This window comes from Onychostruthus taczanowskii, unplaced genomic scaffold (assembly GCF_017590055.1).
Source record: "Onychostruthus taczanowskii isolate IOZ18803 unplaced genomic scaffold, ASM1759005v1 scaffold9, whole genome shotgun sequence".
In the NCBI taxonomy this organism is placed as follows: domain Eukaryota; kingdom Metazoa; phylum Chordata; class Aves; order Passeriformes; family Passeridae; genus Onychostruthus; species Onychostruthus taczanowskii.
This window is the reverse complement of record NW_024506993.1, coordinates 14,469,934-14,756,096: the sequence shown is the minus strand read 5'-3', so window position 1 is coordinate 14,756,096 and position 286,163 is coordinate 14,469,934. Positions and strand designations below refer to the sequence as shown.

General features: G+C 47.9%; 7 protein-coding genes across 12 annotated transcripts; 3 read left to right on the top strand and 4 right to left on the bottom strand.

Annotated features, from left to right (window-relative positions):
* Positions 1–71,544: 71,544 nt before the first annotated feature.
* Positions 71,545–79,732, bottom strand: DUSP7 (dual specificity phosphatase 7). Its single transcript, XM_041425845.1, has 3 exons — positions 79,120–79,732; positions 76,423–76,851; positions 71,545–73,939 (listed from the first exon to the last, which is right to left on the bottom strand). Exons 1-3 carry the CDS (start codon positions 79,529–79,531, stop codon positions 73,632–73,634), a joined length of 1,149 nt encoding a protein of 382 aa, XP_041281779.1. The 5' UTR covers positions 79,532–79,732; the 3' UTR covers positions 71,545–73,631.
* A 44,834-nt stretch (positions 79,733–124,566) lies between these two features.
* On the bottom strand, positions 124,567–198,092 carry POC1A (POC1 centriolar protein A). Of its 6 annotated transcripts, XM_041425766.1 has the most exons (12): positions 198,002–198,092; positions 197,276–197,415; positions 168,626–168,710; positions 167,791–167,962; positions 166,719–166,898; positions 165,533–165,640; positions 164,155–164,270; positions 159,806–159,939; positions 151,814–151,882; positions 150,049–150,144; positions 137,104–137,244; positions 124,567–124,806 (listed from the first exon to the last, which is right to left on the bottom strand). In XM_041425766.1, the coding sequence occupies exons 2-12, from the start codon at positions 197,279–197,281 to the stop codon at positions 124,708–124,710; spliced, it is 1,206 nt and encodes a 401-aa protein (XP_041281700.1). In that variant the 5' UTR covers positions 197,282–197,415; positions 198,002–198,092; the 3' UTR covers positions 124,567–124,707. The 6 variants fall into 6 exon arrangements, with proteins under 6 accessions (XP_041281700.1, XP_041281704.1, XP_041281703.1 ...); XM_041425770.1 differs by lacking the exons at positions 197,276–197,415; positions 198,002–198,092 and adding an exon at positions 178,301–178,837 and having other exon boundaries at positions 137,104–137,241; XM_041425769.1 differs by lacking the exons at positions 197,276–197,415; positions 198,002–198,092 and adding an exon at positions 171,666–171,734.
* A 3,708-nt stretch (positions 198,093–201,800) lies between these two features.
* Positions 201,801–209,000, top strand: ALAS1 (5'-aminolevulinate synthase 1). The gene is made up of 10 exons (XM_041425996.1): positions 201,801–202,099; positions 202,845–203,048; positions 204,024–204,179; positions 204,262–204,484; positions 204,936–205,120; positions 205,694–205,873; positions 206,044–206,208; positions 207,301–207,569; positions 208,011–208,173; positions 208,723–209,000. Exons 1-10 carry the CDS (start codon positions 201,901–201,903, stop codon positions 208,881–208,883), a joined length of 1,905 nt encoding a protein of 634 aa, XP_041281930.1. The 5' UTR covers positions 201,801–201,900; the 3' UTR covers positions 208,884–209,000.
* A 4,392-nt stretch (positions 209,001–213,392) lies between these two features.
* Positions 213,393–236,806, bottom strand: TWF2 (twinfilin actin binding protein 2). The gene is made up of 9 exons (XM_041425608.1): positions 236,753–236,806; positions 227,362–227,439; positions 223,418–223,596; positions 222,092–222,187; positions 221,247–221,351; positions 215,683–215,808; positions 215,439–215,589; positions 214,927–215,048; positions 213,393–214,804 (listed from the first exon to the last, which is right to left on the bottom strand). The coding sequence occupies exons 1-9, from the start codon at positions 236,775–236,777 to the stop codon at positions 214,637–214,639; spliced, it is 1,050 nt and encodes a 349-aa protein (XP_041281542.1). The 5' UTR covers positions 236,778–236,806; the 3' UTR covers positions 213,393–214,636.
* Positions 236,807–237,470: 664 nt separating this feature from the next.
* On the top strand, positions 237,471–244,223 carry PPM1M (protein phosphatase, Mg2+/Mn2+ dependent 1M). The gene is made up of 10 exons (XM_041426019.1): positions 237,471–237,801; positions 237,833–237,988; positions 238,586–238,840; positions 239,331–239,443; positions 240,383–240,467; positions 240,760–240,878; positions 241,276–241,339; positions 242,201–242,308; positions 242,502–242,650; positions 242,919–244,223. Exons 1-10 carry the CDS (start codon positions 237,745–237,747, stop codon positions 243,061–243,063), a joined length of 1,251 nt encoding a protein of 416 aa, XP_041281953.1. The 5' UTR covers positions 237,471–237,744; the 3' UTR covers positions 243,064–244,223.
* Positions 244,224–244,978: 755 nt separating this feature from the next.
* WDR82 (WD repeat domain 82) lies at positions 244,979–262,712 on the bottom strand. The gene is made up of 9 exons (XM_041425744.1): positions 262,484–262,712; positions 257,547–257,644; positions 254,656–254,722; positions 254,365–254,464; positions 251,597–251,713; positions 250,701–250,856; positions 250,507–250,576; positions 248,617–248,759; positions 244,979–248,441 (listed from the first exon to the last, which is right to left on the bottom strand). The coding sequence occupies exons 1-9, from the start codon at positions 262,642–262,644 to the stop codon at positions 248,412–248,414; spliced, it is 942 nt and encodes a 313-aa protein (XP_041281678.1). The 5' UTR covers positions 262,645–262,712; the 3' UTR covers positions 244,979–248,411.
* A 2-nt stretch (positions 262,713–262,714) lies between these two features.
* Positions 262,715–278,699, top strand: GLYCTK (glycerate kinase). Its single transcript, XM_041425743.1, has 5 exons — positions 262,715–262,880; positions 271,885–272,280; positions 272,653–272,804; positions 274,612–274,787; positions 275,391–278,699. The coding sequence occupies exons 1-5, from the start codon at positions 262,756–262,758 to the stop codon at positions 276,294–276,296; spliced, it is 1,755 nt and encodes a 584-aa protein (XP_041281677.1). The 5' UTR covers positions 262,715–262,755; the 3' UTR covers positions 276,297–278,699.
* Positions 278,700–286,163: the final 7,464 nt, after the last annotated feature.

Below are 286,163 nucleotides of genomic sequence, written 5' to 3'. Positions count from 1 at the left end.
GCACTCACCACAATGCTGTGACTCAACACCTGATGGACAAGGCACAGAGCAGAGCTAAAAGAGGAGCAATAAATGATCTTCACATCAGCCAGAGACATGGCAAGAGGCTTGGGGTGCTGGGGGAGCCAGCACAGCCTGTTTGCCATCACACCCCACATAACAGATCATATATTAATCCTTTCCATTTAAGAAAGGAGGTAGAAAGGTGCACTTTCACTCCAATGCAGAGCTGGACAGGAGGAAGCTCACAGCCCCTCCTTCTCTCTCCACCTGGACCAAAGATGTGTAAATGTCACAATGCACAGGCTTTTGCTCCAGCCGCTTCAGCCAGATGCCATTCCTGTTCTCTGTGGCTCTGGACCTGTGAGCAGCATTTTCTTGGTGAGGCTTTTAAGGCATCTCCTGCTGCACAGTCCTATTTACTTTCTATTCCCATGTTGTGATGTGAGCCCAGCTTGTGCACACAACTGGCTCCTTCCAGCCATGATGCATTTAGAGTGACCATTCCATGTTCTCCCAGGGTGTTAGGTTAGCAAACACAGTGTGTTTGTCACTCAGCCACAGCACAAATCACAGCACACTGCTCACACTCTTTCAGATGGGGACATGCAAGACTTGCCAGGAAGCCAACAGAGGGTGCTGGGCAGATGAGGGCTGGAGGGACAGGCTGCACCCTGGTCCCTTAGCAGATCTGGAGACTCTCCCTTTGGAATGTCTGGAAAATGCTTGCAACTCCATCACAAAATAAAACAAAAATCACTTCAAAACCAGCAACTGCATTGGAGCAGGTGGATAGTGAGCCGGATGGGATGCCCTCCCACAACAATTTGTGAGGTTTTATATATCTCCTCTCAGAGGAACTAAAAAGTCAAAAAAATCTCACAATTTCTCCAGAAATAAGAATGCTGGGGGAGGAAAAGAGGAAGAGAACATTTTGTTTCTATTCATTTTCAGGAATTCCATTTCAGTTCCAACATTTTTTTTTAACCTTCAATTAATGCTAGCTATCAAAATGAAGCAGCATTTGGGCCTAAAAACATTGAAACTTTGCCATTTAGAAAAGGTCAAACAGTTTTCAAAACATTTTCATCTAATATTTTTCAGCAACTGAAATTCATCAAAACCAACATTTTCCCACAAAATTGTTCTGTCTCAGACAATTGGCATTTTCTGAGGCACGATGCTTCTTGGGAGATCTCCTTGCCAGCCCAAGGGGTTGCTCCTTGTCTTTTGCCACCAATTTCCCAGTTCAGCAGGCAGCCCCTGCTGTCCTGTCAGACCTTGGCAACACACCTGGCCCCAGGTCAGGAGAGCAAGTCAATCAAAGTCTGACACCAGGCCTGGATATGCACATCCACAGGGGTCATTACAGACCTCCCTGCCTCAGTGTTTTATCTGCATTTTGTATCTCTGTTTCATGACCCAAAATGCAGTCACCAGACAGAGCAATAGGGAGAGGTCTCTCCCACAAACCTGCAAATCCCAAACACCTGCTTACACCTGGATGGGATTTACTGACAAATGACTGTAAAACAGGAAAGCTGTGCAGCAAGAATTTAATTCAGCTACAGAAGACAATTCCACGGGTTCTGAGCAGAGTTACACAGAGCCTGGCATGCAGCTGCTTCTGCTCTGACTCCATGCTAAGAGGTGTCTGGCCCACAGTCAACTCCATCTTTGCATAGGCAGACAAGCTCAGGTTTGTCTGTGCTCATCTGTGTAGACATTAGTAACATGCTGGGGCCAAAGGCATAGTCTGGTCCATAAACAATCTCCATCAGAGCACAGCAAACCACATCAATTAAAGGAGAAGAGACTGAAGCCTTCACCAGGAACTTACTGGGGGCTGAGTCAACAGGAGTGCAGACATACACCTGTGCTGCCAGTGTTGGCTGGCATGGGAAGCAGGAACAGCACCAAACAACAGCCTCAGACTTCCTAAAATTATACAGTACTATTAAATCAAAAGGCAGAAATGCCATATTCTCTTCTCTACATACACTGTCTCACCCCAGCCCAAGCCATTTAGAAAACAGTACTAGAAAACAGCAGTACTGAAGGAGCACCTTCACATTTCAATAGAAATTAAACAACATTCCCTTCCAGAAACTACCAGGATCTGGGGCTGCAAATTCAGCTCTCTACACCTGTCACTCTGTAATACAAACTGCTTCCAAAAATCCTCTTACAAGCAGAGCCCTGAGAGCTATTACGAGTGAGCAGGGCTGGGAACTCGCAAGGTCATCACCTACTCATTGATACACAAACCCACAGCAGTCTCCAGTTAAAGCAGCCCCAAGTCAAGCCTTGTTCTCCAGATCTGGAGTCTCCTTGCCAGACATCTGCAGAAGAACTGGTTGTCAAAGGCTTTTGGACTGCGTCAGTCACCACTGCCTGTAGGTGGGAAAAGTCTTGAGCAAGGAAGGTTTTCACCAAGGACCTGTTTCCAGCTCTAACACAGAATGCCAGAGGGATTGCTCTCACACACAAAACACTGGACTCCTCACAGCACTCAGCCAGAGAGCTGAAAAGGGCCATGGCACACAGCCTTCCCTTACAGTACCACCACAATGGCCTCAGCTCCGAGGGGGATACAAGCACACCTTCCAACCTGGAAGGAAAACAGAAGCACTGCAGGAACCCAGAGTGATGGGAGCCAGGGCAGCAGATGGGAGCTGGAGATTATGGACAACACCAAGGTCACTTCTGTTTCCTTCAGCAAAATCCTTGTGACTTGAGCTCCCCAAAAAATATGTGACTTGAGCTCCCCAAAAACCAGGTGCAGAACTGAGTGCACAGGTTATATCATCACCACCCTGTGCTTCAGGAGGGTGGTTCATATTACTGAGCAAACTGCTGCATCTGGTACAGGATGGGTATGCTATGCTCTTGCAGAAAAATCACAATTCTTCTATGACTCAAAAAATTAATCTTAGGGCTTTTTCAAGTTTCCAGGTCCTCCTTCAAGAGAGGTCCAATTCTCAAATCTATGTCCAAACTGTGAAAGGACCCAAAAGTACATCAATCCTTCATCCCACTTTAGAGACTTGGTTTTCCTCTGCTCACATAATCCCTGTAGAAATAATATTGCCCATGTTCCTACACAAGTCCTCAGGAAGCTCCAGGGGAAAGAATCAAAGCCTTCTCATAATACATATACACTAGAAACTATCAAACAGCTTTGTGGGTTTTCCACAGAAGCAAGAGTTGCTTAAGCAATTTTCAACTAAAAAAAATGTGGCAAACATTTACGTACAGCCTTAGTTTCAATTTCTTGAAAACTTCTAACAGTGTAAGTTTTTAAGCAGCACAGAACAATGCCCTAAATCTAGACTGCAGGTTGGATTTAGAGAAAAAAAAGCACTAAGCTTTTCTAAGACAAAGGATGGCCAGAACTCAATTTCCAAAACCTGTGTTTCTACCAGCAGTTGTGACTCTCTTGTACACCTTATCTGTCACATGCTGGTGTTCTTCTACCACCCCTGAGCCTTTAGTAGCCACCTTAAAGAAAGGCACAAGAGTTATTCAGTCCCAGCTCTTCCTTATGTACTTTCATTTCCCAAATCTACAGATTACCAGTATGAGCAAGAGCTGGTTACTTCACATCCCTCTTCCCCTACAACCCAACGAGCTGGTTTTTATTGTGTTTCTGCCTCAGCAAAGGTAACAGCAATCCTTTTCCCAATTCCAGCAAGTTCACAAAGAGGCAGAGCTGGGTGCAGGGCCACAGCACAAGGATGCTGGAAGCAGAGCAGGCAGTACTGGGCTAGTCTGATCCTGCCTGGCCCTGGCCAAAGCTGTTTGCCTTGGTTTGCTTGCACACTGGTTGAAAGAGAGGCAGCAAGAGGGGAAAGAATTAATTTGGAAGAGCTCTTGGCTCCCACATCTGCACCTTATGCTTGACAGGATGGGGCTGGACAGAGAGAATGCCTGTTTATTCAGCATGTTTACACAGAGACTCTCTCTTTCCGGGAAAGAAACACTCAATCTGTGATGCCACCCAAAAGTACCTGGCACCTGGAGAAACACCAGGCTGGGCTGACTCTCAGTTGCTCCTGCACTGGGTGGACACCAGTGTTTGTGGAGGTGGTACTGGCCAGCTGCCTAGCACAGGGCAGCTGAAGAGAGGATTTATTTCTTCTCAGTCTTAGCCACTTTTAAAACTGCTGGGCCATGTTTTCCTCCCACCTGCTCAGGTAAGGAAGGTAAAAGGAAACTATTTGTGACAAAAGGAATGTTTATGAATTCTAAAAAAGTATAACCCAACCTTCCCCTCTCTTCCTGGTCAAACTCTGTCACAGCACATGCCACAGTCCAGACAGCCACAATAAACAGAAAATTCAGAAAGCTTCAACACATACAGTAACAGAGTAACATCATTCCTCTTCAGAAGGCTTCAGGCATCTGCCCATACAGAGTAACATCAGGGCACTTCAGGAAGCTGCAAGGGTCTGCCTTTTATTAGCCAACTTTTCACACCCCTGACGTTGATGCCCTGCCCCTGTGTGCCCTCTGCTCCCTTTGGAGGTTGCTCAGTGCCCCGGGCACTCCATGGCTCATTGCTGTCAGTGCTGCTCACCTGCTGCTCACAGCTGTGCCACTGGGGATGGGGCTGGGCCAGCCCCACTCCAATCACCACAAACTGTGTGCCTACAAATCTCTCCTTCCTGGGAGGAATTTTGGGTAAGTCATTGAGTTGGCTGGGCTTTTTTTAAGGAAATTTACCCCTGAAGCATCCTGCAGGAAAAGGTAATTTCAGTTCTGAGATGCAAAATGTCATTTAACTGCTTTGCTTCAACCCTCATACACGGAAGGGATGCCAGTATACTGCACAATCAACATCCAAACAATTTTGTAGGAACAACAGAGCCTCAGAAGGGGCAGGGATTTTGTGACACTGACAGCATTTTACTCAAGCCTGCTTTACCTATGGGACCTCTGTCAAATCTCATTCCTTGCAAACAGCAGGGTATGCCAGTGTAAACTGTTTGCTGAGGAGTAAGAGTCTCCATTCAAGGAGCTGTAACTTCTGGAAAGCTGAAAAAAAGTGATTTCTGTTGGAGTCCTGTGTCTCCTCCAGCACTTGTTCCATGCAGATAGTTTAGCTCTGCTGCACTAAAAAGACACCCAAAAATCAGGGTGAGGAGTGCCCAGGCTGATGAGCAAAGTCACCTTTGGGGGAGGGCAGCTGGGAGCTGATTAGATGAACATTGAGAACAGATTAATCATATTGGACATTCCCTTGTCATGCATTGCCCAACCAAGCACAACTGGCCTTGGAAACCAGGAAATGAAAGGATAAAGGCAATGGCACAGGGCCAGCTGCAGCCTCTGGACATGGGATATAGACCTGAGCCATACACACCAAAGTTGTATCAACTGGTTGGTGATAATGGACCCTGTACCACCAGAGCAGCACTGGCTGCTCTGGTACCAAACCGTGCTGGTGGTTTCTGTGTCTTAGACCATGGACCAGACAAGGGACAGACCCACTCAGCTGCACTCTTTTGCCAGGTACATCTCAGAAATTGTCACAAATTTACACCTATTTCATCAAAGCTCCTGAAAATTCCAAACTTCTGCAACTATCAGAAGTTAATTTCATTAAAAAAACTTCATGTATATTTTACAGGGTATAAGTAAGAATGCTCCCTCCCATATGGCAGGAGGGGGTTTTCCAATGCACAAACTATTCCTAGGAAGTTATAAAGCCAAATACAGATTTCCTGGAAGAAAACGTACAGCTCAAAATTAGTATGTGCAGAACAGCCCCCACTTAAACACACATTATTGAGCACTGCAGGCAGCAAATTCTCCTGGCTGGGCAGGGAGATGGAGCTCTGATGGCCAAAACAGTTGTCCAACTCTACTCCTTTCAACCAGAGCAACTTTGACAAGCATTTGTCTCCTTTTCTTCATTAGTTAAAAGCTGTTTGGGACTGGGTTGAATCAGACAGATTGGGAGTGAAATTGCCACATCTGGTCTTGGAGGCAGCCAAGGCAGAAGTCAAAGGCTTCTGGCCCCATGGCTGGGTTTTATTAAAGCACTAAAAAGGTTCAAACAGGACAAGATAACTCCAAATAGAGAAAAGGCAGGCATGTCATATGAGGCAAATCAAGTTAAAAGCTCAAAAGAGAAATCTCTCTGCCTGTGTCTAATGCCTCCTGGGATGAATTCTGCCCTCAAGTTTATTCCAGCAACTTTTGGTGAGCTCCTAAGCAACACAAATGCTTTTTATCTTTCCTCTGCAGCTTCATGGCCAATCTACACCCTTCAGCCAAGAGGCTTTCCAGTGTCTGGGAGGCTACAGGTACATATTTTGGCTCCCACACTCCTGCCTGGTGCCCCACTCTCTCAAGCAGCCCAGCATTCACTGACGTTCCTGGGAGAGCAGCAGCCTCGGGCTCAGTGCAGCCAGGAGCTCAAAGGAGTGTGCTTTCATCCCAGATCCACCACCTACAGTGAAGGGCTCACCTCCCTCCCATTCTGGGGAATTTTGAGGACAAAAGGGACGTAGGATGGGGCAGGGCTTTTCCCCATCCTCAGTGATCCACAACTGGGCTCCAGGATTGCAGCACCAAGGCTTTGATCCACCATCCTACACAGCAGCACTACTTGAGGAAGCCCCCAACTTAGTCAGCAAGGGATGCTGGGGTACAGCCTGTCAGGAATTCCCCAAGGAGATTTCTCAGAAGACTGATTCACTGAGGTCTAATCCAGCTATGGGAACAGAACAGCTTCAGCAATCTCCCAGTTTAACATTTTGGGAGGGGGAGGCATCTTGGAACAGGCCAGAACTGTTCTTGTTTTAGAAGGTTTGGGTACCTTATGTGCCTTTTCTGATGCTGCCAACCAATTTTTTTTTTTTTTTTTTTTTTTTTTTTTTTTTTTTTTTCAATTACCAGGAAACACAAATTTACAATAAAACTCACTGCAGTTTGGGAGGAAAATACTGAAAATCAAAATCTTGAATCAATCTTACATAATGAGAAAACTTCCTCTTCACTCCAAATCCATCCCTCTGATCCAAAAATGGGGATGAGACTGCATGAACATTTGTAACTCCCAGAGAGACTGACTCTTTCCAGCAAAGTCTACAGTCATGGGCTGAAACATGTAATGACAGAAGACAGGACAAAGGATATGAAAGGAAACAAGGCTCTGGATTTTCTTAGCAGTTGTTTATATTGGTAAAATCCAAATCCAACTGGACTGCTCACAGACCAATATTTTGAGACACTGGGTCAGAGTCTAGTCAAAGATTTTATCTTTTTGAGCAGTTTGCTGGTGGCACGTGTTAAAACAAGGGAACAGCCTCAGGCTACCCTAACTTCATGTGGTCACTGTGGTCTGGACTGAGGGATTAGGACAACACAAAGCCAGGCTTGACCCCAGTGGAGGCAGTGTTCAAGGAGAAGCAATTCCAGTCTGCGTCATCAGCAGGAAGAACAATGGTGCAACAGCCTCTCCCCACACTCCTCTCTGCAGGGCAGATAAAGCCAGCCTTAAAAATTCCCACAGGAGGTTTAATGGCCTGATTACACTGGAAAGTCTGGCTTTTGTGGCTACAGTTTCCAAACAGGTCCAGCCTTCACCAGCAGCAGCTGATTTCCTAAGGAGTTCTGTGCCCTGCATAGCAAAAAATAACAATGAGGCAGCTGTAGGAAGAGAAGGAAAGTGGAAGGGGCGAGACCACTGAAGCAGCTCAACTTTTCTCAAGTTATAATGGGGATAAAACTCAGAAAGAGAGCACAAAGCAATCTGAAAATCAACACAGATGGAAAAAATGATGTTTCTGCCATTATGTTCTCTGGCAGAATCCTGTTTCTCTGCCACAGATTTCTTGTATGCTCCGGGCAAGCAGTTATTATTATTTTTCCTCTGTACAGTCTCAGCCCAGCAAGACAGGAGCATAACTACATTATTTGTGGAGGAGACAGTCTCCATCCCAGTGCAAATCAAACAGGCTGTGGCATTGCAAGGGAGCAGGTACCACAACATCCCTCACATCCAGCGTCATCCTGCAGAAACCATTCAACTGTGATTTTTGGCCCACTGCACATTTTTCCCATCCAGCAAAACTGTTGATTAGGAAAGTAAATGTGGATGGCCTGGGTGGATGGTAACTTCACACCAGGTTGTTGTAAAGACACAGGAAAATAAATACATCAACAGAAGGTACAACTGGAACGTGATACTTCAGTTTGATGGTTATCTAGAGCTATCTGCACTAGGTAGGTCTTTCCAGGGACATCGTGCCCTTTCTGGCCCACAGCTGTCACACACTGATTCCCCTTCACGCTGCAGCATAGGCATTTCAGAGACCCACAACCTTGCTGTGGATTTGCGCCTGCCCACAAGAGGCAACTCTGTCTACTACTGTGAATAGTTTCAACTCTCAAGGAAGCAGAGGAATAATAACTCTTGTCCCTTTCTCAGAACTGGGACACGTCCAAGCATGCCAGCTAAGGAATTACCCCAAAAGATTTCTGTGAGACTCAAAGGAAATGTGTACTAGAGACTTGCTTGTAAGAAGAAAATACACATGGAAAATTCTGTGCTCAGAGCAATGAGGTTGGTTGAGTCCTGCCAATCCCCTAAAACTCTGCTTACTTCTAGGATGTTTGTTCCCTTTTTATGGAGAAAAAAAAAAGTGGGGGCTAGCAAGCTATGGAAAAGTCCCTAGACGATGAGGGTCAAGGGGAGGTATTTGTCAGTAAATACAACTTAAAGTTGTATTTAAAACAACTTAAGTTTCTATTTGTTTGCTTGTTTTAAACAGGTCAGTTCCGCATAAGATCAGTAAATAAAAAACCTACATCCACCACCCCATAAATTGCAATAAGCTAATTAAGTCATAATATTTGTGATTCACTATACACCATGCAAAGGGAAACATTAATGAATTTTGCATAACAAGCAAGCAAGCAAAGAACATTACTTGTCAGATAGCCTCAGAAATTCATTAAACAGTCCCTTAAGAGAAGTGGCTCAAGTGCAGAGCTCTAAAATGATAACAAAACCTATTAAGGAGCCTGTTTAATTAAGCACATACTTGCTGGCACATCTGACACTTATACAAGGTGTTTGTGCTAAGACAAATAAAGTCTTTCTTTTGCTGTACAGCCAAGGAGATGGTAGACGAGTCTATTCTTAAAACACAAAGATAACTCTGTGACTAAGCAGCCAAATACCACACTGTGGAAAAATCTATACAGGCACTAAGGGAATTGTGGATCTTCTCTGTAAAGGCCTATATGAGCTTTGTGTGTGCTCTGGAACGGCTGAGTGACACAGTTTGACTCAGAGTCATGCCACAGATATCTGTGACATCCCAGGGGAGGATGGAAACAACTCATGCTGAGCTGCTCAGGTTTAAGAGGCTGCTCTTGAGGAACACATAAATCACCAGCAAACCCCAAGGGGCAGAGTGGGCTAAGAAGAAAGCTCCCTGCACCCATGCAGAAGGGACTGAGAAGCAGGGAGATCTTGTGCCTCCTTAGGGTGTGTTGTATCCTTGCTCTGCATCTTCATTTTCTCTCCTGCTTGTGTTGCATGAACTGCAATACTGTGCAATACACAGGATTTATCATTTTAACTGACGTGCTAAGGGTGGCTCTTACACAGATCTGTTACACAGTGATGCCTGTGAGGAACAAACTGCCTGGCAGCACAGAACACCCATCGCTCACTCCCTCAGAGCCACGACAGGGACAGAACTCTAAATACATTCCAGTCAAACCACCCACGTGTTCCACATGCTCTGCAAAAGAAAAAAACAACGACCACCAAAAAGAAAATTCCATTTTATACTCTTCACCAGAAACATTTCTCTTCCTCTCCTGTCCTTTTCCTGTCCTTCTCTTTGCTGTTGATCATTACGCACAGTACACACATCTTAGTTTATTACAAGCTATTGCTTAGTCATCATCTCACCAGTACTTTGGGGAAGTTTTATTGCAAATGACCTACGAACACTCAAGTCTATACAATTTTCTCAGAATACACTGTAATTTATTCTTAAAACAAGGCAGTTTAGCCAACAGACCAAGGAACTTCAATTAAAATCAGTCTGATCGCACCTCCTGCCCATGGGCACAGCGAGTCATCATCTGTCAGCTAAATCAACTTGTGTTGGAGACAGTCCTCTTATTTGCTTGTTTGGAAGCAATGAACTTGATTTAATCCCTGTCCCTTCTATCTCCGAACATTCTGTGAATTCTCTGAACTTCCCTCATGCTGCTGAGCTTCCTGGCCAACACCTTTGGTTGCGGGGTTTCCACACAGGTCTAACAGATCTCAGTGCCATAAGCAGATTCCAGTAACAGTCTGTGCTTCTCTCCTACTTGGCCCTGTTCTAGTTCTTCTGGATTTTAGTACATGAGTCTGGGACTCATGAGTATGCAATTCCCATGCTGACTTGGGCAGCATCCTCTACCCTCCCAGTTTCTTTGAAGGCAGCACTTTACTGGGAGAGGACCAGAAGCTACCTGCAAAAATAATTCATTTTCCTTCCTCAAAACTTTCTCACAGGGCAGGTTTTCCCAGCTCTCAATTCCTGCATTTTGAATACTCCAGCTCCCTTACAGCTTACCCAGATGATACCCGTGTCTCCAGTTTTTCCCAGTCCTACAGATCTGTGCATCCTGCAAGCAAACAGCTCCAGCCACTAGTGCTGTGTTTGGGCAGGAGCTTGCACAGCATTCCCTGCTGCCGTGTGGTCTGTCTGTCTCTCCAGCATCCAACACTGCTCTCTTCAAGTCTACCTACATGACCTACACTGCAGAGTTTCCTGAAGAACTTCAAACAAAAGCATGGTCAGAGAAGCTCTAACTTCCCATTAACCTGGGAATGGGCTCAGGAACAAAAGGCCAGGAACAGACCTATTACTTGATCAACTTGGGCAAGAAGTCAAAAGGCAAGCACCAAAGAAGTGGAATTGCACTTCAGGGAGGGCTCAGAACTGGAGGGGATGGTAGAGCTCTTTCCCCATATCTCTTTCACTCTCAACCGCCTTTAACTCAGGAGCTCTCAGGGCTTTGTTGCTCCCAAACAGCATCCAGCATAACACCAGGTGCCCTAAGGCACATCTCAACACATTACTAACAAAGTTCTCAGTAAAAACACTCAGGAGGTGCCTTCACAGCTTGATCACAGCCTTTAGGGGCACACACAGGCCCACAGATTCAACTGTTTAATGTTTATCAGTCTGAGACTTAAAAAAAAATGAATAGTAGAAACATATCACATGCATGAGAAGCGAGGCATGTCCTCCCTTCTTTCCCCTCTCATGCTTGCAAAGTGACCGAGCTTCCCTAAGCGAAGAAACTGCAAATCTATCCCAGCAGGACAGCTCTAACTTAACTCCAGAGAGCTTCCTCCCCTGCTCCCCAAGCCTCCCATCAGATGTAGGGATCCCCACCTGCCAGGGCAGCCAGTGGATCCCTGCCTGGCACAGACCAGTCAACCCACGACGTTCCTTCCTTGCACCAGGTGGCCAAGGCCACAAAATCATCTATTTGCCAGGCTTTATTTCAAGCACAGCTTTATCACCAATTCTGTGTTTTTCTGCAACGGAGCAACACAAGCAACAAAGAGGAGGGCGGAAAGTCTGAATAGAGCAGTGCTGAGAGAATCACTGCATTTCAAAAGCCTTTACAAATGGTTCTTTACAACCCTAAGGGCTCCAAGTACCCTATTTGTAAGCATTTCAGACAACCCTATTTAGATGTACCTGGGTCTAGGGTCACCACGAAGGACAGCAGGGGAAACCTGATCCTCCCTATAATTCCTGAAAGTATGCATGGCATGCTTTTCTCTGCTGGCATTTACAGCCAAGAGGGAGATGCTGGTAGGCAATCCCTGGCAATGAAAGGTGTGTGCCCAGGATTTTACAAGGCATCCATGGCTTGTCCCCTTCTTCCTGGCTGCTGGGCTGGCAAAGGTATAGCCATTGCTTGGGCTCACACCTTCGAAGCCATCTGCTGTCACTGCTGCTCCCTGGTCTCTGTTCTGAAAGGAAGGCACATTTCTGTGAAGTGGTTTTTAAAACTACAGTGCAGATGCAGCCTGAAAGCCACCACAGGCTGGCCCCACTCAACTGAGGGGTAACATTTTTACAACAGTAACAGCAGCTGGCAAGAAGAAAATTCCAGATGAGGTTAGCCTAAGAGCTTAGGGAAACCTATTTTCCAGACATTAGTTGCCATCTTCCTTGAATACAATACCTGAAGGGCTCCTCCAGGGATTCTGTCTTCATCTCAGTAGTCTTCTTATCAGGCAAGTCATCAAAAAGTCCTGAAAGTCCAGAGGATTCTGAAGTAATAGTTCACTACATTATCAGAACTCACCATCTCTGCATCACATACTGATGCAAAGTTAATTAAATAATGAAAGCAATTCAAATTGCCCAGAGCTTGTTCCTATCTCTGCTTTCAATTTCCTCCTGATTGAGGAATGTCTCACCTGTCTCCTGGTGCCAAACTTTATGCCAAGAAGGAATTTTCCCTGGAAGGCATTGTCCAGGAGAGCTGCATTTCACTCTTCCCTCTCCACTGTTCAAGCGCTGAGCTTTCCAGGACACTGGGATGGATTTTTCCTCCAGCACTCCCAACCATGAGTGCTCTGCATTTCTCGTGCTCTCCTTTGTGTTGCAGAATTGCTCTTTCAGACTTTTTTGATCTAAAGTTTTTAAGGTAACTGAAGTGCTTTATGAAAGAGGTGGCTCAAAATTAAGCATTTTTCTCTCCTTTCCACCATTTCCACCAGTTTCACTGAGAGAACAAGTCCATCAAAGTGACTTTAGTGTGCAAGTGCCTGCTCAGCAGAGCTGGCAAAACACATTTTGGATACCAAAATTCACAAGTTCTGTGCTTTTCACCACTTGAACCACAGGGGAAGAAAAAAAAAATTCACCTACTGATGAGCCAGGGACAGAAAAGCAGCTCTGCATGGAGGATGTTTTCCAGAGCCAATGTCCCAAGCTCACAGAAGTTGTAATAACCTATGTTTTCCCTGAAACCCTCTTAATATAATTCAATAGTACAATTATCTCCAAGTGTCTTATCATGAGCATTGCACTCAGTGATGCTAATTTGGGGTATATTTATAAATTCTGAGCTCTTGTACAGTTTTAGGGCTAGACAGTCTTCATATGACAAAGAAAAATCTAGCAGTTAGCTTCTCTGGTTTTGGAGCTAGAGGTAGTGTGACATGCCATGCTGAAACACCTTATGCAGTTAACACCTCCTGTCATCTAGAAGCCCAGTTCTGGCAAAAATGCAATTGTCATTTTCAATTTAAGAGTCAGCATTACAATAAAAATTAATTCCTAGCACTTTCATTGAATAAGAAACAACAAAATGTTACTCCAGAACTTGTGCACTCATGTGTTTGTAATTATTTCTGATAGTGCTGGTTGGGCTTCAAAGGTGCAAATCTGGTTCTCAGAGCAAGGAACTCTGGCAAAGACACTAGCTGAGGCCAGGATCAGGTACTGGTAATTCCACTGGGCACATAGACCTAGGCTGGTTTACCTGGGGTCTGGGCAGAGAAACAGGGGCCTCAGGAGCTTTTGAGCAGATGGCAATGGTACAGTGGGAGAAGTAGAGATAAAAGGTGACATACAGAAGCAAAATCATTCTGATAAAAGCTACAGGGGCAAAAAAAAACCTGACCTGAACAATTTGCATTCCAAACAGTACAGCTTTAAGAGATGAAAACCACATCTCACTTCCCAAAACTCTTGATGAAAAGTAAACAAACGCAGTGAAAAAAAATGCAGGGGGAATTTTGACACAGCATCATTCTTATCAAAGCCTGGTACATAGATAAGACTGCTTTGGTCTTTCACAATAAGCAAATTACAATCTTTCCCCATAAACCCTCAGAAACATGGTTTCTTGCCACTGATAAGTCTCATCCTTTTTTGTACCTTTTTGACCCTGTTTTCCATGTCCCCACAATGGTGTTTCACTGGGAACATATACCATAGGCTGCTAAAGAACTGTCTCCCCATGACCAAAGCACCAACCATAATACTCAAGACATTTTTCCCATTTTCTCCACACCAAAACTTCAGTCCATTTATCTCTTCTTGTTTAACAAAACACAGTCAATCAAAGCTCCCTCTCTTCCTCCTGTGGGTGATGGTTTGGGAATCTGATGTCCACTTCAACAGTTCTCCTGAACGTACACAGTGCCAAAAGGAGTGTTTCAATCATCTACTCAGCCCTTCAAGAGATACAATTTTCTTGAGGGACAGAGGGAAATAAAAGATTAAAAGGTCTATTAGCACATCTTGTTCAGCATCACAGGATGTGGTGGGTAGTTCTTCCTCACCCAAGAGGTATTAGAGAAATCAATTACCATGAAACAGTCTGCATTTTGTAAGTTTTCTCTACTGAAGACACCATGGACAGTCCAGTCTGTAGGAACAAGTCTTTACAGAGGAGTTCTGCAGTGCCTGAAGAGCTGGAAACACTTTCCCAACACCAGGACAACTCCAACACCTTCCCTGCATTAGAAATCCAGCCTTAGGTAAACTAGGAATAATTTTAGGATCTTATTTATAATCAGGGCAGGGATATGTTACTTTAAATTTGACTTAGGCAGAATAATGATGGTAATAATACAGACAATATTTAAGATATCTGAAGGAAGAAATTGCTAGGCAAAGTGAAAGAAAAAAGCAAACTAAGAGCAAACTTCCAGTTTTACAATAATTAAGTCACACAACACCCATTATCTGGGTGGATTCACCAGGGATCACAACAACATTTTCTTCAGCTTTGATTCCAGGTGTTCACATCTCCCCAGTTTCAGATGCCCAGTTTAATCCAGCCCTGAATTTCAAGTAGCACAACAGCACTCTTCTGTTACTGTGTGGAAAAAAAGTTTTTTTCTGTAACAATAAGATTCTTCAGCCCTAATTTGTCTCCAGAATAGCTGGAAAAGCTTCAAAGGAACCCTGTTTGAGTTATTACTTTGACAAGGACCTAGTTGTAGGCTCTATGTGTATAATGCTTGCAGGACCTCTGTAGAATAAAGCTCCTCTGGGCTATAGTTGGGCTGCTGGGTCACCAAATCCCTTCGTTTGAGAAGAAATGAGAGCAGGGGCTCCCAGGGACAACAGTTGTCCCACTTTACCCTTCAGTGACAAATGGGGATCTCCAAAACATTACAGACATCTCTCAGCCATCCCCAGAGCACCCTTTATACTCCACCCTCTGAAGTACATAGCATGTGTGGGAGGATTTTGCTATAAACCTCTGAAGGTTGTCAAGAGCTTGCAACATTCCATATCTGCAACCATAGGTGAATTTAGGAGCCTATCAGAAAAGAGGGGAAAAAGATTTTATGTACCATCAGCTTGAGACAAGCTCAGCAAGGAAAAAGAGGGGAGCAGGAGGGATCAGCACAACCTAGTGCTGAATTACAAATACACACCATAGGTGAGGCTTCTCGCACTGCAAGCCCCATGCAGAGCCCTGTGGGAGGGCCAGTCCCCTCTCCACAGCTCTCTCCATCCCCCTGAGCTGCCACACTCAGCTAAATGCCTCCACACTTCCCAGCCCATTGGGAGGAAACCCAGGGCTGTCTAAACACCAGTCAGTGAGTGGGGTGAGGTGGCAGTGCCTCTCCAAGGAAACCTCTGCTCCCTCCCTTGAGACCTGCCCTAGGGCAGGAGGTATCCCCTGCATGGCTGGGCCTGGCCTCCCACGGGACAAGGCTGCAGCAATTCTGCTTACACATTTTACAGCATTATCAGTCAGGAGGCTTCACTTTCACAGGTGGCTTTTTGCCATGGCACATCCCCTCCTCAGGGGTTGCTCTCCACCCTGTCCCTCCTTTACCACCCCTCCTTTCTCAGCATTTTCTCCCCTCCCTTCTCACAAAACTTAGTTATCTAACCTGAGCATTTTTCTTCCCTTAGTCTGGTTCTTAATCTCAGAGGAGCCATTTCCCTCTGTCTGTTGATGATTGTTATTATTTCTGCTCTGTAAATGCATCTATCATGATCTTTTCTTGCAAGGCGTGAGCAGTCACAAGTTCCTCATATTTTTCAGGGAACCTGTTTAGCAAGGATTCTGCAAAAGAAAGGTTTCTCTTCTTGTCCTCGAAGGTTGCAAGCTTTACAGTATGGGGTACCTTGCTAATTGCAGCAGAAAACACTAGAACGATTAACAGCCTAAAAAGCAAACAAGAAATAAACCCCCAAATCCCCAAACATCCTTTCCCGAGGCTGGACCAAAGCTCCTGCTTGGCCAGCCTGCTGAGTTGAGAAACACATCACATCCAATGGCTGGAATGCTAATTAATTTTGCAACTAATGAGCTGGTGATAACACATTTACCATACTGGAGATGTGAAGGAAGGCACAGCTTTGATACACAGTGTCACCTTCCCCAGTGGGCAGACAGGATATCCCCAAGACAGGATATCCCCAAGGCTCTTGTGCTGTGCTGGTAGTTGAGGAAGTGTTTCACACCAAGATGAGTCTTTCCAAAGAATCAGCTCTCCATAGAGACCTCTCAAGGGTCAGGGATCAGGAAGGGCTGGCAGTTCCCTACAGGATGAGGAGTCAAGGATAACTCAGTCTGCAGGGCAGGGCTGCCCCATCCCACAGGACATAAGTGAGACCAGCAGCCAAGTCTGGGGATGGCAGCCAGGGCCAACCCAGAGCCCAGACCATTTGTGGTGACAGAACAGATCAAGACAGGAACTCAAAGTGCAGGTCAGTCAGCTCCAGTGACAGTAACCATGGTCAGACACAGTCTAGTGGTCACCAGGCAGGTCTGATGCCAAACTGGGAGGTCAGTCCATGGATCAGGGTCTCAATGTGAGGCCCTGTGTGGAGTGGTACATCTACACCACAGCTCAGGGAGCAATCGAAAGTCATGGACTGAGTTTAAATGGAGCTCCTGAACTCATGGGCAGGGCAGTGGCTGGAGGCCCATGAGAGGGTGATCAGGCTAATTACACCTAGGGCCCTGAAACTTCATCTCCACAGCCCTGGCCAGTATCATGGCCAGGCACTAAGAGAGATGCCCACACATCCCATGACATCTCAGCACCTGTGTTCATACCAGGTAGCCCAGAGGTTATAGATGAATTTTGCCACTGTCCCCTCTAAGTGCAAACTCCACAGCCTTCACAATAGCCATAAATGCCCCTTGACCTCCTCCCTCAGAAGTAAGAGGGATGATATTCCATATTACAGAGCAGCCTGTGTCTGAGGCATCTCAAGAAGGTGAAGCAATAACCAGAACTGCTTTTCCTCCCCACATGCTGATGTGCCTTGGGGCAAGGAAAAGCAGCTGCAGAAGCAGCAGGGCACCTCCCAGCCCATCAGTACAGCAGCACGGAGGCAAAGACAAACAAAGATGCAGGAAGTGATTATGCCTTCCGATAACAGAGCTTCGAAGCTGAGTAAGCAATTGGTGATTTGAGCTGGCGCTAAGCTTGGGGTTTTCATTACAGACAAACAACCTAAACCCAAAAAACACAACAGTGGCAGTTGTTGGTATCAGTGGGGAAAGTTAAATAACCTCCCCCAATGGATACTGCAAAAGTGGAACAAGTGGGGTAAGAGCGACAGTAGCATTAGAGGCTGGAAATTGGCCAAGACACAATTGGAGCATACACGCAGACACCCTCATCATTCAAGAGGAGAAGTTCAGTGTTCCAGGAGCATCATGGAATGCTCCCTTCCGGGTGACATTTGACTCTGTCTTCAGACACCAGACAAGAACACACTCTGCAATAACTGGAGATGTCCAATAATCCAAATCAGAAAAAGCTTTCCATTCTGCTGCTGAGCTGTATCCTTGCCATGGTACTCTCTGACCCTGGGTCAGAACATACAAGCTTACAGTCAGAAAGATTTAATGAAAAGCATGCAACAGCCAGAGATCCTGCTGCCAGGGGAGGAGGGGAAGAGAGAGCAAGAGAGGAAAAACACATCAAATGGCTTATAAAGAAAGAAGCATGTGCACTTCCCAGCAGCGGATGCAGTCTTTTAAGCCATCCCACTTGGGGGAGCTTCCCCTAACTCTGAGACTTTCTTGAAGGCAAAAGATAAACACATCATGGGGCCAATATAAGGGCTGTGCAGCTGCACAAGTCTCTTAGAAGGTTCCTTTTGTATTGCCTTGGCTTGTTCTTCAAGCTCAGAGGGAAGGTTAAGTTGAAGTCACCTGCTCTCTGATTCCCTGTGTACGCACTTGAGCCGTCGCAAAGGGAGAAGCAGGTTCTGCCAGGGACAAGATTTATGCACTTAGTCCTTTTGAAGTGAAAAATAAAGGAAAAAGTGCTGCTTTCAGAAAAGCAGCTCTGGGAATATGCATTTCCCCAACAAAAGCTCCATGTAGACATGACATTTAACAGTCCTCAAAAATCCCTCTGAGGGGTTGTCAGACTTGCTCATAGCAATATGTGGGAAGTAGAGAGTCTGGCTTCTCATTCTGAGGAAACCAACAGCCAGCACTGCTCCTTTGGGTTGGTTGTGCTGAAGAGCAACTGAGACAGAGACGTTCCCACACCTTCTAACAGAGAGCTTCTTTTTCATCACTAGCTCCTACCCCATCCCAGTACAGCTCTTACCCAACTCTCTCAATCCATCTATCCACTTACAGGCAGCTGAAATTTTTCAAGTAGATACAGCTTGTCAAAGATTACACTTCCAAAGTCCCACTGTAGTGCCTTCCTCTAGACCTCCCCTTTGCCTTCTGGGCCCTCTTGTGCCTTACTCTTCCCCAGAAATCCCCATTCCTCAGAGGATATTTCCCTGAGCAAGCAGAGACCTTCCCATTTACTGCTTATGTGGTCAGGGAGGGCATTAAGAAAATAACCACTGAGACAGCAGACAATTTAGGAATAGCCTGGAAACAATTTCTAAGGAGATCAGTCATCCTTAGGATGTTCTAGGAAGCTCTAGTTGTGCTGATGCTTCTTTTGCAGGACTAAAAACATTAACAATATTGTCTCCAGGCTTAAGTGTCTCAGAACTCCTACAGCAGCCATATGAGTCCACAGCAAGGATCCACCTACCACCACAATATAAACTATGGATTGACACCTAGGAAAGAGGAAGTGCTTTCCTTCTCAAACACAAATTATTTACTTAACCTTAACCATTTTCAGCTGAAGAGATTTTTTTCAGCCTTAGAGGGTTGGTCTGTTCTGTGATCCCTAACAATCTTGGTTTCAAACACTACTGTCTTCCTTTGAACACAAGAATACAGCTTGCACCCACAACAGCCTCTGATGTGAAGTTCTCTGCATCTGCTACCTGGTATATCCAGAACCTGCTCCCACCATTTGTTTGAAATCTGCCCACATTTGTTGGCCTCCAATTCTTGCATGAGAAAAGGTAGGAATAGGCAGTCCTTCCCCATTTGCTTCATGCACCTCCAGATTTTGTTGGTCTCTGTTACATTCCCCCTCAAATCATCCCTTTTCCAGGCTGAAGTATCCCAGAGAGCTTTATTGCTTCTTTTATGGGAGTTTCCATGTCTGGACTCAGCAGGTCACCCACAGCAGATGGGACAGGGTATGGTGCTTTCCCACTTTTTGAGTACCCTCTTCTTCAGAAATGAATTTGACTTGTGCTTTCACAAGACTTTTACAGAAAAGAAAGTAAACATGGACAAATATTCCTTTTCTATACTCACTTTTCCTTCATTTGAAATCAAAGGCAATACTTTAAAAGCAGAACAATTTCTCTTCTAAAAGCACAAAAATCCCCTTCTCAGAAGAGCCAAACAAAAGATCATGACTCAGACATGGAGCTTTAACTTCCTCATCCTGTGATCCAAACCTTTGACCTCCAACATTCTCTGCTTCTCTGAGGGCATCATAGGTCTGCCTGACCTCCAATTGTTGGATTGATCTTGGAGATCCACGGCACTTCTCGAATATGTTTTGGTCAACTCAGCATTCAGAAGCAGCACCTTGGAATTGGAAAGTCTGACCTTGCAAATGTGGCTTTCTTTTACACATAAGATATTTGGGAGAGTAGGGAGGGCAGGGTAATGACTGGTGGAGAAGGTGCTGTGTTTACAGAATACAGCCATCAAAACTGCTCTGGCTGTGCATGGACTTCAAGGACCACTCCCCTCCAGGGCAGGCCAGAGGGATTTCCTGGCTAATATCAGGTAAGGAAAGATTTCTGTTGAATAGCTGCACGTTAAGATGTATTTTATAACCCCTTGGTTAGCCCAGAGGAATTCACTGGCTGTCAGAGGATCAACACGTCGACAGTGCTGGGATGCCTTGGTATTAAGTTACAGCTTTGGCATCACCCTTAAGTTCAGCAAGTCAAAGGAAATAGTTGCAGATTGTTTTATTTACTGAGCACCGAACAGGTAATAGGATTACGGACACGTAAAATCAAATTTTTAAAAACTACAAATGAACATTTAGAAGGTGTCTCACATTTTTTAATGATTCAGCAAACAAAATCTTGATTAGTTTAGTACAGTCCTTCACAGTAAGGTTGTTTTTGTCATACAGGGTGTTTCAAGAGGTCCAGCCTTCCCTTCACAGCCCATGGGCATTCCAGAATCTCAAGGATTAAAAACCACTAATTTCCCAAATCTCAGGTCAAATCAAGAAAGAGCTTTGGATCTTCCAGTCACTAGATCAGTCTGTTCTACATCCTTCAGAAACATCCATGCCCCTTGCAGTTCTCCCAGGTCCAGACTGTGAATGCAGCAAGGTTCCTACTGCTCTGGGCCTCAGCTGAGCTCAGAGTTAATCTGACCATGACCATTCTCTCCCACATGGTAGAACAGCTCCCAGTGGGTGCTTTTGCTTCCAGCAAGAGCCAGATGATTCCCCAGCTCTTACATTTCCAGAATGGTCTGGAAACAAATTCACACAACCAAGGCTGAAAATCAGTGAGGAAGCTCTCCAGATGAAAGCCTGTGCAACCAAAAGGAAATCACATTTTGCTTTATGATGGCATTGGGTACTTTATTAAAAACAACATAAGCAAACAAAAGGAGCAGCAGTGGAAGGAGAAGTTTCTGGCCATACTGCCACCAGAAGAAATGCACAGCAAGCCTTCACCTCAGCATGAAGCCTTTTCAAAGACCAATCCCTGCTTCACATTGGGCATGAACCAGCGCTGCACATAATACAGAGGTATTAAGGCATTTAACCTGTTGTAATCTTGATTGCCATCCACCAGCTCAGAGCAATGTGTTAGGAAAGCAGAGTCAAGGAGAAGGAAATAGGGATTGCTGCAGAATAGCAATATTTACACTAAAGAATACTGAGTGCCCTTAAAATTACAATTTTTACATTTTTAGATATAAAGAAGGCAGCAGGAATAAACATATTGGTCTCCTGCATAAAAATGTTCTTATGTCCCAGATTTCTTCTGGCTGAGATAACAAGACATGGATTCTTCAGAGGCTTCAAGAGACAGAACCACCACTGTATCCCTTGGTAATTGGTGCCAATAATTATTTAATTGTTGCTATTTAGTCACTGTTAAAAGCACATACCTTCTTTTTCTAGCTCACATTTATCTAAGTTGAATTTCTAGCTGCTGGATCACATTATGCTTTCATCTGTTTTTCATCCACACACAGGCATTGCTTTACCCAATGAAATTTACCCCTGCATTTTAAGCTGACACAGCAAATGACATTCAACAGTTTTGGTCAGGAAGGAAAGGATCCTGAATCGTGCTGCATGTGAAAGGCTGCCACTGAATTCAGACAACCAAGTTGAAAGGTGACATCTGCTCTGTAGTTAAGGCTTGCTTAGAGCAATAAGGACAAGCATCATCCCCCCAGATGTTTCTGGAGCTTTCTGAAGGGGTGGCCTGAAGCAGCAAGGCTGGCAGCAGTTGAATACTTTTAGTATTGCTGTTGAATTACTGCCATCATCAACTAAAGTTATGAGTATATGGGATAAATAAAAGCCAGCAAGTGCCATCAAAGTTGCAGAGAAAGTTTTGTAACCACTCCCCAAGGGGAGACACGTGGGCAGGGGTGAGGACATGAACCCCTCAGCAGCTCTGCAGGATGTGGCTGTGCTGCCATCCACGACTCTGACCCTGCTGCTGGTACTGCTGTGCTTGAGAAACAATGGCAGATTTACCCCTTACCTCAGAATCTGGGTCAAGCTTGAACAGTGGCTGACTTCTCCAGCTGAAAGGTCTCCTGCCCTGTGATACAGGCTCTCTGGAGGCTGATGCAGGGCACAGCACAGCCAGCTGCAACCAAACTGTAAATGGAGAATTCTGAGAATGTAAGTTAGAGTCCCATGGGTCTGGCAAGGGCCTAGAGAGGAAAAAAAGGAGACCTCAGCTCTCTCTATGAGCTGTGGTACAACCATCCATCTCCAGGACAGGGATGCTGTTCACAATCACAGTGGGAAAACATATTTGTAACAGCAATGCTCAGAACAGTCTGTCCCCCCCACCCAGTAATGACACAATGGAGGAAGCAGCTGGTGCAGCCAAGCAGCACCAACTGGCATTATCGTAACACTCTGGGTTGTAAATTGTGTCAGAGCTGTTTTCTGTGCTGTTCAGTCATTCCCTTCATGAGGGCATGAGCCCCTGGGGCAGGGGAGCACAGATAACCCTGGCCAAGACCTGCCCAGAAGGCCCCTGCAGCTCCATACCAGATCCCTGAAGCAGCAGCTCTGTAGCAGATCCTTGGACACCAGCAATGGATTGCTACAGTCTTAGAAAAACAGCTGCCAGGCTTTGCTCTCCCAGTCACAGCCCTGACACAAGCCACGTGGGCAAGATGAGTCTTGGCAAAGAGGGCAAGTCTGAGTGCTGAGATTAGGAATTTCCCCACTCGGGGCCAGTGGAGAAACAAAGAGCAAAGGGGAACCAGCCTGCTACATTTAACTGTGTGGTTAGACCAAACAAATATATTTTCCTTATGTCTGCTGTCAAGATGTGGAGGATTTTTTCTATAAAATAACTGACAGAGAGATATGCATGTGAGATATAGGGAGCAGGTCACTCTTCTTCACTGTGCCAATTAGTCTTTCCCAAATGACATTTCTTATTTTTAATTCTGGGTGCTTCTTAGAGTAAGAGAGGTTCCAGACAGGACTGATGCTTGGACAGCTGGGACTCTGTCCCCACTGCACAGAGCCAGGACAAAGCCAGTCTTCCAGGTAAACTGCTCGTCACAGCCTAGGAAAATTCCTGCTTTCCCTTGTGCCTGATGCATGTGCACACACACACATGTCCCAGATGCAGCTGCAAAGCAAACCTGCTCTAGTTTGGAGCTAGCAGGCACAGGAAAAAAGCTGCAACCTGACTCCAAACCTCCAGTATTGATTGGGCCCAAGTGTTCCCCTTTCCATGTCTTGAGACTTTCTCTCCACCCTCTCCCACATGCACCCCTTCAGTCACTGGATCACCAACTAAGCACCCCGTGTTTCCCAGCCTAGCAGGATGGAAAACCTGTCTGACAGCTGAAGTTCATGCAAGAAGCATGATGAGGTGCTAAGAAAATAACTGTACTTACAAATTCTTTGGGCTGAAACAGCTGCTTTTGTAGCTGGATGGATTTTTTGGCTGGCAGTCAGCTCTCCCTAGAAGGCATCTCCACAAGAGACTCCATTTACTTCCTGTTCCCTAGCAAGTCCCTGCAGGAAAGCAAAGAAACTGGGATTAAACATATATGACAGAGCCCAGCCAAGACACACAATCTGAATTCCCAGACAAAGTGCAAGATAAATATAAGCATCACAGAGGAACAAACGTAATATGGGCTTAAGTCTTGCATGAGCCCTCTGTAAATGTGATCTAACAGCAGGCTGCACCTTCCAGCCTGGCAGATTCCATAACTTCAAGAACTCACAAAGAGAGACACAAAGAATCAAGGATTTAGAAAGAGACCTTAGGGATTCACCACAAACTCGAAAGACATAGAACCCCTACACTCAAATGGTGGTTGGTGCACTGACATAAAATGAATGGGTTCTCTGTGTCCCAACCCAGTTCTGCACAACTGGAGCTGCATGGCTCCAGGTTTTTGATTGGGAAGGGAAGAAATTAGAAACAAAAAACTTGCCTGAACTCTCCTCTCCCTGTCTGTCTGGGACAGGCACCCAGTGGCCTCTAACACCATAAGAGCACCTGATGTCTGAGTGACATTATCAGTGTACCTCCAGCTGTACTACAGATATGTCAACAGCAGGTTAAAGAAGGAATAAAGGAGTGAAACCACGCTGCCCAGCTACAGCCTATCTTATAGTCTTAGTTTTCCCAAAATAGTTCTCTGGGCTCCTAGAACAACACTCCAAAAACTAGATTTCCTTTATAAGATTAACAAATCCAAGGGCTGCCTGCTGCCCATGAAGGATTTGACATCATACGTACCAGCAAAACTCTCAATTGTGAGAACCTTGAGTATTGAAGTTGAATGTGGTTCTTCACAGGTTTCTCCTCTGCTCAGGAGGAGTCTGAGACTTGAGGTACCAAGCAGACACTCCATGTCCTGCTCCCCACAGGGGAAATCCCACTGAATCCGGTGGCATTGTCAGCCCAGCAGGAAGCATAAATCTCACAGGAAAGGCTATTCTAGTGATGCTTCCAGGAAGATTTTCCAGATCAGAGACATTTTGGGATCAAAGCCAAGGCAGAGCTGGCCAGCACCTCCAAGATGGCAGCTAAGTGGAAAATCTCCACAGTGGTAGAAAGAATAAAGGGTAGACATTTTTTATGAAGTTTCAATTACTCATGAAAGCAATAGGAAGTTTTTCTCTCTCCCTAAAATATTACATTTGTTTTGGCAGTGGAGAAAAAGAATCCTCTCCCCATCATACAGGCTTATTTCTGTACTCCTGAAGCAAAAGAGTTTACAAAAAGTGAAAAAGGAAAAAAAATTCTGCCACCAGAGTAATGTTTTTTAACAAGTATTTTTAGTATTCACCATGAATAGGGAATATCAAAGCAACCAAGTCCACTTGATACTGTTGACACCTTTTCAGGAAGCAACCATCAGTGCCACAAGGACATTTTCGGTCATGCTGGCAGGGGGGCAGTGAGCTGCAGACAGCAGCTCAACAGACTCCACTCAAGGGCTTTGTTGAGCTGGGGTCTAAGCGAGGAAATGCTAAGGGAAGCCTGGAGCCAGAGCACTTCCCATGAGACAGTGAATCAAGACCTTCCCCCTCCTGTGAGTCAGTGTCACAGGAGGCAAATTGCAGAGGCTTCTGGCTGGCTGGAGCTGCAGCCACGGCACTGCAGCAGACTGGCCCCTCCAGACACACGGACACAGGACAGAAGCAGGACACGAGACCTGCTGGGGAGGGCCATGTTGCAGCTGCTTCTGTTCCAAAGCCTGGCTAGCATCAGTCATGCTGAGAAGTTATCAAAGGCGTAGCAGGCACCTCTGCTTCATGCACAAAAGTGGAAGAGAATAAGAAAGAACAGCTCAGGAAACTCAGAGGAAAGTACAAGGGATGAGAAACGCACGGGTCACAAAGGACATGTGCAAAGTGCACAAAAACCATGCAATTACCTGCTGCAGAAATGACAGTAGGATCGCCTCATTTCACAGATCCCTTGAGAAAAAGCAGCCTTTCTGCCACTCCATCCTGCTTCAGAGGCTTTCTCTCATGCCTTTCCTTAGCCTCCTGACTGATCCTCTCCACCCAGCTCTCCTCTGTCCATGAGCAGAGCAGGGACACTACTGAAGAGCAAAACAGCTCATGTGCTTCTGAGAAGCCTACACTCCTTTCTAGTCACCAAAACAGCCCAAAACCAACAAGAAATGGTGACTTCATGGGAGAGAACAAGAGTGGAGAGAAAGGAAGATGGTTTACAAAGCCAGCCAAATATTAGAAAGCAAAGTCATTGCATTCACATATAACACAAAGCCTCCGGTTCAGTGTGACCACATCAGAGCCTGTGAGGATTACTAACAGGCTCTGCATGGGTTTGCTGCCCACACCCATTCAGCAAAGGGTACCCACAGCTAAGAGAACACGTGTCTTCCTCTTGCTTACTTATTTGGAGCTCTTGATTGGAAACTCAGACTCAGAAAACTAAGAGCAGCAATTTCCAAATACTTCTTAGGTGGTTATTCACACACTTGCAATACTCCATAAGCATTCGTCATTGCTGATTATCTTAACAAGCACTGTTTGTAAAGCAGAGGTGAAGAAATGGTGCAGGGACAAGCAGTTCCCATCCCATCTTAAAGCAGGCCCCACTTTTGTGTAGCACGGCTGAAGCACATGGACCACCTCTTCCTAAAAAGTTCCAAGGACAGACACCACAAGCTCTCCTCTGACTGACAATCTACCTCTTGCTTTGTAACCCTCAACTACTTAACAAAGCCTTCCCTCTCCAAAGTTTCATGTTGTATCAGATATAACAAGCAGCCTGCCTAAAAGAGGAAGATGCGATGAAACAGCAGAAAGAAAAAAAAACACAAGTGCAAGGAAACACTGCAAGTTCAATCCACCTCATGCAGTTAGCCTGAAGAACAAGAGATGAAACCCCAGCTCTGGCAAGAACCACAGGTGTCTGGCAAACAGTTTAAGGGCTGCTCAAGGTACTGTGCTGAGGAGGTGCTGCAATCTCCACCCCAGGATGGAGAGAGCACAAACTGAATTTAAAAAGCCATGGAAAGTGGAATGGTGAAGGGCTGTAAGTTTTCATCAATTCCCACTGCAGCGTTGGCTTCTGTGAGTAGCCCTCCAACACAGGAGACACTCCTTGTTTTCCTCTTTCACTCCAGAAGTTTTTCTCCAGCTGCGAGCTACTCACTGCTCATGTGCTTTCTCCTGAACATCTCATCAGCAGCAAACAGCACTGCATGGATCGTGCTGGAAAGCGTAGTCTCCACTTCTTCTGTCACCACGGAGTCCTGTAAGTTGCAGAAATTCAGAGATACCAGGGTCCCACCAGCAAAGGGAAGAAGGGGCACCAGGACTGAGTAAACCAGAGTGACTGGCTTAATGTAACAGCTGCCCAAAGGGCCAGTCTCAATTCCACTGTTAATCAGTCCTCTGCTGATGTTTCCAGCACTGGAGATGCCTACATGAGCCAAATTCAGTTCACTGAACTGACCAAAAATTAACACTACAAAAAAGACTGCATTGATGGGCTCAGTCACCTGGCCTGGCTGCATCCACCCAGGGCATGTGAGACTATTGCAATGAGTGCCCAAAACAGGTATTTTGAGCTGAAGGAGCACTGGACACTTACTCTCTTGAGAAACTAATTTTGTGAATGCTGAACAGACTTTGTGTGGGCTGGGCTTGCGTGCCACTAGTCCAGCAAAAAGCCATGGGATAGTCAATAATTCTGTGCAGCTCTTCCCAACTTTCCACTTATGTATTTTAACTTTTTTTGTGTGTGTGTGATTTAGAACAATCTCTTCCTACCTGTGCACAAGAAGATCCCATCTCTGATGGGAGGGCTTTGCACATCATGGCAAACAGCAGCAAAGCCCTGCCCTCCACTGAGAAGTCCATCTCTACAGACGAGTGGTCACTCCGGCCTCACTGCCGGGTGAAGATGTTTTCCTCCTCCCACAAGAGATAAGCTACAGGACCTGTACAAGTTACACTCCCTGCAAGGCAAAGCAGCAGCAGGTAAAGCCAGTGGACACTCCTTACAAGGAAGTGGAACATTCCCTCACTTATGCAGGAGAACAACCATAGTCACCCTAAAGGTTGAGGGGAGAAATAGGACTGTGAGGCAGCACAAGGAGATTACACAGAAAACCAAGAAATGTGTGGATTCATTGTATTTCTTAGGCTTGAGTTCCTAGAAAAGATTTCTTTCTCTGGTCTTCAGCAGCATGAAACATCCTTCAGATGACAGCAGCACTTCCAAAACTCTACAGCTCTTGGGGAGAGCTGGCAGAGCAAGTCCTGGCCATTTTCAACCAGGCACCTCTGGCTTCTCAGCTGCCACATTGCCTGTCCCATCTGACCACAAGAGAGCTGGGTAATTAATTTAGTTTTACAGAAAACTGTAAATTCATAGGGAAACATATGAAACTCTGCAAATTCCCAAATAATTCTGGCAATAAAAAGTCTGAGGGTTGGAAACCCTCAACTACTTTGAAGCAGCCATTTTAAACCACACTAGATGATTTCAGCTGACAAGATTACTTGGAGATTATATACTGACACTTGAACAAAGGCAAAATTTGAGGTGAAACCACTCAAAAGGACTCAAAAGGACAGTGGGGAGGTGTTTCTACTGGCGTACCTGCAAAGGCAACTGAAAGAAGTGACAGAAGCCTCAGCAAACATCAGTCCCTGCTCCCACCAGTCCTCCCAAAAACTCCCACTGAGAAATAGAAGTCACACCTCCTGGCTCTACTGTCCCTGGCCTCTGGATGAAAAGCATTTCTGGGTAAAAATAAAGATACTGCTAGGTCTTCCTTACATTTCCAAGTCAGAAAAAGGAAGGCAGGCCAAGGGCCTTGTCACAGCTACAAGTCACCACAGTATTACATCAGCCATAATGCCACAATTCCAAAGAGAGGCAAGCATGAAGGTTAAAAAAGGAGGCTGAATCAAACCTGTGATACTCCTAAAAGATATCCTGAAGCTTAATTATTTTTAATCTGGGGTGGATGGTGTCGTCCTGGAACTGAGTCAAACGAAAAGCAGACATTCAAAGCACTTTACTCTCACCCTGCTGCCCCTCTGCTCTATGTCAGTCATCACTTCTGGGTTTGTAAAAGCTTAGTGGGATTTGCACAGGGCCAGGCAAATCAGGCTTCTCCATTTACTGCTATACAACAAATGTATTCCGGTAACAGGCTGTTCTCCTGCCAATGCCTTCTGTTTTCCAACTCATTTCATTTTCTTTAGTGACTTTATTTCAGACAAGTGGATAACCAGAGCCTTGGGTTGTCTCCATATGTGGATTCTGTCTCTCAGCAGTGCCAGTTAATTCTTTGCAGAAATCATGCTCATGTAGGACTCAGGTACAAAATCTCTCCTCCCCATGCCAGACCCAGTTTATTTGCTCCTATTTCAGCTCCCTTTTCACCATCAGTCACCCACAAAGCACTCGCTGCTTCTCTGCCTGAGGCTTTCCCCAGCTGCCTCCCTGCCTTTCCTGCCAGGCTCTTGCCAAGGAAACCTGTCCACACCTATGCAGGCTGGGGCAGAGCCTTTGTTTTGGGCAGTGACGTGTGCTTGGGGTGGAGGTCACCCATTGTTTCAGCTCCCTGATTCCACAAAGGAGTGTTAATAATTTCTCACAACAGCAGTAAATGAAGAGTGGCAGCTACACCCAGTCTATAAATTTAGACATCATTGCTTTTCCTCTTACCTGCCAAAAAAGGGGGCTCTTTCTTTCACCATGGGAAGGTGCCTGAGGCTGCAATGCCATCTAGACAGAAGCAACAAAATTTCATGGACTTTTCTCTCAAATATACCCATCATATCCAACCATATTGATGGATAAGACGGGCTCACCCTGCCCTAAGCCAGGCCTAAGAACTCCTGGGAGCTGGGGTCCCTCCCTCACGTACCATCATGTCTCCCCTCACAAGGAAGGGATGCAGTGGATAATGCAGCTGCCATCTGTGGTGTTCAAACAAAGCTGTTACAGTGCTAACACAAAAATACAACTGTGCTGTGGAAGGCAGATGCATGATCACAAGAATTAAGTACCTTTCATAGAGCCCATACAAAGCATTTCTAGCAGAGAAATTGTACAAGAGTCAGTCAGAAGATCTCTAATTTGTCTCAAGAGGTACCCAACTTTTAAGGTGCTCTCTGACTTGAAGAGTGCAATTATACACCAACCTTTGGCTTCTTTGAGCATCACAGAAAAAAAAGAAAACAGTATGAAGCATCTCCCATGCCCCTTCCCTGCCTTGTGTAGCATGAAGGTTATGTACAAGAACTAAAGCATCAGAGCCAGAAGCCCTAAATTGCAGAAAATAATCTAATTTTTCATATTCAGTACAACATTAAAACCATCCTCCCAAAACTCAGCTGTGCCAAGGCTTGTGAGCTTAGAGTGAAATTATCCCTCAAACAGAAAAGTTCCACTGCCCCAGTAAAAAAATTAGGAGCAGTGGAAAACAAACAAAATTACGCAAGTGGTGAAAAGTAAAAGGAGGTGGTTTAGACACATCCCATCTTGATATGCAATGTTTCAGTAACCAGGGTGAGGAAATGGGTTTTCCTTTCAAGCAAGGGTGGGCCAGATCCTTGGCTGGAATAAATCAGTGCTGCCCTGCTGAAATCAATGGATTGTTGCTCATTCATAGCAGCTCAGGGCCTGGCACATGGTTTTCTCTTGACAGTATCACAGTAATGTAATTCTAAATTAAAATCATGTGGAGATGTTGTTTTGATAAAATGTTGTTAAATGCTAAATATACCAAATATGAACCGAACTAAAATGAACCCAATATGAGAAAGAGCAAAGGGAATGCCTCTCTGTTGTAATATGGACTCACAGGGTAGAAAGAATTACAGGACAATTTGATGAAATCCCTTGAAGCATTCTCACTGACTAATTAGTCTCTACATTCTGGAAGGCTTTGGGGTTTAACACATTTCCTCAAGCTCACTGTAATTCCTGCGGCCAAAAGCACCAAGGATGCGAAGCACAGCTGGACCAGCTGGCAGAGAGGTGACTGTAATGGTGATCCCCTCACTAGTCCCCAACAGCCCAGAGGAGCCTGCTGGGCTTGCAGCTGGTGAGTCCTGCACAGCATCCCACTGCCAGCTGAACTACTGCAAGCAGCTGAGAGAAACTAAAGGATATTCTTCATCTGCAGACATGGAAGTAGCACCCTGGGAACCCCTTGAGCATCACAGCGACCAGACAGGGGAGACATTGCAATCACTTGTGCAACTCTGTCTCGTTTAGTCACAAGGTGGATGTGAGCAGGACTATTGCAGCCACACCAAGAAGGGAGTGAGGGATTTCTCACAGAGCACCCTGGGCACTCTCCTCCCATCTGGTGCTCTCCCTCCTAGATCCATCCTTGTGACCACGGCAGTGACATGACAGAGACCCACCTTGCCCTCTCTAGCCAAACCCCAGGTCCCCCTGGCCCCAAGCAACCAGGCTTTTCAGCCTCTTGCAGGATCAGTGGGGAAGATGCTAATTCCCTGCTGAAGTGGGTGGCAGTCTTTATGTTTCAGGCCTGAGAAATCTCACCAGTGCACTGAGAACCACAGGCCTCCTTCCTAATTACACAGCAGAGCACCACATGATTCATGTCAGCAGCTCCCCAGCCCCCTCAGCTCCATCCTGGCTGGTGTGACACAACAAACCCGAGTGGAAGTGATTAGCAGGTTGCAAGCAGGGCCGCCCGCCCGGCAGCACCATTGCCAAACGCGGCGCCCCAAGGAGCCCTGTTGAATCACTGCTCCCCTGCATTGCAACATCGGAAGTTGCACTTTAAAACCAATCGCCTGGGCTGCTCTCCCATTTCCCAGTGAAGCTGGAGGAAGGTGGAGAACTCAGGCTGAGTACATTATAGACACATTTTTAAATTCCCAGGGGAGGTTAAAAAATTAGAATTAGCTCTAGGGCCCCTTTTGTTTTTGTTTTTCCCTTCCTCCCCTCTTTCCTTTTGGTCTGATTAACTTTGGTGACTGGTTTGCACAATTTTATCAGGTTGGGCCTGATGAATCATTCATCTCCAGCAAGCAGCAGTGAGAGATTGCAGGCCAGGCAGGGTCTGTGTTGCAGTAACTAAAAACAGCAAAAAAACCACCCCCACCAAGAGACAGGGAATGGGGGCAGGGAAAAATGAGACAGTGGGCCAACAGCACTCATGGACAGCTTTCCAATGTCTGGTCTCAGACAACTAGCAGCACATTCATTTGTAAGCCTGCCAGACCTCCTAGGAAACCTAAAAGGCTGCTGTTATTTATAAAGCTAGATGTAGTTATTCTGCCTGTGTGCAAGACTAGCTCATTGTATTTATAGGTACCTGTCCCATTCACCTACTTCTGGGCCCTCATTCCCATAAATCCATGAGGCTGGCAGGATCTGCCTTCAAACACTGAGATAGCTCTCCTTTCCAGGCAAGGCCATTTGGAAGTGTCTGTCACCACTGCAGGGCTCAGCAGCATGTACATGTAAACATATACCTGAAAGCCCCACATTTCTGTCAACATACAGGAAGACAGATTCAAGAATTTGTCTTCCACGTGGAGAGCACCAGATTTTACATTTCATTTGTAAAAAGCTCCCAGTAAATCTTAAAGACAAAAGTTTGATTTAATGATGGTTTAAAACTGTCAGCTGGCTACAGTAGAGAAGATATACAAGCCAGTTCCATCAATTCTGGCAGCCTGGAAACCCAGTCCCCCTTAAATAAAATCAGCCATCCTAGATTTTATGCCTGAACCTCAGACAATCTTCCCATAAATCCAACTTGGAGTTCATCTGGTCAGGCATGAAGAGCTTTGCAAACAGTGAAGGTGGAGCTGTGGGCAAGCAAAGGCAGTTCCCTACAAGTTGCACTGGGGACAGGAAAACCAAGAGATTTGGCCTTTCTTAGTTTGTGGATGTTCACACACAAACACAAGAGAACTTTTCTATTTTGCAGGTTAAAGACTTATATGTCAACAAAAAAAAAAAAGGTAAAAAAAGCAAAGACAGCTGTATATCACATCTCACTGTTGAGACCAGCTGGGCTCACTCCTGCCAACCAGAAGCCTTGCCCAAATGTAGATACAGAAACTGAGGCAGTGCTACTTCAGCTGCCCATACATTCAGAAACTTTCAAGAACCATGTTCTACCAGTCCCAATCCCAGATTACTTAAGTGCTTCAATTTGTGCCATTTTGGGCTGGCAGTTGCTAAATCACATCTAAACCCTCGTGCAGTTGTCCAGGCCTGGCTCCCTCAAGCAGGCACATGCGAGAAGCATTTTGGCTCTCTGCAGGCCTCAACAGCAGGCAGGACTTGAGAGGCATCTCAAAGAGGCCCCTCAGAGGAAGAAACACAATCCAAAGGCAGATACCATTTTCCCTGCTTAATGTCTTGGAATAATTCCCTCTCTCTCAGACATGAATTAAAAGTCATCCAGAGAAAAATATCTGCCCTTGTGTACATAATTTCAGGGACTGATTATATAACATTTGATGTGGTATAAATTCAAACCCTTAAAAAACCCTTAACAGACAACAACCAAAGAAAAATAAGGGCATTCCCTCAGCTTAGAGCATACCCATGGCCCACATATCTATCCAAGAGAGCCAACAGTCCAAAGCTGAGAGGGAAAGAGGTTGAGATCTGTGGGGCTGGATCGGGAAGTAGGAATTTTCACACCTTAGTTCCAGTGTCTGACTCACTGCTGGAGTGAGCAGGTGTCTCTCTACAAGAGGGAGCCACAAACATTTTAACCCAAATTTATATTTCTCTATTAAAGTCGTTATCTACATAATGTAGCATTTACTAATAATCATCTCAAAAGATTCCCAACCAATTCATCTAGAAACCTAAACAATACAGCTTTGGGTTAAGGGTGTGGGAGAGACGAAGCAAAGCTGACTCAGGCTGCTTCCAGTGGCTAAGCTGAGTGAAATACAATAAATACAATCAAACCTGATTTTCCCCTTGCTGCTGCACACAATATTTGCAAGCAATTACACTGGCTGCAGCAGTTTAACACACAGGAGAATATCGAGATATTTTGTGCCTTATTTACACATCTAGTTATGAAATTCAGGTCATAAACTGAAAAGAAAACTAGATTTTAAAAACAATTTTGCACTTTAAGATGCCCATTTCAGGACAAATGGAAACAAATAAATACATTGGTGTTCTTTTCTCTATGAGCTTCCATCTTAGATAATCATTTGTACCTCTCTAGGGTTAACAGCAGCTCACAGTTCCCTCCTCTATGATCATCATAGATTTTACTTCATCACTTCTACCTTATAATCCATAACCACAGATGATTAATAGCATGTTCTTTAAAAACTCTCCAGTCTCACTGTAAGGCAGTGAGGAATCCATGCTCTCTGCTAGGTTAAGGCCACAATCAGTCCACCTCAGAGGAATGAAATGCCACCAAGTGTCCTGGGAGAATGGAAAGAAAACAGCACCTCTGGGAAAGGATGAAGAAAAAAAAAATCCATGCAGAGCTTATTTTCTTAACAAAACTTGACCATATCCCAGGTGCCTTAGAGAATACCTGAGGACCTCTGTAGCAAAAGACACGTGGTACTCAGTGACTGCTAACTACGTGAGCAGCTCACAGTTCCCTCCTCTATGATCATCATAGATTTTACTTCATCACTTCTACCTTATAATCCATAACCACTGCTAACTACGTGGGTACTGTGCACTCACAGCCCAGAGCTCAGATTTCATTGAGGTAAATTAAATAGAGACCTACAGCCACCACTACCTGAAAGCTGACCAGTGACCATGGTTCAGCTCCTAGAAATCAGCCATACCTGCCCCAGCTCAGTAGCAAATCAAGCCTGGAAGATAAGCAGCCCCTCAATCAGAACAGACACAACCTGGTATGACATGTGGAAGCTTCCCTGGGTCTGTATTTGGAGGATACAGGACCCTTTGGACCTCTAGCCTGCCCTAGCCTTCTACTGCCATGCTTTCAGGGAGCTGGAGACTGGGCTACAGCAAACACCAGATGTGGAGTGCCTCTGCAGGTCACCACCCCGTCTCCAGATCTTCTCTGGTGTGGCAAATGCCAGGTCCCTGTTTGCAAAGCAAGCACAGATTTTAGGAGAATCCTCTTTCAGAGGGGAAAGCACCTTCTCTCTCTACTACCCCCATCCTTGAAAGAGCACTAAACAGCCTGGGGAGTCTGCTAATGTTGGTGTAGGTGGGTTGGCTCTGCAGGAGGACTTTTAATATCATCACCAGGACACCTCATTTTTCAGTTCTGAAGTGTTACAAGAAGAGACACCTAAAAAAAAAAAAAAAAAAAAAAAAAAAAGGAAAAGGAAAAGAAAAAGAAAAAGAAAATAAAATAACATTTACTGCCAAAGTGAATCTAAAACAAGAGAAAAAAACACTTTCATTTCTGGAGTCTGGGGAAGAGACAAAAGAGTTTCTCTCTCAGGGTCTCAGCAACAGAGCCAAGCAATGGACGACAGAGTAGCTCTTCAAGCCATTTGAGGAACATCCCACAGAGTCTGAAAGCAGCATTTACAATGGTGTTTTGCAATTGGGAGAAGAATCACAGTATGATCCAGTAATCAAGGAAAGGAGTCAGATTCATAGAATATTTTTTTAACCCATAATAAATTATAGTTTCCTAAACTTTATTAGGGTCACAAAGTCAGGACAAAATTTGATTAAAAAAATACAATTATTGTGCAGAGAAAATCTTGAAAAATGTCACTAAATACTCAGGGGAAAAACAGTGATTGCCTTTTTAATGAAAACCAAGCCTGTGGATTGCTGCTTTCTGAAAGCAGTTTGGTAAATGGTTTTGTTTTCCAATAAGCAAAACAAATACTGGAATGGGCCCATAGTCCTTTCTCTTCTCTTGCTCCAAACCTCCCCATTTTTCAAAGTGGAATAAAGGATGTCTCTCCTCCAATTTTAAAACCAGTAAATTGTTTCCAAATGTACTGTGAGCCAGAAGAGAGATAGGGCAGTAAAGGAAGGTTAGGAGGCCCTGATGTATTCTGGGGATTGCAATGGATGGACAAGAAAAAGCAAAAGCAAAACCTGCTCCTGACAAACTAGATTGGGAAAGTGCCTGGAGATGGGGCTTATCATGCCCCAACTTGAAACTCCCCAAGCAAGGCACACACCCATGTCTCTACATGAAAGCAATGAGATGGGAAGGAAGCACAGTTAGGGTTTGGTGCTGCTCAAACCCCATGCAATTACAGGCAAGAGTAAACACCTTATTCAAGGATGAGCAATCATCCCTCAAGGGAAAACCCTGGAGCTTCCAGCCCTCCCAGGAAGGTCACAAATGAGTACAGGAAACAAGCGGAGACTTGCACAAAAGGAATGAGCTAAACCTCACTGCCTGTGAGTGAGGACCTGAGCAGACAGGTCCATGTGCTCCAGCACTGGGCACAGATTTCAGAACAAACACGTGGGAAGCTGTGGCGTCACTGAACTTTTATTTCTGAAGCTTCAAGATTATTATTTAATCCTTCTTCCTAATACAGCAACTGCCATAAAAACTCCAGTTTGGCAAGAGCACCTAATTTAATGCTCCTGGCAAGGAGTCTTTCCTCCATGGCAGAATAGTTGGCAGCATGAAGCTGTGAGCAGATCTATTCCTTATAAAGGCAGTGGATCCTCAAATTGTACCCAGCGCTCGTCAGTCCTCCCTTAACACGTCCACATGCCCATTACACAGGCTTCAACATCTCCCAAACAACTCACGGCTTGAATAGTCTTTAAATCCATTTCTCACTTTCAGGGACATCCACTTAGTACAGCCAAGTTTACAGCCTTGCAGATGCTATTTCCCATTCATAAGGGCCCAACAAGGCATGAGCTGTACAGTGTCTGATCCAGGAAATTCATACTCTGAAGACTTACTCACTGGTAGCAATTGAGAACACTTCTGCAGAGCTGTGGGGGCTCCCAGGAGATGAGCACAGGGGCTCCTCTGTAGTCACATCCCTGCCACCATCCCACACAGCAAGGCAACTCTCAGCAGGCTCAGAAGTCCTTCCTCTGTGGAGGTATGAAATTGGCAGCAGAACTGTTCCTCACAGATGTAGGGGACCATGAAAATACACCCAAACTGTGGTCAATCCTCCCTTAAAACATCTACATACCCTCACACAAACTTCAACAGACACCTTAAGAACAGAGACAGGTAACTTATGCCAGCACAAAACATCTAGGTACCAAATGCCTGAGGAAAAGTCTATTGAACTCCTTCAGCGGGCTCAGGAGGGTACAAGTGACAGCTCATTTGTTGCCATAAGTACTTGTTCCTCAGATGCCGGGGCCAGTCAATGTGAGCTAATTAATCTCTCTGAAAAAAATGAAACCATCTGGCTGCACAGCAACCACTCTTCCTGCCTGGGCTCCAAAGCCCACATGGCAGATCACAGAGGGACCATATCAAACAAGCAAGCACAGCAATGACATACTCTTTGCTACTGTCACACAGCCCAGGTAGCCACCTGAGAAGGCCAGGTAGCCACCCAGCCTGCAGACATATTCCTCTCTCTGCCCACTGTCCTGTGGCATGGGAAGATCCTCCCTCGCCCAGACACAGAGCTGGCAGCCAGGTGCCCTCGTGCCATGGTGGTCTGTGCCAGGAGGCCACAGCAGGCCCGTTCCAGCACAGCAAGAGGAGCTGCTGCCTGAGGGTCAGCAAGATTATGCAGCTCTGATCACAAAGAGCAGGGCTGACAGTGCCAAGGTGAACAGGGGCAGCCCATCTGCCTCCAGCTCACCTACTCCTGTTGATCCTTGTCTGTGAGCACTGACTTCTATTCATCTGCTGGTTTCCTGGCTGCTTGGGGAGAAGGAGTTTCCTGCTCTGCAGAGCCACAGCTTGGCAGAAGTACCTGCAGCCTTCACAGCCCTGGTCATCAGGAGTCCTTGGCTTAGCCCATGTATGGCCACAGTAATATGCAATCCCCAAGGCAAGGTGCCAGGACCAGGCTCACAATGATGATGGATAATTACCAATAATCACTTGAGCTGCTCCCCACCTCTCACCACTGCTATGAGCAGGAAAACCAGTGGAGGAAACAAGCCTTTGCTGGCAATAGCCCAGCTAAATTGAACCAGCAACACGTTTTGAAGGATGTTCAGACTGGTGACCACTAAGGGACCTCCAGAAATGCTACTGCTTCCCTTACATTGCTATGTATATCCACTACCCAAATTTTTCACATATTGGTCACATCAACAACATTCAGGGCAGTAATGAGACAATAAAACCTGTGGTTCACTACTAGCATGGCTCTTGGTGAAGGATTTTCCCTCACTAACCAAAGTGCAGCCCATCACCAAAGCAAGAGCAGAGTTTTTCTTTATCAATTTTTTTCATTACAAATTATGGCAAAAACAAAGAGAGGGTACTAAGAAACCAAGACATGTAAACTACAAAAATTCTCTGAAGGAACCACAAATCATACTCCATGAAAATCTGGTAGGAAAACTAGAGCTGCACCATACTTCTACCATGCCAGCTGCGTGGAGAGCCTCATGTGTGTGGTTTGCAAAAGTCTTCCCTCAAAACAGAAGGTTTCAGTTTTTAACAAAGAATTAATCTCAGTTCAAGTAGGTAGAAACAGGCAGAGTTTTATTTCAAGCATGTCCCAGTTGCTCAGTGCAGTACAACCAGAACTAGGAAGAGGGAGGGGGGAGGAAAAGGCTTTGTGGTTAATTATGAGTGTGCTAACACGGTGAGAAATAAGGCAGTGAGGATGGCAGAGATAATTACTCTATGAGCTGCATTTCCCTTTTGGACAGGAGATAATGAGACATCCTTTTCTATGCAGAGGAGTCTCCTAGCAGAGGAAACCAAAGGGCAAGCAAGGTGCAGCTGCAAAAACCCACTGTCTCCTCACCAGTGCTGGCAAACAGGGCCAAGCATTCCTAGCAAAGGGGCAACAGTAAAAAATTAACCAACTCTGGGCAACCAAAGTAGTTTTCCCTTCTCCTTGGGCACGCCTCATGATCACCAACATGTGCAACTGCCCCAGGTTCCCACAGATGTCATAGATGCATCCTGCTTGGCAGGGACCTTGGCTCAGGGAGAGGTACAGAAGGGACAGGTGCACTCTACTCACTTCTTGAAGCCTGGGCAGGCAGAAATGAGCTACTTGGGCTGGGAAGCCCCAGAAGATTACAGGGAAATGCATGGAATATCACAAAGCTGTTTGAAAAGAGCCACAGCACAGCAGCCAGGCACAGATTATCCTCAATCCCTTGGTCTCAGTGAGCCAGGGACCATTCCATACCTGTCCCCTCCAAGAGAAGACTGATTTTCAGTACTCAAGCCCCCAGGAGCACTTCCAAGTGCTGCAGCCTTGTAAGGTCTCCAAAGCATTCAGCTGCCCAGGGAAAAGGCCCATTGTGAGAACATTAAAACAAGCCTCTAAATCTATGTGAGCAAAATCATCATCAGGTACTCCAGGCAGTGGGGACGGAGAAACCTCCTTTTGCTCAGAGATGGAGACAGAAAGCTTTGCTGGTGTGTTGCCTTGCAAGTCCAAGTTAGTCCTGGAGCTGACAGGGCAGTGGGATCGAGTTTCCTCTTGTTTATTTACATCTTGAGTCCACCTCGGCACCTCCTTCCCAGAAGCTCCTTTGCTGATCCCGAAAAGTTTCAGTTAATGATGTTATTTTTAGCACCCACAGCTGGGAGAAGCTAAACCTTTTAACAAAGCCTCCTCAACACTGTAACGAGCACATTATTGCTGAGGAGGAGGAAAGAAAAAAACTTGCTCAAGCTGGGGGTTAGCCTGTATCTAGGTCAGCATCAATCTCTCTCTGTCACCTATAGTCTTGTTTTATGGGAAGCATGTGGATAATAAATGGTGATTACGGAAAGTGAAGGGGAAGAGGCAATCCTGAGAAATTTATAGATAGGAGAGAATTCACATTAACAGCAGATAATACAGAGCTGCAAAACTGTTATAAAAAAAGCATTAGAAAAAGCTCTATAATTGGGGTTATTAGACACAACTACACCAGGGTGGGATTTTTTTCCATTCTGGGTACATGTCACAGTGATGTATGTCACTTTTGATCGTGATAATAACAGTAAAATCTCCGTGTTAAAGCCAAGTACATTAACTTCTATATTGGTGTAATTTACTGCGTTATGAGTTCCCATCATTCAGGAGCCAGACAAAATGCTCTCCTTATGATGTCGATAACCGTGCACACATTTTACAGGAAGAAGTGTTTCTTTAAATATCTATCATATGTTAACGAATTCTTTTAACTTTCCATTACTCTTGTCAGAAAAGACAGGGAGCAAGAGAAAGGGGTAAGTTATTCGTACTGCTAACATACATCATGGGCTGGATTTGCCATTGCCCTGTGTCTGTCTCATGTACAGCTGCTTTTTCAGCCAAACATATGAGAGATTACTTTGCTATATGGGAAGGGGCAGAATGGACTGGACAGTAGCCATGGTTTTTCAAAAATACATATGCATCAATATGATATTGAAGGAAACATTAGGCATTACTCACTTGCCAACAAAAATAGTAAAGAAAAAGAATTCTCCTGATTTACAAGTGTGGTTCAATAACAGGAAGGTGGAGAACCTGTCTCTAAAAATTGAAGGGATGCTGTACCTGGGTAGGTGCTTAGAGTTATAAGTAGAACAAGCCAAACCTCAATCCTTTTCTGTCTGTTCTCCATTGCATGGGCCAAATGACTGCTAAAGGACCCAGAAACCTGGTCATTTGCAGGCTGCAACTAGAAATTGCAGAGGCATCAGCAACACAAGTGCTAGGTGAGGCTTGGGCTCCCTGAGGAAGCAGGGAGGAAGCTGCTGATGGCTGAGCCTTTGGCTCCAGTCACTGCAGAGCTGCACTCTACTCTCAGGCTTCCTCCTCAGGCACCTCTGCATCCTGGGGCAAGTCACTCCTTTGACTACTCTTTCCAAAAAGTGAATGCCTCCAGCTAAAGGCTGTGATTGTACAGGGACAAACACAAGGAAGTCTCAAGGGACTGCAGCAAGAATCCTTCCTGCCTCAAGGTAAACTCATTCTGTGACAGTGTGGACCTGTAAAGCAAACCAAACTACCCATGCCTAGGAAGAAAGCATCCTTCAAGAATCTACTTCAAAACTGCTTGCAAGAGGACTTTATGCCAGTGTGATATCAAAAATGGGGTGGGCATTCAGAGGCAGAGCTCAAGCAAGTTTTAATGCTTTCAAAAAATCATATAAGAAAATGTTCCTTCTTCCTGCAGTACAGACCATACAATACAAAGCAATCACTCCCAGTTACTCTTAGCCAAGAGCCCCTGTCCATAACAGCAGTAAGACCTCTCAGCCCCCTCCAGCTGCTCTGTTCCTGAGGGCCAAGGGGTCTGTAGGGCTCTGAATGTGAAGGTAGTTCTGTTCACATTCAGTTTGGCTCATTAAATCAATCAATTCACTTTCAGGATCAGGCACTGAGAAATGCAATCAGCTCCCCCAAGCTGCACTTTCAAATTGCAAATTACAGAATAGCTTCAATGTTAAGAAATAATTAAATTACTCCAGCTTTTTTCCAAAACAAAAACCATCCCACCCAAATGGAATTCAATACTTCATTCAAGCCCAAACATTTTGCTTCCACATGTGCAGCTTAATTGCATGTGGAGATTAATTGAGGATTCAACTGTTTATGCCCTCCTATGTGCTGGTCTGGGGTTTTAGGGGTTTTAGCTCTTAACAGTAATTGCTTGACCAACAGGACCCTTACCTACACACATATAAAAGGCTTTAGCTGGTGCCTTGGAAGTGAGGCAAGGCAACCTGGAGAATTCTATCCTTCCTTCACCTCTGAGCTAGATGACCTCACACCTACTGAAGACCCTGCCTTTCTTTTGTTGTTCCTCACTGTGTGAGCCACACTCTGCTCTTCCCACTCCGTAAAGCCTGGACAGTTCCCTCTCTAGGTGGTCGGGAGGTCTCGGTCTCTCTGCTGGCTTTCCTGGTGTCATCCACGCTGGCACCCAACCTATCCACAGATAACCTGCCACCTCCCAGCCCTCTACTGTTGCTTTCACAATGGCTTGTCTGCTGAGAAAATATTTGCTTTGCATTTGAGAAAAGGTCATTGACTAGTGGTTTAAACCACTCTCCCCTGGGACAACAGGAATGGGAGTCAGACTCTAAAAGAGAAAATCAGCCCGGAGTCTTTTTCCTCCTCCCTTGCTTCCTCCCACATCCCATTCAGATGGTATGAAAAGGCTGTCAGTGTCTCCAAGCTCAAAGAAAGGAGGACATATTTCATGTCCCTCATGAAATCCACCTCCATTGGTCCCTTGTTCAGCAGGAAGCTGGGCTTGCCCTAATTAAAACCAAGGTGGGTAACAAAAGAGAAACATTCATTTCCTGTACCACCACTGGGCCGGCAGGAGAAGTTCCCTGTCCTCAGCATTCTTTCTGAGGACAGTCCTCCATGTAGACACATCAGCTGGAGCAGGAACCAGTTCCATTTGGCTCTCCTTGCCTTTGAAATACATTTTGTCAGGTGTGCTCTTTGTCCCCAGCTGTAGAAGCAGAGACACAAGAGCACATCAGCTGCACCACAGTGCTGCAGCACAGCAGGACACATGGGACATGAAACAAATTTACCACACAACACCTGGTCAAAGGAAGCAATGCACTTTCCCGTGCACAACACAGTGGTTTGTATCAATGTCAAGTTCACTTTTTACCAGGAACTTGGAGGTTCCTATATGGTTTATGTACACAAAGAACAGAAGGGCATAAACACTCTATAATTTCAATGAAAAAAAAATTTCCCACTCAAATGAAAGGAACAATAAAGTTAACAAACTATATAGTTACAATCCCAGAGTACACATCTCTCTGTTCAAAATACCCCAGTACAGCGACCAGCCACACAGAAAACCTGCGTCCTGCAAATTAAACCACCTGAGTAACACCAAGCCTAATTCAAAGGCCATTAAACAGAATGTAAACCTGGATGTTGATTTCAGTAGCTTTGGACCACTCCAGCTCATGAAAAGTTTTACTTTTTTTTACATTCTTTTCCTTGCATCTGTCCATTCAGAGCAGCAACAGCTGTTTAACATGGGCAGTGGCTGGAAAGAGCAAACATATCAGGGAGGAAGGTGACTGTAAGAATATATGCTTGGGGAAAGGATTAGGAGCAGAGAAGTGGAATTTTAACAAGGATGAAGATTGCTGGTATATAGATCCCTCCTGCCTTTAAATAACTTAGCTCCCATGCTGTAGGAGCACAGATTCAGCCTGTGGAGTTCTTCCAGCCTCAGATCCAAAAGATGAGGTTTCACAAGATGGTTGGTTCAAATGAAGACCTCATTTCACTTCACTCTGCATCCTGTCCCCTGCTTCCCAAAGCAGAGCCTCCCTCTTCCCCTGGGCCAATTGCAACATTGGTGTTATCCTCTAGGGACCAGCTCCATCTCAAAGAGACAGCAGCAAATAAGCTGTCAGGGAAAGAAGTTGCAGTTTTTGGTTGTGTGAGCAAATAAAATTTCACAGACAGGTAGGTGAGTAAACAAGTTGTTTGCTTTTTGCAAGGTAAAGCAGAGTTCTGCAGAAAGTACCAAATTTCTTTCATTCACCTCTGGAATCATCCTGCCTGCCTGCTGCTCACAAAGGGTTTTGCATGGGCATGCACTTAAGGAAGGGATACTATAGATAACAATCTGCACTTCAAATACAAACAGAAAGAAATTGTAGCTGTCTTAGGGCTTCCAATCACTTTGACACATTCATGATTACCCAACATGATGTTTCAGGCAGATCATATTCTCTGCCCAATGCTCACCAGTTTCTCTCTCCTTCCAAGAGGCTCCCAGTCACCAATTCCTTTCTGTAGAGCATTTACCAGCACCTCGGGGGGAGCCACACCATTGCCTGGCAAGGCTCCCACTATGTTTTGTTTGCAGCCAGCTCAGTAGTACAGGAGAAGGATGAAAAGGTGGGGTCACTTTATGCCTCAGCCTGCAAAACAAAATGGTCAGGGAGTGCAGAGAAAGGGCAGACAAGGAAGGTACCATAATTAAAATTCTGAGAAAACAGAGTAGCCACTACAATAATTTATTGCAAGGTAGAGCCCTCTTAGACAGTTTTCTCTGGGCAATAAGAGCACATGGATACAGGAAGGGAAGTACTTGGCTCTTGCTTTGCTTCAGTTCCCTAATCCAGCACAAATGCATTTGGGGATTTATGGGTTTTTGGAAGCTTCCAGCAAAGCTCAGGGCCCGTTCCTTGGGTTATTGTTTTCCCATCTGCTTCTCTTCATTTTATTCCATCACAGAGGCCCCATCGTGGGACACAGGAATGTGACCGGAACAATAGGCAGAGCTTGCAGCCTCCAGGACTGCAGGGAGGGCAGAGCCACCATTGCAGGATGGGAGCCAGCAGCTTCTATATTTAGCCCTTTCTTGCTCATTCCAGATCACATTCTAACCATGGACTCAAGAAGTCAGGAGGCTTTCACCAGACCACTGTCCCCGAGCACTGCACATCCAGCAGGGCCCCCTGAACATAAACCATTCATTTCCCTTCTAATAAATGCCAACAGGAAGACTTCCTGCTCCCCCCATCTTTTCCAGATCCCTAGTTTGACAGAATTATTTTCTTCATATAAGCAAGCTAAACAAAACCATCTTCTTCTCTGCAAGGCTGGCGGCCTTGGAGCAGCCCCAGGACTCCAGACCTCGGACAGCACGGCACTGCCTGTCAGAGCAGGGCCCTCGGAAGAGGCAGAAATAGGTGAGCTCTTTCTCTGCCATGTCTGAGCCTGTATTAAACTCACCAATCCACAGAGACTTGCTCAAGCCAACACCCCAACACCCGATGGCAGGGCAGGTGGGGGACAACCAGGTCTGAGCACCCATCTGGCCTCAATCACCCCCACAGCACATGTATACACCTTCCAGACTCAGATGAGAGGGGCCTGCTGAGCAAAAGCTCAGGTGTTATTGCAAAGTCAGACCTTTCATGTCCAAAGGCACCTCTCTATCCCTTTGAAGGCCCTGCAGGGAGCCCAGCTGACTGTGACACTGACCACAATGCCATTTAACACATACCTGAATTATATCATCAGGTGAGGGTATCCCACAGAGCAAGACGAAAACCTGTCGTGTTTCCAGAAACACTTACCTAAAAACTGTGTCACTTGAGAACAGCTTGGCTATAGACAAGTTCTCTTTCTGCCACTTTCACAAGGGTTATAGGTTAGGACAACTCTACACTTTGTTTCTCCAGTCCTACCAAATTTCTCTCAACGGCTGCTGGTGCCCCAGTGAGAGGCTTGAGCAGACAGGTGGCCTCCTGGGAACCTTGTTGCCATCCATATTATTCCTGTTTACTGCTGTGTTTTCACACCCTGCCTTTTCTCTTGTTGGCATTCCTACCACTACCAGTTCCCCATTCCTTCTAAAAGCATTGCAAGAGGTTGTATGAAGAGAAGGCTGAAGCTGGATGGGATGAAAGAACAGAGTTGGTTTTCACTTTAATGTCTCTTCCCGGAAAATTAGTGGTACCTAGCAGTGCCCAAGCACAAATGGAGAAATTACATCTTCTGGTCATATCTCAAACCACACCACTAATTTACTTTGTGGCCTCAAACTCATGGGAGGTTAAATTTCCTTCCCTGAAGTATTTGTTTTTGAGGACTGCTCTAAAGTAGGGTGCCCAACGAGTGTTTGGAGAGACCTGGACAAAACCAGCATAGTTATGAGGCTGAGCAGTCTATCTTTCTGCAGCTTAGGATCCACTGAACACCTTCGCACTGAACACTGGCAGGTCAGCTGCCTTCATCTGCCACACAAATCCCTTCTCCTTTACTTCTTTTGTGTTCTGGAGCCTGGCTTCCCTCTGCTCATGCAAGGAGGCAGTGCCCAGTCAGCCCTCTGAACAGCTACCACATGCCAGCAAGCTGTAAATGAGCCCTGTGTGCCCAGCCAGTCTGAAGAGAAAGAACACTTTCCATCTGGCATTCCTGCAGGTCTTGGGATGGCAGTTATTTGTCCAGGGTAGACAAGAGAAAGGAACTGGAGTTTCCAGTGGAAGAAACTGACAAAGAGAAGCACTAGCAGCACTTGAGGCTTTGCTTGGCCCACAAAAGCCCTGAATAAAAAACCCCCATGCTGCTCCATTTTACAGCCAAAACTTTCCCTTACATCTTCCCCTTCCCTCCCAGATTTGCCTCCCTGGAATGCATGAAATGAAGCTCAGACCTTTTGGAAGCTTTGGCTTTTAACCACAAATGCTGTGACTTTTTACCACCTCAAAACCAGAGCTGTGCTTAGGCAGAAAACCTTAAGAGCAAGAGAGGCTGCCATGGAGAGAACAGATCCAGCTGAGGAGACAAGGAGAGATCTGAGGCACACACAGGTAACAGAGTTTCCAGGAGGTCACACAGCAGTTCAGGGTAGGACTGGACAATGACCTGAAACTTTGATAAATGCTACACCACAAAGATGCTTTTCTAGAATATCAAACATTGAACTTACACCACCTTTCTCAGAGCAGGGGCCATGCACAACCCAGCCACTGGACCCAGACTATTTTTACATGCTCCCTTCCCTTTGTGACTGAAACACCCTGAAGTGTTGCCCTGCATTAATAACAGGTCTTTACCAGTCTCATACCAACTTTAAATTCTCAGAGTTCTTCTTCTCTCCTCATCCTGTCTTCTTCCCATCCATTTAGAAGAAATAGGAATAACAAAATTGTTCTCCTGGAAGTCAGATTAGTGTATCTCCCTGCAGACACAAGCATATACCTCCTTTCAGGGAGCCACAGAACAATCATGATCCTTTCTGGATGCCAAGGAGAGAGTCTGGGTCCTCAGCCCTGCTGCTCTACCAGCCTCAGACACCCCAAGGAAATCACTCCTTTCCCAAAAGCACAGCTGGGTAGCAAGGCCCAGTGGCACAGCTACTTCACAGCTAGGTGGGAGGCACAAGAGAATAAAGACAAGCATGCAGCAGGGCAGGAGGTGGCTTAGCAGAGCATCACAGAGCACAGAGAATAACAAGCAGATGTATAATTTCAGAAGCTTTAACCAAGTAAAGATTATAACTTTACAGATAAGTGCCATCAATGCATATGCACAAAGATTTGTGGTCAACAGTGCAATTCCATCCCCAGCTGAATGATCCACTGGGTACACATGTTCAAACGTGCACAACACTCACTGCTCAACTAAAACTCTGTTCCCATAAAGCCACACAGACTCCCTTGGGCAGAGGCCAAGCAGTTAAATAAAAAAGTCTATCCAGAGTGAGAACTCTTCAGAGACATTCCAGCATCTGGAAAGAGGAGGGGGTCTTACTCTGAGAACTCTTGGAGAGCCCGACCTTCTGTGATTAAGTACGTGCCTCATCCAGTGTTAATTCCTGGGGAACAGCCTCACATCATTCCCACCGCCTTGTGCAGCAGGACCTGCAGTGAGCAAATGGGCCTGATTCTGCTCCTCTCTCCAGACAAAAGAGTGTAGCCAGAGCTCAAGATGGGATGGCAGCTGGCCATTCAGTATTTGCTTTTTAGTGAGGCCAGACTCACAGCATTGCTGGTGACAAACAAAAGCCATTGCTGTTAGTGTGGTCTTCTTTGTTTCCTTTTATTATATCCCCACCCATGGCATGTAAATAAAGCTGCAGTCAACTTCCTCCAAACACTGGGGTGCTGAAGATTGTACACAGCATCAGGAGGGAGCACTGCCACAGCCAAGGCTGAGGGCACTACCTCTTTCCACCATTCCCTGAAGACACCAGGCACTCCCAACAGCAAAAAAATACACTTAGAGCAAAAAAGGATCACAGGATCCTGCTCTCAACAGGTCTTTGGTATGTGAGCTGGTCTAGGACAGCAGTGGTCAGAAATTAAGCTGGATGTAGGACTTGTCTCCCTTCAGAGACCTGCCCCAGGAGGCTGTGTTTTGGTAAAGCATAGCATTGGAGATGGCTGTATGAAGGCTCTGTATTTCATAGTCACATGAGGTCTTTCTGCTGGTGGGCTTCCAAGAACTCAGCTAGGTAGAGGGACCACCCATATACATGCATTTGCAAGAGAGTGACCTTGGAGAGATACAACCCAGGAGAAATTAACATATTCATTGGGAGCTCTCATCCCATTCCCTTCTTGCCGAGGGACACTGGCAACATGGAGGAGTACCCAGCCAACATCAGAGCTCTGAGTCCTATTGTTTCACTCAAGGCTGGCCTGAGCAAGTTTTGATACCCTCATCCCTCTTTGCCATGGCAATCCAGAAAGAAAACCACCTTTCTAAAGGTGAGAGAAGAGGCCAAACCCCACGGCTTTAAAGCTCAGTACATGTCATCAGTCAGTATCCCTCAAGAGGGACCCCAGAGGCAGCTCAGCCTAAGGAGGCATCATCCCAGTAGAAAGTTCCAGGGAAACAGGATGAGAAAAGACAACAGGGCACAGCTCTCATCCCTGTAGGACAGCATACAGCTAGACACAGGCAGCCAATGCACCAAGTGTTATTCAGCACGAACAAAAAAAGCTCTTTCCAGCCTCTGCCTCACAGCTGCTCATCTGTATTCCAACCCTTGGACCCCGACAACACTTCTGGCTGAAGGAAATGGAGAACATAATTTCATCTGCTCCCTCCTATCACTCTCCTGCTCCAACATCATTAGCCCACCCATGACTGCTCACTAGAAAGCTGTTTGTCTCCTTCACAGGGTCACATCCCTACAAAAGATTAACCTCTCATCTGGACAGCAAGTTTCCTGGATGTTATCTGACCAGGACGGGGAAAGAGGAAAGAAAGGTCTTCCTCCAGAACATAGAGATGGAATTGGTTGAAACAGCTCCAATCAATTGGGCCGCAGTATCTGAGATGGTATTTTGATTCCAGCCCTAGAGCAAGAGACAGCACAAGGCCAGGCGAGGGCAGATTACATGATCCCTCAAAGCCGCCTTTCAGTGCAGCACAACATGTCCTCTGTGCTGTTAGAGGGCTTTTTTGGACCGAATGAAATAACACTCTGCGGCTCTTGATTCCTACCTCAGGGCAGCAACAGCATCTCTCCTGCCCATCTTTCTCCAGGGAGGAGATTAAATAGCAGAGATGAATCAAAATGCAGTCAATCAGGCCAGGCAATCTGCCAAAGCAGGAAAAAGGAAGGGAGGGAGCAGAAAAGGTACCTCCATAGTGAAGTGACCTGTTTTAATGCTGCTGTTGAACACCAAGCTGCTGGATGTCTCCAAGGCTCCAAGAGACAGGAAGAGAACACAGAATGAGAACTTTTCTCCTATCTTGGAGGATGGGGACGAGCACACAACACTTCTCAAGCATCAGCTACACTCGAGAAAAGGGGCATACTCAGCTGGAGGAGCTGAAGACAGTGCAAGGCTAGTCCAGCCTCGGTCTGGCAACTCAGACTGGCAATGAACTACAGGGGAGAATGAGGTTCAAATGTGCACTACTTCAGGAACTAAGGAAAATACACCTCTCAGCCCAAGGAAATGCACAGCTCTAAGGCCATCCAGTAAGTCCCAGCCCACAAGACCCTCTCTGAGTAGAGGTACAAAGGTCAGGCCTCCAGACCTTCCTGGACCTAGATGGGTATCTGCACACAGGGCATTTCCACTTTCCAGAAGCAGTAACATAGCTGGAGCCACTCCTTTGGCACAAAAGCACAAGCTGCTGGGATTGGAAGCAAGGGAAGTTGCTTCAGTGGCTCTCTGTATTTTAGCCACATTAGGCCAAAGGCAGCTGAATCTGGGAGCAATTCACATTGTGCTACCACGTCAGAGTCCTGCTCTGAACCAGAGCTCTGCTGTGCCACAGTGCTTTGCACAGACACACAAAGAAGGCTTTCCTCCTCCAACAGCATCTGCCTGCACTGGCCATCTGGATAACCTGCAAGCCACAGCAACCACTTGGCAGGAGGACACTGCCAGCACTGCACGAGCAGGCTGAGTTCAGAAAACCCTGCAAAGTCTTGTCAAGAGGGCCTGAAACCCTGACCACCACCTCAGAAACCCTGTGCCATCAGGGTGTAAGGCCAGGGAGCACAAGTCAGAGTTCTCAGAAACAGATTGTTCACATATCACCCACATCTTCAAGTCAGGCAGCAGCAGGTAAACCACAGCAGGAGGGGAGATGGGAAAGCAAAGCAGAGAAGCACCAGAAACTCTGACGGAAGGATAGAAAAACCACACCAAGAATGGAGAAACAAGCTGTGGTCTCTGAAAGACGTACTTGCACTCACACACAGGCAGTTTCTTGGACTGTTTATCAAATTCAGGAAGGAAGAGGGATCAGTCTGCCAGAAAGATCAGAGATGCTGGGGCTGTCATATGATGCTCCCTCTATGAAACAAAACCCACAGAGTGTGCATACACAGACAGAGAGGAAGCTACAAGGAAAGCCTTGAAAACAGCAGAGGAAACCCTAACCCCGCCCCAGAAGTCCTACCTTTGACTAACCCCCCTCCCAAAAGCTAAAGAAAAGCACAGCCAAACCTGCATTATTTTTTGTACTCCCCTATCCCCTCCTGCCCTTTCAACACAGCAATTGGACAAATAATTTCTTAGCCTGGCTATGTCAAGGACAGGAGGCTCTGCCCAGCCCCAAGTATCTGCTAAGGTTGCTCAGCTGCATTTGGAAGAAACACTTGCTATGCAAGAGCACAGACATGCCAAATAATCCTTTTTTGTTCCCAGGAGCTTTTAGTCCAGCTTGTATAAAAATCAGCAGAGTCAATAAAGCTACTGGCTGTGGACCCAGCTAGAAATGAAAGATTTGCTCAGCAAAAATGACTGTAGCCTGGCTGAGGCAAGAAAATGTGCCTTCTAACCTGTCAGTAAAGTCCTGTGCAAACTCCTCATACCATTGTACTCCATTTACAACCACTGCAGAGCACAGGAAGAAAACCCTCAGTGGGTGAGGAGGACATTGGGGCATGGCTGAGATTCCCATGCTTGCAAATGCAAGGACACCGAGGCAGGGGGCCAGAGTGGGAAACACATCACAGGAGCCTCACAGCTTCAGATGCTCTCCTGCTCTGGTTTTCAACCACTCACACATGAAGCCCAGATGGTTTTCAGAGTGAGGGAGAAGGGTGTGCTGCTTACACAAGCAATGTCATATTTCAGTAAATATCATATGCCATCCAGACATTCTGGACCAGATCCAATTTCCGTTAGGCTTTGCTCAACTGGGGACCTGGCTCCTCCAGCAGACAGCAAACTCCATTCGTGCTAGTGCATGTCTAAGGCAGATCTGTCTTAGGCAGACACACGTTTTTACCAGATGATCCTTGTTACACCTGGCATGAAGAGAGGATTTCCAATGTTCAGTCAATCAACCTCTGCTTCCAGCCTCAGCTCAGACAGAAGTGAGTTAACTCTTCCTCACCAGCTCAGTGTAGGAATGTGCAGGCCTCAGCAACCTGCAGCTCCCACTTGCCTCTCTGGCATCCTGAGTCTTCTCAGATTCCTTTGGGTGCTTCACCTCAATGTCTGGTGGGTACCTGCAGTGCTAGGAAATACCTACTCTATTTGTTTGATAACTATCACAAAAGACAATACAGTTGGCAGTGCCTGGATATAAGGTGTGAAAGTCTCTTTGTAATGTCAGACAGAAAAGAATATCTTGAGTTCTTTCCTTAGGTGCTTTTCAAATTATAATTATTCAACTTGTCTTTAAACTACTGAGGAAGAGCAGAAGTAGGAAGTATTTCAGCAACTCCCTATTTAACATGTTAGGTTTAAGGAAATGAGGACATTCTCCAGTGTATGCATAGTCCCAGGCACAGACTTTTCCTTGATACAAAACTGCAAACACAATTTTAAAAGATAGTCTCCCTAGTCCTGATTACTGCTTTGCTGCACTAGGATGATGCAGATCTCTGGATAAACTCTGTCTAGCAGCCTATCTGGCTTCAGGATCCTCAACTAGCCAAGGGAATGAGGTCTCATCCAAGGCATTCTTGCAAGCACTCACCTTTTCAGGGCACAGTACGCCAAAGACATGCATCCCTCAACCTCTCGATGAGCAAATATGACCATGAAAGAACAACAACAGTGAGAATCAACACAAGGCAGGAATCATTCCCCAAAAGAACCAACATATATTTTCTCTGACCATAACTTCATTGCCTACTCCTCCTTCAGAAAGCACAGCACATTTTCCAGGCAGCTTTAAAAATCAACTTCCCTTTGAAAATCAAGCGGAATTCTTGAACTGCAGAACAAGCTTGGCAGAGGGACTGTAGATGTCTGGCTCACTGGCAACAATGACAAAAGCAGGGCTCTCCTCCTACAGCCCATATGCACGAGACACACTGGAATGGACAACACCTTTCTAGAAGCCAAACCAGAGATCCAACAGCTTTTTTGGCATTTCTTTTGGACAGTGAAGCCAAAAAACGCATATACTCCTAAGCCAGGATGGCATGGATTTAATGGGAAAAACAGCAAGCAGATTTTGTTCTACTCAAGCTCTGAGTTCAGTTGGGGTTTGCCAGCTTTAACACACTGGTCACCCCACTTGAGCTGCAGTGGCTGCACAGCCATGTCGTCCCCGCACACCCAGGGCCAAAGCAGGAGATGAGCACTGATAAAGCCACAGTAAATGGCACTGCTGAAGCTGTTCTTGCCCTCTTAAGGGGCAAGAGCCACTCTAGCTCATTTCTTTGCTCTTTTGTTGTTTCCTAGCCCATGGCTGAGAGCCTTTCCTCTCCCCAGACCTCCCAGACTCTTGAGTACTGCATAACCTCTGCCTTCTCCCTGGTGTTGCATCCAAGCTCCCAAACAAAAGGAGATGTGTCACTCAAACTTTTCTCTTTCTGAGCAAAGGATTTTATTTAAAATGCCTTAACCAGATATCTAACATATAAAGCAATTCTCAAAGATCACAGCTCCAGACACATTAGGCTCAGCCCAGGAGCACAGGCTTCTGTGAACCCTGGTTTCAGCTGTTACACTGCTGATAATAGAAGACCATCCTTACAACAAAGAGGAACAAACCAAAAACAACCTTTTAAATCAGCCCAGCTGGTGACATATTCCTCAAAAACTCTGGCAAGTTGTAACTGTTTTAAAGCACATGCCCAGCATGGTGCAGGGCATCTTTCCAGTTATTTCTATGGCTTCCTTAGCACTGTGGAAGAGGGTGCTGGCCTTGTTCAGACACTTTGCTACATCCTTTTGCAAACTCTGAGTGTGTGTGTCTGTCATGACTACTCCTTCTGTGGGACTCATGCTGTAAATCTTGTATTGCTACAGCAATTTCCCAGTCTAATCACATGCCTTGTTGCATTACCACAGCAGTGATAGCTGGTTGAACCACACACCACATCCTTGCAATTGTTTCTATTACTCACAATTGACTTATTTATTAAATTTCAGCTTGTCCAGCCTTGCCAGGAGATGAGCAAGAACCCTGTCACCCCTCCTTGCTGTTGATCAGAGTGGCAGAAGGCAGGTGAGTAGGCTGCGAGTCTGAGCTGTGAAACAGTCCCAGCAATTTTGCAAGTTCATGCTTTCTCCAGCAGTCAAGCTCCCTAGTATCTATACACCAAGGCTTAAGTCCTGGGAAGCAAAATCTTGAGTTGCAACAGAAATCAGAAGGGAAAGTAGATGCAAATGAACACGGAATTAATTTGGGATATTAGGCTAGGCAAGTATTTCCCCACACTTGCTTGTGGCATGGCACCAGATGCGGTGCACACACCAACCCTTACTTGCAGATGTACCAAAGAGCCATCCATAACAGCAAAGTGAAGTGCCTCTGCATGCCAGGAACTCCTGTTGTGGGGGATTTCCTAGGCTTGGAACAAACAGCCTGATAGCTCCTGGCTGCTTCAGAGGCCCAACCCACCATCGTGTGCCTCACAAACACTCCTCTGACAAAAGACTTTGACTCCTTGCTTTCAAAGGGGAGCAAACAGAAGGCAAGTTCAGACAAGGCTCATGGCTGCTTGCCCAGCCAGGCCTCAGCTAGTCCTTCATAGTAAATATTTGTTCTTAATTACACTGTCATTTGCCCCGGGAGCTTGCCTGCAATCTGTAGGAGGGAGGGGGATTATGTTGTTGATAGGTAAATAACAGCTCTTTCATCCAGAGAACCCAGTGCATTTTCCAGAGATGAAAGCCTCCTTAATGTTTCCCCATAGGTTAGGGTAAGGATTTTAAATCTCTGTCCCACTCAAAGACATGCCAAAAACTCCCACATTCAGTTCAGAGAGAGTGAGCTTGGAGCTCCACTGTGACAGCTCCTTCTCCAGATTTGCTGTGAGCTGGAGTCAAGTGGGAGAAGCTCAGCTCTGGCAGAGTGGGTTAGCCAGGGTCTGGTCAGCCACTGGAATGTGACAGGAGGACAGAGTTTGCTGCTGACCAACAGCACCCAGCACATGCTGTTCTCCATCATGTCTGCTCATCACCCTGAAGCCAGGAGTGAACTCCATCCCTCCTGTCCCTAGATCCTGCTTCTGCCCAGCACACAGCCATGCTTCTTCCTGCCCATTTCTGTCTGGAGAGCTCCCAAGGAAGGGCAGAGGCACTGTCCAAGCACAGAGCAGCCATGTGAAGCAATCCCACAGACAACATGTGGGAAGCAGCCAGTTCTCACTCTCCACAAAAGCCAGCAAGTGTGAGTTTTGATCTTCCGGCACTCAGCTTCCAAAACATCAAAATTACAAATATTTATCAGCAGGACTAAGGGAAATGTAAGCGAGACAGCAGACCTCTGCTCTGTCTGAGGAGGAAGTGAGAAGTGACTTCCTCCCACCCACCATGAGAAAACCTCTCTGACCTCTGGGAGGCAAGGAGTGGAGCAGTCCCCCTCTCCCCAAGCTAATGTCACTGCCAAAGCATCCAGCAGACCAGAGTCAAGCTAACTTCAACCGCACATTATCCATTACTTCCATAAAGAGGAAAACCAAACAAAAACAGCAACAAGAAAACCACCGCAGGCAATCAAAACTGGTGTCTAACCATGCTACAGCTCCTGCATTCCTAATCCCGTCCCAGTTACTGAGCCGAGCACAGAGGATAAATGCTTGCGAATACCAGAAATGAAAGGAGCCTTCTAAGGCTCTGAACTTTTAGGGGAGAGCCCAATATGCAGAAGTCTGACACTATAATATTTAAAAATCTAAGATAAACTGCACTCCTTTCCTCCCACATTCAGCCCATCATTCACAACAGATTTTTTGCAAGTCCCAGCCAGGCAGGAGCAGTTACAGGGCTGATACTGCACTTCTCATGCTCAGGAAAGCAACACAAACCCTTCAGCACCACCTCTGCTTTCTTGCCCTCCTTGTCTTATCATGTACAAGCAGATTTGCCAGGCTCAGATTTGTTCCTCCTTCTAAACATCATCCAGGCCTTTTATTTTTCTTTGCTCTAAACTCTGCTTAAAAGAAAAATATATTGTCATTCTCTACTTCCAGCTGTAAAGCACTGACCTGAAATCTGTTGCCAGCATGCAATAAATATTTGCACAGTTCCATTGTAACTTCATTCGTCTCTCTCTACTGCAAAACTTGAATCATTTAGCAGTTTCCCCCTCTTACCCAAGGGCTTCAAGTTTCTAGACAGAAATTTAATGAAGGCTCTGAAAATCCCCAGTCCAATATCCTCTGTTAACACCCCCGTATTGAGCTGGAGTTTTTCAGCTTGGTCCATGTATGAAATCACCTGTGATGAGAGCAGCAGAAAAGAGAAAGATTTGCTCCATGCATCCTCTCCTCTACAGGAATACCCCCATAGCTGGGGGACAGCCAGTCCCAGGCCTCACACCTGGACTTTGACACAAGCCCCAGCACCATGAGAGTTCAGACAAATGGTTCATTGGATTATGCCCAGTAAAGGACAGCACGGGAGCTATGGGACCATGTAACTGGTGTCAAGTCTTTCCTCTGGTATGTTGCTGTGTCCTACCCACCTGAATCTCTTTATTACATCCTTTAGATGTTGACTTTGCTTCCTGCCACTAAATTCGTCAGACAGGCTTCCTTGCTATTATGGTAGTTACAAGGTACATGGTTAGAGGCACATTTTATAGTGTGCCTAAACAAGGAGTTAAACCCATAAATCTATGTAAGAAGCACATTACATTTAGAACAAGAAGTGAGCAAGAAGGGAAGTCTTGAAAGTCCACTTTCAAACAATCCTTGTTTATCCCTGACTGAGGCCAAACCCTTAACACAAGTCTGCCAACAAGCCCTAAATCACCTGCAAAAGCAAAAGGCACCTTAAAACCAAAAGCACTGGTAGGTCTGTGTTTCTTGCCAAGAATCCCACTCCAAAACTTTCCAAAATTAAATCACCAGTTGCAACCTTGTAAAAGATGAAAAAGTCTTGGATTTGGGGTTAATATGTAATGCTCATTTTGAAAGGGGAGTGGAGGCAGCCAGGGAGCGTAAACGTGTTTACATACAAAGGGTTGAATTCTAAAGAAAAAATTCCAACAAAACAAATTACTTTCAGTTTAGTGTTTTGGGTTTTTTCCCTTTTCTGAAGGACAAACCACCTTTAAATGCTAGCAACAAGGAGGAAGAGTGTTTCTCCTACTTCTGCTCTCTAACATAGATGCAGAGTACTGCTGGCAAAGCAGAGAACAGGGTTGAACAGATTTCTCATCAAAACCTGTAAGGCTGAAAAGAACTATCAGGCAGGAGCAGCTATTTGTGACTTCTGGAGGGAACTCACCTTGAGACCAAAGCAAAAAGCCCAGGTTCTTCATCTTTACAAGTCCCTTGAAATAATAAGATGAAGGATGCACATATATTTAAGTTAATTCATTCAGAGTCTAGGTGCACACCCCCTTACCTTCAGCTATACAGAGCATAAATATTCACCAGGAAATGGAACAGGGCAGGGGAGACCAGAAAAAACACTGCACATCTTGTGAGTCACAGCAAGCCATAACAGAGGATTCATTAACTGGATTCAGGTGATCCTATTAACTTTGCAATTGCTGCACATCAGGCTGCAGAGTAATTAGGGCTGCAATTCAGAAAGATTTACCAGAACATTTTTTATTAAAACACAGTGGTTGTTAATCAGCCTGACTAAAGCCTTCAGAGCTATTAGCCTGCTGCACAGAAGTCGTAATTACTTCATCCACTGGGGAAGGAGGCATCAAAGAAATTGCCTGGGATCCTCTGCAGGTTTAGAGGACCAAAGGAAGACTGAGGAATTTGATGGGACATCTCCCTCTGGCACCACCACAGGTTTTTGATCAAGTTTCTAAGTGGAGCATTTAAGAGGCCATCAGACAATGTAAGAACATCAAGCCTACACAGGAAGGATTTGCCATCGGAAGTATGCCAAGGCAACACCCAGACGTATTAGCTGACTCAGAGTTGCTGTATAAGTCCTAATTGCAGCCTAAAAGTTTAGTGGTCCACCTGAATTACATGATCTCTATCTGCTGAGGATGTTTGGCCATCCTGCAGCATCTCAGAGAAGCAGGGCCCACATTTCCTCTTCCGGAGGCAGAGCATTTTTCAGTGCAGACAGACTGAACCACCCCAGAGAGGAGTAAAGGGCATCTCCTACCAGCAGCATCAGCTCCTGGGTTTCCCAGTGTATAGCTAGCTATAAAATATCAGGATACATTCCAGCTCCAGTCCCTCACCTCGCTTCCACCAGGTTAAGGCAGGTTTGACTCAGGTGACAGACAACTGGCCTCAAATCTGGCCACAGGACTGAGAAAGAGCAAAGCATTTGGGCACCTGCTGCCTTGCCCTGCTCTGCTTCCCAGACACTACACACACAGCCCTGCATGAGGGCAGGGGGGCAGAGGCACCAGCACAGGCCAGAGAAGAAATTATTTCCCTCTCCACTCTTTCAGACCAGACTTGGTGAGTGTAGCACAGGGGCTCTGTGAGTCAGGCTGACCCTTCTCTGCCACCAGCACTGCCCATCCCCTTTCCTAGCTCATTTTGCTCAGAGATTTACTACCAGTACATAGAACATCCTTTTCCAGTTTCACTCCCAGCCCAGCATCTGGCAGGCACACTCCTGCTGGGAGGGTCCCAGCAAACTCCACTGCCCAGCTGATAGACTATGAGACCACACTATGATAGCTCCTCTGCAGGGAACCCTGCCAGACCCTCCAAAACCAACACCCTCACCCATGTGAAGCAATACAGTTTAACAACAGTATAAAGGGAAGCTCAGAAAGGAGAACATGATAAAAAAGCAAGTGGAAATACGTGCACACACACAAGCTGTGAGGACATGGAAATAACATTGGGACAGTTACAAGTAGCCAGCCCTGACCACAGGCTCTGGGAGGGTGGAGATCTTCTTCTTAACCAGGCACCTTCAGAAGAGATACTTTGACTTACATGCTCTGCAGAGCCAAGACTTTGATGGATTCTGCGTTGCCCAAGGTTTCTGAACAAACGCCCCAGTGCCCAGCCTGGGCTTGTGCCACTGGGATAGCCCAGTTGACCTCTGACAGGGTCTCCTGCAAAAATGTCCTGCTCAGACACACACACAGAAAGCATAGAGGAGTTTCTAACATGTGCAGGCTTTATTTCTGCAGGTAACTATTCCATTTTAATAAGTAAGCTAAATTAACATGTTAAATACCTTACTATTCTAAGGGGAGAAGGTAGTGGAGGCTTTGCCAGCTTCCCCTCCTTGAGCACTTCAAACACTTTTGCACATCCGCCCTACAGGGAAGCCTGTACAGTGTCCAAACCTGGGGTAGGCTTTGCATCATTAGCCATGTACCTAGCACAGGAGTAATGATGTAATGCAAATAATTAAACATAAAATCATGGTTGGCAGTTGATAGAAGAAGGGAGTTGGTTGGAACAGCTCATAGTGACAGTTTGTTCTTCCTTTGCCCTAATTAAAGTTGCAGAGAGGAAAAGCGCTGTCCTGCCTGGCTGGGTCCCAGTGCAGCAGAGACAAGGACCCCTTCCAGACCAAAGAAATTCCTTGATCACTGTCTGGCCAACTGCTGGGGATAATTGCCTGGCTCTGATCTGCTGACATCTTGTTGGAAGGGGTTAAAAAAAAAAGACACTCCAAGGAGTACTCAAGTCTTTTCCCAGTAAAACAATAAAAATAGATATGATCTTCATAAACCATCAATACTGAGATTAACTGAACATTTTGCCCCTTTGCAGCTGGACACTAGAGCTAGGTGTACAACTTGGAGCCAAATGCTCATCAAATGATTGAGCTCCTTTGTCAGTTAACAAAGGAAACACAAACACACTTCAGTTTTGATGATTCTACTCATTGTGTTCAATTAGTCAGTTTAAATGTATTTCAGCTAACAGATAATTCACCAATTTTTGGTTGCCCAAATCACATGGTGCCTTCCCAACATAAGATCACATATTAAATTTGGACTCCAAGAGGAGACAGCCTAAAGGGACTTGCTTTTCTAGACACTTTTTATGGGCTACCTAACTACTGGTTTGAGGAACCCCTCCATGGTCACTTTTTAAAATCTAGGCCAGAATTCTCTTTTATTTTAAAATTGAAAGTTGTGCAAGGGTTTCCAAATTACAGACTCATTCCAGTGACACTGCTGAGAATAAACTATCAACATTCCCATGAAGCTCTTAAATTTAAAGTGGTGCATACACAGCCGGAAGCCCTTCGAGCTGTTTTTCTTTGAATGCTCCTGAGTTGTTTTTTTCCCTGAAGGCTTCATTGAGATTTACTGGACATAAATAAAAAAGTTAAACATTTCCTTTTCCAGTACATCAGATGAATTGATACTTGACTTACAGACCTTCCAGGCCGAGAAGGTTTTGCATTCTTAAGGGACTGTGTCTCCAAAATGAAGCTTTTTTGGTATGTTTTCCTGTTTATGCTTACATTGTGTGGCAGTTGTAATTTGCCTTTTTTGTTTCCATGCACAGCAAGAAGCAATTTCAATTAACATATAACAGATTCCTGTAAATTTTCTCTACTTGGGGAAGGTAAACAAGAAGTTTACGGGGCAGAGGAAGAATAAAAAAAAAAAAAAAAAACAAAAAAACAGAATAAGAGTTATAAAGATGAAAAGTAAATAGGCTAAGCAGCTTCTTAAAAATCCTTTGCATAGAAGACACCTGTCTTCCATCAGGCACAGGAGTAGCAGCAACATGAAAAAGCAGAAGAGGATACACTGAGACCCAACAGCCACTCAAGAGTGTGTGAAAAGCAATTGGCTTTTATCTGAAAGGCACGCAAACAGCAGAACCACCCGTTCCTCTCCATCCGCGTCTGCAGGAAACATGATAAAAACCTTCACCAAAATATAAATAAGGAGTCAGGACTTGCCAGCTTGTTATTTTTTCTGACAGCCGTGCCACAGGGGCGCTGCCCGGGCTCATGTCCCTGCTGACTGGGGCACTAGAGATAGTGGAGGGCAAAGATGGTGCCCACCCTAAACTGGCTCTCGCTGCTTATTCTGGAGCTATGAACCTGAAGTCTTGTTTAGGGCCAGGAAGGAGGAAGACAGACTGGAGGCAGGCTGTGCTCTCCATTCAAAGCTTTGCTCTGTTCACCAGGAGCATCTGAATGCAGGCAACTGAAATTGGTTCTCTGATTTTTGGTATTGTTTGTTGATCTGTGTTCTTGTCCACAGTCTCTGGTAATGGAGCACACAGCAAAACTTCCCACTTTTCCCACTCTGCTCTTCCAAACAGCAGTTCACCCAAACCCCAACTCTGGGTGCTCAGCAAGGACAGGCCTCCACTTTCAGGAAACTGATTACTTCCACCAAAGCTGCCCTAGTAGCAAGTTTAGTGAATGAAGAATGCCCTAAGGAAAAAGGAGATAAGTGAGAGTTTGGCACAGAACATTCACCCCGCCCTGCTCACTGAACACCTGTCCCTCCCAGTGCAGTGAAAAACATTCACCAGGGCTGCCCCAAAGCTGGACCTAGAAGTCAGCCTGTCCTCAAACCCCATCCCAAGATCCTCCTGTGTGCTGCCCACCTCCCCCTGGCCAAGCCTTCTCTTCCCCAGGGCTTCCTACAGTGCAGGATGCTGCTGTCTGTATTATTCCAGGGAACACCTTCCCAGGTGAGGATCAGGATTCCAGTGGTTTGGTACTCTGGCCTGACACCTTACTTCTATGCTCAGAGGAGGACTTGGAGAAGAAGGCTGAACCATGAGGTCATGGTTTGTTAAAAGGTCCGAGCTCAATCTTTCTGCTGGTGGCTTGGTCTAGCCTGTTCACTGACAGTGCAGGACATCCCTTTCCATCTGTCCCCTGCCAGGCTGAGCACCTTGTAGCTGGTATGCTGCTTCCACAGCAGCAGCACAGGGACCCCTCTTCCTGCAGCCTACCAGATCCCAACAGCACACACAAAACAAGAATTCTTGAATCTTCTTCCTCCAGCAATCCTCAACTTTCACTCCAGTTCTTCCACCTTACTGAAATCCAATGCTATGCCAGGTGACTCAGGGCTCTGCAGAAATATTGATCCCTTCAGCCTCACAGATCTTCACTGCAGGCTGACACCTGTAAGGGGAGAAATACCACACAGCAGCACCTGCTCAGCAAAGAATCAACAATCCAAAAACCACACTGCAGAGGGACTAGGGAGAAAACCAATGTCAAGGACAGGCTTTGAGTTGTGAGAAGGAGTGGGGCACCTGGCAAGGACTGACAGTAAGAAGCAGTGGACTCAGTGACCAGGCTCAGCATTTCAGCAGTGACCGTGGAGAGCCACAGTTGATGTTTCCAGACTTGACTGGCAACCAGGCACTATTAAAGCACCACTTATATAATTAGAAGGTTAATAGATGTTACAAGCACGTTACCAGGTGTCGTGACTTGCTGGAAGCACATCCCAGAAGATAGCAGAAGCAATTATACCCTGCTCACTATTCAGCTGTATCAACCACCTGTAGGCACTACTTACTTTCCTTTATGAAAGGAAACTTAGTACAAAGATGATCGGCTGTGCCGACATCACTGTGTATGTCCTCTGAGCCAGCCCTGCTCCATCAGAGGGTTTATCTTAAACATAGCCCAAAAAAGAAAACCAAACCAGCCATCAAACTGTGCACTACCTGTAATGAAGCAGAACCCTTGGATGGCATAACCTGCCATGGTGGAGAGAAAACAACAGAGGAACCTGAGGAACAGCTGGGAGTTCACATGGCAGAACATAGTTGTTCTACTGACTTTCAGGCAAAAATCAATTCTTCTGGGAGGGCCAGAAACAATAGGGAGTGGAAAATTAAGATACAGGTGGCATATAAATAGCTTAAAAAGCCTTCTCCTTACTCACAGAGGAAGCATGGGACAGGGAACTACTGTATCACTTGTCTTAGGCCAAGCTTTGAAAGATCTTCTGTACTAGCTGGACTACCCAAAAGGAACTGGAAGTTTCTAGGGAGCTTCACAAACCTGGTCCAAGGCAAGGCCTATAAAGCTTCTGAGGGAAGGAGCCATGATCAGCCCAAAGCTGGGCAACAAATGAAACACCATCACCACACACCCTGTGAGCAGGACACAGACAGTGAAAAGCCAAACAAGTCCAAACCCGCAAGGGCATGACGGCATTTTTCAGGAACTTGCAACACCACCTTCAGGGTGGGGATGAGCAACCAGTGTCCACACCTTGTTGCACTGTAGTCATTCACATGGGATCATGCTGGAACACCTGCTGCACATGAATGTGCAGTTAGGGACCCTGGCACCCCCCACAAAGGCAATTCACTTCTCACAAACAGGCACCAGCTCCCACCCTGCTTGCCAACAAGACACACAGAGGCATCACACGCTCTGTGCATGGTGCTGGCATGTGGACAGAACAGGCAGGAGGCAGCTCTTCAGTTTAACAGGCTGTCTAAAAAGGTTCACAAAAGCAACTGTTTGTAGAGAACTCCCGACCACAAAGCTTCAGCACACTCCACCCAGCCCACATGAAAGGTGAGCGTGAGGGACAGGCCAAGCCTCTGACTGGTCCAGGCTCCAGCTACGAGTCTAGGTAGAGGAAAGAAACTCCCCACTCCAATAACCCACTTACACTAGAAGAAAAGATCTGTGGGCTTCTACATTTTCAGCAATGCCATGCAAATTTAAATACTCAATGGGTATATTAGCATGTCTGCTTAGGGAAGAAAATCACACAGCCCTTTTCTTCTCCTTATTTAGTGTCTTATTCAAATAAAATCTGGGAAATTAAACACTCCATGCATGCACCGCTGCTTGAATCAGTATACAAATGACAAAAAATTACTTTTAAAAACACCTTTCCCTGTTTGTTGTTTTTTTCCTCCTCCTCTGGTAACACAAAGCAGAATCTGTCTGTTCCCCTCTGCTGAAGCTGACATCAAACAGCAACTTCACCACATCATAAGTTACAATTCAGGCTACTCCTGGAAAAAGATGTTCCTTTCCTAACTAAATGCTAAAGCTCTCCTGGCATTTCTCTTCCTATTGTCTGTATTCAACCCTGTATTTATAAGATTAACCTCAAATTAAGACAGTTTCCTCATTCTTTCTTCACTCTTACTCCAGCCTGGCTCCTGGGAATCTGATCCTATCTTCCACAGAGGTTCCTCCCTGTTGATAGGAAATATCTAGTGTATGTGGGCAGGAAGCACCAACAGAGGATAATGAGGATTAAGAGAGAGTCCTTGTTAGGACTTATCATCACAGCAGATCAGGAGACTCAGTGGGCCATTTGATCAACAGGAACATTAGGAACTGTCTCACACTCCCACACAGTGTCTCGCCCCACTGTGGTGTGTGTTAAAGTAGCACACGAGGGCTTTGAGGGCAGGATGAGTCGGCCTGACCCATCCAGCTACTTCCACATCATCCAGTTCTCCTTTACCAGAAGTGCAGTACTTCAGGAGTGATGGGAGAGGATGGGTTTAAGGAAGCAAATCCTTTTGGAGCTGGTTTTCTGCCCAAATGTTTCTCAGAGGATACAAGAGGTAGGTCTGTTGACCCAGGCAATGGTTTTCCATCACCTAATCATTCTGTCCATTTCAGAGTGACTGGTGCTGGTGAAGAACAAGGTTGGTACAAGGATCTTCTCATTGCTTGGGCTGTCTGTCTGCAATGTCCATTTGATATCAGATGTACAACAGCCTCAGGAGTCTTCTCCTCCAGCAGCTCTCTTTACTGAGCGAGCACAGTATCTGCAAGGTCCAAAAAAGCCCTTCACACACACACAATCACAGAGTGCCACACAGTATTCTAGGACAGTATTTTTTTGAAAAGCAGAAGAATCACAACCACTAATTATTGTTGGATCAGTCTTCATCCTGCCCTGTTGTTCTGTTTTCTATGGTACTTCACAGCAGAACCAAGGGTAAGAACAGGCCATGGAGCTATGTAGCATGTAGCTGTGTTACATTACTAATGCTTGCCCAGGCTTCAGCTCTTTGCAGATGTAGGTATACCATGACTGATATTTAAAGACACTGCGTTGTATTGTAAATATCAATACACAATATTGAAGGTACTGTGTATTGATATTTAAAAGCATCCAATGGATTTCCCTTGCATTAGTTATTCTAATGCCCCCCAAACCCTCAAACACTTTTGCTCACCACATATTCATACAATGCATTTATCCAGTTTGTTCTTAGCTCTTTTTCAAGACTGTTTGGGGTTTTTTGACCATACTCAGAATCAAGCTTTCTCCCACAGCACAGTTCATTGGACTTCTGAGATCTCCCTCCCTTGTGACATTATCCCATTCTGAGATGGATTGCTTTGCTCTCATTTTTCTCAGCATCATATGCTACAACCCCACTACTCCATATTGCAAGGACTTCCTACAGCTATGCAGTGCAGCTTTTGGATTTTGCTACTCTGAATAGTCAACAGAAAATTTCATCTGCCACTTATTCCTCTTTTCCATTAGCAGACACATTCAACAGTTTTGGCTCTTCACAGGCCTTCGTTGTATCTCACTGATGCAAATCATCTATTGAGAAAGTTGGTCCCTCACCTTTCTACCTTTATTTCTCATATTTTGGCTTATTATTTACTCAGTAGGGACCCCCTGATGGGATGTCCCAAAACCCTGAGAGCACAACAGGACCTCTGGCTATGGTCCAGCCATACATGGAGTCTTGAAAAAAAACCATTTTCTCATCTGGTCTTTCAGCCCAACTCCTCGTCTTCCAGGCTGCAATACTGCTCTCCAGGAAGGCTCCCAGTTGTGTCAGGGAGGAAAGGAGAAGGGCTGCAGCCCAGGTACTGCACAGTCCTTAACACGGAGCCACACAAGGCAATGGAGCAGCCAGGTAAGGAGGCTGAGCTCCTCTGACTTAGCATCCTTGCCTCTGCTGAGCTCAGCTTAAGCCAGACCACTGCAAGAAATTTCTGGAGATCAATTTCTTTTTCCTGGGGGGAGTTTGAACTGGTCCGCACAGAAACACAACCAGGACTTCCTCCTGCAATGCCCAGGGGCAGCCACAAAGAGAAGAGTCATTAGTCAGCAACCCAACTTCTTCCCAAAGCCTGGAAAACAACTAGAGACAGAAAAAAAATGTGGTTCTTCCTATTACCCTCCTCACTGGATATTATTCCATAACGCACGTCAGCAACCCAACTTCTTCCCAAAGCCTGGAAAACAACTAGAGAGAGAAAAAAATGTGGTTCTTCCTATTACCCCCCTCACTGGATATTATTCCATAACCCACAGAGATGAACAAAGTGTAGACATTTTCCTGCTAGTAACAATCTCCCATCCTGCTACCCATCCCCAGCTCCTCCCCACATTGTCCCGGTGGATTTCAGTCTTCAATTCCCAGCCACACCATGCTTTGGCAAAGGGCGCCTTCAGCCTCCTCCACCCCAGAGCTCTCTGTGTTCCAGCACCCAGAGAACAAGCCTCAGGAAAAGCACCTTCCTCTTCTTTCACAGGGAGAGGCTGATTGCTTCAGATAATGGCATCAAGTGAACACATCGGACACTGAGTAGCATGATTAGTTCCCACAAAGACTGGGCAGTAATGAGAGTGGTTAAAGACAGGTAATGAGTGGGTGGCACCTGTCAGCTTCATAATGTAGATTATAATTTGTTTATTACTCTTGCTGCTGCTTTCACTGCTGTTGGAATGCAATTAATTAATAGCACCAATGAGCCCTGCTGAGTATCTGTCATCCCTGACCTACAAACATCCCTGGGCTGCCAAGCACAAGCAGTAGCACTGGACATGTGGTGGCATCACATGGACAGTAGGAAGGATCCCACAGGTCGAGGAGAAAAGTCAAGCATTTGATAAACAAACCCAAATGCTTCCCCACATGGAACAGGCTTACAGAAATTCTGGAGATTCAAGAACCTTCATCCAGAGTTTTGTTGACTGGAAACTGAAAACATTGATTCTGTGTCAGGAGTACACACTGGCAAACTGCAGGTTCAAACATGACTGACTTTGTTTTATTAAAAATATCAATATTTTTAAGTCTTCCTTCATGCACACATGCTTCATGCACCTCTCTCCACTTTCACCAGATTTAAACTACACTGGATATTTCTCTAAGTTGCCTGAGCAGCTGACAACACAGGAAAGTAACAAGCTGGCTGCTGTGGGCTTTTTCAGATACAGGAGTTTTGCAGATGGGGGTTCAAATTTTGCTTATTTGAACCCCCATCAGCGTGGCACCCCTCAACACCAGTGCCTTCAGCATGTCCTGCTGCAGCACTGGCAGGATGGAGGCAGCCAGGGTGAGCTGAGAGCCTCAACCTCACTAACCATCAATAACAGCTCCCCTCCCCAAACCACTTAAATCCTTCCCCTTGCAAAGAAAAACACACCGCGGGGACATAAATAAAAACCGGCGGTGAACTTCAGCACTGAACTGCACTATCAGTGCATGTTTGGGCACAAACTAATGCCCACTGAAGTCAGCAGAAGTTTGGAAAGACAAAACACCTCCCACACAAAGGAGAGACAGAGGAAGCAGTCAGAGCTGCCAGGCAGATAAGCTGCCTGTCAGAACAAGCTTGGACCGTCCTAGCAGGAAGATGTCCAATGAGAGGGAAAGCTATTTGGGGAATGAATGAATAGTGAAGCTTCTTGTTAAAAAAAAAAAAAAAAAAAAAAAAAAAAAAAAAGCTCACAAGACTTTCCCAAACATTTCTCACTCTCAGCTTTCTGCCAAGAGGATGCAAGGCCAAGACATGCAGGAGCCTGCCTGAACCTCTAGCAGAGGATCACTCAAAGACAACAGCTGGAATGGGGACAGAGGGAAGGTGAAGAATGGCAAAGAGGACACAGAGCTGGAGCTGACAGCAGAGCTGATCTTTGTTCTGTCAGAGGAGAGGGCAGCTTTCTGCAGGCTCAGCACCCTGAATCCCATCAAACTCTCCTCCAGCACCTCGCATTGCAGAGCTCTGAGAGGATCCTGCCTGGACGACTGCCTGCTCCAAGCAGCAGGGAATCAGCCACCCAGGGAGAGGAAATGGCAAATTTAGAGTAAGACCCAAACAAATTGCATCACTGGAGCAGGGCTGTAAATCTTTCACCAGGTACTGAGCACTTCACTGCCAGGATAAATGCATGGGGAAATGATGGGCTCAATTCAGAGCTACATTGGTAAAAGGAAGGAGAGTGCTAATCCCTCTAACTGCACCCCCTCATACATAATTCAGTTCAAAATCTCCCATACAGAAAAATGCTGTGCTTTTAGGATGCAATCAAATCTCAAAGCTCAGTTTCCCCTGGCACAGTGCTTTCACTAATGCCAGATCAGTGACCAGGGTCTCCCCAACGCACCAGTCTGCTCCCTCCCATTTTTTGCAGGGCTTATCACAACAATTCACCTCCTGGAAGAAAGCAAGGCAAAACCACAAGTCAAACTGGAGCAGTTCTTTACAAGAAAATGAAAGAAAATAGAAGAAAAAGACAACACAGACCAGAAACAAAGAGTAAATCTCATGAAAGCAAAACCCCAAATCATGAAGAATCTCCCCCTGAGGCAGTGATGGGAGATGAGAAGAGCAGAATGCCCGATTGCAGAGACTTTCAAAATAAAGCAGTGAAAAACCCAGCAAATGGCTTTACATAAGCCAGATGTTTCTCTAGGGAAAGAAAGTAGAAACATAAATCTGTCTGGATTCCCCTTTTTCCCCAGACTTGGGTCCCTCATCAGATATTTCTTAGAACCCTACATGCTCTTGGATCGCTTGTACCACTGAGCAGTAGAGAAGTGGTACACATATCCCCTCCAAACCTCACCATAGCACAGCAGGTCTCCATTTCCAACCTGTCCCACTGTCTCTGAGAGGAATCCAGCATTCCTTTCTCCTACAGAAGGACCACAGCTTTGCAGGAGCCACTGCCACGTGAGATCACCTCAATTCCCAATCATTTGAAGAAACAGAAGGCAGTGGAGAAACCAGGGAAAGGAAATAAGGATAATGCAGAACAAGACAAATTTCAGCGATGAGCACAATTAATGGGGGAGAAAGAAAGGCCAGCAAAGCACTGGTGGTCTCGCCTTGCACCAGGCAGACGAGGGGGATCTGCACTGCCCCAGCACCAAGGGATCCACACAGCCCAGGGAGGCCATGTCCCAGCAGTCCAGGGCCAGCCAGCCCAGGCAGCTGCTCCTGCTGCAGGAGTCATTCCCAACCCATAATTAAACCCCAACCCTTGACAGAGCCACCAAAGCTGAACCACAGCTTCCGCCCTGACCCAGCTTCCACCCCAAACCCAGGATGGTGGCACAGCAGAGCAGGGCACCAGGGAGGAGCCCAGAAACTCCAGAAACTTGCAGTTCCTTCATGACCAGCTCCCAGTCTCTCACAGTGGTGTCACCTCCATTGCAGGCTGAAGGATTTGGCTGGTTCAGAGCCTTCCTCCCTGGGCTCTTCATCCTCCACAGGACCCAGCCATTGTCATGGCCATGAGCCTTTCAGGCCTTCCCAGGCCACCGGTCGGGGCCCCCTCAGGTGGCACCTGAAGTGCCACAGCAGCTGGTGGGGCAGCAGAGCCCCAGGTGTCTGCCACTGCCCACGCTGGGGACAGCTGTCCTGAGGCTGGACACCGATCACTCTTTGCCTCACGGTTTCCCACCTCACACTTTCCTGCCTCACGGTTCCCCCCTCATGGTTTCCCCCCTCATGGTTTCCCGTCTTACAGTTTCCCCTCTCATGATTTTCCCCTTCACAGTTTCCCCCCTCATGGTTTCCCCCCTTGTGGTTTTTCCCCCGCAGAGGCCACAGAAGCGGCTGTTGGACCTGGAGCATGGTGCCCAGAGAACAGCCATGTTTGGTGCTGACACACCTGGCAGGGCGGCAGCCTGGAGCCTGGGCCTGTTGGTGATACAGCAAGAGGCCAGAGGACAACGCCACTGGAGAGGGGAACTGTGCAGTTTGAATAAAGGAGCTCGCAGGAACAGGACGTGGAGGCTGGATGGGACTCCCAGGAGTTGCTGTTCCTGGTGAACAATCCCTCACGCACCCTCTCACCACATTTAGCCAGCCCAGCACTCCACAATGAATAGACAGATTTGAGGAAGCACGGGAGCAAATGGCACAAAATCCAGAAGCATGCCTGTTTTCACACACATTCCGAGCAGCCCAGAGCACAACTATCACAGCCTGTGCCAGTAAATACAGGGATGTGTTTATTAGCTGAACTATTTGCGTGCCTTTACAACACTGCAAATAGCCTGATTTCCTCCCGTAAAGGATAAAACAAGAATGCAACAGCCCACAAATAACCTGGTTACCTTGGAAATGTGAGCACCCAAACTCTGATGGCAGCAGGAAGCGTCTGCTTTTCCACGTGTGTCTCTGGGTGTCGCAAGAGCAGGCAAGTGCAGAGCTGCAAAGGTTGACTTGCATCATGCTCAGGATGTGTTTGATGCCACACCAAGGGAAGGGCAGACACAAGCAAGAGGAAAAAAGCTACAAGTAAGCACAAAGACCCTTCCCTGAGCTTGTGTCCTGCTCACAGGGCTCCTGATGTCGGGCTTCCAGCGGGGAATTGCAGAATCTTCACTTTGTGCTTTTGCCATGACTTGAAATGGAGGGAGAAACTTTTTGAAAGCACCTGGGACCTATGGTCCCTCTAACTGTTCAAATGAGTTAAGATAAAGTCATACATGGGGGGAAAAAAAACCCCAAAAGATAAATTCCCACTCATATCACCTGAGGGCTTGTGACATCACATGTGAAAACCCAGGGACAGATCTCTTTTGGAGAGTAGAACACCACAGAGCATCTTACAAACAGCTCATCTGGAATCAATGGGTTAACCGAGGAGCTTCTCCCTGCTGCGTGTGGGAAGCTCTATCTCCTTGCCAAATTCCACTGCTCTGAACATAACCAGCTTTCTCACTCAGCCTGTGCTCCTACGCTCAGCTAGTGCTCGTGCCTGCCTCTGCAAGGGAGTGTAGACAGACCCCACGCTCTCTTTTTCCTCTGTAACTATTTCTCCAGCACTGCTCCTTGCCTGATGTCAGTTCTCTTCTCCTCACTGAATTTCAGGACATCAGGTCTCCAAGGAAACCCCTCCGAGATTTGTAAAACACTGATGGGCTGAAGACCAGCCAGGCTGGCTGCTCCTTGCTGAGGCCAGGCAGCTTGGAAAAAGCTCCTGTGTGTCCTGTTTGAAAGTGGCAGGAAGATTTCCAGACAAGTAATCTCCTTTGTTTGGCAACAGGGCTTTTGAGTGCCACAGTGCCAGGACACTCACAGCATGACCCAGGATCAGGGATCAGGTCCCCAGGAGCTGCCTGGTGGCTCCCTGCACTCCAGCTCTTCCTCCAAGGCCACAGCAAACGCAGCTGTGCTGCTGCAGACAGCCACAACTCAGCTACCACACAAATGTGCTTACAATGCTAACTGAATATCCTGCTCCACACCTTAGCAGAAAACCCCGAGAGGAAATTAGATGGAAGCAAATACAGCCACACACCTGACAAGCTGTTCTGCACTCCTTCAGTGCACAGCCAGCCTCCAGCACGTTTCCTATCTTCCTCAAGAGCTACTCTACCATGTAATTACAGGAAAAACCTAAAGGTCTTCTTTCCCCTGCAAACCAGGTAGATTTTTGTTTGTTCAGCCACAAACAGCCCTCCAAATCAATATATAGATTCCCATCATGGAGTCCAGGAGTAAACAAACTCATGCACACACTTGCTTGGCTCCTGCTTCAAGCTCTACCTCCCCTCTGCACCCACTAGCCTGAGCTGCTTCTGGAATAAAACTACCTGTCTTTAGTGCCCAGACCCTGGGATTAGAACAAGATGACATAAACACTTACTCTGAGGGACTGCACAATTGAATTGTCATTTAATTTCTTGCCATTCAGGTTAAAACAAGGAATGCTGGCGGAACCCCTCTCCTGTCCAGCTACAGGCAGAGCCACAGGGAGCCACAGCTCCCTTAGATAGGCTGCACTCAGATCTTTAGAGCCACATTTCACCCTGAAGCATCCTCATCAGCCCTTCCAGGTGTCCCACAAACCAAGCAGGGAGCACAGGAAGACACAGCACAGCCCAAGTGTAACACACACAGCACCCCCCTTCCCCAGGGAGGAAGGAGAGGGCTCCAGCTCTTTGAGAGCCTCAGGATAACCCATCAGGTGGTTGCCCACAAGCCCCTGACTTCTTGCTTTCTTACCAAAGTCTGCTAACACAACAGTTGTGGGCAAGGCCTTGCAATGCCTTTGCAGGCCACGCTTAAACAGCGAACAAAAGTGTCTTTAGTTTATCTATTTATTTTTGGCACAGAGGAATGGCTGGGGTCAAAGCCAGTCCCATTCTCAAGCTGTTCTTTGTTCTCCAGTTTATCCAATACCCCCTTATCCCTCTCCTCGCCCGCCCACCTCCCCCTCTCCATTTTACCACAGGTCTTAAAAATTAAGCTGTGCATGAAACCAAACACCACACTTGAACACAGCCCAGCAAATGCTCTCCATGGTCACAGAAGGATCCTAATCGACCATAAAAAATGGATAAGAGCAGCGTGCCCTTATATGGGCAGAGGCTAGACAAGGATCTCACACAAACATCATTTTTAAAGAAAAAATAATATTTATTTGCAATATAAACAAAGTCCCAATATTGGATCAGTATATATAGGGTCACTAATTTTCCTTCATAACTCAGAAAGCAGAACCATTCCTCACTAACAAGCTCTCATTTGCACTAATCAGAAGATGCATCTTATTTTTTTTCCTTTAAAGAATAAAGACCACTAACAGCACAGGAAGCCTTTACAAACCAGCTTAGCTGTAATGCAATAGAGATGCACTGTCAAAAAATCCCTGAAAAAATAAACTCCTCCATGAGGTAAGATGCAATTAGAATATTCTCAATTTTCTCACTCACGCCCATTCTCCCTTCCAATGACCTACAATCCCAACATTGTGGCAAACAAAGCCCAACAAACAAACAGAAAACAACCAGAAAACAAGAAACAGGAGCTCATTCCAACATTCTGATAACATCTTTAACGAAAAGAACAGTTTCAGGATGTGACAGCGTCAAACATTCCTCCAGATGGAGATTTTTTTTATGATTATTTTTTATTTTTCTTGAAAAAAGTACAAAAAACTGGATATTTAGAAAAAAATCCGTGGCTTTTTTTTTTTTTTTCACTTACATGAGAGTTAAAGTGGACAGGGAGGGGGGAGAAAGGAGGGACTACATTGCAGCCAATAAAGAAATCTCTAAATCCGTTCTGCCCTCCTCCCAGAAATTATTACCACTTCCTCCCCTCCCAGCTTGGTAAAAGGAGTTTGCCAAACACTAGCCAGAAATACATACAAGTCTTCTCAGAATAGAAGGCACGGCATAAAGTTATTCGAAAGAGGAAGGAAAAAAAATCAGAACCTCTGTTGAAAGCTCCAATCATCTCAGAATTTGCCAGTTAAGATATATATATTCATATATATATATATATATATATATATAAAAATTCTCTGTTACAATGCTCTCCTCATCATTTCCACACCTCTTCACTCCCCTCACGCGCTCCGTGCGTGGCGATTGAGTCCTGTCCCGCCACACAATCCTCGCTCTGCTCCAGGCGCTCGCTGCATTCCCCCTCCACCCCGCACACGTGGGAAAGGATCCAGTGTGCACAAGAAACGCCAGCACTGCAACTACCTTCTGGACTCGGGAAGCTGGAATGGTTTCGGGCCAGCTGGATGACGTTAAATCAGTCAACAGGCAGCAGAGAATGAAGCCGGGCTCAGACATGCTTCTACCAACTCTGGAGGCTACGCGAGTTTTACCTCTGGCAATAGCAAACAGTGTTTTTGGCAGGGGTGGCATTAAAAAAAAGCTTGCGGCTTAGTCACCTTGGCTGAATCAGTGCAGAGTTTGTGATTGTGAGTGCAGGAGTGGTGAAGGGGTTGCGTTTAAGCCCAACTGGCCTTCACACATAACAAAGCTTCCTACCAGATGCTAACAACAACAGCAGCAGCATGTATCTCTCTCTGGAGTACCCAGTAATATGCCAGGACATACCAAGGCTTCACAAAGTGTGCAAAATGCATTTGGTCAATATAAACATTTGATTAAAAAAAATAATAAATGATCAAACAAGAAACAGAATAAAATACTGGTTTTGCAACCTGGTCTGTACAAACAGTCAAGAACTTACATATCTAAAAAGAGTTTGAACCCAAAGCTCGAGTAAGATCTACCTTTTCTTATATTTTTTTTTTTAAATCAAAAAAAGTAAACTTGGGTTTTAAAACAGTCTTGGCCCAACACCTTTTGTTCAAGGTTTCCAAGTGCATAAATCTCCTCATTTTCCACAGCAAGCTAACCCCCGGTAGCTCTTCACACGTGTGCGTGTTCTGACAGTCTCAGTGGACCCAGGAAAGCGGTTATTGCCGGTGACAGCTGCGTCCGAAACGCTGTAACATCGCCCGCGTTAAATAACCCCCTGTAAAAACACTACCTCTTCAAACCACTTGGATCAGGATACTTAGTGAGCGGCATTAGCCTTCCTAAAGCAGCGACCAGGCACCTCTGCCCAGAGAAGCTACTCATCTCAGAGCTGCCTGGCTAGACAGATATTTTCGTAAGAGTTGAAATACTCAAGAGAAGCGATTCGATGCTCGAGTTCCCGACCAGGCAGCGTCCTCTTCATGTGGACTCCAGAGTGTTCAGCTGGAACAGGTTGTGGTTGGTGGGGGTGGTGAAGTAGAGCTGTTCACTGGGCGAGCGGTTGTCACAGGGGCTGTTGAGTCCCAGAGTCCTCTCAAAGTCCAGGAGCTGGCCCATGAAGTTAAAGTTTGGGGAAATGTTGGATTTTTTCCTTTTCACAAAGTCATAGGCATCATTCAGGGACAAGTTGAGTTTTTGCATCAAGTAGGCGACAGTGACTGTTACAGACCGGCTGATGCCAGCGAGGCAGTGAACAAGGATCCCACACTTCTTGGAACGGGCCTCATCTGAAACAAGACAAGGGGAAGGGGGAGTCTATTATTCTGCACCAAAACCACATGGCTTTGGAGCAGGGCCAGGTGGCAGCTGCAAGCTCCCAGCACCACAACAACTGCCAGAACCGGATCCCCTGCCCCTAGTGACACCATCCCGTGTCCCTTGGACACCCGCATCTCTCCCCACAGGGCTCCTGAGATATCCTTGCTGCATGGCAAAGCTGCACATCCCCAGCAAGGCCAAGCATCTCACGTGCTTGAGAAGTATCAATCAAGTCTAGCAACACATCTCTTGCCTAGGGAACATCAGTACCCTCTACTGAAGAGAGCTGGAGTAACCCACAGGAGGCAGATGAAGCTGGAGACAACAGCTCCATGGAGATGCTGATGGCTGGGCACAGCACACCCACAACTCCAACTAAAGCAGGGAAGGCTGTGCACTCAGGGCAAGGCTGCAGCCCAGCACTACATGAGCTATTCTCTTCTGCTGTTCCTGTCCTCCTACCACTAGAAAGTTACATGAATGCAGCCAATGCCAATTTAAGCGGAGTCTGAAGTGCAGGAACTTCCCTTATTGTGAAATTGTTCTTTAGGATCGACAGAAATGCACTTCACCACAAACAAACGCTTGTGTTGGAGGAGGCTCTCAGGATGAATGGTAGCGGGAAGCAGGAATGCAGGCTGGACCAAAAAATGGCGAGAGAACAGCAGCGAAATTTCCCCTCCCTTGCCACCAACTGAAAAGCACACACACACTCATTGTCTCTCGCACAGCCGGAACAGCGTGATCCCTTTATGAATTGACATCTCAGTGCTGAAAGAGGGACACGCCACTGAGAGCACTGAATGCACGCAAGTACCCAGCGCTGCTTCTGCTTCTGGGCAGCCCTATTTGAAGTCAGTCATTTGACTGAGAGCTTGGCGGGGAGCAAAAAAGTGGCAGGAGAAAGAGGATCCTCGGGCAAAGCCAGAGGTAAGAGACACTCTGGCACTGTAAGTGCAGGAAAAGGCAAAGAAGAAGCAGGCAAAACAAAAATCCAGATCCAAGCCACAACAAGTTTTCTGCCCAGCCTCCAAAACCAGGCAAGAATTTCCAGTAGGGTGGGCAATCACCGCCCAGTGCACCCAGCCCTCCCCCCAGGCTCTCCTGTTCAACATTTTTCCAGACATTTTTGCCTTTCATCTGACCTGCACAGCATTTCTTGGTGTTTGGTTTTAGAGTGAGGTAATCCTCCATTTCCTGTCATTAACTGGAAAGCACAAGCTCGGTGTTCACAGAGACATGGGCTGACTGGAGCAGACAGATCCCAAATGCCACATGTCAGCAGGAACACTCTACCTCACCCCTGACGTTTAACACCCTGCTCATGCAGGAAGTGCAGATGGGACATCAGACAGGTCCCTGTTGCCACACTGAAGCAGTAGCTTCTGACCACAGTCATGTTACTGGAGGGCAGAAACTGGGGGCAAAAGAGAGCATGTGGGAATCAGGGTTTCTGACAGCTGAAGAGCAGCCAAGGATCCACCACTGCTCTGCCCCATTTCAGCCTTACAGCATAGCAAGCACAAGCTACGGGGTCTGAAATGGGCTGCACAGGCTTCAGTCTGCAGGCAAAGGTCCCCCTCTCCTTTACCCGTACAAGTGTTTGTAATCAGACATGAAGCCATGGGGCTTTTAATAGTTAACGGTGACATTACTGCCTGTGCCATTCACCCCCATAAAACAGAGCTGATTAGGCTAATGACTATCGTGAGCAAACAGCACAGGTCAGCCTGGAAGTGTACAGCCCTGTTCAGCCCAACATACACTTCCCACAGAATAAGAAGCAATTCTCAAAGTCAAGGCTGGCCTGAAAGAAGAGATCTTCCTTCCTGAACCCCACCACCACCAGCCAAAACTGTGGCAGGGGCAGTCTACAGAGCAGTTTTTCCATCCAAATTCTGCAGTATAATTATAATCACTAACTCATTGTGTTGACACTTACCTTAGGAGAAGTATCCATACAAGGAGTTAGTTATGCTAGGGTGACTTACAGCAGGATCCCAACTAGACTAGCAAATCCCCTCAGGAAAACACACACACACACTCCCTGATTTTAACCACATTTGGGGCTAAGGAATTGCTGGCACCAGTCACACTAAAGCAGCTCCCATTCCCAAGCAGAGCAGGCAGAGGAGCTCCCCACTGCCTGGGTTCAGCCATTCCACAGCAGTGCAAATCCCCACAAAAGGGCAAGAGGCAGCGGGGCCAGGCCAACCACTTGCAGGTAGCTCAGCTGAGGTGCTACAAGAGGGCTGAATTTTGGAAGGGGAGGCCTCCCTGAACACAGCCAGGGTGAGATGCACCAATGTGCCACCTCACAGTGTGACACTCGGCTGCTAAGCAGATGCTGTGCCCCAGAGAGGTGAGGCTGCAGACAGCAGCAGCCCTGGGAAGCGGCACACCACATTCCCAAGCGGTGAGTATGAAAAGAGATGTTCTGCCAACTACCTACCAATGAAAGCAATGGCCTCGGGAAAGAACTGCGAGAGGTTCTGGCTCCAGTGATCTGAGATGGGGATCTGCTTGTACTTGAACTCTCCGTCATGCTCAAACATGTTTGGCAGGTTAGGAGTCACATTCAGGATGTATTTAATGCCGTATTTGCCCAGGACGTCCAAGTTGGTGGAATCTTTGGCACAGCCCAGGTACAGGTAGGGTAGGATCTGGACTGGAAAGGCAGGCTGATTGTTCGGGATGGGGCTCCCGTCCGACTCCGTGGCACTGCTGGGCTCCCTGTCGGATTCGCCATCCGAGCAGTCGGAACTTATCCGCAGCCCTCCCAGGCCAAGGACTGATGCTGGGGGAGAGTTGCTGGGTGAGGAGCTGTCAAGGTTTGTCTCGCAGTGCTCAGAATATTCAGTCTGAAACTTGTTAAAGCCACCTGGGAAGGGGGAAAGGAGAGAGGGAAGGGGATAGGCAGAGAGAAAAAAAAAAAAAGCTTTAATCTTCAGAATGGGAAATCCTTCTACCTGTGAACATATGTTACTCAGAAAGTCTTTACCAGAAAGAAGCTGGTGTCCCTTCAGCTTCACAGCAAGAAAAGCATTCCCCTGCTCCCTTATCTTCCCTGGGCAAACTGATACTGAGCAAACGGGTCCCAGGAGAGCAAGGAGTGGTTCTTACAAAGTTCAATATTGCTTGTGAAAAATAGAGCCAAATCTCAACCACACAAGAAAGAAACATCTACAAGTAAAATCAATGCCAAGACACAATCTCGCCTTGCTAGCCTCTCAAAAATAAGGGTCTGGGGCAGTTTAGGCAAGAACTATTATGCCACTTAGAGAGAAAAGTATCCATGTCTGAAAAGACGGGTCAGGGACAACCACCACATACCCACCCCCAGGCACTAAAACCCAACAAAATTATTCACCTCCAAGCAGGAAAAAACGACCCTAAGTTTTGTCACAGAGTGATCCTCACAATTATTTTATCACTGCAAAATAGGTTTTGCAACAGAGCAATGTCACAGGCTTGTTCTTCACCCAAACCACAGCAGGAGCACAGAGGGATGGGACCCTCCACGTCTGCCCTAAGACTTTTTCTCCAGCTCTTCAGCTCAGCTGCTTGGGAAGGAAGGCAGAGGCAGGGAAGCAAAAATCCCACCGATCTACCTCCTTCCCAGGCGGTATTAAAGCGGAGCTCAGCCATCGGGATCTGACACTGACAAATGGTTTAATTAGAAAGGGCTCCTGGAAACTTCGTTAGTGGGTTCGGCGGTTGTGGCGGGGTCACTGAGCAGGACAGACAGCTCCTGCCACATCCATTCATGAAAAAGGCTCGTCCTCGCCCTCCTCCTCCCCCCGCGCCGCCAGACAGCGCCGAGGAGCCATTTTGGAATTTTAATTAGAAACATTTCCCACCGAGGCTCCCGGAAAAAGGCAGAGAAAGGGGCTCAGCTCCTCCCCTGCCCATCGGGGAGAGCTTAGGAGTAACTTTAAAACCGCTCCTTCCTGCTGGGAATGAGGACTACGGGGAGAGAAGCGGGAATGCAAAGCGAGGGAGCAGCGGAGCCCATTGGGAAACCCCAAGCCGGGATGGGATGATGGGATGGGAGATCCCACGGACAGGGATGGGAGGGTCGAGCGGGGAACGGGATCAACCCCTGAGCTGGCCCCTCACCACGTTTTAGAAGGAGGCGTGTGCGGGCTGCGCAGCCCCGAGGGCTGGTCCCCAAATACCTGACTGTCCCCCTGCCGCCACACCCCGCCACCAGGGGCTTCCCCGGCTCCCCAAAAAAGAGTCTATCAAGGAACAGCCGTGTTTTTTAAAGAGCCGCAAGTGGCAACTTTCTTGACCACTCTCCCCCGCTCTCCTGTTATTCCTGCCTCAAAGCCGCCACCCAGCGACCGGACTGGGAGCACTGGGAGGATGGGAAGGGTCCCAGCAGCCCAGCTGCGGGCTCTGCTCAGCCCGCTGCGATCTTTCAAAATGGCCCAAAAAACCCCAAAAACCCAAAGCTCCCAAAGCACCCCCAGCCCTGCGGAGGGGCGTGTGCGGGGTTCGGCTCCCCTGCAGCGCAGCTCCCCGCTCCCCATCGTCCTGTCCCGGGGGAGCAGCCGGGCTGCCCTCTCCCAGACCGGCGGCACTGCCTGGCAAAGGGGGAGGAAAACCCAAGCGAGGGCTTTTTGGGTACGTAGGGAGGTAAAATAAAAACAGAGAAGGGCTCTCTTGCCCCGCAAAATCCGGCCATTCCTCCCGGAGGACTTGAGAGGAGCCTGGTGCCGGCGCGGGTCAGCCCCGAAAGGCTCCCTCCGGGGAGCGGGGGGCGCCCGGCGCAGCCCAGCCGGGATCGGCTTGGGACGGGGCAGCGCTGGAGGGGCCGCGCCGGCGGCGGGGCTGGGGGGGTCCTCCCGCCGCTACCGGGGAGGCGACGCAGGAAGAAGCGGGGCGCTCCCGGCCGCTTCCAGCCTGCGACCATTTTGTGCGGGGGATTAAAGCGGGATGCAGGGGGGGGTGGGGGCGGGGAACAGAGAAAAATAAAAATAAATCAGGGAGAACAGATGGGGGAATGAAGCAAAACGAGCCACCTCCGTCCGACCAGGGGATGGGCACCCTAGGGATGCAGCGGCCGGCCAGGGGCTGCGCAGGGGGACACGGACAAGGGCTGCGGGAGCGGGACGAGGCTGGAGGAGAGTGAGGGGCACCTCACCTTTCAGGTAATAGGCTTTGCAGCCGTCATCGCGCAGCTTCTGGAGCAGGAGCCCCAGCACGGAGGTGGCGGCACCGCTGTCCTGCCAGTCGGCGGTGGCCTCGTCGTAGAGCAGCACCGTGTCGGCCTTGCAGCGCTTAACGAAGCGCTCCTTATCCTCGTGGTTGGGGATGATGGAGCGGATGGGCAAGTTGCCCTTCTTGAGGCGGCGCAGCATGAGCCCGGGGATGGCCAGGTTGATGGCCGTCTCGATGTGCGAGCTCTCGAAGAGCTCGTGGGGGCGGCAGTCGAGCAGCAGCAGCGAGCGGCCGCCGCCCGACTCCAGCTCCTCCTGCAGCCACTCCGCGCTCTTGCACGGCATCGCCGCAGCCATGGGCGCCCGCGGGGAGCTCCCCCAGACCTGCGTTTTCATGGGGCTCGGCAGCGGCGGCCGCCAGCGCCCGGCCCGCCGGCCACCCACGCGGCGTCCGGACGCGGCCCCGCTCCGCTGGGTCGGTCTTGCGCTGCGCCGGACGCGGCTCCGCTCAGCACGGCCGTGGGTGCGCGGTGTCTGCGGCCCGGAGCGCGGCGGCCCCCGCTCTGCCCTACGCGCTGCGCCCCATGCCGGCGGCCTCAATTAAAGCGGCGCTCGGCCGGCGGCTCGGCGAGTCATGCCTCGGGAGGCGGGGCGGCGGCGGGACCAGCGGCTCAGCCCCGCCCGGCGCCGCGCCGCGCACACGCCGGCCCCGCCCCACGCGGCCCCATGGCCAATGAGGCGCTGCGAGGGGAGCGGGACAGCCCGATATGGGCAGGGGCGGGGCCGCGGCGGGGGCAGAGCGCGGGAAGGGCCGCGGGGCCGCGGGCACCGAGCACGGTACCGAGCGACGGGCACGGCATAGGGCACCGGGCACCGAGCACGGTACCGGGCACCGGGCACGGCACGGGGCGACGGGCACGGCATGGGACACCGAGCACGGCATGGGGCACCGGGCACGGCACCGAGCACGGCACCAGGCACGGCACAGGGCATCGAGCACGGCACCGGGCACCGGGCACGACACCGGCCACGGCACGGCCCGCCGGGGCTGACCCTGGGCCCTCCGGCCGAGCGCGGGCTACGGCTCAATAAAAAGCTCGGGCAGTGAAGTGACCCAGCCCGCGGGCCGGCGGGTGTGCAGGCCCGCGTGGGTTCTGAGTGGGTCGTGCCCAGCCCTGTTTGGTCTTTGACAGGAACTCACAGTTCCAAAATAAAATCGACTGAGACTCATTAAGCCTCCGCATTGCCTTTCGTTCTCAGAATGAGCTACAACATAGATGTTTTTATCTGTGCATCCTTGTTTATTTTTAGAGTATCTTCCCTGTTGGTATCCACTACTATAAATACAAACCTTTTGTGCTGCAACACTAACATTTCAAGACAGGAATGTAACTGGAGGCACCCTTTGGTTTCCTTCCATCTTTTACATTCCTTCTCATGTGAATCAGTCCTTTGGTACCAGAAGTTTTCCGTGCCTCACACAAACTGTTCCTGTTACAAAATAGATTTGATCTTTCTCTTTTTAATGAGCAGGATGACATTAAAAATGTGGTTCTGTATGAGCCACTTCTACTGCAGTCTATTTTCACCATGCAAGCAGTCAAACATTGGTGAATTGCTCAGAGAGGTTGTGCAATCTCCATCCTCGACTGATTTCAAGATCCAGCTCAAGGCATCCCCAGGTAACCTGGCCTGCCCCCAGGGCTGACCCAGCTGTCAGCCAGAGGTTTGACTGGAGCTCTGCTGTGGTCTCCTCTCACCTGGGTTATCCTACAAGCCTTTGCTCTCCAAACTCTTGTAAGCAGGAGTGGGAACCATTCCTTCTCCCCAGTCTGGGACAGATAAGCCATTCAAATTTTTTCTCCCTAACTTTTCATCTCTTTAGCCTCTTAATATAAACTTTGTCAGCACACACTGTTTGAAGGAATGAGGCAGGTCTGTTTCACCAAAAGATTCCCAGGCTCAGCAACCTGACTAGGTCTCCTCAAGTTTTTTTCCCAGCTGCTTGAATTTCAGCCAGAACTGGGCTGTACCTTGTGTAAGAGGAAAAATATTGCTCTTAAAACACTCCCCCACACGCAAACAAACACGTGCACACACAGAGTCTTAGTTGTAATGTTGTTGAGAACTGTGCTGTTCAAATGGCATTGTCTCTAGGCAGAACTTCAAATTGATTTGTATTTGAAGACACTTTTCTTCCGGTCAAAATCTGCTTTTCTCAAAGCTGAGATCTACTACTGAAACCATTTCAGAGCCACTGTCTCCTCAGTGGTCTTTTATAGACCCTTAACACATGAAATGTGTAACCAAGAGGGCTGTATTCCTGTGCCTTTAGTACAAAAGCAGCTCTTGGATGTGCAGGGGTCCCTGCCTCCATTTAGTCTAATTCCTAAGGCTGGATCCTGATGAAAATACCAACTTAAGACAGCATTTGAGCACATGCTTAACTTTGAGTACAGTGAGTGTCTCATTGCAAAACACTGTGATTTCAGCGGGACCGTGCTCTGAACCATTCATGGATTTCATTGGCATCAGCAAAATAAATGTCTTGTTCTACATCGCTTTTTTTGTGACTCAAGTGTGCCCAAGAAAGCGGAACAGCAGAAGCTGTCCACTTCCCCTTGCCCAGTTTATTTTTACCACTGGTTGCTGTGGGAAGCTATTGTGATTCAGTGTGGCAGTAGGAAGTTCCTAACACTGCTCTTTGCAGCAGAGGATGTTGAGGTTCTTATGCAAGCCACAGGCACAGTGAAAATAGCTGACCTTTCAGAATGTTTATCGAGGCACCTTCAGTTCACAAGGGGAACAGCAGCGGCTTGTGCAAAGAACTAAAATCTGGGTCTAAAGTCCCTGTTGTGCTGAAAACAGCCCAGAAATCTTACAGGGATCCCTTTTGGTGCCGCGAGGGAGGCAGGTGTAGCCGCCAGCATGTGGTCCTGTGAAACCAGAAGAGAAACGTTTCACCTCCATTCTGCGGTCGCATCAGCAACCACAGAAGTTTCGGGACATGCTCCAGACGCGTCACCTGCGGAGACAAGCGCACATTTCACTCAGAGAAGGGCCAAAGCAAAATAATGTCACTTAACAGAAGGGTGACACTCCCTACCTGCCCATCCAGACTTGAGGGACATTGGAAGAGCTTCCCCTCGCCTCTGGCTGCTCCGGGCTCCAGGGCGCTGGCGCCGTGCGTGGCCGTGCTGCCCTCTGGAGTCAGCGCTCCACAGTGCGCCCCGGCCAAAGGCACCGTGCCGCCGGGCTCCGGGACTGACACCCCGGGGGCTTCTCCCGTCAGAGCGAAATCCCTGCTCTGCAGGCAGCTGCGGGCATTCCCCGAAATCCCCTCCCGTGGAGGAGGCATCTCCACCCCGCAAGGTTTCCTGAGACATGGCTCGCAGGCTGGGGCCAGGACACGGTGTGCCAGCACCTCCTTCAGCCCAGCGCGGCTGGCGGGGGCTCAGGGGTGTTGGTGGGGTTTGTCTCCCCATGTACAAGGCTTTGCTTACAGGCAGAAGAACAACACTTGTCCAGAAATGGGCAGCTTCCAGCCCAGGTCCCAAAAGCCCCAAGTGCTTGTGACAAAGGATGCACGAAGTGATAACCACTCTACATGTGGATTCATGAAATTGTAGAATATCCTGAGTCGGAAGAGACCCACAAGGATCACTGAGCCCAGCTTCTAGTTCTGCACAGGACCATCCCAAGTGTGCCACCACGTGCCTGAGAGCATTGTCCAAACCCTTCTTGAACTCCAGCAGGTTTGGTGTCGTGACTGCTGCCCTGGGGAGCCCAGGGATTGCCATCACCCCCATACTATAATACCAGACCTGACCCAGGTTTCTAATACAGGCTGTGTGCATCTTTCTGGCTGTTTTTTTGCTGTGGAAAGGCTCTCTCCTCCAATAGTTCTTCTGCTTGATGCCCAGTGCAGTGACCACGCAACCTCCCCTTGCCCACAGCCCCATCTTGCTGGCTTGAATTCAGAGTGCTTTTGTCTTCATCTGTCCCCATCTCCCATGATGCTGGTGCAGACGCCAGCTCAGGTTCCTCATTTCCATCACCACCACCTCTCTTTTCCCAGATTCTCTGACTGCAGAGCCCACAGGTTGTTTTGATGTTTTAGAAACAAAGACCATGAGTCATGGCAGAGATGCACAAGGTAAGTGCATCATTAGCAGATGTCTGCCCAAAACCCACTCCAGGCCCTGGCAGCCCTTGCAGAGCCATCACTCCCAAGGATGTGACAGACCCCACTTTGAGCCAAGGGGGAAGGCAAGATGCGAGTAAAGGGCAGAATGTGTCACACCCCAAGGGGATGCATGGTACTACCCACAGCTTAGGTAAGGCAGGGGCTCCTAAGGACTTACAGAATAAATTAGAAGCTGGTCAGAAGTTAATTTCTTAATTATTTTCTTAATTATTTTTTCTTCATTATTTTCTTCTTAAAAATAAACCTCTGAAAAACTATTTTTTTGTAACACGCACTTTCTCCACAACACTTCACCCCCAAAGGATTTTCCTTCCAGCCTTTCCCCCAACAAACCTGGGCTGCAGCAGCCAAACTTTCATAGGACTTACCTTTTCACCGCTCAGCAGCTGTTTGCTACATCTAATAAGAGGTATTAGGTATGATTGGTGGCCCAAATACCAGCCATAAAGCTATTAAACTCCTTCTAGAAGGAGTCTTCACCTGGCTCAGGTGCCTGTGATCAAATCTCCATCAGTATCAAGACAGGAAGCACCTTCCTGGCAGCTTAATGCTGGACTGGCAGCTCAAATCTGTGTTTTGTGAGCAAGATTTCGGCTGGGAATTTGCTCAGCTAACCTGGGCCCCCAGGCCAGCTTCTGGTTTGCTTTGTGACGTTGAGTGAATTCACAGATTTGTGTACTTCCCATCTGTGGAATGGGGCTGATACCTCCCATCACCTTTGCAAGCGTTTGGGTGCTAAGGAACCAGGCAGGTGGGCTGGTGTGATGTTAACATCCTCTTGCAGTGCTGAATTTCTAGGACTGAATCACTTTTTTCTATCTTTAAAAATAAATTTTTAAAAAAGACTTTTTATTTAACTTCAGCTTCCCTTCCTAATTATTTAATGTAGTAGGAGTTATTTTGTCAGGAGAGGGCACTTGTTGATGGTTTACCCCATGTTTCATTAATGCATGGAAGAGGTTAACTCCTGGTAGTTATGGTAGCAGATGCATGGTTTTAACAGGGAAAAAAAATCCCCAATTTTACTTTCTACTCTTGCACTAATTTGTGACTATTTTTATCTATGTTAGCACTGAGCCAGGGTAAAAATACTCCCTAGAAAGTTTAGAATTTACATTTGTCTTCATATATATTCAGCAGAAATCCAGCTCCCCAGCCTCCGCACTGCCTAATCTGGACTCATTAACTTCACCCGCCCCCGAGAAAATTGTCAGATGACTTTGGCCTGGCGAAGCCTTTCACCCACAAACACTCAGCAGGAGGGTCCAAGTCTCCTGTCTGCAGCAAACAATCCCCGTGGAGCATCAGCTCTGGCACTGCAGGCATCCAACTCAGCCACGGGAACAGATTCACCCTTCCTAACCCAGCCCTGCCTCGGGGCAAAGTCTCTGATGTTGGGCTCCATCCCGCTGGGATGCTGAGCCCTGGAAGCATCTTCCAGGCAAGGCAGATGGATGGAGGCTGGGGAAGAAGCACCACAAGGAGAAACCTTTGTGCAGTATCTCATGAAACACAAGGCAGCCACAAGCACGTGGAACTGGCATGCCAGGTCCTGGGATAATGCCATTTTTCTTCTATTAAATGGACATAACATTTGACTCTCTGAGATGCCCTTTTGCTGCAGAGCTGGAGACTTTCTTGTCAATGTGTCAGTGAACTCTGCTGCAAAGACAACAAAATTTTTCTCTGGCAGGTTCCTGCAGAAGCAAACCATCCCCTCCTGTGCAGCGTCTGGGCAGCCTGGGGCTGTTACCATCTCACAGCGGGGACAGCAGCCCAGAGGGGCTGAGGCTGGAGGTCCCTCTGAGGAGTGTCCAGTCCAGCTCCTGTCTCACAGCAGCATCCTTAGGGCAAGCATTGCACCTATTGGATATCTCAATATCTCCCAGGATGGAGGCTCCACGCCTTCACCAGGCAAGCTGGTGCAATATTTCACCATCCTCACAGTGAAAAAGTGAACTGACATGTCCTGTGCTTCAATTTGTTCCAGTTGCCCTCACTGGCCACCCAGGAAAAGTCTGGCTCCATGTTCAGGGTTTGAGGAAACCCCTGAATTTTTATGGAAATGGGTGTGTTTTCTATGAAAGCCAGAATAGAAAAGGGGCTCATGTTTAAGCAGGAGCGTAGAGCCCAGAGGCTCCACCAGCAAGGGAGGGCAGCTCCAATCTAATTAAACTGAGAAAACATCCTTAAGCAACACCATTTCCCTTCTACCCTGCCTTACTTCCTGGGCTCCAGGCTCCTCACAGTGGAAGAACTGGAGAATATTTAAGATTATTTATTCTTTAGCAGCAAGTTTAAATGAGGAGGTCTGGAAGCTGCGTGACACCATCCTTAGAAAATCATCCCCTGCAGAGGACCAGAGGAGAGGAAATCTCCAATGCTCCCTTTGGCATGAGATCCTCCAGAGTCTGTCACTGCAATGATGGAGTAGGACAGGATATTTATGGGACTTAAGAAGCCAATAACATCTACTCTCAAGCCTGGCTCAGGCATGTGTTGGACACAGCCTGCACAGCCCGGAGTTGAATACAGACCTCCATATCCCATTTATTCCTCCTTTTGTATGCCAGGAAAACCCTTCCTCCTTAGAAAAGAGTGAAGCAAGAGAGAAATGGCCCAAGACATGGAGTGCAGGACCTGTTGGTGCTGTCTGAGCCCTGGCCCTGGGCTCTGCTGGGCTCCATCCCCTCCCTGGCTCTGCAGATCCAGCACCCGCCCGCCCCGCACACGTCAGTTCCTCGGCAGCTTCTCCAGACGGCCGGGCTGTTTTCAAGAAGCAATTTCCTGCAGAGGAAGATTTTTTTTTCCAAGGAGCCTAAGTGGGGAACTTCCTGGTGCAGGCTTTTCATGGGAAACCATTGTGAGAGCAGCTTCACCACCCACCAGGAAGGGCTGTCACTGAGCAGGCTGCACTCCACTCTGTGTCCCCAGCCCAGCTTCCCAGGACATGCTCGGGGGGTGAGTTTTGAGACCCTCACTCATCTCCCCAGGCTGCTGCTGGGATGCTGACTTGTGGCAGGGGAAGTGGACAGATGGTGAAGATCTGGACTGGGTGCAGACAGTGCCTCCCAGGGAAGGTTCTGCATGGCCTGTCCCTCTGATGGGAGAAGGTGTGGGAGGAGCTGAGGAGACATAAAGACTTCACCGTACTTTGGCTCTCCAGCCTTTGCATTTTCCCTCTTCACTGTGCTGTTGGGTCTGATTTCAAGCAGGCCCACCAGCTACCAGGACAGCTTCTCCCCACACAGAGCTGGGTGTCACTGCTCCTCAGCCTGCTTCTGGGAGGCACCTGGGTTTCTGGGTGCTCCTCTGAAATGCAAACCCTGCCAGGGCTTCCCCCACTGCTGCAAGAGCGGGGCAGCCCAGCTCAGCTCTGCTGTGGTGGAGCCAGGGCAGTCCCAGTGGCTTTGGCAGCGCTGCCTGGGATTTACACCAGAGCACAGAGGCAGCCTCAGCACCACAGCAGTGCCCCACAGCCCTGGCTACCAATGAAACTCCAAAATGCACCGGTGAAACCCTCAGCCGACACAGACACTGGGGCAGCAAGTTGCACTGTGCTGCTGCTCCTCACCATGGGTGGTGTTAAAGTTAATTATTGTTCATATCCTTTTATTCCAATGAGCTGTGCAGGTCTCCCAGCTGGTTCATATCCCCTACAATGCTGCTTTTCATTCATGCAGTTGTTCTGGTTTGAGGGTATTTTGTGGCTATGGATGGACAGGCAGCCCAGGCTCGTGCCCTGCTTTGAGCTCTCACCACCTGTGCTGTGGCAGCACTGCTCTCCCATGGAGAAGTTCTGCTGGACATCTGTGAAGATGCTCTAGTTCCAGAGGTTTTTTCCTTGCGTCAAATTCTCTGGTTTTGCAACCCCTCACTGCAGTTAAAATAAAACTAAACAACATCTGAGAATCCATTTCCGTGAAGCATTTCAGGAGCAAGGGGCTGGTTCCTCTTTCAGAGTATCAAAAAACAACTTCTATTTTCCTTACAGTGTTAGCAATGTTCAGCTGAGCCCTGCTCTTTTTTCCCCCCAAAAAAATTTGTTTCCAGGAAACAGGACTTTATTTTGAACACAAAGCATCTCTTCGGCCAGCCTGACACTCTTGGGTACATTCACAACTTTTGAATACACATATATGACCTACAAGAACAAGACCCAGCACTGAGGGAACAGCACCAGATCTCAGGAAAGAGTCCAGTCACTTCCCAACCCACTACTGGCTTAATTGTGTGATGCTGGGCAGGTCCCTTCCTTCTGTCTGTGTCCTGCTTTCCAAGCCCTGAACTGGGGTTTAAGTTCCTTCATGCAACCTCAGAGTTATCAAGAAGTATCTGAAACACTCACAAGGTGCCAATCCAGTTTGTGGCACAGTGCTTGATCAAAAAGGATGAATCAAAACCTCCTTCCTCCTTCTCCCTTGGCCTGCTGGCAATGCTCTTCTTAATGCAGCTCAGGATGTTGCTGATTGTGAGAAGGCACCACTGCCTCATGGTCAGCTTGTTATCCACCAGGACCTCCCAGGTCTTCATCTGCAAAGCTGTTTTCCAGCCAGCTGATGCCCAGTTTTTACTGGTGAGTGGGGTCATTCCTCCCTGGGGGCAAGAGTTCCTGTTCCCTTTGCTGGACTTCACAAAGCTCCTCTTTGCACATTGAGGTCTTTGTGAATGGCACCCTGGAACACGCAGAGCCAGGGGAGCAGGGAGAGCTCACAGCATTTCATAGCTCAGGTGGTGGATCTTGGAGAAAAGGATGGAATGGGAGACACACATCGCTTCCCTTCTGACCCACAAGAGGGGGGCACCGGCCTCGGGACACCCAGGGCGTGAGGAAAGGGGGATCCTGCCAGCAGCTGGTGCCATCCCAGCACACACTGTGCCTGTGTTCCTTCCCTCACCGTGTGACAAGCGAGGAAGCAGCGCTCAGGGAAAGAGGTGACCAGGCAAATTCAAGCAAAGACATCCCAGGGAATGAGTCACCGGCTCTGCGTAAGAAGCCAGACTCCGCTCTGGAGGGAGAAGGGCAGCAGGAAAGCTGAACACTCCCAGGAGACGGCTGCAGGATGATTTAAAGGCTTTTTCTTGGACCTTGCATTGGAGACCCCCCTGCTGTGGGAGCAGAGGAGCGAGAGCAGAGCTCTGGGTGTGCCCACAGAGCAGCTGCTGCCCATGGGGACACAGCAGTGGGAGCTCAGCTCCTCAGGGAGGCTGCTCCCAGAGCAGGAGAAATCACCCACCTAACTCAGGCTTTCCTCAGCAAAGGCTTGGTTCTGGTGGTGACATTTCTCATGGGAAATGTTATTTCCCTGAAAACCTCAGGTATTCAGGTCAGCTAAAAGCTTTTAGCACAGTGGCACCAGACACACTGAGCTGGTTGAGTCAGAAGGTAATTTCCAACACATGTAAAGCAACTTCCGAGGACCAGAGTGCTTCATCACCATGTTTTCCTGGTGACAGCTTCAGTTGTTTCTCTTCTAAGAATCAGCCTTTTGTTTACTGTTTTAACTTATTTCCTCGTGGAAAGCCTTTCATTTACTCCCCAGCATTACCTGTAGCTTTTAATCCCAGCAGGTGAAGGAGGTGGAAGAGGAACAGCTCTTCAGCAGTGGGACCACTGTGCCAGAAATGGTACTTTTTTTTTAAGCTGTTCATAAAGATAACAAGAGATGAAAAGGTTGTGTCGGGAGGGGGATCTTCTCTAGCTGGAAAGCACAAAATACAAGAGCACTGCTGTCTCTTCTGCTGGGGCCCTGGCATTTCTGATCTTACTGCTCCAAAGGTTTGCCCTATGGAGCAGATGCCCCAGAAGGGCAGCCAAGGTAGACGGGTGGATGGGAGAGAAGCTGCCAAGGGACTCACACCCATCCTAGAGGGGCTGCAATGCCTCAAAGAGAGAAGAAAATCTGGCTGGAAAGAAAATCTCAGAGCCCAGACTTGCTGGGTGAAAGGTGTTGGAAATGCAAATCATTAATTTAAAGAACTGGGCCAAGAACCAGGGGTGCCAGGCTGAGCTGTTATCTGCTGCATCAGCTGCGAGCCTGGCTCGGGATTTCAAAATAAAATTAGACTTGCAGTATATGTCTTTAAATATTTAAATTACTTTCAGTAATTCATATGGTGACATTTAAACAAAGTACACCAAGCAAATGGCTCCCAGTGCTAAAAGGAAATGTTTGCAGGTAATAATATTTAATTTAAAAGGGAACAGCTGATATCAAGGCAGAATCTTAATGCTGAATTCAACCTACATTTCTCTCTCAACCAAGCAGGGAAGAATAAAGACCCAGGCCAGCAAAGGGTTAAAGATGTAGAGTGGTGTGATTGAAGTGCTGGTCCCAGACACCCTGAAGAGCTGTGAATTACGTGGGTGCCCAAAAAACTACAGCAGCAGGGTAGGGGCTGCTGTAGTTTTGTGGGCTCCCAGAGGTGTGGACAAGCAGTTTCATGCTGGGAAGTGAGGACCACGGGGGCTTGGTGATGCCATCCCCTCCTGCCACACTCACCTGCCCTCCCACAGCCTTCTTGGGCCCTTTGCTGTGAGTCTGTTCCAGAAACTAAAGGGAAAATCCATCCTGGGCGCAAACAAGCAAAACTCAATGAAGTCAGCTCACACACAGGCAGCTTCGCCGCGGTGCTGCCGGCCAATTTGGAGAGCTTAGCTGGGTCTGTTACATCAGTCACACTGGATTTCATAACATCAGACATTTCAATGAGGGTGACTCATTCTCTCTTGAAGGGTATTGTATGTATGAGCAAAGATGATTAACTTTTGCTGAATGGTATGATTTCTGGGATGGGAACTGCTATTAATTAGGAGCGGATCTCAGATGTTCACAAACCCTGTTTTCATGGCCTACTTTGTATATTTTTCTCCATTCTACTTGTTTTTTTAGCTCAGGATAAATATTAAAGTGCTCTTCCCTGCTATCTGGCACTAAAGCAGCCAGATGTCCAGCAAAGGCATCTGACTTTCATAGGCAGGCACAGCCCAGGGCTCACTTCCTGTGGCCAAGCTTCAGCTACTTGCCCTAAAAAGCTCAGTTTTCACATTAAAAGCAAACAAAACAAAATAAAAGGAGCTTCCAGCCTGCACAAGTGCAGCAGATAAAGTACCAAGGGAGGTAATATAAGCACAAGTGGCTCAGAATGCAAAATCCAAAGAATTATCCTTTCTCACCCTCCCCCCAGAAAATCGAAAGAAAGTTGCTCAGAATGCAAAATCCAAAGAATTATCCTTTCTCACCCTCCCCCCAGATTTTCTTTATCGAAAGAAAGTTGGGGGCTTATGCTAATCTCGTGCTTCTGGCTGTTGAGGGTTGAGGTTTGGGGGTTAACACCACCAAGGATCCTTGGGATAAAGAGTTTGCCAGGTTCAGGGAGAAAACCCACTGGCTGCAAAGCTGGACAATTTACCAGGGCAAGGGTCAGGGTGTTCAGTGTCTTCAAGCACATCTGCAGCACCCAGCACTGTGGTCCTGCAGGAAGTGCATGGAGAAATTAAGACCAGCCAGCTTAGAAAAGCCAAAGGAGGCAGGCGTGGGATGGGATGGAGCTGTCCTTCCCCACCCCAGGCAGTGCTGGGGGATGCCAGGGAGCAGCCAGGCTGAAGCTGGGGATCTGACAGGTCAGTGTTTAACAGCCAGGCTGTTCAGTGGCATCTTCCCACCACCTCATGATTCCCAGCATCTCCCCTGGGATGACAAGGTCCCCTGCCAGATCCAGCCTATCAGCTCCCTCTTGTCCTATCCCATGGCACTGGCAGCAAGCAACACAACATCCCACAGAGCCAGACATCCCACCCTGCTCCAGCCTCACTGCTGTGGGCAGTAAAACAGTCCTGGGAGCAGACAAACTGTGGTCAGTCCCTCTGCCTGGCCAGCAGGGACTGGAGGAAGTGTCCTGTTCTCGGTTCCTGGTGAGACACCACTGTGAAAGTCAACTGTGACTTCTAGAGAGGGAAAGAAGGGAGACAGCTCGGCCTGGTATTCTACCAGCAAGGATGAGGTTCACGTGCTTTGCCCAATACCCCATCCCCATGCCCCCTCCAGCACTCACAGCACTCCTCAAATGTCAGGCAGGGACCATGGGCTGCAGTGAGGCAAACAAAGGTCACTGGATCTGTGCTTTTCCCCTTCCATCAGCTGAGGCTGCTCAGAGCTCCTGGGCACAGGCTGGAGAGCTGGTCCTGCTCCACAGCAGGCAGTGATGAGGAGCACCAGCAAACTCAAGAGAAGCAATTGCTTGTAGTTAACAGAGACAAGAATAGATGATTTTTTTTTTTTTAATTAAATCTCAGGGCTGGGCATTTGAGCACAAATGGGGGGTGAGCAATGAAACTGCCCTGTGAGTGGGCAGCCCTAACCTGTGGGGGTTTGGAAGCTTTTGGGGCAGTGACTTGCTCTCCTCTACCCCTCCTGCTTGTCACCAGGCAGGGGGCAGAGGGGTGGCCTGCCATGGCCCAGGCACTGCACCCAGGCTGGTGGCAGCACACCTTGGGCAGCACACCTGCTGCCCAAGCCTCCCTGTAACCACCAGGCTCCCAGGCTTGCTCTGGAGGAGCTGGGAGGTGTGGGAGCATTAGAAGGCTTCTCCTTCCAGACTCAACGGTGAGGAATGTGCACTCGAAACAGAGATAGGGCTGGCTTCACTTGTGCTGCACACCAAAGCCAACCACGAGGCTCTCTGAGATAAAGTGCCATGTAGGAGTAGGAAAACCCCACAATTTGCCTAAAATTTGCGCCCATAAAACGCCACTGGCAGATCAAATTGTGGATGTGTGATTCAGGCACAAGCCTGGGATGTGTGAGCCACTGCCCAGGCGTGCAAGGAAGGCTGAGCCACGCAGCACCCAGGGTTTCCTTGGAGACTGACGCAGAAGGGGCTTCTCCTCCAGAAACACTTTCTCCCTGCCTTACCAGGCAAAGGAACACCCTAAATCCCACCCGCACCCTGAATCCCATCCCCAGCAGGAGAGCCAGCAGGGCTCCACAGCACCGCTGGAGGAAGGGGCAGTGCTGAGAGCCCGGAGAGGGGTTTTCCTCACCTCCGAGCACTCTTCCTGTTGCGCAACTCGCTCGTGCTTCTAAAAATGTTTGCTGGAGCAACAGTCTCTAAGGCGATTTCCATAACAATGGGTGCAGAAGAACGATCCACGCTGCTGGAGTGATTTGCTCGCTCTCACGCTCGCTGAGGACCGGGCATACCGCAATTCCAGCGGTGAGATGTTGGTGTGAATGAGAAAAAGAGTGTTTGACTGCATTGCTCTCAGCAGTGCTGGGAAGCTCCCCAGAGGCCCTGCTGTCCACTGCCTGGCCAGGGGGCACGGGCAGGGCTCTCTGCCCTGCCCCAGGGCATTGCCAGAGCCTGCAGGCACAAAAACGCCCACAGCAAAGGCACAAAACCACAGAAAATGCTTCCACACCTTTGGCTGGTGTGTCAGCAGCGCCCAGCAAACACAACCAGCACAGGCACCTGCAGAGGGGCAGGACCCAGCAGCTGCACTCTGACATAGCCAAAACTGCTGCTTCACCCGAGGCCCCAGGCCTTACAAGGCCCCCACGTTTCTCTTTTATCTCACAATTCTGGGTGCTCAGCCCCAGCCGAAACCAACCAGGTTTGCTCCTTCCCCACATCTTTTCCAGCTGACCCATTAAAATCAACACTCAGCCACTGCCTCCAGTTTGAATCGCTCACATCCTGCCATTACAGCTTTGTTTAAATCCGTGCAGAGCTCAACCTGTTGTCAGACAGACACTAATTGGTGTGTTTCTAATTATTTGTTTCCATCTTAAAACCTGTTTTTCAGCAGATTGCAGCTTTATTTTAATACATGCTTGGCTAGAGCTTGATATACTGGTTGCCAGTAACCTAGACACAAATGGGATTGCATTGCACAGGGGGAGCAGGGGGAGAAAAGAGACTGAGTTAAACTGAATTAAGAGCCTGTTCATAAAAATGAATTAAGCAAAACTGTGAAACAAGCAGCAGTGTTGCATTGCAGAAGATTGTTTCTGTATTCCTGTTTCTACCTCTTCAAATGAGATTAACCTCTGCATCCACAACAGGGCATTTGAAGCATCTCCTTACACAAACACTTTGACCATGGTGTTTTATGTGATCAAAGCTCTAAAACTTTGGGTTAATCCTTTTTATACTCACATGGTTGGTGTCAAAAATTAGCTCATCAGTGGGTGACCAAACCAGGATCAATGTCCATGTGCTTTCCCAGGATGTGAATGCAGACACTCAGGCACTGCCCTCAGCCCCTTCATTCAAGCAACACCAACAGGCTTTTCCTCTTCCAGGAGCAGCCCAGGCCCTTGGTATCTTGGTCATTTTCACACAAGTCTTCAGAGGGCAGGAGAAGTAGCTGAGGTGCTGCTCTAAGACAGCTGACACTGCTGGGACACACCAGGCAGCACAACCAGTGCTCTGAGACCTGCCTTGCTCCATTCTCTCTCTGTAGCTCTTTCTCCTGTGCTGAGGATTTGGGGGTCTCAGATCTAAAATGTAGTTAAGGAAACAGAGGCAATTAAACAAAAATAAAAAAGGAAACAGAGGTAATTAAACAAAAATAAAAACATACGTAATTTCCTTGCAAATAACTTTTTAGTGCAGGTCACGTTCTGCACAGCCCTGACCGAAGCTGCTTGCAACAGCCTCAGCTTTGGCTTCTCCTTTCCAGCTCCCTGCCTTTCCCTGGCTGTGGGAAAATGCAGCAAGAGCATCCCACAGACAAGCAAGCCTCAGTCCCCCAGCCCAGGGGCTGTGAGGACACCCATCCAGCAGGCAGGCAGGAGCCACGTGAGGAGTGGCAGTGTGCATCCAGCAGCACATTGTGTCCCTGGCATAACCTGACCTCTGGTTGTCTCCACAGTCAGCCACAGAAGGAGATTGAAATCCTTGTGCAGCTCTTTCCAGCAGTGAACAGACTCTAAGGACATTGATTTCTCTGCAGGCTTTTTGTCAGCAGACAAAGGGGTTCAAAAGCTGATGCAACCAGTGGGGTGTGAAGATGTACTTCCCAGGAGGAGATAACTGCTAGAGGAATTGGGTTTTCTGTTGTCAACACAGTGGCCTGGGACTTTGTAGGAGACACTCAGGTTGAGGGCACAGCCCAGAGCACCTGGTCCCTCCTTCCCCTGGTGGGCAGAGGCCCAGCTGAGAGTGGGCAGCATCTCCAGATGAGCACCGGTGACCTCCTCCCTCCTGCAGGTCTTGGATTCTGTGGGACACACGGCCCAAAGCGGGCATTCCATCAATGCCAAGCAGCATGGAGGTCACCTGGGAGAAGGCCTTTGCCAGGCCAAATTTTGGGGGCAGCTTCCTGGTTTGGTCCTTGCGGAGGAGCCTCTCATGCAGACACATCTGCCTGCACCTGTAAACTGAGCCGGTGGGAATGGACAGGGTCCATCACCTCCTCTTAGCCCATCCCTATTTCCACACAAAGACATTTTTGGTGAGCTTCTACTCCTTTTTTTAAACTAAAAAGGAAAGAAAAGAGGAAGATACGCACTTGATGATAAGGAAATCTAACAGAGCGTGCAGCAATCCAACTGCTCAGACACATATGCCTCCTTCCTTCTGCTCCGCACCAGCGAGGCTGTGCCATATTTAGATCTGGCTCCATCTCTCACAAACTTGACCAACTGTTCCTCCACAGTGTCATCTCTGCTTGTTTACCCCCAAACTGTTCACTGAAATCTTCAGTTTGGTGAGGGGAAAATAATAATAATAATATTAATTTTAAAAAATATTTTATTTTTAATGACAAGCACTGAATGCCCAGAAAGGAAGATCATAACAGTGCTGGGTAAAGAGGTCAAAAGATCCCTTGGTGAGTCATCATCTCCATCAGGGACCTCCAGTGTGAGGAGGCAGACGTGTTTCCTAGAAATTGCTGTGCTGTGCCGGGCCAGCCCCGCACTGGCTGCCAGGGCAGCGCCCGGCCGGCTGAGCCATCGGCCCCGGGGTGCTCCCACAAGTGTGTGCTCCCGCAGGAGTGGCCCTGGGATGCTCCCACAAGTGTGTGCTCCCGCAGGAGTGGCAGGTTCAGTGACCACACATGAAGGCAGGCACAGAGCTGTGGCCACGCTGGGGTTACCGGGGTGTGACTCCTTCAAGGAGCTGCCCCGTGCAGAGCACTGGGCAACTGCAAAGAAAAGGGGGAACAGCCTCCCTGAGGGAAAGGCTGAAAGTACAGCTTTGTTACAAGTAGGACATGTGAGAAAGAGCAGAGAGCATTTGCTGACCTTCCTCCTCCTTGTGCCAAACCATGGCAGGTTCACCCCAGTGTCCGGGCCTTAGCACTGGGACAGGAGGCAGGCAGAGGTGGCCTTGCCCCACACTTTCAGCCACGGCTGTGTCACACATGAGGCAGAGGTGAGCCCTTGTCCTCCCACACACAGTGAGGAGCCTTGGAGACTTCTCTCTGAAGATCCACACCTCTGTCTGGCTCGCCTTTGATGTCAAGACACTGCTGTCTGCTGGAGGGCCTGGTGACAGCCTGTCCTGCAGCCTCGCAGGATGTGCAGCATAGCACCCCCACACCAGCCATGGGCCTTGTATACAAAACTTGCTCACACTCAAGGCAGATCTTAGGGAGTTAAGAGCATTTTCTTGGCTTGCTGTGCTGGTGGAAGAGCGACTTACAGCACAGCAGATGGATAAAATTCTAATTTGGGTTTCACATGATTTATATAAATAGGCTTAGACGAGGTTGCACAGAGATGGCACAGTCATCTGCCAGCCTTGCTCTGTTTACCTCGAGACCCTCTCCTCCCCCTGTTAATGAGCGCCCCAGCAGTGTCTTGTGTGCTGGCAGTAACGAGTCACCTCAGCTGTGTCACCTCCTGCCAACGCCAGGCTCTGGGCTGTGCTCCCAGCAGGGCAAAGCAGCCTCCTGCCACCCCACCTGGCTGGGCACAGCTTTTGTGCTCATCCTTCAAACCCAGAGACAAATTGTCAAGGACCAGAGTCACAGCTCCCATGGTTGGCTCAGGAGAGTGGGGCAGGGTGTGGACCACGCTGCTCCCTGCCCAGGTGAGTGGGAACAAGAGCAGGGCTCTCACGGCCCCCACTCGCTCACAGGACACCAAGTCCTGGTGGGGCCTCTCCCCAAGGGTGGGTGGCTCAGAGTCAAGGGACACCCTGCCCCACTGCCACCCTCATGAAAATGACACAGTAACTCCCCCTCCTCCCCAGCAGTGCATCACCAAGGAGCCTTCACCACATCCTGACAAAAATCATCGAGCACAACTTTGTCGGGTTTCATTAGAAACCTCTTCCTCATCTCCACTGCCCCTCTGTCCCTCAAAGGGTGACATGAGCTGGTGCTGCTCCTGAGAAGGGGCTTGTGACAAACAGATGAAGGTCTGGCTCCCATGAGGCTCCAGTGTGCATCTGCTGAACATCTCCATCACACGTGTATTATCTCCTAGAAATCAAATGTGATGTGATCCCAGAAGGAAAAAAGTAGAAAACTAAGCTGCTGGTTTCTTTAAGTGGTCATCAGAAGCTGGATATGTGACAGCTGCATCTTCTCAGTGTCAGACACAGCTCAGGGGTCATCACGCCTGGTGCAGAGGGCAGGGGCTCTGCTTTTAGCACACACTGACCACCAGATATCCCAAGGTCTGAGATGCAGGGGCAATCAAAGCAAAAATGCCAGGTCTGGGCTGAAACAGGCAGTGGGACACAAGTTTTTCCAGTCTGAAGGCCAAAAGCCAGACTGCCAAACAGAATGACACTTGTCTCTGTGGGCCCAAAGTACCCCATGTCACACCATGTCACATAATCATGTAAAACCTCTGCCTTTGAGTGCCTTTGGCCCTGGCAAAAGGATCATCATCACAAAGCAGATCCATAGTTTGAGGCAGAAAATGATGGAAACATCATTAAACTAGCCCAGAGTTTGTCTGCCTGCATCCTCATTTTTACAACCTGATTTTCTACAGAAACAAGGTTCTCACAGCTACACCACCCCTGCACCCCTCCTCTCCATTCTCCTGCTTTTTGGACACTTTCAGCCACATAGGACTCCCAGTTATTATGGCAATGTAACTTTTGTGAAGTTTGATGGCTGATGAGAAGGTGATGGTGTGGGTTTAGCTTTTACTGGCCAGTGAAAGCTCCTGCACGTCCTTTACTCCACACACAAACCCATCGGAAACCAGGCTTTGCTGGCTTCCGCCGCTCGTGGAACAAGTTGTATTATTTGTATAATTGTATCCTAGGAGCCCTAGTTTCTGTCCTGCATAGTCCCTGGCATGAGCAGTATTTTCCACGGTCAGCCTGGAAGGAGGGAGCAGACTTTAACCCCTCAGTACAAAGAGCAGATTCCCACATCAGGTTATTTCCATGCAACTCTCCCTGCGAGAAAAAAAGCCCTCCTAGGACCAAGGCACCGTGCAGATAAATCTCAATGCCAGCAAGGGGTTGCCTCTAGGAGAGGTGCAGGTGGCTTGGGAACATCTGGGGACCCTCCTTGGGGGGCTGCTTGAGCCTTCATAGCTCCTGCAGCCAGTACCATCCTCAAACCCCACCTTCAGCCTGGCTGCTGCCAAGACTCTCTGATTCAGCCTCTCTTTCCAGTCATGAATCATAAGCCAGCTCTTCACCAGCTGGGATAAGGCTCAGGTCACCAAAAAAAGGAAGAAAAAGAGATTTCTCAAGGGCCAAAGCAAATAAGCCCCTATGATTTGACAGAGCTTCCCTGCTTGTGCATCTGTGCTGGAGGAGAAAAGTGATGTTATGCTGGCAGTTGGAAATACCTCTGCCCAAGGAGATGCAAGCAGAGCCAGGCCCCTGCTCTGGGCCGTGGTGGCAGGTAACAGGAGCTTCATCAGGCACCTCCAGCTTGAGATGAGCAGGCCAAGCCACACATGGCTTGCAGCTTCTTGGGATCTGAGCCTGGTACGTGCTGAAGAACCCCAGGTCCAGAAGGTGAAGTCTTCAGGGAGATCACAGCAACCCCAAAGCACAGCCACCCTGGTCCTTGTTGTCTGGGTTCATCACTGAGCTCCTCCTTAGCCAGCCTGAGCCACATCAACGTTCCCACCCCACTTGTTCCTGTTGTCCCAGATCTGCCCCTAATTATGGGCAGCAGAGAGAAGAAGGGAAGCACAGAAGGGCTAGAGATTCAGGTCAAAAAGTGGTGGGGTGCTGGGACTCCAGCAATTCCTAAGAGAACTGCACATGTCCGGTGGATGCGGGCTGGGAGAGATGCAAGGTGCAGCAGCAGGTGGTCCATGGACCCCCCATCAGCACCTCCAAGGGCTCAGAGCCAAGCTGGGCTCTTTGCAGTGTGGGCCTAAAAAGCTGGACCATGAAACTTCTGTTGAGCTTGGAGTTTGTGCTGCCCTGGGAAAGAAGAGAAGTGGCAGGTTCAGGACACTGCCAGCAGCTGGGCAGAGTGTTCCTGCATTTCCCAGTGCCCACAACAGTGGCAGATGAGAAACACGTCATTCAGAAAATATTTGGGGTTTTCTTCTAATAGTTGCTGCCTCTGTGCTGAGGGTATGCAAAAAAAAAAAAGGGCTGGATCTTCTGTTAAAACCATTTCCCACTACTGCAATGTTTTTAAGCAAAAGCCAAAGCATTCCAGAAGAGAATGGGGAAGACACCCATAAACCAGAGAAAATAACTTATGGTTAAGAAGGTTTCAGAACTGGATGATTTAATTGTTTCTGGATTTAATTTCAGTGTTCATTTTTCTGAAGTTTCTCAAAAGCACCTACTTAGCAGTAATGGCAAAGATATTTTCTTGGAGAAGTGTGCATAGCTTGTAGAGGCAATGTTTGAAAAATAATAAAAAAATAATAAAACTTTGCTAACTCCCCAGAGCACAAAAATCACATTTGTCTAAAAATATACTTACAACAGCAAGATTTCACCAGCATGTGAACCAGCAGTTGGTATGGACTCAATCTCTGAGGCTTTCCCAGTGTCTTAGCAATTAACTGATATTATTTCAGTCCCAAGCAGTAGAATTTCTTACATCTTCCAACAAATACCCCGTCATCAAGCTGGAAGCTTTGACGAACAAGACAGCTGATTCCTGCCACAGATCACAAACCTCTCCTTCCCCCTCTGAGTCAATGCTAAGCACAGATTTCAGTGTGAACAATGAAATCACAAATCCAGCCTCGATCATGCCAGCAGAAAAGTTTGGATGAAGCATCTGCTGAAGCCTCTTCCTTGAGTGAGGGACTTTCCTGAGCTGGGGGCTCAGGGTCACTGCCTGTCCCTTGGGACACAGGGGCATCGAAGCCTGGGTTCTTTTGGTCTCATGTGGGGTGAAATCACCACCACTTCAGTGCCACTGGTCCCCATTCACAACTCCATTCACTCCAGAGCATTCCCATGGCCAGATGTTTATCACTCTTGTGTCACCCTCCAACTATTTTGCAGGGGTGGTAGGAGTGGCTTTTGGAAGACATTTGAGTACACACACAAACACAGGCTTGGGCTGCTGTGTGTTTGGACAAATAAATAAGTGCAACTAATCAGTAGAAATGTTTTTATGTTAGCTGTGACCAGGAAGAGAGGATCCCAGTCCTGCCAGATAAAAATCCCCGTGGGGATTTCTAAGTGCGCCCAAAACCAGCTGGGCTACGACCTTGCTTGTTCACCCCATGGACTTGTGTGGGCGAGGAATTTAAAAAATATAGGAAGCTTTTAAAAAATCAAACTAAGTAAACAAAATAACCCCTCTGCCTCTTACCTTCACACAGCCTGAACTGCTGGAAGAACAAAAAGGTTCTGTGTGCTGGGCAACACAGCCCTGAGCCAGGACTCTCCAGCCCTCAGCTAGAGATGCAGCACTGATGGAGGTGGTTGCTCCTGCAGCTCCCAGCACCCAGAACCAGCAGTTTCTGTCCCAAACAACCACTGATATACATGTATTCAAAAACACCTGGGTTTTCTGTCCATTTATAACACGCCTTGGAAGGTCAGCCTGTCTGGGAGTGCTTTTCCTGGCCTCATGGCACGGCAGCAGCAGGCAAGCAGCAGTTCTAGTACAACACCAGGAGTAATGCTCTGCCCCAGATAAAGCTGTCCCAGCCCCACTTGCCTTGACGTCCAAAACAGATGCTGGCAGGATCTGGTGTTCCTGCAGGTTACAGGCAGTGATGAACTGTTTCCATATCAGGAGATGGTTTTGAGAAGGCAAATCGAATCAGCAGCGGGTGCCTGGTGATGGCTCAAATGGGGCAAGGTTGTCAGGACCTTGTCAACCTGTCAAGGTGGTTTTGGTGTCAGGACCTGTACAGGGGAGGCAAAGCACATCTTGAGCATCCACTGCCACCCTAAATACTCTGAGATCATTGCAGTACCCAGGAAAAGCCAGAACCCACCCCTGGGCAGGGCAGCCCATCCTGCATAGGTCAGGAGGGCAGATGTGCTCAACACCTGGCAGCAGGTCCTAGCCCTGATCCCTCTGAAACCAGCAGCTAAAGCTCCCATTTAGCTTCAATGGAAACAGGATTTGGCCTGGATCTCAACTAAACCCATGACCATCAATGGTTTTGCTTGGGGTTTAATTCCCTGGATTAAAGGGAATTTGCCCTGCAGTCACTCAGGGAGCCCCAGCCCCCTGGGCAGAGCTCAGCACCCACATCCCACCACCACCCTGCCCTGCTGCAGCCAACGAGAGCAAACCAGCCCAAGGGCCCTGGGTTTAAACAAACAAACAGCAAAAAGAGAAAGAAAAAGGAAAAAAAGAAGAGCATTTATTTCCCCTGCAGCTGTGCTGTCCCGGACAGAGGATTTCTGTGGCAGGACAATGATGCTTTATGCAGCGAGGTTAAGTTTCAGTTACTTGAAACTATCAGCTCTTGTGTTCAAATCAGCTTATTACCTCCACAATCAAACAAGGCTTCCCCATGGGCAAGGATTCGGTCATGCTGTTCAACTGGACACAAAGGTCAAGCAGGGCTGACTTTAAGGGGATCCAATGGGAGCTGCCCAAGGCTGCTTTGGGAAGGGGGATACAGCAGGTGTGTTATTCGTCTTGTTGGGAGAGGCAGGTCCCATGTGCCAGAAAGAGGAACCCAAAATCACGCTCTAGAGTTGGGGTTTTAGTTCCCAAATGTCCCCTCTGATAGCAATTTACTACCATCTAGCATCAGTCTTGGTCCTCTCCAAAATACTTAAGGTATCTTCAGGCCCAGTGTGACATCTCCAGCAGAATTTCACTATATCTTTCTCCAAGCAAACCTCCAACCTCATTCTCTCCTGGCAGTTGCCTCTCCCACCAGCTGTTTGGGGAGTGCAGCACCTCTTTTAATTACCTGTCCAAATTCTTTTCTTGACCCAAATGGAAAGAAACAGCCCTAGATCCCATTGGTTGCAGTTAGGCTCAGCTTGGGAAGTCACTCAATATTTGGGCGCATCCCACAGTCAGCAGCACATAACATGTGATGAAGGCAATGTGCATTTCAGGGCTGCAAAGCTAAGGAGAGCAGATGCTAAAGCCTGAGTGGTGCTTCTGAGCTGAGGCTGCAGGGAGGCAGTCAGAGCACAGGGAAGCGTGTGCTGAATGTCACCTGGGGGGCCATGGTTGATGGAGCATTTGCATTTGTCCCCACACAGAGGACTTACAGGGATTTACAGACCAACCTGGTGCCATGCAAAGGGAAGGGAAAACACCCCTCACACTGCACAGGTGTGGAAGGCAACGTGCAGTGGAACAGGAGGAAAACAACTTGCCTGCATCGTCTTTGCTTGTACCAGAACTGCTGCTCCTCCAGCCAAAACCTGGATCCCCGTCAGCCCCTGTACCACTGCAGCTTGGCATGGAGCAGGCAGCAAGCCTGGGAGCTGTGCCTGGAGCTGCTCCAGCTCTGCACAAGCCTCCAAGGGAAAAATGTGGCTTCCATGCTCTGATCCACCCCCTTGCCCAGAGGTGAGATACATCACTGAGCTGTAGAATGAAGATGTGGTGTGGGATCAGCTTGCTACCCTGCAGTCTTGACTACCAAAGGAAAAGACGGTGCATTACTAGAGTCCAGCACAGCCCCAGCTCCCAGGAATTAATGCCCTGGGAAAGGAAGGTGGGGGAGGAAGACAGAATTCCTCAGGGACACACATAAGCAGGGAGCGGCTTGGAGCTCTCTTCTGGGGTGCGTGCAGCAAAGCACTAGGGAAGCTCCCAAACACACAAGACCTTTCAAACCAAAAGCCTTTTTCTCCCTCCCAGCTTCCTTCCCAGTTCCTTGGGATCCCAGTCCAGGGGAAGGAGGAAGCACAAATGCAGAGGAGTTAAGCAGAACCTTTCTGAAAGTGGCAGGAATCATGCCCCAAACAAAGCAGGGCCAGCTCTGCTCCCAGATCCACACACCCCTTCCTCCATTCTCCCTTAGGTCCTGTCCTTACAGGCACCACCTCAGCTTGCTGGCTGCCTCCTCATGCCAGGGGGCATCCTGGCCTTGCCAGGGAAGCCCCAAACACTCTGCAGCGTGGAGCAGAAGCTCAGGCGGGCTTTCTGCACCAGCCAGCTCAGTCTGCCCCTCAGGGGCACGGGCCAAGAGCCAGAGCCCCTGGTCAGGAGCTCAGGGGACGGCCTAGACATGACCACCATTTCATATGTGGATTTCATACCTTGCATCTTCAAGTAGCTCCTAAGTAGCTTGATTGAATGATCCCACAGGATTCCACCCAAGCCCCGGGCTATGGGGAAATTTGCACAGGCGTGGCAGTGTCTCATTACACAGCAAGAAGGAACAGCTCCTGGCCCTGTGCACCGGAGCTTCCCAGAGCTTCCAGAGTGCTCTGGCTGCTCCCTCTGCATCACCCCCTGCTCCAGAGGCTCCACATGAGCCAACATGAGCCTGGGCACCTCTGAACTCACCAGCACTGGGAGAGGGGCTGGCACAGAGTGCTGAGGCTGGGCATGGACTCCACCTCCCCTCACTGCTCGGCTGGTACTTGCCATCACACAGTCACCCAGGGTGTGAAAAGGCACAGGGTAAGTGAGCTGAATACCTTAATTATTTAATATAATTAACCACAGGATTGAAATGGGCCCATTACCAAGGAGATAGGCTGTTAGAAATCTTCCTTCTTCTTTTTTGAGCACCAACCCAAACACAGGAAAGGCTTTGTCATATCTTCCCACTGGGGGCGTGGAGAGGAGTAGGTCCTGCTTTTTGTTTTGCTTTTGTTTAATTAATATTATTTTCAGAGATTATTGTTCCTAACTTCAAAGAGAAGCCATGTCTCATCTCAGGCTCTGGCACTGCAAGATGCCAGCATGACCCCACATTTCTGGACAGGTGCTCACACTGGTTTGGATCAAAGCAAGGGAGGCAGCTGCCTTCCACATCCCCATCAACTGCTTCCCAGGGCTGTGGCCATCACCTTTCCAATGGGGACAGTGAAATTAATTTGTTCATTACTTCCATCCTTTGGTCTTTCAGGCGGGGCATCCATTCTGCATTTCTATACCTTCTCAATGCAAAACAGACCATTTTAAAGCATTTTTGGTACTCCAGTGGAGATCTTTGCAAAGAACCTGCTTCTCACTCTTACCAAAGAAAAAGAATCCTTCCTGGACAATACACAGTGGTTGGACTCTGGCCACATGCAGCCCTTGAACCAGGACTGGAGTGTTTCTGCAATGCTCTTTTGAGGTGATGGTGGGATGCAGGGATGTCTCACAGCATACTGAGGCTTGAGTTTTTCACCAGCAATCAATTCAGCCCACAAAAGTTGTGCTACATTAAGAGATCCCTCCTTGTGCTTCAGGTGCAGCTGGAGAATGCCGGGTTCAGTAACAGCCATCCTGGGTTCATAGCCAAATAGCCAATGCCCTCCTGTCACCTCCTCCAGGGCCATCCAAACCCACCACTGTGCCCCACAAGCCAAAACACACCTTAAGGCTCTTGGGCCTTTGAGCAGAGCCACCAAGAGCTACATTATCATCCCTGGCTGGCCCCTGGCCCCCTAGCATCACCTCAGCATTTGCAAACAGTGCCTTCATTGGGGCATGAGGATGAAGACAGCCTTGGCAGGGCTTCTCCTGGGCTCCCTTCCAGCAGCCCTCGCTGTGAGGAGGGGTGACCAATTCCCGGAGCGGCTCTGTGAAGTCATTCTCTCCCAAGAGCCTTCTCCTCCCTGACATCACCACGGGGGCACAGCAGGCACAACAGCGGTGCCCTGCTGCGGGGTTTGCTTCCAGAGGCACCCGAAAGGAAGCCTGGCTGCTCACAGAGTGCACCCAAATGAGGGCACTGCCATGGAGCAGCAGCCCCCCAGGACTCCTGTTCAGTGAGCTGGGTGACACTGCTGGAAAAGGCTCAGGAAAGCAGGAAGGAAACAACTCATCCAGCTCAGTCTGTCTTGAACCTGGCTTGGGAGCACCCTCATGCTGTGGATAACCAGGAGCCCATGGGCTCAGCAAAGCCTCTGCCTACCCCAAGGACAAGAGCCTGGAGCAGAGACTCATGTGGTCCAGAGCAGGAATGCATGTGGATGCAGAAACCTTCATTTAAATGAGAGAAACAAGGCATTAGTGATGAACATCTTCAGAGGGGCTCTGACAGGAAAGGAGGCACTCGCCCCTCACTGCAGCGAGGGTTTCTCCTCCACTCTCTTTGGTGTTCAGCACAACATGCAGGCAGAGAGGGCAAGGAGCTGTCCTGGGGGGTGGTGGGTGCCCAGGCTGCTGACCCTGAGAGCGGGGCATCCCTCAGAGCCAGAGAGAGCATCTGGGAGTAGCTCCCAAATTAACAGGAGTGGGGGCTGAGCTCCTGTGTTGAAGTATTTAAAGATTTTCTGGGCTGGCGTCTTCACCTCCTCGTCCACCCCAGCAGCACCCGCCATGGTTTTACCCAAAGACAGTCCCAGTATAGCTCACCCTGCAGTGCTGGGGCTGCATCCTGCCCTTCCAAAAGCTTTTCTCTGCTCAGAATGCCCCTGCCAACACACCCACAAACACTCACCTTCTGCCCCAGTTTCCAAATCAAATGTTTTAATTTAGGGCTGGATGAATTATTTCAAGTGGGGAGAAAAAAATGACAGGCAGAAACTGGAATTTCTCTGCCTTTTTCCAAAAACTAGCATGAGCCATTTCTTTAAAGTTCTTAAGAGATTGACCAGAAAATTAAAAACATTCGGTCTTTTCATGACTTCTTCCAGTTTTTCCTCTCATTTTTTTGCTATGACAGAAAGCAAAAGAGAATATTGAAATCACTGAAAATCATTTACAAAAGGGAAGAAAATCTCATTTCTCAATTATAACACAAGCAAGATTTTTAGTCTTTTTTAGCATCTTCACTTTCTACCTTCTTACTCCTAGAATTCAGCAGAACAAGGAGATATCTTAAAAAGATTCAGGGGGAAAAAAAGCTTGATTCCACAGATTCTGGCTTCTCATGCCCAAGAGAAGTTGCCAAAACTTACTGATACTTGAAGACAATATACTAGCACTGGAACAGTGATGGTGGTGGCAATAGCCAGGAATTTATTTGAAATTAATTGGGTTTGATGGTGTTTTTACCATTTTGTATTCCCTTTCATGCCATTGAGGTTCAATAAGAGGCTGCAACACAACCCCTTTGGGGCTCAAAACTGTCACCCAGAAACAGTGACATTTCTCCAGGCTGGGGACAGCTGCTGTGAAGCTGCATAGCTGGGGTTTGCTCATTTGACTTCCAAACACAGTGCAATTTGAGAATCAGCTTCCTCTGAGCAACTTCCATGACCAAGTCTGAGATAATCACAGATCTCTTGACCTGCTGGCTGCTGTGCCAGTAAGAGGATGCCCTCAGCAACGACTGGATCTGTCCTGAATGCTGGCAGTCAGCTGCCCACAGTTTGTTCAGATGGCCAGGGGACACCAGCTTGGGAATGAGGTGTCCTTGCATGTCCCAGAGTGACAGAAAGAAAACATATCACATGAAAGTTGTGTGCAGCTCAACGTGCTTTAGAGGTGCTCTTTAAGGGGCCTACAAGCTCTTGCAAATCAAATGCACCTAAATACCAAACGGATTTCAACCTAATTCCAGAGGTAACACCACCTACTCACATGCCAAAGCAGGGAGCAGACAGCTTGCTAATTAACGTGTCTCCTTCATGAATATTGCACTTCCCCAGGAGGAATTTGGTGCTCAAGCAAAAGGCTGCTGAAAGCGAGCCAAGCTGGGCTGAGCAGCGAGGATGCTTTGAAACTGCTGAGATCCCTCTGGCAGGGCTGGTGCTAAAGCCAGCCCCTGGTTTTCACACCCACTGGTGAGTCACTGGGTGCTACCCGGGTGCCACCTCCAGAACACACAGTCAGCTCTCAGCCACATCTTGGGGGCCACAGCAGAGGCCGTGGCAGGGATGGGAAAGGGAAACACAAAACCACAGGATGTTTGTGGTACTGAACCTCTGTGACATTTGACTGTACCTGAGGCCTGACCTTTTTTAACCCACAACCAAACCCCTCCCTAGAATCTTCTGGGAGCTTCCTGGGGCTGCAATACCTGCCCCAGCACTGCCCTATTTTCTGTTGTAAGCAGCCACCAGGGCAGTGTCCAACAGTCCCATCCATGCACAGCCCCACATGCTGTGCTGGGAAGAGCCAGCTTTGCTGGCCCCACTGGAGCCAATCAGGCAGGCTTCCCTTGGCCAGGGCTTTCAAGGCTCTCCCATGATGAGGTATTACCTTGGTCTCTGTTTCCCCTGAAAGCCTCCTTTGATGTTACCCTATGAGACTGAGTGAGGAGCCACCACAGAAACCTCACCACGATTCATCTGGCACTCTCAGAATGCAGCAAGGTTCCTTGGTGTCCTTGCCCCACCAGCATCCCCGCTCCCACTTCAGCACAGCTCAGATGCCTGGTCCTCCAAAACCCATGTGGTGCCTAAATCCTGTTGGTCCTGTGTACGGTTCAATACTGAAGTAGAAATTACACTCCTAAGCCCACCCAGGAATCTCACTTTACTAGTTGTAGTTGAACTGGACAAGGAAAGCCAGGTTTGACCACATTAAAAGAGTTCATGCTTTTTTAACCAAAGTGCTGGAACTGCTGGGGTCAAAGGACTCATCATCTCAGACCCATGCAAACTCAGCCACAGTGCTGACAATGCTGGAGAGCAACCAACCAACAGCCCCAACAACATCAACCAACACCAGCGACCTACCAACAGTTCTGTCATGGCCTCATGTGGAAGAGACTTCCAGAGGTACCAAAGGGACCCCTATGGGCTACACCACATCTCCAGAGGAGATCATCTTCATCACTGGCCAAGCAGAGAGTCCTGCCCAGCTCCTGCTCTTCAGAGATTAAATTCAAGAGCTGTGTGTGAGCTTTCCCCATAGCCTGGCTGTTGGCATTCAGCCCATGACAAACAGCCATCCCAGCAGCAGGCTCCAAGCTGAGACTGAATCCCACAGCATTAAAGCCACTTCTGAGAAAATACACAGCCCATGTTATTACCCTGTGGGACAAGCAGGCTTCAGAGACCTGTTCTGTAGCCCTTTCTGGACAATCACCCCTTAAATTTAGCTCCTACTACATGTGTGCATGAAATCTGCTTGGCAGAGCAAAAAAAATCCCAGAAAATTCACTCAATCTTCATTAGCATTTCCAGCATTGCACAAACAGCCTCCCTAGCCACTGGAAAGTCTGCCTTTACCCAGCCAAAATGCTCCTTTGCAAGTCATTTGAGCTCTTACCTCAGAAAACTCCTTTCCTGCCCACACACACAGGGAAGGAGCTGTAATCTGACTTTATTATGGTCATGCACGTGCTGTTGCCATGGAAATGGACACGATGCTACTGGATCCGACTGCAGCACGGCCAGCACAGGCAGGGACCACAGCCAGGATCCTAGAGGCAGTGCTGCTGGAGAATCCCCCTTGGCCAACTTGCTAAAAAATCCCCCAACCAACAGCAGTGAAACCCCCTCAGACCAGGAAACTCAGGGTAGCACCAATGGCAAGTACACCAGAGACCACTGGAGACCACTTGACACTTATGGTGGTAGCAATGCAGCTCTTGCTTTGTCATTAGCTCCACTGGAAAGTTATGAAGTGAAGGGAAAAACATCTCAAAATGTTTCTTGTTCTTCAGGTAAGTGTGCTCAAGGACTTGGTCTCTTCAATCATTTGGCCAGACAAGTCAGCCCTGTGCAGGTGTGGCATGGGCCACCACAAGAAGACAAAGTCCTTGCATCCAGCAGGATGCACCCCAGCCTGATGCACCTTCCTCAGACCTGAACCTGCAAGGTGCAGCCCCTCAGGACAGGAACAGCAGCCTGGGTGATGGGGGTATTTCCACAGAGCCTGGAGGACAAGCTTAAGTTGCATTAATAACAGAGGCTATAAATTCCTGGAGAAGCCATCCTCTCTTAAGCATGATGGAAACCATCTTTGCCAGGGGAAGCAGAGTTTAAACCATGGCTTGCCAAGGGCTGCCTGCCAGGGAAGGATGGGTCTACACATGCCCCTGATTCTTCTAAGCTCCTGGCATCCCTCATGATTGCTGCTGGAAACAGGAGATGCTTCCAGTCGGACACAAAGGCTGTACTTATCTCCTCCTTCAGGTCTGTGCTCAAGCCCTGTGCTAGGCAGGGCTGGGGACAAGTCCATATCCAAAGCTCAGACTGTGCCAAAAAGGATCACACTCAATCCTGCAGCAACCTGCCCCAGGGGGCAGGACAGAGGACAGCTGTCCTGAGCTAAACAACAGCAAGGGCTTTGTAAGCATGGAAAGATGAGAGGCAGACAAGTCCTGTGAGTTTAGGAGTTACCAGCATGTCAAGCACAAAGAGCTCCACGTTGAAGGCCAGATTGCACAGGGGCTTTGAGCAAGCTCATCTAGTGAAAAGTGTCATCTAGAAAAGCTCATCTCCAAGGCGTGGAAGTGGAACTCAATGATCTTTAAGGCCCATTCCAACCCAAACCATTTGATGGCCCTATGATAACGCAGATTGCAAAGGAAAGCAGAATAAAACTCGATTCACTGAAGACACAGAGGGGACAAAGCTCCAGCTGTCACAAGTGGGTCTTGATGAAGGAAAAATGCTCTTCTAACACATGATCTAGAGGCTTAGAAGCCCCTTAGAAGCCCCATCAAGCTGCCCACTGATGTCTAACTGCTCCATCACTCCAGGCTGTGTGAGGAGTGTCCTCAAGCAGCATGGAAATGTCAGGGTGCACCCAGTGCCTATCACAGAGGTTCAGCTCCTCGTGTGGGCAGGAAGGCTTCCAGCATCCTGCCACGCTGGAGCCAGTGCAATTTCTGGCCCAGGCTGGTGCTGAGCCGTGGCAAAGGGAGATCCCAGATCAAGCACAGGGCTCTGTGCTGCACCCTGAGCTGCCAGCCCACACTGGGGCTGGGCTCCCCACTCACAGTTACACATCTGCCCCTTCCTCTGGCCCTTTCATCATCCCGGACATGCAGCACCAAGCAAACCTGGCAGTGGTTTCTCATTTACCTTCCCAAGGGTTGAAAGAACCTGGCCAATATTTATAGCAGCAAATCCAGCCAGCAGTGCACTGGATGCTTTGAGAAAAATAGCTGAGGCTTTTCTGAGTCCAGGATTGATTATTGTTCATCAAATTGGATTCCAGCTTCCCCCTTCAATTTTATGTGTTGTTTTTCCTAAAATATGGGTTTTAGTTTATGATGAGATTTTACTTTAGGATTAAAAAGGAGGACACAGAAAGGCAAAACAGGAGACAGAAAAACAAGATGATAAAAAAAGGCTTTCTGTAAAAACAACAAAATTTTCAGTGAACAAAATTTACCCTCACAGAAACCAGCAAAGGCATGACATCAACAAAAGTGACCATTTACATTTTTTATTAATTACTTCATATGAATTACTCAATGGATTAAGATTTACACCCACACCTGTACCAGAGCCAAAGTGTCACAGCTGACAGAAAGTGTCCCAAAGTGGCTGTGGGACCAAGTACCCTGCCAACCAGGAGGATCCCTCTGGGAGGGCTGGAGCAGGCAGGAGAGGCAGGAAAAGACACTTGGCTGATGCAAGGCTCCTGCTCAGAGCACCTTGCTCTCCTGTCAGCCACCTGGAGCACATCTGACAAAGCCAGCTGACCACAGGGCCGTGAGAAAAGGATGGGATCTGCAACTGAATTACCACATCTATTTTCTCCAGGGATTGCCCAGGAGTGAGTCACGCCAAGAGGAGGCTTTGAGCAGGGTCTGGACCTGGGCAGATAAAAGCAGAGTTATTTGTGTGTGTTTGCTTGAATCAGCCAGAGAGAAAAGTGCACAACGCATCAATCCTGCCAAATAAATATGGCAACACAGAAGTTTACCCAGGAGAGATGTCCTGGGAAATGCTCTCCTTCATTCATCATCTGCCCAGGGAGGAGAAACCACAATGCAAGGAGAAACCACATGGTTAGAGGAGAGATGCCAAGGCACAGGACATCCTGTGCCCACCAAAAAGCTGTGGTGGTGGCTGGGGCAGACGTGCCCAGCACTACACAGGGCTGGGAGGGAAATGACAGGATCAGATCTTTCTGGCATTGTTCCTCCTGGGTCTTCCCCTTTTCCCTTAGAGAAAGGCACCCCCCACAGCAGAACAAAACTCCTGCCTCAGAGGTGGGAGAAAAAGGGATGATCCCTTCCCCAACACCAAAAACAAGGCAGAACTGACTACAGTCACACCCACTTGACACGAGGCTGCAGTGGGCACATGGCCCCTTCCTCCTGCACCAGGGACCCAGTGCTATGGGGTCAGGGCAAGAATTATCCACAGATGCACAGATCCACACTCTCCTATAGTGCTGCCAAGCCCTGAATAGGCAGGGGCAACAACCAGGGGAGCTTTTTCCCTGAGCAGAGTCTTTTGGGAGAGCCACCATAAGGGCTCTAAGGCAGTCAGGCAGGCATTTCCCATTTCCCTGGTTACTCCAGCTATGAATCTCTCTCCTCTGTGTTACAGGTATTCTCCACTGCTGCAGGATCACGTCAGGACAAGCTCTGCAGTCCCCAGGGCTTGAGCAAGTGCAAGTCAGACAGGCAGAGCCTGAGTGTGTCTCTTCCACGCCAAGAGAGGGAGAGACAGAAAGAACCACTTAAATGAGGAAAAACAAGTTCACAAAAGGGGTGCTGCTTCATGGAATCAAATCCACCACAAAAGTCAAACCCAGTACCAGGATGTTGGTGGGAATAAATAAGGCTACAGAGCAGGCTTGGGATGGAAGACCAGGAAGAGGGAGAGAGCAGCACCTGCAGTAAGGGACCATGACTGGAAAGAGAAGAACCAGGCTGAGGGAGACACCAGGAAAGGCAAGAGACACCTCCACAGCAAGAAACAGATGGTCCAAAATGACAGGCAGGTCCTTGCACGTCACGCCAGGCACCCTGGGTAAACATTCACTGCTGACATTTCACACCTACACAGGGCTGCATCATCACATCTCAACACCCTGAAGGGGAGACAACATCCTTGCTGCACTTGTCCCCAGTGCCAGGTCCTCCAGCCCAGATCTCTGGAATCTCCAGGTCTATTCCCTGGAGAGTCTAAGTGGAAGTTCTGTGTGTGAGGAAAGGGAGTCCAGTTCCAGGTGTTTTGCTGCTCTGAAGAGCTGCTGTGCCTGAGACATTTCTGCTCTGGAGGTCTCCAACTTATTTGGTCACTTTTCCCTTGCTCTTCAGTCCCAGGCAAATATTTGCAAGATTTTCCAGGGGCACAAAAGTCCCTGAATTCTCCTTGATTTCCTCTTGAACCCAATGGTCACAGCAGCCCTCCAAGGCTTGTGGTGAAGGGCCACATCACTTGGAAGGGGACACCACAAACATCAACAAGTCATTTTGTCATCCAAGGCCAGAGGGGAAGCATGCAGGTGCCATTAGCCAAGCAGGTAACATCAGGGTGCCAGGGTGTGTGATGTAGAGAGCCTTTTCCTTCCTGACACCTTAAAAATTAGCTCTGATGTCCTCATGCCTCGATCATTCAAGAGTTTATCTTCCCCCATCTTCATGAGCTTCAACAAACTGAGCAGCTTCTTACTTGACTGAAAAAATGCTGAATGAAACTAAATTATAGGATTTAGGAACTGGGCAAAATATATTCAGATCTTTCTAGAAGCAAGAGGAAGTTGCACCTGGATGCAATTCCAAGGGAGTGCTTTGAGCACAGGGGAGCAGCAAAAATCCCAGCACTGCCCTGACCAAAGTCAGGCTAAATCTGTGCTTTAGGGGTAAAGAAAGTGACATTTTTTTGCAGAATTGCTGTTCACCCGAATCTTTCACTCAGCTTCACTCACAGCAAGTCAGTAGATGCTGGCTGGCAGCAAAAGACATTTGCTGATGTTGCAGAATTACTCCTGCTGAAGCGCTAAATTGACTCCCAAAATTTCCACCTTTGGTAAAGAAAATTTTCCCCAGTGCTACCCAGTGAGAAGTCTATCATATTTCAACAACAGCAGGGAAATCATAATTACTTGTCCTTTGGAAGACTAAGAACAACTAAGCAATAAGAAACAAGCAATTTCAAACGGGACTATAAATTTTCTCTTTGTCATAAAAGAAAATTGTTATTTTTTTCCCCCAAAGACCCCAGAGGTCTCTAAGCATGAATGAAAACCAGAAAATTGCTGCTTGATTCCTCCTCCACAACACAACTGAGTATATGGAACATCTATGGGATCAATGTAACAGGGAAAAAAAATCAGAACTACCTCTAAGAGAGCAATAAGGCTCCAAGTTCCTGATAATGGATGTGCCATTACACCTTACACCTGCATTGCAAAATGAGTTTGTGCTAAGGGCAATTAATACCTCCCACCCCAAAACATTTCTATCAGATCTGGAGTCTGCTGGAAAACAAAGGCACTTTTTATGGGAAAAGATTCACAGTTGTTTTTCTGTCCACACGTGTCAAAATTGGAGTGGGAAATTAGGAAAGACAACTCATCAGAGAATACAATAGTGCCACTATTTCCACCAAGGTACTTGTCCATCCTTGCCCAGAGACTGTGTACCCTGGCACGGCTCACAACCCACCTGGGTCCTGGGCAGAGGGACAGTTTTGTGTGTAGCATATAGTTCAAACACTTCCTTAACACCTGCAACAGGTATGACACATTTCCAAGAGCTGTCAGCTCTACCTCAGCTCTCAAGCACCTCAAGAAAGGCAGTCAGCATTTCTTCTAGACCCACCTAGGTTCCTGATGGAAGGTACATAACCATGGCACTGCTTCCAGTGACATCAGCTCCTTCAGCTTGGGAGCCAAGAAGGAGTTATTGACCTGGGCTGTAGGATTTAATAACTGTCAGACCTCTGAAACAGCCCACACAAAATGAACTTGTGCAGAAAAACTGGCTGGGCTTTGAGAAGAGCAGGCATCTGCCCCGGACTGAGGACATTCCTGCTGCAGTAAAACCCAGCTCCTTCAACAAGAGCTTACACCAGTTAAGTGTTTCCTAACAGTGCAGATGTTCTGTTCCAGAAAACTGGGGTAAAGCTGGAGGGCCACACTCCCTAGCCTTCACTCACCATATCCTGAGTGCCATTTTCAGCTCCACAACATGAAACCTCACTCTCTAGAGCAGTACAGAGACTCCAAGTCAGCCAGCCCAGAGGCTTTCCACAAGCATCATGCACCAAAGACAAGATATTCCAAGCTTCCCTTCACAGCCAGGCATCTGCTGCTCACACCCAGCCACACCACAGCAACCACCTGGTAAACTCATTTCTACTCAAACCTTTTGTTGCAGAGGGCATTTAGATAAGAGATGGCATTTAAGATAAGAGAAGGTATGATAATCTCCTGATTATGCCTCCCATGCAGCCTAATCTGTGCCCACAATCTGCACAGAGACCACCAAAGCACTGTTCCCACACTGCCGGGTGACCCAGGGACCCCCAGGCAGGATCCAAGGAGCACTGGGTGATGAAGGGCAGATGAAGTGCACACAGCCTGGCCAACCTCATCTGCCTTTGATCTGCAGCTTATTGTCTTGGCTTGGTTCAGGGAGCTAATCCTCCCCTGTGGCTGGGGGAGGACACGACCTCCCCAGCTTCCTTCAGCTGCACAGCCCCACACAGCATGGGGTGGAGAACTGAGCTGCCTGGGGGCAGGTCAAGCTCACAAGCTCAGGGGAAGTGTTGGGCACGATCAAATTGTGTGGATTTTTTCTGAAATCCTTCTACTCCCCAACAGCCAGCTTAAGCAGCAGGAGCCTCATCTCCTGGCTCCTTCCCCTGCCTATTGCAGCAGCCTCTCCTCATGCCCTGAGCCACCGTGGGCATTGGTGAAAGTACAGGTATCACCCCAAATGCATTAGAGAAAGATGTAACACTGCCTGAACAACCCACTTTGTGCAATGCAGGTGTAACACAACCAACCAGGGCAGATCCCATCCAGCAGAGGCTTATCTCATCAGCACAAGCTCCGTGGGTCGGGTTAGAGGGGTGAGCTCACACTGAACATCATCAGGAACACACCATGTATGGCACTTGCTGGACAGCAGGAGATGCTTTCTCTTGCCCTGTACAAGCCAAGCCACTGAGCCACACAGCACTGATGGCAGAGGACCCTGCTGCCTGCCCCCATCCCAGCATCCTGCTTGGAGTGGCAGATTCCCACCAGCCTTGGCTGATCAGAGCAATGGGAGAGCATTGAGAGGCTAGGAAGGAAAAATTAAATTTGGGATTTACACCTGAAGCCCACCGCCAGAGAAACCAGTCTCCAAGTGGTGGCGATAGTTTGTTCCACACCTGATGCTCGAGGAAAGATGCAGTTGTCAGGAACTGCAAATCCTATTACCAAATTCTGAGCACATTCAGGGTGAGCCAAGAAAATGGACTTGAAGCAGGGACACAATCCTGGTCACTGAGCACAACACAATAGGGAGACAGGTCTTTTATCAAGAGATGTAGTCTGCAGGGAAGAAAAAAAGAGAGATGTATCCCTCCCTTCTCAGAGATCTCCAGTGTACCTAACAGGCATGAAAACCTCAGGAGACAAAGAGGAAGAAATAAGACACGAAATCCAAGTGCAGAAACCATCCTGTGAAGAGTCAGCGAGGGAGGAGGTTTGGTGTGGAAGACAAGAAAGCCTCTTGAGAAAGCACTCGAGAGATGAGCTGGAAGATGCACAGGAAATAGCACCCAGAGCTGTGCACCTGGGCTGTCACCCAGCCAAACACATTTCAACACAGCCATGAGCTATTTCCTCAGCCAAGCACAGACACAGGTGAGGGATGGAGGCAACTGTGAGGACTTCTTTAGGATGCTGTTCATCTCCAAAGAGACTGGTTCACCCTCAGCAGCCTCTGTTTTGACTGACATTTCCATCTCCTGGACTGTAACAACAGAGGGGAGAACATCACCACAATGGGTTTTCTTGTAGCTTTCCACACCAGCAGGTTTTTCATCAATAACTCTGATACCACTTAGCTCTGACTTCCACACCACCCCTTTCATAGCAGTATTATCCTTGTCTATGGAGAATATTCTGCAGGCCCCACACCTGAGGTCCCAGTTGTGGGTTTTGCAAAACCCCTTTCTAAAGGATTTCAGGGCCAGTTCTGTGAGACAACACAGGGCTGGAGGGAAAAACGTGTACCACTTGTGTACCAGATTGCGTACGGGCCTAGGTCTCCAGGGTCAAGTCACCAGCTCCAGCTCAGGACAGGGAGTTCAGAGCCAAACCAAACTTTTGCTGCAATACCACATCCCTACCCAGCACCCAAACTCTGGGGTGCCTTCCAGTATGCAAAGCCACAAGTGTCCCACAGGACAGCCAAAAGAAACAGAAACACAGGTGCTGATCTTGGCCCAGCCACTGCAGCTGCAAAGCTGAGCTCCACACAGGCTGCAAAAGCCAGCTGAGGCTGTGGCACAACAGCTGGATGCTCCAGCCACACCACACTCCCACTGCCAGCAGCACCCAGCCAGCTTCAACCAAACCTGCCTCGCCACGTCCCAGCTGGAGGCTACAGCACAACCACCTGCAGGCAAGTGCCATGGTCAGAAACAAGTCACTCCACCTTCCAGTGAGTCAGGATCCCTGTCCATGAAGAGTGCTTGGAGTATGACCTCTCCTAGCTCACAGGTCTCCAGCAAAGATGATGCCTGTGCAATGCTGTCCTTACAAGACATCCCACCTATGTGACAGCTTCCACCAGACCAGGGAGTAGAGAAACCTTCCAGTAGGGATGTGGTGGGGCTCCAGGAAGGATTATCAGCTGGAAAAAATGACTGTTTCCAGCACTGTCCAGGACTCTTGGATGTAGTTTGACTCACACACATACCAGCACACACAAGTGGTACACGTTTTTCCCTCCAGCCCTGTGTTGTCTCACAGAACTGGCCCTGAAATCCTTTAGAAAGGGGTTTTGCAAAACCCACAACTGGGACCTCAGGACTGGGGCCTGCAGAAGCCCATGACTGCCAGCGTGGGATGAGAAACACGGTGCACACAGTTCTCAGTCAGGCCAGGCTTCTTGAGAGGCTACAGGAAAGTAGAGGCCAACAAAAATCAAAAAGCAGAAATACTGGGGGAGGAGGTGGAGTCAGATCCAGCATCTCCCTGGTGAGCAGTAAAGTCTCACCAGTCTGTGCAGGCCAGAAGGGTTTCAGGAGGATGGAGGCAGGTTACAGGTAGCCACAGGAGAGAGAAGTATGCTACACATCAGGAATAAAGCTGGTTCACTGCCAAATTCTGCACTCTGGCTGAAGAGGCTGGGGGAAGATACTGGCAGTGAGCAGCATTTGGTGAAGGGTGGTGGGAAGCTGATGAAGGATAAGAAGAGGTCCCTGGGCATGAAATAAATGCTGGAATAAGAATTACAGGCACACTTTTAAAGAGGTTTCTGCCAAGGCCAGAGCATGCACTTGCCCCAGGCTTGGTGGCTGCACTGCCTTGCCACTCACTGCAGACAGACAGACAGACAGACACACTGGCTCCAACCACAGGAGTCAAAGTCTCTTTGTCACTCACTCAGTCTTGAGCTCTCTGAACACCTGAGATACCACAGCATCCATTTCATGCCAATCTCAAAGACAGGGAAAACCTTTCCAGTGTCTGCTGCAGATTTATCATTTGGCATTTCAGCACCTCTCCACCTCCAGCAACTTCTCCCAAAGCCTGGGCTCCCAGGACAGGGCCAGAGCAGCTTGTTGCAGGATGAGTGGCAGCTGATCCCACAGCTCTTTGATCCAGACTGTGAACTGCTGGGGTGGATTAAGGAAAGAGGACTTCAGCTGACTTTCATTAGCTTTCTGCTGCTCCTTTCCCAACTTGTAAATTAGCAAGTATTTGCATCCAAAAGGCAGGTGAGCCAACCTGCTGGGGCTAGGGCAGAGGCACTTTGCAGAAGGGGCAAAGAGGCTTTTTGTTTAAGTGAGGGGAGGAAAAGACTTTCCTGTCTACTTGGGCCAGGCTGGAAAATCCAGACAACACAGATGCAACCTGGCTTTCCCCTCCCCTCTGGTGCCACAGTGGAGCCTGTTACAGGGCTGGCCAAATGACCACGTGAGATTTCAAAGCTGCCTCCCAACTTCAATAGGTGGGAGAACAGGAGGGAAAACAGCCCCTCAATCACCACACCGATTTTCATTGCTATTAAATATAATCATCTCTGCTCTCTTTCATCTTCACTTCTCCTGTGAGAGCTGGCAATGAAGGCAGCACACAGTGAGGAGAGGCAGAGTGGGAGAATTGCAGCAAAGAACATAACCTGCAAAATGCACTGCCAACCCACGGGGAGGGAGCACGGGAAACAGGGAAAACAACAGGGCCACTGCTATCAAAGGGGCAGAAAAGGGACCAGACACAGAAACTTGCTCAGCTTTGTTTCTTTCCCTCACCACAACTGCAATGTCTCCAGAGGACTCTGAGCCTGCTCAACACCACCAACAGCTCCTCTCAAAGGTATCCCAAGAATTTTCAGCATCCTCTGCAGCACAGAGCATGGACCACACCTCCCATTTGGCTCCCAAATTTAAAACACCAATCTCATGGCCCACCCTTATTCCTGGCCCTGCTTCACTGTGTGACCTGCAGGTCCTCAGTCAAGAATTTCTTCTGCTTCTGCCCCCATCACCTGGGCTGCTGTCAAGGCATTTTCATGGACAATCCACCCCTTTGTGCTCAGGTGAGCTCCTCTTCTCTCCAGCAAAGGCTGATGGGAAAGGCTGGCCAGCAGGCAGGTTTTCACTTTCTCCTCAGCACACCTTGCTCCAGACACTTTGTGGTAAGAGTTCCTTTTTGAGACCTATTGATTTCATAAATAATAGACTAAAAGAAAGAAACACATCACACAAATACACTGGTCAGATAATCTCTCCCTTAAGAAACAAACAGGAGCTACAAAGAAAAAATAGCCCAGCAGGCGAGCATTGATCTTTAAGCAGGAGATCAAGTGGCATTAGAGTAATTTGTTAATTAACTTAACAGCACAGAGATAGGGCCAGAGTCAAACAGGTCACCTTGGGGATCTTGCTTCACAAACAAGAGTCTTGAAGCCTGCCTTTCTCACTCCAGAAGCACTCAGCAGTTTCTGCAACACCACAGGCAACTCTGTCTTGGTTCTACTGACTGATGTCCACATGGAACAAGAGCCAAAAGCCAAAATCTTTATCCCTAACTCCTGTAAAAAGCTCTTGGCTTAGGAAACCCAACACGCAATGAGAAACTTTTCCAGTCACAGGCCTGCATCAGAAGACTGACACAGAAATCAACACCTACTGCTCCCAGGATGAAAAGAACAGTGTCTTCTGAAGTAACCACAGCCTAGAAGAGCAAAAGGAAAAGGATATTCCTAGGCTTTCACAGGATGAAAACCATCTCAGTTAACCCTGGTCAGCACAAGGAGCCTGCTTCACCACATGGACCAGGTGTAACAGGAGACAGGCAGAGCCTTTGTGGCTGTTACAGCATCTACACATGGCAGAGTGGATTCCCACAAGGGGAACAGCAATGCCCCCCTTGCCCCTGCCCATACCACGCTGCCAGGAGGATCTCGTGGTGGCCAGCACACTCCGAGGTGCTCATTTCAGCTGAAACAGGCAGAAGTCCTTCTTGCAGTTGGAAGATCTGCACAGCAAAGCTCAGCTCTGGCTGTGAAAACGTGAGGAGGGAATCATTGCCAGGAGCAGCCACCCCAGAGGGAAGCCAGGCCATGCAGGAGCTCCATGCAGGCAGTGCTTAGTTTAACCCTTTCAGCCACCAGCTGCAAGAACAGCTACCAGCAGTGGCACATGCTCCACACAGCCACAAGCTCTTGCAGTAAGCAGGATCAGCTGCAGTAGCATTCCCCACTGGAAATTTGCAGAAAAATCCTTGTGCCACGCAGAGCACCACTGTATCCTCAGCTTGCCTGGTCTCTGGAAGGCAGCAGAGAGTTATTAGCTGCATGGAAGGTGCTTGCAGGGAGCAGAAACAGTGAGGGAGAACAGGGGTGACAGCTTTTTGGCACTGGGTCATGGCACTGATTCAAGCCTAGCATTTTTGTGACAATAGAATGGTGTGTTTCCAGCTGTATTGCATTATCAAGGAGGAAGGGCTGGAGTGAGTATAAAGAAATCTAAAGGTGGTCACTGGGGAAAGACTTCCTTGCAGATGGCAAATTCCTGGCCTTGAGCAGTGGTCACCTGGCCTGTCTCAGCTGCAGCTAAGCAGAAAATGACCTCTGCCAGAATACATCCAGGTGTTCACAATGCTCATCCCCCACCAGAAACCACCCCACAGCACTCTCTCCTAACTTGCAGGTTTAACCATGTACCTACCTTTGCCAAGATTTGATACCAGATAACTTCAAATTCCACCTGAGGCGACAGCCACCACTTCTGCAGTGCAACACAAAGGCTCTCAGCACACTTTTACCAGGAGCACTGGCTGCTACAAGGAGACAGGGAGAAAGGAAGGAATGCCAGAGACCTGTGCCCTGAAAACCCATCACTCTTTTCACTGACACCCCACATTCAAATCTCTGACAAGCTCTTCTTTCATGGAACCTGTACCCCAACAGAGGAAGTAATTTATAGATCTCTCCCCTGACAAGGAGAACAGAGAACAGGGGGACTGAAGAGTGATGTCTGCCTGCAGTGACAGCTCTGTTGCAGAGCTACAAATCCCAGCTTTCCCTCAGACACACGTAAAACTTCCTCCAGCACACTAAATCCAGGTCAAATACATAGAGGAGTATCAATAATAGAATCTTCTTTCCCAGCTTATTTCCTTTCCAAAACTACAGATGATCAGGTCCAGCCACTTGAGAAGCACTTGCAAACCAACCATTTCTAAAAGCAAGAGAAGAAACACAGCCCTGCTCTCACGTCAGAGTGACAAACCTTTGTAAAACGATTCGCTTCCCTTCCCTCCTACTCACTCGTGTTTCAAAAAACATTTCGTTCAAAAGCAGCTCTTTAAAGAGGTTATATAATAAGTGATTTGTACCACAAGGCTGGCTAGTTTTAGCCCAGCTACTTAGATCATAGTTGGATTTTGTTTCCTGGTTAGCTGGCGGGACTCGTGTCCAGTGACGAGCCTGTGGGCAGAGGATGCTCCTGGCCACTGCATTTCCCGGCCAGGAGAGTCAGCACCACAGTGCTCTGCTGTTTCTGCCTATTCAGTAGTGAGCTCTGCTGTTGTATCTGTCCAACTCCAGCTCCCAGACAGGAAGGAAAGTGGGCAGTGCTTGAAGATTCTTACTTTTTCACAGATCATGGTTATGTTTAACATGCTCCATACTCACAGCAGCCAAAAAGCCATTTGCAGCAGCACCGGGCTCCCCAGGGGCCAATCTCAGCACAAAGAACCCTTGCTGAAAGTTTAGTGAGGTCATATGTCTGGCAAATGTAATGGCAACAAATTAAACTACTTTTTTAAGAACTTGGCTTCCACTGTGCCTTGGAGATCCAAAACAAAATCCTTAACTCTTCGTAGCCTCCTCCTGCATAGAGCTCACCACGTGAGGTTTTCAAGGCAGGATTTGTCCTCGAGCAGTGCAGAGGCCATGTCAGCCCAAGGACGAGCCACAGGCTGCTCCTCACTTGGCTGCTCCACTGCTCTGAGTTAACAGCTTCACAAAGGGGACACTGCAGATATGCCCAAGTAAAAGAAAAAGATCAGGAGTGTAAAGGTAAAAGCGGGTTTCACTCACTCCAGAAGCTACTCTCTTCTCAGCACTCAAAAACTGCGGTGCTTAGTGGATAAAGTATGGAGCCTCAGGACAAGACAGGCAACACGATTTGGGCTCAAGATTTTTGTTTTTTTAAGTTGTTGTTCAATCTTTAAGCACAAGGATTTAAATGTCAGTCTTGTAGTTTCCAAGCCTTGCCTGCCTCTCAAGCAATAGCCAGCCTCCAGAAGTGCTGGTACATTTTAAGTCCTATTCCAGGTAAGAGGGTTGTAAGGGGGAAAATGAAGTTGCTGAGATTTAGGACAAAGAAGGTAGACAATACTGTCAGAATCTTTTCAGATTAACTTTCTTGTCTCCTAAATCATCTAGAGGTTGTAAGATTCCCTCTGCTTCTCACTCCCCACTCCCACCCCCTGGGGTTACAGCTACAACAACAACACAGAACAAGAAGGTAAGAAAAGCAATTTTGCCAATCTTCTGCTTTTGATTGGGCTAGTTATTTTTTTACCCAGTAGCTCCTATAGGGCTGTTCCAGATTTCTGCTGGTAACAGAGTAGATAATTCAGGGATGCTTTTGTTGCTGCTGAGAAGTGCTTACACAGAGCCAAGGCCTTTTCTGCTTCTCACCCCACCCCAAGAGAGGAGGCTGAGGGGCAAAGAGTTGGGAGGGGACAACCAGCACAGCTGAGCCCAGCTGACCCAAGGGATATTCCAACCATGTGGCATCATGCTCAGCACATAAAGCTGGAGAAAGAGGGAGAAAGGGAGGGTATTCACAGTGCTGGCATTTGTCCTCCCAAGTCACCATTACACGTGATGGAGCCCTGCTGTCCTGGGGATGGCTGAACACCTTCCTGCCCATGGCAAGTGGTGAATGAATTACACATTTTGCTTTACCTGATCAACTGTCTTTATCTCAACCCACAAGTTTTCTCACTTTTAGTCTTCTGATTCTCTTCCCCATCCCACTTGGGGTGAGTGAGGGGCTGGGTGGAGATTAGCTGCCAACTGGGGTTCAAACACAAGACCCTACATCCCACTTGTCCTCAGCACTTGAGCATTTAACCTGTTTTAGAAGTACAATTACATCTTTCAAATGGATTCACATCTGAAAAGGAAAAGCATCTGTATCAAAAGTGCCCAAATGTGGACACCTCTGGACACACATGAAATGTGTCAGTTGTACTGCCATCCTCTATGAAATACTATATACAGCAGCTTCTGTGTCTCTAAGACATCAAACTACACATTAAAAGGATGCAAAGGCTATTTTTAAAGTACATCACAGAATATTCTGAGTTGGAGGAATCAACAAGGATTATTGAATCCAACTCTAAGTGAATGGCCCATACAGGGATCAAATCCACAACTCTGGCATTATTAGTACCACGCTCTGACTGAGCTTAAAAACTGGTGTAGGAATGTTTCAATTTTCCCCTCCACATCCCAATCCCAAAGGCCAGCCCACAACACTGAGGATCAAGTTGAAAGTTTAGGCTCTTGCAACTGATTTTTGTCATTGTTTCAGTGGCAGCAGATCAGGGCAGGAACAGCTGTTTTTCTAGCAGCAAATTGGCCACAGCATCTTTGAGTCCCCTCCTCCCCACCCATCTGCATCACCACACAAGCGCATTTCAATGAATATGATGTCAGTCTCTCAGCAAAAAGCCACTGAAAGCTTAGAGCAAGAGCACAGAATATCACCACTGAATTGATTCCATTAAGGGAAAGTAATGATTTATCAGACTCCGAGCCTGGAAACAGAAAACAAAGTCTGTGGCAGAGCAGAGAGAAACTCATCATCAACCAAGCATGGAAATGAGAAATCTCTCAGCCTCCCACAAATGAAGGAGTGAAATATTGTGATCATGCCAGCAAGGGGCTCTTAGAGATGTACAAAGGACCAGGAGGGAAGGAGACCAGAAGCTTCCTAGTGGCTGGCAGGAAAACACAACCAGCTCCCCCCATGTAGGATGAGGAGCATTAACACCACCAAGGTACTGTCCCAGCCAACACAGCCTGCAACAAAAACAGGTGCAACACCAGAAACCATCCCAAAGCCAAAACCACACGGCCTGGCCTTAAAACCAGCTAAACCCCATGTGAAGTAAGGATGCCAGCCTGTCCTCAGGCAAGCATCCAGAGTGCCACAACACATGTGGACATGGAGGCCCTGGAAGCTGTGCTAGGCTGGCACGAGGTACCACCACAGGCAGGGACTGAGGCAGCCTCCCTGTCTGCAGAGGTCAGACAGACCTCTGTGAGGAAGGCAACCCTGGGGTGCTCAAGTTTCTCCAGGAATGTGGGTCAGAGTTTATTGCAAGACAGGAGACCACCAGTATGTGTTAGCAGAAGAGGTGTTGCAGACAGGATCTCCCAGAAGTCCAAATTCTTGTGCAGCTACATACTGAACACCTGCCCAAGCCCCAGAACAGTCAGGAGGAGCAATGAGGGGAGGAAGGTGCCAGTGATGAGCTACTCAATTGTGAAAACGTCTGCAAAATGACCAAAAATTAAATGCAGTCCAGTATGAGAGGAGGGGAGTTCCACGATGGAGAAAACATTCCACTGCTTAGTTCTTTTCCTGTCCCTTTGCCCTGTCTTTAACTTAAGAAGCAAAGATGAAGCAAAATCTCCCTGGAAATCACCCTGCATCTGACATGCTGGGGCCTCTGTTCCAGCCTTAAAAAAATAATTTTTCCTATATTGCACATGGGAGCAGGTTGAATGTGTCAGATTTAATCACCTCTGCACAAATATCATCCAGGGTCTCAGCTGCTGTGTCACACTGGCTGTGTGAGACTTGGCTGAGACAAACCTTTCCAGGTGCCAGCTGCACAGGACCTCACCTGCTCCATATGGTCCTAGACCAGAGGTGAAATACCACTGCCCCAAATATCCTGAGAGCATTTTGCTTCTCACCTTCAGGCAGCACATGCCTCAGCAACAAGCCTACTGCAGCCTGGGCCAGGCATCTGGCAATTCCAAGTTGCTTACACACTTTAACTTAGTAGGACCAGAGGCAGGAGAGATGTGACCTTCCTGGTTAGTACTCAGTCCACATGCTGGCTGCTGTACTTCTGGAAAGCACAAGAGTTCACAATTGTTACCCACACTTACGAATAAAATATTGCTTTTATTTTAGTGAAGTTACAAAGCTATTTACAGATACAGCAACTATACATTCCAACTGAAAAATAGCTTGTGCTCAAAATTGTTAAAGCAAGTCATACACAGTCTGTTAGGAACACAAACAACCTCAAACCTCCCAACTCCTTCAGCTCCTGTCTGATCTCAGGAAATCAGTTGGTTTTGTTCTGAATGATTTTCTGCTGAGTCTCAAGACATTCCTTCAGCTTGTCTTCAGTGAGTGTCAGCCTCTGCTCCAGGATGGAAACTGTCTGCAAAACAAAGTGAAAGCTGCTGTTGAGCTACTGACAAAGACACACTGCACACTGTACTCTCAATAAAATGTGCCCAATAAAATGCTAAATTCACAGGAATATTTCGAGGCATTTCTAGGCTGGAACTCCAGTGTCAGCATTCCAGCAGGGCAGAGCCCCACATGACTTCAGAGAGGAGCAATAGAAGACAGTGGGTACAAAGACCTCCTGCAGACAACCCCAAGCACCCATTTCAGCACTGGTGCTTTCAGACTGGGCTCTGCACTTCCTTTCCTGGACAGGTTCATGAGGCACCAGACACTGGAGGGCCACCAGACATGCCTCTGCTAACGAGACACACAGATTTTAAACTATTTTGCTCAGTTATGGCTCTGATTTTATCTTTTTGCTTCCAACCATTTCCTCCCTTCCCTGAACACCACGGGTCTGCTGTAATTAAAACATTCAAAACTTGCTGGACAAGCACCATGACAGGCAAGAAAACCTTCCCAGCCCAAGACAATGCAGCAGGAGATGGAGTGGAAAAACTCCAAGTGGCAATATCTACCTCAACATAATGCCTACATTTCTTTGTGTAATCAAGTTACCCTGCAAAGGATTGCTCTCTTTCTCCTCGAGCTGAAGTCATCATGTACAGGATGCACAGGAAGAACATTTTAACCACGTGGCAATAAAAGCTTCTGCTGAAAACCTTTTATTGATCACTCCAAGATAATCAAGGGCCCCAGCTATGCACAACCACTTTCAGCTTCCAGAGACACCAGAATGGCTGATAATGGGTGGCGATGATTTAATGCTTTAATATCCATAAACTTATCAGCAACGATCGATAGCTTCACATTTTGGGCATTTTTACTGCATAAATAACATCCTCTGCTAAAAACAAAGGATGCTCAGAACCTTGGACTTTAATAAAGTAATTCAAATAAACTTGGACAACCGCTGTTTGTATAGCAGTTATACATAGAAAGCCTTTTAATAGCACATTTCGTAAGCACATCTCTAAGTGCCTGACAAAAGCAAGCAGGTCTCATTATCCCCATTTTACAGCTGGGGAAACGAAAGCACAAAGAGAGGAAATAGCTTGGCTAAAGCCACTTGAGACTAAGAAAAGTCTGCTGTAAAATGATTTGGGGAATGAGATAAGTCGTGGGGGAGAAGAGAAAACAGACATAGTAAAAACAACAGCAGGCATAAGGCAAAGCCATCTTGCAAGACTGCATCAAGGAAGTCAGGAAGGGCTTGAGGTTGTCCAGTGCATCATAATGCACCTTTTTCTCCTCCCTAAACACAGTTCAAAGATTATTTCTAATATATTTCTTATTTCTGACCTGTGACAAGGCAGAAGAGCTCTGCTACAGCTGTAGAAAGCTTCACCTGAAACAATCAACCCTGCATTGCCCAAATATTCCATGGGCTACAGCACCAGCTGCATTTAAGTTTTTTCCTCTTCCATTTCCATCCCTTAGAGGCACAGAAACTGAAGTACACAGAGAACCAGAAGAAACATTGTGGAGCCAGCAGGTAACATCCCAGGTGCCCCCAAGCCAGCAGGAGCCCTCCCATCTATTCAAAGGAGAGAGGACTTAATATTTTCCACATCCAGCCATGCCATTGCCTAGTGACTGTCTTGGAGACCAGGACAAAGCTACCAAGGGCAGAACACAGCAGGCCAAATGTCTACCAAGGGTTTACAGCAAAGATCTTATCCTTTAAGCAACCAGAGAAAGAATGAAAACCAGTAGGGATCCTGGCTTTTCCATCTGAAAAATGAACTAGTAACTCAACACTCCAATAAAGAGAGAGAGAATGAAACATTGCATCAAATTTCCTTTAGAAAGATAATCAGCTGAATTAAAGGCCCAGTCACAGTGCCCTGCCAGAAGCAATGCCCAGATCACTCGTGGTTCCTCTGTTCCATGATTTACTGCCACCATGATCCTGTCAATAGGAGTTAAGAGCTGTTACACACAGCACCATGAGACACAAGTAAAGCAGATTTCACTAAGTGTTGAATTCGTGAGAAAGCTGTAAGGAAAATGTTTATTGGAATGGAAACTGCATGTAAGTATAAGCAGAAACTTGCAGTAAGTATTTTTTGGAAACTAAAAGTGGAAAAGTAGCAGTCAGAAATTAAATTCAGGAAGACCAAAGTAGGAATCAATGACTATAGTCCATTTAGACTTGAATGTATGATGAATATAAATAGACAGGGCATCTGATATCCTAGGAAGGTAAGGGAAAGCACAAATACTGCCCAGCTGCTGTAAGTGCTATATTGCAACTTGCACAGAAAAGAAAAGCTCCTTTATTAGCAGCTGAAAGTTTTACAATATTTCCATGCTGCTATTTATAAAGCAAGTCACTCTCAGGAGGCAAAAGAAACTGCACCCATTCAACTCCTGCATGCTTTGCTAGGGCTTCTCAAAGATAACAAATCAGCAGTTAAGCCAAGGAGGAGAACATTGTTAGCCAGAGCCAGTGAGGATTCACCAGAGCCCAGTTTGCACTCTGTGGCAGGATCTGGGCTTCCTGGTCTGTCAGGAATACAGTACATGTCTCCAGCACCAGAGAGTAAATGCTGGATAATTTATTAAAGTCCTGGCTCAAACTGGCAAAAGGATAACAGCTTAGGCTTAAACAAGAAAAAAAGGCCAAGCTATTTATTTTGTAAGGAGTATTTCTGGCATTACTGTAATATACTGAGCATTACTATGGGCACCAGAACAGAATACAGGAATTTTTCACAGAAAACTTAAATCACTTCTAACCACACTTCTGGCAACATTTGTCTTCATTTATCTTCACAGACTCAACATTGAAAAAAAACCAATCTTCTCTTAGGAAACATTAATGAGAAACTATGGAGAAATAAAAAGTTGCCTCCAATTGACTTAAAAATTCTGGGGAATATTCACTTCCATCCTCCCCCAGGACACCTGAACTGAGGCACCCAGGCTTACCTACCTGATGACAAGCCCCTTATGCCATTCCTCCATGTTATTTTCACAACTCAAATAACAGTGATTTGGGATGCTGTTCCAAGATGCTCTCATCGGTATCTTTTCTTTAGCCCCTCTTAAACATGTTTGATTAAGCAGCAGAGACAGTTCAAAAGCCACTGGCCTTAGGGTTGAAGCTTCTGCAGCAGCCCTGGAGGGGCTTTTTAGGAGGACAGATAAGGGGAACCAGGTGCTAATTGAATGTCAAAAGAAACCAGTTCCACCAGCGTTGAAGGAAACCTGAACAAAGTCCAGAGCCAGGGAGCAGAGGTCACCAGCAAGGCTCTGGAGCAGCAGTGGAGTCCCTGGCAGGAGGGATCCAGCCAGCCAGGTGGCTGCTGTGGGCTAAAGCAGGACTTAGCCTGGAGCTGGGGGCAAGGTGGGCAATGGCACAGAAGGGAGGAATAACCAATGCTCAGCTCACCCTGCTCAGGAACACTCTCTGCACGGCCAAAGGCGCAGCACAGGGCCTCTCCAGTATGCAGTCACAGTGGCTCTGAGTTAGCCACGGGCTAGCACAGGGGACAGAACTGCCTGACTGATCACCAGTAATCAGGGAACCCACCCCAAAAAGTATGGACACAGCAGTTCCTCAGATAGGTAACAACAGCTTGGCTGAACCTACAAGGGATATGATCCTGCACAGTGACTGCACCACAGAGTGTTCTTGGCTCTGTGCAGGAAAAATAGGACACTTGCACTTCTATTCCTGTTTCTTCATAGCAGAAGATCCCTCTCTCCATTGATCTCAAAGGAAGCAGAAGTAGTTTTCTAGCTTTACTTAAAAAGATCCTCAAAAGTTTGCTCCACTGTTTTTTTAAGCATATGCTAAAACCTTTTGCAGAGCACTAACATATCAAACAGCTCAAAGAAAAAAACATTACTTCTGCCTCTTCACATTTTTCTTTCCTATCTGACATGTTAATTTACGAAGACAGCATTTTCTTTTCAATTTATAGAAAAAAAAATCACCCACAATAAGCACACAACAAATGCAGAAGTTTGTAAGTTTCTGCACCCACACTTTCTCCACTCCACTGTGTGGGTATGAGGAAGAACTTAGGGACTGATGGTTTTTAAAAGGTCCATTGAAGACTACAGATTGCCCATAGGTTTACAAAATGGGACTAGTCACATTTGACCTGGAGTTGCAGGTTAGAGAGCTCTGCCCTCTGTAACAAGCATGGCCAGTGCAGGTGTGTTTTCAACGATGCCCTGCTGCAACTTCAGGTGATTTTCCCTAAAATTAGCAATTTCAGAGCCCACTTCACTCCCAAACATGGCCAAGAAGTACATGTGAACTGCATGGTAAAAATGCTGCCTTAGCATCTGTTAGGAATACGGGTAGTAATTCATGGGAATAAACTGTGTATCAGTTGATATAAGTAAAATAAACCGGGGAAGAGAAGAGGGGAGGGGGGAATTCCTCTCATTCCCTTCAGGTTAGGAAATCCAGCCTGGAGACACACTGGGAAACTGCAGCAGATGGACATTAGCATGAGAAGAAGACTGTAGCTGCCAAGACGGGAAGGGATGGCACCAGATGAGATGCCTGTCTTGGGAACATTGACACCTGGACCCTGAATACCCGCCGAGTCCGGGAAATGAGGGTGATGCCTGAGGGCCATTGGCACCTCGGACCTGAATGCCAGGTTACGGGAACACAGGAAGACGACGATTCTGCTCTTGGACGAGGTTTTTGTGCAGCTCCGGACAGAGAAAAGAAACGGTCGCGAAATAAATTTTATTTTTCATATTTTTATTAAAAATTTGCTCACTCGCAATTTTCATTTATAACAGCATCCAAGGGGCAGCCAGGTAAATCGAGCTTGGGAGTCCTTTCTCTAAACTAATGCAATGAGTGAAACAAACTACTACAGGAAGGGCTTGCACTGGGGTAGCCCTACCTACCTTTTCCAGGAGGAAAAAAACCTGAACTCCCACCACTAATCACAGTTTACAACTCCAAACTGCAGCTGCAAGTTTGAAAGGCTCATGGGAGAACTTAGACAGCGAGAGTTCAAGCACAAACCTGTCTGGCAAGAACAGCTTCTCCTCCTCCCATACCATGCTGGGTTTTGCCCCAACATGCAGCCAGTGCCCCTCCACCCCAGCAGCTGCACTTGGACCCCCAGAGCAAATCCCTGCTCTTACCAAGCTCACTTAAAGAGAGCTGGGCTGCTTTCCTCATGTGCAGATCGTAATTTAACAGCTTTGAGATGGCACCCAAGCCAGCTACACCTTCTGCATCTCTGAAGCATTCTCAGCAAGAGCTGACAGTTCAGACTGAGTGAGGAGAAGTCTCATCTCACAGCAGAACAAGGCATGAAGCTTTCACAGAATTAACACTTTAGCAAACAAACAACTGCAAGGACCAGCCTTACACCAGTGGTCAAAACCTTAACCTCAGAGTGGTTTAAAATAAAATGTGGAGTATTTCTAACAGAAACGATAGCTCCTCATGTGCTCAGACTAAAACAAGATGTGCTACCCCAAACATTTAAAATCAGGTCTGTAGCTCCTCACCATCCCCATTGCTTTGAAGGCAAACTCTAACATGAATTCTCACAAAGCCTATTTGCATAGAGTATTTCACACCAGGGTGAGTTAGTGAGTGAAGACTCCACACTATCCCGTTCTCTAATTCAGCACCATGAATTTTCCTGGTTTTACTTTGTAACTTGCTTCAAATTCTACAAACTTTTATTATTGCTCCTACAACACATTTAACTCCAGTGTGGCTGGACAGGATCATCTTGGTCAGTGCTGCTGTGCAGCTCTGAGTCAGGAAGTCCCACAGAGCCCTCCACGCAGGTTTTGCACACCCATCCAAGGCTCACTGTGGAGTCACATGGATCAGGAATACATGACAATGCCTGCAGAAGGACAAATGCCAGCACTAGCCTGGCCTCATCAGGATCTGCTCAAGTTGTGCTGCTAAACAACCTCCTTATCTGTTCTTTAGTGCAGGGCATGAATTCATAGTCCCACCAGGTCTCTTCACACACCCTTCAGACATCTGCTACTGAGGACACTTGAAAAGTAAAGAATTTTTTCTGTTTAGCAGCCTGAAGCACTACAAGAAGGAAATGGTTAATGAGAAAACTCAAAGCCAGTACTGCTCAGCTACCCTCCCCTTAATATTAAAATGTGGGTGGTGAGGCCCTGGCCCAGGCTGTCCAGAGAAGCTGTGGCTGCCCCATCCCTGGCAGTGGTCAAGGCCAGGCTGCATGGGGCTGTAAGCAACCTGGCCTGGCAGCAGGGCTGGAACTAGATAATTCTAGTCAAACAAACCACTCTATCATTCTCAGCTGCCATCTCTCCTTCCATCTCCCAGCACACCTCACTTTCTGCAGAATTACCTGAATGACAGTTTACCAACCCTTTCACTAAACTACAGGAGCAACTTTGGTGTAATGCACAAATCTCCTCCTGTGGTACTCAGCACAGCAACAAGTGATCACTTGCAGTGCTCACTGTGCTTTTTACAGTAGGAAAACCACACAAGCATACACAAAAATTCCAGTACTATCTAGTCTTTGCCAGAGCAAGCAGCATAATCAGTACCAGTATCATAGTGACCAAAGGGATCCTGGGGTACAGAAAAGGTTGTCCTTTTTATTAAATCAATCCTAGCTACAAAAATGAGACACAGGCTCTGCCAGTTTCATCCACACAGGGTGGAGACACAAGGCAGACAAGCCCCTTGCAACTGAGTCCATTTACAGCCCTCTGACTAGAAATGTTTCGTCACAGGTTGCTGTTGCTTTAGTCCTGACAGCTGAACAGCCACAGCTAAACTGATGGCACTTACATCAGACCCTGCACGTTTCTGGAAGGGAATGGCTGATGGCTTCAGTGCAGCTTCCTTGGTGCAGAACTCCCAGACCTCTGGGGCCAGCACAGCAAAAGGAGCCAGGAGACTCCCAGAATCACACAAAATACAAGGCAGTCAGGATGAGCTGCAACAGAATGTCCAGACATGCACCATGACAGCAGCTGCACAGTAGCAAGGTTAGAGCCCGAACGACCAGAGGTCTTCCCCAACCACAAAGACTTCAAAGCCTTCCCATATCCGTCCCCTGCCTCTGAGAGGATGCAAATCACCTCACCTAAATAAACTCAGATGCTGGTATCCAATAGCTGGATAACAACTTGTATTAATCTTCAAAGTCTGCTTGTGAAAACAAATTGTGGGAGGTGTTTAATATTCCTTCCCATTGAAGGAAAATGGAAGGTGAAGGTCCTGTGAACAACCAGGGAGAGGATCAGCACTTCTGAAGAGCCAGCCTTCAGAGGGTGTCCTGCTAACACAGCAATATCCCTCAGAGTGCATTTAATTTAAGCAGTCTTAGAAAGGAGAAAAATGTATTTGCATCAACAAGCATATTTTGGAAGTAAATTTCAGAGGGGAAAAAAAAGTTGCTCTGCTCAGTGACACAGAGGACTGGCAATAACCAGGGTACTTGATTTGTTTTGAGTGAGAGATCAAAGCTACTGAATCGCTAAGAGATGGGTCTGATTCACAAGAAATAGTCTCTATGTCTTTTAAATTCAGATTTAAAAAACCAAGCTCATCTGACACTCCACAGATTTTCAGATGAGAACTTTTTTATTAGTGTTTCAGATTTCAAACTATTTCTCTTGGAATAAAAATTACTTGCAGTTTTTTCCTGTATATTGGGTCCATCGGTGTTCAGGTCTTGAGAGCAACACAGAAACCAAGATATTTGTGCACAGCAAAGGTAGAAGCACTTGTGACATGATCCCCACAGCACTGTCAAATATTTCTTCTTGACTTGAAACTCCTTGAAGTCATAAAGCATATATTTCACTAAACCAGTTCCTTAATTTACATTCAGTGCCTCTCAAAAGAGAGACCACATTCATCCCTCACCAACACAGGCTTGAGACTGCATCTCAAAAAAGGAGTAAAAATTTTATTTTATTCACTTTTATTACTAAGCACTGGACACACAAACATTAACTAAAAAACAACTTACTTGTGTCCAAGTCTTTTTTTATGCTAGAAAAATAATTTAGAAAAATTCTTTCTCCGCCTGCAATCTTCTGGAGTGAAATAATCCTTTAATCTCACATGAGCTAGACTGTCCTTCAATTCAGGCTCTGGATTATTTTACAGATTTATCAAGTCTTCTCCATTTCACTGTGTTGTTTTCTCCCAGCTTCAATGCAAGATTAGTTTGGGGAAGCATATAAAGCCATTTCCTGTGGGTGGATTATCGCAGCTATTTATGAATTTTTATGCTAACCTGGTTCTGAACTCTTCATTTAGAGAAGACATCTTCCTTCCCACATAAAACCAGCAGCTTTTGCCTCAGTGCCTGCTGCCCACAGATGAACAGAGCGAACACAGCAGCTGGAGGTGTTTGGAGTGAGGACAAGAGAACATTAAACTGTTTGAAGATGATCACTGCAAATGCAGCCAAGACAGTTGCTCACAGATGATCTTTTCAGAAGGGCAGCTCATCTGTAAGTGCAGGAAATGCACCTGAACCAAGCAAATCCTTGATCTGCTACATTTTTGTTTCAGCCAAAATAGACCTTTCTGTGCCAGATTATCCAAGAGAGAAAATCACCTTGTTTTCCCCTCAAAGTTAAATATTCACCCCAACTCTTCATATAGGCACTGAGATATTGAGATCCAGTCTTCAATAAAGACAAATAAATTGATAAACAGTTTCCATTTTCATCCTTTCCACATCTCTGAAATGCCAGTAGAGGATTTTTAAACACTGAGACAATGACAAGAGAATAAGCTGCAGGAAAGGGAGGAGGAAAGCATCAGTATCATACATTTATTACTCTCATCTTCCTCATTCCTTTGCCAGATGTGAATTGCCTGCTTTCCTACAGAGGGAAACCAGGGCATCTAAGTAATCCAAAACTACTGGGAACAACTGGCTTATGTCCAGGTCTCAACTTCACTCTTCAAGGCAGCAGAATTATTAAGCATATGCTACTGTTCTGAAAAAGAGCCATGTAAGGCCAAACACAAACTGCTTTTGGGAAAAAATATGAAGACTCTGTCAGGTCACATTAGCCCAGTTTCTTACAAGTAAAATGAAAGATATCCTGACAGAGCTTTGGGGAGGAGGAGGGAAAAAAGGTTTCATTGAATCAAAGACCAGTTGAAAGAAAGTTGCATTTAAAGAACTGAATCATATCAGCAACATAAGAACGAAGCTTAGCAAATCTTCTATTCACTGTCATGGTTACTGCTAGTTGTGATACACAACAGCCACTGGGTTCTTTTGATCCATCTCTCTCTGATAAGAACTGAAGTGGCCGGCTGAAGGAGCAAGTCTGCTTCAGTGTATCCTCCTGTGCAGGGCACAACACCTCCACAGCCTCAGTGATTGGTGACTGGCTGGAAGAGACCTCTGAATTGAACAAAAACAATCTCACTCAATCAAAGCACATGACACCTCATTTCATCTGGAAATCTACTGCCAGCACAGGGAAGGTACTAATAATTGGGGATGCAGCTTCAAGTGTGCAGCTCAGAACAAAGCTGTGTGCTGGCAAGAGATGACAGCCCACAGCTGATGTCTTACTATCACCTCTTTCAGCAGAAATTGGAAGTATTTTCTCTCCTTCCCACTTCTACATGACACCAGGTTTAAATCTTGAAATGACAGCTAGAGAAAAAATATTAGGAAAATAAATTTGGCTTAGATCTGCATAATTTCCCAAAGAAGTTTATCACAACTTTAACCTTCCCCCACCAGTACTTTACACGACAGCAAGACATCCTTGTATCTACAACAAGAACAATGAACACAGGAACTCAGGATACCACATCAGAAATTAATCCAAGCTCCCATGGAGCTAACAGATTAAATTCCTGAGAAGCCCATGGATGGCTATATCAGTAGAGGGTTTCTGGAAATGTCACACGCTCTTTCCCTTCAAGTGGATGGCCCCGCTTATGCCCTTGGAGTTCTCTTGAAACACACAATACTCAGGAATTATGATTTTAACAGAGCACTAGGAACATCTTCAGCCCTTCTCCAGGAAGAGAAAATAGTGACACCTGTTAAGTATTGTTCATGAAAGCCTTCTGTTGTTTTGAAGAAGCAGTGGTGTCCTCCCTTCACAAAGAAGTCAGCAGGCCCAAACACAGACATTGGTTTGAATCTGCTGCCTGCAGGGAGCAGCATCCATTTGTCCTTTGGCAGAAATGCCTTGGAAAGACAACCAACCCCACACCAGCAGGCCCTGCTTCCAGTTCATTTGGATCCCTGCACACCCCAGCTCCTACCAGAGCACATCCAGCTGCATGGAAGAGGGGTAACAGCGGCTCTGCTGGAGCTGCATTCCCTGCTCCTACCAGCCCAAGCTGGAAAAGACAAAGTTCAGACATGCAAGTCAATGCCCTCCACAGCTGCCTTGCTACTGCCCACACCCCCTCCTCACTGAGGTGCCTTCTTCCTTAGTCCAGGAATGAGGAATTCTTCCAGGCTCATTTGCTAAAGTTTTTGTTTGGTGTCAGTTTGTGTCGCTGCTACATATCAAAACCTTGGCATGAAAGCAGCACGTCAGGAACACCTTCCTGTACAAATGCCTTAAAATGGTGTTAATACAACATACACAGAGTAGAACCAATGGGAAATTAAGTACTTCAAAGATGGTAAAAATGCTACAAAAAAGGTAAAAGGTTGAAGAACACAGTTACTCAAGGCAGCTTTTTGGTTTTTTTACTATTTCAGGGCTATTTCCAATTTTATCCTATAACTTACTAATTTATTCCTCCCCCACTGATCTCAATTTCTCTTTCTGCTAGGTTTAAAACAACATTTAGAATTTTCTACAGTTACACAATATCTTCAACAGAGATATTTGCATTGCTTATATTTAGGTTAAATCCCACACATACTGTTTACTGCAATATTTGCCTCCTCTAAACACCTATGAAGTTGAAAAGGAGCCATTACACATCCATCATCAGAAATGTGGATGTGATTAATGTAATGAAAGATAACAATCACATTCCAGGCTTACTAGGGAGACGTAAAAACAGTATTAAAATATTTTGTGTATACACTGAGTTGCTTTTTACTCACAAGTATAAGGGCCCAGTGTCACACAAGATTTCCCTCCCCTCCTCCAGTGTTCAGTGTTTTAAAGATCACAGCAAAAGTGCTCTTTTGCATTTCTGCCAAGTGAACTTAAATACCTTTTGGATTTCATCCTACACTATTTTAGACTGCTTGTAGTTGTGGCATGTTTTTTAATCCCTAAAACAGCCTTCAATCTCCTGATGGGCCCTCCAACCCATCATCTTACACTCTTTGACAAGTACTTTGACAAGTTAACTCTCTCTAGAGCAGAGAGCTAACTCAGACTACTAATCAGTATGTTCAACACCAAGAGTTTAAGACCTACTTATTCCTCCTCAGAAGCAGTATTTAAACTCACAGAAAAACCCTCCCAACAGATTTTTCCATCCTACCACCATAGTCTCAGCTACAGGAGACCTCCAGTGTTTGCCATTCCATACTTTCTCCCTGCTCTCACACACCTCAAAAAACACAATGAAAGTCAGGTCCAGTCCATCAGAAACAGTATGTCTCCACAATGAACAAGAAGCAGTTTAGTAAGTCAAAAAACATTTCTATCCCCAAATTCTTATTAAGTAAACACATTCTGTGATGATCACCATTCATGGCTGGTTCTGTTCAAACATTGCTTATTGACTCCAAGAAAGAACTGTTTGTTAATGTTTTAGCAAGGCATTAGTTGTTTGTAGCTGTGGGTGAAAAACATGTTCCAGCAACGAGGCACAGAAGGGCCCAGACTTGTTGATGGGAGGAGGATTCTGCAGAGATTGGACTGTGTAGGTGAGTGCTGGGTGGGGGAAAGGAGCAGGATCTGAACAGAGTTCACCTATAGGCTGTGGTATAACGGAGGAGGGAAGAGAGACAGAGATTATTCACCAAAACAGAGCTGTTCTGCCAACCAATCCTTTAGGCATCACCTTAGATAAACCCTGGCTAACAGCACAGTCTATCAGAGCTGGCTCCAGCAGCATCTACCACGCTGCAGCACAAAGAAACTGGGGAAGAGCAGGGCCTAAGGTGGAAGTCAGTGTGAGGGAACTGATAGAGAGAAGCTGAGAAGCAGATGATGAAAAACTCATCAAAATACTACTGAAAAGCAGAGGTTTTGAAAGAGCCATATTATTCTTCTATGAAACTATTGCAAAACATTCCCAATTCTTCCAGTCACAGGTACCTTTGTCAATAACAAATTAAAAAGCAAGTCATACCTGAGTCAGAACATCCAGCTGTCCCATAATATGCTCCAGGGTATTTGCAATACTGGTCTCCTCCTCTTGCTGCTCATGGGTCCTAACAGAATCCTGAGTTTTTGTTTTCTTATGATGAATGCCATCATCCATTTCTGACTGCTAGAAAAATAAACAGACATAATCTGCTATTGCAATGCAAATAACTGCACAGGGATTTCTGCTCCATGGAGGGTAAACAGTAAAGGACAGTTTATGCTGGGACAGTCTATGCTATTAAAAAAGGCAAAGGAGGAAAGGAATTGTTCTTGCCACAGCTGGAAAAGGAAAAGCTTCTGCTGACTTGTCTGCCTGCTCCAGGTGGAGGGTGGTTTTGTTGTTTTCTGGGGGGGTTTCGTGCGTGCTTTTGCTTGTTTTTAAACTACCAGAAGGAAAGGCAAACCTTAGATAAAAATCTTGAAGCAATCCTACAACGTTCACATTTTCTATGTGCAAAGAACTTTGGTGTGCTCTTGTGGCACACAGGCACAGACTACAGGTAAGTGAAGACTTACTGGAGTTGCTTAGGGAAGCACTACATCCCAATGACAGGAATTAAGTAAGCTACGCCAGAGGAGTCTGATTATTTCACTCCAAAAGTGCAATTAAAGCCTCCCTCCATGTTTGGTAGCTTAAAGAAGGCAAAGACATTGTACCATAGTTAAGTTCAGCAGAAGCAAGATGTCCCAGTATGCACTGGGACTGTTTTGATTAAGTAATTTAAATTTTGTTTATATCTTGAACTGGTTTTCCTCCTCAATGAGATTAAGAACAAGTTTACTTTGAAGTTTCAACTGTTTTAGTTATGCAAGCTTGAATATTTCATTCCGAATAAATTAAGTTTGAAAAACACAAATAGATGTCTACTAAAGAACCTATTCTTCTTTCCTTTTCTTTCAGAATGGTATCTTTCTTGTAGAACAAACACTATTTGCATTGTCTATCTGCAATATTGCCAGTAGAAGCAGTACAAAGAAGTTTAACTAAAGGACGTAGCCAACTGGTTAAGCAACTGCAGACTTCAGTTTCTCAATTTACACGAATGGACAAAATTTGAATTGAAAGCCAAGATCACAGCTCTCAAAACACTTCTCCCATAGCCCAATGCCTGTGCAGCTCTATCCCATGCACTTATTACTCACACAAAGTTTGAGTCATCAACAAAAGTTGATTACTTTGTTGATTTTGAGTTACAAATCAACAAAGCAAGGAATTCTGACAGATTGAAAAACAAACTCCAGAAGTTCTTCCACATGTACTTTTTCTAAGTAGAAACAAAGATTTGCCTCTGTCTCTTCTCTCCTATGCAACAGCATGAATGCATTTCTCACCAGCACAGTACTGATTTACCTGCTCCTTTCTGTATTCGATGCCAGATGTGTGCAGATGTGCAAATAAACTGCAACAAGACCAGCTCACATAACTTCAACCACCAAACTGTTCAGTACATCACGAAGATATATACATGCATACAAAAATTTTCATATATTTAAAAAATATACATAAAAACCCTTGTGCTGCTGGGAGCCACTGATTGAAGCCACACGAAGGCTCCCAAGGCTGAGAGCCAGCTCAACAACACAGGCAAAATATGCAATAAGTACTACAAGAAGCAGAAACATGAGTACCTAGGCAAGGTGGAGACTGCAGGGGGTGAGCAAAAGAAGAAGAAATAAGAGGCTGCAGCAGTAGCAGCTTTGACAGGAGAATGCCTTGCTGCTGGCCACCATCTGCTAGTAGGAGCTGACCATTCTTCCAGACCCTGCCCACCAAACCATCCTCCTGCTGCTGAGCCCCACATGGCCAGTTTTGCATAAGGAGCAGGAAAGAAGGGGAAGGTTTAAGTGACAGCTGCTCCACAGGGGTCACTGTGCTCCAGCACAGGCTGGCGGTGCCGCTGGGTATCAGGTGGTACCAGCCACATCGGCCTCTGATTATTTCCTTCCTCCCACCTGCTTGAATAATTTGGATTGTCTACAGGCCCCTGGCCAACACAGCATGGGAGCCACACTCCAGCTACTCCTGTGCTGCAGGAAGCCAAAGAGCCACAGGTTGCTCACCAATGCATTGATTTAATCAACTAAAATATGTTCTTGCAGAGATGAGATCCATCCAGTCTAAAAAACCTACTATTTGCTGTTTAAATTTAAAAGTGAAAACAAACAAAAACCACAAACCACTGCTTTTCAATACGTACTAGCATAAAATAAACATTTTCTTTCTATTTTAAGGCTGACTAGCTTATGCTGATGATGTAACTTCAGGCCAGTCAATCATGGCACAGCAGAAATTTTAGTGAGCTAACGCTGCATACAACCTGCACTTAAAAACCCCAAATGATGATGAGCTATCCTCTTCAAAACCCATTAGAACAAGCTGACTCACAGAGCAGAAAAATGACTGTACCAACAGATTTTCTCCATCTATCTTTATAGCATATGTCAGACAGCTTTTCATAAAAAGCTTCAGGGTTGAACTCTGAGTCTATATTCTCTTTGTTACAGTTCACAAAGTGTAAGAGTCTGGCAAAGGCAATACTGCAGAGATGTTCCCACACTGATGCTTTAGGGGTCAGGTGGTCCCTCATCATGTCAAGTTGAAGCCAGAGCTGTCAGATGCCATATTCTGCTGCTCACCTCACAAGCTATGTACTACTCCCACGAAAAGCCACCTCCAGAAAGGCCATGGGGGCTCCTGAAGGCAACAGCCCCAAGAACAGAACTATATCTACATTTAAAATGTAGAAACATGACAACATGGCATACTGTCCCATTTCAAACACCACAGCTGCTTGAAAGGCTCCCTACTGCCCATCATCAAGAAATCCCAGAGCTGCAGCCTTCTGCAGTGAGGTTCTGAGTTAGTGCCTGTGTCTAAACCAGGGACACAGCCAGCCTGCAAATAACCACTGGGTCACAGCAGTGACTTCCAAAAAGGAGAGTTTCAGCTGACCAAGGTCTTTGACCACTCGGTTTTAGGAAGTGTGCACCTAGCTGAGGAAGAACCAAATTGCCTCCACACTGAAACATTTTCAAGTTTTGTAAAAGCAGACTAAATCAGCTGCTGTTCCCAAGAATGATAACCCTTAGAAACATACAGCCATACTCCAGGAGCCCTTCTAATGACAATTTATATCATCTGAGCCAGCCATCAGGAATTTAAATTCTAACAGGTTTAGAAAAAAATTGCAAAAATACAAAATTGCGTCAGTCTCAGTACCAACGACCATCATGATTACAGGCAGACACCTGTGCTCTCATCTGACTCACCTGTGGGTAAAGTGCCAGCTGAATCCTGGGGATAGGCACCAGAAACAACTGCACTGCTGCAGAGGTTTAATTCATTTCAGTCAGAGTTCAAGTGTACAATTTATTTGGCACAACCAAACAAACGTCTCTGCCATTAAATATCTTATTACAACATCTGTGTATTACACCCTGGGAGTAGAGCAAGGAGCAGCTGAACATTAAAGGAAGAAGAGATGAGCAGTTTCAGAGTACAATACAGATCTCAGTGACAAAGGGAAAACAGAAGTGATTTATTTATAGCAACCACTTAAAGTCAGCACAAGGCAACTACTTGGGGGAAGGGGAAAATTAATCAGCCTTCATTCCAGAGGTCTCTTACTGAGCCTCTTATGAAAATTGTTCTGGCTAAACAGCATCCTGGCCAGCAATTACAGCGCTGATCAGGGGGTGGGGGCCAGGTATGAACTAAAAAACACATGTGCAACTGTAGGAAACTGCATGAGACAACTAAAAAATGCCATTTTGCTTCTTAAATGGCGATCCTCAGAAGACATATTGATACAATAACTATCCACCTCATTTTTACACCTACTAATAAAATGTAGGATTCTTATAATTCAGTCCAGAAGAAATATTTCTTCTCCCTTTTCTTCCCCTCTCTGCACTGGATGGGAAGAATTGAGTGGTGTGAAGGGAATAGGTTCAGGTCTACCTTTAAGTCCCTTTCAATTAAATAACACAGTGTCTTTACTCTTTTGAGGGTTTTGTGTTTTGGTGGGTTTTTTTTAAGACAGTGTGATGTTGCCAAGAATTAATTTTCAAGTATCTGGAAAGACAGCACACCCCTTAAACAACATACATCCAACGTGTTCAATTCAACACAGATCTTCAATCTATTAAAATTCCCTAGTGCAAACAAATTCAATATCTTAGCTGAAAAAATTCACCTAAAAACAGAGCAGCAGAAAACCCTCAAAGGTGGTGTATGCAGTTAATCTGAACCCCAATTCTACTAATCCAAAGAAAAGAGAAATACCTTTAAAAGTCTATTTTGAGGAGTCATTTTCACTACAGGTAAAATACTTTACATGTGTTCCCAAAGAGCAACAGTGACATCCAGTGGAAGCACATCAGCTCCAAGGTGAGTTCCACAGGAAGGTCAGGTGGAGTACACCGTGCTAGATAGAAGAGCTCATGAAAAGCTGAGAAGTAACCTCAGTCCTCCCTGCTGCACACAAAGTGCCATTGACTGAGCACAGGAACATTTCTCTGGCCTGGAAAGCATCCCCTCTTCAAGGCAGCACTGAAATTTCTGGAGCAATCACATTCTTCAAGATTTGCATTACTCCCCATCTACTGTCCAGACCAGCACAGGGTAACAACTCAATTTAGGACACGAGTTAAATTAGCTTTGTGAAACAATTTATATGACTACTCATCTATGCCCAATTCTTATGTCAGAATTCAAGTTGCAATAATTTGGGAGGGAGAGAGAGGAAAGAGAAGGCAGATGAAAAGAACATTACCTACTTTTATTTTTGCTTCAGATAAATGGTACGTTTGGTTTGATGCAATTATTTACGCAGAACCCTCCTCCCCTAGTGGTGTTACTAAAAAACCACTCAAATCTGGCACCTCTACTGTAACAGCCATATTTCAGCATAGGCCAATAAATATTAAGCTCCTGATAAACTCAGGAAGAAATAAGTTAATAGGGACATCTCAAAGCCATTTAAGTCCCAAGGCACTCTTGTGCCAAAGCCTAAGTGAAGCACTGGCAGGAGGAGGCAGATGAAGCAGGCTCGTGTATTTTAAGTGAAACAGCATCAGAGCATCCAGCTCTGCTGTCCAAAATGCCCAGAAGGACAGAAACAGGAAAAGAGCTAGTGGCCAGCTAAGGGACTCAAAAATGTACAAAACAACCTGTCCATACAGAGAAGGCTGCACTTGGACTGAAATTTGGATTTGCTTGCAGAAATACCAGCATCCAATCTCTGCAAGTGACCCTGTCTGGCCATCTCCAGCCAAGAGCAGGTCCTCACCAGAAGGGAAAAGCTGCTCCCACATTTCAGTGACCTTGCTCTGTGCCTCAGTGTCTATTGGTCCAGTTTAGTTACCCCTATAGTCTGTAAGTGTCACTTTTAAATCAGGACAGACAATAGTACCATCAGCTTCAAGGTAACATTGAAGACAAATTGGAGTTTGGCACATATTGCATTTCCAAAAGCACAAACAGTATTCATGTGAAGAGAAATAGTAATGCCAGACACTGAAAGCCCAGCAACAGATAAAACTTAATGACTACTAACTGTTAAAAAAAAAAAAAATAAAGCAAGCCTGTATTTCTTGAGAAGGAAAAGCTAAGGGTGGACTTCAACATTTTAGATTTATGTTTCCTGCATTTTATCTCCCTTAACCAATTTTCCCCTCCCATCAATCCTAGAGTTTATTTAGGAAATAGGAAGAGGTCTTCCAGAATTCAGCATGGAATAATTAAGCTTTGTTGCATAGGTGATGCTCAACTGTCTAACACTGCTCCTGGAGAATAACAACAACAAAAATTTCAACAGAACAGTTTTGTGTGGAAACAAGCCATGACAGGAACAAAAACATAAGAGTGAACACCACTTGTAAGAAATGTCACCAAGATTTGAACTGCTTCTTCCTGGTCCTGATTTTTGGAGAAAAACTCCCAAGAAAAGGCAGCCAACACGGAAAAAAAGTGTTTATTCTCAGCCTTGGGTTGTCCAGCTACAGGTTTTTTTACATCAAAAGCACCTCCAAGGCAAGACACACAGTGATCTCCTGAAGTGGGAACAACAGCTTCCAGCTCATTCCCTTCATCAGAATAATTTTTCTTTTTCCACTGAATTAGGTATATACACACTGTGTAACATACAAATCATGTGCATACCTATTTTTTACTCATATACATGAATAAAAATGCATACCATGTCTATGTAAATGCCGACACAGACACACAACACATGCACTTATTCTTACTCCTTCTTGAAGCTTAAATTTTAGCAGAAAAGTTCAAGATCTTAGAAACTTTTAAACCTTAAGCTAACTTCATCCATCTCCCAGCTGACACAGAACTGCAGCTTGAAAAAAAACTTTAAAATCTTTCCTCCATCTCATTTCTTTGAATTATGACTCAAGCATTAAAACAAACCACATACAGCAGCAACCTAAGTGGGAGAATTTACATTAATTAGCCTGAGATGCTGAACTTAAAAGGCAATTTTTATTCTGACCAATAATGACTTGTCAGGACTTGCCTTATTGTTCCAGAGTCTAAGAACAAATCTATTCACTGTAAGATGACAAAAATTAAAAGCTGATCCTCTTATTTCTGGAAGAAATCTTGTCAAACAAGAGCACAAGGGAAAACAGTTGTAGCAGCACAGCTGCTCCATCCACTACCAGGCAAAGCTGTTGCAGGTTGCTGCAGTCATTCAGGCCCCTTGGAAAGCCAAGCTCAGGGTGCTGCCTTCTCCTCTCTCCCACATTCTTCACCAAGGCACTCCTCCTGTCACTGCATGCCCTTGTCCAAAGACCCTCTCCAGCTCTTCTTGTAGTCCCCCCTCAGGTACCAGAAGGGGCTCTAAGGTCTCCCTGGAGTCTTCTCCAGGCTAAACAATCCCAACTGTCTCAGCCTGTCTGCACAGCAGAGGTACTCCAGCCCTCTGATCATCCTCATGGCCTCCTCTGGGCCCACCCCAACAGGTACACATTGTTCTCACGTTGGGGCCCCGGAGCTGAAGGCAGCAGGTGGGGTCTCACCTGAGCACAGCAGAGGGGCAGGATTAGCTCCCTCAGCCTGTGCCCACAGGGCTTTGGATGCAGCTCAAGACACATTTGGCTTTCTGGGCTGCAGGTGCATATTGCTGGGTCAAGTCACAATTGTTGTCAAACAACATCCACAAGTCTTTTTCTTCAGGGCTGCTCTCAATCTCTTTTTCTCTGTTCCTGTTTAAGATCTCTTCCCTCACAAACCAATTACAAGGTCACATCTCCAAACAGGCTTAGATAAGTGGGTTTCATTTAACAAGAGGAGAGGCAGCTATGGGTAACCATCTGCAACCACCCTGCTTGAGAAGGATGTAGGGAAGAGCTCCTGTGATCAGTCGTAGCAAGGCTCCTGTTCATCCCTACCAAGTTCCTCCTTGGACAGCCAAGTAGGATAGAGAACAGTGGAAACACCTTGAGTACCCATCACACTGTTGTTCTTCCAAGTAAACCATCTACCTACCTATTCCAGGAGGAAGGCAATTGTGCACAAGACTAAAGCTTCCTGGAGTGGGAATCCTCAGAAAAGTAAGGTGATAGCAGATGGGGAAAAATCATCATTTTGCAGACCACATCTTCGCCACAGACTGAAGATTGGACACCATATCCCTCCCTTATAATGCTTAAAATTACATAAACAGAAGGGGGTGGAGAAGGTGCAAACTAAAACCCACATTCACATCCCATTGCAAAGAGCTGCAGCTCTATGCAATGACACTGATTCCCAGGAAGGAATTTCACAGGAAGTAAAAAAAAAAAAGGTATAACAGGATTTGTAAGTATTAACAAATGCCAAAATTAGATACAGCTACCAAATTGGAAGCCAAAAGGTCAAAAAGAGAGGCACATCTGGCCTATGAGTAATTCAGAAGGAATTTGTTTACATAAGGACAAGCTGACAGGATGAACTGCTGCAGTCAGCACGAGACCACGGGCTGAGCACTGGAGGCACCCGAGGTCACCAAACAAACCCAACCAGCAAAGGAGAGAGGTGGAGTCAGCTCTGGACATTCAGTTATGGACTTCAGACAACTTTATGATCAAATCACATTTTCTGGAATTTGCCTCCAATCCTATCCAAAAGGACCATTTTGGATAATTTACGATTGAAGAAATAAGCACGGTCCAAGGCCTGGAGAAAGCTCTAAACCCAGCAGTATCAAAAGAGCCTAAATGTCTGTCTTAGCTGAAAGACACATTTGAAGAGTCACAGACTACTTGTTTCTAAGTCCTTTCTGCTGAAATGCTGCTCTTACCAAGCATTGGTGAAGGTCAGCTATGCCTAGAAATTTGGTACCTTCACAAATGAGTGCCATTTAACTCCGTAAGTGCTAAGAATATTTAAGACATTTGTGTTCCTGAATTTCAGAAGAGCAGAAAGGCTTTTTGGCAAGAGAATGTCAGAGGACAGTTCCCACTTCTGGCCATGTCTCTCAAATTGCCCTACCAAGGGATTACCTCTTTCTGAGTCTGTCTGAGGCACCTCAGCATGAGCAAGTTTTAAGGTATTTTTCATTAGAAAGTTATATATGGATGCTGAGGCTAAAATCGCCTCAGAAGCCTCCTGCTTTGCAAAGTAACATTTTGCACAGTTACAACATGCCTCCAGAAGGTTTATGTTTAAATCTGAGCAAAAAATCTATATATCAATGCATATTTCTTATTTTCCATAATATTTCACAAAAAAAAAACCTGTCTACCTAATTAGCTTATACTACAATGCTTTTATTCACCATTTTCAGTGTTTAGATAAGCAAGTTTAGATAAACACCCAAGCACTTTCTAACTGTCCATGTGACATCAATCATTCAGCATTTGCAGTGACACTTGACTATACACAGCCTTCCTGGAATTAGTAACAACAGCAGCAAATCTGTCCCATAATGCAACAAGTGTTCTTGCACACTCATGTCAGCTGCAGCCACACATGCGACTATTTCCTTGTAACTGTAAAAAAACCAAAAAGCCCCCACCAAATCCCCAAAATAAAACACATTATCTGCCCTCTCTGGAAAAAAAATAATCATATGTTGAATATTTCCATAACTTGATAGAACAGTGAACACATCCTGTGATCTGATCCTACACAACTCTTCAACCAGAGAGACCTAAATGCTTACAGTTATTGACCCCAGACAAGTATAAAAGCTTATATTTTTGAAATCACCTGCAAAATCCATTCTCTCATTCTGACTTTCTTTTAGGTCCTCACCACTCAATTTGCAGCAGAATTTACCCTTTAGATTCTAGACCAAAGCAAGCACATTCACAGGATCAAGTCACAGGACTGCAAGACTTCCTTTCTTCCCATCAGCTTCCCACTGCACACACCGGGAGTGCTTGCCCTGAACTTCGGGTTTCAAGGTGATTATGCAACACTTTAAAGCAACAATTGTTAGCCTATAATTTAAGAGCAAGCATTTATTGCAGAGCTACTACTTCTGATCTAACATTTACAGTCTCACATCTACGCTACCATACTTAGAATTCACTCCTGACAGCTTCAGTTGTTTATCACGCTTTCACATCTCTGCTTTCACACCAGCCATGACTGCAATTCTGCCCATGGTGTCCTTCTCTTTCATTTGCATTAGTCCTTGCACAGATCACTTCTACTTTCAAAGCAAGCTGCATCTCCCAAGCCTCTATATTTACAGAAAACACAAGCAGGTGGGCAGAGCAACTTTGAAGTTTCTGTCCATTGTTACAAACATGTCCAATACCCTGATTCATATAGAACTTAAACCAACTGCCTGAGAAACCAGAAACATCTAAAGGCTCCAGTCTCCCTCTGCCTAGGGAAGTCAAAATTGGTTTGGAGCGAGTTTTTTTTCAAGCTCACCAACCTTGACAATATTTCATGACTCTTATCCCACAGCTTATTTAGGATTGTTTTTCCTTCCTATTCAACTTGATGACAAACTAGTTTTTATGTCTGTATTCAGTTATTCTTTCTTGCATATTAGTCAGCCTCTCTCCATGAGAAATCAGATGCTGCACTGAGTGGTTTTACACAGCCACCATTTTCATCAATATCTGTGCTTTCACAATGCTTAAAAAAAATTATTGTACAGCTACACAGCAGTAAAAGCTCTCCTTGGAAAATGATTCTCATGGACTTAAGGGTGAAAACAGAATCAAGATGCGTCAAGAATAGTGTTCATGTATTTTAGGGGTACCAAAACTAAATAATAACCCATATGCCTATTTTAAATGTAATTACATCCTGAAATGTCTGCAAAATCTCAGGATTATTCAATAGGCAGAATCCTGGCACACTAGCACAGCAGTAGAGAAAGAAGGAGTAGGTTCACTTTTCACTGAAGGAAAAGGTGACCTTGGAATGAAATCAAGATCTGCAGGTGGAAGCTTCAAGTCTGAATTTGACAGAAAATAACTATCTCACCTACCCAAAACCCATCAAAATAAGCAATTCACTATTATAAAAGCAAGCATTTGGCTCAATACAAGAAAGAAATTAAAATATGGTGAAATTTAAGTCTTGCAGTGAGTTGTAGGAATGGTGGTACTCTTAAAGAGCCCAGCACAATCTATTTCTAAAAGATACAAGACATGACATTCACTTAAAAGAGGAGACTGACATGAGTGTATAAGTTACTATGGAGCCAAGATCTTCATTTCATGCTCAGGTTATACTTAGAGAATGAAGCCATTTTCAGATATCAGTTTCTTTTTAACAGCAAAGAACATTTCAGATCAATTCTAAATTTAATCTTAAACTTTAATGTCTCAGAGGACATTATTTATTCTTCCCCTCCTAACTTTAGCAATTTTAACTGCCTTAATCCAAGGATCTAGTACTAGCTGTATTTTGCACCTCCCTTGCTGCATGCCCAAGCCAAAGCTTGCATTTGGATGGCAGTTTGAGAAAACTCCTTTGAAGTAATTTAGGACCCCAAATCAAAGTATCTTTCTGCTGCATGATTGAGCATGGATTCAGTTCTTCCTCTGCAAATACACAGCACCTGGGCCAAACCAACACCTGACACCTCAGAATACAGAGTGCCTTGTTTCCTACAGGCTCAGAGCATCACTAGAGCAAACCCTGTCAGCCACCAGCACATGACAGATCTGCTGTCAGTGGCACACAAACAGCTGAACCCAGCAGCATTTACTGGATGATTGGCCAGGTAAACCCTCTTCCACAGGGAAACACTTGTGTTGTAGGTACAGATGTTCAAGGTGGTCAGGCATTGTTCAAGGGATTTGTTCAGCAGCTCCCTTCAATGGACTTCAATGAATCTTAAGAGGTTTTATAATGAAAAGCTAAGCTTTAGAAGAGCTCAGGCATTTTCTTCCTTTCTTTAAGACTACTGGATAGGATGCTGTAGCAATAACAGCAGCACAGGAGAGGGTAAATTTACTATCATTTCCTATTAGCTGATACCTTGTCTACATTTTTTAAGCCATTAAGCATGCTACAAACCAAAAGTGTTACTTTTCTCCCAGAAAGGATGTATCTATGATGTATTTCAGCCCTGTATTACACTATGCCATATTTTAAATTAAAGCAGATAGAGTTCAAAGCTAGACCAGTTCAACAGGCCAATAAACAAAGAGGTCATTGGACTGATCATTTCATAGCCTGCATAACTTTAGAGTGAGAACAGGAGGGGAGGAAAAGAATGAAGTCAGATTTAGCCAAAACAAGCCAAGGATCAAGAAACACTTTCACCTTCTTCCTTATGTGACTGCTTCCTCCTGTGCTCTCCCACTAACCTACATTAACCAACCTCAGGCTTTCTCTACACAGCACTCCACATAGCAGGGCATCAGGCTTAGACTGCAAACTCAAATCTTGTTCATCCCAAAATATTGTGGCTATTCCAATATCTCCAGCAATGGACTGAAGCCATATTAAATAAAAACACCATTGTGCTTGAGAGAGAACTTTAGTACCCCAGTAAAGATCTAAACTGATATGGTCAAAGACACTGCCACAGAGAAACAGACATTGCCTAAAGTCTGCCCTTCAGCTGGGGCAATACCACATATGCACAGACCCCTGGTTCACAGAAAGCCTTTCAGCTTACAGCTCATGCTGAACAAGATTAACCAAACACCAGCCATGGTAATAACACACAGCACAATCCTACCAGTATACCCAAATGTAGCAAAAATATCCAGAGACTGACAAGGCAAAATAAAGACCTGTAAATGAATCACCACCATGTGCAAAAATTACAGCTTTTACGGGCAGCAGCTTTCAAGGGTCACTTTTGTATCAGCATCTGATGCACTGATCTAAGTTCCACTCAGATCAGTGCATCACTGAATTGCTCAGCTGCTGGATTTATCCTCAGGTACAGTCAGAACTCAGAGGTCTCAACACATGATTCAGGGAGCAGATATGAACTAATGTCTCCAGGTACTCAGGAAAGAAGCTCCAGTACAATATGTCACCTATTTGTCATGTGTGACACCTACACAAGGCAATTTTTTTTGTCTTTGCTGACTGTCAGTGAAAAGATATCGTGAATTCTATTTTCAGGACTGACACCAGCCTGAAGAATTCATGTCAGCTAGCAAAACCAACTTCAGTTGTTGCTTACATCTGCTTTTTTGGTGAACTATCATTCATGTCATTATGAACCACACATTCCTAAACAGTGGCTGTTACTAGAAAACACATCTATACATGCACTAAGTTTATCTTCCTTTTAAGATCATTATATATAATTGCCCTATGAAGTAAGTACAGTTAAACAAAAACAATACAAGGTTACTTAAAAAAACAAGTGTCTTGCAGCTCAAATACACAGCACAGAAAGATGATTCTACAGTTCAGCCACCTGAGTCACACACTCCAATGCTGCACCAAGTGCACTGGAAAGGAACTCTCCACAATTACTGGTTGCTGACTTACCCCAGTGCCATGGGTCCCTTCCACACTGCTGCTATGTTTCTGTGGTTTCACTGCATCACCATAATCAGCATCAAAGTTAGTCTTCCATACCATCACCTGCAGCAGAAAGTTAACTCCATTAAAGTTTTCCATCTAAGTTTGCTTATAGGTAATTTTTTTCAACCCTTCAGAGAAGAATCAGCAAATCCACAAGAAGTTTCCCCAGAAGAGCTTTGCCATTGATTAAATTAAGGATGTTGTTTGTAAATATGCTACTAAATACAGACAGTTTAACTGAGCTCTCAATGGATAATGACCTCTTTCAGCATTCTTTGGGTCAAGAACATCATTAAACTAGAATGACCAAGAGAACTTCAAAGCAACATGAAGAATACACCATTAAAACCACAAATATTTTAAAACACCATGCTCAGCATTATAACATTTATCAGCCACACCCCAACTCAGTCACTCATTTCTCATGAGACTCAGAGGAAAAGGAGAGTTAGCACTAAGACCAGCACCAGAGATCTTAAGCTAGTTTGTCAGCTGGACACCAAACTTAAATCCCAATTATAGGCCTCTGCTTTCCATAAGACAGTACAGAAAAGTGGCCTCTGACACATAAATCACTTCAACGTATCAAGAGGAAATCCATGGAGTGAATGCCTCAGCAGAGACTTTGCAAGTCTAAAAAAGTTAAAGAGCAATCAATCAACAATTTCAGAGGTCTGCAAGACACCCAAGAATCCAGACAGCTCATTTGATTATCAGAAGGAACATTTATTCTTCATTTACAAATTTGCATCACTGCTTTGCATAAAATAAAAGCATTTTCTTTCACTGTTGCATGGTTAACCAACAAGGCCATTCCACTGTGCAACAGGGAGAAAAAAATGATGTTGTTAGTGAATAGACAAATCTGTCCCTTCACAAAGGTGCTGTTCAAGATGGGCATTGCCACCTGGTCCAACCTGGGGATTAGGAGCAATGCAACACAGCTCTTTGAAGACTGATGATCCTTACTCAGACCACTGCTTTGGGTTGAAGCCTGTCTGTGTCTGCAGCAGGGCAACTCACTGTGCTAAAACCAGGACATAATTGCAGCACAGGCTCATGCAATGGGCCTGTTTGCAGTTTGGCAATTGAGTATGGGTTTCTTGGGCTACATGTCTTAGATTAGCAGCACAAAAATTTGGTTTGACCTCCAGATTTTTGTTAATAAAACAGCAAGTTGTTTCAGCATGGTCCAGGCATACTGGACAAAGGGTACACTTTTGCTTTCCCTATTGTTCAACAGAGAACAAAAAGTAGCAGCTTTTAAGAAAATGTGAATCTGGATTATAACTCAGAAGTTAATCAGGTACCTGTTCATCAGAACCTCCAGAGGCAAATAAGTCTCCATTTCTTGAAAATGCTACACAGGTAGCTGGTCCCTGCAAACACATTTAAAAGACAAGTTTAAAAAAAAGATAAAAGAAAATTAATTGTTACAATGTTCCATATCCATGGCAGAGATAGGAATAAACCAATTTTTGCAGCACCAGGCTTTTTCTTGCTCCCCTCAAACATTCCCTCTTCACTTTAGAATTAGCAATTTATAAAACTCCTGTTCATTTATTAAAAGTATTGAAACTATGAGGTTTTTGTATAGTAGGCTGGTTTAAACTGCATTTCTCCTAGTAGTCTGATAGGAGAGATGCCAGAGTTAATGCATCCAGGATCATAAGTAGCAGCTTTTAAGAAAATGTGAATCTGGATTATAACTCAGAAGTTAATCAGGTACCTGTTCATCAGAACCTCCAGAGGCAAATAAGTCTCCATTTCTTGAAAATGCTACACAGGTAGCTGGTCCCTGCAAACACATTTAAAAGACAAGTTTAAAAAAAAAGATAAAAGAAAATGAATTGTTACAATGTTCCATTCATTACAGCTTCACAAGGTATTTATCATTTGACATCAGCAATCTAGAGGCAAGATTTAAAAAGCTCTTACCTGTCAAGTAAATGGGCCATAATTAAGATGCTAAGCTTGCTGGCACTTACCATTTCCCACACTTTTGACCCCAGTTTAAGACACCCACTTTTCAATATCCATGGCAGAGACAGGAATAAACCAATTTTTGCAGCACCAGGCTTTTTCTTGCTCCCCTCAAACATTCCCTCTTCACTTTAGAATTAGCAATTTATAAAACTCCTGTTCATTTATTAAAAGTATTGAAACTATGAGGTTTTTGTATAGTAGGCTGGTTTAAACTGCATTTCTCCTAGTAGTCTGATAGGAGAGATGCCAGAGTTAATGCATCCAGGATCATCTCTGCACAGCATTTACATTTTTTAGAAGCCTCATGCTTAAAACACTCAGTTCTGAGAGACTTTAAATGCTTCTGAGTGCACATCTTTCACACCACACACCTAGTTCAATGTTTTCCACCTTCCAGCAAGCACACAGGAGGATACACATGGCAGGCTGAGACAGGAGCTGCAGTTAAACAGAGCTGAGGAACTGCTACGTGTGTTCAAGCCCAGGCACAACAGACAAACTGTTCTGCTCAGAGTAAACAGCTGAGAACCCAGATAATGGAGTTTTATGTCAGCTGCTGAACACATTCCTCTGCAGACTGTTCAGCAGCATGGGCAGAGGTCAGAATGAGAACTTCCAGAGGCTGCCTATGGAGCTGACAGGCTGGGGAGAGTTGGAGGAAACACCAAAAACAAACACCAAAACAACCAGAAAAGCCACAACAACCACCAGAAACCTCCACCACGTGATCATCCACCTCCTGACAGAAGCAGTTACCCCCTTTCAAGTAAGATCATGTATCTCAGAAGGCAATTAAGAAGATTCTCTCTACCCTGTTGGAAGGAGACGCAATTCTGAGTCCACATCTTTCTAAAGGACATTGCATGAAAACCTCACGCCCTTTCTTTGCCTTCTCTGTAAAAGTGAACTCAACACAGTAAATCCTGAAGCTAGACAAATTCCCAAAGATTGCTTGTGAGATAAGCACACAGCTCTCACTGCAACCTGTGCCCCAGTCCTGTGGGCTTCCAAACATGCTGGCACAAGGTTATGGCAGCAAAACGAGAACCTTGCTGTGCTCAATCCCAGTGTGAACAGTTTTAGCTTCCTTAAAACACATCAAGGTGTTTCCATATTATCATTTAACACACAGTGATTTCAAAATGTTTTAAGGCCTCCCCTAGCAACACCTCACTAGAGGGCTTGCCAGGAACGATCCAGCAGCAGCAGCTCCAAAGCGCACGCGCGGTCGTTGGTGTGACTAAGCTCGCTCACCTGACACAGCAATAACTAGGGGAGATATTTCAGACCAAAGACACTGCCATCAATCAGCTGAGACAAACTGTGCCTCTGCCTTTATTCCCACCCACCCACCCCAGTGTTCAGCTCTCTAATCACATGTCAGGAATGGAGGCTCTAAAAAAATGCAAAAGCAAAAGACAAGCATAAGAAAGCACAGAAACAAGCCCACAGCCAGAAAACTGCAGTGGTGAATATCGCTCCAAGATAATAGAAGTTGAGCATACAGAAGCTGCTCCCGGACTATAATAAACCAGTCAGAGTTAGGAGGGCAGAAAAAAATTTAAGACAAAGTGTTCAGGAATAAGCACAAGCAAGGAACACTGGAAAGGAGCAGTGTTTCCTAAAAATATTTTTATCAGTCTAAATATTTCAGTGTATTTAGACAAAATCTAGTACAACACAAATCACATCAAAACAGGCAATGAACTGACTCCAAAGTCATGGCATTCTGAAGGGAAAAAAAGTTCAAGAGAACATATTCTTCCCAAAATAGAAAATTATATCAAAGACTGAATGTGCCTTTATAAATTGAAAGAAAGGGAACAAACAAGTCTACAGACGCAACAAACTCTACAGATTTGTTGACATAAGTTAAGTGAAAAAGTATTCCTGCTACATACACTCCCAGAACTCTTCCAAGATACAACAGGTTTGCTATAGCGACAGTTTGCCAAATGCCCTTGCAATTTAATATTGACACACCAAACTAAAATAAAAAGCTACACTTGCCAGTTATTAGACACAGCCTAACTTCCATTCGTCCCAGGAAAGCACAGCAGAAATCCAGCAGATTTCTGATGAAGACCTGGGTGACAGACATGAGACTGGAGAATGAAGACCTCAAACCTTCCTTCTTCCCCTCTTTTAACTTACTGCTTCCATTAAAAGTATCAAAAAGTAGCAGTTGCATATTCTTCTACAGAAGTTGTGGAGAGAATTTTAAGCTTATTTCCCACATAACTAGAACTTGTGGGATGAAGCAACCTTCTTCTACCGGATCTGTAGAAGGATCTTATTTTCTGTAGCAGGATCAAATGACCCTCTATTAGTATTTTGTGGAGGTTCAGAATTTCCAGTCTGAACCCCCATGGCCCAAGGTGATCCCCACAAGCTGCTAGCACCAATCCCCAAAGTCCAGCAGATTCTTGCCTCAGACTAGACAGCAAGCTGCAGGAAGAAGGGGCTGGGCAATGACATACACCAAGTCAGTGGTAAGGAACATTTCTGTTTAATCCTCAGCAGGTCAACGTCAGGACTGTCAATCTTTTGTGCATATCCAGTAGAGTTTGAAATTATAACAGCAGCTTTAGTGATACTGGAAGAGCAGCAAGAATTTTGAAGAAAATACAGAAGAAGGCAACAAGTCATCCACTGGAATTGTTGAGTGAGAAGAACATGGCCATAGAGTTTGAAATTATAACAGCAGCTTTAGTGATACTGGAAGAGCTGCAGGAATTTTGAAGAAAATACAGAAAAGGGCAACAAGTCATCCACTGAAATTGCTAATCGACATTCAACTCATCCCCTCTAGTGAAAGTGTACCAGGCAAGGTAGAGGCAAGTACCAGAGAGCCTTGAAAAGGACAAAAAGCTCAAACACTGGATGGAGCAAAGCAACCATAAAGAAAAAGGAACCATAGAGAAGGAATGATAACAGCATCAAGCCTCATTGTTTGCCACAGCATTCCCAGTGAACACAACTCAGGCAAGGTCAGATATGCATGGCATGGCAGCTGAAACACCAGGTGACAGCCCATTTCTAGCTGCTTTCAGAGGTGAGAAAGGTGAGGCCCAGCAAGTTACATAATTTATGTGCAGAGATAGAGATTACACCTTCTGCCTATTTTCCCACTTCCTACAAAGGAGGTTAGCGACTGCAAGGCATTTATTGCCCTAGCATTTCACAGGATGACCAGCTTACATAAAACATTACGTTTGGCCTTCAAAATAGATGGTCAGACTATTCTGAATGACTTGAATGCATTAATCACCAAGAGAGAAGGGATCTGAAGCCAGGACACAGATTACACCACCAAGTGACTGGCAGGATGCTAATAGCATCAGTAACAACTGACACAGGGGTGACATAAGACAACAGGAATAGCATCCCCGAACACAAAGCTTTCAAGGGTAGAGCTAAAAATAGATGTCTCTGAAAGAAATACTTAAGAGAAAGGCTGAGAGTTTAGTCTGGAGAAAAATGACTGGAACCCAGAGTCACACCTGCACACAGGCAGCAGATGAATGTGTACCATCCATAAATAATGAGTTGACAATCACAGAGAAATCTCTCTTGAATGCCCTTTTCTTCTCCCAGAGCTGCTGGGCATAGAAGGCACAACACTTCAACAACAATAGGGCCAACACCAACAGGCAAGTCAAGAGAGGCCAGACTTTCAGGCTTCAGCTAGGAACAGAGGTAACATTTCAGCTTTAGCATAACAGAAGAAACAAGAGCCAGGTTGGAGCGGGTCCAGGAATAAGCCAGAGAAGAGCAGTTTAATGATGCACTGCCTGCACTATGAAAGGAGAGGCAGTGTGGAAGGAAGCTGGAGAGACAAGTGGGGTCAAGGATGCTAGTAGATTTTCACTTTTTTTTGTTTCAGTCCTGCAAGAAACCAATGCATAGTAGCGAAAAGCCTGGTAAGAGAGCAAGGAAAAGCTAAGAATTGGAATAAGGCATATCTAGAGGATGCAAATAGTTGAATTAAAGGAGAGCTTCCTCTTCCACTGCCACAAAAGGAGATGTAAAAGTGGGAGCCAGTATATTCAGCCAAACTCTCCAGGAACAGACTAACTAGTGCAAAGAGAAACAGGAGACATGAGAGGAGACAAGGCCTGAGAAGCAAATCCAGCAGCAACCAGCACACTGGGACCTCAGCCCTGGCATCATTGGTTCTAGGCATAAAAGAACTAAGAACAAACAGAGAACAAACACTGCCACTGTTGACCATGCCTTCAGCTGCTTCATGCATGGGAGGAGAGTGCAAGTCACATGGGAAAGGAAGAAGGGAAGGGAAGCAAGGAGAAAAGCACAGGCAACAGAGGTGGCCTTGACAAAAAGGATGTTTTCATGTGGAATACCTCTGACAAGAAGCCCCAAGGATTCTCAGTACACTGGGCCTTGAAAAATTCCTGAGCAAGACTGACATGTTTGCATCCTCCTTCACCAGGGAGTAAGAGCTACAACTAACATAGGGAAAATTTATACTGGCATCTTACAGCTGAATCTTCAGCAGCTTTAACTCCTGAAAGTTTCAGTCTATAAAAACACAGGGCAAGGACAGAGAACTCCTATTTCCTTTTGAGACTCAGAAATGCTAGCCTAAAGTCAATTGTGTCTGTTGTTTGCAACACATATTTCTTTCTTTTTTGTTTGACTTCTGTGTAGCCCGGAGATGTCCCCATACTCTTCAAGGAGGACAGGCCTGCACAGATGTTTAATGCCACCTAGGCAGAGCTGTCAGCTGACAGTAAAGGAGCACATTTGTCTCCTGTGCACCTGCTCAGGAGACCTCACTCATTAGTCAGTGAGCAAAGCAGGGAGCACTGATGTTGCCCAGCTAGGTAAAACGTAGCTACTTCATAATTCAAGGCAAGGTTGCTTGAAAAATTGTAACTTTGCATTTTCTCTCTTCCTATTTATGAATGTAACCATGAGATGTTTTCTAAATATTTACTGAGAACTTCCATTCCACAGAGGAAGTCAGTCTGGAAATGCTCTAATTAAACCACTCCAAAGGGCAGACAAGTACCATGTACATACCTGCTCTCCTCTAGCAACTCTCTGGGGGTGGCTTAGAGACCTCAAAACATTCTGTTCTTCAACAATGATTCAGTACTAGAGGCGGATTTACATACCAAGCCAGTGTCTCATCTGTATAGAATTAGATAAGAGCCCTTCACAGCTTGAAGCGCTCCAGAACCAAAATATGCAGCACAATACAGAATGATATTTTGCAGCTGCAAGATGTCAGCTCCAAGCTGCAAACTTCTGCCTCCAATGATCCTCCTGCTACAAGGGGCCAGCTACATTTCAATTAAAGACAGCAATGTAAACTTGGCCAACCTCCCCATGTAAACTACAGCTAATCAGCTGCTAACAAATTTCTGGCACTCCAGCAGTTGCGTCAAAGTATGTCTAAAGCACCGTAGGGTTTTTTCCCTTTAAGTGTCCACTTGCATGCAGCCTTCCCAGAACAATGTAACAGCAGCCAGCTGTAAAAGTAGGAACAAAGTGTCAACCAGAACGTTCAACCTCAAAAAGTCACAACTCAAGAACATCTTCAGAACAAATTGTCCATCTGGTGACTAACCTGCAGCACTCATTTAAAAAGGCAAATCAATTGAATGACCAAAAAGTCCACACTACTTTGTTTTTAGCCTCTTGTGGATACTGGCACAAGTCACAGTAATAACAGAGGGGACAAAAAAGTCCCTCATTATTAAGTAACATGGATTTATCTATGAGCAGAACTAGCTGGAGATGCAGCCAGTGCAGGAATCCACCCCTGGTGACAGCTCAGCCTGTAGCCACTGACAGTGGCTTACTGGAACAAAGCACAAGCAAGGTATCTGTTCAATCAGGCAGTAAAAGAACCAACTTGCAACAATACAGCACACGCCAGACAGAGAATGCCAGGCAGGACTGTGCCAGGACTGGTTCCACAGATATCTCAGTGCAATACCCTTAGAGGCAACCAGAAAGCTCTACCAGCCACTTCAATACTTGCACTTGTTTCCAAACTGAAGGAGCTGTAATGCCACAACAGCAGCTACTCTTCAGCTGTGCTAAAGAGGAAGCTTTTCTAACGCCAGTTAGATGCCCAGGAGAAAGAGGCAGACACTGTTTTACTGATCTGAAGCAGCAGGGAGGAAGAACAGGGAGCTTTAATTCTACTCTTGAATAGATGATCCACAAACTGTTCTTTTAAAGCCTCGAGTTAAGTACAACATTAGCCTAAAGGGACTTTCTATTGCTCACTGTGAAGAACCTCCATCACCATAATCAGTTTTGGACTCTCATTCAATGCTAAACTCTTTTTTTTTTTTTTTGGTGCTACTGCAGTGAGGCACAGCTAGCAGCTCAAATGGGAGAAAAATAGAAAGCAGGTTCAGCCTCCTGCTGAGCCATAACCAGGCACATCCCTTCCTGAGGGAAGGGGGGAAGTGTAAAGATTTCCCATTCTTCCAACACTTACCCTTTTCCAGGAAGCTTCTTCCCAAGAACTCATTTGGCAGATTAACACAACAGACAAACATGAAAACAAGATTAAGGCAACAGAAGCTTTGCAGCCCCTAACTGACAGGAGCATCCACTTGGTGTAGTGCTCCAAGAACAGTTTTATACAGCCAAGGCTGACATATTAGGATAACCAGCATTTATTATCTACTCCCCATTCTTTTAACAGTTGAACCCTTTGGTCAATTTCAATAAAAGCTCTACTTCATCAAAGATTTAAGCATAAGGTTTTCCTATTTTTTTCCATTAAATTACAAAAAAAAATTATTAATATATAGCAAAAGATAAGTTACAGAAGAAACTTGATCTTTTTAGACATCAAACAAAGCAGTCACTAAACAAAGCCACAAGAAGACAGAATTATCAGATTTACAGCTTACATAGATACCATTATTGCCCACAACAATCCCCATCATCTCCAAAAAGCTTCAGACTGTGATTTTTCCCTGACAGTTTTTATGCTTTAAAACTCAGCCCCCACTTTAAAAGAGACAAGTGGGTTAAGAATTTCTGTTCTCTTTGCCCCTTTGGAAAGGGATCCCTTAAGGCAGTCCTGCTTTTTCACACCCCACTCTGCATGGACAATGAAATTAGTCTATTTATTTTCATTTAAGACTTAGAAAGAGACCTCCAAGCATTCATAAAATTAACCTTACAAGCAACACATCCAGCAGCATAATGCTAATAGGCCAATCAGTTAAACTTAACCAACCAGCACCATTTATCACCTTCAATTGTATGATTCAGTCCATTAACAAGATGTTCCCAAATCAAATCCCAAAATAGATATCCTCTATGTTACTACTACTGTTCCTGAGTCTCCTGCAGGTGAACAGCATTTATCTTCAAAACACCTGTGTCAGGGGGCCAAGTGTTATTTGCAGCTCTCTAGAGAGGGAGACAGAACTGCACTAGAGGGGGGCTGACAGGGTCAGTCAGAGTCAAGGGTGCTGCTCTGAGTTCCTTCTGCCTCAGACTTGAATCCTCAGTATTGGAGCTCACTTTTAGTCTTGCTTTCTCATTCTCTCCATTCCTGCCTTACCTCCCTCCCTTCAAAACACTGATGATCTCAAAGATGATTAGCATTATAATCACGATTTTACACAAGGAAGCTTTCAAACCATTTCTGGTCAGGAAGAATGAAAGTCTCAAGCCTGCCTTTGCTCAGTTTATTATGAGTCTGTACATTACTGTAAAAAAGGCTTTGCCTCACCTGGTGACCATGCAGAGTATAGAGAAGTCTTCCTTCTAACAAGTCCAGAATCTTAAGAGTTGAATCACTGGAAGCAGTAATCAGATAGTTTCCAGAGGGATGAAAGGAAAGACTGTTGACCACAGAGCTGTGCACTGAGGATGGGGAAAAAAAAAGTATAATATTCACAAAGACCAGTTTACATAAGCCCAAGGCAAAAGAATAAAATAAAGCACAAGCACATTGCAATTTTCTGTTATAAAATTTAACAGGAAAATTATCATGGGGGAAACATTCCACAAAAGCTCTTCAAAGCACTGGAGAACAATAACAGTAACTCAGTTCTTGTAAAAATAGGCACTACTTTACTGAAAGGAAAAAGGAAGCTTTGCCAATTTTTCTGGGAGATTTAATGCTACAAAAGCTTCCAGTATAGCCCCAAAATATACTGTATGTGCAAGTGAACTACAGGATTCTGTGAGAGTGCTGGACATTGATGTACTTTACTACTGTGGAGCTGCTGGCCTCACTCTCAAGTCATTCTAGATTAAAATCTGCATCTTAGGATGCTGAGAAGACTGAAATTACAATGGAAGACACTCAGTTGACACTGCACAGCTTCTTTTGATTTACTATCTGACTCTAGCCAAGACTGGGGTTAAGAGAAACTAGGAAATAAGAGCAACTTGAAGATGGTCCAGTATAAGCATTATTTCCTCAGACATCCTATTTGCCTCACCAAAAATTTAAAACAAATACAAATAGACAAACTATCAGGAGTGTGAACTTGCAATAAAGCCATTTTCCCTGCACGAAGATGAAGCCCAAGATTTATTCTGAAAAAAGCTAAAGAAAATGTTCTAGGAAAAAAGTCAAACTTCACTGAAGTTCAGTGTAACATTAAACATTTAATATATGACTTTTTTCCCTCCCCAAACTTTTACAGAACAGGCTATTGAACATATTTATTTATGAGAACACGCAGTACTTCACATATGCCCAGCTTCCTGAGCGTATGTGACATTACAGAATATTAATATGCCTGAGGAGGGATTTAACCATCCAATTATTCTTAATTATACTATATGCCCTCCAAATGTTCTGGTATCTCAAATCTACTACTTCTGATATATCACACCCAACTAAATTTATGTTCTGTTGAGAGTCTACTGTGCATTTTGAATCCACACTGCATGTTAAGAAACCCCTTAAAATACCATTTAAAGTACATTAGAAGCAAATATTATTTTTTGCATATGTGGATTTGAAGCAGATAGCTGAAATAACCTTGCTCAACTGTAAAACAGAATGCCTCTACTTTTGAAATTCTCAGGAACACTAAATACCTCAGCTAAGTTCTGAAAACAACTCCTCTTGACCCAGACTGTTACAAAACAGAAGAAAACCTTAACACAGGTAACTTCTAGACTGTTATTCTTGTTGGTGAATATTGTCTGTCACACAGCCAGATCTTCCTCTATCCCCAACCCTGTATCATGCTATGTATTAAAGGAGAAAAAGGTCTGTGTGGAGTTTTTTTTTTATGAAAGAGTAATAAATATATTTGTCCCTTGAAAATCTTATTCTGAGCAATTTGTAGTATTCTTCACCCCCTTAGTGTCTATATTCAGATAAATGTAAATGTATCTGTCAACTAAGGAAAGTCCTGAAAGAAATCACATCAGAAATAGACAAGGTTAGTAATGTATCACATCTACCAAGTTCCAGAAGGTAAATAAAGTATTTCCAGCTTCACAAAAAGTCCTTTTCATAATGGAAAAAATACACACAGACTGGCTGCATAAGTAGTCACAGCTTCTGTGCCCAAGGAGTTACTGGCTCTTGTAAACTCAGAGCAAAGTTCATCTCTACTGTCAAAGCAGCTCATACCTCCCACAAGACCATTCGTAACACCTCTCCAAAAAACGAGCCAACACATCCTGCCACCTCACTTTATTTCTTGCTGTGAACAAGAACAAGGTGGCATCTCCCATTGACTCATTGCTACAAGCCCATCCTTCTGCCAGCCAAGCCCCAGCAAAGTAAGAGCCTCTTAGGGCACTTACACTGGGGGTAAACATCTAAAATTGAGTCCTCCCAGCCTGCACAAAACTGCCAAGTCCCACAACACTTCTTTTGTGTAATGCAACCCTCAATATCACCAGGGAGAAGATAAATCAAGATGAATTTGAAACAGCCAGTCTCTACTGAACAGATAGCCACCATCAGCCCCATCCAAACTGGATAGAAGTTCCAATTACTCTTTTTAAACATGAATAAAAGACCGGTTAGAGCTGTTTCCATAGACCTGCTACAGAGGTGTCCCACACACAGCTATGGACAGGGAAAAAATGTCAGGCAATAAACATTGGCCATTTTTGTAGGGGCTGTAGAAAATCTGCTGTACAAAAGAGTCAGTGCCAGGCAGAGAACCAAATAAAGCATCTGTGTGCTCTCCTGTACAGTAAACGTGACCAGAGCATACTTTGCTTGGCTCAAAGAAAAACACACCACACAAAAGGTTTTGCAGCTTGCTCTCTACTTCCAGCTTTCATTTACAAATGTCACAGTTGGAACAAGTGCTGGCAACAAGAGCAACACTGCTAAAAGACTAATCAGTGCTGGAAACCAGCCCAACCTTAAGACGCAAGAGCCCGAGGCAGGGCTACTCATCTATTAACTCCTCCATGCAACTCCATGTTTAAAATGGATTCCCTGGAAATCAGGCAGCATCAGCACATTCTGAAGGCACAGATGCCATCTAGTGGGGCAGGACTGGCAGCCTCACAGGGGAGACACAACACTAAATCAGATTTAGTTTTGGCCTCAGAAGGGCAGGACTTATAAACATCTCCAGAACATGTTACAAACACATCAGTTTGTGGCCACAGGTGCATGAAGTGACTGCAAAAAACCACCACTGCACTTTAAGGTTCTTCAGCTATTATTACTATTTTTAGTTAAAGGTTTAATACACAGTTAGGACTTACACAGTAGCTGTTAAAAATAACACTCACCCCAGGAAAATCATCACTTCAATACAAGGGTGTCACACTAAAATGTCATTCGGTAAGGGTGGGATACCAGGGAAAAATATCATTCCAAGACAAAAAATAAACCTGGCAGCCAAGTCGAAACCACATTAGATTTGGACAATTTAACAGTAGCAAGTGGAAAGCAGGAAGAGACAACTTTTGAGCCAAGTTATACTGTGGCTGGAAACATGCACTGCAGATCTTGCCACCATTGAAAAGCTGATAAAGCAGGTTAAAGGACAACCTGACACTGCCCAAATATTTAAAAACACTACTGATTTTAGCAACAAGACTTCAGGAAGGCATTTCCAAGTTTTGATATGGGCCACAAGTTAACAATACTTATTCCACAAATGGCACACTCTATACTGACGAATTGGAACAAGTCTCCAAAAAGTTTGATTTCTATTAGATTTTGTTAAGTATCAGAGAGCTGGGAGTGACTGTGATCCAGAAGAATGACTGAAGCTGGGAGGCTGTCACAGCAGGAATGCACAAAAGCTTATGTTGAGGGCAGAAAGAACACACCAAGCTCCAGCCTCATGTCTCTGATCTGCTTTATGAGGATGCCCGAAACAGTTCAGCGGGGAAAGTTAGCAAAATTAAGTTTAATAAGCCATCAACACTGGAAAAAGTGCTTGAGAATGTATTCATTTTAAAATATCACAGTAGCCTTAAAAACTGTTATTAGCAAAGAAAAGCCACATTTTGGCTGAAGAAAGTAATGCACAGAATAGGTCAATCAATCTCACAGAAGCTGGCAGGGATGGGAAAGCACCCTTTTCCTTTCCAGATCTACCAAACAGCAGCACTAAGCAGTAGGACAAGAAATTGTAATGGGAAGAGATGCCATTTGGCATCATCAAAGTTATTTTGAAAGCTGAAAAACAGAGTCTGGAAAAGGAACCACAAACATGGATCATAGTATAGAATTGCAATTGATTGATTTTGATTCTCCTTTTTTTGTTAACTTTTCCTAATTTTCTCATAAAAGAGCCAAACATTTTGAATTGCTGGAATACAGCTCTGGTTCCTCCTATAGGCTTATTCAGAGGAACTTTTTTATGGCACACCACCTTCTCAGTAACAGTGAATATGAGCCAAATGGCATCACAGGTAAGACCCATGCCCACCTGCAACATGGGACAGTTTTGGGATTAGCTCTGGAGCTAAACACAAAGCAAAGCATGATGTCGGGGAAGAAAGGCTCCCGCTGGCAGGCCTAACCCAGTGCCTTTTCGGAAAAGCAGCAGCTGATGGAGAAACAATCCTTGGACTTCAGAGCAATTGGCATCAATACATGAAAGGTTCAACTTTTTTAAGCTCTTGGCTTGCCTTGGTAATGTTGAAGCAGTCTGTTCATCCTGACATCCCACAGCTTCACCGTGCTGTCCGTACCGCCCGCGGCAATGCAGTTACCGCTGGGATTGAAATCCACGTGGTTCACAAACCTGCCAAGGGCAAGCAAACCCAGCTGTTACCTGCAACTCCTGCTGCAGATCAAAAAAGCCTCTTCAGCAAGGGAAGCTACACCATGATTCACTGAACGTTAAGGAAAGGAGGAGACAACCTGAAAATTTATTTTACTGAATTTCTCTTAGGACCTTGCTTCTAACTCCAGCCAGACTGCAGGCTCCTACCTAAGCATATCTTCAGTAGTTCACATTACAGGTGTAGGAGCTGCAGACACAAACCTCCTGAAATCTGATGGATCCAACTGTCACAACAACATTTTCAAGTATTCATTTAATATTTGCATAATATATGTCTGCTATTAACATTATTTCCAAAGTGATGTGTACAAGACTGAACAGAGACTTTTCTTCTGTTAATTAAATTTAAGATGGAACTTACTGAATTTGTGCCTGAAATCGTATGTTGCCACTTGGAAAGTAGCAAGGCTGAAGCCATATTTCTTTCTGGACCTGAATCCAATCAATTTTTACTTTGAATACATAAGTACAATAAAAGCCTCAGACCCTTCAGGGAAAGATACCTTGTAACTCCTCACAAAACAAACTGGATAAAATTAATTATCTTTTGAGTATTCTTGTAGCAAGTACTGAAAAAGTTGAGATATTTAAATAGGCTGTTTGGACAAGACACGTACTTGAGAGCACTGAAAAAAATAATGTTTGAATTTGTCTTATTATCATTGTATATTACCTAGAAATAACAAAATATTGCACTAGAAATTCAGTGCAGCAATGAATTAGGGAGATTCCAGTCTCAGTTCTCTGAAGACTTGTTTTATGTTTCTGGGTAAATTATCTTTTGCTACATTCCAAATTTTACAGCTGTTTTTCTGAATGCAAAGTGGGGGTTTTGAATAACCTCATTATTAAAAAACTTGAAGATGAATCAAAGCATCCAAGTGCCATTTTGTCAGTAGAATTTTGCACTTTTAATTTACATCGACTCAGAGCAAAATAAAAGAAGAAATAAGGAATTTAAGCATCTCCGAAAATAAATAAGAACAAAGAAACAGAGGCTTGATGTGCTTGAAATACAACCCTCATAGTTCTAACCTTGATCAGTCAAAGGGGCCAGGGCAATTCTGCACTGGGCCCCCACAATGGCTATTTTTGTAAGAGGTTTGCTAATGGTTTTTGAAGCAGTTTTAAAACTGCCAGGACGGAGACCTCTGAACCTCACAAACCAGGTGTAAATTCCCCAGGCAACCCCACTTCACACATCACCACCAGGTACTCACCCTCCATGCTCACAGAAGGAGTGGATGCATTCTCTGCTGGTTTTGTCCCACAGCTTGACAGTTTTATCATCACTGGATGACACTATCAATCGTCCATCAGGAGAGAATCTAAGGAAAGAGTTACAGCAATTAACAAAAGCCCTCAAATGAAAGGAGTAGGGGTCGACTGATCTTGGCCAGGTGTCAAAGTATGTTGGCAAACACACCCAGCTTTTCAAGAAGTCACAGAGGCATCAGTGAGACTGAAAATCCAGTCACTAAGTTGAGGGAAAAGAAAGCAAGCCCTAAGTACTCAAACTATCCCTAACTCCACGAGCACATAAAATAATCCTCAGGAAGGTCTTGAGTCTGACTTGAGATCTTGTGTCTTGTTTTAATTTAAGTGCACCTCAAGTTGTTTCTCTGCTCTGATTCAAAACAATTCCTGCCTTTGCCACAAGAGCTCAGAGCAATACAGCCACTCACAAGAAAACAGCTGCAGCAGAGCCTGCACCATTTCCAGTGCTTTAGGAGAATATATTAAGTTCCCATATCAAAATATCATACACATGACAGATCCAGACCTTTCTTCACAGGAATACACATTACAGAACCAGGACTTGAGTTCCTAAATACAGATCATTGGACATCCTGGCCTTTCTGCTCTTCTGTGGGCATCTGTAGTCCTACTACCCACTGCCACCACATTGCAGAACTGTAATGAACTTTTCACCTATAGAGGAATGATGGCTTTAGCCTAGATACATGTATGCATAAATAACTTCTTCAAAGCAAATCTGAAACAGTTATCAGGAAATAATGTTCTTATCATGACAGCACTTAAAACATTTTAGAGGTAACACTGGTGATCATTTTAACAAGGACATTGCAAGTCTAAGAAACTAAGCTGAAATTACAGCAGAAACCTCTCCCTTTTTTCTATTAGCAACTTCAAGACACAGAATTCTCCTCACCAGGTAAAAACAAAACACAGAACAAATCACAAAGCAGGAAAGCCTCTGCTTGACAGAGATTACTGGAGAATCACAAAGTGGGTGCAAACCATTACTCAAAGGATGTCTCTGCAGGTCAGCAATATGTTTCAGTCACTAGACACACCTGAATCACCCTGAACAAAAATGTGTTGCACCAGTCTCTGCTTTGAGGGATAAATCTCCATCTCTGCTTGTCAGAGGGCCATACTCACCTGGCACAGCGAACCCAGTTGATGTGCTGACTCAGTGAGAACAGAAACTTCTGCCTGTGAACCGTCCACACTTTGATTGTTTTGTCATCAGAAGCTGTAACTAAGGACTGGCCATCGCTGGAGAAATGAACGCTTCTCACGGTTCCTGTGTGAGCCTTGAACACAGTCGATTCTCCCTTGCTACACAAAAGGGAAGAGCTCCTTAAAACTGCACAAAGGGCAGGAAAGGCATTCTGTACCTGAAAACATAGAGCTACTGTACGCTCAGCAGTGCTAGTAACCCCCGCTTCTATGGGAACTGCATGTGACCACATTAGGATAAAAACACTGATCAACCCCAAATTTGCTCGTGCTTCACGACCAGTACAGAATACACAGCTAAAACTAGTTGTTCCAGTTGCATACTGGAGGCCAATCCAACAGGAAACAACCCATGTTTCCTACAAAGGGGAAAAAATGCTACAGCTAATTTGTGCAACCATTTAAACACAAAAAGATCAAGGCAAAAGAAGACACTTTGGTTCTGTACTCTTGCCAGGTCCTTCGCTGCAAGGCAGGCAAGGAGAGAGGTGTTTTCACAGCTCACTGAAACAAGAGCCAAGCAGTCAACGACCTCACAACTGCTCCTGCAATGGCCCGTGCTCCAGCTGGCCATTCCAGTGCTACATCACACAAGAATTCAGCACACCTGATGCTGTACAGCTGTGAGCAAATTGCCATTAACTCAGCCAGGCAAGACAACTCAAATGTGTTCATTTTTCTTTACACATCATTTCCAAATAAACACAAGATATATTTTTCTGGCAAATAAACACAAGGCATATTCAGAGATCCAAAGCAGAGCGTATTTAGAGATCCAAGAGGTTCATGGAACTCTTGGTCCAAAATCTGTCTCCAGCATGTACTGTACCACCAGGAGCTCCACATTCACAGACTGAAGAGAAGACACAGTGGTTCTTCTGTCCCTCGAACAGATCCCTGTCCCACAGCCAGAGAACTGCTACAAAGCAGTAAGGAGAAATTCCAAGCCATAGCTAAACACAAAGAGAGGCAGAAGGGAACAGGTACTCACGCACTAGGGATCCACAAGCGGACTGTTTTGTCTCTAGAGCCTGAAGCCACAAGGTGACCAGAAGGTGAGAACTGGACACACAGAACTGCATCTTTGTGGCCCAAGAAGCGATAGGCTCTCATCTGAGGCTTCATACTCCAGATCATCAGGCACGAATCCATTGAGCCACTTACTGGAATAAAAAAGGAAAACCAAAGCCACACCAAACCAAACTTGCATTAGCTCTCCTCTAATTACACTAAAACTGCATTTCACACTCAGCTCCCCATCACAGCTTCCAGCAATCTCAATACATTGCCCTTGAAACTTCGCCAGTCTATTGCAAGCTGTTTATTTCATTATTGTCATGCATAACATTTCATTGGTAATTCAAACAAAACAAGGCTAGCCATGCATTACTTTGGACAATTTAATTCCAAGAGTCCAGCCATGCAACAGCCACAGGGTGCAAATCTTCCACACACTCAGGAAATGAAGGTTATCTCTTCACTTTCTTATTTGGAAGAGGCAGGTATCAGCTGCAGCAGGTTAATTGTCACTTCAAAATAAGCAGAGAAGACCCGTGAGCTGGTGACTTAAAAGCACCCTGGCTACACCTCCCTCCAACACCTCTCCCTTGTGGCAAAACATTGACCAAAGTGAGGTCAGCTGTTTCTTCACAACATATTAAAAACACAAGCCTGCAATGTGAGTGGAGCAGTGCTCAGCTTGCTGTTAGCAGGAAGCAATGGAACTTTTGCTGTTGCAGAGCTGTTCCCTCCACTGCTCCTCGCCTCTAACTAAATCAGAACAGATCTTGCTTTATCCTCTGGCCATCAAAACACAGACAATTTACCCAATTGTTTCTTAGCACGACTGAAGTCCACACTAGTGACAGCATCTCTGTGGCCTTTGAAGTGCCTCTCCAGGGATGGATCTTCCTAGAAGACAAGAATGTTCAGACGCTACAGATTCAAGAACCATCTTTGTACAATAAAACAATTTTATTTCTACAAGAAGTGAACCAAGACACATATTCACCCCACAAAAAAAACAGGTAGAGGCAAGAACTGTTGTGCAGGCAACTGCACAACACAAAACACAAATTTCACATATACCATAAATTTTAAAAGAAGCAAATTATCCAAGCTGTTATTAGCTTGGATCTTGAGTGACTGCACAAATCCCTCACACATTTTTACAACATGTTGCTGGCACAGAGACTCTAAAGCTGACTGTAGAACAGATAAGCCACGTCCATGATCACCTGAGCAGGCAGCCAAGCCCAGCTTTGCTCTGACAGCTGCTCAGCTCAGCTTAGGTATAGCCAAGAAGCAACTATTTCCACAGAAGAGGCAAACTCGCAACATTTAACACACTTGTTGAAACAGACAGGAGGAATGAGAACAGTAAAACAGAGTGACACATAACCCTTCCCACAGCACCTTGCTGCAAAGGCCAAGAAAAGCCGGAGGTCAGGCAAAAAAAAAAAAACAAAAACCCGAGAGAACTATTACAAGAGGTTTTAACACTTGAAAATTGCCCAGAGTTCAGGACAGGCTGATCAGCCTTCAGTCCTTGCTCTCACACACACTGCCACTGCCTCCCCGGCAATCCCCACCACAGCCTTTTCCCACTCAGCACGCGAGCGGAGCCCCCAGCCCACACCGGCACCCAGCCCCAGAGCAGGGCAGCGCTCCCCCCTCAGCACCGGCCCCCGGAGATGCAGAACCGCCCCACCGGCCTGGAGCTGCCGCTCCGCACAAACACAGACCAACCCCGGCTGCAGCAGCACCGCACACCCAGGGCTACCCCAGCACCAAGCTCCTGGAGCCCCACCTGCATGATGCCACCCCACAGCAGCACTGAACCCCCCTGAGCCCAGCACTGCCTCCCACCGCCACCGCGGCCTCAGGGCGCCCCACAGCACCAGAACCGCCGGGCCGGCACCAGCCCTGCCTTCCCCTTTCACTCTTCCCGGCACAGTCACAACGGCCCAAGGGCTGCCACCGCCGGCCCCCGCTGGGCGGCAGTCCCCGCAGCACGCCGGGGTACCCCGGCCCCGCCGCAGCGGCCCCACACGGGCTGTTTCCTTTTCTTTTCCCTTCCATTCCGGCCCGGCCGCCGCTCACCTCGCACAGGGCGGCCATGACGCCCCGCGGCCGCCGTTCGGTTCCCGCGCCGCGCGCGCTCCGTAGCAACGGCCCCGCCCTGCGAGGGGCGGGCCCGGCCTGAGGGCGGCGCGGCGGGCGCGGGGCGGGAGCCCCGGAGTCCCTCAGGGCCGCGGAGGGTCCCGAGCGTGGAGTGGGCTGCTGTGAGCAGGGCCGGCCCCGTCAGGGGGCTCCGGACGTTGGGAAAGCCCCGTCCGGCGCTGTTATAGCAGTTCTCCGGGCAGGCGTAGTGCCGCTCCCTGGGCAGCCCGTTCCGTGCCGAGCGCCCCGCTCCTTTGTCTGACTGCTGCTCTGGGGCCGTCCCCGGATCGCAGCCGGGGGAGCACCACAGAGCCGTGTTCTCTAGGGCTAAGAAGCCCGGCTTCCAAGAAGTGGAACCCCTTCCAAGAAGTAGTTCAGCTGCTGGGAGAGCAGTTGCTTCTGCTTGGTCTGTGAGTGTTCCAAATAAGAACTCACCCCGGGGTTGTGCAAAGCCGAGAAAGGTTTATTCTTCCAGTGGTTTAATACCAACTCAAATCTATTTATTCCAATGCTGTTCATCTCTGTCTAGGAACAGCACTATTAATTAGACACTATGGACTGCACAGTGACTGCTCTCTAACAGGCGCCTGTGTTAGCCCAGATCTGCCTCTCCATGAAGCTTGGGTTGACCATCTGAGCTTCTAAAGGGGCCTTTCCTCCATCTCTTCTGCATATAGGTCCCCTCTCCTCTTGCACGTTTCTGACAGCCAGGGATGTGCTCTGTTGAAGCTGGGGTTATAGTAGTAGAGGATCTAAAACAGGCAAAGGAGAAGAATTAGTTGCCGCCATCTCCCCAGTTACTGCAAATTGCAGCAGAGGATCATGTACCCTGAGGGCCGTGTAGAACCTAAAGCTTGTATGGTTGTGTTCAGGCATCACCACCCCTGGGGTTTTGCCTCCTGAGAGCAGAGCAGTGTGGGATTTTCAAAAGCAGAACAACTGTTTTTTAAAACACCACTATATCTCAGCAGCTTCAGTGCAGATGTGAGCAGGTAATCTTGTTGGTCCTTTGATTCATCAGCTTGGCATTGGGCAAGTGCCACAGGAAGGTTTCAGATTTAATGCAGCAAGACACGGAGCAAAGACATTCAGAGAAATCAGGTTATGCTGAACATGTCTGTGCCTTAAATGGGTTCAAACTCAGTAGATCTCACCAAAATGTATCTTACCCACATTTCTACTAGTCAGAAAGAGTCACTCAAACATGCCTGAGAAGGAAATGAAAACCAGACCACTCACTCCCATCCCCATCCCCTCCATCACAGAATCACACACTGTCTGGGGTTGGAAGGGATCTTAAAAATCATCAGGTGCCAACCCCGCTCCTTTGGCAGGGATGCCACTCACTATCCCAGGTTGCTCAGAGCCCCATGCAGCCTGGCCTTGAATACTTCAAGGGATGGGGCATCCACAAGCTCTCTGGGCAACCCGTGCCAGGGCCTCACCACACACACAGGGAATAATTTCTTCCTAACAGCTAATCTAAACCTGGCCTCTTTCACTATACAACCACTGTTCCTTGTCCTGTCTCTCTCTGCCTGCACAAAATGTCCCTCTCCCTCATTTTTATAAGCCCCCTTATAAAAAGTGGCTTCTTTTCAACCTGCAAATGGCCCTCTACAAGGAGGCCTTATTTGCTGTGAAGGTCCCTCTTCCCCCCACATTATCACAAGCATTAGTAGCTGTGCAGAACAGCTGCTGTACCTGGTTGTGAGCAGAAGCTGCTGCTTCCTCTGCCAGGAATTCGGGCAGGGAGGCAGATCTCTGGAAATCCCGTTGTATTTTGGTGAATCCATATGCATTCAGCTGTCGCATGAAACTTTTAATTTTCTGTGTGTGGAAGACCTGCTGACCTTCCCTGCCCAGCACCTCCACTTCAAAGAGATCTTTGTTGATGGCCACACATTTTCCACCCTCACTCCACCAAATGGACTGAAACTGGTCACTTTCCAGCATTTTCCAAAGCTTCTCTGGAAAGGACAGGGATGAGAACTCTCGCTCCATGGCCGGCTTCCTGGACAGCTTGGCTGTGTCCCACCAGCTGGCAGGCAAAGACCAACTGGCACCAACAGACAGCAGGTTCCAATGGAATGTTCTGGCATATCACTGTGGTGCCTGTGCTGTGGGGACATTGCAGGTGACATCTCAGTGATGGCTGGCACAGATCTCACCACTGATGTCAGTGGTGTCCTGGCAGGGGGAGCAGCCCGAGCAGAAACTGCTGAAGGGAACTTGTTACTTCTCTGTCCCAGAGCCAGCAGCGCTGGGAGTCCAGAGCCCAGCAGTGTCCACAGAGCTGTCCTGAGGGGCTGTGGGCAGGGAGAGGCCTGGGCTGTGTCTGGCTGCACCAGGAGTGGGTCCTCACCAGGGAGGAGCTGGGCTGGCTGCAGCCTTGGCCATCCCAGGGCCCTCTTTGGGGAGCTTTCTGGCTGGGCCCCTCTGACACCTCCAGAAATGTGACTCTCTGGATCCCTGAAATGCAGAAACAGCAGTGATAGCATGGAGAATAATTTTCTTGACATCTCCTACCCCAAAGCATCAGGGATTCATTGATGTCAACCCATTGTTTTTGCAAACTTCTTGAACAGGATTGCACTTTTTTATCTAGTGGGTTTAAAACTATCTGGGAGAGATGGACTCACTTGCTTCATCTCTGGCATGAGACCCAAAAGCAGTAGTTTCCATTCCATCCATGAATGACCCAGCAGTCGGGCTGGGGGAGCAAAGCCCAAGTCCTCACTCAAGCCATCTGGACAAGAGATGTTCTGGTTTTCTTTATCTGCATGACTCCTGCTTTGTTCATAAATGCAGAGCCATGAACACAATTCCATGAATTGGTCTTCTCAGGGAAGCCATCCCTCCTTCTCCCTGATGCACTGCCTTCCTGCAGCAGACAATCTGTTGGCTCAGGGGTGTTTGTGTGCCTGAAAAGCTCTGCATTCCTGCCTGCCCTTTGAGGTACTGCATCTGAAGAGATACATTCCTCCCTCACACATGGCCCTTCTGCCCACATAGCTATGGATTTTGGATCTGGAAGTCTGAAGTGGTTTCTATCATGGCCTGATCTGTTCCTCATTAAATTCTTTGGCATTTGAGTATTAGCTTTTCTTTCTCTCTACTGAAATAGAAAGATATACATGATGCTAAATATGCCTGAGGTCTGAAAGAATCCATTTTAGAGAAATAAAAAACCGGAAACATGTTGTGATTGCACTCCCACTTATAAAAGCAGGAGATAGGAACATTTGCTTTAATTGAAGGATTCCACCGCCCAAAAAACCACCCCAAGCTGCCTTCTAGATAATACACAAGCATGGTGGCCATGGATGGTTTCTTTGCTTACCCCAGCCCTGGGGTGTCACTGTGTAACACCAACAGCCAGAGATGAGAGCAGATCTTTGGTGTGACACCCTCGCCTGTGGGAGTTCAGAGCAAAGGTCAAAAGAGAAAGAATTAAAGGAAATTCATGTCAAGAGGGGGAAAGGTGCCCTTGGGAGCAACAAGCACACACTGGGTCCAGCGGTGGAGCTGATAGTGTTGAACAGCCCGGTTCAGCCATTCAGACATGCCTGTGGCGTTATCCGCCCCGGCCTGGGGCAGTCCCTCACAGACGGTGTCCCCGGGGGCAGCCCCTCCTGGGGCCAGCCGGGGAGCGGGCGCTCCGGCCGTGCGCTGTCGCCCGGTGTCCCCGGAGGGACTCCTGCCGTCCTTCGGGTGGCCACCGGGGGGCAGGCGGGGCCGCAGCAGCTCCCTGGGATAGAGAGGGAAAAGCCAGCGGGAAAACGGGATGACATACACGCGGCTGCATTAGAGATGAGTCAGGCCCGTCTAGGCAGCTTCTTTGGGAAGAATACCGTAATTCTGGATGATAAAAGCTCTGAGCGTGCCTCTTTCAAATGCCACTTCCCAGTTTGCCACCTTTAGGCATTATCTAGTAATTCTCAGCAAGTCCTTCCCTGGGCTTATCTCTGTCACAGTGAATCAGAAAGAGACCAGAAGCCCCAGGATCTGCCCCGTCTGTCACACCGACAGAGCCTTGCACTGGCAGCCCTGCCAAAGCTGTGATTTCTGCATGCTGCAAAAGCTACTGCAGAGCATCAGACACACCCAGAATTCAGGTGAGTTTTTCTTGCATGAAATTACAGTTAACCTTTGACTGCAAGCCCAATTCATAAAACCCTGAATTTCTCTCTAGAGTGCGTGGGTCTAAGTTTAGCAACCAAACTTAATGTTTACCAATTCTATATGGCAAACCCCAGTTCTCACGTGTCCTGTTAATACTTAAACTGCTGAGCACACCAGTCTCTACTTGTACCTTTGCAGTTCTAAGAGTATTCCAAAGGACAGCATGCAAAGCTTCAGAAAGCCACCATGAGACTTTTTCTGAAAAAGCTGAGGTTCTCAACGAGACCAGTGATGGGAAGAAGTACTTTGTCATCTACAAAGGAAGCTCCAAGAGACACAGAGTTAGTGAATGCAATGTGCACGCACCAAATGGAACCAGCACCCACACCCAGGTCTCCCAGTTGCTAGCAGCACTCTCACAACAAGGTCATCCTGTCCCCATGATCCCCACGATCCCAGCATGGCTCCTTCACTGCTGTTTTGTGTCCCATCCCAATACATCCTGGAGATGGAGACAGTGGCATTGGGCAGCCAAACCTGCAATGCTATGGCATAGGTCAAAATGACCATCTGGGGTGTGACAGCCACCTTGGTATTGGCACTTTGCATCCAGAGAGCGCAGCAGGGACTCAGGCAGCCCAAGCACACAGCTACAAGGAGCCAAAGAAGGTAGATGAAGATTCATAGCACAGAGAGTTGTGGTCCACCCTCCTTTACTGCTGCTGTGGAACGGGGCAGCTACAGACAGGTTAGACACCGCAGAAGGGAGCAGACCCATCAAGCAGCTCAGCTGATGACAGTGACATGTCCCATTGCTTCCATGGGGAGAGGCTGCTTTACATCAGCTGAAGATGTAGCTTGCTGCCACATCAGTTATTTTTTTTCTTACTAATGACTTTGTCCTCCCCTGTGTGCCAAACCTGTTTATTTATAGCCCGCATTTCTTTTTCTCACCTGTCTTTGTGTTTATTACCATTCCTTACAGAGTTAAGGGAAAGACAGGAGGAAAAAAAAAAACAATTTTTACTCAAGTAAGTCCTGACCTAAATGCAAATCTGTTCAAAGAGCTTTGATGCTGCATAAGAAGAGAAAGGGAAGAGGAGCAGCCTCTACTTCTATCAGAACAGATCTTTACTGCTGGGTAACAACAAGGCAATGGAGCAAAAGCCAAGGGAGTTTAAAGAGGAAGCTCAGACAAAGGTCACCTGGCTGCCCCAGGTGCTTGTTATCAGCACCTTGAAAAGAGGGAGGAAAGTGACACGAGCTGATTACAGCAACAGCAGGAAACAGCTGACAGGGCTCGGGGTGCCCTCCCCTCAGCATTCGGCATGCTGAAGGTCTTTGCTGTTGTAAAGCAGAGGGCCTGCAAAGCCTGGACTCTGCAGTTGCTCAGGACACTAAGAGGAAAATATTTCTGCTTCAGACTTGAAGTGTCTGCTAGGCAGAGAGTCAGAAAGCACCCTGCTAATTGCAATACCCTATTTTATTTGCTGCCTAGTCTTTGTAGTGGTTTTGTACTACTCACTGCTCATCCGTATGAGGGGAAGGGTGACAAGGGCATGCATGCAGAAGCACCAGAGGAATACGCTGCTACTCCCTCTGTGAAGCTACACAGTTCTTAGCCATCCAAGAGAGAGCAAGTAAAGGGAGCTCATACATGCCTGCAGTTTCCAGAACCAGCCTGAAGGAGGAGAAGGATTCAGGAGTGAGAAAACCTCAAGCTGGATCCAGCCAGAATACCACCAGCAGCTTCTTGGCATCTACAAGGTTGTCTCTGACCACTTACATCGGTTCTAGTGTCTTAAGCCACTATAAGATCTTAAAATCTGTTACAGGAAAGTAGATAAAACCTGGCTTTAAAATGTCTCCAGCACAGGTGGCTCAGCTGTGCTGATGTTGCTGACCAAGGGCAGGTGGCTGCTTTCAGTCCCTGAACTTTCTCTGCTGGTGTCTGTAGGGGTGAGTAGAGTTCAGGCTTTGCTGAACTCACAATTGCATCAACCCACAGCCCAAAGTGCACAAAAACTGGTGTTAGGAAAATGCTAGCTGAGTTCACAGTAGTGAAGCTGAAACCTTTGGGACACGGAATTCCTCGCTCACGGGGCACACATCCAGCACCCACACCCAGCAGGGTTCATTGCCACACAGACCCTGGTGCTGGGGCTGGCCTGGCCAGGGCAGGTAACACTGCATGGTCCAGCACCACTCACCTACAAAGCAGGTTGTTATTACCAGTGCCATGGAAGCATGTTTCAGAATTCACCTCTCCCCATGGGGCTGCTTTCCAAACAACATTGATCACTGGGCTGAATCACATTTGGCCTTGACTTTTAAGCCTCTAATCTTATCGAACAGGTCTTCGTCCCAGAATTTCACAAATCCAGATCCCCACTCTGCAGATTAGAGGAGGGTATCAGTCAGACCCTGTTGAACAGTATCAGGTGTCTCTGGAAAGTGTCACGTGGGAAAAACTAAAAGGATGGAGACTCAGCAATGGTGAGAGCAGAGTGGGCAGGGTGACATCAACCTTCCTAGAGAAACTCCTGCTGACAGGAGAGTTTGGTCAGCACAGGCAAGCACAGAACTGCCCAGTCCTTCTTCTAAAGCTCTACACTCTCAGGAGCCTTGCATCTCCTGAAGACCCAAAGCTGGCTTCTCTCCTTCCCACACACCATTCCGGCACGCTGCAGAGAGGAATGCCAGGTAAGTGTGGCCAGAGCAGACCACAGAACAGCCCCAAATATCTGCTACATTTGCTGCCTTTACATGCTGAAGGGAAGGATGCATCTGTTTGCAACATGTCAGAGCAGCCCTTGTTCCAACGAGCATAAACTCTATGGCACCCACCTGAGCATCTCCCCTGCAGCACTTTCCCCTCTGAACAGACTATAATTACTAAAGCTAGACATTCCTGCTGTGAACTGAGCTGTGTGAGGGGGTAGTGGCTCTTTGTATTTCTAAGCCAGTTGAAGCAGGCAGAACTAGACAGTGGTGAGCTCACTGCCCACCACCCAAACCAATTTCTTCCTTGCACAGGTCATTTGCCCTTCCAAATTTTTTCCTCAGAGAGAGAAAGACGCTCCTGTCTTCCTTTCTGTCCAGTGTCAACAGGAGCTCAGCCTTTCCTGCACCTCTGTGCTAGCAGGATATGGCCACATTTGTACTGGGACATCTGTCTTGCTGAGGCTACGAAAGGACAAGTAGGACATTAAAGACACAGAACAATATAGGAGAGTTTTCCACTGGTCAAATAGGACAGGACAACCAGAAAGGTTTATTGTTCAAACAGTTTATTATCAATTCTATTAGAATTCTATTAGGTTGTGGCTATCAGACTTTGTATCATATAGTGCTCCAGGAGGCTCTAGAAGGATGGGAGCAGCTGCCAGTGGAGATGGATGGGCTTCAGCTGACACCTGCATGTCCCTCCACACTGACCATCTGCGCTTCTGGAGGGGTCTTTCATCCAACCCTGCTGCACCCAGGGCTCTCTGTTTGAGGGCAGCTCTCCTTTTGCACATTCCCAGCAGCCAGGGATGTGCTCTGTTGAAGCTGGGGTTATAGTAGTAGAGGATCTAAAACAAGGAGAAGAGTTAGTTGCTACTATTCCAAGACTGGAAAAACCCAAGCTACAAGAACTAGGACTCTGAATTGCAGAAGGGGAGCATGGCTAAGGAAAAGGACTTTGAACTTAAATATGGAACTTAAAGCTCAGGCTAAAGCATTATGTGGCCATTGTGTTCAGCCATCACAACTGAGGTTTTACCCTCCTGGGGGCTAAAGCAGAACAACTGTTTTCAAAAGCTAAACATCACTATTTCTCTGCAACTTCAGAGCAGATATGAGCAGGCAGGTAATCCCATGAACCTTGGATACATCTGCTTGGTATTGGGCAGGTGCCACAGGGAGGTTCCAGATTTGGTCCAGCAAGACACAGAGCAAAAACATTCAGAGAAATCAGATTACACTGAGTCTGTCTGTCCCTTAAACAGGTTTAAACTCAGTAGCTCTCACTGAAATGTATCTCATCTGCATTTCCACTAGTCAGAAAGACTCACTCAAATCTGCTTGAACACAGGCTGAGAAAGGAATGAAAACCAGACCACTCACTCCCATCCCCACCTCTTCTATGGCAAGGCCTTATTTGCTGTGAAGGTCCCTCTTCCCCCCACATTATCACAAGCATTAGTAGCTGTGCAGAGCAGCTGCTGTACCTGGCTGTGAGCAGAAGTTGCTGCTTCCTCTGATAGAAATTCAGGCAGAGAGGCAGATCTTTGGAAATCCCGCTGCACTTTGGTGAATCCATAGAGGTTCAGCTGGCGAATAACACTCCTGATGTGCTGTGTGTTAAAAACCCGCTGACAAACTCCCCTGCCCAGCACCTCCACTTCAAAGAGATCTTTGTTGATGGCCACACATTTTCCACCCTCACTCCACCAAATGGACTGAAACTGGTCACTTTCCAGCATTTTCCAAAGCTTCTCTGGAAAGCAGAGGGGCAAGAATCGATTGTCTTTGCCTGTGCTCTCACTGGAAACAGCAGGAGCTCGTTTGGTCCTGTGTCTGTCTCTGCAAGACCAGACGTCCTGCTCATCCTCCATCGCTTGCATGGCAGTGTCACAGGGTACAATTCCCCCCTGTCCTGGAAGGCCAGGAGCAGCCATGTCAGCTCACTGCCCCAGTGCATCTGGAGCAGAAAGGGGTGGTGTTTCTGGGGAAATCAGCTCGCTTTTCTATTCCCACAGGTGGACTGGAGCTTCCCTCATTGGCCATCACCCTGCACAGCCATACCTCGTTCTCCCAGTCAGTGGGCAAAAGCCAACTGACCGTGGCTAACTGTGGGTTCCAGTGGAATGTTCTGGCATATCACTGTGGTGCCTGTGCTGTGGGGACATTGCAGGTGACATCTCAGTGATGGCTGGCACAGATCTCACCACTGATGTCAGTGGTGTCCTGGCAGGGGGAGCAGCCCGAGCAGAAACTGCTGAAGGGAACTTGTTACTTCTCTGTCCCAGAGCCAGCAGCGCTGGGAGTCCAGAGCCCAGCAGTGTCCACAGAGCTGTCCTGAGGGGCTGTGGGCAGGGAGAGGCCTGGGCTGTGTCTGGCTGCACCAGGAGTGGGTCCTCACCAGGGAGGAGCTGGGCTGGCTGCAGCCTTGGCCATCCCAGGGCCCTCTTTGGGGAGCTTTCTGGCTGGGCCCCTCTGACACCTGCAGAAATGTCCTTGTGGATCTCAGGGAGAGAGGTCAGCCCAGGGGACCAGCCCAAGGGACTGCACTAGACTGCACAGGGGAATGTGGGAAAGCCCAGCCCTGATGCCAAAGGTGGAGGCCAGCCAGGGCCTGGCTGCTGGGTAGTGGTGACAGAGATGAGGCATTCCAGACATTCTCCAGTACAGCTGGGAAGTGGGGGAGCAGCTGCTTGTCCAGGTGTACAGGGCCTGCATATGCAGGGACGTGTTAGGGATTAGCTGTGTTACCTTGGCAAGCACAGGCTTTCTGTGAGCAGACACTGTGTGTCCTGTGCAGGAGCTGCTGTGAACACCTTCTTCTCTGTGCCAGCAGCAGTTCCCTGGACAGGCCAAAGATCTTGGCAGCTTCCTGACGGGCAGCTTTCCTCCAGCTCCTCATCCAGGCACAATGCAGCTGGGGTTCTTTTTTTGTGGCTCACTCTTGGCTTGTAGCCTTCCTTGAGATGGTCCATCTTAAAGCTAGACTGTAACAGAGTCATAGAAGCTAAAAGTGCAGAGGAGGAGAGTTAATTATAACAGTTCAAGCCTGAAAAACAAAAATACCTAAGAACTAAGACTTTAGTCTTGGCCAAAATCCAAACCTGGGTATTAAGAAGACAGGGGAGTTTGAAACCTCAAGCTTGGGCTGGCCCAGATGTTACAATATGGTTCTACTAAGTGATAACCAGCCCTGGGTTTTTCCTGAGCAAGTCCACAGAGTTGTCCTGAAGGGCTGTGGGCAAGGAGAAGAGGCCTGGGCCATGTTCAGCTGCACCCAGGAGTGATTCCCCAAAGAGCAGCAGGGACAGCTGCAGCCTGGGACATCCCAGTGCCCCCTTTGGAAACCTTTCCAGATGCACCCCTCTGACACCTGCAGAGACACCCTGACAGTCTGTACCTTTTGAGATTCACTAGAGAAACACCTTACAAAGCTCCTTGGTAACAAACTAGCCTTTCAACTGGCTATGGAAAGTTCTGCCAAGCAAGGGGAAAGGGTTTTCCTTGTTGAAACACATTGCAGCAAGCCTTTGTGTGGAGTAAACAGTCTTCATGCCAGCAGGATCAATACTAACAACCTGTCTTGGTACCCAGTTCTGAGCTGCTGCTTGTCTCTTGCAGCCCAGTGTGAGGCAGTTTGGCTGCAGCATTCTGTGATCTTTGTGAGAGGGGAGGCTATTTCTGAAGTGACAGAGACCCAGCAGACGGCTGAGAGCCCAGAACAACCCCTGAGCTCACCTTGTTAGCACTGCCAGGTTGCTGTTCTCTGACAATCTGTTCTAAACACTGGCTAAGTTTGGAAACAGTGCTAAAAGCAGGCTTGTCATGGTCGTGCCAATGAATGAAGAGCTTGTCAACAGAGGGAGAGTCACCAGCAGCACAAGGGAGAAGTATAAACATGACTATATTTCCTCTATGGAATGGTTTATATCTAGCTGTGAATCCTTCAAGCTGCTGCAACAGAGCTTTAATACTGTATTAAGAGCTGGAAAATTGGAGGGTCAGAGGATATTTCACTGTCTAGCTCCAGTCTTTTGCAAATGGATGTGAATCGTTCATTCAAAACAAGCCAGTTCCTAACAGGTTCTGACCCTTATAGTGTCCATATTCAGCTTTTGATTTCAGCTTTATCTCCAGAAAATCCTCAGCAATTTAGGCTTACTCCAAGGGCCAAGGTCACCAAGCTTTCACAGAAGACAAGGAACAGCAACATGCAGTTGTTGGCAGCAGGGCAAACCCTCTGGGGTGAAGAGCCAGCATCCAGTGATCACAGCACCACCTCTCCCAACTCAGCCTTCAGGAAGTAAGTTGTTGTGTTTTTTCCTGTGAAAGCAGAAAGGTGAAGATAGATGCTGGTTCTCACAGGAAGACAGAAAAGGCAAAAAAAAAAAAAAAAGGGAGGTGCTACAGCTGTAGTGAGTTTGGGGTGTGCTGCTTTGTGTTATCCTGAGGTATAGGAAAAGCCTGTAGGTATAGGAGTCTCCTGCAACACCTCAGGCCTTCTCAAAATAATTTATTTCCCACTGCAAGTCACCCAGCTCTGCATTTCCTTCCTGCAACACCTCAGGCCTTCTCAAAATAATTTATTTCCCACTGCATTTCCTTTGGACTTACTCCCTCTTGGAGACCAGACACATTCCTCTGCCCCTGCCTTTCAGCTCAATGCCAGGCCTGCAATGTGTCTGATAGATAAACCAAGCCCTGGCAAAACCAAGCACATTCTTGTCTAGCACCATACCTTGACCCACTGATGAGTTCTATTTTCATCATGTTCTGGAGATGTGGGAAACAGCTGGAGCCAGAATTCATGAGAGGAAGCAATAGAATTTCAGGCATTTCAAAAATAGAAAGATCAGAAAGGTTAGGCTTGAACCCAGTGAGGCAGACAAAGCCTAAAACCCCTGCCAGGAGGATGAGCAATGCAAACAGTGGATGCCTGTATCTGGAGGAGAGATTTTTCCCAGTTACAGCAGAGGAATATGTTTTAAGTAGCTGGTTTTTGGTCTCTGTTTTGTTTACTCTCCCAAAGACAAAACCAAAAGTGACGCCATACCCTACTTTATTAAGTGCAGAAGGAAGCATCTGGGAAGGGCAGCAAAACATTACAAAGTCCAGACCAGCCTAAACAGAGACACTCACAAACCCTCCTGAGTCTGCTGAGTATGTAGATATTTATCTAGTACAGCCTGCTACACAGCTGAACAGAAAACACCTGCTGGGCTTCAGGATGCTCCAAGCAGCCAGGAGGAGAACAGGGGGAATATCACACTCAGCTGCTCCTCAGGGGTTGCTTGATCCCTTGAATAACCACCACTGCTCAGAAGGACCAGACCTCAGCTGCTGGGAGCAGACCCTACAGCCTCTGCCACAGCTGTGTTCATGCTGGCTCCAGTTCAAGGGCTGTATGGCCACTGCCCACTTGTCAAGCTCCTGGCAACTTCTAGCCTGTGCCAAGCAGAAGCTGAGGAGCAGAATGAGGAAGTGATCCACTGAAACTTGTTCTGTGTGAGGGACTTCCCCAGAGAAGAGCACGAGAAAGGCATTGCCTGCCCAGGAAAGTGCCACACTAAAGCTGGAGAATGGCCAAGCTCTTGTTCAAGCTGGCTGATTTGATCACAGAAGCCAGTACCTCTGCCAAATGCAGGCACTGGCTGAACACTATTATAGAGCTGAAGTGCTAGACCTGTTGTTTCTAATTTCTGTTATTTTTATTATTTTCAGTAATTTGTGTTAACCTGAAGTATTTTCAGTATTTTGTGTTAACTGAAGAGATATGGTGTCCAATTTCAGGGGGTAGGAGAACTTCATGCTAAGAACATCCAGTTTTGTTTTCCTGCTTAAGCAGTCCAAACCTAGTGGTGCAAACCTACGTGCACCAAAAAGGTCCTAAGGCAAAGGGGAAGTACTTCACTTGCTAAATCAACTTATTGAACAATTAGAGTTAGCAGTATTTCGTTCTGTCAAATTATCCCAAAGGTAATTATTCTAATCAGCAAACCTTTATTAGAAATTGCAGAGGTACAGTAAAGAACAGTAAGGAACCAGCTATTTCATCTGCAGCTGTCCTGACCTTCAGGGAAAAATCTCTCTAGCACAACATGGTTGCCATAAATACTTACACCATGACAAAAGATGTCAGAAATGCAGGCTGTTGACATTACAGGATACTCAGCCAAAGCAAAACTGTATGGCTTTTAAACTGAGAGTTTAAAGACCAGCAAGTTTCATGACAGTGTGATATGCTATCCTAGAGTTCAGAGGGCAGGAAAGTGCAGCTGATATTGAACACAAATATTCTATTTTCTTTTACAGAAGTTCGTTTCCAAATGACACAGAACTGTTTAACTCATTGCCAAGTTTCAGCTCAAAATGAAGGACATTTGTCTTGAAGGCCTCTTCCAACCTAGTGGTTCTGTGAAGTTCATAAAAGTTCATCAAAGCAGAGTTCACCAGAAGTTTTATTCTTTTAATGATTAACAAATTTTTTTCTTTTTTTTTTTAATCCTGGTTCATATCCTCTGGTTCAGGGGATTGCCAGGACCACAATGCACACCAGCATCTTCGTTTTGAGTCTGCTGCTAGCTGGATGGACATTTGCTCTGACTCACTGGACTCATACAGTCAGCCAAGACAGAAGTATTCAAGTCTCAGTGTTGTTTGTGCAAAACAAAGCCTCATTTGGCAGTGTGGGATTTCACAGGCTCATTTCTCAAAGTGTCTTCCCAGAGTGTTCAGTTCCTCCTTCTGTCTCTTGTGAGCCTGAAAAGACAGACCACCATTCCCAAGGAGGGCAGGCACAGGGTTGCTCTGCTTCTTGTTTGTAAAGTATTACAACACTGTGCAAGTAAATGGTCTAACCTCACATGAAAAGACATCTTAGATTAATCACACTGGTGTTGCAATCATGGATGTCATGGATAAAAATGACCCAAAGAAGAGGAGGATGACAATTTTCCATCAGTGCTTATTTACTGTAATTATAAACAGAGATTCCCAGCTCTCTTAAGCTAGGCCAAACAACTAGCACCTACCTGTGGCCTGTTATCTTAGCTGAGGACTATGCTAGAGCAGATTTTCTGCCACATATCTGGAGGCCTTGATCTTACAAGCTCAACAGCAGAAGCATCATTTTACTGTTACTGCTGAATATACATTTCTTGCACAGTTACAGAAACATTTCCTTGCTACTATAAAGAGGTACCCTCATATCACCTCCAGATGTCATAATTATAAGGTAAAGTTTCCTGGTGCCAACCCCACCATAAGCTCTTATACCTTGTTCAGTGTAGTACAAAACTCTGCCCCTGAGCTGAGCTGTGGTCTCTGCTGTGCTGATGAAACCAGCATTCACAATGGGGTTCTGGGCTCAGATTGTGGAGAGGAAGCTTTAACACCAAAAAAATAAAATCATGAGTAACCACATTAAATAAGTTGAACCTATCTTTTATACAACCCCTGTCCTTCCCAAGTGAAATGCAACTGTATGGATGTGGAGCTCTTACAGCTTTTGACCTAATGCTTTTATGCAGTAGAGGAGGTGGAAAGATGACACAAAGCCCACACATGGTAAAACACCTTTGCAACAGGAAAATCAAACCCTCTGCATCGTAAAAGCAAGCAGAGTCAGGTTATCAGGCTCAAGCAATTGATCAGGTAGAAAACCTGAGATATCTGAGTGGTTTTCTTAGGAATGGTTGACTACTTACACAGATTGTGCAACTGCTCTGCCTCTGCTCTGCAAACGCAGCCTGATGTCCAAACAGCAGTGTCTGTAACAGCCTGCCTCTGCATTGATATCATTTGTGTGCTCTTTGTAAATAAACAAATAGTGACTCACAAGTGACAGGCTTGGAGAAACGCAGGGCAGGGGTTATAGCACAGACTAAGTCCTCACCTTCTCATCTGCCCAGGCACACAGCACAGAACGGGCCTGGCTGCAGCAGGGCAGCTCCACAGCACAGCAACCCTGGCTGCCAAGTCCAAACCCTCGCCCCAACAGCTCAGTGACATTTGGCCTAACTGGCAACAGCAGCCCTGGCCTGGCAGGATATCCCTCAAAGGTGAACATTCCCACTATATCCTCACCCAAAAGCACCTCTTTCCCCAGCACCGCGTGTGCCATCCACCCTCCAGATTGCTACACTGAATTAACACTGGATAAGTGAAAAAAAAGTACAGAAGAGATAAATAGAAATTAATGTTTAACCTTTTCCTACCTTACACTACTGGCAAATAGCTACGAGCAATCCAGAAATTATTTCCACTCATTTCGTTTCTACTTGGTGAGCGATTTTGTTTCCTCTGCCATGCAAAGAGCTCCATCAACAGCAGACCTAAGGAAACCGAGTCCCTCATGGATTTAGTATTTGGATAATTGGTTTCTGGTTTGGTTTTTTTCCTCATGGCTGCCACAGTTCAAGTCTGCTACAGCCTGTTTCTTGGTCAGTGGATGGCAAGTTCTCTATCAAATGGCTTTGTGGTTTCAGAGATCTCTTAGGAACTTTTAAAAGCTTTACTGTTCTTTGAGCTTCTCACTGAACTGAAGCACGGCCACCACGTTCAAAGGCTCTGGCAGGCATTCAGCACAACCACAGTACAACACTGTGCCCTCACAGAGTTCAGCTTGAAACAAATGGAAAAGGAAGCCAAGAGCAAATCATATCCTAGTCTAGCAAAAATCCTTTAAAACACAAGAGAATTGCAAAACCAAATCTGAAAAGGCAGAGAATCAGAAGATTCTTGTTTGTAGGCTCGTCTCCTCAGTTCTTAGAGATGTAGTCTGAACCTCCAAACTAAAGCACTCGGACAGTCATGATCCAGAGACTGGATCTTCAGCCCTGAACACCCAGGGTGCAGGGAAGCTCTTGAGTCCAAGTCTCCTTCTCCTATCACCAGCAGTAGCCAGCCACAACTGCCTGGCATCACCCCTCCTGTCACAAGAGGAGAGTCAGTCCTTTATCCTTGCAGCCCATCTCCAGGCAGGACTGCCTGGTACTGCTGGAGAAGCTGGGTATGAATGGATGGCTCATTCATGCTGGGACACTGGGCTGTTTTCTTGTCCCCCACAGCACGATCTCACCCAGCACAAGAGAGCTGTGAAACCAGTTCCCTGCACGGTGCCACTCCACTGGGCTGAGCAACCAGAGATGTCAGAGGCTTACCTGGAGCCTGTGATCCTTGAGGCTGTGTCTGGTTGTAATTAAATCACCTGCTAGGGAAGAAGTCCTGCCTGCTTTACCCAGCAGTGTCTGGGCAAGGCTGTGCAGGGACAGAGACAGAGGCTGCAAGGGTGTACTTTGCAGGCTGCAGAAAGAGCAGAGGCACGCTAAGACCATTGCACTGAGGTTCCAGCAGCCTCATCTTGCCTCCTTACCTCCCTCAACCTGCATCCAGAGGTGCACAGTCATCTCCAAGTCCTCCCTCTGTTGCCCAGCAGGGCCCAGCTGTGCTCCTCACTCATTCCTGCCCTGGGCAGGCCAGGTCTGTGCTGGGGCCACTGCACCACCCCAGAGGTGGAAGCCAAGATCTGAGCATTGGCAAGTTGGGGGTGTGCAGGAAAGAACAACCCCCGGTTGCAGAGAACTCACTGCCACACAGACAGCCAAGGTGGTTTATTTCTTCTTTACTTTGACATTAATTGAAATTAGTATTGTTTCATCCACAGGACAACTGAAGTTTCCAAGACAAGTAACTGGTGGGACAACCACTTGCTAGCAGCCCAGGTAATTATCCAAGACTTAGGCTGGTGTTTGATTCAAAGACCCTCTATGTTCCAGTACAGCTCACCCACTGCCCTCAAGTTTTACAACATCTGAGGCTGCAGTAACTGTTAAACTGCTGTTCATGGTTTGGGCAAAACCCTACATTGAACAATACCCAGACTTATCTTGATATTAGCAAAGAAAAGTTGAGCAAATGGGAGATGTGCTCTCGCAACAGAGAGTTATGCAGAGCCCCAGGGCAGGCAGAGTGCTCTCAAGGTCTCCATGTCAAGCCCAAGGGCCACCTCACCTCATCTCTTATCCAGACCAACACCAGACACTTCCCAAAGAGGTGCAAGAACCACAGACTGCCTGTATACCTGGCCTTCAGCACCTCAGGACTGGTTTATGTCTGGACAGTAACACCCAAGTTTCCCTCACAAAAGCATCACTGTTGATTCCAACACCAGGTTGCCTTGTTTTCCATTTAAGAACCTGAGCTGAACACTCCATCTTGCTACATTTATGGTCTCACCAACTTCTGAAGACAATGAGACACACAAGCAAGCTCAGCTAACCAGTGGCTAAAAGGATTTTCTCACAGCCCAATCATCCTTTAGTTAAGCTCCACAATTTCATGGCAACAAGCCCCAGATAGGCTGGAGATGTTGGGAACAGGAGGTTCTTCCCAGTTACCACACAATACATATTTTTCCTGGGTGGCTATTTGTTGCTACCAATCATGCTGAGAACAGCACTGTTCCCTGTGGCACAGTGAATTCAATTTATAATAAAACCAAAAAGAGAAAAAATAGGGCAGCTTTGACAAGATCTGCTTGACTCACCCCTGCTGCTGTGTTTAATATTGTTGTAGAATTGCTGCATGCAGGGAGCAATTTAGAAAAAGCTTGATGAGAAAAGGCTTGTGATGAGGAAAGCTCATCTGCTTTCCTTTAGAGCAGCTGCCTGCCCAGGACAGATGCACTTGTCACGTACGTGGAGATGGCTCATGCATACTAAAGGAGCAACTCATTCAATAACCACACATTTATGAGACAGTTTCTAATCAAATCCTTCCTCCAAGCACAGATAACAAGCCATCCTCAACACTCTCACCACAAGTACACGACAGCTTCAGCCCTCTGCTGTCTCCAACACACAGCAGCCTCATTGTGCAAGGACCCACCAAGCCTGTGTGACAATCCCAGCCTCAGGGCACCCATCCCCTGCTAACTCAGAAAATCTTGTGCTAGGAATGTACCCTAATCCTACATCTTCACTGACACTTCCAAGCTGTGTGCAGTGCACTGGCAGTGCCTCCAGCTAAGACACATGCCTGCTGCCTTAATGCTCTGCTCCATGTGAGTGCACAAAGCATGGGAGATGTCCTCTTACTGCAGGTGAAAAAACATCATTCTGTTCAAAATTTCATTGCTGTGTTGCTTCCTGCATTGACTTCTCCAGACTACCATGGTGTGATGGGGCAAGGACTGCCTGCCCTTGGGTGAGACAGTGGGAGAGCTGGGATCTGCAGAGAGCTCTTCAAATAATAAACAGAAACCACCAAGATCAAGCCACTGAAGAGGAAGGACAGTCCAGTCACAGACAGATATGCTTTATCAAGCCAGCACAGCAGATGCTGGTATAAAGTAAGGAGCAAAGGCTGCAGGAGGCTGTGTCTGAAACAGAGTGAGCAGCTCTGCAAGAACCTGTGATCTGGGAAAAAGTCAGTGCACCTTCAAGCACAAGAGGTGGTGCCAGGAGCCTCCTGCAGCTGGAGAGGCTTCAAACACTCAGCTTCAGGCTGGGTGAATGGGGAGGGGACCCAGCAAACAGCAAGGCAGATGCAGGCAGAGCCGTCTGCTCACTGCACAACCCACCTCCCCACACACCTTTTCATCACCAAAAATGCAGCATACTGAAATCTCATTGTACAATTACGAGATTGTGTTGCCTCACCTTGATTATGAGTGAAGCCTTTGAGTGATTTTAGCTTCTCCTGTCAAACCCAGCTATCTCAAAAATATGGTGTTTCTACACGTTTGAAGGGAAAGAGAGATTCCATAGTGAGCGGGGAGAGAGGGGAGCTACATTCCTGCTCCTGCCAAGAAAAAGCTGCAGCGATCACCTGCCTGCTGGCTGGCCAGCAAGAACACACACACTTTCCCAAGAGAGAATTAGCCAGGGCACAGTGTCTCCCACCAAGGTGATACTCAGTAGGTGATTTGGGAGAGAAGTGAGCATAGTGAGGGATACTAAGATTTACTGCATCAGTGGCAAGTACAAGTGGAGCTGGACTTCACCAAACCTCTTGTGCACAGAGTAACTTTTCCCTTGCTTAGGTTACAGTCAGGAGTTTATGCTAAGGACTTTCTCTTTCCTCAGTGGGTATCACAAGGTGTCAGCTCTGCTACAAGCATAGTGGAGCAGCTCCAGGGTAATGGCGCCAGCACAACACTGAGATGAATTTTGGTTGAGGTCCCAGTTTTACTTTTGGCATCCAAAGGCATTTGCTTGTTCTGTGTCCCCTTTTCACCCTGGCAGGACAGCTGTGTCCCAGCAGGGACGAGTCCTCCAGCAACATGGCACCAGTCTGTGCTGTGCAGACACGACCAAGCAGACCAGCAGAAACTGCCTCCTCTTTACCAAAACCAAGGCCAAGGAAGTCAAAAAAGGACAAACAACCCCCAAGCACTCAAGTCAGGTTCCTGTTGCCTAACTTAATGCACTGTTCCCCAATCACATGGCACACTGTGCTTCCTTTCAGGGTATCACACATCCCTACAGCCTCAGAGCTTTCCCTCTCCAACTGCTCTGCCCTGGGTGGGTGGAAGAACAGGCCATGCTGCCTGTCATCTCCCCCAGGAAAATTTTCCTTGCTTTTCTGGAAAGAACTGCTGTGTGGAGGATTCATGCTGGATTTCTCCTACTTTTGAAATTGTTTATCTTTTCCGGTTGATGCTGACCTACATAATAAGCAGGTCACTGGAACATGAGAGATGTTTTTCAAGGCAGAGGAGAAAAGCCAGACAGCCCCCCCTCCAGACAGGCTTCTGAGGACAAAGTGCTGCTTCCCCAGGGTCCCACTCCACAGCCTCTTCATGCTCCTCTGCTCAAAACCAGCAGGAGCTGCTGGGATCTCACTGGGGCTATGGACAGACCCTGAGCAGAACACCAGGCTGGTTAAAGCTCCATGGGGGACCGAGGGGAGCTTCAGGAACACAAACCTCCCTCACGTGAGCAGTACAGAGGCCATGTGCAGCCCCTGTGCACGAGGCTGGGAGCTCATGCAATGGCCTGGCTGTGTGGGACTCAGTCCTGTGGGCAAGGCAAGCTCCCACCAAACCAGCAGCAGCAGGAGGGAGAGAACAAGAAGATCCCTGCGGTGCAAACCCCTCCCAGCAGAAGGAGGGACTGGGTGGTGGCAGGTCTGTAGAGCACAGGAAAGCAGGGCTGAGACATTACCAGCTGGATCAGTGCTCTACCTGAAAATCTGGCAGGTGAAAAGCAGGGTTAGAAGAGCTTGAACTCAGTTTACTTCTCAAGCTCATCCTTACTGCTTCCTTATAAGGGGAGCACCCCTAAGGGCTTGCCACAATGAAGCACAAGCTAGAAATAAGATTTGAGCCAAGAGAAGAGAGGCCCTGGAATAACCTTTCAGTATCCATGGTTTAAGGTATGGCAGCATGGCACTGGACTGTCTCAGGATGTTGTCTCCAGCACCATCCTCCCTCATCTTGCAGCCAATCTCTCCCCTGCTCCAAAAGAGAGCCCTGTGAAAGGTCTGTCAGCATATCCAATCCCCACACTGACTGAGGCACTGCAAGCAGGAAGCAGAGAGTTACCTACCCTAAAGGTAGGGTAAAGCAGGGATCTATTAGAGAAATTAATGTAATGTGATCCTGCCTGGGGCTCAGAGTCAGTCCCAGAAGGATACACAGAGCAAGTAACCAGAGAAGGCAAGGGTAAGAAGCTCTCTCAAACAGCCTGATGGCTCAGAGAGCTCCAGTGACAATAGTGCAAGTCTGGTAACTAGGTCACAATTATGATCCTTAATTAATCCTGAAGATTCCCCATCTGCCGTGAGGAACATGACAGTTAAGGTGGCTCATTAAGCAAAAAAGCAGGCCAGGGGTTATGCCAGAACCATGCCAAGCAGCAACTGCTTTGCCCAGCCTGCTCCCTGCCAAGCTTTTAGCCAGCAGACACACCAGGCTCCCCCATCTCCCCTGAGGAAGTGACAGCAACCCAGAGCCTGTTCACAAGCCGCTGCCCAAACCACACTGACATAATCCATGACACAGGAGAGTGATGAGATTGAAAACAGACAGGGCAGGCAGACATGAGGCTCCAGCAGAGCAGCTGTACCAAATCCTGATGGACAGCTGAACCCTGGATCCCTGGGCTGTGCTTCACCTGCAGCCCTGCTCTTCTCCTCTGCATGTCCCTGTGCTAGGTGGAGTGTGCTATCGCAAGTCACTTCTTCCCACAACTCCTCTGAGAGAAGCTAAGAGATACCAGCTGCTCTGCTTGGGCTGCCTCAGCTTGCACAGAGGCAGTCACAGCCCTGGCTGCTGCAAAGGGGCATCAAGACCAGAGGAGAAAAGGGCCTGACACTGCAGCTGACACTAGGAGAGGTCATGCTGGCAAAGCCAGGCTGTTCACTTGGCAGAGAGAGCTGGTGCTGTCCATGACAGTGGAGAGCACATCTGCCAACAGGGAGCAGAGACTGACTGAGGGCAAGGCCATGGATGGCTGGCACTGGGGACAGCAGTCTAGGTAAATGTCATCTGCCCTGGCCTCTACAGCTGGTTGTGTTTTGCCTCTACACATGATCCACATGAACATCTTGATCTGCTTAAATCCACTGCTGACAGGGAGATAAGACAAGATAATGTTGATTGAGTTTTCAAGTCCTGCTTCTGCTACCTGAGCAATTAAAAAGCAGCTGCTGTCAGTAAAAACAGCAACACCTAACAGAGCTTCTGAGCACTCAGCACAGAGCAGAAGCATTAAAAATAGTGTTTCAGAGGAGAGATGGATGATTAATAAGCCCTGCACTGACAACTGTTGGGAGAGGGGGGCAGCTTAGTACTAAAGCCATGTCTCTGGGGCCCCTTATTAAGGTGTCACTTGTGCTCACCACCACCCCCAAAGGCACTGTATTCCCCAACATGAACAACTGACGGCACGCCAGGGAACAGACACAATTAAACCAGGACAAGTAGAAAGGAGAAAAGCTGCCAAGTAAACATAAAACAGTATTTTCACCCAAGGAAACTTTGAAAAGCAGAGCAATCAAATTCACAATATATGCACCATCACTGTAGACATGCACTGGGTCCAAGTGCAGCTGAGTGAGGGACTGCACTACAGTGAGATCATTCCATAAAAACTGGGTCACTGGCTATCAAACCCAAGAGACAGTGCCAGGACTTTGGGAAGGATGCACTGAAATCACTTCTTCTAATTGAAATATGAGCTTAGGAAGCATCTCTAGTTTATTTGCTCTTGTAATTAGAGCTTTAAATTTCAATTACTTGCTCAAAATCTCAGTGTTCTTCATGGTAAATAATCCTGACAGAGTTTTTACTGTGGAGGAGGCAGGCAGTTTTGGGAACGAAGCTGAAATAAACACAGGAAACATTAGCACCTTTCCAAGACAGAAGGACAGAGCACAGGTCTCACAGAGCAATCCATGGCCGCAGAGGCTCTCAAGTGAACTCACAGCTTGCACCCATGACACCCTCCAAAGAACAGCAGAGCTGTTTGCTGTGCTAAGCACCAGCCTCCTCTCTACCTCTTCCAACCAAAGTGCAAAGCCAGGTGCTACACAAGCCCTGAAGATCCTTCTGGATTTCAGCACTAGAGAGCACAAAGATCCAGAGGGTTTGCACATCTTCGCTCGTTAGAACTGCTGGCTCCTGTTTTGTGGTTGAAATGGTGGCTGTCCCCTTCTCAGACACCCCACCCTCCACTACAATGGCTCATTCTTGCTGCAGGTTGGAGAGGATGAACATTTGCTCCATATCAGAACCTGGCCAATAAGTGTGCATGGCCCAGCATGGCATCTCTCCCCAAAATTACTTCTTGCAAGATCTTGTTGCCTCACAAAATTCAGCTTGAGAAAAAACCCCAACCTGACACCCACCTAGACACAGAGATTGCTCAGCACACTCCATCAGAGGCAAAAGAACTAACCTTAAAGTAGTGAATGGGCTGTGGAAAAACACTGCAAAGCAACCCAATCACCCCTCTACTTGTTAAACACTGCCATAATACATCACTATGTGCTGTATTTGCAGACTTTGAAGTGTCAAAGAACTACAAGGAAATACAAAACTCCCATCAGGGCTTTTGGGGGAAAAAGTTCAGCCACTGCCAGCAAGAGCCTTGTGCAGTGGAGCTAATTTGAAAGTTTTCTGGTGCTACTGATGGCTGGAGATGCACCAGTTATCCTTTGCCCCGCGTTCCCTCTCCACAAAGAGCCACCACACCTCAGTCTCACAGGCTCAGTACTTCCTCCCTGTGTGATCAATCATCCTTACCAGTGCCTAGACAGGGTGTCTCATGACAGGTCACCTGGAGTAACACAGAATTCTTTTTATTTTGTATTAATTAATGCATTATTAAATTTCACACTGAAAACACAATGCATCTTTTTGAGAACATGAATTCTGAATTGCCTTTTCAAGTTAAACTTTGAAGCAGATACTTTTCAAGACTAGAGGTCTTTAAAAAAAAAAAAAAAGACAAGGAGTACAAAACTAAATCATCAGAACTACACCTTAGTTTTCCTAAAAGCTTGTGGGATGTCTGCAGGAATTTCTGGGTTGCAAGTCTGAAGAGACTAGATCATCTAACGTATATAAAAGCTCCATAAGATTATCAGAGCTCTCTATAAAACCACAGCACACAGGTCAGTCACTTGATCCATCACTAGTGCTAAGCCAGCAATAATCCTGCACTCTCCCTTGGTTTGCTCTTACAGGCACTGTGACATGAGAAACCAGGCACAGAAGTAAAGAGAATGACTTAACCTCGGGTTTGTATTTTTGCCATTTCAATCTTAATGTCTCAGCTGATCCCTTTCAACCTTTTTGTTATGTCATGTTTGCACTTCCATCTCTTTCTAGGACATTCTCTAGAATCAGTTTTCATCTTTGCCCAGGCTGGGACAAGATGCATTTCCAAGAGAGAGCACATGCCTAACCCCCAATTAAGCAGCAAGATTCCTGAAAAGAAGACCTTAAAAGCTCTGAGTTCTTTACCACATCTCCTGGAGGCACAAGAGCAACACATCTTCCCACCATTACCACCACCCCAAGCCAACACAACACAACTAGGTTTGCTCAGCACACCAAGCCAGTGACAGCTCACTCCTTTGAGTCCTCTAGTCCAATAGATCTCAGCTGGAATGATGTTCAAAGCAGCTGCAGAACCATCAGGTCTAATAAACCAATGCACACAAGGCTGCCAGCAGGGTCACAGTACCCCAGGAAACCTCCAGTCCAGCTGTCCTGGCATCCTCACTGCTCCTGGTACCGCCTGTGCTGCTTGGCAGGCAGAGCGGCCTGGGAGCCTTGGAAGTGGAGTCCAGAGCTTTGCATGACTGAGGCTGTTTGTAAGACAGGGCACACAGAGCACTTGGCAGCTTTTGGGAGAGGTCAGTACAAAAGCAAACAAGGAATGGAAGCCTTGCATACTCCAATAATCTCAATACCTCACAGAGTTTCTCTCATCTGCAGGTGTCAAGTTCAGATTTGGAGATACAATGTGCTAATTTCCTCCCTTAATATTTCAGCACAAGGCCCCCTCTTCCCTATAGATGACACTTTGCATTTTAATAACTGATCACCACCCTCTATCTGTAATCTTCAGTACATAAGGAGGAATAGCATGTCTTGCATCTCACAGGTTAAGCAACAAGAGCTATTGCAAAACAGCACAGCAAACGCCATGGGCAGAATGCACACTGGCAGGTGGAATCACTTGGAGCTGGACCCTAAGAAGGCTGTAAGCTCATTCTTCCACCTTTCTGGTGTATATACAGACTGTGGTGTTCCACTCACAGGAGAATTTGACTCTGTGAGGTTTTATACCCCCTGTTACCACACACTTTCATGCTGTTTTCATGCCTGGAAAACCTCTACTTAAATGTGAGGCATCATCCTTCTGCTCTACTACTTGGCCACTTCACCTCAGTCCTTTGGATTATATCTTGCAAGGAGCTGATTCTGACTGTACAACTATAGCATACAATATTAACTGTGACAACTAATTCTAAAACTATAACGTTTCCCTGGCCATTGATGGAAACAATGAAAATCAAAACTGCTTTACACTTTACTCTGTTACTGCTTGCTTTCTCCAAGACAGTTGTTAAAACTGTCTCACAACCAGCAATATGTAATGCTATGAAATGACTGGATATGGAAAAAAGCCACCCAGCTAACAGAGTTCTGTTGCCTCACCAGGTACTCATTCATGGGATAACACCTACACAGAAACACCCAGCTTGGCTCTAGACAGGAGCAGGATTTTCCCCACCTTCTCATGTCATCAGCAGGTATTTCATTCTGAAATGCTTCTCCTTACTCCACTGCATTTCACTGACCTTTGCAGAAGAAATTATATTACCAGATGTGTAAAAGAATAACAAGCCTTTGCTGAGACAAACCACAACCACAAGCCTTACTCGTAGGTGTACTGTGACTATTAGGACTTCACTGGATGCCTTTATCCCTATTCCCAGGCTGAAAAGGCAATCTTACTTGTATTGCTACACCTGCAGCATGTAAAGGCTGAAGGAAATAGCACTGATTAAAAACTGTCCAGTCAGGGAATCTTCATTTTGATAAAAAAAAAGGGACATCAATTTATACAAAGGATTTCACTTCCTGTATCAATCTGAGTCTGTGGTGACTGGAAAGAAGTGAGGGCAGTTTAATTATGCTACTGCTTTCTCAGGTGTCCATGGCAGGCCCATGGCACAGGTAGACAAGTCAGAGAGATGATTTTTGGTTATGATTTAACACCAGTAGGCACCAAATCCCCACACAGCCCATACTTAGTCCCCCTTTTCTCTTGGATGGGGGGAGATAATCAGAAGGGTGAAAGTGCAAAAACTTGTGGGTTGAGTTTAATAACTAAAAAAGAGGACAAAAGTAACAGAGAGAAAAAAAAGTGATGCAAAAGAAAACAATTGCTTACCATCAACTGACTGATGTCCTGCTAGTCCCTGAGCTATGACAGCCCCAGCCAACCTCTACCCTCCCAGTTTAACTGCTGATTTTGATGTCATATGGTGTGGAATATCACTCTGCTCAGTTGGGGTTGTCCCCTCCCAACTTCTTGTGTGCCTATTTGCTGGCAGGGCAGTGTGAGAAAGAGAAAGCCCTTGACACTGCACAAGGACTGCTCAGCAATGACTGAAATGTCCCTCTGTTATCATCCCTGCTTTCATCAGAAATCCAAAGCACAGACTACACAAGCTGCTATGAAGTACACTAACTCTATCCCAGCCAACAGCAGCATATTTTTAGAGGATAAGAGGGAGAGAACAAGGTCTGCTCCTTGCTTTCTAGCAATCTTGACAGAAAACTCCCAACTTTGACATTGTTTTAAGGGAGAGTCCACAGGCTCCAGCACAGTATTTTTCTCTGCTATGGGTTGATTTCTTGTTTTCAAGGACTTGGACAATCCCTCCTCTGCTTTCACTTCCACCTTCCTACCAAAGCCCACAGTGGCACAGGTAGGAGCAACACTAGGGGCTCTCACTAGAGATACCTGGTATAGCAAAGATGCTTTGCTACATAAGCATGATTTGAGTGTCTTTCTGGCCCTAAAGCATTTAAATTCAAAGAGAATTCAAACATTTCTCTCCTGTGACAGCTGTCCCTGTATAGAGAGGAGCAGACTATCTATTTACATACTTTCTGGAAAACCCCAGTTTCAGATTTCTATGGAGAGCTCTGACTAAAGATCCAAGTCCTTTCCCCACCTTCTCACACCTTCAATATAGGAAGCACTTGAATTCATATTTTCTAAGGTATTTCTGCTTTCTGTTGAGTAGACTTCAAGCTCCTAAACTGGATGTAGAAGGTGTTCTCTCTGACTGAGTACCTAATGAGAAGTGAGGGCTGAGATATGCAAGAAAAATGACAGGCTGAATAACTTCAATAACCATAACTAAAAGTATACTGATTAGGGTCTACTGGTTCCTTCTAAGAGAAGGAGGAAAACTGCGTGAGAGAGGAGGAAATGAGGGTGTGGAGGCAAGTCATGGCAAGTGCAGCAAAGCACACAGTAGCTGGAAGGATTAGTGTATCATTTCCTGCTATGTGCTGCACAAAGCAAGACAAACTCAACAACGAAAGATGAAAAATAAATTATTATGTGATTTTCCACATCTGAAGCAACTGGAGAGATGTCAGGGAGATATTCTGGACTTAGGATAAGCCACTGCTGGATGTGTTAATCAGCTGGGCTGTGGACTGCAGCAGCAGTGTGGGGTGGTGCCCTTCAGTGGGACAGCAAGGCACCTTGTATGAGGGTGGCAACAGCTCCCACTGCCCGGACTGAGCCTGACTCACGCCCCTGTGATGGGACTTTGCCAGGAAACCAAACTCCTCCGCAGCAGTGGGCAGCTCCTGGGGCCTGGCAGACAGGAAAAGTGTCCTGACCCAAGAGCCTTGAGAGGGCCACCAGCAGTGCATGAATTTTAGGAGATCCACTACAGTAGGGAACAAAACAACTCACTCTCATTTGTATGAGATGGGTACAGATCTTGCCTGGCCCTTGTTGGTGATTCAGGGGTTCTGCTCAGCCACTCCACAACACGGGCCTCAGCATCCAGCAGCTCCTCCAGCTTGCTCAAAGTCTCTGCTGCTTAGAGGGTCCTAGAAAGAAATGAGATTTCCTGTTCTGTCATGTAAAGAAAACACTGGCTCCAAATCAGGAAACGTGTTAAAGAAAATCACCATCGGAAGAACTGTCACTATGCAGCTGCTAGAACAAGTCTCTAATTTTGCCTTAAAAGGTAAATAAACTAAATCTTCTCTAAGAACTGCTGGTCTCAGGACCGGAGGTGGAAGTTCTCAGATGAAGCCTGGAATCTGAATCTGGATTAAATCCAGATGTCAGGATCACACCCACTCCCTCGGAAAATTCAGATCTCAATATAGACAAGTGTTTGTGCATGGGGAGGGGGAATTGTTTTTCTGGCTTGCCCTCTCTGACACTGACAGGATGGGAAAAAATTAGGAATATGCACAGTCCTGACTTCAGAAGTGGGCAAAAGGGATTAGATGTTGCTAATTATGGTGGAGTTACAGCCTTACATTTGAACAGGCTGAATGCAGAACGGCTCTGACCTTTGCTTTTCTGCTAAGTATCTAAATGCTCTCTTCAAAGCACAAATTTCATGAAAATTCTATGAAAGGAGCTACCTGCAGACAAATGCAAAGGGAGATGAATGCTACAAACCTGTGAACCAAGTTCTGTTCCAGGAGTACTGAGGAAAACATGCTTGAGAGAAGAGGGATGGGAGTATTCAAGGTAACTTACACCTGACCCTACATGGTAAACCAGCAACATGGAAAGAGACCATCTTCAGCAGCAACTCTTCAGAGACATCTGCAGACATTAACTTGGTCTTGTGGCAGGGGATTTTCCCCCGTTTCAATTTCACTGCGGGAAGCACTTTCTGTGGCTTCTCACCCTCCACTCGAACTGCTGGAATTTAACCTTGTTTTGCCTTAACTTTTATTTAGCTAAGAAATTGATAACTCATCAGAACAGAATGGACTTTAGGAAACTAAAATCATCAGAGGCTCTCAGGATAGCTGAGTCTTCCCTTCTCTTCCTCTGCCACTGCAACACACGGCCCTTTCAGGCAGATTGAGCTTCCTCTGCTCAATCCATCTGGTCTCAGGGACCAGCTCTAAAGGCTGCTGCAAAACATAGGTTCAGTAAGAAAATACCTTCTGAGCTACATTTTGTCAGGGCCAGCTGAATAAATTTGTTCTCACACCATTGCCACCCTCTCTGCCTGAAGCCTTTTCCTCCTTTATTACATGTTACCCTGTCCTTTCCATAGTGCCAAGCAGCATTCCTTCTCCCCTGCCAGCTGTACTGGCTGCCTCTCTCCGGTCTAAGCCTGATTTTTCTCCCTCAGGATGGGACCCTCTTCCCTCCTGGGCTGCCACTGGCCCTGCTGCACACTGTGCTCCTCCTGCAGTGTGGCAAACAGCATTTGCTTCTCCTGAGCCTTGTAGGATGGCAGTAATACACTGCCACAATTAACACCCTTAAACACCGTTTAATTAATCCAATGAAGCCCTAAGAAATTTTAATTAACAGCAGATTTATTACTATTTACTTCACCTTCAACACGCAAGCTGTGGCAGTATTTCCAAAGGGAGGAAGGACACTGGCAGAGCAATTGACAAGACACCCTTTTCCTGGCTTTTCCCTGCTCTGTCGCTCCCAGAGCTCCATCCAGCTCTGACAAGGACAGTTCCTTCAGCACCCTCCAAGATGAGGGTCAAGTTAACATCGTTCCACGGCTCTACGCAATTCCTGTCATGTACAAGGCTAAATAAATTCACCAAAATCAAGCTTCAAAAGAAGCGTGGTTGCAGTGTTTGATGAACAGCACAGACTGGAGGGGAGTGTGACAGGGAAGCTGAGAGTTCTGCTGCATTTGGAGATCCCCATATCATAGCCAAGGGCGCTGGGTCTCAGCTGCCAGCCTTGAATGACGTTTGTGTAAAAAGCCGATGCTCTTCAGGCTTCACGTGCACTGCTGAACACAAACCCACCAGCCTGAATTCCGGCAACCAAGCAGACTAAGGTACTCCATCCCTCAGCCCTCCAACATGGCAAGATGCTGCTCTTCAGATTACCAGGATAAAGGAGGATTATCAGATTTCTGAGGGATCTAACCTGCTGTGGCAGGTGTCCAGGCAGACAAGCTCTGCAGCCTCTTGCAGCAGATTTGTGCTCATTTGCACAACACCTTTCTCTAGTGCCTCTTGCAACGAAACACACGTTCCCTCTGAGCTAAGTGTCATGGACAATTGGTAAGGGAAAAATAGGAGGAGAAAGAAAAATGCTCTCAACATACTATAAATCAAGCTCATGGGACTTGATTTCTGTTCCTAAAACTGCAATTAACCCCAGGAGTACAGGAGTGATCCCTGAGGCCCAGACACATTAACTGTGCTCTAAGGACACTTGGCAGGTATCCACAGTATCCACAAGTTAGAATGCTGTGGTATTCCCTCCATCTTTAGAATAACTGATGTGATACAAAACTTCAGGGTAGAGAGTCAAATGTTGACGTTCCAGGGAACGGGGACAGCAGTAATCTGAAACACAGATCAGGTGTCTTTAAACTTTTTATTTTGCTAAATACTTCAGGTATGTAACACTAGCCAAAGCACAGTTGGGAGGGGGGTGGGGAACAAAAATAAATTCTTAATGAGCAACTGAACTAATAACTCAAAACACTATCCTGGTACTACCAAATGATCAGGATTCCTGCTGTCATAACTGCTACAGGGGCTGAGGTCAAATACCACTGCCCTACTTTAATAATTTATCTACAGAACAAATTCAAACTAGCACATATCTGGTTTAATGACACCAATTGTGCATTACACTGACAAATACTGAATTAAGATCTGAGCATTGAGACTTCTTATATAACACTGTCTTAAATTTCTAAAAAGCAAGAAGAGAACTGTGCTTAAAACACACCTACTAAAGCCCTACTAAAACCCAAATCCCACACCCCACCTTGTCAAACCCCAGCTAACTTTTTCAGGGCTTTGTAAGTAGTACATGAGGGCAGAACTCTGTCCCATTTCCTGCCTCAGAGCTTAGTAACACACTGGAGCTGACATCAAATCTGACATTTGACTATGAGGTTTTCCTCCTGACCAACTTACTCAGATCCCAAAGTTTACAAACTCCACGCAACATCCTCAAAGCAAGTCAGCGGTGAATAAAAGAGGGTCAGGCAAATACCTTGCTGGTTGTCCCCCAGATTAAAAGATTAATCTGCAATACCTAAATGCTGACCAACACTTTTAGAAGTGTTTTTTATAGCCAAATTTGTGTCCAGCAGCCACAGTCCTACACAGGCTTTGTATTTCTCTAGTCATGCTATGTGAGCACCTTCTAGTAACTACACAATGTGACTTCATGCAAGGCAAGAGCCAGGAGTGACCTTTAAGAAAGCTCTCCTCCAAACTCCACACCTGTTACAAAACCCACTCCTGCCCCAAAGCACCCAAGACAGCTCTTGGCTCTCTACCAAAATCCTGTCTTCCGTGAAATTGTTTCATAAGATGAGGGAAAAAAATGCGTTGTCGTTTTTCCTTCTCCGCTCTTTCCACACTTGAGCAGCCAGTGCTTACAGGAAGCAGCACTACTGTGGTTTGAATGGCCACACACGTAAGGAGAACTCCTTTTACCATTACCCTCCCCACCAATACTCTTGTAAGCAAACAAGCTTTAATGCCCATTGCAAACCAGAGAATGAAAGGTTCTATTTTACTTGTTGCTGTTCTTCCCTTCAAAACCCGGCAAAAACGCAATGGTGAAAGTCTGAGCATCACCTACAGAGGAGCTGTTAGACTGATACCAGCCGCAGGAAAAGTGAGAGCAGCTCAGGATCCCACCACCACCACCTGAGCCCCGGGCATGGCTCTGCAGGGAGTCACAGGGGCGTTCAGGAACGAGACACCGAGAGCTGGATTTCCCCCAGCGCAGCTGACTCAGAGCTCGCCTTTTCCCACGAACGGGCGCTGGGGTGACCCCGAGTCTCCGGGGGCGAGGGAGCCCAAACCTCCCGGGAAACGCGCACTGCACAGCCTGGGGCTCTGGGGAAACCCATAGCAGCGCTTCCCGTGCGGACCATGTCCACACAGCCCCGGCTCAGGGCCGGCTGCCCCATCGCCTCACAGCCCCCGGCAGTACCCAAGCCCCGTCCGTACCCTCACAGCGCCCCTATCCCCCCATGGCGCCCACACCCGCTCCAGCCCTCATGACCGCCGGGGGTCGGGACGCCTCCAGCCCCTCACGACCCCCTGCGCTTCTCCACGTGCTCGGGGCGCCGCCAGTCCCTCACAACCCCCGGGGGTCCCTCCCTATCCTCGGGACGCTCCCATTATCTCAGGACTCTCCGAGGTCCCTCACAACTCCCCAGAGCGGCCGGGCGCCGCCCCCGGTCCCTCCCCGCGCCTGCGCAAGGCTACCGCGCCTGCGCCGCGCCCCCGGGACTATAAAGGCGGCAGTGCGGGAGCGCAGTACGGTGTCGCCTCCCCGTCGCCGGTGTCGCTTTTCCGTCACCTCCGGTGTCCCGTCCGATAGCGAGGATGGAGGCGGTGGTGCGGCGCTGCCCGTTCCTGGCCCGTGTGTCCCAGGCGTTCCTGCAGAAGGCCGGGCCGTCGCTGCTGGTGTACGCCCAGCACTGCCCGCGCATGATGGAGGCGGCCCCGCCGGCCGCCCGCGCCCTCGCCACGTCCGCCGCCCGCGGGCAGCAGGCGGAGGAGGAGACCCCCGCGGGCCGCCGCGGTGAGTACGGCCGGGGAGCGAGCCGAGGGTCCCTGAGGGGGAAATATGACACAGACACTGCGTGTCACGGGGGGAAACTTCTGGAATCGCAGCCCTGAGGCAGGGGTTGCTCAATCCTTGAAATGTCCGCAGCAAGGAAATTTGTGACCGTGGTATGAATCAGGGACCGGCCTGTTGGGGCGTCCTGCGGCGAGCCCCGGCTGGGGATCCGGGATCCTGGGTCTCGGGGCGGTGTTTCTCACGGTACCGTGGCCCTTCACGCCGCCCTTGGGGAATATTCCTTGGGGAATTCTGCCCCAGGCGCTCAGGGCAAGGAGCTGAGGCTTGCAGCAGAGGAAGCTGCATGGCTGAAAAATCTCTGAAGTCCTCGAAAGAAGGTCACAGAATCACAGCTTAGAAAAGACATCTGAGATCGAGTCTAGCCTATGACTGAACACTGCCGTGTCAGCTAAACCATGGCACTTAATGCCATATCCAGTCTTCCCTTAAATATTCCCATTGGGAGTGAAAGAGAGGTATTTTTGCCCCTCAGAGGGTACACTGCTAGATCTAGCTTCTTAAATCAGATGTCCCTTGGGTGTTACTGGGAATTTGCGCTTGTATAAATAAAATGTGACTGCTCATTTAAATAGTTCTGAATGGGTCCTGCCAAATTAATTGCAAAAGTAATGGATCAAAAAACTGAAGTCAGTGTATTAAAATGATGAAGCTGACTTGTTTTCCCTTCTCTGCCTCCCCATCTCAGAGACCAAGAATGTCAAAGTGGCCCAGCAGAATGCAGATGGAACCCAGCTTCCTGCTGCCCACCCACCTGCCAGTGCTAGCCAGAGTACAGCTACCAAATGCCCGTTCCTGGCAGCTCAGATGAACCACAAGAAGAGCAATGTTTTCTGCAAAGCCAGCCTGGAACTGCAGGAGGATGTGCAGGAAGTGCAGGCTGACAGGAGAGGTACGTTCTCTGTGCACTGAAGCAGTGATTCCTCCCGAGAGCTTCTGGTGCCTGACTTGGATCTGGAGCGTGCCAGGTCTGACAGGCACCTCTGAAATGATGCAGCTGGGATTATGGGATACTGCAGGGAAAAGCTGCTGGAGAATGTGGGTGTTAATGACATACCTGTGACATTGTGCAGGGCTTCCCTGGGTGATTCTGATGTGGAAATACTGTGAGATGTATTTTGATGTGCTGGTTGGCTCTAGATGTGTGAGTCAAGCTGTTGCACTTGCACCCAAGCAGATGCTTAGATCTGAAGAGAGCTTTGCTAGGGTGCTGCTTTAGACAAAAGTTTTATATCCAAAATGGAGAAAAGTGTCAAGATACCAGGCAAGTACGAGCACAAATCCAAGCTTGAAAGCAGGCAAAGGGTTTTGGGGTGTGTTTTTTTGGTGTTTATGGAATTAAAGGATGTTGGCTGGCTTGCAGTGGTTGTGTGGAAGGGCTGTCCTTCAAAGGAAGGAACTTTTCAGCAGTGTCAGTAAAGCCTTGCTGCCTGTCTCACAAGGCTTATTGTACTTTTCTGCTTGCTTTCTGTGGCATAGCTTAAAAAAAAAAAATCTGTGCTAACAGAACAAAAAGGAAGCAGCTGACTAGAATTCTGCCTTCAGTTAGGTGTGTACCAATCCTTTCAGATGAGTGCTGTAGCTGTATAATGTGATTCTCTGAGTCATGATGAATTAAATACATTATAAGGAAATTACCTGTTGTACTGTGATTGATTAGCAAGGCTAATCCTTCTGTCTTCTCAAAGGCAAATTTGTAAGCAAATAAAATAGTTCATCCTAGCAGGATCAACATGGGGTTTTGGGCATGTCCTTCCTAAAGATTGAAATGTTGGTTTTACTTAAAATGTTTGCTTTGCTGAATTCAACTTACTTCACTCTGTTTCAAACCAAACAAACTCACTGGAATTTATTACAATATCTGTAGGTACAGAATTTGCCAAAATACCAAGTACTTCCACAGTGAGGAAGATTGAGACTGAGGGAGCAGAGCAGAGTGGCTTGCTCGAGAAGTTTAAGGATATTATGCTGAAGCAAAAACCGGAAAGCGTCTCTCATCTGCTTCAGGACAACTTGCCCAAATGTAAGCATGTCTGGCAAAACCCCCAGAGGCCCAGTCTGTTGTGATTATTTCCTGTGTGCTGAAGTCTCTTGCCTCCTTTCAGCTGTATCCACCTTCCAGTATGATCAGTTCTTTGAGAAGAAGATAGATGAGAAGAAGAAGGATCACACCTACCGAGTGTTCAAGACCGTGAACCGCAAGGCGCAGATCTTCCCCATGGCAGACGACTACAGCGGTTCCCTGATCACCAAGAAGGAGGTGTCTGTCTGGTGCAGCAATGATTACCTGGGCATGAGCCGCCACCCTCGTGTCTGTGGAGCTGTTATGTGAGTGCTGCTGTGTTCTTAAGAGGCGTTTTCAAGCTGTATTTTGTGGGAGGGCTTCTGAAAAACTGATTCTGTACTGTGGGACATAAGCTGCTTCTGATGTGATTCTTGGTGTGCGGTTGAGATTGCACTCGTTTCTTAAGCGGTCACTTAGTGTTCAGATCCAGGGCTGCACTGTGTGTATTGGTCACTGATTGTGCTCCTTGGATCTTCCTTAAAAGCCCCAAATGTTACCAGATAAACTGGATTGTATATTGCAGCTGTGCTTGGTCACTGATACCTGACCCTACTGAACTCCTGAGTGTGCAGGTTGCTCAAAGACCCAACAGCTGCTTTTTGCTGCCAGTTTCTTTTTTAAAACAGTCCTGATTATGTATGGGAATGTTTTCAGCAATGATCCTTTTCTGTGTGTCCCACAGCAAAGCTAATGCCTCTCTTGGGCCTTCTTTAGGGAAACGCTGAAACAACATGGTGCTGGAGCAGGAGGCACCAGAAATATATCAGGAACAAGTAAATTTCACGTTGACTTGGAAAAAGAACTAGCTGATCTTCATGGAAAAGATGCAGCACTGTTGTTCTCATCTTGCTTTGTAGCCAATGACTCCACTCTCTTCACTCTGGCTAAAATGCTGCCAGGTAAGGTCTCAAACTGCACCTCTGTTGACACAAAAACACAGCCTTGCCCCAAGCTGTTGGAAGTATGTTTTGCAAATGGCTGTCCAAAGTGAGCATTCGCCCTAATCCGTCGGTCAGAGTATGGTTCGCTGGTTTTAATACCATATTCAAGTTATGTTCAGTGCAAATGACAATATTAACCTGCTGAGATTGAGATCTGTGAGCTGGGAACTGCTGGAGGAATAAGACCAGCTGAGTCTTCTGTTCTTGTGTTTAAACTCTACCTGAAAATGAGACAGCAGGAATTTAGCATCCTTCTGCTGGAAGGGGTGAACTTCTCTCTCACCTCAGAAGTTAGGAGAGTTAGATAACTATTTTCTCAAGCACTCATTTGTGCTAGTGTGAACACCTAAAATAAACCTCAAATATTATTGCTGCTTAATGATCTCTAATTTACTCTTTTGATCAAGCGCATTACTTTCAAGAACAAGCTACCCTTGTTTCCTGGACTCTTCCCATACATAATGCAATGCTAGGAATCAATTAATGCTTTCTATACTTAAAATGTAACTGGGGTGTAACCTGTTTCCTCAGGTTGTGAGATCTACTCTGATTCTGGAAACCATGCCTCCATGATCCAGGGGATCTGTAACAGCAGGGTGCCAAAACATATATTTCGCCATAATGATGTCAACCATCTTCGAGAACTATTGAAAAAGTCTGATCCATCCACCCCGAAAATTGTTGCATTTGAAACTGTTCACTCAATGGATGGTAAGTTGACATCAAAGCCTCCTCTCTGCTTCTGGGACAATTATTGCTCAAATCATCTGTGGTTTAGGTCTCAAAGTGTACAGTGCTGTAGGGGTTGTCTAGGGGTACTTCTGGGGTTTATGCAGTCGTACAGAAAATCCTAAACTGCCAGTCACTGCTTTGGTTCCTAGGTGCTGTTTGTCCTCTGGAAGAGCTGTGTGACGTGGCCCACGAGCACGGGGCCATCACCTTTGTGGATGAAGTGCACGCTGTGGGGCTGTATGGAGCCCGAGGAGGTGGGATAGGAGACCGGGACGGAGTCATGCACAAGATGGACATCATCTCTGGAACGCTTGGTATGCACTGCCTGGCACTCCTGCAGGAGCTGAGGCAGCAAAGCTGCTGAGCAGCCAAATTAAGTGGGTTAGCTCAAAATCAGTCCAGTCAAATGAACTTGTTAAGGTCTGCTGGGGCCTAGGATTTTTCAGAAAGCCCAAGGGATTTAAGTGTGCCCCACCGTTTGAAAAGCTTCTGATAAGCTACTTACACTGCCTTAGAAATAGTTATGGTAGCTTTGTATGGGGTTTTCTTTTAAGCAAGCTGGTAAAAAGTCCTCCAAGTGGCATGTTATACAACTCAAGAAGAAATTCAGGTGAGCATGCTAGTAGAGCAGTTCTCTATATTTAGTAGTACTTGGTTCCTTTATGTGAAATGGAGTGCTCCTAATCTAGAAACCTGAGATGGGGAGTTATGTAAAGAGATTTGGCAAGTACTGAAGGAACTGCTATTATCCGAGTAGAATGCTGCAGGCTCGGGAGTAAGTTTACTGCTGTAATTTGGAAGGCTGTTTAAACACCTTTCAAAACATATAAATACAATTTACTAGGAAAGTTTTTTCCCTTTGGAACTTAGTCCTGGGTTACAGCCTAGTAGGAGCAGAAGTGTTCACCAGACACCCTAGTTCTGTCTGTGGCTGTGTTCTGCACTCCAAACATTTGGAAAGGAGGGCTGGTATCAACTGCACAATCACAGTAACAGCCTTCTGTGCTCCTTAGGATCACAGGCTATTTCTAGCATCTCTGAAACAGATTATTTTAAATCTGCTGAGAGACTTAGTGTTGATCGCTTGGGGTCACTGTTCAAGTCCTTGCTTGATGATTGGGCTTGGAAGGTCTTCCCCAAAATCAAAACTTGTGTATTTGATAGAGGCATGAACTGTCCTTGCTGTGCAGGACAGTTATCCACATTATCAAGATTGGCTTAAAAACGAAGTGTGCTGAGTAAATACAAGATTACTGAGGGAGGGCTGGAACATGCCATGACTGCATTACATGCCTGGTCAGAATAACCCATTCCTCCAAGCGAACAGCTCCAGTACTTCACATCATTCCAACAGGCGGAAAAAATAAGTCCAGTCCGTTACCTTTTTATTTTTTTTTTCCCTTCAGGCAAAGCCTTTGGCTGCGTGGGAGGCTACATCTCCAGCACCAGCTCTCTGGTGGACACGGTTCGCTCGTATGCGGCCGGGTTCATCTTCACCACGTCGCTGCCCCCCATGCTGCTGGCCGGGGCCCTGGAGTCCGTGCGGACGCTCAAGAGCGCCGAGGGGCAGCTGCTGAGGCGCCAGCACCAGCGCAACGTCAAGCTCATGAGGCAGATGCTGATGGATGCAGGGCTGCCCGTGGTGCACTGCCCCAGCCACATCATTCCCATAAGGGTGAGCACCTGGGGTGCGGTTAACACGGGGCTGTGGTGCCCGTTTGAGTGTCCATGGGCACGCTGTACCGTCAGGTGTTTGTTACTGCCTTCACCAAGTTCAAACTCACCCTGTTGCTCAGTGGTGATGTGCCAGGAGTCTGGCTGAAGTCTGGTGTAAATATAAAATAGAGGGAGAGACTGGGTTTCATACGCTGACAGTACACAGAAAATAAGGAAACTAACAAGCTAAAAGATGTGGGTTGTAAACAGCTACCTGCCTAGGCTGCAGTGGTGTTCTTATGCCCAGAGTGCTTTGCAACACAGACTTTTAGCCTTTCTTTCTGACCTACACATTACTTACCACCCCTATTGCATTCTTACAGCTTGCTAAGTTGGGCTGACAGTTTTACCAACTCTCATTCTTTTGGTTGCTCTTGTAACGTAAAATTTTGAACTTCAGGTTGCAGATGCTGCTAAAAATACAGAGATCTGTGACAAGCTGATGAGCCAGCACAGCATCTATGTCCAAGCCATCAACTACCCAACGGTTCCCCGTGGAGAGGAGCTGCTCCGAATTGCCCCTACACCTCACCACACCCCCCAGATGATGAGTTATTTTATTGGTGAGTGGACTCCTGCATCAGTGCACTGCAGATCCTGCCTGTCTGCGCAGTCTTTGTACTAAAGATGAGACTGGGAAGTACTTAAGTTTTAGATGTCATGAGCTGGACAGTGTCTTTCCATGCTGCAGCACATGCTGCACATTTCCCTGCTTGGAGTGTGAGATGTGAAGGCCAGTGCACTGTGACTTGGAACACAGAGTGCAAGGCCAGTGCAGACCTGTACCCAGCCAGGGCTCTGCTCATGCATTGTCCAAACCAATCTTTACATGATACATGGATTCCAAACTCAGCTGTCCTCAGCTGGGCTGTTAACTTGTCTTAAATGTGGATCTGTTCAGAGAAAGTAGATCCTTCTTGATCCTGTCAGGAGAGTGATATGAGGATAGCTGGGCTTAGTTGCAGCCCAGTTGTTTCAAGAGGTAGATTGAGCAGGGATAATAGGATTTCACTCTGACACACTTGTTAGGAAAATAAATTTGCTGACACTTCTGCTGCTTCTCTAAAGCAATTCAGTCTTAAGCTTTGATCTTAATAAACTTTTCTTAACAGAAAAACTGCTGGCTACGTGGAAGGATGTTGGTCTGGAGCTGAAACCACACTCCTCAGCTGAATGCAACTTCTGTAGACGACCCCTGCATTTTGAAGTGATGAGTGAACGAGAGCGAGCCTACTTCAGTGGCATGAGCAAACTAGTATCTGTCAGTGCATGAGAGTAAGTGTTAGTTGTTGTCCAGCTCTAGTATTGAGTCAGTAGCATTTTTTAATTGCTCAAGTATTTTAATGTAGCTGAAGCACTATGCTCTGAAAATAAATTTCAAGAGCCATGATGGCCCTGTTGTGTTTGTGTGCTTGTCTGTGTCCCTTCCATACTGGGAACTGATGTGTTGGAGGGGATGGCATTTGATGGAATAAAACAGTGCCTGTCCAATGACTATGCCCACAGAACTTCAGTAGTGCGTCCTGCACAGCGTTCATTTATTATGAAAAGAGAAAATGGCTTCTCTGGGCCATCTTCCTGAAAGCCTTTGAAACCATGCAGGTATAGTTCTACATGCCCACTGATACTTAGGCATCTTGAAGTGCTGTATAAAAGCAGCAGCTCCCATGTTTTGGGAGGGAGGCATTTAGAATGGGTTGTGCTAGATGCTGTCTCCCTCTGCTACTCTCTTCTTCCTTTATAGTTTGTGCACAAGCATTCACTACACTGAGGGAAAAGGTGCTAAGAGCATCAATTAAGTGGTATTTTCTGACTACCTGACAGAAAACCAAGGTGGTGGTGTGTCAGGAGCTGGAAAAGGAAGGTGTGTTCACCCTTGTAGGTGGGCTCTGGCTGCCTCTGTCTCTGCGGGTCCCAATGGGCTGCTGTAAAAACTGGCAGCAAGCAATATATACTAGTTCAGGTCTCTGAGAGAAGTCATCGTGGGAGAGCATCAGTACTGCCTTTGCAACCCCTCTGAAACCTTAGCAATTGTCTGTAACAGGCCTGTCTTATTTAATGCCTGCTTTGAACAGGGGGAAGTCAATTCTCTGGGTGAGCACATGTACTCAGAGGTCAGTGTTGGTATGAAGTCAGGCAGAGCACTGAACTGCTCCTTGCAGGTGCAGGCACAGCCAGAGACTGCTGCACTGGCTGTGAACAGCCACTCTCCCCCAGGGACTCTTGTTTTTTGGCTGTAAGGAGCCAACCTGGCACTTCCCCCTGCTGGCACACTCACATGTGTGCTGGGAGGCTGCCTCCCACTAGGGATCTGTTATAGTATCACAAATACACATATGTGGGGTGGAGATAGTCCCAAATTAAAGCAAAATCATCAGCTCCATCAGCTGGAAGTCAGCAGTTGTTTAAGTATGTACAGAGTCACCTTTCTCCAGGTCCTGCCATTCTCAGAAGAGTTTTTATAAAACATTTGATTTTCCAAGCAGTCAAGGTACTTTGAAAAAGCCCTCTGCCAGCCAGCCAAGGGGCTGCTGCTGCCTCTGCCACATGCAGGTGTGCTGTAGGAGGGAGGATGTGACCCACCTGGCCTTGCTGTGGACCATTTGTGGCCCAAGACTCAGTGCATATGCATCTGTTATAGAGCTCTTTCCATTTTCTTTTAGGTTACATTACTGCATTTTTAACTGGAGACATAAAATAACAAGCCACAGCTCCTCCATCAGCCTCGCCCAAGGACTTTGTCCCCAGCACCATGACATGCCAACAATGTCATTGCAAACTGGCAACAATCAGGGAACAGCTGTAAGCAATCAGTGTGTGTGGGAGATAACATTTTGACTCACACATGGCCATATTCTGACAGTACCAGGTCACTTGCATTTCTAGGTTTTTTTCACTGAAAGCTTTCAGAATTGGCCCAGTCCATTTTACAAACCAGTTTATAAGCCCAGTTTTATTTCCTCGTTTTTATAATGGCAAGTCAACACTTTGTTCTCCCAAAGAGAAGAAATAAAACAGAAAGGCACCAGCTACCAGAAATCTCCAAAGATCCTCCAAATTAATCACAAATCCAAACCTCAGGATTCAAAGATGGCAACCTTTGAAATGACAGGAACACGAATAACCTCAGCACGTGGCAGCCAGTACCTCCACACCTTTAACATCAGCTGTGACTAATTGCCTTTAGCACTGCTGCTGGCAAGCAAGAGTGTGAAAGCAGAATGAGGGCACAGCAAGAGGCCAGCAGATGTCCATCACAACTGCAAAAGAAAGACAGACAAATCCAATGGCACATTGAAAAGATAAATTCTCCCCAATGGAAAGGACAAAGAAAGAAAAAACAAACACGTATTGTTTCCCAGCTAATAAAAATTGAATAGGGGGTTGTATAAGTAGGGATAAGTTATGCAAACTTTAGTTTGGTTCCCGGAAAAAATAATAGAGGAAGTAATCAGTAAAATATGTTTAAGGTCAGACAATGGCAGTGGCAGAGTGAGGAAGCAGGAATGCAGCCATAAAGCCATGGCTAACATTTGTCTAGGCCAAAATAATTCATCTAGTTAAATGTTGCATAGCCCTAAACTCACACCCCCCTCCATTTCCCAACCTATTCACACAAAGGAGAAACCCCAGGTGCTAAACCATTCCAAGTGCAAGCAGGAGCACGTGTTCCTCACTGCTGGGAAAGGCTGCAGGGGCTTCTGTTCCCACCATGGCCTGGGGCATTACTGAGAGCACCAAATCCACAGCTCTGGCATCCCTGATGCTTTGCCCCCATTTATTTTGGGACACATCCCTTTCATTGCACCCTGGCCTGCTGCCAGCAGCTGGGATGGGGGATATGGTGGACTCACCACAAGCCACTGTTGTGTGGGCACACAGTGGCACAAGGCACAAAAAGCCTAATGCAAGGCAACCCCTGGCCTGGAGCTGCCAGCCCACCACAGCACAGCTGGACTCCTGGTCATTTAGGACATTCTGTGCCCCAGCCCCCCTCCAGCTTGATCCCAAGCCCTCATCAGGGTTAGGTGAGGGTCAGGTTAGGCACCCTCCTCCACCACCCAGACCCCCAACCCTGCACAGTCCCAGGGGGGCTGATCCCAGATATCCTTACCCCACAGGTAAAAAACCTTTGAATCCCTGATGCTCCTACATATTTCCTGCCATTCCCCAAGGATTGTAGGGATGGCACGGAGCTCTTGAGAGGGCAAGGGCTCATCTCCCTTTCACACAGGCACCTGAGGTTTCACAGCCCAGGTGCCAATTGACTCTTAATTCAGTTTACAACCAGGTGTAACTCTTTTGCAGCCCCTCTGCTTCAGATCTCGGGGGAGTGGAAGCCAAAGGAGTTAGCTCCTCTGAGATTCTGCCCCTTCCCACGTGGGAATCCCATAAAGAAAAGCATCATAGTCCTATAACTTACTCTGCAACTTGTTTGCTGTGGAGTCCATGAACCTTTGTGTGTGAATCTTAAAAGCCCTGAGCACTGAGGCTGGCTGTGTGGGTGTTCAGCCACAGCACCCTGCAGCTGCCCCTTCTATTTGAACAGGCTGTGCCCTGCTGTCCCCTGCCCAAATGCCACGTGCCCTGAGGTGGCACAAGTCACTGCTGTCCAAAGGTGGGTTTCCCAAGCATTGCCTCAATCCCCAGGTCTTTTGCAAGGCAGCAGCAGAGACTTTTCTCTCAAACCTTAAAGAGAAGCTGGGACAGGAAAGGAAGGCATGAGATGGGAAGAGATGGGGACATGAGATAGGATGTGAGGGGACAGATGCTAACAGAACGGGCTGGAGGGACATGGAATGGGATGGGATGGGACAGGAGACAGGATGAGATAGGATGGGAAGGCGCCCAGCCTTTGGGCTGCTCCTGGCCATCTCTCCCATGACCATGGGCCTTTGGCACAGGGGGACTGTCACCTGGAATGGCTGCACTGGCAGGGAGTGGGGGCAGTGAGTGGGACAGGTGGGAAAATGGACACAGCCCTCACTCCCCCTCAATATTTGGGCAAGTTAAAAATTACTGAGCACAGAAGGGGAGTAAGATCTGAAGGAGAAGGGTGACTCAGCTTGTCAAATGACTCTGGTGGCATCAGCCAGGCTTATTAGCATTTATATACAGAGGGAGCTTTCCTGCACTGAGGCTGCTTCCTGCAGAGCAGCATCTTCCCTCCTTCTCCTCCATGTCAAAAAGAAATTGATTCAGAGTTGGACTTTTTTTTTTTTTTTCCTGCATTAAACATCTTTAAAAAATATTTTACAGCTGGCTTTGCAAATCTTCCATCTCATCCTGGGCATGAGGGTAAAGCCAAGACATGGCAATGCCCTGACCTGGGTGAGGAGTGGGAGGATTTGGAGACTAGGATGCAGGCAGACTCCACTGCATTTCCAATTCTTCTCTTAGCTTCTGCTTTCCCTCCTCATGGCCAGGCAGGAATTCACTCCAGGCAAGAGAACATCTTCACAACCTTCAAAATCACCAGCCATTAAAATAAGGAAAGCTGGGCTGAGCAGGGATGCTGCCTCCTGCAGCCAGCTCAAGCTCTGGGCATTGCTGGAGTGGCTCAGTATAAAAATCTCTGCCAGGCATTGTGGTGGTGCCAAATCCCTGGATTGTGGATGTCCTGTGAGGTGCTGAGGGCTGCACTCAGCCAGGGCAGGCAGGTTGTGAGAGCTGCTGGCTCCCAGCTCACGATGTCCAAGCAATTTGTTTTGCAGCTCCAGAGCTCACAGCTGCTAAATGCCCAACCACGGGGAACCCAGGGGATCTCCAAAGAGCATGAGACTGTTTTAAAAATACTTTATTCTTTAGAAAATACAGCGTTCAGTACAGTGTGCTCTGCTCCTCCCAGCTTCAACCCCCTGACTCCGCCGAGGCAACATCTGGACGTTCACCGCCACAGCTGGAAAGCAGAGGGCAGGTTTCACTGACCCCTTTCCATCCTCTCAGGGAGGCAGGTGGCTCTCGAGCCCTCGCTGGTACCCAGCAGCAAGGTGCTCTCCCCCCAAGCCCCAGTGCAGCCCAAATCACAGTGCCAAGCTCGGACCATGGAGCTGATGATGGCCCTTGGTGGCTGGGGACATCCCCAGGGGAACACAGGGGCTGTCATGCTCCCCCACACAAGGATTTGGAGTAGCCCATGTGATTATTGAGACATGGGGCTGCCCCAGCCCAGAGACCCAGCTGAGAACCTGGGGATAAGGTAATGGTGGGGGCTGGGGAATGGAGATGGAGGACCAGGGCTCAGGAACCCCTCAGCTCCCATCCTAAACAGGGATAGGGCTGAGTCAGGGCTGTAAAAGCTCCTTCTGAGGGGGAAAACCTTACTGAGGCAGTTCAAAAAGGAGATGCAAACATCACCCAAAGGCAGAGTCACCTTTCTCCAGGTCCAGGCTGAGCTCAGGACTCAGTGGGGAACTTCCACCTCCTGCTGCCTGGCTCTCTGCATGGAGAAGCTCCCATCCCACAGGAAGCAAAGCCCACCCCACAGGGGGTCCTGCCCACACCCTGAGGGGTGCGGGATCGCTCCAGCCTGGGGCAGAGGGGCCGTGCACACCAAGAGTGGGACAGGGGAACGAAGTCTGGAGGCTGGGCGGGCAGGGACAGAAGCGTTTTCTCTTTTCAAACAGGAATCCCCAACACTACCCCCTTCCCTTTGCATAGAGCAGCTTTCAGGTGAGTGTGTCCTTCAGTCACCCAGGGGACACCGAGAGCAGTGGCTGTGACCCTGAGGGGGACAGGAGCAAGGCTGGGGACATGGCTCTGCTGCTCCCGTCCTCCCCTGCAGCCCCGGGGCTCGCACAAGGACACGAGGAAAAGAACCAGCGACAACCCTGAACCCTCCCCATCGCTCTGCCCCCAGGTGCAACAAGCCATCCAGATGTTTAAAAAAGGAATGAAACAGGAAAAAAAAAAGGTAAAAAAACCAAAAAAACCGGCTGAGATGGAGGGAAAGATCCCCAGGTCAGCGGAGAGGAAGGCGGGAAGCGCCGCAGGGATGGTGTCCGTTGGCCGCCGGCCCCGCGGGATCTAACTGTCCTCGCCGTTCTCGCCCGGGCCCTTGATCAGCCGCTTCTGTCCCCGCTTGCCCACGGGCCCCTTGGGCTTGGCGAAGGCCTGCTTGAAGGCGTGCTGCTTGGGGTGCACCTCCTCGTACAGGAACTCCGCCGTCAGCTCCGCCCCGTCGTCGATCTCGATCTGCGCGGGAAACGGGAAATGGATCTGACCCCCAGACGGCCACCTCTGGGACACCCCCAGCCCAGCAGAGGGGCTGCAGCACAGCCCCGTGGCAGTGGCCAGCTCCATCACCTCACTCTCACCTTCTTGGCTATCTCCAAGCAGAACTCCTGCTCCACAGTGTCCAGCAACCGGCTCTTGCAGCTGGAGTAGAGCATGCGCTCCTTGATGCTGCACTTGTACCCGGGCATGGAGTAGATAAAGACTGCAAAAACACAGCAGGGCTTGTGGCACTGCCCGGGCCCACGGCCAGGGAGCACTGGCTGCACCCCACCCTGCTCATGGCTCTTCCAGCCCAGAGTGCCAGACAACATCCAGCAGCAGAGGTGAGCCACCCCATCCACCACCCCTCCCAAATCTCTCCTGCAACGCTGGAGGAAACCAAACCATCACCAAGTGCTCTGGGGCAGCACCCAGAGACCTGCCCTGCACCAAAGGGTTTGCCAGCACCCACCACGGGAGAAAACTGACTCGAGGCTCCCTGATGCACCATCCCTACCCCCATCCCTGCTTGCTCCCCATGCAACCAATGGTCCAGGGAAATCAGGGATTGGCACAGGCTCAAACCGGCCTTTCCCAGTGCTGAGGCTCTCACCAACAGACTCCAGGTAATCTCCCTCGTGTGAGTGCTTGTACAGGAAGAAATGGTAGCGAGCAGAGTCCTGGGGGATCCTCTTGGGCAGGTCAGAGATCTCCGTGGGGCTCGTGTGCACCAGGTCGATGGTCTCCCGCTCCAGATCCAGCTTCTGATGGACAGAGGGGACAGGGAGCAGATGGGACTGAGAGGCAGCAGCAGGATGTGGGGAGTGGGGCACAGAGAAGCCATGTGAGGGACTTACCAGCTGGATGTAGTTGATTTTCTTCTGCTTGAGAGCCTGGATGGCTTGCTGGGCATCCAGCTGCAGGGGGAAGGCCAGGCCCTGCAGCGTCTGGTGCTTGCTCTCCACGCTGATCTCCGTCTTCACCTGGGGATGGAGACCACCTCGAGCGTCAGGGTACAGTGACAAAGGGTGGGGGAGGAGGAACAGGAAAACCAGCTGGTTCTGCAGCTAAAGGCTTCTCATCCAAGGAGGTGTCTGACACCTGTCCCACAGGGACCATGGCATTAAACCACCGAGAGTCAGCCAGGCTCAGGATGGTGGTGCTTGTCACCATGCCACCTCTCCAGGACATCACCTGGCCCCAGCCATGCACCCCACACCTCCTGCTTCACTCTCAGCAAACACCAGCTCAAAACCAACGCTTCCCAGTGAATCCCTGGCGGGAATGCTGTGACCAGCACTGGCACACGTCCTCTCCGATCACCTCCAACTGCAACCTGTGGGTGACAGGGGAAGCCTTGGAGTCACAGCCCTCAGCTGGGCACCCCACCCTCCTCAGTGGGTTTAACTGCAGCAGACAGACATTCCCTCCAATGCCAGAGCTGGGGACTGCAGATCCACTGCTCACAAAGATCCCAGCCGCTGTGCTCCCCACAACCCCTACAAGGCAGAGGCTGCAGCCATATCCCCAGCAAACCCCCTCGTCCAGGAGACCAAACCCCACTGCAAAGAGGGGAGAGAAAGAGATTGCAGAGACATGGAATGGCTGCAGGTGCCTCCACGCAGGCCCAGCAGGGTCCCTGCTGGGGCTGGGGAGAAGGGCGCACGCGGCGGGCACACCATACCTCCTCGGGGTCGGGGTACTCTACCAGCGATGGGCAGCAGCAACAGCCCCCCACCATCTGCCACAGAATACAGGGAGAGGGGTCACCCCATGGCAGAGGAGCCCCTCCCACCACAAGACCCCCTCCCAGGGAAACACTGCAGCAACACTATCCCAGCTACTCTGCAGCGAGCGTGGGTCCCTTTCCTTTGGGATGGGTTTTGGGGATTTTGGATAGAGTCCAACCTTTATGGGGTTTTTTCTTTCTTCATTTCCCTCCCCCTGATAGAGAAAAGGAAGAGAGAAGTCAAGGCATGCCAAGAAAAACACAAGAGCTTCAGCTGACATCTCCAAACTGCTGGGCAGCACCGAGGTGGGTCTCGTTACAGGCTGCCCTTTGTTACAGCCCTGGGGAGATGATGGGGCCAGATGCCCGGAGCAGAGCATGCAGGAAAACACTGCCAGGAGGAGGAGAAACCGGGCATCAAGCGAGCAGAGCAGCCTACCATCTCAGTGCCCGAGTCTTGGGAGCAGGAATCCTGCCAGCGTGGGGAGAGGAGACACACTGTCAGTGGCACCCGCCGCAGGAGGGGACGCGTGGGGCAGCAGAAGGGGAGGGGCACACGGATGTGCCAGGACAGGCAGCTGCACCACCTCTGCTGGAGCACAGGGAAGGCTGATCCCAGCGACGTGGGCAGGGAGAGCAGCAAAAAACCACACAGGAGATGGCTGTGCAGCCCCGAGCCTGGGCGTGCAGGGTCTCCAGCAACGTCCCTGTGCAGAGCCCGTCCCCGCCCCACCTCCTCCTGCCTCCCCAGTCAGGGTGGCCCCAGCCCAGGGTCTGGAGGAGTTCCTGCACTTGCAGCAATAGCTTTTGGGCTATCCTCCACTAAGGAGCATGTATGGAAGGTTTGTGAGGAAAAAAATGCCAGGCTTCTATCCATGCCAAGCATCCTGGAGGATGAGCAGGGTATTGATGTGCAGCTCTTGGGAAAGGGAAATAATTGCTCAGGTCCAAGGGCACCAAGCCCAGCTGACCTCCAGCTCTGCTGTTCTGCCATCCCCCAGGGTGCCCTGGCACCAGCAAGGGCCTGAGGGCAAGCTCCCAGGGATCCAGGACACGCACAAGTTCACAGGCTCCCACCTGTGGAGAGGTGCAGCACAAGAACTTTACCACTGCCAGCACCTCCAGAACCCCAGCCATCTCTCCCAAAAATGCAAAAAGACCAGGAGAGTTACAGTGGGATCACAGAGACCTCAGCTCTGACACAAAGCACACTGAAGTCAAAAAACACCAGGAGATGGAAATTTGTCCCAGCAACATCAACTCCCCCACATACCTCTGCATTTTCTACTCCTTCCCTTTTCAGAAACATTAAAAACTGGCTGCCTGAGCACTCCCCAGGGCATAGCCTGGGAGCAGTGCATGGGACACCTGAGCATGTGCCACATCCCAGCCTCCCAATCTTGCCAGCAGCAGGCTTTCCTGGGAGGTTATTTTATCTCCTTTTGTTTAAGTCAGATTTCTGCTCCTCCTTCCTCCCTCCTGGCATGGTGCTGACCCTGCCTGAGGAGCATTTCTGTGTCTTATGGCAAAGTCCTCACGGGAGGGTTCTGGGGAGGCACCACCAGCACTGCAGGGCAGCTGTGAAGGACACCCCCTTACTCACTGCAATGGCACCCCACCTTTGTTTCTTCTCAATTCTCCTCCCCCACCTCCAAGGCTGCCTTCCTCTGCCCCACGGGCCTGCCAATGGGATATGCCCAGCTCCCCCTCCACCCATGTTTCTGAACCTGCAACACTTCTACAAAGACTCCCCGCTCGTGGGTGTTGAGCTCAATGCCAAATTCAAAGCTGTTTCTTAGCCCACGGTCTGCTGACAACTATCAGCTCAGCAAAGCTGGCATTTTCCAGCTCTTAAAAATATACACATATATATAGCAGGTGGCAAATTTCCATGAGCTCCCACCCAGCTGTCAAAAAGGGGGTTAATTCACAACAACACTTCTGCTCATCCAACCCTCAAACCCCAGCCTAAAACCTGCTTTGCCAAAGGCTGGGCAGCTCCCTGGGGGATGTGCAAACCTGAGTCCTTCCTTGCTCAGTGCCAAAGGCTGCTCTGCTGGCCCTGCAGCCCTCACCTGTCCCTTTAGCTATCCTGCCCTTCCCTTCCCACCCCTCTCCACACTCAGCTGGTGGCTGGGGAGGACCCCAGGCAGCGTCTGCCTGAGCAGAAACACCCCAGGGGTGGGGTGAAGACTGCAGGTCTGACCAGTGCCTTGGAAGGCTGAGTGAGAGGGGAGGGGAGTGGGGCCCAGCAGCAGCTCCAGGAGAGGGGCACAGCAAAGCCCTGGTGGGCTGGTGGCTTTTAAAGAAACCCTGTCCCTTGTGTCACTTCTGAAATGCTAGTGCATTGGCTGAACACAAGGGAATGCATAGGGCCCTGGACCCTGCAGGGGCCTGGGCAGACACACACAGGTGCTGAGGTCAGGGCTTGCCCCAGGGCTGATTCCCAGGCCAGTGATGGCCCTCACCACTGGCTCCCCTGCACTGGATCTGCTCCTCCAAACTCAACAGTCACAGGCAAGCACTCTCCAGAGCCTGGGCACAAGCTGCAGGCACTGAACAAGGCTGGAAGCATCACTGTACCAAGCTGTGACACCAACACAGAGACCCCTTAGCACTTGGCTGCTTCCCACCTGTAAATCCACAGGCAAAAATGCATCCATTTTCATCTCCTTCTTCGTGTCAGTGACTCCTCCCTGTGGCCCAGGCTGACAGAGGGGACCACGTACCCTTAAAATAACCCCAACAAACCAGAGAGCAGCAGCACCTGCATCCAGAGCTGCATCTCCCAAAGGCAAGGTGGGAGGAAAGGAGAATGAGGCAGATCAACGAGCATCACAAGCACCACTTACCTGGGCCATACAGCCCTGTAAGACACACCCAGCAGCCCCCCAAAACTACTTAATCCTGCAGCACAGGCCAGACAAGGTGATGGAGATCACAGAATCAGCTGAGTCAAAAGGGACCCTCAAGGATCATCAAGTCCAGATGTCCCAAGGTGCCAAACAAAGCACACAGTCACCATCAGCACCTCTCTCTTCTCCAAACATGAGCTTCTCCTTGGATCCCCCAGAACAAATTCTGCCCAGGCCCTCCAGGCTGGGAGCTGGGATAACCCCCCTAAGACCCACCTGCTGGAGACAACCCCTTGGTGGCATCTGCCAAATGTCCCTCAGCTTTGCCACCTGCAGAGCTGCTTTGGCAGGTGGAAATCACCCCCAGACCTGCTTCGACAGGCAGAAACTTCCTGCCTCATCTGTGCTATCAATTAATGCCACGAGGCTGATTGGCTTCACATCTCCCACTCCTGTCCTGATCCACCCATGACAGCCACAGCCCCAGCACAGGCAGAGGAGAGGGATGCTCCTCTAGAGAGAAAAGCTTTCTAAGCTTCCTAAGGGAAATCCCCCCATCCCAAAACAAAATGTTGCTTCCAAGTGGTCTCCCCACAGAGTGAGCACACCCCCTTTTCTGCCCCAGTGTGTCACAGCTGTGAAAGGCCAGCAGGGAACAATGGTGACACAGCCCTGTGTGCCCCCAGCCCTACCCTGTACCACTTCCATCCTTTCCAGCACAAAAGCCCCCAAATACAGATCTGTATTTCTTGGGACAGCATCCCTCATATTTATAGAGATAAAGGAAGTGTATGGGAGAGGATGCTGCTGCAGCCCAAAGATAAGCCTGAATTCTTCCTGCCTTCCCTATCCTCAAACTCAGCTCTGCTTTTGTGCCAATACCCACAGGTCAGAGACCTGCTTTCAGCCCCAAACCATTTCTGACTGGCAGCAAAACACAGTCCTGAGCTCATGTCCAAGCAAAGGGAAAAAAAGAGTAGTGTAAATTCCTCTTTGTGCTACCAATTTGACTGTGAGGGTGCTCCTCCACCCCAAGAAGGGCAGGAATGGTTTAAACAGCAGAGAGCGAAGTAAAAATGAGCCATCCCTTTTAGCTGAATGCTCACTCCCTGCATGCTCCAGCCCTTTGTGCCCAGAGGGCCTCAGGGCTCCTCTCCCAGGGCTGTCGGACACCCAGCCCTGCTGGACACACATCTCTGCTGGACATCAGCCCTGCTGGACACCCATCCCTGCTCACACCCATCCCTGCTGCACACCCATCCCTGCTGCACACCCATCCCTGCTGCACACCCATCCCTGCTGCACACCCATCCCTGCTGCACACCCATCCCTGCTGCACACCCATCCCTGCTGCACACCCATCCCTGCTGCACACCCATCCCTGCTGCACACCCATCCCTGCTGCACACCCATCCCTGCTGCACACCCATCCCTGCTGCACACCCATCCCTGCTGCACACCCATCCCTGCTGCACACCCATCCTACTGCACACCATCCCTGCTGCTCACACCATCCCTGCTCACACCCATTCCTGCTGCACACCATCCCTGCTCACACCATCCCTGCTCACATCCATCCTTGCTCACACCCATCCCTGCTGCACATCCATCCCTGCTCACACCCATTCCTGCTGCACACCCATCCCTGCTGCATACCATCCCTGCTCACACCCATCCCTGCTCACACCCATCCCTGCTGCAGACCCATTCCTGCTGCTCACACCCATTCCTGCTGCATACCATCCCTGCTCACACCCATCCCTGCTCACACCATCCCTGCTCACACCCATCCCTGCTCACACCATCCCTGCTCACACCCATCCCTGCTCACACCCACCTCGTTGATGCGGATCTGCTGGAGCTCCTGCTCGGCTGCGGTCAGCGGGGCAGGGGCAGAGCAGGAGGACACGTGCTTCTGGTAACCACTCAGGGACACGTCCTCCTGCAGACAGAGCACAGGGCAGTGTCACGGGGGTCACTGCAGCAGGGCTGGGTGTGCCCCCAGCCTTGAGCTGAGTCTGAGCCACCCAGAGAGTCTCGGGCTCCCTCCTGACCAGGAAGACCAGCCTGAAGGCTCTCGGATTCCTCCATGCAAATCCCACACTCGATTTGTCTGTTCTGACCCCCCGCCCCTCCCCGGTCACCCATGGCTGTGGCAGTGGGCTCCTCCGGCTGTTTCATGAAGCTCATGAGCATGGAAGTGAGAGGGAAAGGCAGAGCCCATAGCCCAGGGGCAGCAGAGGGACCTTGGAGAAGAGCAGGAATGCTCCCTGGCTTCCACAAGTACCAGCGGCCCCAGCAGGACTGATGTCCCTGGCTGTGCAGCTCCCTCTGCCCATGGAAGAGGAGGGAACCCTCCATGCAAGGCAGGGGCTAACCCCGGTGTGGAGGCAGCTCTGGCTGCTGGAGTGACACTGCCACCACCTGGCACTTCTGCCATTCAGCGTGAAGCTCCACATCTTGCAGCCTCCCTCCCACCTCTCCCACACTCTCAGTCACAGACCCCAGCCGTGCAGGCAGGAGAAAGCAGCACTGGCCACACAGGCAGCAGAGTGCAGGATCAACCCCCTGCTGCTCCCTCACCAAACAGCAGCATCCCTCCTCCACCTCAGCACACCGAGCTCTGGGCAGGCTCTGAACCCAGGGTCAGAGCCCAGGGCTGCCCAGGACCCACCACGGTACCTTCACTGTGCCAAACATCTCGTCCTTTATGTGCCCCCCGCCAAACTCCTTCTTCACGGTGGCCCTGGTGGCAGCGTACAGCATCTTCAGCCGGACCTGCCAGGACAGGGGCCAGTGCTGTCACACAGGGGACCAGAGCGGGGCCCAGGGCTCACAGCCACCACCCCCCAGCTCCACACACCTCAGCCTCTCCTGGCAGCACCCACCGAGTTTCTGGCTCGGTCTGATTTTTAATGGCAGCATCCCTAGGTAGGGATCAGCTGGGAAAACCCACCAGCACTATTTCTGGGGCTGCAGCCTTGCCAAGAGCTGCCCACAATCCAACAGTTTATTCCATGCTTTGCTTTCCAGTCCCTGAGCTCCAGAGCACCATTTCCCACCAGCACTTGGGTTAGAGGAGGCACAAATACCACAGATCCACTTAAAAGTGACTTTTGCCTTTGGCACTTCTATTACATCATTCTGCAAAATGCAGGGAAGAGCTTTGGCAAGTGCTGCTGGGCACACTGTGCTTCTGCAGAAAGAGCCTCTGTTGTTTGTTGAAAGATATACATATTTTAAAAATATATTATTACATATACACATGTATGTGTACATGTACACATGCACAAATATGCACATGCATACGAAATTACATAGATATCACTTGTATACATATTTTTATATACATGACCAGTGCATGTATTAATGTGGCAGTAAATCTATCTAGCTTATAGATTACAACAAATATATAACAAATAAATATATAGGAATATATATATACACACATATACATATATACACACACACAAATATGTATCTAGAAGACAAGCACATGTTAACACATCAGTAAATTTCAGCCAATGTGCTCAAGAGGATGGCATTTTCCAAGCTGTACCACTGATATCCTCTAAACCTGCTTCCCATCCAACCAGCCCTTTTGTGCCACTCTCCACCAGCTGATTTTGGAGCAAGGCCTGGAGAAGGGCTGGCAGCCACTCTGCATCAGCCTCAAGCAGAGTAGGGCCAGCCTGGAGGCAAATCAGTATCAGTGCCAGCTCTTCCCAGCAATGGCCAGAGCCATGGTGGGATGTCTCCATCCTGGCCTCATGGTCCACACCACTTCCCCCTCTACATCCCAGCTCCGCCACCTCCTCACTAGCACTGAAACAGGACAGAGGCAGTCCCAGTGTCTCAAAAAATTCCCCATCCCCACAGCAGTCTCCATTTCTCAACCAGCGAGGGTGTGAACGCTCCTCCTCAGCCCCAGGGCAAAGTCCCCCTGGCCAGCACCTCCTCCCCAGCACGTCCCTGTGCCCAGGCTGGCTGCCAGGGCCTGGAGCTCACCGGGGAGCTGTCTGGGGACCAGGAGATGAAGAGCCACTCGTAGCCCTGGGCGTTCTGGCTGTCCAGGCGGTACAGGACGTAGCAGGGCTGCTGCTCGTCCAGCAAGGGCAGCACCAGGCTGTCGTAGTCGGCGTCCCAGCGCCGGGACAGCTCTTTGTGGGCTCCCAGCACGAGCTGCTCTGCAAGGAGAAGACAGGAAAGGTGCTGTTAGACCAAAGCAAGGCTCATCTCGCAGGAGCAGGTGGCAGCTCACTAAAGGTTCATGGCAGCTCCACCACCAGCAGTGATGCTGTACTGCAGAGGAACAAATTGTGACTTCAAGCCATGTGCAGGAGTGTACATTCCCACCAGGAGAGACCATAGGGCTGTGGCTGCTGTGGAGGGCTGGTTTTCTGCCAGCCTCCTCTCAACTATCTCTTCCCCTCCTGTGTTTCCCACCAGCAGTCTCCTCTCTGGGGACCACCAGTGGCTTCCTTCCTTTCTGCTCCCTCCAGCTCTGCAGTCCCCACCCATCCCTCCTCACTCACAGGGGAACACAGGACCTCCCCCATCCCACCTGGACAAGCCTAGGGTCACTAGAGCACCTCAGCAGGGACACAGAGAGCACCAACATTTTGGGTGCTGGAAGAGTAATGGTCTCAGCAAAATCCAGGGTGATGAGCCAAAGCTGCTCTCACTGGATTCCCTGTAACCTCACAAGGGTCAAAATCAGAGCTGATACCCAAAGCCCATGTCTGTGGGCAGCAGGGATGTCCCAGAGCCCCCAGCCTGGAGGGAGACCATGCTGCCAGGAGAGCCCCAGCCTCTGGAAGAATCCTGTGCATTTCACACACACCTCAAGGCATTATTTTCAGCTGCTACACAAGTGGCAGTGGGACTGGGAGCCCTGTGAGCTGGGCACAGCTCAGCTGGGATTCAAACACTGGAGCAGGCATCCTACAGACATGAGTCCACACCCTGGCAAGGGTCAAGTCAAGCTTTGGGATGGCTGGGTGGAAAAGTGGGGGTGCTGAGGATACCAGCATAAATTGCTGGAAAGCAGCCTGTATTTTTACTCCATTTGTAGATGCAGAAAGGTCTGGGGGGAGATTACAGGACTCAGAACAAGATGTAGGAAATTCTGGATGTGCCAAAGCAAAATGTTTTGGGGCCTTGGGCAATTAGCACTTGAGGGCATGCTTGGCCAGGCACATGCCCTGCCAGGACCTCTGCCACTTGTGCCCCTTGGTTGGGGCACAACCCTTTCCTCCCAACACACTCAGCTCAGCAGCTCCAGATCCCACGGCAGGAAAGCTTTAAAGGAAAATAGTTGAGGAATGAAGGGTTTGGGAGGAATTACTCACCCCTTCTTCCCAGCCAGGCAGGACATCCCCCATGCCAGCAGCACAGCCCTCCCCTGGCCAGCACTGCCCTGGCATCTGCCACCACTGCCCAGCCCAGTTACTCGTGCACGGGTGGCACAAGTTGCTGGTTCAGTAACAAGGACAGCAGAGAACAAGGTGCTCAAAATACTTTACCTTTTGCAAAACTACCTGTTTGGAGAAAGGGAAGCACAAAAACCTCAGTGTACTCCTAAAATAAACACAAAACTCTGCGAATGGATTTGTGCATCACAAAGAAGAAACTGCAGCGATTTCTCAGGGCCAAACCCACTGGCAGCTGGAGGTAAAACAAACCAAGACCTCGCACAAAGCAACCAGCGCTGACTCACCCCGGGCTATTCCCGGGCTGTGACTCAGCCGGACCCCAGCCTGCTGCTGTGAGCTGGCAGCCTTCAGCTTTCCCCCCAGCTCTTTGCAGTTCTGCTCAATCCATTCAGGGGAAAATCTTCTTCCCTGGGAAGTGTCAGAAAGGGGAAACTCAGAGCAGACGCCCTTCAGCAGAGTTATACAGCACTGGCTGTCCCAGGCTCTGTCTGTCCCAGGGGTGCTGCTGGAAAAGCAGAGGTGGGAGAGTTTCTGGCCCCCGAGGTGCCCCCAGCACTCCCCTTCCATTGTCTGGAATGCCTCTGCAAGGCAGCCCTGCCCGCAGCTCTGGTGGGTGCCAATCTGCAAAACTCAGTGCACACCATCACCTGTGAGTAAAGAAGTGCATCCCACACAAAGTGCACAAAGCCAATCTTGTCCCAGACCCTGCTGGCAGTGAGGAGCAGAGCATCATCTAAAACCACGCTGGAGCACAAGCTGCTCTCACGCCAGGAAACTGCTGCTGAGTCTTGGTGCACATCCTGCTCCCCTACTCCCTCCTCCATCCAATCTCAGCCCTTCCCAGTAGCTCTCCGAAGGAAAAATGATCTCTCAAATTGCTCCCAAAGGATCACTCAGCCACAACGGTGGTCTAGGAGCTGCCTGGACACAGAGCATCTGCCATAAGGCTCCTTGCACCATCTCCCTCTCCTTCTACTCACTGTTGCCTCCTCCAAAACGCCCCAAGACAAATTCTTCACAGGGCAAAAGGTGCTGCAAGCCATCCAGCAGAGAGGGAGGCTCCTTCTCCACATCCCCTGTCCAGGCAGGGCAGCTGGCATGTCCTCCCCAGGCAGTTCTGTACACCTCCCTTGCAGGGTGAGCATTTATCTGTCTGGCTGTGACATCTGCCTGGCCACTCTTAGTGCCCAAGGGTTCTTCTCTGCTGGGTACCAGCAGGCTGATGTCCCCTGTGTGACAGCAGAGTGGTGGCCCTGGGGCTGACAATAAAAAAATCCCTTTCAGCCACAGCAGAGCTGGTGGGAAATGTTTTCCACTGGTGATAAAGTCTCCCTTGCTAGCATCAGCAGCCACAACCCAAAACCAGTAGAACAAGCCCTAAGCATCCCAAGTCCAGGCTTAGGGACAGGCATGACTTATCCTAACACAAAAGTGGGAGTCAGTCCCACTTTTGAGAAGAAAAAGAAGCTGAGAGCACAAAATTGTTGTCAAAAGACACTCCAAAGAAACAATGTGGATGTTTCATCCCCAGCAATGGGGACTTTGCCAAGGACAAAGCCAGCACTGCTGAGCCCTGCTGCAGCTCCACGGATATGTCCCATGCATTTCCAGTCACGCTGCTCTTCTGAACAGGACGTTGTGGCCTCTCCAAAGGTCAGGTGGGCTCCTTATGACCATAGGCTCCTTACAACCACATCCACTGGGTGTTTGCACCGGGGGCCCACCCAGGGAGGTGGTGACAGCAGCTTGGCAGGGCAGAAAGTCCCTGCTGCTGCCGTGAGAAACAAGTCATTCATATGCAATTGTATGAGGCTGAGGTGATGGAAAACCTACACCAGGGCAGCTCCCCGCCCCGGGACATGCAATCAGTGCTCAGCTCTGCTCACTTGCTCCACAGATGCAGAGGCCACCCAAAGGACCCACTGCATGGGACAAACACGGGCAAAGCTGGTGCCAGCCTGTATCCTGGGCTGGGGGCAGCCCATGGGATGGGATGGGATGGGATGGGATGGGATGGGATGGGATGGGTCGGGTCTCAGAGTGTGGCATTCCTCCGAGGATGCCACTGTGGGCCTGTGCTGGGCCTTGGGCCACAGAGCACCCTCCTGCCCCAAACATCTCCCTGCCAGCTGAGGGATGACACATCCCAGGAAGAAGATGCTCGGGCACCACCCCCAACAAAGGTCCCAGGGTCCCTGCAGCAGCCTGCCACAGGGATCCCATAATAAAATGTGACACAGCAGCAGCAAAAGCCCCCACAGAGCATCGATCCCAGGCTGGAATTGCTCTGCTGGCAAAGTCACTGCTCCCCACTGGAGCTGGCCTGGTGCTCACCAGCACAGCCAAAGTATGGGCTTGTATTTCAGATCTGGGTTGCCACATGCTCAGAAGCCCCAGCAACATTTTCCTTGAGGTTTCCAAAACCACAAGCTGGCACCGCAGTGGTGAAGAAGAAAGGAGGAGAGGAAACAGAGAACAGACAGAGTGTAAATCAAAGCACTTCAAAATGGGACTTACCGTCCTCAATGATGACCTTGATGAGCCGAACCGAACCATTTCGGGCTTTGGCAAAAAAGTCCCTTAATTCTGTGGTGGCTGAAAGAACCAAAAACATGGTGATCAGATTTAGCAATCAAAGCAGCTGCTGGGCTGCTCAGTGACTGACCAGAAAGAGACCAACTTGGCAGGATAGAAATTTAAAACTTTAAAAAAAAATTTAATTAAATCTCTGGTGCCAAAAAAACTATAATAAACAAATAACAATAACACAAAACCCAAAAAGCTGGGAGAGAAGTGCCGTGTCTCCCTGTGGCGTCAGAGTTAAATAGCAGCTGGGAGCACATGTGATCCAGAGAACCTGATACTTGGCCTGGGTGAACATAATCACCCAAATTTAGACGATGGCTTGGCCAGTGCAGGCAGGGAAAGCTCAAGTGACAAGCTGATTCGCTTTACAGAGCAGCAGGGCTGGCAGAGTCGGGGTGGCTGGAGGATGTCCTGCAGGCTGGGGTGCCCTGGGCTTGTGACACACGGCAGGATGCTGCTCCCGAGCGGTGGAACCAGCACAGCTCCAACTGGAGATGCCGGTTTGAAGCTGAGCCCCTGGGGAAGGGAAAGGCAACAGCCCCGAGCTTTGCTCTGAAGATGGCAGGGCTTGGATTGCAGAAGGCTTTTGGGAAGCGTTTTGGGGAGCATTCTTCCTCACCCCACGCCCTGAGCACCAGGCAATGGCAACCAATCCTCAGCATCCCACCAGGAGGCAGCTGGAGGCACTGGATAGTGGAGGAGCAGCCCACAGCCAGCACTGGAGGCTTCATCTGCCCACCCTGGGAGCACCACTGGCACAGAGCTCCCTGTGCCACCCAGGACACACTCCGTGTGAAGGCAACGCCCAGGAGATGTGGCTCCCAGGGGCCAACCCCCAACAAGGATCATCTCCTGGCCCAGCTCCCCTAAAGCCACTCAAGCCTTTCCTGGACATCACGCAGCAAAGGGGGCTCTGTGACTCCAAAAGCTGCTGTGCTTGTTAGAAATACTCAATAAACTGGTGTTGCAAAGATCAGAGACCTGGTCAGATGCCCCTTAGCCCACACCAGGACCTGTGCCTGGAATGCCCACCAGCAGCCCCTCCATTCCCAGTGCTTTGCTGTGCCAGCAGCAGGGAGGAACCTGGAGCCCCAGAGCACCCACAGCTAAGGCACATGGCAGAGGAAGCCATCCCTACAAGGGCCATATCCATCCCCTGCAGTCCTTCCCGTTCTGGGTACCACCCCTGGCACAGCCCTGAGGAGCCTCGATGTCACCAGCACTGCACAAGGGACCCGAGCAGCCACCGACTGCCACCGAGGGTGCCCTCAGTGCCCTGGAGGCACAGCCTGGGCTGGGGCACTGCCAAAGCTCCCCCAGCCCCGAGGCAGGAGGAATCCCTGGGGAGCTCCCAGGGAACTGCAGCCTGTCCCCCGCAGGTGACATGTGTGCTCCCCCAGCTTGCAGCCTGCCCTGGTCACAGGGCTGCTGGCTTCTCCTCGCAGGAGAGCACAGGCACACACCAGGAGCAGCTCCCAGGCAGCCTCCCTGCAGGCAGCAGCTCCCATACAGACCCAGAGATGCCATCCTGACAGGAGCCTGCAGGAAGGGGCACACAGACACCCCAGCAAAGGCACGCCACGCCTTAATGGCACTTCAGGGGACAAACAGAAGGTTTGCTGGTGTAATCCCACCACAAGCACGCTCCCTCCTAAGCATCAGGCCATGTAGCTCTCCCAGCTCCCAGAGCAGACCTTCACCCTCTCCCAGTGCCAGTTGGGAGCTCAGCCCACTCCTGCTGTGCCCAACCAAGGATATTCTGATATTTTTAGCCCCTTTCCCTGTTGAGAGTGGCTGTTTCCTTCTGGCAGCATCTGTGGTTATTGCACACACACGAGGCGGAAGAGGAAGAGAAAAAGACATTTATACACCCAGGAAACCTCATGCAGGAGACAAAACTCATCAAAAGCATTAAGTTTCACCAACTCCTATTACACTGCAAAACTATGAGAGAATAGCATTGCTCTTGGAAGTTCCTATAACATCAACTTCAGGGAAGAAACAGGAACGCTCTGCAGCACTAACCGGCTTGCAAATCCCTCCAGTGCGACCCCATCCTTCCCAGAACCCAAAGGCAGGTGGGAGGTCTGGAAAATCCGGAGTCTGGGCAAATGCAACCCTCTAGCCCACTTGGAAATGCCTGGAAATGCCCTGAAGATTGACAGCCAAGATGACTGGCAGTTGAGTGGCTGACAAGTGACAGCCAAGCACTGGGGTCTGTGTAGGTACTGAGGGGTTGAAGGGGGTGAGGAAAAGCCTGGATGCTGCCAGAGAAGCTGAGAGCACCACAGGAAATACCACAAGGTCTTCCAGGGAGGGAGACTATTTCCAGAGGAGACAGCAGCAAAACTTTCAAAAAAACCTCAGAGGGAGCTTGAAAGATTTAATTCTGCAGATTTTTTTTTTTTTTAAGCAATTTTCATTTACATAAAAACACCAGAGTGTCTCCAACGTCCCCTTCTGCCTCTCACAACGCAGAGCCAAGAGCCAGTGAGGAGGGAGAGGAATAAAGCAGGGAAGGTTTGAGCACGAGCTCAGCACTGCTTCATTACAGCATGATTACGACTTAATTGGCACAGCAGACTTGACGAGATGGCTTGCGTGCCTGAAATATTAATAGAGGAGTCCACAATTGGCTCTGGAGGAAGAGCTGGAGGAGACCTTACTCTGGAGATGGTGCCTCATGGCATCCCCTGCCAGGAAGCCTCCAGGATACAACTCAAGAGCTGAAAAACCCGTGTGTGAGGAAACCATAAAAACCAAGGGAGAGGGAGGAGCAGCAGGGCAGAGGACTGAAAGGGACCCACAGATCCAAATCAAACCCTCTAGACATGGGTTACTGGAAAATCCTGGAACAAATAATCCAGAAACAAATCCAAACTGGGCTACAGCCAGTGTGGATCTGCTGAGGCCAAGAGCATGAGATCCCTCATGCTTCCTCCAGCAGAGCCAGAGACCTGTGGGCTTCAGGGGTCTCAGCCCAGCTTGTAAGTGTCTCCAAGTGCCAGATGCCAGCTTGGGAACATGGGGGTGGTGAACCTCCATGGCACAGACACAAAACTGCATGGGTAACTCACTCAGGGAGGTATCAGAGGTGGGATGGAGCAAGGTGTCCTGGGCACCTGTGGTGGGTGCAGCTTTATCCACAGTTCCATGAACACTTCTGGCAGCTGCAACAGTGCTTCCTGCAGCTGTAAGGTGGGAAGCTAGAGGAGATGCAAGTCTGCACTGGAGAAAAATTCACCGTTCTCTCAGGAGACTGGAGAAATGGGCTGGGAAAAAAAGAAATAGGATGAAACTCAATAGGAAGCAAAATACCGTAAGTGGAGGAAGGACCAGACAGGGCAGGGTCCAGCAGCTCCAGAGGAGAGAGGTGGGTGACAAGCCAAGTGCAGGTTAGTCACTTCACGCTGCTGCAGGCACAGCCACTGGTGAAGGCACGGACAGAGCATGACCACGTTGTCTGACAGGCTGCAGGCTCAGCACCAACAGCACACCCAGCATCGTGCAAGGAGCAAGGCACAGCACAGACAGCACCTGGGCCAGAGGGCACAGCGTGCGGGAGCTGCAGCTGGTCGGCCCAGGGAACAGAAGAAAAATTATGAACAGCTTGTACTGGTTTTCCAGCCAGGAACATCAAGACCCACCGTGGTGTTTGGGAAAACTCGTGATGAGGGCGCCCAAACCCTGGGAAGGACACCATGCCTCCATCCCTGCCCTGAAAAATGGATGCTGCTGCTCGGGATGTTGCTGCTTTGAGGCAGTGTGAGCTCAGTGGCATCTGAGGAACCTTCTGGCCTTCCTACAAGGCAGCCCTGCTGTCAACCCTCACGGCAGACCTGTGGGCACACACAGCCCAGTTCAAAATGGCCTTCAGCCACCGAGTAATGCAGCACCTCCTTCTCCCCCGTTTGTAGGCTGCAGATGAGCTGTCCCCTGTTCACAAACAGCCTGCATTTAGAAGTCTGATAACAGCATGTCCCATGTCCCCTTGCGTCACACAGCCTCCCAGCCCAGTGGCACCTGCCACCCATTTGGGATGGGTGCTGAGCAGAGCCAGCTGATGACACCGGGGCAGCCAGGCTGGGCAGCTCTCGGTGTGGCAGGGAGGTGACGGCTGGCCAGCAGTGGCCCTCAGGTGGCCCTGACCCTGCAGGCAAACTGCCAGGGGAGAACTGGAGCTGGTGGGAGGAGGGCAGTACTGACCAAAAGGTGCAGGGCAAAGCCTGAATTCCCCCAGCCCAGGCAGCAGCAGGGCAGCCAGACCCTCGCACCTCCTGACAGACACGTTGCTGGCAGCCAGAGGACTGCCCTGGGCTGGGATGTGCCCCTTTGGATCAGCCCCCAGGAGATTTCAGAGCCAGGCTGGAGGCATGGCTCTCGTTTGAACTGCTGAACGACGGTGCTGGCAGGCACCACCCTGCCAAACGCCGTCCCCAGAGCGAGCCTTTTCTGCTGTTACAGCCCCAGCGAGCTTCCCTGAGCAGGGCTGGGCTGCAGGGAGCCCGGGGGGGACAGAGGCAGTGATGACAGCCACAGCAATGGCCACTCTCCCGCCAGGATGCCAGGGTGCCAGCACAATCCCCGGGGAAGCACCGCGGGACGGGGATGGAGGGACAGCCACAGTGTCCCCTCCTCCAGCCTCTCGCCCACTTGTTGGGACAGCAACAGGTTTGTGCTGTTTGAGCCTTCCCCGCAGCCCCAGCCCCCAGATCAATAATACATGCTCCCTGAAACAGAGCCTCTCCCAGCACACCAAGTCACCTTGCCCTCCCGATGAAACCCGAGCCTCGGGCCATCAATCTTTCATTCCCTGGACATCGTCTTCAACTCGATGAGACTGCAAGCAGCTGCTTCCCTTTCACTGTCCGGGGCACAGCGTGCCTGGGATGCAACAGGGAAACTCAGCCAAAAATCCAGCCACAAACCCAGGCAAAACGTGTCCAAGTTCCAGGGATGCCTGGCCAGACAGAAGTCAATAATGAATAATACATGATTATACCTGCATTACCCACACTTTCCCTGCCCAGACAGCCCTGCCCAGCTCCTGATCTGGGCAGCCAGGAAAGGATACAACTGCAACAGGCACAAAATAGCTTTTGCTGCTGCTAAAATTCCTTCTTTTCAGTCTATCCCAGTGTAACTCCGTTACGCCAGTGCCTGCTCAACTCGCTGCTGCAGAGAGCTTTCCTGCCAGTGGTCACGGTTGGCCAGTTTAAGAAGTAAGAGGATTTTATTTCTCGCCATGGAAAAAATAAATATGTCCTTGCAGGGAATCTTTTCTGAGGAAAAAAAGCTACAGGTGTCAGAAGAAAATAGAAAGAAGGGAGTGCGGCAGGGGGGAAAGGGAGCAAGAGAGGAGACAAGCAAAGCTTTTCTCCCAGTTTTCTGTGGGGCTAGACTGTATTCCTGCAGGATTTCACAGACAGCTCCTGGTCCTTAGTGCAGACAAGCAAAGCTTTTCTCCCAGTTTTCTGTGGGGCTAGACTGTATTCCTGCAGGATTTCACACAGACAGCTCCTAGTCCTTAGTGTAAATCCTGCCCAGAGACTTGCAGCCACCTGCCTGACACCAGACATTTGCTTCTCAACACCTGATTTTCCACGTGTGCCCAGGACCTGTCTTGTCTGCACTTTACCACCTTGGACTGGAGTTACTTGTCCCTTCCCTTGCTCCAGGGTAGGCAGCACTCACCCTGCAGCAGCAGCATCAGCTGGATGCTGGGGCAGAGTGGTGGTGCAGCACACGTGGTCCTTCCTTGCCTGCAGCAGCTGCTGGCTGCTGCTCCTTTTCTCTGCCCAGTAAAGCCCCCAGAGGAGCACTGGATTGTGCATTGGAGGGGCAGGCACCCAGGGACAGACCCTGGCCATGATCTCACTGCATTTAGTCTCTCTCTGCACGCTTGCCAAAGGATTTCCTCTATCCCACCACTGCTTCACTCCAAGGGGTTTGACATCTCGTTTATCTGGTCTCGCTGCCGCTCTGGCCATCCTGACGTGCCCTCCACTTGGATATGGGCCATAGCCCAGGGGGCATCAACCTCCAAGGTGGCCCCAGAAAAGAGACTGGGTCTGGCTCCTCAAAAATATCCTTGCAGCAGCCCAGTGCCTCTATTCCCCACAGATAAAAGGGGCCATGAACCAGCCATCCCTTCTCCTTCGCTGATGGCACCTTGTGACATGTCTCTGCTTAGGGGGTGCCTCCAGCATTCCAAAGCTGCCCCCCAAATTTGTGCACCCAGGTGCCTCAGGAGCCAGTGCTGCCTCCCAGCACAGCCAGAGGAGAGGGGCTAAGATGTGCTGGATGGGCAGAGAAGGCCCTTCTTTCTTCTCACTAGAGACAGGAAGCTGCCTGCTTTCCATTATGACTTTTGCAGACCCAGCAGCTCCTGGGTCCCACCTTATGCTCTTTTTTTACCCATCTGACAAGATTCCTGCCCATGTGCACCATGGTTATGCTTCTCCTGAAGCAAATATCCACTCCTACCAGATGCATTCCCAAAGCAAGATCCTGGGGCAAAGTGGCAGCTCAGCTGTGGATGGGAACAAAGGTCCTCCCCTATCCCCAGATCTTACCACCACCCCCCAGAAAGAGCAGGTACCAAACTCTATTTTTGGGTTGAAGAAACAAAATGCATTCGATTTCTTTACTTTCTATATGAAAAAAATACCCGCTAAGAGACTTTTTCTCTCTACTCAGTGGTCTTGAAAGGGATCCCAGAAGCAAATGAAAGCAGTTCACCTCCCACCAGCATCAAAGCCCCGGTTCAGCATTGCATTCCCAAGGTTCTAAGCTCAGGCAGCAAACGCTGTTCCAACCTAATGCCACTCAGAGCAAAATAGGGACTGCAAAAACACTCAATGAATCCTCCCAGCTGTAGCTAAAAAGCAGGTTTCCAGCCCCAGGAAGCCCACAGCACCCTTTGAGAGCTTCCAACCGCCTCCCCAGCCTGGCAGTCTCCATGGCAGCCTGGTTTTCTTGCCAGTACCTTCAAGAGAGCTGCCTGAGATACCTAAAATAAATAATAATTAGCCTCTTGCCCCTGCATGAAAGGCTCAGGGCCTGATTGCACTCCCTGACCCCAGCTCTCAGTGCCAGAGCTTCCCCTCCACCTGTTTGTCCCCAAAAGCTGGGATGGCGTGGGGGTATCTCCCAGAGCTGCTCCGGGGGTTCCCCACCACCACGTCACCCTGCCTCACACAGATCCAGCACCGTGTCAAGCAAAATCCCCTGCCAGCTTGTCTGCACGCTCCCCTAAGCCAGCTGTGGAATCTGATCATAATTCCCCTGGGAGCAGATGTCTTCCTGAAAATACAGGAGAAATGGGAACGAAGAAACAGAAAATGCTGGGTGCACACCAGTCAGCAAGGCCCCAGAAACCAGGAAGAAGTGAATAATTCCTCCTCCTAGCAAACAAGAGACCTCAGTGGCTCAGCAGAGGGGACGAAAGTAGCAGTGGGATTGCTGTTCCTCATTCGATATGGAATCTGCTCTTTGCTGAGCAAACAGAATAATTCAATGACTGTGACGGGGTGGGGCAGACTGAAATATCCCAAACCCACCTCGGGGGGGCTTCCCTTAAAGGCTGGAGCTCCTCAGTTGTGCATCACAGGTGTTGGAGGGGCAGATTTGCATTCAGAGAGGAAACAGCAGCTTCCCAGAAGAGAGACGGCGCAACAGGGCACGGAGAGAGAACCCAGAGGTGCCAAAGATGTTGTGACAGAGACACCAACCAACACAAGCTGTTTTCCACAACCACAGGGAGGATTTTACACCACCCCCAACCCAGGAATCTGCTGCCAGAGCAGTCACAGGTCCATCAGGTTCCTGCACTGCTGCAGCTCCTTGGGGGAAGTCGAGTCCCTTCCCCTTTCCCGCTGACAGGGCACTGCACGTCCTACGGCAACGGTGCCCAGGGCGACTCCAGCACTGGGCACAGCTTGCCAAGCAGTGGGCAACCAAGGTCAGAGAAGGTCAGCGCTCTCAGAGAGAGCCAAGCTGGCACATCTCCCTCCCTGGCAGCTGCAGGGTGCCAGGAAGGCCAGCACCAGCAGCACAGGAGCAGCCGGGCATGGCCAGAGAGCAACAAGCAGCAGCCTCGGGGGGCACACAGTGCAACAGGCCCTGCTGCCCAAACCCCACAGACAGCTCTGCAGAGCGGGGCCAGCACACCCAGAGCTCAGGCAGGTGCAGGGCTCCATCCTGCTCATTTTTAACTTTTTAAATTATTGTTATATCTTTGCAAAACAAGGAAGATTTAATTAGAGCATGTATGAGCTTAAGCCAGAAGCAATGAACCTGAACCCAAACACCATCAACAACCACCAGCTCTCCTGAGCACAAGCAGGAGAAACATCTAAGCATCATCTCTGGCCACTTCTCAGCTACAGCCGCTCCAGAAGCAACTGGAGGGGAAGGATGTTCTTGACCATGCTGAAGGAACAAGGATGCCTTTGCCATGAAGGATCAGCAGACACAAATTCCCACCCTGGCACAAAGGTGGTGGCCAGAGGGAGCTGCGAGGCCAGTGTCCCAGCTCCCTGCCGGGACACGCTGCATCCACACCCGAGCGCACAGAGCAGGGCTCCAGGGGCAGCTGCTCTCACATCCCTGCTCCCATATTGATTCCGTTACATAAATTATGCAGCACCTCTACTCCTGATTAATATTGCTAATTGAGCTGGCAAGCCGAGGGGCAGGAGGGGAATACCGTGAGGACACACCGTCAGTCATGCACCAAGCACACTCAGAAATGCAGAAGCCGTCGTGTCGGGGTGCTGGCCGCGTCCTGTGGGGAGCGGGCGGAGAAACCGGGAAGCAGGAATTCACTCGGGCTCCCCGCAGCTCCGCTGGGCTGGGAGCAGCTGGGGCCGAGCATCCCCGTAGGCGAGGGAGCGGTGGCCGGCGCTACGGCCAGGCAGACGAGCGTGACACATCTGTCCCAGCGCGCCGCGGCGGGTGCTGAGCATCAGCCCAGACAAAGGATGCGGGAGAGCCCCGCACCGGCGGCACCCCGGGGCCGAACCCCCTCCCGCACCTCCTCCCGGCACCCAAACGCTCCGAGCCTGACTCAGTGTCCCCCTCCCCCGCTAATCGCAGGAAACCCGCCGGCTCTTTCGGGAAGCTTCATCTTATCGCCCCCATCGCTGTCGCGACACCGCCCGCAGTCCGCCGCGGCGGGGCCGGGGATGCGCGGGGCGCGGCCCCGGGGGTGCCGATGGCGGGGGGCGCAGCGGGGCAGCCCGGCGGGGCGGGGGCCGAGCAGCGGGGGCAGCCCCGGCACGGGGCGGGGGGACGCGAGCGCTCGGCGGGCGCCGCTCACCGTGGATGCCGGTCTGGTGAGTCATGGCTCCGCTCGGCTCCGCTCCGCCGCGTCCCGGGCAGGAAACGGCTGGGCAGGCAGCACCGCCCGTTCCGGAGCGCGGGGCCGCTCCGCTCCGCGCCGCCCCCGGGGCGGGCGGGCCGTGCGGGGCGCCGCGCCCGAGCGGCCGCTGCCCTGGGGCGCGGGATACGCCGAGTGAGTGGAGCCGGCAGCGGGAGGGCTCCGGGCGGGGCGAGGGGCGCTGCCGGGTGCTGATACCGGGGGATGGGGCAGGCTTAGGGCGTGGAGGGTGCGGGGGAGGCTTAGGGGACTCCTGGCGCGGTGCCCGGGGCGGTCGCTCCCCGCCTGCCCGTGCTGCGCCCCTCGGCCGCAGCCGCCCCTGCCCGGAGCGGCCGCCCGCAGGCACAGCTCGCCCTCTGCACCGTCTGCGGGCGAGGAGAGAGCGGCTTTCTGCCCCAGAGGAGGTTTGGCGTGGCCGTGAATCGTCCAGCCCCTGCCCGTTCCTGCCGGGCCGGCGGGGACACCCCTGGCCACCCCCTGCCAGCAGTGACAAGTGGCCGGCGCAGCCCCGAGAGCAGCACCGTCTTGGCAAAGTGTTTTGAAAACAAGGAAAGGGGGTAACCACGATTGGTTTGCTGCTTTAAATGGCAGAGGGGATGGATCAGGATGGATCAAAACTCCAGCCAGGAGCTGTCCTGGCCAGACCGGCATGACCCCACGGTGTTGGGATGGCACAGCGTGAAATGCAAGGAGGGCCCACTCCCATCCAGGGACAGACATTACCAGCGCTGGAAGGAAAAGCAAGGGTGGTGTTTCTGCAATGCACTGTGTCAACAAGGAAATGACACCGTGTGGGCTGCTGACGAGGGCTGCCTGAGGCCAGGGTGCAGGTCTCTGTGTCCCCAGCTGGGCTTTTCCCTGCTGCACATAAATGGCTTACTATTTCAGTCAACAGCAGAAAGATCCTTGAGTTTGAAAAGGGAGCAGGGAGCATGGGGCTGGAAAGGAGGGGCAAGGTGCAGCTGTTTGCAGGGGCTGCAGAGCAGCCAGCACAGCTGGCTGGGAGCAGGAGAGGTGCAGTGTGTCCCCACACCTTACTGGAGTGTTTGCAGGGTTATCAATGCTGACAAGTCGGAGTTCAATGAGGACCAGGCCGCCTGCTGTCAGATCTCTGTCCGGAGGAGAGAGCCAGGCCTGGAGGAGGATGAGGAATGGCTGATCCTGTGCTCCACACAGGTATTGCCCCCAGACAGGCTGTGCTCACCCTGCTGCCAGCCTTTTGCTGCCACCCAAGGGCACAGGTTCAGGATTGCTCCATCAGTCCTACATGCCCACATGATGAAACACTTTCTTGGATGTATTTAGGGGGCCTGTGTATCCTGTGGTCAGCCAATACATAGCTGTGTCTGTAAATGCCATTTCTGCTTCCATGAGCTGCAGCATTTGAGGTCATCCAAGCCCTTGGTGCTCTCACCTTTCCTTTCCTCCCTGTGCTTTCAAGGGCCAGTGTGTCTTGCTGTCACTTGGGCAGCAGCATGAGCTGGGAACACAGGATGCTCTCACCAGGCTCTGCTGCACTTCTTGTGAAATGGCCCCATCTGCCCTAATACAGCACACGAGGGGGTGTGGTGCAAATCCAGATGCTCAGAGCTCAGATGATGGGTCGGGCAGAGCAGCACATGGGTATCACTTAGAGTTTGAGATTTACCAGTGGCAGGGAAGGGAAGCTGGGGTGGAAAAGTCAGGCAAAACAAATACAGAGGCGTCGTGGCTCTGAGCCTGCCATCTGTACAACCTCTTCAGCCCCTGTCTTGTCCCTGTTCCTCACGGCAGTTTCTGACTGGTCACTACTGGGCGCTGTTCGATGGCCACGGTGGCCCAGACGCTGCCATCATCGCCTCCAACTATTTGCACTACTGCATCAAGCAGAAGCTGGAGGAGATTGTGGGAGGCATCACCGAGGCCCAGCCCCCCCTGCACCTCAGCGGACGCTGTGTTTGTGACAGTGACCCCCAGTTCGTGGAGGAGAAGCACATCCACGCAGCAGACTTGGTGGTGGGAGCCCTGGAGAATGCCTTCCAGGAATGTGTGAGTACCCCATGCAGGGCACCGGTCCTGCTGGCCCAGGCAGCCAGTGTGTCCCTCCCTGAGCCCTGGAAGTGTCTGCAATTCTGCTGCTCACTGAGTAAGCTGGAACACTGGGCCAAACCTTTAAATGTGCTGAGATCAGGCTGGGTCAGCCCCCAAGGCCTGTGTCAGAGTTGTTTGTTGGCAGTGCTGACCCAGAGCAAAGCTGCAGTAGCTCTGAACAATTCTGTAGGGCAGAAAGGTGGCTCTTGTCACACTCACACAGCACGTACAAGTCTGAGCTCTCCCCATCACCCTCCTAAAGCATCCATAGTCCAGGAGCAGCAGCTGTGTAGGCTGTACAGAAGCAACTTTGCCTGTTACTCTGCTGGTTTCCTGTGGCCCATCCACAGGCAGTTTTGGTTCTGGATTTCTGCTGGGAGGGATGGGACAGTGTGTAGAAAGCAGCAGCCCAGATCACGCCAGTCTCCAAACTTGTTGAAACCAACAGGATGAAGTCATTGGCCAGGAGATGGAAGCTACGAACCAGACAGGAGGTTGCACTGCTCTGGCTGCCCTTTATTTCCAGGGAAAGCTCTATGTGGCCAATGCTGGGGACAGCAGGTGAGTCATAACAAAAGGGGGAAGTTGCTGGGGATGAGAGCTGGGAGTTAAGCAAGGTTTCCAGCATCTTACTGTCCTGGTTTCAGCTCAGACAGAGTTCTAGAGAACACTGTTGAAAACCACTGATGTTTGAGTTGTGCAAGCACTGCTCAGCAGCTGCTCAGAGTCAGGGACTTTTCAGCTTCTCATCCACCAGCAAGGAGGTTTGGGGGCACAAGAGGCTGGGAGGGGACACAGCTAGGACAGGTGACCCAAGGGATGTTCCAGACCACATGGCACCATGCTCGGTGTGTGAACTGAGGGGAAAGGTGGCCTGGGGCCACTGCTGGGGAAGTGGCTTGGCATCAGTCAGCAGGTGGTGAGCAACTACACTGTGCATCAGTTGTTTTCTATATTCTAATTCTTTTCTCATTATGACTTTCCCTCTGTTCCTGTCCTAATAAACTTCCTTTCTCTCAACTCACAGATTTTACTTTCCTTTTTCCTGCTTATCTGCCCCATCCCACTGGGTGTGTGGTGTTTAGCTGCCAGGTTAAACCACAGCTCTGATTTAATCCTACAGACAGTAAATGTGAAGCCCAGCCATCCCCCTCCTGCTTGGCATGAGACCTGTTAGAAGAAAGGTGCTCTCATGCCTTCTGGAACAGTTTGGGGATTTCAAGGACTAAAGCTGCCCAGACACAGCCTTGGGGTGGTAATGCAGCAGCACACTCAGCCTGACAGGTGTTTCAAAGCAAAAGGTGATTTCCCTCACTGGGCTGTGGCCCCACTGTTCCTCTAACAGTGAGCTCGACCACTGTCAAACCAGGCAAGCACAGTTCTCTGCTGCAACAGTGCAATTGCAATGGAGTTCTTTGAAATACAGTGGCATTTTTTAACAGTTTTTGGGTACACAGCTATTCTCTGGCACAGCTGAGCTTTGCCTCTTCCCCCTTGTAGGGCAATTCTTGTCCTGAAGGACAGCATTGTGCCCATGAGCAGCGAGTTCACCCCCGAGTCAGAGAGGCAGCGAATCCAGCACTTGGTGAGTGACTCCTTCCACACATCAGACAATCCAGCTGCAAGCATCCCACTGGGCCAGAGAGGGCCTGTGGCAAGAGGTCCTTCAGCATTCCTTGAAGGTCACTGTGTGGCCATAATGTCAGCTGGAACTAGCCAGGGAGGACTGGGGTAGAAATTCAGCCAACAGTCTGAGATGTTCATGTCCTCATTGGAATGTGCTTTCCCAGTTCTGGTCTCCATTCTGCTGCTGGGAGTGCCAGTCCTGAGGCAGAAGCAGAACCTATCCATGCTCACCCCTCCATTCCCTCCTCCAGGCTTTCCTTTTCCCCAAGCTCCTGGATGGTGAATTCACCCGTTTTGAGTTTCCACGGAGGCTGAAGGGAGATGATGTGGGCCACAAAGTCCTGTACCGGGATTACTTCATGGAGGGCTGGTGAGTCCCTTCTGCTTTACCTGCTCACATCCTGCTCACACCCATGGGGAAGTGAAGGGAGAGGGGGCACATCCTGCTAGTGAGAGCAGCAGCAGGATGGTAGGGAAGGATGCTGTGAGCAGCTCCCTCCAAAGGACCATGGCCCTGGCAGGGTGGTTAGAAAACAGTCAGGATGGTCCTTCTGGCATCCACGGGCATGGGGCTGGTGCAAGCAGTCCCAAGCTGGTGCAGGTACAAGCTGGGGAGGAAGGGGAGAGTGAGGATCACCTTGCCCCACCCTCAGTGAGCTGTCTGTGCATGGGGACACCACAAGGGTCAGTCAGAGTCAAAATGCTCTGGCTGGGTTGTACTATCAAGTCAGACAAATCCCAAATCAACAGTGAATTCTCTGTTCCAGGGGGTACAAGACGGTGGAGAAAGCTGACCTCAAGTATCCTCTTGTCCACGGTCACGGGAAGCAGGTAGCTTAAAGCTTTACACACTGGGAAGGCACAGGCAAATCTTCTGGGGGTCCTCAGTGTCCCTGTCTCTCATGTCACACTCTGGGGCACTAGAGCAGACTGGAGCTCTGGGGTTCTCCAGCACAGCACAGTCCCACAGCCTGGATACAGCAGCTTCCTTTGCTGCCTGGCTGGTGTAACCCAGAGCCCTCTGGAGCTCCCTCCTCCAGAGTACAGCAGAGCAGACAGCAGCCCCGAGGGCTTGCACACAAAAACTCAATTCAGATGAGAACCTGACCAGCTCCCACTTGGGACTGTCTCCTTTAGCTCTAGTGCCTTTCCCACAAATGTCCTCCTAGAGGAAAGGCTGAGAATGAGCCTGGAGAGGGAAGGAGGAGGCAGGGAGAAGCAGTGACTGCACCCATGCAGCATCTGCCTGCTGGGGGTGAGCAGAAAGTCCCATCACCTCTCCAGCACTACAGCCCACGTGCCACCCCCTTTATGGAGTCAGTGCAGAACCTCCTTTGCCAGAACAAAGAGACACCCCCAAACCAACCCAGCTGTCTTTCTTGCCACCTCAAACCAAGAACAGATGCCACCATGGGCCTCCTGAGGTCTGCAGCATTACCCAGAACACATGTACTAACTCCAGAGCACACCATGGGCCACATGGAGCCATTCACAGTCAGGCTGCTTCCACACTTCATCAGGCTGTTGCTTCTGATCATTCCTCCATCTCCAAAGTCTCCAGAGGCTGTTCTGGGTGATGCTTGGAGAAAGGTCCTATAGCAACACATAGATCAGTCAGGACAAGCCACACATCAGCCCTGAAAGGCCCCACACCCCAGTGTTTCAATCCTGTTTTGCTTTGTTTGGGGCCAGGCTCGCCTGCTGGGCACTCTGGCTGTCTCTCGAGGCCTGGGGGATCATCAACTCAAGGTCATTGACACCAACATTGAAGTCAAACCCTTCCTCTCCTGCATTCCTAAGGTCAGTCACAGCACATGGGAATTGTAGGGTGGAATTAAACGAGCTACTCCTCTGAAGGACGTACCTTTAAAATACTTGGCAGGTCTTAGCATTTTCCTGGTCCCAGTGTATCATGACTCAGGGGAAGTCTTGTATCCCTGACCCCTCTGTTACATTGCAGGAATTGTCACAGATTTACTCCTCTGCCTTCCAGGTGAATGTATTTGACTTTGCTGTGCATGACATTAAGGAAGATGATGTCCTCATCATGGCGACTGACGGCCTTTGGGATGTTCTGTGCAACGAGGAGGTGGCCCATGTGGTCAGGAATTTCCTTGCAGAAAACAGGACAGATCCTCAAAGGTAATACCAGCTTTGCCTTTGTTTTCTCTTCCAAAGAACCTGGTCAGACCTAAAGCAGGCCGTGATCCCACTGCTTCCAGGTCAGCTCTGGCATGACCACTCTTTTCTGTGACTTTGGAAACTGCCTTCTAATCTGTTCCCATCCTAAAGTAACAATTACAAAACTGATGTCTTAAAAAACCTTATTTTGATAACATAAAGCCACATCTCAACGTTGTACGTAAGGAGAATAGCTGCTGTATTAGCCTTTGCATTTTTCTACCCACAGGTTTTCAGAACTGGCCAAGTGCTTGGTATGCAGGGCAAGGGGAAAGAAGAAAGGCCACCAGTGGATGCTGGATGACAGCCACGAGGCATCCTACGATGACATCTCTGTATTTGTCATCCCACTACACAACAGGGAAGAGGACTGACTGTCAGGATGACACACAGCATCTCTGTGTTCCCTTACTGTGATGCCATTCTGCATCGGCCCGAGACTGAGGGACTTCTGCTGCACACGTGTACGCTCTCTTCCAGCAAAACCGTTTGCAGTGGGACCTGAATTGCACAGCCAGCACTGGCACAGGGTGAACAAGATTAGCTCCTCAACAACATGCAAGAGAAGCACAGTGGGCAACAAATCACTCCCCTTTCTCATTGCTGGACCAAGGAGAACCTGCAAAGGGGGCCATGCAAACCAAAGGGTACTTTTCCTAAGATCTTTGTGGTACAGTGACACTCAAATCCATATTTCTACTGATCCCTCTCCCTTTTTAATATTGAACAGTAAGGATCAATTGAGATCCAGCCAGTCTGAAGAGCTGGCTTTTAATCAGACTTGAACCAAGCCGAACTGGATGCATAAGCTAAAGCATCTCTCGTATCCATTTGCTGTAACGTGAGATGTGCTGAAAAGCTGGGAGCTGCTGCCAAGACAGCACTGGGCACAGCCGTGCCTGTGCCATGGGAATGCTGGAGCAGTAGCCCAGAGCTCTTGAGACAGTTGCCATTTGTAGGCAGCACCACAGACCCAGAGGACTTAGCCAGGTGAAGCTTCACGCTGGTGTACAGAAGCCTCCTGTGCAAAGATATGTGCCTTACTCTTATTTAAGAACACTGAAGTGTGTTAGTAACACAGTGTACAGATTTCTAACAAATCTTAATCCATACTTGCTGACACTTTCTCTATTCAGGTAATTTCTGATAGCAAAGCAGGTTTTGTAGCAGCAGCACTGATGAGAACCAAGGTGTTCAGTGCATCAGCTGATTCAGTAGAAGAGCTCCAAGTAAAATAAAACCGGTTTGTTGCAATTTGTCTGCAGTGCTGAATTTCAAGCACTTATTCCAGCAGAAACACAGTGCAGCAGACATGCCAGAGTTGTCTTAAACTCTGAGGATCTGCTTCCCAGCCTGTTCATTAGCCAGGCAAATTCAGGTCTGGACAAGCTTCCCATCTCCCCAAGTCCCCACTTTGGTTTTTATTATTACACAGGTTGCAGGATTCCCTAGAGAAGCAGCCAAACCCCAGTGTGCATTTAAATTCCACAAGGATTAAAGTCCAAATAAAAGTACTTTGTTTTTTTCCCATGCATCTTACTGTGGTGTTATTCCTGTTGGGGTTTTACATAGATCTGGGCTGGAGGAAAACAGCCTCAGAAAATCACTGGGGAGTTTCTGGTTTTAATTTGTCTTTGCTTGTCACCAGAAGCATCCCCTTACCAGAGCTGCTGCAAGAGCTTGGTGTTGAAAGATGATTTCCAGCAGTGGGAGGAAATTCCCTCCAGGAATGGGGCAGCATTCTCAGCTATCTGCTCATGGTTTAAGCAAGGGGTAGAATAAAAACCATTTCTCTTCAGCTTCACTTTCCCTCCATCCTCTTAAGTTTGACCTGAAAACAATGTACATGAGGATTAACCCATGGTAATGATACTGGCTGCTCTCCTTCCTTCAGCAGCTGTAACACATTTATATGTGTTAACTGTAATGAACCAAGATTCCTGTTTCTCAAATTCAGAAAGTTATTTTCTCACCTCGCTGAGAAAGAGCTCAGCTCTTCCATCCAGACCACAGGCTGCTGTGAATACCTCTTTACCTAGGGCACCATAGCTCCATAAGTAGCTGTCACAAGGCTTCCCTATCCTGATGCTTTCATAGGCCAAAAAAACCCTCTTAAAATGGGGAATTTATGGAGGGGTAACTTCAAAGAACCACAATTTCCACTACAGAATTTCTGACTCTCCAAAACAAAGGGAGATTTTAAAAAATGGATGAGTTTAACATTCCCCTCTAAGAAACCAGCAAGTTGTATCACACTGGACAAACGCAGAATTTACAGCACTCAAGTGGTCTCTCTACAAAATATTTATTGGTCACAGCCACAACATTGAATTCTCCACATAGGTAGTATTTTGTGACAAAGCATAATTTGACTTTACGTATTTACACTCACTGGCAGATACCACCGAGGAGTCCAACTCCCTACAGCAGCTCACGACCACAGAGACCAGTTTCTGAAAGGCTCACCAGGTTCCTGCCCCGACCCAAAACCAAGGTGAAGTCTCTTAAAGTGCTAAAATAGCCAAGAGGCATTGGAAAAAGATACCCTGCTGCTTCCAAATTAGTCACTCAATTGCTCCTGCACCCTCCAAAGCACAAAGGGACTGGGGCACAAATCCAGGACCTGGGAGCTTCAATAAAATAATAAAAATCTTTCAAGACTGACTTGGAGAATGGCACCTGAAGTCTTCTACAGCCCAGGCAGATGCTCTCAGCCACCACACTGCTTACTCAAGAGGCAGGCTCTTGAGTCTCATTTCCCCCTTGTTCAGAAGAAAGGTACATCCCAAAGAACATGGGGATGATTTACATGTCAGATTTGGAGGGGGGATGCTGTTTGCTCTTGGCCCCTCTGTCAGACCTGGGAAGGCTGTTTCTCATCAGATCTGTTTCTCATTAGCTGGCAGCCCTAAAGAACACAGGAACTGCAGCCCTGGGACTCCTACAGAAGCACGTAGAAGCTGAAAGCTAAAAGCTTTATTCACCGTTCCTGTCCAAATATCTGAAACACACAATCCTCATGTTCCCTGACAACACTTGGCACATTCTCCTCTTTTAAAGCCAGATGGAAAGCATTCCATGCTACATCAACAGAGATGTCTCTGCCTCTGTGGGTGGCAGTGGGCCCTGGGAAGGCACTCAGCTGCCACCCTGAACACAGAACTAGTGCATGAGCCTGAACATCCCTCTTCACTCCAGAAAACCACTGATGTGCTTGTGTGTGTATCCTCCTAAACCACTCCTCTGGTTCCCTTTCCCTTCAACATTCCATGCCACAACACACCATGTTTTACAACACTGCAAGCAGAAGAGAGCTGAACAACAACCTCTAGACAAGCGCTCAAAACCACATTAACAGAGAGCTTTTATAGAATAAAAGACTTCCAAATGCTTCCCTCTCAAAAGTAACAAGGAATATGGCCGGAGGCTATCTGTTCACTTCCTCGGGCAAAAGACTCGAAAAACCTCAAAGATAATTTACAACTGGACGCTGAAGTTGGACTGTTAAAACACACTACAAACCCCAAATATCTGTATTTTACAAAGCACTGCAAATACCAACGAAGGTAAAATAGCACCAAACAGCCTGAAATGCAACACTGCTGAGTTAAAGTGACTGAGGCCCGCGAAAACCACCTCCTTTTGCACGGGGCAGCATTATTTATAGGCGATGGTGGGACAGCACAGAAGAGGGGTGGCACGAACCCCTCATCTGCATCTCCAGCAGCAGGCCTGTGTGGCAGAGGGAAAGCATCCATCACCCTGCTGGAGGGTGGCAAACTCACACTGCAGACCTGTGGTTAGAAATGCCCCGTGTGGCAGCAGCAGCAGAGCCACAACCGCAGCACAGATCGAGCACCACGGTGTGAGCCTGCCCCGTGTGGGCAGTGCTCCTGCACTGCCGCAGGCGAGTGCTGCAACCTGGACGGAACCAGCAGCACAGAAATGCTCAGTGCTGCAACCTGGACAGAACCAGCAGCACAGAAATGCTCAGTGCCTGTCCCCAGCTCTTAGCACAGCACCTTTCCGTGGACAAGGACTGGGAGGGGACTAAAAAAAAGGCAAAACAGAAACAGCTGTTCTACAAGGCATTTACTTTTCCAGGGAATCATAACGTGAACAGTATACAGCTGAGATGAACTTTGCTGTAACAGGGGAACATCAGGAAACTGACCCAAGGAAAATGCTCCAGCATGGTTTGCCAGAATGTAGTGGCCCTGGAGAGCAGAGAGAACATGCCTGTTACTGTCTTGTCACCTTGCCAGCTTTTCATATTTATGAGCAGGGAAGCACAAGTGACTGGGCAAGGGAAAGAACAGACTTCCCAAGCACGACCCCAAGTGTGTTTGGAAAGGCAAGAATACAGTGAACACTACATTTTTGCCAGGCCTGTCCCAGCTTGCTGGTGAATGCATCCCACTGAAGCAGCATTTCAGGAAAAAACACCTGGAACTGGGCTTGAAGACCAACGAGCCAGCTTTTCAGTGCTACAAGCCCCTGAGGCAGGAGAGCATGTCCCTCCCCATCTCTTTGCAGGGGCATTCCTTGGAGCAGGGCCACAGCAAAGCAGAGTCAGCACAGTCATGCCTAAGATTTTTAAAATTAATTTCTGAATACACCATCTGACAAAGGATGCATTGCTCTTTTGAAGCTATCACCAAAAACCTGCAGACCAGTGCCAAACTGTGTGATGGACTATACATGTCAGTTTTACCAACAAAGGGATACCAGTCTAAGCCTGCTGTGGGATAAATTTCATGGAGCTTATTTACAGATCAGGGGGTGGAAAACTGCATCGGTGAAAGTAAACAGCCTAGACACCTCACATTACTGGCCCACATCATATTCTTTTATATCTAAAAGTAAAAAAATATGGCCCATTCCCACTGCCCACCCACCCCATGATATTTACAAGTAAGATCAGCCAAGATGGTACATAAGGAAGATACACAGGCAGACTGTGCTCTCAGTCTCAGTGTGGTTTCTCCATCTTCTTCTGACAGACTCCTTTATTGCTCGGGACACTGGCTGGACCTCAGCAGTGCTGTCTGCACCTCCAGGATGTTGACACAGCAAACAGCAGGGCAATCTCTGACAGTGGATGAAACCTGTGCAGTTGCACACTAAATTGCCAAAAAAAAAGGATGACAAGATGTATGAGGTACATTCACAGCTACCCACACTTCTGGTGCATGTTCCACTGCAAGAGAATCCAGCATCTGCCGTTGAAAACTGTCAGTGTTCACATTTGGCACAGAAGTATTTGCATCTGTGGACTGCAGTGAAACCAGAGATCCCAGACGTTAAAAACATGCACTTATGGAAAGCAACTGCACGCTCCACATTGGAACATCAACAGCCTTGTGCATTTACAGCAGGAAAACACATAATTACAGCTTTAAAAAATGCCACCAACATTTTGTAGATAAAACAGACTTCACGGCTCTAAGAAATAACACTGTGTCAGTTCCATCTTAGGCTAAAGCCTGCTGGGCATGGACTGGCAGGTAAGAGCTTGTAGCATACTGCTTCTTGAGTGTGCCAGAGGCCAAGAGGAGCAGTCCTCACAACGGAATGCTGTAGATAAAGGTAAGACATGGAAAATATGCAGGAACAGGAACACAGTCTAGGAGATGTAGGCAATTCCAAAACTATGCTTGCAAACTTGCTTGTGCTGCTGTTAGCAGTATGGGGCCACCTGACAGCAGCTGCAGCGTAGGAATTAGTCGTCGATAGTTGGCAACCAGAAGGCCTAGAGAGGAAAGAAAACATCTTTTCACAGCAGAACTCAAATCTCTCCTACAGCACCCTGTAGGAGCTGCCACCTTCTGCAAGCACACATGAGAAGCACTGAGACTTGTCAGATTCATCTCTGGAAGGGTCAGCACCTCATGGAGCTCAGAGGAATTTAAAGCCCATTTCCTTACCATATTGGAACATGCACTAGCGAAAGTCATGAATTTTGGATTGAACTGCAGACAGGTTATAGGACCTGTGTGTTTTCCATCTAGGACAGCCACCTTCATCCCACTTTCTCCATTCCAAACATGGATCTTCCCATCCTCTGAACCTGAAGGTAGGAGTGGAAAACAAGATATGGAAGATGCACTGGAGAGGTCAGCAGAAGAAAGGAAGAACATCTTTTTCTGTCAGAACTTTAGGAACAGGCAGGTCTCAACTTCATAACACAACCTTTAACATTCTCCAAGTGTCACCAGGGCATGTACAAAACCTCACAGAGTTGAAACACCTATATGCAAACAGCAAGTTTGTATCTTTGCACTGCAGAGACTCAACTACACAACAGGGCAACACTCTTCAGGCAAAGATGTTAACTACTGTCACCCAGTAAGAAAGGAGATCTGACACCTCCAGCTGTGGAGGAGAGACCCTGGCCAACCTGCACCAAGGTGCAGAGGCCAAGTGCTGGGGAAAGAGTCATTGTTCACACAAGTTCTCAGTTCAGACGCAGGTAAATGCCTCACTCAGTGGGCACAGAATCAAACCAAAGCCTTTACCATGGAAGGAACCAGATTTCAATGCACTAAGCCAAATATCAGAAGGTCCCCTGGAAATATGGACTCGCCACATTACTATAATGGAACAAGTTTTTCACGTTAAAATTACATTTTTCAAACTCTGAGGCTGAGAAGTTTATATTTTTATAATTCAGTTTTGCTTTAGACTAATTTTAAATAGGACTCCTAATTAGAACGCAAAACATTTTCTTCTGCTTCTGTATTTAGGTCTGCAGCCTTTCAGGAAAAAATTAAGAAGCAGAGGATGCAACTTAACCATATGTAAAAACTGAACAGGAATAAGTGGTTTGGAACTTCTACTACTGTTTTAATTTGGAAGAGCACAACAGGAAGGTAAGTATGTGCAATAAAGTGCTCTCCAGGGACAAACGAAACAAAAACCCCACCCCTCTTCTCTGCAATCAGGAAGTTCTCAGCCAGAACAAAAGAAAGTAAGTTTTGCCAAGACCATCACTCATACAAGAAAAATGAGGATCTGGATATCAAATTACCACAAGGTTAAACATATTTGATATATCAGCCACAGAAATATAAAGAAGAAAATATAAAGTTCTAGGAAGGGGCAGCACCAGCCAGACCATCTGACTTGTGTCCGAAGTTCCTGTTGGGCAGCAGGTGACTGAAGGGCTCATTGTGGGGTGCCCAAGGTGCAGCACCAGACTGCACAGGAGTTTCAGGCTGATTTTCTCCAGCTGCTTCCCTCAGGAGTTCATATCCCATCATACACTGGGAGCCACCATACTGATGCCTACAGCTTCTATCAAGGGTTAAGAGCTTGTTCCACAGACATGGGGATTTACAAGAGCCACATGAACAAACTGCAGCTGCCCCAGAACAGCCCTGGGGGTGTACAAAGGCACCAAGCTGCAAGACCAGTCACCCAAGCACAAACATGTGCTTTGGTCATCAGGTAACAGCCACAACACAGCCACAAAACGCTGTGAGGCAGCACATGAGGGCGTCCTAGCCACAGGGAGAGGACCACTAACAAACTGTGTGACCAGTTTTCCCACACTACAACAGTTTCCTGGTTTCTTAGCTGTTTTGGAACAGCATTTATATATAGGAAAAGAAGAAAAGACTTCTTGCAGGCTTTTTTACGTTTCAGTCTAGAGAACACTGAGCAAGCTAACAAAACAGAACACTGCCAGTGCAAAAAAAAGCTTACAGCTGCATTGTATTATTTAAATACATTCTGTTTCCCAACAGACACAGCTTTAGCCCTACGTAACACGGCTAATTTCAGAGCACTGAAATTCTTGCCAAGAATTATCTTACCTATCATGATGAACTGAGAGTCTGGTGTGAATGATGCCTCCAGCGTGACAGCCTTACTATTGTTATAACCCTATGGCACAAAACAGGAGAATATGTAGTAGAGAGCGTGTCCACAGCAATCTCACAACCAAAGGGCACCTGCTCCCCAAACTAACACCAGGTTTTCCAGCAAGTACCAGAGGCAGCAGGCTCACCCCAAACGTGTGCAAGACAGCTCCTTTGAAGGCGTCGATCAGCCGAATGAAGCCGCCGTTCGTGGAGATGAGGATGAGTTTCCCATCATTGCTGAACTTCAGGCCTGTCCACTCACACGTTCGGTCATATTGCATCTTAAATGTGGCAAATGGCCCCTGCAGAGAGAAAATAGAAACATGAGCAACACTGTTTGCTCATAATCCTGTTAACAACAATCTACTTTTAACCTCAGCACAGGAAAACAGCTTAGATTTTGTAAAAGAAAAGCCTTAGCCCTAAGATACCAAAAGACAGTGTCAAGGCAAACATATCTCTCCATGTATAAGTTGCAACATACGAATCTAGTTTCCAAAACAAAAGCAGAGTGCAATAGGCTGCTTCAATCCAACAGTTTCATACTCCACCACAATCAACAGCACAAATTAAATTAAGGTAGGAACAGGTTTTCAAACAAGGCTGCTAAATGATTTGAGGCAGTGTAATCATCGTGAGTTTTGAGAACGATGGACCCAACTATGCTCAGTGCTTATTCAGTTCAGCTGACCAAACCAGTACAGTTTCCTTTGAAATTTCCATCCTTTCTGACAGTCCTGGCTCAATCTTTGCCAGTGTTCTTCCAGAATAAGCAGCAAGGAAAGAAAGGCCAAAACCACAAAACAAAGAGCCTGAACTGTAGTTTGGAGCAGGTTCAAGTGTTAGCACTTGAACAGGGGTTAAGAGTGTACCTCAGGATTTGTATCTCTGTCCATGAGATGTGTGTTTACTGAGAACTCTCTGGATGCCAAGGAGGCACCTAGACAGCAAGCTCGAGTACAAAAATCCAGCCCCTGAGCATCAAGTTTAGATTACTTCTTGCAAGATAAAAGCTGTAAAAAGGGAAGTCAGGGTACATCACCTTGTCAAAAGAACGGAGATCATAAAGCTTCACCATTTCAGAATTGACTCCAGCAGCAAAAATCAACCCTTCTGGGTCAAAAGAACACACTGGCTTCCCTTGGAGATGCATTAAACCCTAGAAATAGAAATAACCAGAATTATTTTGCAAGATTGATGCTCACATTTCTACCTCCTCTCTTTGAGTGAGCAGAACAGCACACGAGGGGTGAAATTAATTTCACTTGTAAATAATGAGGTTTTACAAAGGTTCGAAACTCGGCTTTCTCAACTTTAGGTCATCGTATAATTTGCTTCAGTGACAAAGTTTACACCAAAACAAATGAAAAACTCATTCAAGGTGTCATGCACTCCAAAAGTCCCCAGAGAAGGGAGGCTCATGTGGCTGTGTTAATAACCATACCCGGCAGCACCACAAAACACTGCTGCTGGGATCAACAGCAATGCTGTACCACTTATGGCTGCACAAGAGGGAAAAAAAAGTACTTTGAAAGCAAGGGAGCATCACTGCTGAGCTTCACATGCCTGTTTAATGAAACCTCATACCTGCTGGAAGCCAATAGACTTTACATATGTTACAGATATGTACTATAATATTGCTCTTTGCAAATATTAAAATGAATACTGTATGTATTATGTTGGAAAGTTACGCTGTATTAAGTAGTGCTAAATTATTGTGCATTAAGTTATGCTCTTTTAAGTAGTGCTGTAATAATCTCTTTTAAGTAGCATGGTAAATATAGTTATAGCATAATATTAAAATAGAAACTATGTGATGTAAGATACTTTTTGTAACTAGCTCAAGGAATGGAAAAGATAATCAAGAAATTTTTCACATTATCCTATCTGGATAGAGATAACAGCAACAGACACCAAGATCCCAAGAGAAGAATTATTGCTTCCTTATCAAGAAAGCTCAGACTCTGAGGAACCAAGAAGACTGATTTACAAGATTGGGGGGGTGGGGGTGAGGAAAGCTAAAATTAAGCAGAAACACCCCAGTTTGAAAGGAATGTATGAATCATGTATGAGATCTATGAATATGCAATAGGCTATTACTTTTAAGGGGTAATCCTTTGTTAGCAAGGTGTGCTTTGTGGCAGTGCCAGGCACCCCCCCACATCAGTAATCCTCTGCTTTTTATTGTTTCTTATTGTCCTAATTTTTATTAGTATTTTCATTACTATTACACTTCTAAAATTTTAACAAAAGTGAATGGCATTTTTCACACATATTAAAATTGACAGGTTACTACCAGTGCTTATTTTCAATGTTACCTCTTCCTTAAGTCACATAGTAAAAAAAAAACACTTGAGAAAGTTTGTTAAAAGCCAACAAAATATGTAATCTCCTGTATCCTGACTACCAGTCTGTGCATGTTAATCAAACATTTTTATGGACTGTATGCACACAAACAAGAACACATCTTTGATTAAATCCATAACACATTTAACAAGTTTCTGCATTTTTATTTCTTTCTGCATTCCTCTTTAGGTAAATCTAGAGATTGTACTACTTCTCTTCTTTCCCTCGTAGGTCTCTGAAGGTGAGGCAGAGAGCTCAGCCAATGCTCAGGGCCCTGGTGAGTGGGCCAGCTCTGGTTTCCCGGGAATATTCCCAGGCAGTGTGGCTGCCATCTCACGGACCAACTGAAAACTACAAGTAACATTTCTTCAACCTGTTTCCCAAACTTGGCTGGATGCAGCTTCCAGTTACAAGTCCCAGTTTTACCATTCTTACAAGTTCAGGTATTAGCATAAGTCACAGAATTGCTACTGCACTTACAACCCTGTCTCATCTGCAGCAACTTGGAGATGGAGATTCATCCCAAGGGAAACCTACATGCTGGAGTTAAAGGCATACTCCCAAAAAAAAAAGCAGAATTAAGAAAAAATTAAGAAAAGGCTTAGTTTGAAGAACAATAAAAACATTTTATAAGAAATGTAACTTCTTTCTCTTTCATTTACAGTTCCATCACCTGGAACAAGCAAGAAGCCCTCTCTCATAAGCAAAATAGTGCCAGAGAGATGGGGATATGAGAGCACAACACTCTGTACCCAGATACCAAGACAAAACAACTCAGCACCACTAAAGACAGAAATTCTACTTCCAATCTTTCATTCCTGCCACTGCTGCCACTTCTTGTATTTTTCTCAGCTCTTACAAGCCTGCTTCCACTAAGAAGAGTAAAGTATTCCAGAAAAAATATGTAAACAAAAACAGTTTTGCAGTCTTGCTATCGAGTCAAACCTGCTCACAAACAGTTCTGATCAGCAACAGAGGTGATGCAAGGAGGTGGCAGACCATATGGCTGCTGTGTTACTTCAGATCACCAGTTTCTTCATCAAATGTAATTGCATCAAGGCACCAATTTTAGACACACACTCAAACACTCAGATAACATGAGTTCTCAACACAGGAGGGATGCCAGCTCTGAGAGAACATCCTCTGCACACGGTAGCAGCCTGATGAACAAGCTGATGACACCCAGCCCTTCTCTTGTTTCATCAGCTGTGGGTGTTATTCTTGCCCTCCCCAGTGCCTCTCCAGCAGAGACACAGGTGAGAGCAAGTGCTGTGACACAATGTGAAACACGCACACACACTCTGCACAGAGATGCCTGACCCAGGCTCCTTCAGGAACATGTCAACACTACATCAGCAGCACACACTTCTGGCAGTATTTTTAGTTTGTTACAAACACTCATCCATTTTTTTATTCTTCCAACTGAAAATCCAACACGTTGTGCACATGAATTCTATAACCTACCTGGCAATTTGGAGAGCGGAGATCCCAAAGACGAATAGTTTTATCCAGAGATCCAGAAATAAAGGTATCATCCACTGGAGACATTGAGAGAGCAACCACTCTGCAGTACAGAAAGCCACATGCATCAGAGACAAACCGAAGAAGTGAATGCAGCAACACCCACCCCAAGAGTTGTGAAAAAACCCATCACTGAACTAAGCAAAAACCAGCATGAACCAAGTACAATGGAACTCAAGCCCATTACCATTCTTTTTTCAATTTCTCCTGCCCTGTCCCCAAGCCACATCTCACCTTTTTGTGTGCCCTGGGAAATAGCGAATATATTTGTTGTCATGCAGGGAGAGGTATCGGATTGTGTCTGAAACACAAACATACCATAAGCTTTATTATACCACCAGCCCAAGGTTATCTGAAAGAGATCACACAGTAACTTGTTCCAAGTGCAATAGTAATCTCACCACAGTGCTTTAAGTCTGGTAATTTAATTTCAAGTAAGCCTATGAAAGAGAATGAAGTTAGAAACAAACATAAACTAACTCAGTTCTTAAGCAGAACTGAAAATCAGGCAACAGGAAAAGATACTTCCCACAGTCTGGAGTCATGCTACATTTTAAAAACAACTGTCATGTGATTTATGTAAGGTAATTTCAAAGGTGCTAAAATTTAAGTAGCTGCAGGTTTTATTCCATTGCTCTCACAAAATGGAGAGTATCAAATTTACAGAGTTGATGCTACCACTCTGTATTGCTTTGCAGCATGAATATTGCTCTCTTTCCTACATACACAATCAGCAAACAAATCTCCAACTAAGCAGTACACAAAGGAAACGTACAAATTCTGGCACTCAGCTAGAGATAAAACTGTAACTTCGAAGCCAGGACAAGATCATTAAAAAATTGCAAATCTCTCTTCTTTTTGTTTAATCTGACAATGAACAGCTTCACACTTTCCCTGCACTAAGCTCCAAGAAGAGGACCAAGTAACCTAAGCTTAGTGCACTTCAAGCAACCTTAACCATAAACAGAGTAGATAAGAGCACAACATTTCTCAAGTGCCAATTTTATCCTGAGTATAGGTGAACATACCAAGAGTAGCTCACAAGTCTGGAAGATGCTGTTGAGACTTCCTCCCCAAAATTAAAAAAAATTCCTTCTAAGAGGAAACAATTATTAAAAGACAGAAGCCACTTTTTAATCTTTGTGTGCAGACTCTGTACTGCTGGAACAACCAGTCCTGCTGAGGGTCAAGGACATTTTTACTTCTGACTCAGAAGAACATGTGCCAAGAGGATGCAACATGAACTGGGCATTTTGACAGTCAGAGGGGCTACTGTGTTCCATATGTTTTGAAAGGCTCATTCAGCGAAAGTTTCTATCTGTGAAAAAAATATCAAGTTCTCATTGTTGCCTGAGGTTGCTCATCAAGCTGAAATCAGAGGTCTAAACCACCCTCCAGTATCTGAGAAGCAAACTGAAGCTGACCGAACGAGCTGGAAATGTGGTACAGGTGACAGTTCTGAAAAGCTCTAAGTGACCTGAGGTGATTATCCAAAATACAAATCCCTAATACCAGTGTCACATCCCACACTGGATAGAACCAACGTGCTTCAAACTTGCTGTTAGGACTCATCTCTAGTTTCCTAGAAGCGTCGTTACCTGCTCTCCGAAGTATCCGTGCAGAATTCCATCCTCCTTTGCTAAGGAGGAAGCACTGGGCAGTTGTGCTCCTCTGTGCTCCTCGCTGCTGGCAGTGCTCTGTCCCAGGCAAGGCAGTGGCCTGTACAGTTATCTCCTGTACCGGGTGGTATCATAGACCCTCAAACTGTACAAACTACTACCTCAGCCTGGGATCAGGCAACACGGATTAAGTGCAGAGGTCTCGAGGAAATCTTCACAAGTACATTGCATTCAACAGAAAAAAGCTTGCACACAAGCACCAGCATTCCTATAGAATGTTCCTGAGGTAATTTTCCCTCCCCATACCTGCAAAACAGGTTAATACAATGCACCTTGCCCGTGACCACATGCATTAGGGACTACAGAGTACCAGGACTCCTACAGAACACACTGTTGGTTTTCTTAGGGTTACAATTTGTAACAGCAACAAACGTTCTCACATTGTCTCTTTTTTTTTTTTCTTCTAATTAAGTGTTCACCATAATGCTACCCTGCAGCAGGAAGATTTAAGTCTTAAGGCTTACCAGTGCTTATACACAAAATCTCAGTAATCAAAATGGCATTAAAATGCTTCATTAGATTGTTAATTATTACTTATTATGAATTAAATAACAGCCAAATAAAAATGTGACATATGGTAATAATATAATTTAAAAAATAAGTAGGTTCTGAAACAGACTAAAAAGGCATGTGCTTCCTGTGACACTTTTAAACCTTTCACACCATTAAATCCAATTCTGGTGGAGACTTCCTTGTTCCTCTAGTTTCAGGCCCAGCTTGCTCTAGTTTAACGCAGCTTCCTAACTCTTAACTTCCATCTTCTGTAAATTCACAGCTTTTGCAATTCCTTTAGTAGCCCTGCACACATCACTATGCATCTCTACTGTTTAGTTTCATCTGTGCAAAGGAAAAACCAAACCAAAACCTCTGCTACAGAAATGATGAGTCTACAAGTCCAATATTAAAAGCCATTTGTTAAGTGCTGCGCTAAAAGACATGGTCACTGCAAAATTCTCAGATTTTGACTGGAACAAACAAAACCAAGACTGAGCTCAGTGAATTCCTCCAGGCTTGGCTGGAGTTGGGTTGAGCTGCCTGAAGCTGCTGCCCTCCCCTCCTCTGCAGCTGAGCTGTGTGCACCAGACAGAGCTGTGGCATTCGGCCCAGCTGCTCCTTCCACCTCACTCACATAAGAAATGAAGGTGCAGAGGCCCATGACAGCACTGACACCAACACCAACTGAAGAGCACAATGAAGAACCCCAGTTCTATCCCCCCAACAATGTTTAACCCCTCAGTTATTGCAGCAGTGAACAAACATGTAAGGCAGCTCAATGGACTAGCACCAAGCTGTGCATGAGTGCTGGACATTAATTCCTTCCCCTGCCTCCGACAGAATTGTCATCACTGAAGAGTTGTTATAACTTTTCCCCCAAATCTTTAGCACTAATTATCCAGACATGCAGTGTAAGGAGATTAATATGCTCCACTCCAGTGGATCACTTACCATCTATTTTGTTGGAGCTGTACACAACAGTGTTGGCAGCATGTGTGTATCTGATGAGGTCCACTCCATACTTCTTACTGTACAGGGTCCTCTTTGGTCTATCAGGAAGAAAGCAGAAATAATTGCACTCTCTGCAACAAAAAAATCTCAAAACAAAATTCACATCAACAAGGCCTGCTCCCACTGAGGCATTACACGGTTGTTTCAAGAAGTCAGATGTTTTTATACAAAGAAAAGCTTTTGTATTTTATCTTCAAACAAGGATCTTGTTGTTTCTCCAAAACTATCCCCAGGCTTGAGGAGGTAACACCTGCTAAATGCATGTGTCTCCTCCAAAAATTCCCTTTCCTATGACATCTACTGCAAAAAGAAAAGGAGGAGCTACCATAATGAGCACAGCAAGGAGCACTGCCTTACTGTGCCCTTGCCCATTCAAATCTCCCCATTCATCTGCTGCTTATTTTAGATTGAGTATAATTTGTCTTTGTTCTCTGTTACTTCAAAACCTAGAACAGGGTGTCTCGTTCACGGGGTATTAACCCAAACACCCAGTCATCTATAACAGACATAGCAACATAGGGACTTTTCCAAACTACTGCAGAATTATACTTATATCCAATCTTAGGGAAAGAAACTTAAACTTAACATTTTGCAACAGAATGAAAAATACGAGTGCAAGCAAACACAACTGACAGAACTGGGGGTCTGGTAAGCAGGTAATGCACTGCAGTACTAGAAATTCAAAGTGCAGAGTAAGCTTGGAAGCAGCTGGCTAATCAGGGTACCTCACAGCAGCGGTGCCTGCTTGAGCAGCGCAAGGTCTCCACCACCCTCCTTCCCCTTCCATCTCCAACCGAGGGAGCACGAAAGTTTCAGGGCTGGGCAGTGGAGCAGCGAGGGTACTGATCAACGCCAGAAATGCCCTCTCTTCCGGAGTTATTTTTAATCCAGAGACTCACAACTCTGGTTATTACACAGGCCCACAAAATATTTTACCCACACAACCAAAGACAAACAGCACGGGAGCGGAAACAAACAGCAGGAGCACTCGAAACCAATCCTGCTGCCAAGACCAAAGTTTGTCAGGCTACACCTCAGTCAAGGTACTCCTATTACACTGGACTTTTTCCTTTCTTCATTAGCCTCAACCTGACACACCCAAACAAGAGCACAAGTTGGAGACTTTTCACATCAGAACAAAACCAGACATTCATTCTTGAATATCAATTCTCAAACAGCAGAAGCCATAGGGCTTTGACTTCAAACAAACTTGCTGGGGACAAGTTCCCATGAAGTGAAAGCCAATACAGCAAGTGCAGTGAGAAGCCACACACCACCTGTACCACAGACTAAATCTCAACTGATTCTTCCCCAGTAGCTCCAGCAGTGTTTTAAATTGTTCTTCAGATCCAGACATGCCACACATTGAAAAAACACACCAAATTCAAATTTTGACACACTCTAACATTATGCATGATATACTTCCTCACACTGCTTTCTGAAGTTACCTCACCCATGCTGTTGACCAGTCTGGTGGGAATAAAACCTAACAACAAATCAAGAAAAAAATTCCCAATCTCAAAATATATTATAGATATTAGATTCTCCCATGTCTAGTTTGGCTTTTCCTTTTCTATTACAAGTTTAAATCTCAGAAGATCTATTTAGAATAAATTAACATAGAGAGAGACAATAAAGATCAACAGACAGACAAAAGCACATTTACCAAAAAGAAGAAAAAAGAATTCTGTGTTCTATAAAAGGTGAAGTTTTCATGTAAACTGATACAAACAGAAGTGTGTCACTGCACACAAGACATGTTGCCAGTCAACTATTTTAAGCACCAACAAGAAAAAGAAGTACTTTTAAACAACAAATCACAATCAATAAAACAATTCCAAGGTCAAGGTCAATCTGTGAAGCCCACCTACAAAAAAAACCCAATACTGACAAAGAAAAATACAAGATCTCAGGCAAATCTGCTACAAAGATGAAACAAATCACAGGCAAGGTTTCCAGTATCATTCATGGCCCGGTTTGAATCACTGCTGCTGTGGGTAAAACATCACCACAACCAGGAAGGTGGGTGTGCCCAGCAAACACCACAGTCAAGCAGCAGTCCAGATCTGTCCCTTCATTTGTTTCAGTAAGTCACAACTGATACACACTAAAACACAAGCTAAACCTGTACTGGAGCATCATTCTACCACAGCAGGTCACCGGTGTGCAGGCAGGCTGTTCCCAGCCTCAGGGATTGCTGTACATCCCAGCACACAGCTGTCCTGCAAGTTCTCACAACCCTTCCTCAAGTCCACACAGACTCCAGTGAGCCTCTCAGTCACGCTTCTGAGCCAGCCCACGTGCAGGGATTTGGTGAGGCAGGATGGGTTAAAAATTTAGTAACAATTTCGTTGTTTGCACACTTTGAAATAGAAATGGAACCTCAGGACCAAAATTATTGGATGCCCATGTCAGTTGCCCAAGCCCAGAACAATACATGATAAGGAGATAATCTTGTCCTGTCAGCCCTTGGCTACAGAGCATTGTTTCAACTGTCCTGACACTGCCAGAAGCTGAAGTTCACCAAGATGGGGTTGGGCACACTCTCATAAAGCTGAACAACACATTTCAGTGTGGCAAAACAAACCAAACTGGGTGAGGATACTCCCAAAGTAGAACCAAGCAGCTGCATTTTAATCCTACCAGCAGAACTGCTCATTAACAGAGGACACACACCAGACTTCCCCACTTTTACACAGGGAAAGGCATTAATTTTCAGGCCATTTGATGAAGTAGGATATCCTGCACTGAACCCCAGTAAGCAGGACATTTCATTTCCTCCTGGCCATTATATCCATGCAGATGAAAGTTACAGGCTCTTGAAATTGTGATTCATAAGGAAAAATAAACCAACTACAAGCCTAAAACTGCCATAACAATGATCACTCAGAGATCTGAAATATCATCTTCACAAGAATTTCAAGTGACAAAGTAATTCAAAATAAAACCTTCCAGGTTAGAGAACAAGTGAGTCCTGCATCCCTAGCTACCCTTAAAAATGACAGCTACACTTTTAAGCCAGTTGATAGTGCATGAGAAGCTTTCAAATAATTTTTAAATTTTGTAACCACCAGAGAACTGCATCCTGACACAGAAGTTACCTTGAGAAACTACTCTCATTGCCATGCAGCACTGCAGCAGAGGACCACTGATCTACATTTAACTTAATTAAAGCAAACCCTCTGACTATAAAGCACATCAGGATCAGATGGAGACAGGAATGAAAGGGCCAAATGCCTCCCAACCCATCAAACTATTCTTTCCAAGTTTGAAAGGGGAAAGGCAATCAATACCATCTGCATTAACATCACTCAGCCCTGCTCCTACTGTATGTAATTAAGATCTGGGATACGATCCATGGCACGATCCATATGTATAGAGTTACCTGTTCTTACATAAATCAGAATTAAATATTTTCATGTCAGAGTTCATTCTAGCAGATGGGGAAGCCCAACAACTTTAATGTGTAAAGCAATCAAACTACACAGAAGTCTAAAATAACAGAATAGGTGTGCCCCCAAATAAAGAGAATATGTGGGAGGCAATCTTTAATCCCAGCAAATATGATGTCTTGGTCTGCTTGGAAAAGCAGGAGGGTTAGGAATACCTAGTTTACTAGAAAATATATACAACACTGACATATCTCTGTCTTGACACTCCCAAGCCATTTCTTTTTCATTCCCACATTACCTGACCTTTCTATTCCCTGTCCTATAATACACACACTTGCTTTCCTTTCACTTTTTGTATGGATATGATGCTTTCCAGTCCTGACTTTACAAAAAACCAACAACCTCAGAACTACATCTCTACACCAGTAAGCACAGGTAAAACTTAAAACCTGAAGGAATTTAAAGCAGACAAATGAACACTTGTATAAAGTGTGAGAAAGAGAAAGTACAGAGAAAGATTTTTAATGGCATAATGACACCATTTGGCTCAAATTGTTCCAACTCTCATAGACTACAAACTCCCCTGGTGTAGGTTTCCATCTTCTGAACAGGAGCACCAGATCTCAGGAGCTCTGCAAATTTCTGAGAGTTTATCCAAAAATCAAGATGAGCATCATATGATCAATGGTAGAAGAAAGATAAAACTGGACAGTTAAATGAGAAACAGAAACACACCCTCAACTCATTACCCCTAGGTAACAGAAATCAATCAATACCCTGATCGATTACATATAAACAGACAGTGTTTGAAGACACAGGGAAATCACACTGTGCTTTACAGACAGGGACACAACTAGAGAAAATTATTCAAAACACAGAGGATCACGTTTGCCTGCAGCGATCCAAGACACCACTTAGGAACCGGGTTTTATGGAAAACACCATCAGGTTATTAGAGTTGCAGTGATACACGCCACACCATCTGCACCTTTTGGCTTAAAGCATTTGGCAAAGAAGTTGGACTCAAATGAGGCATTAAAAGGACACATCTGCACATTGATCGCAACAACCACTTCTCTACTGATCAGCGAGACTTGAGCCCAGAGAAGCCCGAGAAGTCAGTTCCATCCCTGCAGCAACCCCGAGACCTGGAAATGTGGCCAGACTGAACCCTTTGGGCTTAGCAGCTGTTTAGCTCTCACAGAAGCGAACTTTCGCTCACACTCAGGAAATGACCACCACTGTCTCCAGCCTACCAAGATAACAAGTACACCCGCAGAGCAGGCAAACCCACGCTGCTGCCATCCCTGCCGCTGGGATTCTACTCAGAAGCCTACGCTGAAAAACAACTGGAGAGAAGCTCAAGCTGAAGCTCACCGGCCAGATCAGCGGGCACAGCTTGTCCCTAAAGGCCACCGCGGGCAGTCGCCCCTCACGGCCCCGCGCCCAGACCCCGAAGGCCGCAGCCCCCGGCCCCGCCACTCACTTGCCCTCCTGGCAGTCGTAGAGAACGATGGAGTCATCGTCGCTGCTGGAAATGACGGTCTCGCCGTTGGGGCTGAAGTCGAAGCAGTTGATCTTGTCCGAGTTCTCGCGGAAGACCTTAGCCACGCGGAAGCTCCGCAGCACGTTGTCCGTCAGCTTCATCCCGCCCGCCGGGCCGCACCGAGCGAGGGCGGCGGCGCTGAGGGCAGCCGGGCGGGGCTCCGGCGGGGGGGGGGGGGGGGGGGGGGGGGCGCGTGCGCAGGCGCTGCTGGGATGGGGAGGGCGGGGTGTCCGGCGGCCATATTGAGTGTGGCAGGAAGAGCAGAAAGGCCTGCGCGCTCTCGACCCGCCGTGATTGTCAGCATCTGTCACCGTCCCCGCCGCTCCCGGGACCCGAGGTGGAAAGGGGCCGCGCAGGGCAGGGCCGGGCGGCTGTGGCGGGGCCGGGGTTCATTATCAGTTCTTTACGCACCCGCCCGTCCGTGCCTATGGAGGCGTAGGGGGCCGGGTTGAGGGCATGACGTCATCCCGTAGAACGGGCAATGGCTTCGCGCCGGCGGGAGCGCGTCAGTTCCGGTGCGGGCAGGGCGGGCGGGCTGCGTTGGTGCAGGCCGCGAGGGGCCGCGGGAAGCGCGGGACATCCCCACATTGTGTCGATTTAAGGCGTTTTTCGGAGTTTCCAGTGGAAATCGGAGAGAAATGCGCTGGTTGGCAGCTGGCTGAACATGAGCCCAGGCGTGCCCGGAGGGCCAGCGGCGCCTGGCCTGTACCAGCAGTGGGTGGCCAGCAGGAGCAGGGCACTGACTGTCTCCCTGTCCTGGGCACTGTGAGGGCACGCTTCGAGTGCTGCGTCCAGTTCTGGGCCCCTCAGTTCAGGAAGGATATTGAAGTATTGGAGCAGGTCCAGAGAAGGGCAGCAGAGCTGGGGAAGGGCGTGGAGCACAAGTGCTGTCAGGAGCGGCTGTGGGTGCTCGCCCTGCACAAAAGGAGGCTCAGGGGTGAGCGGACCGCCCTCTGGAGCTCCCCAAAAGGAGGTTGTAGCCGGGCGGGGCTTGGCCAGCTAACCACTGACGACACAGCCTCAATATGTGCCGGGGAGGTTTAGGTTGGACATCAGGGAGAATTTCTTCATAGGAAGGGTGCTAAGACGTTGGAACGGGCTGCTCGGGGAGGTGTGGGGTCACTGTCCCTGGGGGTGTTCAAGGAAAGGTTGGCTGTGGCACTCAGTGAGTCTGAGTGACACGGCGGTGTTGGGTCATCGGTTGGACTTGTTATATTTGCCCCATTATCCAATCAAAAAAACCCCAAGCAAAATTAAATGTAACAGCAATTTTAATTAAGTAGCTTAATATATATAAAAATGAATACACTCGAAATATTGACAATATAATTGGGTTAAAATGAGGAATAATTTGGTTCTGATAATAGCGCATAAGCAAAAATAACCACGTGGGGTATGGAGTGCAGGGCTTTTGGGCCCCGTCACCTCACATACAAGCTTGACAAACCAAAATTCCCTTTTTGATGCGCTATGTCATCACCATCTCCTCCCATTTTTGATTCGTCACGCTTGTATCTCCACCCTCGTCATCACCTTTACCCTGCATGCTCCACCATTCTTTTAGGGGGTCACGCCACTCTTTGGGGGTCTTCTTTGTGGAAGGCTTCTCCTCTTCCTCGCTGTCCTTTTATTCACCTTTTGGATTACGCATGTGCGCCAAGCTGGTATAGTATGAGCCAATATTATGTTCTAACATTGAAGCAATAAATCTCATATAATTAACATTTTCCTGGATGTCCAACCAAATTCTCCTCTCTTCCAACTAAATTTAGTAATAGTTATCTCTTGCTTCTTCCTGTTCTGAACATCTGCAAAGGAGATCTCCCTTTTTTTCTTGGCATTACGCTTTTAACTGTTTTATGATTTCCAAATATTAATTACTGTATCAATATTGATTGCTGCATCAATTTTGTCAGCACGAATCATACCTATTTACCACAGCCTCGATGCCTCAGGGTTCGTTTCCACCACAGCTGATTTTGTGCGGTGCAGGCACCCGGCAGAGCCCGGCAGGAACAGCCTCAGGGCAGCCCAGCCGAGCAGGGAGCACCAGTCAGCTCCCCTCCTTTGAAATGTGCTGTGATCACTTTCTCACCCTTCCCCTCTTACTTTCAGTCCATCTGTTGCACATTTTTATTTCCCAGTAATCTTTATTTCTCTAAGAACTTGTTGGCAATGCTACAGCAGCACCACGCTCCTACCCCACGCAGGCTCCCAGGTAAAGGTGGGCAGCACACACCTAAACCTTTGAGAAACACAGCGTGGCTTTTGAGGATGCTGCTGCAGTGCACACACCTTGGAACTGCTTTTGTCTGTCACACATCCTGATGACAGGCTCAGTGTGCATGTTCTTGTGTGTCTCTTACCTTAAAAAGCTGGAGTATGAGTACTGTGAGAATCTCACCCCACAAAGTTTTCTGCAATTTTAAATTTAGAAAACAGGAGGTCTTGTCATTTCAGTCCCCCAGAAACACAATCAAAAGAAAAAAACCAAACTGTAGATGCCTTCCTGAACGTTAATTGCATTTCCTTTCAAGGTGTCCAGAATAGAGTTTGATTTTGCTTTTGGATCCTGTTGCCCTCCTGTGGTCAAACCTCAGCAAGTCCAAGGCCTGTTAAAGCTCTGCACGTCCTTCAAACGGGCTGAATTATTTTGTGTGCATTTATTTTTGTCTGATTTAGTTAATTATTTCTTTTCTCCTTGCCCTTGCTGTTTGCTTGCTGGAGCTCCCTGTTAACATGTTTGGTGATCTCATCCTTTCACACTGCTGTGGGTTTGGCTCCTCACAATGATTTACCTTTATTACTTTGAAACAAAGTCAAGACTTTCACATGGGAATCCAGGATACCAAAACACGCCCTCATTCCTCCCGAGGGTCTCGGGGTCAGCCGCCCCTTTGTTAGGCCAGTTCAAAATCCACAACTGATTTATTTTTGTGTGATAAGAGGTTTTAGAAAAGCTGGGAATGTCGTGCCTCCTGCACACTCTAAATTGCAGGATCAGAGCCTGGATTATCTCCTGCAGGCCCGGAGGTGACTCACCAATAACATCATAAGACAATTTACTTCAAAACACCTACAATACTTAGCTAAGTTTTAGAGTTGTATAACACCGTGGGTTGTTGATTTGATATTTTGTCACTTCCTTTTTATTCTTCTGCCTTTCTTCCTAATCGTTGGAACTTAGTTTGTCAGTTTATACCAAGCTGGAATTTAGCTGGCAGGATAATTGGATCTCCCAGAAAAATGTCATATTAAGTAGGAATTATGGATAATGCCCCTGCAAAATTAGTTAATGGAAAAAACGTTTAATTGCTGCTTGAGTAATATCGATCAAATGCAGTTATTCTACCTATGCATTTCTGTATTAGATACCACTGGAACCTGCACAATACAGGGACTTGTGCTTGCTCAGCAGCAGAAATTCACACTTCTCCCTACTGAGTGTCCTGAGGTTTCTGTGGGCCCCCACCTTGAGTTTATCACGGTTCCTCTGGAAGGTGCCTCCATCAGCAGTTCCCCCAAACTGAGCGCTCTGTGCTACTCTCGGGTCACTAATGAAGCCGTGGGGCAGCACAAACACCAGCAGAGTCCCTGTGCATTACCAGATGTCAGCTGGACCCCGAGCCACTGCTTTCTGCCCTCTGAGCCCATGGTCAGGCTGCTTTCCAGAGGGGCTGGCTGTGACTGCCCACCCACCCTCCAGCGTGCTCACAGGAATGATGTCAAAAACCTCAGCACAGTCCAGGCAGTTCACATCTGCTGCTTTCCACGTTCCCCACAGCCTCTTGTCTCAGCCCAGAGGGCAGCTGTAATTGTCATCCTGTGACTGATTAAGATTCCTGGCTCTTTCTCCTCTTATGTTATTTCCAGCTGAGGAGCTCATAATTTTCTGCTATTAATCCCAGAGACCATGACCTTGCATTTCGCAGCACTGTATTTCAACCCCTTTCTACTATTCCAGTCCTCAAGGCTCGCAGCTTTTCATCTTCTCTAGAATACTGTGATCCTTCCCTGGATTTTAAATGACTCTCATCTTTGATGGCAAGTTGACTCAGAATAGGGAGCTTGAGAAATTACAGCATGAAAGGAAGTAGACTTGGCATGGGCTTGGCTTCAGGGTAGTAGTGTTCTGTGTTGAGCTACAGAAGAATTTTTAGTGAAAATTTTTTCTTACTTGCAATCCCCAGAGCATGGGAAAATCATTTCCAAAAGGTATATAGGGAGTGAAGGGAGTGTGACCTAGAAAAACTAGGAAGATGCATATGTCAAATCCAGTTAATTTTTTTTTGCTAATGATACTGATCTATATATATAAAATGCTGAATAGAACACTTATCTTCCCTGTGTTTGGCCTTAAGCCACATTCCCCATCAAAGGCAAAGAGACCCTGTTGACACTTTCCTGGTGAGTAAATCAGTCATGAGAGCAACATATTTCTTTTCCAAGCAACATGTAGAAAGCCATGTACTGGAAACTAGGACTCCTGGGTTTCCCAGAGCTCAGCATATTCTTAAAACAAAGGTATCCAGGCTCCATCCTACTTTCTCCCTTGCCTGCCTGGCAAACCCTCTGGTCTCATCATACTGCTGCTGACCACCCTCATACTTTTTCCCACTTATGGATGCAGGAGCACTGCAGTGAGGGGGGCAAAGGGCCCCTCACCCTGTCCCTGCACACCCACTATGGACTCTCACCCTGCATAGCTGCCCTGCTGCAGACATTTTCTCTTTTGCTAAATGTGAATGAGGCAGTGCAGTAATTTTATGCAAATCCATGTGCAGATTAAAAAATTAATCAAATTCTGAAATTTTCATTTAAAGAGATTAGTCTTGAAAAATCCCCCATCTAATCCTCCCAGAATAGTCACTTGGAACAAGCCTTCAGTGTGTTGTTTCCCTCCTGGGTTTAGTGCATCTCCTGGAAAATTTTCTTGTAATGCTTTTGGGACCATGTGGAGCAGCAAGCTTGCGTTTGAGCGGGGCTCACCAGGCGAATTAAAGCTGATATATCAAATGATAGAGGAGATGTGTCAGTAAGTGGGAACGGGGGAGTTTAAGGCAGTAAAATCTCCACTTTGTTGTACTTCATAGGTAAATTCCCCTGGTGATGCAGGAGAAATGGAAGCAGGGAGCCTTGGTGAGTCTGTCAGTAATTTACATGCTGAGAGGCCAGAAAAAAGTCACGCAGCAAGAAAAACGAGGAGCAAGAGACACTGCTAAAACTTGCAGTGTCTGGGAGTTTACTACTGTAATCTGTCTCTTAGAGCTTGAGCTCAAAATTATCCTCCAACAACTGGGGTTTGATCCAGTGCTATCTCAAATATTTTCCTAGCCCCTTGTGGATTTTGAAGTTGACCCTGTACAAGGTGGGCCAGCCACCAGTCCTGGAGGAAATCCAGAGTCATGCTGACCACATTGAAGCTAAAGTAACTTAGATCCCTGAAGTTCTCAATTAAATCATGCATTCTGGCACAGCATCCTCTGATCTCACAGCACCTGAATGCTCAGGATGTGTGTGTGGTTGGGTTGGCCTGCAATAAGCTCAATTGCCCCAACTTCAAAAAAACCACAAGCCCAAGATGCAAATCCTTGAACAAAGCTCCAACCGCAGCACCTGGAACAGCTCAGCCCTGCCCAGTGATGGCAGACTGGCCCCTGGAAAGGAGAATTTTTCTAGCTTTCAAGTACCTGCCATGGAGTGAGGTGCTGGCTCATTTTTCTCACTGCATGGGCATGGCCAGCTCATTTGCTCACTGTTTTCTTCCCCAGTGTGCCTCCAAGTTTATGGCTGAGAGTCTGCCCTGCTATGTCCATGTTTTTGGTCTCTTGCCACTGTCCAATTTACTTGGCAGCTTTACCACATTCCTGCCCCTACTGCTGGATTCTTTCTGTCTCCCTCTGACTTTGGCTCCTTGCCTGCAGAATTGCTTTAATTAAAAAGTTAATGAAAGGTAATGCAAACGAGCGTTTTGCCTGTATTTTATCACAGTCCAGCTCCTTCCCCTCCCTCTTTCCCAGAGAAGGTGAAAATGAGAAGCTGGGGTTTTGCTGCATTTTGGTGTGAGAGCTAACAGTGGAAATTTCTACATGCTTAGGAGGAGCTCTCTGAAGAAAGGGCTTATAATGGTGTGTGTAGATTATTATAAGTGTGTAGATTATTCATGAATGAAAGCTGAGGAAGTTTTCATTTAAAGGGGATTAATCTAAACCCCTTACAATCCTCCAGCTCTCTTTGGAACAGGCAATTCTTAGCATCATTTTCATCCTAAGCTTAATATGAACTTACAGGAAACTTTTCAAAAGTCTGTCTGTATCCCAACTCCAAATTATCCCAGCCAGGGACAAAGGGAAGGTGTGAAACCTGAACCTCACTCATGCCTATAGCTTGTCACCTTATATCATATAGAAGAGGGCTCATTCATCCTTCAGTGATTTTCCTGAGAAACTAAGATTAGTGCATGAAGTAATATGAGTCACATCATCAGCCCCTTCTCCCAGCCCAGATTCCTCACAGCCAGCAGTGGGAAGAGGAAAACGCAGGGATGTGAGGGTGTAATTTCCCCTTGTGCAATATGTAGCAGTTAACAGGCAATTACACCACTTCTAAACCCACCATCTGGGGAGGGAACCTGAGAGCTGCCATTTGGGTTATTTTTCTTTCCACAACTGCCTGTGTTTTGGGGTGATATTCAGTTCTCTTGATCTTGTTTTTAAAGCCTTAGTAAAACGAGTAGGAGTTTTATTTTTTGTTAATATCTACAGTGGATTTCATAGCACTGATTTATAGCTGTTCCCTGATGACATTTGGTACCCAGTGCCTGAGAGTGTATAAATAAATTACATAAAAAGGGATTTGTGGTATCATTAGCAGCACCCCCATTCCAAGGGGAGTCTCCAGTGAGCCTGTGTGTCTAATCAGAGCTGACAAGGAGCAGAGTCACACACTGAGACATCCAAAGCAAATGGATCTGTGCCAAATTCAGCTCTCTGTTGCACTGGTATAAAGTTGGATAACCTCTGACTGCAAGGGGGTTTTACACTGTGTTTACTCTGCCTTTACACCTGTGCTCTGAGATCAGTGCCAGGCAGTGAACCCCAAAATCCTGAGATGCAATAGAAAGGCGCTTGCTGACTTCCACAGACTCTGGATCAGGCCTCCATGGTTAAAATATAATCTGAGTTCAGAGTGCAGAAAACAGATTACATGCCTGCTATTGTACTGAAATGCTTTCCAGAGTAAGCATTAGCAGTGTGTACACAAGTGCCAGATGAATTAAGCTGGCATTTAGTTTTTCCACCTCCAGTAGGAGAGGATTGCCTTTAAAGAGCTCAGGCCTGCTGTGTCGTGTCTGGAGCTGGAGCTGGTCGGGGCTGCCAGGAGGGCACGTGTGACAGGAGCCACTCTTGCAGGTCTGCTTGTGCTCAATTTCCCGGGGCTTCAGGGTCAGCCGTGCACAGAAACATCAAGGCAGAGACAAAGGCTGTTCAAAATTTTGGGCTTTATTTTCTTAACCTCCCCTGGCTCCCTTTAAGCTTTTCTTCTCCAGCCATTCCTGCAGACTCTGTATTGCAGCTCAGACGAGGTGACCTGGGGTGTGATGCACCTCTGCTTTGTAGCACCTTCCTCTGATTGCACTGTGCCCAGGGCCAGGTGAGTCAGAGACCTGCTGGGAGCAGAGATGCTTATCTCAGTTCCTGAGAGGTGCAGGGCTGACTTCACTGCGGTCAGCACAGTTACTCTGGCCCTCACTGAAGTGGGGTCAGTGGTTTCAACTGCTGGCAGCATCAGCTGCCATGAAGTTTAAGAGTCTAGTAACAAAGTGGTCAGGGCACCCTGTCTTTTGTTCTGTCTCCTCGTGGTTGAAAAGCCAGTGCTTCTGAACGGCACCTAAAGGGAGTGCACATAGGTAGTTAATCTGTCTTGGCTTTTGGCTTTAAAATCTGTTCTCCTAAGCAATGAATCGTTTACTGCTAGCCTTGTTCTTAAGGGTCTTTTCCCACTTCAGTGATTCTTGGGGTTCTTTCTCTGACAAACTTTTGATTCTCTGTATAGCCTTACCTACAAGTCCCTTGTCCTGAGATTTCAGAGTGTGCTCAAGTTTCAGTGCCTGAGAAGGTGTTTAGAGGATTTTTGTGTAGATCTTTTGGGTCCCTGCAGCAAAATAAGGCAGATTTAGACCCAGAGAAGCTGTTGAAAAGCTTGTCCAGCTTAATGATTAACACCTTGCAATGCTAGGGAGTGTCATGACAAAGAGAGACCTCTGGACTCCTGAGCTCTCCTAAAAAAGCCCTTGCACAAAACACATCCGCTTACTTGAGAGAGGATTAACTCTCAAGGAATTTCAATGGCTCTGTGATCAAGTGTGTTGCCCTGGCTGCTTCAGCCTCCTGGCACCCTGCCTTAAATGCCATGAGCAGGAGAGATGCAGATCACAAGGATCTTTGATCCTCAGAAACCAGCAGTGAACTTGCTGCCAGTTAACAGAAGGAAGGAGAAATGCTGGGAGGGAATAGATGTGTGTGTGCTGGCGGGGGCCACCTTTCCTCTGTCAAGACAAGTATCTGCCCTTGAGCAGCTGAGATCTTTCGGTCCATGCACAGATCTGTTGCAGATAATGCTAATGCTCAGTGGAGAGCAGCTCAAATGGGCTTTCACAGACACGGCTTTCACAGACACTTTGCCTGGATATGAACTCTTATTTGGGCTCTAAATGTGATTTTAATGGATAATGAGGAGTAAAAGAGAAAGGTAAATTAAGCCTTGTGTTAATTTGCTGTTTGGTGAGGAAACCTCATTACTGGTCTCTGTGTGGCCACCAGCAGCAAGGGATGAGGCAGCCAGCAAGGCTGTTGTTTCTCTTTCATCCGTGTCTGATGCTGCAGGGACACATGGGGCAATGCACAGCCAGAGGATGAGATCAGCATTTGGCTAGCATGGGAAGGGAGTTAATGTAGTGAAAAGCTGTTCCACCCAAATGCCCTGCTCTCTCCAGGACAGAGAGCAGCTTCCACAGTTTGGAAAGGTGTCAAACACTAAGCAAATAGAAATGATGGCTTGCCAGTGGCAAATCTAGTGATGGAGAAGCTGGCTGGCAGAGCTCACCTTCCCTGCAGGAGGTGATGAGATTGCAGGGGAATCACCAGCTGACAGATAGTTTGAATGTGACACTGTCCTTCCCTTCCTCCTGCCTGGGGAAAAGTTAGAAAATGCTGCTTGTATGGCACCTTAATCTAGGGGAAACAGGAGCTAGAGTTCCACGGTTCATGTTTTGACCTCTCTGTTCTTTCTGTGACAGCCCTGTCTCTTCTACTAGCAAAAATGTTCACTTTTCCTTGCAGGTTGGAGGCTGCTGGCTGTTTCAGCCCTTGGGGCGTTGCCAGTGCTGGCAGGGAGTGCAGAAGCCCACCCCAGGAGGCAGAGTGGCTCAGCCGTGGCAGCCTGTGCGCCATGTCCCTCCGCGAGCACGCACTGTCCCTGTTCCGTGGCGCTCTGGGCACCGTGCGCCCAGCTCCCATGCTGAGGAGGGCTCTGAAGCTCCAGGGAGATGGGTGCCCTCAGCTGCTGGTGAAGGGCCAGGCCTTTCCAGTGAAGAGGGACCTGTACCTGGTGGGTTTTGGAAAAGCTGTGCTGGGGATGGCTGCAGCAGCAGAAGATATCCTGGGAGACCACCTCACTCGGGGGATTATCAATGTGCCACTGGGGATCCAGGAGAGCCTGCAGCGAGCAGGAATGCAGTAAGGACTGTTTCTGAACAATTTTGGGGAGCAGGAAGGAGGGGTGTAGGCTGCCACATTTTCCCTCTGTGGGATGTTGCTATGAACACCTTAAGTCCTTTTGAGCTGCCCTTGCTCTGTTGCCCACCCCATCCACCCCACCACTCTCATCTTCAACAACCATCACATCCCAGTGACACCAGTGGTGCAGCCCCCCTCTTGTGCTGGATGTGCTGCCTCTCTGGCTGTGGGGAAGAGGCGCTCAGCAAAGGCCATCTGCCTGTCCTGGTCACTCACTGTATGCCACTGGTACACCAGGCACCTGCAGGTGACAGCCTGCTGCCTGTGTGGGTGCACAGATCCATGGTGGAATTGCCTCTCTTACCTCACCAGGGAGATGCTGCTGAAGCCACACAGCAGAATCCAGGTCATCGAAGGTGCCAAGAACAACCTCCCAGATGCAGAGGCTCTAAAGGGAGCTGTTGCCATCCAGGAGCTGGCTGAGGGTCTGACTGCAGATGACCTGCTCCTTGTGCTCATCTCAGGTAGTGTGGGGATCCCAGGGAATGGGATCTGCTGAGGGCCCTAGCTGCCTGCCCACCCCTGACCCTGCAGCAACGGAGTGCTGTGCTGTGCCAGCCCCTTCAGCAAGGACACTTGCACCTTTGATTTTTTCTCTCCCTTCTGCCATCCTTTCTCCAGGCATGCAGCAAGAGAGAGCACAGGGCTTCCTGCTGCTGCAGTGGACACACTGCCTCCCAGCACTGGAAAGAGGCTGAGCTGCACAGGCTGGGTCCTGCAGTTGTGCCACCACAGTGAAGTGGCACCTCTGGGCACAGCCTGGCAGCTGTTCTCACCTCTTTGCAAGGAGACACTTTCTTCCTGCCCCTTCCTTACATTTGGGGACACAGACTTGGGGAAGCAAGCACTTGGTAGATTTGCATGCTCTGCATTTGTGCAGGAGCGTGAGTCTGCAAGCTGAGGTCTGGGACTGACCTTTCCCAGGGCTTGGCACCTTCCCAGCTAGTGGAAATGAGGCCTCCAGGTACCACACAGTAAGCTGCATGCCATGCAGGGGCAGCCCTGCACACCCCTAGGGCCTGGCTGGTGGCCCCCAGGCTGTCCCCAGATCCAGGGCTGTGTAAGATGATGCATCAGAGGGATGCAGTGACATCACCTCATCCTGAGCTCAGTGGATGTCACAGGGCAAAAGCATGCAGGGGCTTGGAGCAGCTCTGCAGAAAGGCCTTGTTCTCCTCTGCTCAGTGTTTATTCCTCTGTGGATGCTGAAGCCTGATCCAGTACAGAGAGAGCAGTGCCATTAGGCAAACACCCAAGTGACTGGAAGCTAGCTGTGCTTTCTGGGGATTCCCCTGGGCTTCCTCCTGTCTTTTGGCTACAGGGATCTCCAAGAGACTCCTCAGCCTTTCAGGGAGCCTGTACAGGATCTCCCCGTGGCTGTGACTACCTATGCATGTGCACTCCTACACAGCAGCCGGTCCCCAACTGCTCCTGCCTCTCAGCTAGATCCCTGGCTATTGACTGAAACACAGGCATTTGCATTTGTTTTTCTTGCTCATCATGTTTTATTGATGCTGATTTGTCTCAAACCTCTGAGCAGGCTTTGCATTTTGACAGTAGCACTCAGCTGTACTTCTGTGCACGTTCACTCTGTGCACAGACCTTGTTCTTTTCTCCTCTGTATTTTCCATCCATTCCAGTTTTCCATTAGGACCTTGCCTTCTTTTCCACATTTCCAATGCCTGCTTGTATCAGACAGAATTCCCATCAGTGAAGCTATCACCCTGGACTCAGCGTGTGCTTTGTCCTTTGCATTACTGTCCCCCTTTTTCTTTCCTCCCAGACCTAGATGAGTGCAGTTCAGCAGCTTCCAATCTTGCTGCGTCCCTAGCCAGTGTTTTTACACAGTGTCCTGAATAAATGGAGCCACCAAAGCAGGCAGTGTCCCCATGTGCACAGCACTGGCTGCTGTGTGAGCTGTGGAGGCCATGCTCCCTGCTCACCCACCCAGGTAACCCCTGAATATCAGTGTGAGGACCCAGCTGTAGCCCAGTGCAGAGGTGAGGGTAGCTGCTGGCCCTCTTCTGTCATGCCCACCACACTGCAGGCTGCTGGTGCCCCCATCCAGCCAGGTTCACACTGCCTGGGTGAAGTGTAGCTGACTGCAGAGAGTGCAGGACAGCAGTGAATTCTCCAGAGGTGTTAGCTTAGGTCCCCAATCACCTCTGCCTTCCCTCCAGACGCTGGTGAGGGAAAAGGCTAAAGCCTTGCTCTCCTTCGTCCTCCTTCTCCTGCTATCGTGATGTCCTTGCCATCTCTTCTGCATCCTAGGGGGTGGATCAGCCCTACTGCCTGCTCCCATCCCTCCCATCCTCCTTGAGGAGAAGGAGAAACTCACAAAGATGCTGGCTTCCCGAGGAGCTGCCATACAGGAGCTGAACATTGTCCGGAAGACTCTATCCGTGCTGAAGGGTGGAGGACTGGCCCAGCTGGCACATCCTGCACGGGTAACCAAGGGAAAGCCCCTGTTTGCCCAGAGATCACCCATCTACCCTCACAACAGAGGTTTAAACAACTTGCAGGGTTTTTGTCCATACTGAGTGAACAACTTCGCACACTGTTTTGGGGCTCTCTGGCTGTGATTTCGCTTTGGACCGAAACTCTCAGGGAGACAGAGCTGGGAGAGTGGGAATTCAGACTTGGGATACATCAGCCATCCCATCGTGCCACTCTGCAGATCCCAGCCCACACCCAGCAGGCACTTCCAAGTGTTGGTGCTTCAGCACAGTGCTTTCAAGGCTGGCTCTGACCCTTGGCTCCCCTGGGGACTATTCTCAGCACGTCCCATTGCTGAACTCACACTAGGTTGGGCGTGACAAGTGCAGTGTCAAAGGTTACATCTTCCAGCATGATAGTCCAGCTTCAAAGGGGACTGTAAATCTGTGGGTTTGAGAAGGGTAAGGTGACACTCACTGGGCCATAAAATAAAAATGGGTGAAGACCTATCCTGTTTCCATCTGCTTTGGTGTGGGGATGGCACTCAGAGCAGTGCTTATGCCAGGGTTCTTTTGTGGTCACCAGCAATAATCTGTGGGCATTTCTTTCCATAGGTGGTGAGTCTCATCCTGTCTGACGTGATAGGTGACCCCCTGGACATCATAGCGAGTGGGCCCACTGCTGCCAGCTCCCACAGTGTCCAAGACTGCCTTCAGATACTCACCAAATACAACCTGCTGCACGACCTGCCCAAGTCAGTGGAAATGGTCCTCTCCAGCTCTCCCACCAAGCCCACTGCTCCAGAAAACTACTCCCACGTTTCCAACATCATCCTTGGGTCCAACACCGTGGCTTTGGAAGAGGCCAGACGCCAGGCTGAGGGGCTGGGCTATGCAGCTCTGCTCCTGAGTGCGGCAGTCCGTGGGGAGGTCGGCCGTGTTGCCGCACTGTACTGCCAGCTGATCCAGCTGGTCTGCCTGGGCTTCGCCAGCCTCGCAGAAGGGCCCCTGGGTGACCAGCTGAGGGGCAATGTCCTGCAGCTGGCAGCAGAGCTACAGATCCCAGGTTTGGACCTGGACGAGTTTCTACAGGCCCTGCGAGGGTTAGGGCCCGACAGACCAGTCTGCATCCTGGCTGGTGGAGAAACCACGGTCCAGCTCCGGGGAACCGGCAAGGGAGGCAGAAACCAGGAGCTGGCCCTGCGTGTGGGGCTGGGGCTGCACAAGGCTCAGGCCACAGGAGCCAGCAGCCCCCAGGGGAGGTGTGAGATCCTCTTCCTCAGTGGGGGAACAGATGGACAGGATGGGCCAACGGAGGCAGCAGGAGCCTTCTGCAGCCCAGGGCTGGTGGCTGAGGCGCTGCAGGAGGGCCTGGATGTGGAGGCCTTCCTCAGGAACAATGACTCCTACACGTTCTTCAGCCAGTTCCAAGGTGGGCATCACCTCCTGGTGACAGGCTTGACAGGCACCAACGTCATGGACATCCAGGCCATTTTAATTAGAGCCGTGGAAAAATCATGATAGCTCCCTCTGCAGACACCCAGATGCACTTAATTAGGAGCAGGAGTAAATTAAAGCACCAATGCTGTGGACAAATGCTAACTACTTAAATTAGGACTCACTGTTGAGGCTGCTAGTGTCTTTGACAGAAAGAATCCACTAATTAGACACGAGTGGACATCCACAGCAAAAAACAAGCACTTGTAATTGGTGGGATCAGAGGAAGGTAAGAGGTCACATTACAGACAAGGAGACTGGATTTAAGGCTTGCTTCAGATATAGTTAATTTAAGAGATGTGGGGAAGCTGAGGCCATGGCAGGGCTACCACAGAGAGCCCTTGCTGCGCTGTTGCACCTCCAGTGCCCCCAGCTCAAGAGCAGCTCAGCAGTGGGGTTTTAGGGGTCCACTGGAGCAAATTACAGTGACTGAAGGATGTAAAAGCAGTAAGAGCAAGGCCTGCTCACCTGAAGCATGGAGCTGCTGGGAGGATGTGGTGGGAAGGGCACACCCAGCACCTGCTCCACATGCCGGCACAGGGCTCTACAGCTCTTCCCACACCAGGGCTCTACAGCTCTTCCCACACCAGGGCACTGAGATGACAGAGACCAGGCCCAGCAGGATGCACACCCAGGAGTGTGGCTAGGAAGCACGTTGGCAGAGATAAGTTCTTGATACTGGCTGAGAGAAGTTCTTGATACAAGCAGTGCACAGTGACAAAGAGGATGACATACCTTCACTGTACAGTGTAAGGATGGGGATGAATGAAGTGCAGTGACAAGCCAGCTGTGTGGAGTCCTCCTCCAGCCTCCTTCCCTCCACAGTGACATCTTCCCTGCTGGTCCCTGTTGGGAGAACCTCTGTGCCAGCAGCATGTATGCTATGAGCTTTCATGGTGCTGTTTTCCAACTGTCTAGAAAACTGTCGTGCATCCAGCCTGAGCCACTGACCTTTCCTCTGCAATGAGGCAGAAGTCGCTGTCATTCTGATTAACTCTGCTAATTCCACAGAACAAAAGACAAGGAAACCTTCATGCTCAGCTCTCCTGATCCATGCTGCTGAGCTGATCAAAGGGCAAATCTGCCAGAGCTGTGCTCTGACAGGGAGCTGCTCCCCCACATGCACGAGGACACTGGTTATCACGTTTTTGTCACCTACTGCAGTGTGGTATGTGGGAGAGCCGAGATGAGCTTGTTTTCCCAGGACATGGAGCTCACAGTGGGGCTAGATTTCAGGAGGGCTTTGCCTGCAGCAACAGGCACACTGACGGTTTGGCTGGATATTCAAAGGGCTTTAGCTCAGCAGCCAGTATGACCCAGCACGTCCAACTCCTTTTGAATATCCCTCTGTTTGTTACAGAGCCTAAGTGGGAGCTGAGCTCCTTTGAAAAACCAGCTCTAATGTAATAGGACACGCTTGACTCAGACTCTTTCCAGACAGACCAACCTACTCCGTGCGGCTGATCTCATCTCGTGACATAAATACACCGTAGTGCCAACACCCTGTGGTGGCTCACTGAACAGTCAGTTGTTCTGCACCCCACTTCAAGGTGGATCAGAGGGTGGGGTTTTGAGGAGGATGCAAAACCTCCTATTTTGGTGTTGAAGCCAGTATCTAACAAGTAGGGATATCAGCAGGACCATCGTGGGGCCTGGTGTCGATGCCAGGCTGGCAGCTGGACTGTCTGGGCTACAGCCCAGGCTCAGAATAAGGCACAACCCTGGGAATTTCAAAACCCCAGTCTTGCCTGAGTCAAACTCATCCACGCATCTCATTTGTCCTCAGAGTCTGAAGGTCTTTTGTAACATGCCTGAACTTGCTCACAGTGGCAAACAGCTCCGAGATCTGCTGGGGAAAATCTGCCAAGCATTACGGAGCTCGCTGTGCCCCCGTAATGTCAGGGGGTGGTTGTGCAGGAGAAGCTGCTTTGTGCCGGGTGTTTTTCTCCAGAGGTCGCTGGCAGGTCGCCTGCTCCGTGCCCAGCAGGGCAGCTCCATGGGGCACTAACATGGGCAGTGATACAGCCACAAGTATGGCCTGCAGCCAGGACAACTGGGTGAAGCTGAGCCCTCCCTGGGCCATTCTGCTCCAGTGGAATGCAGAGTGACTCTGCTTTTGGGCTGGGGTGCCTGGCAGAAGAGTCACTTCAGCAGGAGTTCAGTGTGCCAGCCTGGGCACACTGCCACAGGGCCACCATAAACCCCTGCCCACAGCTCTGCCACACTGCTGAGCACCACTCTGGACTTTGAGCTGCTGCTTGTGCCTCCCAGTCAATTCCAGAGGATCTTGGGCTAGTGCTGGCTGGCTTCTCCTGGGAAATGCCTACTCCAGGTAGCCCGAGCAGTGACCTTTCTTCCTGAATGGTGGCTTTTCATAACGATTAAAGAGTGTGTGTTGGGGAGGAGAGATGTCTAATAAAAGGTTTCTTGAAAGGATGGAGCTGTTTGAAGTGCATTTCCCATCTACCTTTGCTTGGCTGCCATATATGGATTTTTGTTCTTGTCCTTTCTTTCCTAATGAGGAGATAACAGGCCGGGGGAGGTTCAGCAAGAACACCCAGGCTACAGAAATACTTCTCTGATGCTTCTACCTGGATAACTCAAAGCTCCGTTTCCAAGGGATTGCTTTGGTGGACCTTGTGCAACTTCTACCTAGGGACAAAAGGAGCATTGGAGCGTGCTCAGCCCTCACAGACAAAGCAGCATCTTATTCCTCTGGACAGTGCTCAGCAGGGAATTGTCTGCTATTGCTCCAGCCCAAGGCCAGCTCCCTCTGACATGCAGTCCCTTCACAAAAGGTCAAAAGGCCCCATGCATGAGCCAACATGGGGCCACACTGGCCAGGTTTAGCAGGATTTGTGAGATAACACAAATCTCAAGACATGAGAACATCACTTACCTGCCTGGTAATGATTTGCCTCTGGGCTGGCAGGGCTAAGCAGGAGCAATGACTTTCCATTGGGAGCTCAAGTGAGTCACCACAGCTGAGCAGGGCTTTGCAGCTTGTCCATGCTGTCCTGGATGGGATATTGGCCTCATGGGAGTAAAGCTGTGCAAATGAAGACACCAGAGTGTGGCTGCAGTCACACGGAGCAACCCCAGTGTGTGGGCTGTGCTGGCACCAGCTCCACGCCACCCTGGCTCTGGGGGCTCGTGCCTAAGGAGAAAAGTCACAGAGGGAGTGAGGACAGTAAGAGACACTGGGGGGCTTGATGGTCACAGTCCCTTCCCTTTTTATCAGAAAAGCAAAGCTTTCTGCACCAGCCAGCCTTCAGGAAGGAGTCAGGTGGGTGAAGATGGCCAGCAGCTCCCTGGCCATATCCCTACACGTGGGCAGGGGACACTGGCTGGGAAAAATGTGCTCGGATGCTGTGTGGGGAGCAGGTGAACAAAGTCTGGGTATGCTCAGGGTGGATTTGCTCTCCTAAGTCGGCAGCTCACAGCCAAACAGTGCTAACGGCCGGGAGAAGTAACAGCGTTATTAACAGCACGAGCTTCTGGCAGTAAATTAAAAATCTTGGCTGCCGCCCTTGGCTCTGCTCTTGCCTCTTAGAAGACATTAATATCACAGCTCCCCAGCATTCCCATTATCACTTCATTAAGGATCCAATAATGATAAATGTGGATGGTTTTATTTTGCACAGAGCCTGATTAATGGCCAATAATTCACTAGGTGTTAATGGGGCCCTTCCTTTATGGAGGCATTGGAAGGGGCTGCCTTTCATCTCCTCCACAAGCCACAATTTTCACCATTTTCGCTAATGTGACAGATATAACACAAACCTTGAAAGAGTGGCTGAGGCCTCTTGAGAAACCTTGAAGAGCATCGTGCCTGGGGCAGCCCTTGCTGTCGTGGCCATTCCTCAGCATCTTTTTCCTCTTCTTCCTCCCCTGTGCTGCTGGCAGTGCCTGCACACAGATGCTGCATATCCCAAGATAGTCCCAAAGCAGCAGATTCCCCAGGGATGATCCCACCAGCGCAGTCACTGGGGCTCTCCACAGCAGACCTGGTGCAGAACCAGGCCCACCCTTGCAACGGGGTGCAATGCAAGGAGTGGGCTTGTGCTGGCCTCACCCCAAAGCTTGGCACCCCTCACCTGCATCCCAAGAGAGCTGGGGAGCCTGGGATGCAGGACGGAGACCAGGCTGAGGCCAGCAGTCCCTCCAGCAGCCCGGGGACGGCTCTGGTGGCTCCTCCGAGGCCGGCTCCCGTGGCACAGGGGCTGCTCTCTGCCGCAGGAGCCCGGCGTACTGCACGGCTTCAATCCCTATATGAAGTGGGATGTATAATCACATAGGAATAAAAAGCCATACAAGACGGCAGGCTGGGAGATGCTCCGTGCTGGAGGATGACGGGACAGTCCCTCTGCCTGGGCTGCCACGGCCCCCGCTGGGATGGAGCCGGACCCCAGGGAGCCCCAGGATTCCCCCCAGCCCCTGTATGGGGTCTGTGGGGACACACAGGAGCCCTGCATCAAACAGAGAAGAGAGGCGATGTGTCAGCCAGGAGAAAGCTTGGGAGGCCCCAGAGCTGCTGCAGAGGAAGCCCCAGGAGGTGTCAGCACTTGCTCCCAGCTAACAAGGGCCTCCCATCCCAACTCCCTGCTTGGAGCTGTGGCAAGATTTGCTCTGTGCAGCACCCACACCTCCTCCCCTCACAGTGCCCATCTGGCAGCATCACCCTGCAGGAGTCCTCCAGCATGGGATCCCTCTGCTTGTACCACCACTGTCCCCAAGGCTTTACCAGCCCCACCAAGGCAGTGAGTACCACAACCCTCCAGCACCATCACAAACACCTGGTGAAGGGAGAAAAGGGAGCCAGCCTCCTCCCTGTGGAGGTCAGAGCATCCTTCTCCATCTGACCAGGGAGAGGAGGGCCCAGCAGCTGGAGCCAGCAGTTGCAGGGAGCTGTCAGCACCCAGCTGTCAGATCCCAGATCCCCTGGCAGCCCATTAGGAGCAGCTCCTGGCTGCCTGCAGGAGCTCTTGACAGGGGGCCAGGCACTAAGGTGAACAAGCGTGGATCCTCCTGTAAGGAGGTGGATGTGGGTGGAGGGAAAGCAGGGAGTGTTCCTGCAGTGAACGCTCACAGAGCAGCACTGGCACAACACCATGTTCAGGGGAGGGGGGCAACCAGGGCAGGCTCCCCTGGGAGCCCACCCAAGCAGTGCTGGGGATGAAGCCAAGTGGTGGCCAGCAGAAAGGGCTGTTTGTGCCACCTCCTCTCCTCCTGCCTTTCTGCTCACACCCTGGCAGTGATTCTGGCATCCACGGGATGGGAGAGCTGGAGCCGTGCCTGGGGCAGGCGAGAATGGGTGGTGGGTGTAGGCTCATGCAGTGCAGCCCAGACTGAGAAGGGAAAGGTCTTCTAGCTAAAAAAAAAAAAAAAAAAAAAAAAAAACAACCAACAAACAAACCAGACAAATAAAAACTTCACACCAACACACACACACACCGCGCCGCAAAAAAATCCAAACAACAAAACCCCCACAACAAAGTACCAATACACTCTGGTTGCCACACAGCACCAAAAAACTCTTTTTGCTGGCCCAAGAAAGCACAGCCAACCAGCAGCCCAGCTGAGCACTACAGTGTTGTCTTAAGCAGCTCCAGAGGGGCTGAGCCACCCCAGAGCCGTCACCCTGGGCTCCCCTTAAGGCAGCAGGAGAAATTTCGAGCCTCAGGCTGCCTTTCCGTGCCACAGGGTAGCACTGGGAACATCCACACTCTACAAAACACTCCCAGAAGCCTTCTCCACCCCCAGTGCCCAGGTTTCTGCAGGGGCTGGAGCTGTGCAGAGGGGTGGACTCTGTGCATCATCCCTCGTGGGATGTCCCTGCCCACGCTGAATGGTGGATGGGCAGGAGTCCCGAGGCAAGGCTCTCCCCTCCCGGGGCAGTGCAGGCAGAGGGCTGCCAGACCCCAAGGAAGGGGGAATCAATCCACACAGAAACTCCTTTCAGTGCAAAACCTGCGGGGTTTGGGTTTCCGCATCAGTATTTCCAAGGCTGTCACCCGTCTGCTCCAAGAGCTGTGAAGAGATGAGAGTCAAACCACATCTCTGCCGCTTTTTGGGAGGATGGAGAGGTCATTCCCACTGCGGAGGGGGACAGCCCTGGCTTTCCCTCGGCCAGGCTGTGCCACGGAATTTGCCAGATTAGGCACCGTGACTCTTTAAAAAGCACAAACCCCGCAGTTTGAGGGGCTTGGCCCAACCAAAATCCCCAGCAAAACGCACAGAGGAAGCGAGTGGTGCCGGGCATTCGGGTGGCAGGGAGGAGACACTCGCAGGGACTGCAGCAGCGGAGGAAACCCAGCACCGGGAGGGCAGCGCCGGGTCCGCGATCGCGCCCTGACCGCTCCAAACCAAGTCAGCAATTACGGGATCATCAGCTGATGAATTGTAGCAAAAGATGTGTTTGTGAATCACTGCACCCCGGCTGGGTAAGAACACTGCCAGCGCTGTATTTGGGAGCAATTACTCTCCCCGAGCATGTGAATCATTAGGTATAATTACCCTAATAAATAAAAGGAAGATAACTCCAGTCTCTAGCCTAATCTAGAACAAGCAATTTTCGAGGAGAGCTGTATGAAATAAAAGCAGGAGCACAAGGCAGAGGGAAAGCAGAAGAGGAGAGCTTCAAAACCTGGATGTGCTGTTAATCCTTCCCACAGCGACCAAGGCCAGCCAGCAGCAGTGGAGCCTCTCCCACAGGTCCTCACTGGAGTTTGGTGGCAGAGAATTTGCCATAGAGGGCTCAGGTTTGGATGCAGCAGGGTTGTCCCTTCCCAAGGAAGCATCCCACCGGAGCACAACTTCTCTTGGCAAAAGTTTCCCTACTAGAAAAATGCAAACAGGTTAAAAAAAAAAAAAAAAAAAAAAAAAAGCAAACATTTATTTTGGAGATGATGGGGGGGCAACAGTTACTCAATCTAATGAAACCATTTTGCTTTTCCCCTGGGAAACACTGGAATGAAAAAAAAAAAAAAAAAAAAAAATCAACAAAACTCTAAGCCCACCCCACTCAAAGTTGACATTTTGAAACGAAGCAGCAATTTTCTTCTCCACTTAAAATGTCATCACAGACTTTTGCTGTAAAAAAAAAAGCAGCTTTCCCTGAGTGACATTTTGAGGGGAAATGTTGACTTAAAACCAGAAGGAAACCCCCAGTCCATGCAATGAAATGTTTTGAGCTGAAGTGAGACTCCTTGCAGGGAAATTGATATTTTTTGCAGGAAAAAACAAAAAAACCCACCCCCAGCTACACATATTTAGTGGTTTGAATTTCCCACGGGAAAAACCCATTCTCAAGGAGACAAGACTTTGGGAAAGGATGGAACAACATCACTACCTTATTCTGGAAGAAACAGCAAACAGCATCCCTAATTCTGGGCAAGTTTCCTCAAAAGCTTTGCAAAGCAAAGCAAAAAATCAGCAGTAGAGTCTGCGTTTGTCCTAGCAGGTGCCAGGCAGGTGGTGCTGGCTCTGTCCTGTCCCTGCAAGATGCCAGTGCAGGAGCTGCTCCTGCCCAGCCGTGGGGAAGGTGCCAAGGCCAGGGGGGGCTGGCACCGGATTGGGGAGCCCTGGTGAGCAATAGCAGGGCTTATCCCACAGCCTTTGAGGGGAGAAATTTGATTTAGTCTGTGACTCATGGGAATCCTGCTTGTTCGCTAGGGAGAAAGAGGATTGTGGCTCACTCCTTCTGTGCCTGCAAGAGGGGCTGGGCTCTGCCTAGAGATGCTGCAGGAGATGGGGCTGGGCCTGCACTGCCTCTGCCTGGGCTCTCCTGTCAGGTGGGGTTTGACCAGGAACAATCTGTGCTTGGGCTCTCCCTGGGGCCACAGTTATTGCTGCCTGGGTTTTGTTTTTTTTTAATAAACCTGTAATATGAGAAGCCTGCCCAGGAGAGCAGAGGGATTATTGGCAAATATCACTTCCCATTTGCCAGGCTTCGAGGGGCTTTAGGCACATGGATTAGCCAGGAACAGAGAGAGGGACACAAACCACTGGGATGGGACAGACCAGAACTGACTCCTTTGAACACAGGGCTGCAGCAAAATCCTGCAGACAAGTATCCTCCAGCCTCCAAAGGAGAGGGCTGGGTGGGAAGGGCTGTGGAATCCTAATTAGCTTTTTGATATTAATGAATTGGCACTGAAGCAAACAAGGCAGTAACAGTGCCTGGCACAGCTCCTGCACGAACATCCCAGTCCCAGCACTGGGCAGCCTGCACGAGGGAGCTTGGTGACACAGTCAGGGACGTGGGGACCCAAAGAAGCAGCAGCAGAGGGGGGGGACATGCCACTGTGGGGCAGGAACTGCTATGGGATGATGGCACAGAGGGGATGCAAAGCACGCAGGATGTAAGGGTACACAGCAGGACATGCCATGGTTTCAGCCTCCATCACCACAGGTGACACCAGGACATGCCACCACTTGCACAGGGTCACCTGCCCTGCCAGGGGCTTTCTGCAAGGCCAAGGCTGAGTCACTTCATCCCCAGGAGCCCAAGGACAGGGCACTCCATCACCAACTATGCCAACAGGTGCCTGCTGGCTTGGAAACACAAGGTGTGCAAATAAGTCTTTATGCTGGACATCTGTGTCTAAGCCCCTTTTTATGGGCTCCAAAAATTTTGGGGGCACCCAGCAGGCAAGCCAAGAGGAGCCATGGGGTGCAGGCCAAGGGCCATGCCAGGGGTGCTGGGGACATTCTGTTATATTAATGAGAGCCATTAATTTTTAAATGCTGCTGGGCAGGGAGGGGAAGGAGCCTCCCTCTTGCTCAGGAACAGTCAGTGACCAACAGCTTCTTGTGTCCAAGGCTGAGAGCTGCTCAGGGAGGCGAAGGGGTCCCCACACATCACCTCCAGCACTCTGGGTGCACAGCTAAGAGCCACCCACCAGCAGCTGCTGCTGAATGCACAACCCAGGCACCACAAGCTGCCCCTGAGCTCAGTGTGATGCCAAAAACAAGCAACACAAGCACGTCTGTGAAGCATCACTTCAGACACAGCTTTTGAGTCCAGCTCACCTCTCCCCTGCCTTTACCAGAATGTCCAGCAACAAGGCCAGCCTGGGAGGACACAGGGTCTACCCCAACACTTGACTAACTTAACTCATCAGCACAGCCCCACAAAACCCACAAACAACACCACACCCTCCCCTTTACTGCTTTAACCTCTTATAAACCCTCCTGGAAAGGCAGGAATCACTGTGTGCCGTGCTGAGCCACCAGAAGTTGATTAAGCCCTAATTAATTGCATTAAGGTCAGCCAATGTACTCTGTTGAGGAAGAAAGGCAATAATTAAACTCCACGTGTGGTGTGCTGCTGCCATTAGCTCCCCGGGCTGCGGCGGCAGGCTCGGCGGGGTCACAGCCAGCGCCGCTCGCCAGCACATGGCCGTGGCGATCGGGGCAATAATTAATGCTGGGCATAAAACCATCAGCGCTTCAGCGGCCGGGTGACACAACACACCCATCACCCACCCAGCAGGGCTGCTCGGGAGGGGACAGCAGGGGGACATCCCTGCAGGACAGCCAGAGGAGGAGGTGCCGTGTCCGGCCGGCGGAGCCCTTTGCCCGGCAGTGCTGGGGCTGGGAAGGGAAGGAACCCGACAATGGGGTTTTGTGTAGTCCCGACAAGAGCACCTGCCCCGGCGCTGGGAGCCGGCCAGGGGCACCATATGGAGGGGACCTGGCCCTCGCTGTGGCGGTGCCGTCTCGGCACGGGGCCAGGCTGGGTGGGAGACAGCCCCTGAGCCGTGCGGGATGAGACCGCGGGAGCCCATCGCCACTCCGGCCTGGAAACGGAACAGCAGGCACAGAGATGTGGGTACGAGGTGCCTGTGAGCGCCAGTTTGTTCCTGGCCACGCCAGCCCCAGGTGCTA

Bases quoted from the DNA above. Each gene is read 5' to 3' on its own strand.
- DUSP7 (XM_041425845.1), bottom strand. From the start codon at position 79,531: ATGAAAACGCAGGTCTGGGGGAGCTCCCCGCGGGCGCCCATGGCTGCG. The intron at 76,852-79,119 runs GTGAGGTGCCCC...CCCCCTTCCCAG, and splicing joins CAAAGCCTATTACCTGAAAG to GTGGCTTTAACAAGTTTCAG. The intron at 73,940-76,422 runs GTAGGTAGTTGG...GTCTTGTTTCAG, and splicing joins CGAGGCCATTGCTTTCATTG to ATGAGGCCCGTTCCAAGAAG.
- POC1A (XM_041425770.1), bottom strand. From the start codon at position 178,750: ATGGCTGCTCCTGGCCTTCCAGGACAGGGGGGAATTGTACCCTGTGAC. The intron at 166,899-167,790 runs GTGAGTACCTGT...CCTTTTGTGTAG, and splicing joins CGCTTGTGGATCCCTAGTGC to CAAGGGAGAATCGACTGTGT. The intron at 150,145-151,813 runs GTACCTGATTAA...TTTCTGCTGCAG, and splicing joins CTGGAGGTTCTGATGAACAG to GTGATGGTATGGAAGACTAA.
- ALAS1 (XM_041425996.1), top strand. From the start codon at position 201,901: ATGGAGGCGGTGGTGCGGCGCTGCCCGTTCCTGGCCCGTGTGTCCCAG. The intron at 202,100-202,844 runs GTGAGTACGGCC...TCCCCATCTCAG, and splicing joins GACCCCCGCGGGCCGCCGCG to AGACCAAGAATGTCAAAGTG. The intron at 203,049-204,023 runs GTACGTTCTCTG...CAATATCTGTAG, and splicing joins AGTGCAGGCTGACAGGAGAG to GTACAGAATTTGCCAAAATA.
- TWF2 (XM_041425608.1), bottom strand. From the start codon at position 236,777: ATGACTCACCAGACCGGCATCCACG. The intron at 227,440-236,752 runs GTGAGCGGCGCC...TGGTTCTTTCAG, and splicing joins TCACCAGACCGGCATCCACG to CCACCACAGAATTAAGGGAC. The intron at 215,590-215,682 runs GTAAGTCCCTCA...TCTGTCCATCAG, and splicing joins AAATCAACTACATCCAGCTG to AAGCTGGATCTGGAGCGGGA.
- PPM1M (XM_041426019.1), top strand. From the start codon at position 237,745: ATGGGGCTGGAAAGGAGGGGCAAGGTGCAGCTGTTTGCAGGGGCTGCA. The intron at 241,340-242,200 runs GTAGCTTAAAGC...GTTTGGGGCCAG, and splicing joins TCCACGGTCACGGGAAGCAG to GCTCGCCTGCTGGGCACTCT. The intron at 242,309-242,501 runs GTCAGTCACAGC...TCTGCCTTCCAG, and splicing joins TCCTCTCCTGCATTCCTAAG to GTGAATGTATTTGACTTTGC.
- WDR82 (XM_041425744.1), bottom strand. From the start codon at position 262,644: ATGAAGCTGACGGACAACGTGCTGCGGAGCTTCCGCGTGGCTAAGGTC. The intron at 251,714-254,364 runs GTAGGTTATAGA...TTCTATTTCTAG, and splicing joins TCCGCTCTCCAAATTGCCAG to GGTTTAATGCATCTCCAAGG. The intron at 248,442-248,616 runs GTAAGGAAATGG...TTTCCTCTCTAG, and splicing joins CTAGTGCATGTTCCAATATG to GCCTTCTGGTTGCCAACTAT.
- GLYCTK (XM_041425743.1), top strand. From the start codon at position 262,756: ATGGGGAGGGCGGGGTGTCCGGCGGCCATATTGAGTGTGGCAGGAAGA. The intron at 272,281-272,652 runs GTAAGGACTGTT...TTACCTCACCAG, and splicing joins CTGCAGCGAGCAGGAATGCA to GGAGATGCTGCTGAAGCCAC. The intron at 272,805-274,611 runs GTAGTGTGGGGA...TCTGCATCCTAG, and splicing joins GCTCCTTGTGCTCATCTCAG to GGGGTGGATCAGCCCTACTG.